The 254157-nt window shown below is 42.4% G+C and overlaps 8 protein-coding genes and 1 long non-coding RNA gene across 28 annotated transcripts in view; 6 read left to right on the top strand and 3 right to left on the bottom strand.

Annotated features, from left to right (window-relative positions):
- Positions 1–28277: 28277 nt before the first annotated feature.
- Positions 28278–64871, top strand: LOC115101574 (potassium voltage-gated channel subfamily H member 2-like). The gene is made up of 11 exons (XM_065005711.1): positions 28278–29071; positions 57157–57579; positions 57788–58184; positions 59423–59622; positions 59891–60143; positions 60600–60793; positions 60948–61047; positions 61736–62017; positions 62222–62423; positions 62689–62890; positions 63427–64871. Exons 1-11 carry the CDS (start codon positions 28955–28957, stop codon positions 63724–63726), a joined length of 2670 nt encoding a protein of 889 aa, XP_064861783.1. The 5' UTR covers positions 28278–28954; the 3' UTR covers positions 63727–64871.
- A 3408-nt stretch (positions 64872–68279) lies between these two features.
- On the top strand, positions 68280–129414 carry LOC115103026 (microtubule-associated protein 4-like). 13 transcript variants are annotated; one of them, XM_029623598.2, is made up of 16 exons: positions 68292–68533; positions 81003–81181; positions 88256–88375; positions 88930–89016; positions 93201–94484; positions 118481–118881; positions 119204–119413; positions 119784–119916; positions 120079–120105; positions 120792–121036; positions 122012–122056; positions 123420–123512; positions 124492–124573; positions 124764–124888; positions 125312–125477; positions 125751–129414. In XM_029623598.2, the coding sequence occupies exons 1-16, from the start codon at positions 68457–68459 to the stop codon at positions 125753–125755; spliced, it is 3279 nt and encodes a 1092-aa protein (XP_029479458.1). In that variant the 5' UTR covers positions 68292–68456; the 3' UTR covers positions 125756–129414. The 13 variants fall into 13 exon arrangements, with proteins under 13 accessions (XP_064861782.1, XP_064861781.1, XP_029479458.1 ...); XM_029623595.2 differs by having other exon boundaries at positions 68298–68533; positions 93204–94484; positions 120079–120144; XM_029623594.2 differs by having other exon boundaries at positions 68299–68533; positions 120079–120144.
- A 12141-nt stretch (positions 129415–141555) lies between these two features.
- On the bottom strand, positions 141556–154979 carry LOC115103025 (myosin-6). Its single transcript, XM_029623592.2, has 39 exons — positions 154919–154979; positions 154774–154813; positions 154244–154456; positions 153820–153963; positions 152711–152867; positions 152551–152578; positions 151389–151494; positions 151206–151298; positions 151002–151065; positions 150807–150905; positions 150603–150706; positions 150350–150488; positions 150124–150242; positions 149855–150004; positions 149576–149746; positions 149166–149475; positions 148947–149017; positions 148660–148865; positions 148447–148570; positions 148114–148250; positions 147760–148015; positions 147410–147652; positions 147149–147325; positions 146890–147035; positions 146713–146803; positions 146222–146611; positions 145990–146116; positions 145756–145874; positions 145457–145653; positions 145010–145193; positions 144753–144918; positions 144536–144660; positions 144133–144441; positions 143816–144019; positions 143410–143706; positions 143193–143297; positions 142999–143094; positions 142765–142899; positions 141556–141670 (listed from the first exon to the last, which is right to left on the bottom strand). Exons 3-39 carry the CDS (start codon positions 154442–154444, stop codon positions 141650–141652), a joined length of 5811 nt encoding a protein of 1936 aa, XP_029479452.1. The 5' UTR covers positions 154445–154456; positions 154774–154813; positions 154919–154979; the 3' UTR covers positions 141556–141649.
- A 15533-nt stretch (positions 154980–170512) lies between these two features.
- Positions 170513–172634, top strand: LOC115101776 (uncharacterized). Its single transcript, XR_003859356.2, has 3 exons — positions 170513–170963; positions 171074–171244; positions 171511–172634. It is a non-coding gene; the product is annotated as an uncharacterized LOC115101776 (long non-coding RNA).
- Positions 172635–181826: 9192 nt separating this feature from the next.
- LOC115101775 (fat storage-inducing transmembrane protein 1-like) lies at positions 181827–184536 on the top strand. The gene is made up of 2 exons (XM_029621242.1): positions 181827–182742; positions 183648–184536. The coding sequence occupies exons 1-2, from the start codon at positions 182564–182566 to the stop codon at positions 184297–184299; spliced, it is 831 nt and encodes a 276-aa protein (XP_029477102.1). The 5' UTR covers positions 181827–182563; the 3' UTR covers positions 184300–184536.
- A 1774-nt stretch (positions 184537–186310) lies between these two features.
- Positions 186311–191068, bottom strand: LOC115103024 (tRNA selenocysteine 1-associated protein 1-like). The gene is made up of 9 exons (XM_029623590.2): positions 190711–191068; positions 189887–189984; positions 189433–189532; positions 188922–188974; positions 188588–188719; positions 187982–188101; positions 187567–187813; positions 187375–187420; positions 186311–187197 (listed from the first exon to the last, which is right to left on the bottom strand). Exons 1-9 carry the CDS (start codon positions 190744–190746, stop codon positions 187055–187057), a joined length of 975 nt encoding a protein of 324 aa, XP_029479450.1. The 5' UTR covers positions 190747–191068; the 3' UTR covers positions 186311–187054.
- Positions 191069–191187: 119 nt separating this feature from the next.
- LOC115103023 (cell division cycle 20 homolog) lies at positions 191188–196356 on the top strand. 2 transcript variants are annotated; one of them, XM_029623588.2, is made up of 11 exons: positions 191188–191294; positions 191615–191837; positions 191999–192147; positions 192233–192329; positions 192414–192539; positions 193328–193524; positions 193661–193755; positions 194652–194886; positions 195064–195189; positions 195402–195519; positions 196075–196356. In XM_029623588.2, exons 2-11 carry the CDS (start codon positions 191639–191641, stop codon positions 196251–196253), a joined length of 1521 nt encoding a protein of 506 aa, XP_029479448.1. In that variant the 5' UTR covers positions 191188–191294; positions 191615–191638; the 3' UTR covers positions 196254–196356. The 2 variants fall into 2 exon arrangements, with proteins under 2 accessions (XP_029479448.1, XP_029479449.1); XM_029623589.2 differs by having other exon boundaries at positions 191293–191368.
- Positions 196357–200637: 4281 nt separating this feature from the next.
- On the bottom strand, positions 200638–229310 carry LOC115103022 (very long chain fatty acid elongase 1-like). 7 transcript variants are annotated; one of them, XM_029623586.2, is made up of 9 exons: positions 229085–229310; positions 228411–228473; positions 203410–203513; positions 203071–203261; positions 202826–202906; positions 202594–202650; positions 202314–202419; positions 201662–201801; positions 200638–201505 (listed from the first exon to the last, which is right to left on the bottom strand). In XM_029623586.2, the coding sequence occupies exons 3-9, from the start codon at positions 203468–203470 to the stop codon at positions 201161–201163; spliced, it is 981 nt and encodes a 326-aa protein (XP_029479446.1). In that variant the 5' UTR covers positions 203471–203513; positions 228411–228473; positions 229085–229310; the 3' UTR covers positions 200638–201160. The 7 variants fall into 7 exon arrangements, with proteins under 7 accessions (XP_029479446.1, XP_029479442.1, XP_029479443.1 ...); XM_029623582.2 differs by lacking the exons at positions 228411–228473; positions 229085–229310 and adding exons at positions 204771–204824; positions 204949–205090; XM_029623583.2 differs by lacking the exon at positions 228411–228473.
- Positions 229311–250185: 20875 nt separating this feature from the next.
- LOC115101774 (transmembrane protein 275-like) overlaps positions 250186–254157 on the top strand; it is a 5206-nt gene continuing 1234 nt past the window's right edge. The window contains exons 1-2 of the mRNA XM_029621241.2: positions 250186–250713; positions 251786–254157. The exon at positions 251786–254157 is cut by the window's right edge and continues 1234 nt beyond it. Of these exons, the coding sequence (XP_029477101.1) occupies positions 251934–252545 (612 nt within the window). The 5' untranslated portion in view covers positions 250186–250713; positions 251786–251933 and the 3' untranslated portion in view covers positions 252546–254157. The remainder of the gene's footprint in view (positions 250714–251785) is intronic.

Raw genomic sequence — 254157 nt, 5'->3', positions numbered from 1 at the left:
TGACAACAAGCTCAGTCCGACACACCGCCCCAGACCATGACGGACCCTCCACCTCCAAATCGATCCTGCTCCAGAGTATAGGCCTCGGTGTAACGCTCATTCCTTCTACGATAAACATAAATCCGACCATCACCCCTGGTGAGACAAAACCGCGACTCGTCAATGAAGACCACTTCTTGCCAGCCCTGTCTCGTCCAGCGATGGTGGGTTTATGCCCGTAGGCGACGTTGTTGTGATGTCTGGTGAGGACCTGCCTTACAACAGGCCTACAAGCCCTCAGTCCAGCCTCTCTCAGCCTATTGAGGACAGTTTGAGCACTGATGGAGGGATTGTGCGGAGGGCAGTTGTTGTTGGCATCCTGTACCTGTCCCGCAGGTGTGATGTTCGGATGTACCAATCCTGTGCAGGTGTTGTTAGACGTGGTCTGCCACAGCGAGGACAGACAGCTGTCTGCCCTGTCTCCCTGTAGCGCTGTCTTTGGCATCTCACAGTACGGATATTGCAATTTATTGCCCTGGACACATCTGCAGTCCTCATGCCTCCTTGCAGCATCCTAAGGCATGTTCACACAGATGAGCAGAGACACTGGGCATCTTTCTTTTGGTGCTTTTCAGAGTCAGTAGAAAGGCCTCTTTAGTGTCCTAAGTTTTCATAACTCTGACCTTAATTGCCTACCGTCTGTAAGCTGCTAGTGTCTTAACGACCGTTCCACAGGTGCTTGTTCATTAATTGTTTATGGTTCATTGAATAAGCATGGGGAACAGTGTTTAAACCCTTTACAAGGAAGATCTGTGAAGTTATTTGCATTTTTACAAATTATCTTTGAAAGACATGGTCCTGAAAAAGGTATGTTTATTTTTTTGATGAGTTTATGAATCAGTACATTGGACAAAATGATGACAAAAGCAGGTGCAAGCATGAATGCAATAATGTGCTTATGTAAATTGCCTTTACCATAAGCCAACATGTGGTGCTGTAGGCCTAGTTAGTAAATTACCTCCGCCCTAGGACGGGACTGAGGGTAGAGCAGCCAAGAGATCGCCTGTTATCACGATGCTCCAGTTAGAATAAGCAACATCATTATAACGTAATGCCTTGCTTCCTCCATTGCATAACTAGTTCAAAATCATAGTGAGGTACACTGTTAAAGGCCCTCAGATGATAACGAGTCATTGGCTCCCTTACAGTCAATTGACAAGCTATCTAACTAGTTGTTAAGCTTGCTACTACTAGCAAACATTCTTAACCAGCTAGCTAGCACATTGTCTTGTTAAACTGTTAAATGAGAAGCAAGCAAACTGAGTTATGCAAAAAAACAGACATAACCAACACTGCATTGCAAAGTAGAGGTCTGAGATGGACACATTTTTTGGTACCATGCCCGCCCTCTCCTGTAAGATTTCATACCACACCCTCCCGCCCACAGGTTGTTTTCCGACATCCCACCCGCCAGGTCTCATCCAGTTCCTACCCGTAGTCTCGCAACGTTAATATTACACATCTTTAAAACCACCATTCTATTGTGCAATGAATGTATGATTTCATAAGACATTTGTTGGTTGGAATAAAGTCATTTTATTAAAACAAAGTCCAGTGTAAACAAACTAATTTGAAGCAGACTAGACAAAAAGCCAGTGCAAGACAGAATAGAAAAATATTTGAACGAGTTAATCTCAACGCGAACTGTCAGTAAGAGAAAGGAAAGGCAACACAGGCTATTGATAGGCTGACTAGTGCCCAGTCATATTAGCCATTATTTCATTACCGTTTGAAAATTATTAACATACTTTCCAATGCGAACTGCAAGCTGATAATTAAGCAATAAGGCCAGAGCTGTGGTATATATCCAATATATCACGGCTAAGGGCTGTTCTAATGTATGACGCAACGCAGAGTGCCTGGACACAGCCCTTAGCCGTGGAATATTGGCAATATACCACAAACCCTGAGGTGCCTTATTGCTAATATAAACTGGTTACCAACGTAATTAAAGCAGTAAAAATAAACGTTTTGTCATACCCGTGGTATAAAGTCTGAAATACCACAGCTGTCAGCCAATCAGCATTCAGGGCTTGGACCACCCAGTTTATAATTGCTTTTATAATTCATCACAAGTGGCCACATAAACGCAATCGCATCTGAGAATTGTTTTTGCCACCACTGTTTGAAGCAGGCGCGCAAGACGGTTATGTAATGTGATATTGCAACATGCAGAATGCAAGTGGAGCATTGAAAACTAACAAAACTCATGGGGTGATTTTCTCTGAACTGATCAAGAACACCTGTGTTATATGTAGGTCTGCTATGCTAAATTCTAATAGTTGATACACAAGTAATACATCGTTTGGAAGCTTAGAATCTCCTCTTTTCAACAATATATAGATCTCAAATGTATTGCAAGGGGTCAATGCCACTTGTAACAGTATAACTTTAGACCGTACTCATTTGGTCATAGAAGCTACTTGTATAGTGAGGGTGAGTTTATCCTTGATTGATTTGTGTGCTCAGATTAATTCAGGAGTGTGCTTCCTGGACCTTGTCAGAGCAGCATGGGGAATTTAAGAAAAACAGTGTAGGCTACGAAACTCCCGAAAGTAATTATATTTTAGCTAGGTAGTTTGCAGCCAGATAATTAGTGACTGACAAGGCAGTAAGCAACAGGCAAGAAATTATCCTCGCAATCAAATCCATCTGATTTACAAACCCCCAACTGGTAGCCAACAGCAGAAGTAGCCATAAGCCGGTTAACATGGCTAACGCCCTGCAGTTCCTGAAGGCTGTGGGCAGAAAACAGACAGCGAAATGTTACAGCAATAGCATGTCAGCAAGAAACACCACTGCATAGCTTGTGTGCGTCAGCCATCAGAGGACGTGTGGGCAGAACTGGTCAACTAAAGATGGTGCTGTATGAATATGTGTAGAAACGGCTTGAAATAGAAATCCAAGATCCTGCTTGCAAGCGATGTCATGGCGATGTTGGCTAGGTAAACCCGTGCATGAACACTTAAGCGGGTTTAACGGTCGTCTCACTCCAAACTGAGCATGTGCAGGCCGTCAAATCAAAGGCACGCCGATATATATAGTTGTTTTTGACGAAAATTAAAACGTGTCAGTTTGTCTCTTTCACGAAGTTGGAGTAATAACAACTTCGGCTACTTAAGACATTGGCTCAAATCTAGGTTTTGCCTTTAGATTGTGAGAAATTAACAACTAAGGAAGAATTGTTCACTTCTCATTGAAGTGACCCCCTGTCTGGGAGCCTAGGCTAACCCTTCAGCTGAAGCGCATTAGTTAATATGGTGAAGCACAAGGACACACTGGGGCATTACACTGTGGTCTATCTCTCCTGGGGTTTGTGTGTAATTGGCGTTTCAATTTGTGAGCAGCATGTTTTCATGGCCTGTCTTTTGGCTGCCTTCCATCCACAAGACAGAGATTTGGGACAGGAACTCCTGAAAGATTTCATCCTCTCATCATCAACATTAGAGCAGAAGCCTTGGAAGACAGGAGGGATTTCTATTTGGGTCATTATTATGGCACATTAATCTGGTTTAGGAGTGGAGGATGAATACAAACCCTGTTAAAGGGGGATAGAGCTAAACCAAGCTGGTAATTATCATTTTCCTGAAGTCAATTAGTCAAAAAGCCATATATAAAAGGGAGCTTGCTCAATAAGAAATGCTAGCGGCCATGACTGAAACCAAACAAGAGTTGTCTTGGGTGTGTGGTTTGATGTGGGTGTTTCTTGTGTGTCTTAAGCCAGGGTTTGAAACAAAAATAATTTTCCAATCCTTTCGTTCTGAACAGAACCATTTGTTTTTTCGTTCCATTCCACTGTTCCGACCAACAAAATAAAGTTCTGAATCGGTTCGAACGATTTATATGAATGGTTTCTGTTCCTTTTTAAACCTCTGAAATCTGAAACTATTTTATTTTTTACATTTAGCTCAACATTAAATTACTTCACCAATCAGTGTGGGTAGAGCAGCTTGCTATGGAGTGAGCAAGCTATTTACATGCATTGGACAGATGAGTGTAGGACATGAGATGCGGCAGAAATCTTTCCCTCTGGCGCTCGAGGCTGACCTTCATTACGCGCACCTGTCACCATCATTACCGCAGCAGCACTCAGTGGACTCACCTGGACTACTTCCCTTTGTTGATCGCCCTGGCTATAACTGTCTGCTCCCATTTGTTCCCTGTGTCAGCCTTAATGTTGTTATGTATTCATGTCCAGACGCTGTCCTGTCTTGTTCCATGTCCGTTGGCATTAAATGTTCACTCCCTGTTCCTGCTTCTTGTCTCTACCAGCATTGATCCTTACAGAATGCTGACACCACTAAAAGAAGCATCGGGGAGTTTTGGTTGGTGACGTTGGGTCCGGATACCGTCGCCAGGGGAACTAGGGTGCCTCAGCTAGCTCGTCAGGCTTCCATGCCTTAGCTAGCTTGAGGGTTCGTCTTGCCTCGGTGGGCTCGGCAAGCGCCCACCCCACGTTATACTTCAGCCGGCCCATCAGGCTCACACACCTCAGCGGGATCGCCGGGCTCCCGTGCCTCAGCAGGATCGCCGGGCTCCCGCGCCTCAGCCAGCTTGCCGGGCTCCCGGCGAGCCGGCTTTATAAAATTATTTAATGATGTGAGGCACTTTGTGACTTGTATTGAAAAGTGCTATACAAATAAAGTGTATTATTATTATTACCTTTCAAAATAGCAATTCACATTTATCTTGACCTAATTCGACAGTCTCTCATCACCCCCATACAAAAACTCCTCACTATTGAGCAAGGCATTTAACCCTAATTGCTCAAGGGTCACCGTTGATAAAGGCAAACCCTGGTCGTGACCCCTGTCCAAGGTTGTCTCAGGGAGTTGGGATATGCAATAAACACATGTCTAGTAGGACAAACAATTATTTAAAAGTTTTTGTGTTAAAACATTTGGAATACCTTTCCATGATATAGACTGACCAGGTGAATCCAGGTGAAAGCTATGACCCCTTATTGATGTCACCTGTTAAATCCACTTGAATCAGTGTAGATGAAGGGGGGGGATTTTTAAGCCTTGAGACAATTGAGACATGAATTGTGTATGTGTTCCATTCATAGGGTGAATGGGAAAGACAAAATATTTAAGTGCCTTTGAACAGGGTATGGTACTAGTTTGGTTTGAGTGTGTCATGAACTGCAACGCTGGTGGGTTTTTCACACTCTACAGTTTTCTGTGTGTATCAAGAATGGTCCACCACCCAAAGGACATTCAGTCAACTTGACACAACTCTGGGAAGCATTGGAGTCAACATGGGCCAGCATCCATGTGCAACGCTTTCGACACCTTGTAGAGTCCATGCCCTGAATTGAGGCTGTTCTGAGGACTAAAGGGAATTGCAACTCAACATTAGGAAGGTGTTCCTAATGTTTTGTACCCTCAGTGTATTTTTCTTGAAGAGTGTACTTTCAATGACTGTCACTTCTTAAGTCTGAGCTTAGCTATTAGAAATCCCATTATTTTGTTACGATCAAAGGGGTCCTCACAAAGGGAATTCACTGTGAGATCATCATCTAGGCAGGAACACACATTACACAGCAGCGATATGGACAGCAGCAATTAGAGAACCTCCATCACTTTTCAATTCTGTCCCATGCGAGAGAGGAGAGAGAGATAGGGATGATGAGAGAGCTAGCAAAAGAGGGAGAGAGTAGCATACCACCCTGCATCCCACTGCTAGCTTGCTTCTGAAGCTAAGCAGGGTTGGTCCCTGGATGGGAGACCAGATGCTGCTGGAAGTGGTGTTGGAGGGCCAGTATGAGGCATCCTTTCCTCTGGGTAATGATTGGGGACAATGCCCAATGCTGTCTTTCGGATGGGATGTTAAACAGCTGACTCTCTGTGGCCACTAAAGAGCTTGTGGCACTAATTGTAAGAGTAGGGGTGTTTACCCTGGTGTCCTGGCTAAATTCCCCATCTGCCCCACATACCATCATGGACCCCTAATCAACCCCAGCTTCCAAGTGACTCATTCCTCCCCCCTGTAACTATTTCCCAGGTTATTGCTGTAAATGAGAATGTGTTCTCAGTCAACCTACCTGGTTAAATAGAGTGAGAGACAGCACTGTGTATATATATATAATAAGAAATGTTTACTGTTAATTTTGTATTGTTTATTTAACTTTTGTTTATTATCTATTTCAGTTGCTTTGGCAATGTAAACATATGTTTCCAATGCCAATAAAGCCCTTAAATTGAAATTGAGAGTGAGCCAGACCTGGGACCCTGCTGTAATTTAGGTCTGATGATGAGCTGATCACTCCCCAGTCGAACCCCATGGGTCTCCATTATTGCCTCTCTCCCCTTAACGAGTCTCTTTGATTCACTTGACTATTTTGACGTTCAGCTTTATAATAAACACACACACAGAACGCTCAATGGTTATGCCTGGATTGATGTTGTGTGTGTTGAGACATATGATATCCTGTATGCAGATCATGGTAAGCATACAATAACATCAGAGATAATAACACACCTGCCACAGTAGGTTCAGTATGATGTTGGTTACATACTGTAGAAGAGGAGGCTCGTGAGAGGCGCAGCGTTCTAAGGCACTGCATCTCAGTGCTTGAGGCGTCACTACAGACACCCTGGTTTGAATCCAGGCTGTCTCACAACCGGCCGTGATTGGGAGTTCCATAGAGTGGCGCGCAATTGGCCCAGCTTCATCTGGGTTTGGCTAAGGGAAGGCTGTCATTATAAATAAGAATTTGTTATTAACTGACTTGCCTTGTTAAATAAAGTTTAAATTAAAAAATGTAAAATGTTAAGACACACATCAAGCATATTAATATTCTATGGTTAAGGGCTAACCCCACTGTACATCTCACTGATCTATTATTTGCTGACTCCTAAGGTTATTATTAGTGATGATGACTTACAGGGCATTGTGAATGGCTATTATGAGTGTACATGACTCATTTCTGACTTTTCATAGATGTGTTCACACGTATAGCTGACTTCCGATGGTGGGAACCTTTTGTTTTGCTCTACAATAACTATACATTTCTGAATTAAGGATTGGTACAGTGGTCATTGGTGCTATATTTTTGTAAAATGTATTCTCAGAATCCAAACTGAATCATGCTATGTTTGTTCAAGTGAAACAGTGATTCTGTGGGATTTTGTTGCTAGGCCAAAGGTGGATTAGTCTTAAAATCTGTTTTAGAGTTAATTGTACAGAGATTAGTTTTCCTTTGCTCTTACGTATTCAATAGGGGATCTCACACAAAGTAATTGTTGTTTTAGGTACTTCTCATTGCGTGGGACTTGTTATTTCCTTTCGGGCCACGGTCCTAGCCTCTGGTTTAATTCTTCTCTGTGAGAACAATGATGAGTTCCACAGATCAATAAGGTGATTCTCCTCTGAGAGCAGAACCAGCCTTTTATTAACATTCATTGTCCAATTATCCCCAAGACTCATTTCCTCTCTAGTAGATACTACACACTGGGCACAGACTTCAATTCAACATCTATACCACGTTGGTTCAACATAATTTCATTGACATGACGTGAAAACAACATTGATTCAACCAGTGTGTGCCCAGTAGGTAGGGCTACATCCCAAATGGCACCCCATTCCCTATATAGTGCACCACTTTTGACCACGGCCCCATAAGGGGCTATATACTGTAATACCTCCCAAATACTAGCTCTGTTCTGCCAAACCCTTAAGGGTCATCTTCATGAACAGTATCCACACCTAGTATCATTCCTTAGCATTCTCTCAATGATCTACTACACTTGTGATGAATTTGATGAACATTATATATATACTGTATCAGACAGACTCAATCTCAACTCCTTATCTGCGTTGGGATCTGCTGGAATGCGATCTGTCTGTCATTGACGTGTCATTGTTCTGCCATCACTTAATGATACGTATTCATGCTGGCTGGATGAGCAGTTTTATTGGCAGTGGTGTAAAGTACTTAAGCAAAAATACTTTAAAGTACTACTTCAGTAGTTTTTTGGGGCGTCTGTACTTTACTATTTATATTTTTGACTACTTTTACTTTTACTTCACTACATTCCTTAAGAAGATATTGTACTATTTGCTTCATACATTTTCATTGACACCCAAAAGTACTTGTTACATTTTGAATGCTTAGCAGGACAGGAAAATAGTCCAATTCAGACCCGTGTCAAATGAACATCCCTGGTCATCCCTACGCACTCTGATCTGGTGGACTCACTAAAAACACATGCTTCGTTTGTAAATTATGTCTGAATGTTGGAGTGTGCCTGTGGCTTTCCCTAAATTAAAAAAAACTAGAAAATGGTGCTATCTGGTTTGCTTAATATAAGGAATTTGAAAGCATGTATACTTTTACTTTTGATACTTAAGTATATTTTACACCAAATACTTTTACTCAAGTAGAATTATACTGGGTGACTTTTACTTGAGTCATTTTCTAATAGGGTATCTTTATTTTTACTTAAGTATGACCGTTGGGTACTTTTTCCACCACTGATTATTGGACGAGTCTAACAGGTATGTCCATAATTCTGTCAGGCATCTCTGGTCCTGTTCCAGTTTTAAGCAGTCTGAACAGCTCAGCTGTCCCCTGGCTGTGTTATTGCAGACTGAGATAAGATAGTAGCGGCACAAACAGACCAATAGTTCAGCTCTCTCCTCAAGCTAATATGTAAATACTTTAAGAAGAGAAAGAGACATCTCCAATGAGTAATTCACCGTTTGTGATGATGAGGGAGGGAGGGTGGAAGAGAAGGGGGGGAGAGAAAGACAGAGGGAGAGAAAGACAGGGAGAGAGAGATGGTGGAGGGGTAATCTTTTCCGGGATATAATCCTATAATTTATTTTGGTTTATATGGTGCTTATGTTCTTCATGTAAACTATGATCTTGTTTCCTTAATGCCCCAGATAAAGAACCAAGGACAAGGCAGTTGTAATATCTCCTGCGGGAACAAAAAATATGTTATACATTATGCTAACGTATGTTTACATTTTTTTGTACCGGTTTATTTGGGTCACTTTTTCCACTTGGACTCTTATAATTCCAGCCAATGATTTCAGTCAAATCCTTTGTGTAGCTTCACTCAGTTTTCGATAGGGTCACCATGGTTATGATCTATTAGTTAATGGTGTTCTCAGGTGTGCTCCACATGTCAAAGGTGACTTAGCCTATCCAACATGCTGTAAATCTGTGTAGATTATAGATGTGGTGTGCACGGAACAAAGGGTTTAGTAGCAGATGGTTTTGCAGTACGGCAGATGACCGTGTGATATTAATGAGATGAATTAAGGTAGAATAAAGGGCCATGTTAGAGCTCTAATCCAGGAGGGGTGATAATTCAGAATATTCCTCCTGTCCTCAGTACTGTCCCTGTCAGGCCTGTCCTGTGTCCTTCATGCTACAGCGTTTTCTGACTACCTCCTCCCCATACCTACACAGTCAGTCAGTGCCTCCATGCCCCCCCCCCCCCCTCTCTTGCTCTCCCTAATCCCCTCGCTCTCCCTACTACCCTCTCCCTCTCTTGCTCAATCTCTCTCCCCCTCTCTCTAATCCCCTCCCTCTCCCTAACCTCCTCGCTCTTCCTAACCCCCCCTCTCTCTTTCACTTTATCTCGCTCTCCTATCCCTCCTCTCCCGTTCTCCCAGGGGAAGCCAGATTAGTTTGGCTCCTGGTAAAGCTTTAGCTCTCTACCAGGTTGGTATCACTGTCACCGACACTTTATTTCTTTCACTGCAACATTATTTACTTCTCTCTAAGATGTACTCTGTGACAACTCACATAAACAGCACTGACTGACATTCATTCACTAACAGAGATAGAGAAAGATTGAGAAGATAATCATATTCATAGGACGGACAATTTACAGGACTAATATATTTCCTTAATGTAAATATTGTACCCTTGAGGAAACCCACTCCATGGCAGATCAATGCAGCTCTCATCTGATGTTGTGTGTCTCCCTCTAGAGGGAAACTTTGGTATGCACGCCCTAAAATACAATCATGTTTGCTCACTGGTGGTGGTGTGTGTGTGTGTGTGTGTCCAGGTGTGTGTTTCTCCTGTAAAATCGATGTGGTGCCAGTGAAAAATGAGGATGGCTTGCTGATCATTTTCATCCTCAACTTCGAGCTTCCCACTGATCCACATATTCCCAGGTCCCCAACTAGAGAGTTCAACCACAAGTTGCCCATCCCCTGGCTGACCCTAAGTAAGCAAAGCACATCCTCTGTGTGTTAATGAGTAGGGTCCAAAGATTTTCCCGTAAAATCTTAGAGATTAAAGTATTTTAATGACATTGTTATGGTGTAGTATATTCAGAAACTGTGATCGCCCACCATTTCCCTTTGACGTGCAGAACGTCGGAATAGGTTTCGCCTGCCCTCCACCTTGGTCCGCCCCCTCAGCAGGAGTAAACAGTCCCTGGAGAACGACACCGAGCTGGGCCACCAGCGGGACCTCCTTGCTCTGGGTCATGAGTCTGTGGCGCTGAAAAAGCTGCTGTCCCTGCCAGAGCGCCGGCGTCTGGGTGGCACTGGGGTACTACTCCGGGATGAGGACCAGAGAGCCCTGCTGGGAGGTGAGTGGTCCTTTGTGGCTCAGTTGGTAAGAGCATGGTGGGAGCAACACCAGGGTGTGGGTTTGTTTCCCACTATGGTCACATGTACTAAAACGTATCCATTCACTATATAAGTCACTTTGGATGAAAGTGTTTGCTAAATGGACTTCAGCCTTGTGCCCTCCTACACTGCTGGAGAAGTGCAGTTAGTCCCTGACAATGCAGAGGCTGTCATATGTTAATTTGATTTATTTTACCAGGTAAGTTGACTGAGAACACATTCTCATTGACTTATTTAATGCTTAGTTATTTCATATGTGTTTATAGGTGAGTCCATCTTGCCCTCCACAGACACATCCGATGCTCCCCCAGCCCTGTCCCTGGGCTTCTCCCAGTCCTCCCCCAGGCTGCACTGCCTCCGGATGGATGAGGAATGTGGCTCCAACTGCATCGTGACGCCCAGCCACTCCTGTGAGAGCCTCTGCAGCCTGCGGCACGTCTCCTCCGTGGACGACGTCAAGATCCGGAGGGGACGGGCCAGCTGGCACGGGAAGCCCAGCAGCACAGGTAGAGGAGGAGACAGAGACGAGAACAGGGGATAGGGTTCATGGGCAGAGGACAGAGATAAGGATGGGGGCGGGGGCACGGACAGGTGAAGGGACAGGACAGGTTGAGGACATGTATGGGACACATAAAAAAGGCGGGGCTGTCAGGAGCTGTATGGAGACATTTGAGGATGAAAGAGGAGCTCATAAATCATGTAATTGATGAATCCTTGTCTTACGTTAATGTTCCATCTGTTCAACATCACTATGTATTGTATCATGCACAAATCGCCTTTAACCCTATGTTACTGGCAATGAAATAAACAGGGAGTAAGCCTAGACTTCTAACACTATCATCAATATATATTCCTTCTCAGGCGGAATGACCTGTATGAAGTCCAGCCTGCGTAATGTTACATCTGACACCACGTCTGACCCGAACCTTATCCGCTTCCGGACCTTTAGTCACGTGACACAGGTCAACCCACTTGAATACAGGCCCGACCCCCTGGTGGCCGTCCCGTCCACAGAGATGGACATAATTGCCCCGTGTAAACTGATGGACCGCACACACGGGGTTACTGAGAAATTCACTCAGGTGAGTCGCTGCTCTTCTCCTATCAGTGGATGTATATGGATAGGATTACACTATTTCATGACAAACTGCAGTATCTAGAGCAGGAGTCTCAAACTCTGTTCCTGGAGAGTTACCGTCCTGTAGGTTTTCGCCCAAACCCCAGTTGTAACTAACCTGGTGTTATCAACCAGCTAATTATTAAAATCAGGTGTGGTAGATTAGGGTTGGAGTGAAAACCTACAGGACGGTAGCTGCTCTCCAGGAACAGGGTTGGAGAGCCCTGATCTAGAGGCTTTCACAGACACCTTGTCCCTTCTGTAGTCTGCCATTGCAGTGTCTTTCCTGAGAGTGGCAGCACTATCCAGAGAGTGTTGCTCTAAATTCAGTCGCTGCTGGTAAACTTCGAATCAAATCAAATGTGATTGGTTGCATACACATATTTAAAGGGAAAGGGAGATACCTAGTTTGTTGTACAACTGAATGCCTTCAACTGATTAGCAGATGTTATTGAGGGTGTAGCGAAATGCTTGTGTTCCTAGCTCCAACAGTGCAGTAATATCTAACAATACACACAAATCTAAAAAAGTTAAAGAATCGAATGAAGAAATATAGAAAAATTAGGACGAGCAATGTCGGAGTCCGGAGTAAAAATATAAATATATATATATTTGATGGAATGTATAGACAATATGATAGAATATGTAGTATATCTGAAGAATAGCATCTGTACAGCAAAGTTAAATACAATAGGCCTTGACTAGAATACAGTATTTACATATGAAGTGGGTATAACAGTATGTGAACATTATTAAAGTGACCAGAGTTCATTGATTATGTACATAGGGTAGCAGCCTCTAAGGTGCATGGTAGAGTAACCGGGTGGTAGCCCGGCTAGTGACTAAAGTTCAGGGCAGGGTACTGGGCGGAGGGTAGCTAGTGGTGACCAATGTTCCATAAAAAAATAATCGACACTGATCAAATTTCAGATCTGCTGAGCTCAAACTGGAACCTTGTGAAAGTTCTGTGAACACTGAGGCTGTACCTGCTTTAAGTTACAGTTATAACAGTGGCCAAGTAGGCTACTGTGGCTATTTGATCATAATGTAGGACTACCAGAGTGGACTACCATCAAAAACAATGGAGAAAATGCATCCCATAACATTTTAACATGGAAATAGCTGTTCTATCATTCAGCCTACAGTAGCAGTTCAATGTAGTTCAACGTAAGCCTACGCTCCATGAGACTTTTGAAAGAAAACATGCAGGGCTTGACATTAGCCTGTTTATCCACTTGTCCTTCAGACATGGAGGTGACTGAACTTGTTGTTGTGTTGTTTGATGCAAGAAACCACTTTACAAAATAAAATGCATTATTATTCCCATACCATTATTACAGAGAATCAGACAAATTATCCTACCCTCTGTCTATTGGCTACAGAATTTATTCAAGCCTATCTCAAAATAGAACACTGCACCTTTAAGACAAAAAAAAAGCTCTTTATATGACTTGCTTTTCAAATAGATCTAGAAATGTACACGTTTTGTGCTCTTGCAGGAAGCAATCACTCCCCTATTGCTGACTACACATTATCGATAACTGGTCTAATAAGTCACTAACTAACAAAAGATATGAACAAAGTGTGCACAAGTGGCTACATGCAGCTCTTGCTTTGATCTCAAAACAAGCTCATCGACTCACGTCCACAGCTGTAAACCTTTCAGTTCAAAGTAAATAGCACATATCCATATATGGCAATGGTCTATTTTCGTATGGGCCTACTGGTTATGCAGCACCAGTCTGTGTAGAGTACCGGCTGAGTCGTGCACAACAGAATCCTACTCTGATGCGTTGTGCCTACAACACAATCTCTTCTGTAATTCGTTTTGTTTCAGGAATGTTGCATCGAAAGTGACTAATATTGCATTGATTCGATCACATTTGCTACAGTAAAGGGAAATGTTGATAGTCTTAACTAAAAGGGAAAACTCTAGTAAATTGAGTGAAGTTCAATATGCTGCTTCTCTCCATAGGCTGATATTTATTCTGCGCTCTACGGGGCAGTCTCGGGGCTACTGCACGCCCGTGCGCAGTTTAAAGGAAACATTGGTGGTGACTATGAAATATCCTGATGGCCTTGAGTTAAAATCTGTTTTCAGCATTCCTGTCCAAGCTTTGATGCACCTATATTGACCTCACCTTCTGGATGGTATAGCAGGGTGATCCGGCCATGGCTCGGGTGGCTGAGGTCCTTCATGATCTTCTTGGCCTTCCTGTGGCACCAGGTACTGTAGATGTCCTGTGGGGCAGACAGCGATGCGTTGTGCAGACTGAACCACCCTCTGGAGAACCCTGTGATTGTGGACGGTGCAGTTGCCGTACCAGGTGGTAATACTCGACAGTATCAGCTATCACACCATGTAAAGGAACAGCCTCTTAATTAAAAAATCATCATAATCAAAATGAAACTTACTAGATTTATGTCAACACCATCAGGCACCATAAAGGCATTTCATTTTTACAATTATTACCCAACAAGTGGTCAAAGGCCTTGATTGTTTAATTGTAACATTAGAATATTCAAATATGTAATACAAATCTCCAAACTTCTTTTTGTTTTGTTTTTAAATCACTATTAAATGAATCAGGGCAAATTTATTTTCCATGTTTTTCTAGATTTAGAACATAAAACATTTATAAAGCAAACATTATCCCTAGCACAGCAAATACAGTGCATTCGAAAAGTATTCAGACCCTTTGACTTTTTCCACATTTTGTTACATTACAGCCTTATTCTAAAAGGGATTCAATTGTTTTTCACCCTCATCAATCTGCACACAACACCCCATAATGACAAAGCAAAAACGGGGTTTTCTAAATTTTTGCAAATGTTTTAAAAATAAATAATGGAAAAAGAAAAGAAAAAAAAGAGTCAGTCCGAGAATTGAACCCTGTGATACCCCCATAGAGACTGCCAGAGGTCCGGACAACAGGCCCTCCGATTTGACACACTGAACTCTGTCTGCGAAATAATTGATGAACCAGGCGAGGCAGTCATTAGAAAAACCAAGGCTGTTAAGTCTGCCGATAAGAATATGGTGATTGACAGAGTCGAAAGCCTTGGCCAGGTCGATGAAGACGGCTGCACAGTACTGTCTTTTATCGATGGTGGTTATGATATCATTTAGTAACTTGAGCGTGGCTGAGGTGACCAGCTCGGAAACCGGATTGCACAGCGGAGAAGGTACGGTGGGATTCGAAATGGTCAGTGATCTGTTTGTTAACTTGGCTTTCGAAGACTAGAAGGGCAGGGCAGGATGGATACACAGTAGGTCTATAACAGTTTGGGTCTAGAGTGTCACCCCCTTTGAAGAGGGGGATGACCACGACAGCTTTTCAATCTTTAGGGATCTCGGACGATACGAAAGAGAGGTTTTATAAGACTGGTAATAGGGGTTGCAACAATGGCGGCGGATAATTTTAGAAAGAGAGGGTCCAGATTGTCTAGCCCAGCTGATTTGTACGGGTCTAGGTTTTGCAGCTCTTTCAGAACATCTGCTATCTGGATTTGGGTGAAGGAGAAACTGGGGAGGCTTGGGCAAGTAGCTGTGGGGGGTGCAGAGCTGTTGGTCGGGGTTGGGGTAGCCAGGAGGAAAGTATGGCCAGCCGTAGAGAAATGCTTATTGAAATTCTCGATTATCATGGATTTATCGGTGGTGACAGTGTTTCCTAGCCTCAGTGCAGTGGGCAGCTGGGAGGAGGTGCTCTTATTCTCCATTACAGTGTCCCAAAACTTTTGGAGTTAGAGGATGCAAATTTTTCTTTGAAAAAGCTAGCCTTTGCTTTCCTAACAAAGCTAGCCTTTGCTTTCCTAATTTTTCTTTGAAAAAGCTAGCCTTTGCTTTCCTAACTGACTGCGTGTATTAGTTCCTGACTTCCATGAAAAGTTGCATATCACGGGGACTATTCGATGCTAGTGCAGTCTGCATATCTGGGGGGCCCGACCTCGAGGGGGCTGTGGGGTTGTGTGCTACACCAGTGACTTCTATGCCTGTGCAGTCCTAAAAATGAAGTTTTCAGCACCACTTCACTCACAGTGCACACATCACCCCAGGCACTGCATATATGGGATATATAGGACTCTACATAATTATTTGTTTGAATATAAACCAGCTATGAAACAAAACAGGAGAAATACTTTGAAAATAGTTACGGCAGCATTTCTTTGTTGTTGCTTTAAAATCAGAACTCGCACATGTGCTCAAACTTGAGCTTTTGAGTTTGTACACATCTATTTTTAGGCGCAAATGTGAGTAAAATGGTTGTACTGTAGAGCCCTGAGACGTTAACCGGGATATGAGCTATTTTCCGGAATACTGTGTACATGTAAACGTGGTCAGTGTAGCAGCCCAGTAACACACTGCAGCAGTCTATTAGTCCACCACGCCCCCTGGGAGGAGTTTTAAAAAATCTGCCCAGGGGAGAACAACTGCCCCTCTCATTGAAAGCACAGAAGTTCAAGGTCGACCGTGGTACTGAAGGCATTGTTAGCCGAAAACAGGATCCCCATTATAGTGAATTGAAAAATTGCAATCTTCATGGTCAATCTGCATGTAAAAAAAAAAATGTAGAAGACAACCATGGTACCAATAACTGCTTCTAATACACCAAATGTATGTCCTTGAACCAATTATTTTTTTAAGCGCACACAGAAGAAGTTATCAGGATAATTTAGTTGCTAATGGTACCCCAGTCGGCCTTCAACTTGATTTACTCAATGAGAGAGGACAGCACTGGGCTAGCCTGCGACGTCACATCCTTGAGGAGCTCAAATTGCGCATGTTATGTCTCCATGAAATGCCATCTTAACTGACTTAATTTGATTTCAATGCCCACATGAAAAAATACTACAGTTACTATACAATACTACAGTACTTACTATAGAATTCTATAGTAAAATGTAGAATACTATACTAAACACTGTAGTATACCTCAATCATGTGTACTGTAGTACTTATTATAGAATGTTGTAGTATACTGTAGAATACTATAGTAAATACTACAGACCACAAAAACACTACTGTAAATACTGCAGTAATGTATGCAAAAACACTACAGTCCGCAAAAACACTACAGTAATTACTATAGTATATACTGCCGTATTCAATGTACCTATACCCTGCCCATTCCCCTCCCTGATATCCCAATTTATGCCGGCCATAAGTGAGACACCTACATGCCAAGTATAGACCATATACAGTACAATGTCTTCAGAAAGTATTCATACCCCTTGACTTATTCCACATTTTGTTGTGTTACACCTTGAAAGGAATTTTCCTAAATATATTGAAAATAAGTATTCACACCCGAGTCAATAGATTGTAGAAGCACCTTTGGCAGCGATTAAAGCTACGGGTTTTTCTGGGTAAGAGCTTTCCACACCTGGATTTTGCGACATTTACCCATAATTATTTTCAAAATTCTTTAAGCTCTGTCAAATTGGTTGTTGATTATTGCTAGACGACCATTTTCAGGTCTTGCCATAGATTTTCCAGCAGACAACTGTAACTCGGCCACTCAGGAACATTCACTGTCTTCTTGGTAAGCAACTCGTGTAGATATGGCTTTGTGTTTTAGGTTATTGCCCTGCTGAAAGGTGAATTCCTCTCCCAGTGTATGGTGGAAAGCAGACTAAACCAGGTCTTCCTCTAGGATTTTGCCTGTGGTTAGCTCCATTCTAGGGGGGGGTTCTATCCTGAAAAACTTCCCAGTCCTTAATTATTACTAACATACATATAACATGACGCAGCCACCACTATGCTTGAAAATATGGAGGATGGTACTCAGTAATATGTTGTACTGGATTTGCCCCAAACATAACACTCTTTATTCAGGACAATAATGTGATTTTTTTGCCACATGTTTTGCAGTATTACTTTAGTGTCTTGTTGCAAGCAGGATGCATGTTTTGGAATATTTTTGATTCTGGACAGGCTCTTCTTTTCACTCTGTCAATAAACTGTTTTAAAGTCACTATTTACTTCATGGTAAAATCCCTAAGCGGTTGGATTCCTTACTCTCCAGCAACTGAGTTAGGAAGGATGCCTGTATCCTTGCAGTGACTGGGTGCATTGATACACCATCCAAAGTGTAATTAATGACTTTACAATGCTCAAAGCACCTTTAGTCAAACTGCTTTCTCTGTGAGAGCTTCCCATGTCTGGAACACACTGCCATCAGACACACATAACTGCACCACCTATCACACCTTCACAAAAAAACATAAAGACCTAGTGGTGTATTGCCCTTTTCCATGTTATCTGTTGTCTGTAGCTTGTGAGGTGTGTAAACACTGTTTATGTATTGTTTTCTTGCTTTTTGTGCTATTGCTCTTTCTGCATGCTACGTGTTGCTTGTGCTATGTTTCTCTGCATGTGCTCACTGCTCATTGTTTGTCTGTATTGATATTGTAATAGTTTTTAATAACCTGCCAAGGGACTGCAGTTGTATGTGCACAGCCCCTGTAAAAAATTAAAATAAACTCAAAAGGGATATTCAATGCCTGTTTTTCTTTGTATCTACCAATAGAATCCCTTCTTTGCGAGGCATTGGAAAACCTCCCTGGTCTTTGTGGTTGAATCTGTGTTTGAAATTCTCTGCTTGACTGAGGGAACTTACAGATAATTGTATTTGTGGCGTACAGAGATAAGGCAGCCATTCAAAAATCCTGTTAAACACTTTTATTGCACACAGAGTGAAGGCAATTTATTGTGTTCCCTACAGGTTATAAAAAATAGCAGAAGCTCTGAACTGTTCGTTCAGACCTTAGTCCTACCTACCTACAGGTTATAGAAAATGTGCACTTTAAGTAATTTGTCGAGTAGTTTTCCTCAAGGACAAAGCCTTCACTGCTATGTCAAAGATAACAAAACACTATAGTATATATTACAGTAATGTCAGTAAAAACACTACAATAAATACTACAGTTTCGCAAAAACACTAAGTAATTACTATAGTATATACTACCATATATACCCAAAGGTATGCGTGTTCAAATCTCTTCACGGACAACTTTAGCATTTCAGCTAATTAGCAACTTTGCAGCTACTTACTACTTTTACCTACCTTTCAACTACTTAGCAGGTTAGCTAACCCTTCCCATAACCCTAACCTTAACCATTTTAGCTAACCCTTCCTCTAACACTAACTCTAACCTTGACCTTTTAACCTAACTCCTAACCTTAACCCTAACCCCTAGCCTAGCTAATGTTAGCCAGCTAGCTAATGTTAGCGTTAGCCACCTAGCTAACATTAGCAACAACAAATTGGAATTTGTAACTTAAAACCTCTTGGAACTCCCTCTCCCGGATTCGGGAGAATTGTCATCAACTGACACGAATTAGCATAACGCAACGGACAAAAAATATTACTAGAAAATATTCATATTCATGAAATCACAAGTGAAATATATTGAAACACAGCTTAGCCTTTTGTTAATCACCCTGTCATCTCAGATTTTGAAATGATGCTTTACAGCCAAAGCAAGACAAGCATTTCTGTAAGTTTATCGATAGCCTAGCATAGCATTATGCCTAGCTAGCAGCAGGCAATCTGGTCATGAAAATCAGAAAGCAATCAAATTAAATCGTTTACCTTTGATGAGCTTCGGATGTTTTCACTCACGAGACTCCCAGTTAGACAGCAAATGTTCATTTTGTCCCATAAAGAATTTTTTTTTTATAGCCGAAACACCTCCGTTGTACTTCACGTTTGGTTGAGAAATCCACCGGAAACTGCGGTCACGACAACACCGAAAAATATTCCAAATTAGATCCATAATATCGACAGAAACATGGCATATGTTTTTTTATTATCAATCCTCAAGGTTTTTTTCAAATATCTATTAATATAATAATATAACAACCGGAACAGGTGGCTTCTTAGTAGGAAAGAGAGAAACAATGGCCGCATTTGTCTTTTACGCACAAAACACTCTGAGAGCCTCCAGCTGACCACTGACGCAATGTTGTCGTTCAGGCTCATTTTTCAAAATAAAAGCCTGAAACTATGTATTGGGAGACTAGACACATTAGGGAAGCCATAGAAAAAGGAATCTGGTTGATATCTCATTCACTGCTCAATAGGGACGCATAGGAACGCAGAGCTTTCTAAATAAGAGTCCCTTCCTGATTGGATTTTTCTCAGGCTTTCGCCTGCAATATCAGTTCTGTTGTACTCACAGACAATATTTTTACAGTTTTGGAAACTTTAGAGTGTTTTCTATCCTAAGCTGTCAATTATATGCATATTCTAGCATCTTGTCCTGACAAAATAGCCCGTTTACTTTGGAACGTTATTTTTCCAAAACTGAAAATAGTGCCCCCTAGTTTCATACATTTAGCAAATTCGTAAAACATTTTGTACGAATTGCAATTCGTGACATATTTTATGAATTGCAATTCATAACATATCATACAAATTGTAATTCGTAACATATGTTACAAATTACAATTGGTATGATATCATATGAAATGGATGATGGACATCCACAAATGAATACATACCATACGAAACATAACATATCATACCAAATGGGGTGTCTCAGATTTATATACAGAATAATACAAAATGCTCTGAGACCAGATTGCTAGGAACGCTCCACTCACTGCTTTCAGCCTACAGTCTGCAACACATAGCAATACAAGTCTCCAACAACTAATGATCATACAGAGTAGAGGAAGATGAGGGTGTAGTGCACTGCACAGTTTGTGCATTATGCGTAAACCGTTGTTTATTACTGTACTGTTTTAAACCTGTGCACGTGACAAATAAACTTTGAAACTTCAAACAACTGGTTATTTGTGAGGACAATAAAGATAATGCGTGAGCATTGGGACGAACAAGGATTGACGACAGGTCCTGTTAGTAGGTCAGGAGAGGTGTACTGTACAGGCAGATTTTATAAATGAATGTCATGTTTCGCCTCTGGCTGCTCTGACACCTGCCCCCTAACCCCCTATCTCTACTGTATAGCAGAGCGGCTGACGTATACTCAAAAGACCCCCCCCAGTGCAATCGGACATTACTGTATGTGGTTGCATACCCTCTCGAAGCCTTATAGCCTTTTCTGCCTTCCTCTACTCTGCTGATGGAAGCTCATTCATTTTGCTATCAAACAGATGAAGGGACATGGAAATGGCTCCTGTATAGAAGCCTGGGTTTCTCATGACAACCCATGTAGGAAGTTATTGTCCCTTTTCAAAAGGCCGACACATGGCACTGTGTTTGACTCACTGGAGTGCTGGAACAGGAACTTCCTTCTGTACTCACGTGGCAGTAGGTACTTTAATAAGTCTTATGAAGGATAAACACTGCACAAGGTTGTTTTGTCATTTTGTAGTAACTTTGGAGATAAGAGATGTTAAACAGAGGATCCCAATGGACAGCCTCTCCTGCTTCTTACTTACATCTCCCCCTCACCTGACTCAAGTTGTCCCACTTTACAGCAATGAAGAAAACACAAACATGGAACCTGCAATACTCATAATGACTGATGTTGTTCGTTGTATTTTTTACTCTGTCGTTTTCCGTGGGGCTGGGGATACAATGTATGTAGAAAGGACAGAAATATATTGTATTAGATTCTTCTGTTGGTCTTCACACAGCAAAATTAAGGGTGTACATTAACACTTTTGAAAGTATTTAAGATTTAACACTGTTGCAGTGTTCCGCATTTAACTCTGAAAGTTTAAAATGCAAACTATTTTCAGTGAACATATGAGTCACACTGAACTTGTGTTAAAATAACACTTTTGAAAGTTTTAAAGATTGAACTATTTTGCTGTGTTCTCCATTCAACTCTTAACGTGTTCAAATTAACTTGATTGTGGTGTTTGTATAGCTCTACTGTAGAGTATTACCCAACACCTAAAGTGTAAAACATAACACTTGATTTAGATCAACTGGACTCACTTTTCTTGGTGCCGATGCTGTTACAGTTTCTCAGCGGAAGATATTAACACCTGTAGTGTTACAGTAAATCATTTTGGGGTGTTCTTTTAACACTGTATGGTGTAAAGCCTAATTTGCATATTTCCCAGGGTGCCTTTTCTTTGAGTTAATCGTAGTTAAACACCCATGACTGTATTTGTTTGTGACATGGTTATTCAATTCTTTCATTTTAAAGGCCTGTGGCTTTCACTAAGTGAGTACTTTACAGGCCACATCACACCGCAAATAGGCCCGTGTTGATTTTTCAGTGTAACATTTCTAGTTTTGATTCAGGAAAGGGGGATACCTAGTCAGTTGTACAACTGAATGCCTTCAACTGAAATGTGTCTTCCACATTTAATCCAACCCCTTTGAATCAGAGAGGTGCGGGTGGCTGCCTTATTCGACATCCACGTCTTCGGCGCCCGGGGAACAGTGGGTTAACTGCCTTGCTCAGGGGCAGAACAACAGAGTTTTACCCTGTCAGATCGGGGATTTGATCCAGCAACCTTTCAGTTACTGGCCCAATGCTCTAACCACTAGATTACCAGTTAAATTCACTCTGTAAGAGTGTATAAGAACCCCCAGTGTTGGTGTTAATAATCAGAGTTATTGTTTTACACTGTGGAGAGTAAAACAGTCCCATCAAAACCACGGCCATCATTATCATATTTCCCAGCATGCTTTACTGCAGGTTGATTTTTAGGATTGTTTTTAATATCTGTGTTTTTGCATGTACATTGTTTGAGTGAATAATCTTATGCTACACAAAGATACATAACATACATTTTTCTTAACTAATCCAATCAGTATGTTAGCTTTATTGCACCTGCTACAAAAAATGGTTGTTCCAGTTTGAATGGTTTAGGTAGTCTTCTTATCAACTTTCCTAACCCTGATAGTCATTCTGAATGCAGGCTGTGGGTGATTAAAAATTCCAACTGCTGAATATCCTAACTCTGGCTGGATTCCAATAGGAATTACACTTTGCAAAACAACATAATGTGACTTGCAGGCGTGCACAGTACTCCATTCAGAGTTACTGTGAGTCACCTATCTGTCTGGTGTTCACGGATTGTTCTGCCAACTTCAGTAAGTCTTAAGTACACAACTCCTCTACGGTTGAAGAAACTTATAAAAGGACTTAGCAAACTAAAATGGAAACCTCCAGGTTTTCAGAGATGTTGAGCAGGGCTTTAGCAGGACAGTAGTTCACATTTACCTCACGCTCATTAATCATATGTTTTACTGTACTATATAAAAGACACAAGCACAGTGTTGGCTGGAGTAGAATACACTTAGTCTCAAAATATAGTACATCTATTATAGGCAGTTAAACACGGCCAGTAAAACTATGCCGGTGACACTGTTGCATAGACTCAAAAACACAGGGAATCCCTCCCTATTGCCTCATAGTTTCACTTACTATAACAGTGCTTCCATTACACCGACAGTGAGATAGATCTAGCTTACCTATGCAGGCGGTACTCAATGAATTGTTAGCATAATTTGCTAACCAAGCCCTCCTCTCCCATATATATTCAGTGGAGCTTATTATCCCAGTGAGGCAGAACAGAACAGCGTGGCTGGAGTTACAAGTCAGTGAGACAGTCCAGTGTCATACAGATAAGTAATACTGTACTGCAGGAAGGGCCGGAGCAGACAAATCAATCTGTGTGCTGAAGGCTTGTTTACTACTACAAAGCTTAAATAGGTTTAGGGACATCTGGTGTATGCATGCATAGTATTTATTTACAACCTTTACAGTGCACAGCGATTCTCTGGTGTGTTACTGCGGATGGGGATAGATTTACTGGTTAAGAGACACTATAACGATGCAAATATTAGCTTTGCTTGATGAAAACTCAATGCAATAATCAAAATAATATCAAAAAAAGCCTTGTGACTTTTGCTGATTGGCTTGTTTGTGTGTGGGAGGTGTTTTGGGGTACTATGTCATGTACAGTAACAGACAACCTTGCCTTCTCTTCCAGTGCCCCCCAAGGATGTAATATTTTACTTAGGGCAAATGGTCAGATGTATATGAATGCAGGTAGTGGATGGAGGGTACACATACGGTACATATGACATGTAGTTGATTCTCCTTTGGAGCATTTTGATAACATCATCGGTTTCCTGGGACGGGTCATTGAATGACTTTATACTATCAACAAATAATACATAGCATAGGTAGTACTGTACCAAACAACAACACCTCAGTTTATTTACATGACATACATTCTCTTTTAATGCCACCTCAGTACTGTAGGTGTATTCTGAGAAAATCCCATTTTGAATGTGATGTACAGTACAGTATCCTACACCATCGTATGTTCTGTCCCTGACATGTGTGCAGTGTTGACAGGAAGATTGAGTCACAGACAATAATGATGTTGTTGTTGTTATGGAAAATTCATCTGAAGTGATTGCCTCTGCTATTCTGGGGTTTAATTAAAAGCTACAAATGGAAGCTCAATGCTTCACTGTCCTGGACTAAGGCCAAAAAGGTAATATACATAATGTACATAAAGACCTTTAATATAAAGTAGCATGTCATTATGCCACTTCCGCATAAGCCAGATAAAAATTAAACACTTTTATTGAGATGACCTTTAAACAGGCAGAAAACCACTGAATAGAATACCTCACATGCCTATTGGAAACAGCTGCCACTGTTATGACACCCTCTGTGATGCTGCCTAGCCGTAGCTTGGTCTGTCCCTGGAGCCTTGGCTTTCTCTGAACAATAGGGAAGCTGTAACATGTATTTACTATAATGTCATACATGCATGGCTTAAATATATTGTATGTATCTATATATACACACAGGAATGTATGTGAAGTCTATCTGATTGAGGAAATCCTTGCAGAGAATCACAACGGCAACATAGATTCAGAAGTCATCATAAAAGTAACTATTTGGCCACCACCACCACCACTCACTCTTGTCATGTGGACTGTTGTTCCCTTAGCTACAAGCCCGAGCACAAGATAAGAGATAGATAATGGCCCTTCTGGGAAAACTTCTTGTGCCTGTGAAGTTATAGAACAATGGGTAACCTTCACACACAGTATGCCCACTGAGTTGGAGGGACTGAGTGTGTGTTTCAGTGACATTGTTAACTCTGCAGATATAGCTGATGCAGAAAACCCATAGAACCTGAGATGAGATTGTAGATGGTTGTAACTCCAGGGTGTCCCTGATAAAGCATATCCTAGAGGAGAATTGCCATCAAGGAGAGGAATATACCCTGCTGAGATGCAAGTGAACTGTTATTTCTGTGCACTGAGCCATTGCATAGCAGCTGGATGCCTATTGCTGTTGAAAAAAGAATTGGAGGGAAATGTGTCATTCTTTCCATTGCAATAACTTGTGTTCTTTTTATGGACTGTGTCAAACATGCAGACTCTCACATACTTATGGGAAACTCCTTTGTTTTTACAAGCCCTATCAAGCATCAAATGACACATCAGTATAAGCCCTATACTCACCACCCACATACACAAAATCAGAATGTGTAGACAGTTATATCATCCATGCGACGACCCATAGGCTTTACAAACAAACCCTGCTTGAGGGAAAACACCCACCCAGACAGCCCACATAGCTAACGGCTTTCTTTTTTTATGGAAAATATCTCCCCACACACATTTTATTTCTAAACCCAGGTCAATTTGATCATGTTAGATTATGTATCTACGCGAGTGAGTCACTCAGGTAATAGTTAGTTTTAGCAAGCAGAAGCAGAATTCAGAGTATTGTGTACTGCAGACTCACTGCTGAACATCTGATATTTTACTGTAACACATTTAGCATGTAGGAGGATACAGCTTATCTTATCTCACAGTATTCTTTGTCTCTGTGAAAGTAAAGTTCTGATCTGGCAAAAAGTTCAGCTATGTGTCTCTTGTGGGCTTTTATTGTGATACATAGACAATAGTTGGTTTAATCATGAGCATTTTGTTGTATATTTTGTTTCATTTCAATTTCCTGACAGTACTACTCATTTTTGGTAACTCAGCACAATAGTTGACCACTAGTTCAAATGTCCAATACTTATGAGTAAAAGTTGGGTAATTGTTTTAAGACCGAGTCAATTTAGAGCTTACACCACTGTTGAAATACTGGCATAGTAGTTTAAACCATTCTCTCAAAAGCTTTGCCTTTGAATGGGAGGCTCAGCCCAAACCTTTCCATGTGTTTCATACCATTCCATTTACTCCATTCCAGCCATTATTATGAGCCGTCCAGCTCAGCTGCCTCTTGTGGCAGTGTCTAGTGAAAGTCTACCCACCCCTCTTCAGATTTTGCTGCCTTCAAATTTTATTTCAACATTTATTAAATTATATTTTTTTCTTACTGATGTACACAACCTAATCCACATTATCAGAGCGAAAGAAAAGTTATAGAACATTTTCCAAATGAATTAATTGATTTGTGTATGCATTCACACCCCAGAGTAAAAACTTGGTGGAAGCACCATAGGCAGCCATTACAGCTGGGTATAATTTTGAATGAGATTCTACCAACTTGGCCAACTCTTAGGGCAACATATATCCATTGTTTTTGTCAAAATTGCTCGAGCTCAGCAAATTTGGTTGGGAGTCACTGATGGAAAGCCAAATTCAAACCTTGTCTCTTGATTTTCATTTAGGATTGAGACTGGGCCATTCAGGAACACTCAACACCTATTGGAAAACCATTCTGGTGTGTCTTTGGCATTAACATTTGTGTAATTGCACAGCTTGAAAATAAAACTCTATCCCAGGGTTAGGTATTCAGAAGACAGAGGAAACCCTGCTTCAAACTTTTAATGGGGTTTGGTAATTTCATGTTGATTTTCATCATGACAAACTCCCCAGTCCCTGCCGGTAACATGATGCTGCCACCACAATACTTGAAAAATAAAGAGGGTTTCACTCCCCTGGGCAAGGTCATAAATAACAAAGCTCCCAGCCACACTATCTGGAAGACAGTAGAGGCTGGATTGATGGGTGGTGAGGCTGATGCAAGGTGAGCTCCTGGTTTATGGAAGGTCACACATGGTATGGGAATGTAATGAAGCATGGGCTCACCTTACACACCCACTGGATCTTCTTTCACTTTATCAACTGGATTGATTGTTTAATCCCAGCACTATACTTTCCAGCTGAGATTAATCTTAAATAAATGTCCCATAGACTGATTGCCATCTCAATACTTTGGCAAGCTGCTGTTTTTAACACAAGTGAGTCAGAAAATCTATGCGAATTGGAGAGAAAAGATGCTGCAAAGTGATGTTGATTGATTATCTATTTGTTGATTATATATATATATATATATATATATATATATATATATATTCCTATTCATGGAATACCAGCTGTCTGGAGTGTTTACAGACATATTTAATCTCTCCCTATCCCAGTCTCTCAGCCCAAGGAGGAAGACTTAAGGCGTCAGCATTCTTCAGTTTGGCTGGCGCCTCACCAAACTCGGCTAGCCGAACGGACCTTCGCCAGAAAAAGTGACAATATTACTGTTTGTCCATTTTGAGACACAGTAGCCAGTATACACTTCCTCAAAATACTCTGAATTAATCTATGATAACTAAAGAAATCTGTCATTCATTTTGACATTTTTGCCAAAGAGATCTTCGCCGCACAATATTACATCCAAGATGTTTGGTGCAGTATTTTTCAAGGAAAAAATGTGCATGAAAACAAGTCATCTCTCATTGAATGACAACAAAGACTTGATTGAAGAATCTCGACTGTTGACCAATCACCGACGGGGTGTAGACTTCGGCTCCGAACTTCGGCCTGCCTCCAGATTTTTTTAGCTTGCCCGAACAGCCCAAAAAAACATCCCAAAGTCCAAAACTTCACAAAATGTCATCATAACATATGCACGAACTCTACCAAACTGTTTCGGCTGGGAAGCATGCGGATGCCTTTAGTGGTATGTAAAGGAAAGGTTCGGTTTTGTCAGCATCAATAAAAGATTAGATTGGTAGAGTAACTATGTGTGCCCAAGGTCATGCCTAAGTTAGCCAAGATGTTGCAAATAATATTGGTTTAGATACTGTTGAGAAGGTGAACAAATCTCCAGTCTACAGTCTCTGGTGTCTCTGAGGCAAAAATATATTATATTATTTAACATACAACATCCTATGCAAATCAGCTTAGACTGTTAACCACATGTTAGCAGCTGGAGGGTTAATGGGCCAGTGCAGTGAAAAGCTAGCTACTAGGTATCAGAGGCAGAAGTATCACCGCTGTGGTTCAACCACAAGGCGATGCAAAATATCTTATATTTTAAAACCCTAACACTGTTTACATTAATTTATTTTAAGCGCATTAACAAATGAAATGCAATATGTAGCTGGTGTGACTAAGGGGGAGAGGGAGGGAAAGAAGGAGAGACGGGGGGGGGGGGGGGAGAAGGTTTATGGAAGTCTGTTGGTGTTTATTTGGGGAAAGGGGAAATCAATCAAGTCCTGCAGCTGGCCTGGTGATGGACTGAAGAGGTGGAAATTAGGAGAGGGGAGGAGGAGGAGGAGACAGAGCCAGCTGCAATTACAGCTGATCCTGAGTGGTACAGCGCTTTTACAGAGGCGAGAAAAATAGGAGGGGAAAGAGAGAGAGGGAGAGGGAGAGAAAAAGACAAGAGGTTGGGGAGAGAGATGGAGGGAAGGGTGAGTGGCACCTCTCAGATACAGCGAAGCAACTAAAAAGTAGAGCGAAGACTCTACTCCGAGAGTGAGAGAGAAAGGGAGAGCAAGGGAGAGCGAGGGAGAGAAAGAAAGAGGGAGAGCTCTCGGTCTCTGGACATGACATAATTGATACTCATACTGCACAAGGGAGAATAGGAGGCGGTAGAGTGAAAAGAGAATGGGAGAAGACCATGAAGATGATGAAGTGACAACAATTCTCATTAGGTGGAACAGCACCGGAGCACCTCTTCTCCTGGGGACGTGTCAGATCATTAAGACAAGGAACATTAGCAGGAGAAAAAAGGGGACTTTGGTTCAAGACCTAAAGTGAAGTTGATGACAGGACAAATAACACAGATGGACCATTCACTTTGTTTATCTCTCTTTGGACTCAGATTGACGGAACCCTAAACAGCCCTGTGTAGATTCACAGCACAGAGAAGCACATAGCCTGTGAGTGTGAGCTCACCCAGAGGAGGGAACGGGGTTGTGAGATTGGGGAGATGAGTCTGGGAGGATAACAAGCAGCTGTGTGGAGGAAAGAGCGGGCAGAGGAGGGCAGATCCACCATGTCCCTCAGTGGAAGGGGCAGTATATCCCAGGATGGGGGGCCAGTGGCCAGCAACGAGCGCCGGAACACACGAGTGAAGAGGGCTGTCCGCATCTCCAGCATCGTTGCTCAGGAGGTGAGTAGCCGGACTCTGACCTGGCTGTGAGACTGCATGGGACCACGGGCACTATTGGGAGAGAACAAGGACATTCAAATACATCCTAACTTTCAGTGGCTTTTCTATTTTAACATTTGGTCTGTCAGGGATTAGTGTTCAGTTAAACAGAGGCACATTAATTGCTGTTGAAGGGGTATCACAACTATTATTTTGCTATGTGCATCAGCCTATTTTATCTTTGTATTACCTTAATAGTGTATACTCTCTTATTCTACTGTACAGGGTGCTTGAACAGTTTATGTCATACTTAAGGCATATTCAAAGAAGATGCATATGGTTCCAGACAGTGTACATCAGTATAAAGCCTATTCAGTGTGCTTCAGTCTGTGGAGGTTAGATTCAATACAGACAGGTTGTGGCGTTCCTTGGTGTGTCTTACTGGAATTAAAAACATTTTGTGTTGGGGCCTCCCGAGTGGCACAGTGGTCTAAGACACTGCATCGCAGTGCTAGCTGTGCCACTAGAGATTCTGGGTTTGAGTCCAGGCTCTGTTGTAGCTGGCTGTGACCGGGAGACCCATGGGGTAGAAAAAACATTTTTGATCCATGAGTATCTCTACTTGTGATAGGATTATTGGTCATAAGCTGTATTTACCTGTACAAATGCCAACAAACAGTTACCCAGGGCTATACTACAGTGTGTGTGTGTGTGTGTGTGTGTGTGTGTGCCCATGCATGCATGTGTTTATGTGTTTGAGCAGGTACATAAGTACATTATTTGCTTGTTTGCATGCCTGTTTTATGTAATATTATATTCTAATGTCATCAGTACATTAATATAGTAAGCTACATGGTCTGTTATTCTAACCCCAGTCTGTTACACTAACCTCAGTTAGTGTTATGCTACATCCTGTTGTGACTACCATTCTCACTGTTATTTTTGAATAAAAGCCACTCAACAAACAATGACAATCAACTTAAGGGGCTTGTTCTAAATGAGTAAGTATTTCAGTGTTGGTCTACACCAGTGGAGGCTGGTGGGAGGAGCTATAGTAGGCTTTCCTCTTATAGCTCCTCCCACCAGCCTCCACTGGTCTACACCTGTTGTTTACGAAGCATGTGACAAATAGAAATTGATTCACATAATGGTTAATGTAGTTCCTCTCAGAGATGCCAGTGTCACTTGCGTAGCACACACCTTGCTCCCCTCAAAAAATGTCATTTTAATTTATTTATTTTTTGGGGGGGGATTGGTCCCCCCCCGGACATCGGCCCCCCATATAGCATATGAAAACATCAATAGCCATGAATTAAATGTTTAGAATTACAGAATATTAACTTCAAAACTACAAAATGTATCTCAGCCTCATGGCAAATATGTGTACATTTAAGGGAATTTTATAAGGGAAAATATTTATTTTGGGAACTATCAAAATACGTTTAATATTATGCCTAGAAATGAGCTTGTCCAGAGCAAAGGATCCCAACTAAAACTAAAAAAAAAAGTGTTTTTATTATTTAAAGGTCAATAATGGATATTAACTGAAAAAGTATCTTGGACATGCCGAGAGAGTTTCGGATTGATCTGCCAAGCTTCTGTCTATTTGAGCTGGTCAGTATGTGTAGGTAATCCTGTCTAACGCAGCTTTTTTTAAAATATATATTGCGTAGTAGAACTGCATAAGTATTGCTCTCCACTTTCTGGAGAACCGAGTTTTGAAATCAGTGGAATTAGAGTATGATAGCTAAGGACACCTGTCTCCGGATTACATCTTCAAATGAAGGGCAACCATGGCATCCATGACAGAGAGGGAGAAGCGTCCATCCATATATAAAGGTAAGAGAGTCTAGCTAGCTACATTTTCCGATATTACACTTTTCTAATTTTGTCAAAAAGTAGCTAGCTTGCCTACTTTAGCTGGCTGGCTCACTAGCTAATGTTACGTGTATGATATGTGTAGTAATATTATTCGTATCTCAGAGCCATTTGCTTTGCTAGTTATAGCCTAATGTTAGCTAGCATTCCCAAAATAAATTGTTGCCATCAGCACAATTGCAGTCACCAACACCCTGGATTACATAAAAACAGCCTAACCAGCTTTGCTATGGCGAGTAAAATGGTCAGTGAGCTTTTCTCTCATTTGTGTCTGGAAGTAGCTAGCAAGCTAGCCAACGTTAGCCAGTTAGCTTGAGTGCTGACTGCTGTTAGGACAGAACGCTCGGATCAACCCTTAAAGAGATGGGTGGGGCTAAAGCTTAAGAGGGTGTGACCGATGCTGAATGGGTGTAGACAAAGAAGAGCTCTCCAATTGGTGTACCAAAACAATCAAAGCCCTTTTTCTTAAAAGTGAGGTTACAAGTTTATCAACTTTCAAAGCAGAATTACTTTCCCATTGTTCCTCAACTGTAGTGTATGATATACCATTTTCTAGCTCGGAGTCTCTACTTTTATCCAATGTAAAAATAACCATTTAAAATGTTGCTGCATAAAACCGAATCGAACCGGTAGGTCACATATGGTTCTCTCTGCCCCATTAAAAAAAAATAACAATTAAACAAGTAGTGGCCTTGGACCTTGCGGTGGGCCCTGCAAAACTGTGTGACCATCAGAGGATTAGGGGGAAGTTGCACTTGTATGCTTTTCTAGGGTAACTTTAGCCTTTTCCACTAAATGGTTAAGGTTTGGATTGGGGGGGAGAAGCTGATCCTAGATCTGTATCTAAGAGAAACTTCACCCTGGGGTGGACATGGGGTGGAATCTGATGTTGTAAACAGATAACTCATAGCACTACATCATGCTGGAATTGAGTCATGAGTCGGCGAGAGACAGTGTTTAGTTTTATCCTCGACAAGTCATTAATCCATCCATAGTGTTAACAGAAACAAGACAAGCATTTTGCTGTAAAGCTTGGTGAATTGAAAATAAATCCAGCAATGGCTCACACAGGTGAATGTCCACCTACTGTCCAAAAAAAGAGAGAAATGGTTCTTATGAGACTAGTTATAGTAATGGTTCATCATAGTCATCTACGTACTTGGAGACACAGATGAGTTATAGTGTGGATAACCAAAGACTGCTACATTACCAAGTATATGTAGCACAGAGTGCACAGTAGGGGAGTTTCTCCGGTCAAGGAACCAACATACATCTTGGCAAAACAGTGCCCTTGAACACCATACTCAGTCAGTAAAGCACAACGCAACTCATGCCCAGGCAGCCAGGCAAACGGAATCCCATGTCCCAGGGGCCCTTGTGCAGGAAGATTTATTGCAGACTGGATAAGTGGGCCTCCCCTGTGCTGTGCACTTGTTACTGTGACTAGAAGTTTCTACCACAAAAGGACATGTCCTACAATCGTAGAAAAAAGGTTTCCAAAGGGGTTATCTGGCTGTACCCACAGGAGAACCCTTTTTAGTTCAATGTAGAACCCTCTGTGGAAAGGGTTCTACCTGTAACCAAAAATGGTTCTTCAAAGAGTTCTCCTATGAAGACAGCCGAAGAGCCCTTTTAGGTTCTAGATATCACCTTTTTATTTTAAGAGTGTATTTAAGAGAAATAGAGGTTTGGATGTTGGAAGTGTTCTCTCTTTTACAATACCCTGTTCATTGTCTACTGTATGTCGGTGATACACTGCAAAGGTATGTCAATCCCCTGACACAGGGAATAATATAATTTTGTAAGTATATTGTCTTACATACTGTAGGGGAGAACCAGGACAAAAATAAAGTAACACTTTGTTTTTTTCCTAATTACTCAGAGATCAATAGAGCTGGAGACTCCATATTTTTTATATACAGTACCAGTCAAAAGTTTGTACACACCTACTCATTCAAGAGTTTTTCTTTATTTTTACTATTTTCTACATTGTAGAATAATAGGGAAGACATCAAAACTATAGTAACCAAAAAATGTTAAACAAATCCAAATATATTTTAGATTCTTCAAAGTAGCCACCCTTTCCCTTGATGACAGCTTTGCACGCTCTTTGCATTCTCTCAACCAGCTTCACCTGGAATGCTTTTCCAACAGTCTTGGAGTTCCCACATATGCTGAGCACTTGTTGGTTGCTTTTCCTTCACTCTGCGGTCGAACTCATCCCAAATCATCTCAATTGAGTTGATGTCGGGTGATTGTGGAGGCCAGGTCATCCGATGCAGCACTCCATCACTCTCCTTATTGGTCAAACAGCCCTTACACAGCATGGTGGTGTGTTGGTTTATTGTCCTGTTGAAAAACTAATTATATTCCAACTAAGAGCAAACCAGATGGGATGGCGTATCGCTGTAGAATGCTGTGGTAGCCATGCTGGTTAAGTGTGCCTTGAATTCTAAATAGAATCACTGAGTGTCACCAGCAAAGCACCATCACACCTCCCCCTCCATGGTGGGAGCCACACATGCAGGGATCATCTGTTCACCTACACTCTCACAAAGACATGGCGGTTGGAACCAAAAATCTCAAATTTGGACTCATCAAACCAAAGGACAGATTTCCACCAGTCTAATGTCCATTGCTTGTATTTATTGGCCCAAGCAAGTCTCTTCTTCTTATTGGTGTCCTTTAATAGTGGTTTCTTTTCAGCAATTCGACCATGAAGGTCTCCTCTGAACAGTTGATGTTGAAATGTGTCTGTTACTTGAACTCTGTGAAGTATTTATTTGGGCTGCAATCTGAGGTGCAGTTAACTCTAATGAACGTATCTTCTGCAGCAGAGGTAACTGGCTCTCTGTCTTCCTTTCCTGTGGAGGTCCTCATGAGAGCCAGTTTCATCATAGCGCTTGATGGTTTTTGCGACGGCCCTTGAAGAAACTTTAAAAGTTCTTGAAATGTTCCGTTTTGACTTACCTTCATGTCTTAAAGTAAGGATGGACTGTAATTTCTCTTTGCTTATTTGAGGTGTTCCTGCCATAATATGGACTTCGTCTTTTACCAAATAGGGCTATCTTCTGTATACCAGCCCTACCTTGTTACAGCACAACTGATTGTCTCAAACGCATTAAGATGTAAAGAAATTCCACAAATTAACTTTTAACAAGGCACACCTGTTAATTGAAATGCATTCCAGGTGACTTCCTCCTGAGGCTGGTCGAGAGAATGCCAAGAGTGTGCAAAGCTGTCATCAAGGCAAAGGGTGGCTACTTTGAAGAATCTCAAATATAAAGTATATATATGTATATTTGTTTAACACTTATTTGGTTACTACATGATTCCATATTTGTTATTTCATAGTTTTGTTGTCTTCACTATAATTCTACAACGTAGGTGTGTCCAAACTTTTGACTGGTACTGTATATATGTCATTTTCCATTAGCAACTGTAATTTCATTTATAGGGTAAATGAGTTGAAATGAAAGTGGAATTTCACCCTGGCTCTGCCATGGCATATAATTATTACAATGTTAGCATTACTTTTTTGTCATAAACATAATAATTATCCAAACTGCAAGCTAGAACTAGCACATTTTCAATTCACTGGTAGAATTGGGAAGTTTTCGACTTTCTGTGTGACTTCTGCTCATAGTGAACCACAAAGTCCGACATTCATAGCGAATGCAGATACGGTCCGCTAAAGTAGATGATGGCAACGTGGATGAAGGCAATGGTGATGATGGCATTGTGTACTTTGAGTGAACAACACACAGCAATCAATACAATTAGTGGGGTGGTTAAATTGTGTATTTTGTTGTAGATAGTACCAAGATGTCCTACCAAGCTGACAGCTAATATTTACAGTAAGCATGGCATAAACATGAATTAGGTAGTGTTTGTATGGGTTGTGTTATGGTGTTAGAGGTAGCCACAGAGTACCTTCCTTCCAGACCATGTAATCAATTTAGTCTACCCCTCTTCTCTTTGTAAAACTCAGGTTATCTGGAGTCATTCCAGTGACAGTGCCCTGCTGAAAAATACCCCAAAGTGGCGGCATTTTGGGTACACAAGCATGAGGGAGGGGAAACCTTGTGGTTATGAAGCACAACAAGATTGTGGGACAGAAACCAGCAAGGGACACTGAAAGGTATAAAATAAAGACTACAACAGTAATGACACAATCACCTCATTCCTCTCTCTGCTGATTCTAAAAACACAATACAAAGACATGTCTACAAAAATCCCCTGCAAAGGTCTGCTATTGACAAGAATGATCTGTCAGTCAATGGGCTGGGGGAGGTTTACAGACAGTACTTTGAGATGAGGAAGGGGATTTTGGTAGTGCAGGGTTGTGCTTAGACAGTAAATGTATTGTTGTGTATGACAACAATTGAGAGATGCCATTTCTCCTCAATCTACCATACACGACAATTCATACTGTGTAAAAACTGCCCTGCTAACTATGTTGACTGATCTTTCCTCTCAAAATCAGCACCTATTGTCCCTAAACAATACGCTAGCCCAATACGCTAGCCGGTCCCATTCAGTTGACACCTTTACCAACAAAGGCGTGTTGCCCTACGTTCCTTCCACAAAACATGTCAAATGCTAACACCACAACCATGTCTTTCCAGGAAATGTGCAAAACCAGCAAATGTTCTGCAACGGTTGGTGGTTAAGATGCCATACACCACTTTCCGCAGAACCTTACCCAGCTGGCCGTTCAGACAGGACAAGACCATTCGCCATAAGCACAGAGTCTCAGCTTCCCCAGCCCACCATGCCAAACACCATTGCCAGTGTACTGAAGCAGAATAAAGCCCAATTCTGATCTTTTTTTTAATACTATTTGGTTTTTTGACCAATCAGATCAGTTCTGAAAAAGATCTGATGTGATTAAGACCAATTGGTGCAATAAAGATCAGAATTGGTCTGCCTGTGTAAACGCAGCCAATGTGGCTCAGCATAAGACCATGTTGCACAAGGGTCTCCAACCCTGTTCCTGTAGAGCTACCCTCCTGTGGGTTTTCGCTCCAACCCCAGTTGTAACCAACCTGGTTCAGCTTATCAACTTATCAACTTACAGGAAGGTAGCTCTCCAGGAACAAAGTTGGAGAGCCCGGATGTAGAACCACTATAAAATAAATATGGATATTTTCTATCAATCTTTGAAATTTGTCTGCCTTTATGGATTCACAGAAGATATTTATAAGCTGTACAGATGCTAAACTTTCCGATATCCAAAGAATATTTGTCAAAATCTAAAATACAGGGAGTTAACACTGTTTAATGTTAACTGACGACATCTTGTCTATTTCAAGTCTTCTCTCATTGATCGAGAAAGGTGGGTGTCCACCACAAAGTGCTACATGTCATGATAACATAACTGTCTAGATCAATGGGAGAAGACTTGAAATAGACAAGATGGAGGCAAAAATGCATACACATTTGTTGGATTACTTCATGGGGCTCATGAGTCAACTGCTTGAAATCCAGCATAATGTCTAACCCCTCGAGAGGGATACAGTTCACGGGATACAGTTCTGCTACAATGACACATGCAGGCAAAGTAATTCTGTTTCTAGAAATAACTCCAGGAAGGTACCACACAGTATTGTCCAAGACAAAAATATTGAACTGTGCCAGCATAACATGAACATTAGGGTAGACTAGTTGAACATGCATGCATGTGGACAGGCACAGATATTACAACAATATCTAGCCTAATAATAGAAAGAAATATGGCATAACCCTCAACCTTTGCACAGTGACCAGACCGTACAAATGAGCCTAGGTAGGTAGGCAGACAGTGTCTATCTACAGCCATGTCTATCAGGCACGCTTAGGCAAATATTTGTAGTAAAACCAGCTTCAATTTTTGAGATTTGCAACAGTACATTTTTGTATTATTGTTTCTCCTCAAATGTTTGCTAGTAGACCTAGATAAGTTAGCTGGCTTGCTGGATATAAAATAATTGTTCTTTACATCTGTTTGGAATCCTATCTTGCATTATGCCTAGAATTTTGTGAAATGAAAATGCATCCATGGTCATGATCATAACCAATGTCAATCCTCACCAATCATGTTACACAGCTAGCTAGTAAAATGATTTACCGTTGCTGACATTACACGTTTGCTAAAAAGTTACAAATGTGAAGCGAGGTGCATAAGTTAGGAGTTGCCAGGCTAACTAGCCAGCCAACTCCAGTCATGCTAACATTTGGTGGTAAACCTAGCTTTAGGTGACTGGTTGTAACCTTGTAGCTTGCCATATCTATGACTAAAAATAGGTTTTACAATTGAGATACAAAAAGATCTCAGATTGTAAAACATTTTCTATTTTTTAGTCATAGATATGGCTACCAGTAGTTGTTTAGCTAACTTAGCTAGCGACCTAGCTAGGTAAGCAAACAGAACCATTATTTGATTTCCTCCCACTGTAACACAGTTTATGTTAGCCAGAAATACACAATATGGGTTTCAGTAGATAAACTAAAGTTAGCTAGCTAGGTGGCTTGCAGGAAAAATAACTTACTTAGCTAGGCACTGTAATTTTCATCTGCCCTCTTGGTGCTTGCATTGTCTGTGCGCTTCTAACATTAGCTAAATCCAACTCTTTGTTTCGAATCCTCTTCAGTCATTTCCAGTTGAAAAATATATAGTTAAATGTCACCATGTAGTTAATAGAACATTCTTCATCGTCAAATCTTTGTTGATGAGAGGAATCACTTGAAGCCATTGCTTCTGGTCAGTACTTTCAGTTTTGACAAAAGGATTGTGTTAGTGTCTGCCTCCTTTTTAAAAAAGCACTCAACACAAGTTGTAGTCTCAGAGACTGTAAAAAATGTGTCTACTTGTATATTTAGCAACGAACCTGCCGATAGGAACATTGCTGAAAGACATCCAATGGTGCTATCGAACAAGTACAACCATATCTGCACGCACAAAGATGTATAGTGCAATCAGTATAACATACAATCTTCACGAAATGCCACAAAGCAGATTTATTTATTTTTAGATCTTGCACCCCCTTATCAATACACCGGAAGCCATCATAGAGTGTATCATTCACCGCCCGAAACCCAAACCTGCCTTCCTCCTGGTTAATTATGTGTGAAACACATCTCACTGTCCTAGGAATACCTTGGACTCCCCAGGGTGAACTTCCCCTTTAAATAGACAGAGAACAGAACTACCATAACTTTACTTTTGTTAGTACAGGCGGGGCGGGGCGAGGCGGGAGTAACAGCTGGGGAGAAGTGTACAAAATCTGTCTTATTTCCATGTTTCTGGTTTGTAATGGTCGTTACTTTCAACAAATGTACTATCAAGTTTGTGTCGATTTCTGTTGATAACTCGTCAAAACATGGTTGACATGGGCTGTTTCTTTTGCAGGGAGGTTGTCCTCCACATTAGGAACTTGCTGACTTCATTACGTAATTCTAGTTTCTGTGTTATCTGAGAAAATGGCCGTGTTACTTTCACCCCATGTTGCTTTCGTCCCGGCTCTCCCCTAGTTAATGAGCAGTCTTTTATTGTCTCTGTATTTCTCTGATGTTTCAGTTGGTGTCCAACATTGGTCCATATCAGAAAGTTAGAGTGCAGATATTTAACTTTTATAGAACAGACTAGAACAACACCTCAGTCTGCCACATCTGTCACTCAAAAATCTGCTGATTCAGAGTGGCTAAATATGACTTTTTGTATTACTGTTATTGTTCACAATACTGCTGAATAAAACCAGACCTTTGGTCATAATGATATGGCACATCGTAAAGGAGAATGGGAGAAGATGTTTTCACAAGGGTAGCACAGTTCACGAGAACCCAAGTCAGGTTTTTGTTGAAATAGAATGTTGAAGTAGAATTTCAGTGGTCATCTGTATTAGGGTGCATCCCAAATGTCAACCTACTCATTTAGGGCACTAATGTGCACCCAGGGCCCATAAGGCTGTGGTCAAAAGTAGTGTACTATATAGGGGATAGGATTGCCATTTGGGACACAGACTTTGGATGCACATTAGGTCATGCATTGTTACAGCTGGGTGGACTAATCTAGAGTGTTGATTAGGTTAGAGGCTGATGAAGGCCCCATCCCTCTTGCTATTGGACGGCTTCTAAGGACTCTGAACTACTTCAAGGGGAGAGTCAGGGTTTGAGTCAGGAGATGATGAAGGACTCAGGGTGGATTCAGGACAGAGAGTGGAGGTGTCAGGGATCCTATTGGCTGGTGGTTCCATTCTCGGAAGCATCAGTCAGAATGACAAATCTCTGTAGAGATGCTGATTGAATCTCCCAAATCCCCAAAGTCGAAATAAACAGAGAAAGAAAAAATCATCAAAATCTAGAAAGAGCACTGGAGAGGTATAGCAAGATGCAGTCTGAACTGAAGAAGTTCATTTTCAATTTGCCATTGAGGACAGGAAATCAGATACGGAAAACCTATCCACTTTTTACTCAGTTGTGAATTGAGGAAACAAACATATGAGAAGAGGAAACTCAAGTTTCAAGTTTTATTAGTTGTACAGTATGAATGGGGTACACATGGTATACAGTGCATTCAGAAAGTATTCAGACCCCTTGACTTTTTATGCATTTTATTATGTTACAGCCTTATTCTAAAATAGTAAACCCCACAATGACAAAGTAAAAACAGGTTTTTAGATATGTTAGCAAATTTATAAAAAATAAAACACTGAAATATTACATTTACATAAGTATTCAGACCCTTTACTCAATACTTTGCTGAAACACCTCTTGCAGCGATTACAGCCTCAAGTCTTCTTGGGGATGACGCTACAAGCCTGGCACACCTGTATTTGAGGAGTTTTTCCCATTCTTCTTTCCCAGATACTCTCAAGCTCTGTCAGATTGGATGGGGAGTGTCGCTGCACAGCTATATTCAGGTCTCTCCAGAGATGTTCAATCGGGTCTAGGCTCTGGCTGTGCCACTCAAGGACATTCAGAGATTTGTACCGAAGCCACTCCCTCATTGTCTTTCCTGTGTGCTCAGGGTCATTGTCCTGTTGGAAGGTGAACCGTCGCCCCAGTCTGATGTCCTGAGTGCTCTGGAACAGGTTTTCATCAAGGATCTCTCTTTACTTTTCTTCGTTCATCTTTCCCTCAATCCTGACTAGTCTCCCAGTCCCTGCCGCTGAAAAACATCCCCACAGCATGATGCTGCCATAACCATGCTTCACCGTAGGTGTAGTGTCTTAGCTCTTATTACTTATTTATATAATAAGAAAGACTGAATACAAGAAATTGAACTGGAGCTTCACATTTACTAAAACGAGTTAGTACCAGAATAACATAGAACAACACTGCACATGACCAAGGGTGCTCCTTTAAAGGGGATATCAGTAATTAACAGAACATAACATTCCCTCTCTTATACAATCAGAGTTTATTTTACCAAACCACAACTGAAACATTTCCCAGAATTTGTTGTAGTTATTTTGCATCTTTTGATTTGAACTTGAACAGTTTGTTTTTGTTTGTTTATAAGTCCAGTCTGTTTGGTGGACGGTGCCTTCCTTCTGGGTAGCACCTAGGATTGTCTGGAGGCTCCTGAACATCCTCAGTGTGTGTCTGGTGGACGGTGCCTTCCTTCTGGGTAGCACCCTAGGATTTCTGGAGGCTCCTGAACATCCTCAGTGTGTGTCTGGTGGACGGTGCCTTCCTTCTGGGTAGCACCTAGGATTGTCTGGAGGCTCCTGAACATCCTCAGTGTGTGTCTGGTGGACGGTGCCTTCCTTCTGGGTAGCACCTAGGATTGTCTGGAGGCTCCTGAACATCCTCAGTGTGTGTCTGGTGGACGGTGCCTTCCTTCTGGGTAGCACCTAGGATTGTCTGGAGGCTCCTGAACATCCTCAGTGTGTGTCTGGTGGACGGTGCCTTCCTTCTGGGTAGCACCTAGGATTGTCTGGAGGCTCCTGAACATCCTCAGTGTGTGTCTGGTGGACGGTGCCTTCCTTCTGGGTAGCACCTAGGATTGTCTGGAGGCTCCTGAACATCCTCAGTGTGTGTCTGGTGGACGGTGCCTTCCTTCTGGGTAGCACCTAGGATTGTCTGGAGGCTCCTGAACATCCCCAGTGTGTGCTTGTTCCATTATAGCTTCTGCTATAGCAGCACCTTCATCAACACGTTCCCTTATTTCAGCCTGGGGTCTCTTTACTACCCCACTGTCCTCTACAGTTCCGTGTGTCACTCTCAGGTGCTCTCTGTGCCTGTTCTCTCTCGATTGTTGTGCTGTTTTCCTTGGAATGCATTTGGTTAATGTGACGCCACCACATTATGTCTGGGCTCACTTGAACCTGGTAAGTTCTGGGTCCCATTTGTGTATGTACGGTCCCTCTTGTCCTTTTCCCTCCCCTTCTGTTGTCTTGCACCGTCACTTCCTGTCCTCCCCGGCCACCGGGGAGCATCTTGGCTTGTTTGTTCAGCACTTCATTTGGCCAGTTTTGTTTGCAAAGTCCCTTCGTCTCGTTTTTCTGCACGTAGTCATTGCTTTAGGGTTTGCACAAAGCATTCTGCCAGCGCATTGGTGGCAGGGTTGTACGGAGCTGAGGTTGAGTGCTTGATTCCATTTACTGACATGAATCTTGTAAACTCGTCACTTACAAAAGCTTGCGCGTTGTCACTTACCAACTGCAGCGGCAATCTGAAGCATGCAAACATTGTTCTGAGACACTGTATTGTCTGAGCTGAGGTAGAGGAGTCAGTGCAAAACACCTCTGGCCATTTGGAATGGGCATCAACTATAAACAGAAACATGTTATTTTCAAAGAGACCAGCGTCGTCCACATTAATTCTCTACCATGGCTCTGCGGGCCATTCCCATGTTTGGTCTGGGACAGGAGCAGGCATGTGAAGGGTTTCCAAACATCTGCTACAGTTCTTCGCCATGTTTTCTATCTGTTGATCCAGACCCGGCCACCAGAAGTGGCTCCTTGCGAGCAGCTTCGTTTTGACAATTCCAACATGACCTTCATGTAAAACCTGATGTTGGCATTTCTGGGGTATCATGACTCTCATTCCCCACATCAAACATCCTTGGTACGTTGTCATTTCGTTTCTCTGCTGGAAACACGGAGTCAGCTCCTTTCTGCCAGCAGCTGGCCATCCTAACATGATGTAGGTGTACACTTTTGACAAGGTCACATCTTTCCTTGTATCCTGTTTGATAACTGTGCTTGTGCCTCGAGCTGAGCAGTATGGAAAATGTCCACTGCATCCACACTCCTTTGTCTTTCTCTTGCACACGGCAGTCTGGATAATCCATCTGCATTTGTGTGGATGGACGACGGCTTAAACTCAATGTCATACATATGACTGGCAAGGAACAAGGCGTATCGCTGTAACCTGGCTGCTGTCATTGCCGGAATGCCTTTCTTTGACTGAAGTTGGAAAGCAACGGCTGGTGATCCGTAACCAGTGTGAAACGCTTGCCATATAGGTATGCGTGAAATTTCTTGACGCCCCACACTAGTGCCAGTGCTTCTTTGTCGAAATGTGAGTAGTTTTTCTCTGCATCATTCAATGTTCGTGACGCAAATAAAACTGGCCTCTCTGACCCATCTTTCAGTGTGTGTGAAAGGACGGCCCCTAAGCCATAAGGGGACGCATCATAAGCCAACTTCACTGGCAGTTCAGGGTTGTAATGCATTAGGACCTGTTCAGATGTGATGAGCTGTTTTGCCTCAAGAAACGCATTTTCACACTGTTCTGTCCACCGCCATGTCCTATTCTTTTCCAGGAGCTGATTTTGAGGCTTGATTACTGCTGAAAGGTTTGGGAGGAATATTCTGTAGTAATTGATCAGTCCCGTAAAAGATCTCACTTCTGTGATATTTTGTGGTCGTGGTGCCTGTACCATTGCATCGATTTTGTCCTGTGTTTTGTGCAATCCCTTGCGGTCGATTTCATGTCCACAGAAGACAATCCTGTCTTTGAAGAACTCACACTTCTGTAAGTTTGCATGTAGACCATTCTCTTTCAGTCTTTTCAGGACCACTTCCAGGTTAGCCAGGTGCTCTTTGTCAGTGCGTCCTGTTATGATCATGTTATCCAGGATACACTGGGTGCCTGGGATTCCTTGAAAAATCTGGTCAATAGTTCGTTGCCAAATGGCTGATGCAATGCCAAAAATCAGGCGGTTATACCTGTATAGACCTTGTGTGTTTATTGTCAGGTAATCTTTGGAGCTCTCTTCAACCGGTAGCTGCAGGTAAGCCTGTTTCAGATCGATTTTACTGAAGTGTTTCCCACCAGCTAGTGCAGCAAAGATGTCATCCAGACATGGCAGGGGGTATTGGTCCACATGCAACATTGAATTCACAGCTACCTTGAAGTCCCCACACATTCCAACATACCTGTCTATCTTCACAATAGGAACTATGGGTGTGGCCCATTCGCTTCTGTCCACTTTTGTCAGGATCCCTGTATCCTGCAAGCGATCCATTTCCGCTTCCACCTTTGGTCTCAGAGAGTATAGTACAGATCTGGCTTTGCAGAATTGTGTCATCTCTTAGTTCAAGTTTTGCTGTGAAGCCTTTTACTGTTCCCATCTGATCACTGAAAACTGTGTATTATTTCTTCCGCAAGTGTTCCAGTGTTTGGTCTGTGCCTTTCTCTTTGGACTGGAACGTGTGGAGCATTTTCAAGTCACACCAGTTGAGCTTTATTTTTGAAAGCCATTCCCTGCCAAACAATGGGGGACCAGTTCCAGGCACCACATACAGCTGTAACTGCTGTGTTTGCTCCCCATAACTCACTCTGACCTGCAACGCCCCAATTGGGCTCAATCTCTCTCCTGAGTAGGTCTTCAGCAACACATGTGTTCTTCAGCTTGATATTCTTGAAGTGCTCATTGTAGAGAGTAGTGGAAATTATAGACACTGCAGATCCTGTGTCCAGCTCCATTTTGAGAGGTTTGCCTTCAATTTCTGGTGTCACCCATATTATGCTACTGCTGGGAGAAGTCACTGTGTTTAACTCCATTGTACCAATTCATCGTTCATCTGAATGAATCACTGCCACTGTTCTCTGCTAGTGCATTCACAGACCCTTTCGTTTTCTCAGTTTCCCCGTTGTGACTGAATTTTGCTCTGCATGCTCTTTGAATGTGCCCCCTTCTACAGCATGTGACAAATTTAGTCTTTAAAACGGCAGTCCTCTGCTCTGTAACCATCTCTGTCACACCTGTTGCCTTTTTCGGCCACACGTGGGCGCTGTCGGTTGCGTGAAAACTTGTGTAGGGAAGTTTGTGATTGGTCAGTATTTCTTTTACTTTGCAACTCAAATGCATCTTTAGTCGCGATTTCCATAGCCACGGCAATTTCAACAGCCTTTGCAAACGTGAGATCTGATTCTGTGAGCAAATGTTTTTGAATGTGTTCATGTTTCAGTCCACAATCAAATCTATCCCTTAATGTGTCATTTAGGTTCTCTCCAACTGGCAATGTTCAGACAGTTTCTTCAGCTCTGCTACATATGTACTAACACCCTCCCCCTCATTCTGATCTCTCTTGTGGAAACAAAAATGTTCCGCGATGAGGAGTGGTTTAGGTGATAGGTGATTTTGCAATATCTCCACAATCTCTGTGAATGTTTTATTGGAGGGCTTCAGAGGGGCAGTCAGATCTCTTAGCAAACTGTATGTTTTTGGGCCAATTAAACTCAACAACACTGGTACTCTCTTGTTATCAGCAATGTCATTTGCAATGAAGTACTGTTCCAGTCGTTCAATGTAAGTTGCCCAGTTCTCTTGCGTGTCATCAAACACATCTATTTTCCCGATGCTAGCCATTCTCTTTACCTCCGGCTCCACGGGTCTTTAATCTGCCGCCTCGTTGTTGTCAGCGCTCCCCTCGTCTTCACTGCTTGCTAGCTGTTGGCAATCGCATCTCTGCATGTCTGGCAGACATATCAGTGTGGATGACGGATCACCACCTCAAGCTGAACCTCGGCAAGACGGAGCTGCTCTTCCTCCCGGGGAAGGACTGCCCGTTCCATGATCTCGCCATCACGGTTGACAACTCCATCGTGTCCTCCTCCCAGAGCGCTAAGAACCTTGGCGTGATCCTGGACAACACCCTGTCGTTCTCAACTAACATCAAGGCGGTGGCCCGTTCCTGTAGGTTCATGCTCTACAACATCCGCAGAGTACGACCCTGCCTCACACAGGAAGCGGCGCAGGTCCTAATCCAGGCACTTGTCATCTCCCGTCTGGATTACTGCAACTCGCTGTTGGCTGGGCTCCCTGCCTGTGCCATTAAACCCCTACAACTCATCCAGAACGCCGCAGCCCGTCTGGTGTTCAACCTTCCCAAGTTCTCTCACGTCACCCCGCTCCTCCGCTCTCTCCACTGGCTTCCAGTTGAAGCTCGCATCCGCTACAAGACCATGGTGCTTGCCTACGGAGCTGTGAGGGGAACGGCACCTCAGTACCTCCAGGCTCTGATCAGGCCCTACACCCAAACAAGGGCACTGCGTTCATCCACCTCTGGCCTGCTCGCCTCCCTACCACTGAGGAAGTACAGTTCCCGCTCAGCCCAGTCAAAACTGTTCGCTGCTCTGGCCCCCCAATGGTGGAACAAACTCCCTCACGACGCCAGGACAGCGGAGTCAATCACCACCTTCCGGAGACACCTGAAACCCCACCTATTTAAGGAATACCTAGGATAGGATAAAGTAATCCTTCTCTCCCCCCTTAAAAGATTTAGATGCACTATTGTAAAGTGGCTGTTCCACTGGATGTCATAAGGTGAAAGCACCAATTTGTAAGTCGCTCTGGATAAGAGCGTCTGCTAAATGACTTAAATGTAATGACTTAAATGTCTGTTGTGCTACAGGGTCTAAATATTCCTCTTCCTACGAGCTCCATCTGCATTCGTGAAGCACACTGCAGGTAATCATCCTCGTCGCCATTGTAGTGTCTTAGCTCTTATTACTTATTTATACAATAAGAAAGACTCTGAATACAAGAAATTAAACTGAAGCTTCACATTTACTAAAACGAGTTAGTACCAGAATAACATAGAACAACACTGAGCATGACCAAGGGGGCTCCATTCTTAAAGGGGACATCAGTAATTAACAGAACATAACAGTAGGGATGGTATTGAGCGGTGCCAGGTTTCCTCCAGACATGACGCTTGGCATTCAGGCCAAAGAGTTCAATCTTGGTTTCATCAGATTAAATTGTATTAGTCACATGCGCCGAATACAACAGGTGTAGACCTTACAGTGCTTACTTACAAGCCCCTAACCAACAATGCAGTTTTAAAAAATACAGAAAAGATTAAGATATAAAAGTAAGTAATTAGAGAGCAGCAGTGAAATAACAACAGCGAGACTATATACGGGTGGTACCGATACAGAGTCAATGTGTGGGGGCACCGGTTATTTGAGGTAGTATGTACATGTAGGTAGAGACCAGAGAATCTTGTTTCTCATGGTCTGAGAGTCCTTTAGGTGCCTTTTGGCAAACTCCAAGCGGGCTGTCATGTGCCTTTTACTGAGAAGTGGCTTCCGTCTGGCCACTCTACCACAAAGGCCTGATTGGTGGAGTGTTGCAGAGATGGTTGTCCTTCTGGAAGGTTCTCCCATCTCCACAGAGGAACTCTGCAGCTCTGTCAGTGTGACCATCTGGTTCTTTGTCATCTCCCTGACCAAGGCCCTTCTCCCCCGATTGTTCAGTTTGGCCTGCGGCAAGCTCTAGGAAGAGTCGTGGTGGTTCCAAACATCTTCCATTTAAGAATGATGGAGGCCACTGTGTTCTTGGGGACCTTCAATTCTGCAGAAATGTTTCGGTACCTTTCCCCAGATCTGTGCCTCAACACCATTCTCTATTTGAGCTCTATGGACAATTCCTTCAACCTCATGGCTTGGTTTTCTCTCTGACATATTTACGTAAATAAGGTATTTTGGTTTTTATAAATGTGCAAACATAGCTAAAAACCTGTTTTTACTCTGTGTGTAGATTGATGAGGAAAACATTTTACTTAATCCAATTTAGTATAAGGCTGTAACATAACAATGTGGAAAAACTCGCTATTTCTTGCTCTCTTTCTCTCGGAGGCAGAAGCAGTCATAGCATTGCCATTCTGCTTCAAACCACAATGAAACTTAAAGTTAGAAACACATATGTGCACTTACTTGACATCCTGTAGCCTAATAAAGAATCAATTGTCCCAGTTCCAAAGCATTTAGCACATTTCCCAATTGCAGAGTTCCCTGGAGGACCCCAGGAGCTTTTGTTCTCCTTAGAATACACTTTGGAATATATTTGAAAAGATGCAAGAGGAGGGAGAGCTGAGTTCACCTGTGATGGAGGCCGTATGATGAGGGCGACAGGGAAAGCCCTACGGACTACGCTAGGGGGACACTGGAGTGAAACATATAACTGATCAACTAAGACTTGTTTTATGGAAAATCTGTGGATGAAGCTTTTCCTCACAATAACAATTGACATTGATATGGAGATGTGTCAATAGGTGTCAATGCGCATCATTTTGGTGACCTAGAAATTTCAATATGATCCAGTAATTCACAGTACCAGTCATGAAAGGATATGATTGAAGTGCCAGTTGTGTGAAGTTGTTTATGGTAATCCTAGCATAGATACAGGAATAGAAACATAAATTAAACATGGTCTTACTTACCAACTGGGATGTCGATAGCAAGACATTTAGTGCTGCTGTTATGCGTATTACTGTGGGTGAGGAAAATTGTATGTTCTGTGTTCAGCCCAAAATGTAATTTTGTATGATTGCTATCTATTTGCTGCCTTTTCCGGATCTGCTGTCATTTCTCATTCTGACTGGTACGTAATGAGAAGGATAAATATTCAAATATAACATAAGTTAATCATGTTTCTGACTTTTAGAGTCTTTATGTGTATGTACATTGTGTGAAGCAGTCTGTAGGGCTACAGTGGATGTTAAAGCCCCAATGCAGTCTTTTTAATTGTATTTTTAAAAGCATCACTGTATTCCTAATTCAGTAAATCACTGTGTGTTTATTTCATGAAAATGATATATTTGTAATCATTTATTTCCCTGTGCCTCCTTTACATTGGTATACTCAGTGTGTGTATACTGTATATATACACTACATGACCAAAAGTATGTGAACACCTGCTCTTCGAACAGCTCATTCCAAAATCATGGGCATGAATAGAGTTGGTCCCCCCCTTTGCTGCTATAATAGCCTGCACTCATCCCAAAGGTGTTCAATGGGGTTGAGGTCTGGGCTTTGTGCGGTCCAGTCAAGTTCTTACACACAGATCTTGACAAACCATTTCTGTATGGACCTCGCTTTGTGCACAGGGGAATTGTCATGCTGAAACAGGAAAGAGCCTTCCCCAAACTGTTGCCACAAATTTAGAATGTCATTGTGTGCTGTAGCGTTAAGATTTCCCTTCACTGGAACTAAGGGGCCTAGCCCAAACCATGAAAAACACCTCCAGACCATTATTCCTCCTCCACCACACTTTACAGTTGGCACTATGCATTGGGGCATGTAGCGTTCTCCTGGCATCCGCCAAACCCAGATTCATCCGTCAGACTGCCAGATGGTGAAGTGATTCATCACTCCAGACGAGTTTCCAGTGCTCTAGAGTCCAATGGCGGTGAGCTGTACACCACTCCAGCCATTGCTTGGCATTGCACATGGTGACCTTAGGTTTGTGTGCGGCTGCTCGGCCATATAAACCCATTTCGTGAAGTTCCCGACAAACAGTTATTGTGCTGACGTTGCTTCCAGATGCATTTTGGAACTCGGTAGTAATGCTGAAATGTGTCTTCCGCATGTAACCCAAACCCCTCTGAATCAGGACAGATGATTTGTATGCGCTACGCCCTTCAACACTCGGCGGTCCCGTTCTGTGAGCTTGTGTGGCCTATCACTTCGCTGCTGAGCCTTTGTTGCTCCTAGACATTTACACTTCACAGTGTCCCAGTTATTGTGACTGGGGCAGCTTTAGCAGGGCAGAAATTTGACAAACTGACTTGTTGGAAAGGTGGCATCCTATGATGGTGCCACATTTAAAGGCACGGAGCTCTTTAGTAAGGCTATTCTACTACCAATGTTTGTCTATGGAGATTTCATGGCTGTGGTCGATTTTATACACCTGTCATCAGTGGGTTTGACTGAAATAACCGAATCCACTCATTTGAAAGGATGTCCACATACAGTGCATTCGGGAAGTATTCAGACCCCTTCTCTTTTTCCACATTTTGTTACGTTATAGACTTATTCTAAAATAGATTAAATATTTTTTCCCCTCATCAATCTACACACAATACCACATAATGACACCGCGAAAGGTTTTCTTTTTTGCAAATGTACATAATAAAACAGGCATAAATACCTTTACATAAGTATTCAGACACTTTGCTATGAGACTGGCGAAGAAACTCCCCAAATACAGGTGTGCCAAGCTTGTAGCATCATACCCAAGAAAACCCAAGGCTATAATCGCTGCCAAAGGTGCTTCAACAAAGTACTGAGTAAAGGGTCTGAATACTTCTATATTTGTGATATTTATATTTATATATTATATATATTTTTTATTACATTTGCAAAAAAAATCTGAAAACAGGTTTTTGCTTTGTCATTATGGGGTATTGCATGTGGAATAATAAGGGAGGGAAACAATTTAATCAATTTTAGAATAAGGCTGTTAACGTAACAAAATGTGTAAAAAGAGAAGGGTCTAAGTACTTTTTGAATGCACTGTATACTATGCTGCCCTCCCAAGCAAAAAGACAGTAACTGCTTTGGTCGAAAATGAGTTAATGTAACAAAAATTACATTAAATGCATGCTTAATCATGTGGACAAGTATCCTGCCTCTATTGTTTTGGAGAAAATGGGGTCGTATTAGCAGTAACTGCAAAAAGTTACTGTGAAACCACGGTAAGTGGCAGTAACTGAACTTACTGCCTTTTACCTGCCCTTGGCTGCAGTTACTGCATTTTACCTTTGTATCATATATCTCATCATTTTATTCTGATAGTGATGCCATCGAGGCTGTATGACACTGACTGACAACTACACACATATACATTGCTAATCTAGGGATACAACACCATGGCACAGCATTCCCGGGGGGAATGATGGTTGAACTTGCTCTGAAACGCCGACATCCAGACATTGGTAAGAACTAGCTAGCTAAGTAGATCTGACATCAAAATTAACTAGCTAGCTAGCGAGCATAGACTAACAATGCTACCTGCTCTCATGAGAGATCTGCAATTGATACTAACGTCAATCTATTAGCCATATAATGAATTATATTCTGAAATGTAATCTGATGGTTTCTTTGAATCAGTACACCATACACACGATTTCTAGCCAGTGACAGCACACCTAGCTAAAACTGACGCGCCCCTACCAAAACGTCAAAACCTACCTAGCTAGCATTAGCATGAAGCAATAGATTTGTGCTACATGTTCCCATAAGAAACGATCAGCAGTTTATACTAGCTTCAATCTATTATACCTATAATTAATATAATCATTGTAGTTGTATTCTGACATTCAATGGGTTATTTGAATCCGTAACCTTACACCACACACACGATCTCTAGCCAGCTGACGGTCAGTTGGACGTGCACCACATACTGAATTGTCAAAAGCAACGCACACTCGTTTTCCGGATGAGCACACACACAGCATTGCTAGCTAATTGATCATTTATCTACTCACATGTTCAGGGTTTCTGTTTTTCTTTTATATTCCAATATTGCGTGACTGTCCTGGTCAGGAAAGTTAAAATCCCAAATTGTATCCATCACCTTTGTTGGTGGCATATGTAATTAGTACAACAAGCTTTTTTTGACATGCCAAACGTGAGCTCAATGTGTCTGCTTCGGTGCCATCATTACATGAATGCGGAAAAACTGTTTTGCATGACTTCCACCAATCCCTGTGGCCTAGATAATTAGTATCTATGCGGATGAAAGTTGCCATGTGAGAGTGTATTAGGACAGTACAACCACGTCAATACTAGGTTTTATTCCTGTCAATGTCCATCCATGCAATTTTTTTGTATTTGTAAATAGAAATGAAAATGTAAGATCCTTTTTGAGAGCAGGTATGAAATTAATAGATGAACTGAGTTATGACAGTGAAAATTATTAAAAGATCAAAAATAAAAAATCAACATAGATTATATCCTATATTATAGAATAACTGAAAAGGATTATGATCATATGTTTGAACACCAGAAAATCTCAGTATTAATTATTATCATCCTTAACAGAATAGAATCATTAGGATGCATGTCCCTGATTATTTGCTCTATTTATTTCAGTTGAGTTTGAGGGCCACATTCCAACAAAGACTCCTGATCTACCCCCTTTAACTGAAGTCACAGTGTCAACACTATCTGAAGAAATAGAGAACCAGTGGGTGGTCTCTGACTCCTTAGAAATCAGTCTATCAGATGAGAAATCAAGTGCCAATGATGATGATGATGAAGATTATCATCCACCTTCAGAGTTGGATGTTCCAGCACAAGTGGCAACTGAGGCCGTGGACACAACTCCAGAACACCTATCAAACAAGAAATCCAAGATTCCACCAATGGGTAAGCCATGTGGTCCCAAATGCAAGAGGCAATGTACTCAGAATATTAGGCGAAAGGAAATATGGGAAAAGTATTGGGAGATGAAGTATAAGGAGAAGAGGACATGGATCTTCCACATGGTGGCACAGCAATCTAAGAAACATGTCACTGTTGGTGCTGACAGTCGACCCAGCAGACCGTTTCTGTACCATCTTCCAAACCAGAGCGGTTCTGCACAACACGTGTGCAAAGCGTTTTTTCTGGCAACATTGAGCTACCACCCCAAAAATGACAGGTTGATTGTCACAATGATGGGCAAGTCAATCACAACCAAACTAATTCCACCAAAGGATCAGAGGGGAAAGAAAGCTTCAGCGAGCAAATTGAACATGAATCCAATCCTTCCATTCCCAAATCAGCCACTACAGATGAGATGCCCCCCCATCGCCTCTACCTCCCTAGTGACGTCAATATTCGGTTCATGCATAATGACTACAAGGAGAAGAACAAAGATGCCAGCAAGGCGGTAAAGGGAAGGAACATCAGCTTTGTGAAGCTTGGAGAGGAGGAGTGCGAGCTCTCTTTGGTGCAGGGTTATCATCTGAAGATGGAGCACAGAGAACCCAAGCCTACCAAGACAACAGCCATGCAGCACCTGAATTCACCATCACCAACCCTGACTGCATGCAATGTAGAAAATATGAGGAACATAAGAAGTCTGCAGGGCAGAGCAGAAGCCATTACCAGGCTGATTCACAGAAAGATTGGCCTGAGGACTGGTCTGTGAGGAGTGTTGATATGCAAAAAGTCATCATGCTCCCTCGCATGCCAGGTGTGAAAACAGCATTTTTCACAAGAAGAATTGTTCCCAATCACGAGACATTCGCCACCATTGGAAAGAAGTCTCAAAAGAAGACAAAAACAATCTCAGTGGTATGGCATGAAGGAACAGCTGGTCGGAAGGCAGAGGAGATTACTTCATCTTACGTAATAGCACTGGAGAATGAGAGAGATGTCAAGCATGCAGTGTATTGGGTGGATAACTGCACTTCTCAAAACAAAAACTGGTACCTCCCAACATCACTGGTGAGCGTTGTCAATGCTGACTCAACTTTGATGGAGGACATCACCCTCATGTTCTTCGAGCCAGGACACACACAGGACAGTTTCCACCATGGCGTGGAACAGGAAATGGAAGCTCGACCTGGAGGTGTGGTGTACGACTTCGGGGACTTCCTCCATGTGGTCGCTACTTCCAATGCAGGCAAGGTGGAGGTGGTCGGAATGAAAAAGGAAAACATCCTGGCATGGAAAGCTGGCCATTCCATCGTAAAGCTGAAGAAGGCAGCAGCACCAAAGCTGGCAGAGATGGCTGAGATCCAGTTGAGGCGTGGATCCAGGAGCCTCTTCTGCAAAGTCTCCCATGAAGAAATGGACTTCACAGAGCTTGACTTCCTCATGAAGAAAGTCACTCTAGAGACACCCTCGACACTACGTACACAGGATAGAGGGATAGAAGAGTTCAAGAAGATGGACATAATCACCAAGCTGTGTCCTCTGATGCCTGCACATCGAAGGCAGTTCTGGAATTACTTGGCTGTGAACAGCATTGCTGAGGATGAGGAGTGATATGGAAGAACACTGAAGAAGTTTTACTTAAAAATGAAATGTTACTTAAAAATGAAATGTAACTATTCAGCTTTTTATCAATTGTCATTTGGGTCCTCTTGTGAATATGAACATGTAAATATGTTTAAAATGTATTCTTAAAGCTGTTATTTATTCATTCAAAAGTGTCATTTGAAAAAATACAAATAAAATGTTTTTATTAGCAATCTCATGGTCATTTTTTATCATTTGTATTACCCTACATCATACTTAGATCATGTTCCGTCATTATATATTACAAGACAGGTCATCATTTCATGTAATTCAAACAATTTCAGTGCTACTTTTCACATTTATTCTTATAACAAGACATGGGCTATTTGTCAAACACAGTATGTAATGTGACTAATGCAGAACCTACATCTCTATGTAAATGCAGCTGGTATCTTAGTGGAAGACACAAAGGATGCAGTTTCAACTCTGTTACACTGTCAGTAATTACACTGCTCTTGTATTAATAACATAAATGAGAAGTATAGTAAACTAACAAATGAAAATGGCAAATACTGCTCTTTGCTTTGGTATTACCCTGCAATTTATAACAGATCATGCCAAGGAAGAAGACAGTAACTGCCGTTTAAGTGTCAAAGGTCATGTCAGAGGTCAGGGTCAACATTAATAAAAAATGTACTCATAGTAAGGCAACAGACCATTACATTTCCAATGATAACCCTAGAATTAATTTGGCTGGACAATTAAACAACTTTGAAGCCATTATTTTCAGTTCCACTCTATGAGCAGTTACCGCCTTTTTGCTTGGAAGGGCAGTATGCTTTTCTGGAATTGGGGAATAATACACCTTTATTTATTTACAATTCTGTCATTTACAGTGGAGGCATGAGCCTGACCAGCAGTTCCCCAGAGAATGCCAGACAGCCCATACAAGAGTGAGTTTTGATTGGGTTTTGGTGAGTGACTGAGAGGCTGGGGAGAGTTTGGTCGGTGAGATTAACATTAGAACGGCTAGGGCTTGATTGGAAGTCCTCAGTACTCTGACTGTCACAATGTTTCAGTTTGCCTTATGTACACTGTTTTGTTGTGTAGATGCCCTGTACCTGGCTTTGATATCATATGTAACAGTATAGGTTCCGTCCCTCTTCTCGCCCCTACCTGGGCTCGAACCAGAGACCCTCTGCACACATAAACAACAGTCACCCACGAATCATCGTTACCCATCGCTCCACAAAAACTGCAGCCCTTGCAGAGCAAGGGGGACAACTTTTTTTATATATATATATATATATATATATATATATAATTTTTTTTTTGTGTGACTTTTTTGTATTTTTTTTATTAACAACAAATCAATACATAAAGCACATGAGGGAACATAAGCATACATAGATTACAAACAATGGACAATCGAGCTAGGGGGTACAATATCACATTACAATTACACAAGGACCTTAAGGGACATGCATATACTTACAATTCTAACAGCTTATTTGTTAGTAGAGCATTTAACCGTCTTAAAATACAGTTCAATTTCTTTTTGTAGGGTACGAAAATGTGGTTTTCCGTTTGTAAATTTACATTTGTGTATATGAAATTTGGCCAAAAGAATAATGAAATTAATTACATAAAAATGATTCCGCTTATTTCTATTGTATGTAAAGAATCCAAACAGTACATCTCTCCACAATAGTGCAAAATCTTCATAAATGTGTTCAATTATAAACCTACTGATGTCTTGCCACAGTTTTCTTACATGCATACAATGCCAAAAAAGATGCACAACTGTTTCTGGGTGGTCATTACAAAAGGAGCAATTTGAGTTGATGTTTTCCTTAAACTTCTTCATATAGTGGTTGGCAGGATAATATTTATGAATAATTTTAAAGGAAACTTCCTTAACTTTGTTAACAAGTAGGTATGTTTGTGGCAACATCCAAACTTTTTTCCAACAGATATTATCAATAAATCCATTCCAATAAGGCATGACATAAGGTATAGATACAACATCCTGCTGAAACAAGGATCGTATCGCTATGTTGTTGAATGGACCAAAAGAGAAACAAATCTTTCCTACTGATGAGTCAACAGGGTCAACAGAAGGTAGGCTCTGAGGGTCAGGTCTTGACATGTTCCTGAATAACATAGCAACACCTGAGGAAATGGCATCTAAAACAATTGCAAAATCTTTAGGTGTTACAGGGACCTTGTAAAGTGATAAGAATTCTTTATAACTGAGTAAAAGACCCTCTGCATTTACCAGTTGGCTCACCAATAGGATATTATTTCTGAACCAATATTCTAAAAACAGAGAGGTATTTTTATACAATATATCCCGATTATTCCATATATAATATCTGTGTGGAGAAAAATTGTGTTTATAAATTAAGGACCATGACAAGAAAACCTGCCGATGAAAAGCAGAAAGTTTCACTGGAACGTTGTCAATATTATAATTGCAAAACAACATGAAGTTAAGGCCACCAAAAGTAGACTACTTCACGGTCTCAGAGCAAAGTGACGTCACAGATTGAAAAGCTATTTAGCGCGCACCACCGCTAACTAGCTAGCCATTTCACATCGGTTACACATACAAAGAAACAATAACCACAGGGCTTAGGGCTAATGCAGGTCATGTGATTCAATGTGCTTTAGCTGAAGATGCATGGTACACAGAAGGCTCACATCTTTGTAATTTATTTCCATTCGTATTTGGTCTTCACTTTGGAACTACAGTTTGCAAAGATGTTATGGGGACATTATGGGGATGTTATGGTGTCATTCAGGTGTCGTGCACGAAGGGATGATATTTATAAGAAGTTGCCAACATGCCCTCCCATAAGTGTGTACAGTTCTTTAACTTCATCTGTCCTATTTTCTTTGCAGAAGCCTGAAGGCTGGAGCCACCTGATCCTCGACTCCAGTCTCTTGTTAAATCCAATCAAATTGTATTTGTCACATGCGTAGTAAACAACAGGTGTAGACTAACAATGAAATGCTTACTTACGAGCCCTTCCCAACAATGCAGAGATTTTGTTGTTGAAATAGTAAACAAAAACAATAATAATTAGAATAACAGCACACTGTCACTGTCATCTTGATTTCAATATGTACAGACAGATATAGGATCTTAATTTGATCACTCTTTGGATGCTGAGAATTTTTCTGCATCACAGGAAATGCAGATGAGCTTCGTGATTTACATAAATTCACTGAACGCCCAAACTAACACATGGTTATATTAACAGTATTTCACTTTTCATGTAGCCTGCTTTTGGCCAGCTAAAAGCCTAAGGCACTGATCAAGCAACATTATGGTCTCTAAACGTTCAAATCCTGTTGTAGGATCTTCATTTGACCTATATTGTCACAGCAACATTTTAACATTTAGCCTGTAATGTTGCTTGATTGGTGGTTAGGCTATTAGCTGGCTACATGAAAAGTGCAATACTGTTTCATTTGCTCCTTTGCTTTTTTTTAGCACTATAATAAATCAAGTAGTTGTGTTGAAGCCTAATGGCTACTCTCAATAATCCACTGTTTGTGTGCTCCCATCCTATTCATTGGTACAACTTGAATTTGAAGTGGCTTTAAAGTAGAGAAAAAGGTCAAATCATCCAAAAATGGCCTCCCGGGTGGCGCAGTGGTTAAGGGCGTACTGCAGCGCCAGCTGTGCCATCAGAGACTCTGGGTTCGCGCCCAGGCTCTGTCGTAACCGGCCGCGACCGGGAGGTCCGTGGGGAGGTCCGTAGCAATGAGACAAGATAGTAGCTACTACGAGACAAGATAGTAGCTACTACAACAATTGGATACCATGAAATTGGGGAGAAAAAGGGGTAAAAAAATAAAAAATAAATAAATCATCCAAAAATGTAAATGATGACACTGGCCTACATTAAAGAGCATATTTGCTCTTGGACCACATTGTTTTTAGAGGACAGGTTTCCCTCGTGGTCATCAAATTCAACACCCTTCCACCTTTTGATTTCAGTCTCAATCAGCAAAGTCAGTCACATTTCCTTTCTTTCCTTCTCAAGGTCCTCTCACTAGGTGCAGATGTCCTACCAGAGTACAAGCTCCAGACCCCTCGCATCCATAAATGGACCATCCTGCACTACAGCCCCTTCAAGGCGGTGTGGGACTGGGTCATCCTGCTCCTGGTCATCTACACTGCCATCTTCACCCCCTACTCTGCGGCCTTTCTCCTTAGTGACCAGGAGGGGGCGGCCATGCAGATCTGTGGTTACTCCTGCTCTCCGCTCAACGTGGTGGACCTCATCGTGGACATCATGTTCATTGTTGATATCATCATCAACTTCAGGACGACGTATGTCAACAACAATGACGAGGTGGTCAGCCAGTCACAGCGGATCGCTGTGCACTACTTCAAAGGCTGGTTCCTTATAGACATGGTGGCGGCTATCCCCTTTGACCTGCTCATATACCGCTCGGGAGAAGAGGTGAGGAGATCAGGGTGGAATGGTCTTATTGTACCTATCCAAATGCTGCTGCGAGAGTCTGTTATATGAATCCGTGCAAATATGTATTTATTCTTTGTTAAGTAAGCTGACACAGTGATAATAATAAAACAAGTTTGGTTTTATGGCTAGGTGTTCTGCATGTGTGAATGACCATTGTTTGAGCTCTTTCTGACTTATACCGTTTTAGACAACAACTCTGATTGGTCTGTTGAAGACTGCTCGACTGCTGCGATTGGTGCGCGTAGCTCGGAAGCTGGACCGATACTCTGAATACGGAGCGGCCGTCCTATTCCTCCTCATGTGTACCTTTGCCCTCATAGCTCATTGGCTGGCCTGTATCTGGTACGCCATTGGTAATGTGGAGCGTGCAGGAGCAGCCCGGATTGGCTGGCTGGACTCTCTGGGTGACCAGCTCGGAAAACCCTACAATCAGACTATACCAGGGTCAGGTCCCTCCATAAGGGACAAGTATGTGACAGCACTCTACTTTACCTTCAGTAGCCTGACCAGCGTGGGCTTTGGAAATGTCTCACCCAACACCAACTCTGAGAAGATCTTCTCCATCTGCGTCATGCTCATCGGCTGTAAGTCACAGTTATTAACCCTCAATACACAAATAAGTATTGCTTTATATATGCCTCTATTGCCTCTATTAACCCACGATTTGAAATTTGACAACACATGAATGGACAATGTGTAATTATGGATTATGTTTGTGGGATGTGTTCAACCTATTGGATAGCCATATCTCATGCCCACTGCCCAAGGCAATTCTCCCCCAGGGATGTTCATTTTGTCTAATAATGTGTCTAATAATATAAAAAGCTGCACATTTTGATCAAATCAAATCAAATGCTATTTGTCACATGCTCCGAATACAACAGGTGTAGTAGACCTTACAGTGAAATGCTTACTTACAAGCCCATTACCAAAAATGCAGTCCAAAAATAACATTTGAATAAAAACCTTTAAAAAAAAGAATAAGAAATAAAAGTAGCAAATAATTCAAGAGCAGTAGCAAATTAACAATAGCGACGCTATATACAGGGAGTACCGGTATAGAGTCAATGTGCGGGGGCACCAGTTAGTTGAGGTAATTGAGGTAATACAGTATGTACATGTAGGTAGAGTTATTAAAGTGACTATGCATAGATAATAACAGAGAGTAGCAGCAGTGTAAAATGAGGGGGTCGGGGAGGCAATGCAAATAGTCTGGGTAGCCATTTGATTAGATGTTCAGGAGTCTTATGGCTTGGGGGTAGAAGCTGTTTAGAAGCCTCTTGGACATAGCCTTGGCGGTCCGGTACCGCTTGTCATGCGGTAGCAAAGAGAACAGTCTATGACTAGGGTGGCTGGAGTCTTGGACAATTTTTAGGGCCTTCCTCTGACACCGCCTGGTATAGAGGTCCTGGATGGCAGGAAGCTTGGCCCCAGTGATGTACTGGGCCGTATGCACTACCCTCTATAGGTCTTTGCGGTCGGAGGTCGAGCAGTTGCCATACCAGGCAGTGATGCAACCAGTCAGGATGCTCTCGATGGTGCAGCTGTAAAACATTTTGAGGATCTGAGGACCCATGCCAAATATTTTCAGTCGCCTGAGGGAGAATAGATTTTGTCGTGCCCTCTTCACGACTGTCTTGGTGTGCTTGGACCATATTAGTTCTTGGTGATGTGGACACCAAGGAACTTGAAGCTCTCAACCTGCTCCACTACAGCCCCGCACATGCACAAAATCATAATGTTTTCCTAGGATTGTAATGTTACGTTTATTTTTTGCAAATATGCCAAGACCTCTATCTCTGTTCTCTCTGTCTATCAACAGCTCTGATGTATGCTAGCATATTTGGTAATGTGTCAGCCATCATCCAGCGGCTCTACTCCGGCACAGCTCGCTACCACACCCAGATGCTGCGGGTTCGAGAATTCATCCGGTTCCACCAGATCCCCAACCCACTGAGGCAGCGGCTGGAGGAGTACTTCCAACATGCCTGGTCCTACACTAACGGCATTGATATGAATGCTGTGAGTCATACACACACACACACACACACACACACACACACACACACACACACACACACACACACACACACACACACACACACACACACACACACACACACACACACACACACACACATACACAAACACACACACAGCTACTTGTTCTGGTTATTTACTGTAAGTGTGGCGAAATGGTCACAAAGTAGTACTTGTAAAAAGGCAACATGCAGTGGTCGTCACAAAAGACAAACCAGCTGATGTCTGTCCACTCCTCTATGTTGTCCAGGTGCTGAAGGGCTTCCCAGAGTGCTTACAAGCTGATATCTGCCTGCACCTCAACCGCACCCTGCTGGAGAACTGTAAGGCCTTCAAGGGCTCCACTAAGGGCTGCCTGCGGGCCCTGGCCATGAGGTTTAAGACCACCCACGCACCGCCAGGCGACACCCTGGTTCACGCCGGTGACATCATCTCAGCCCTTTACTTCATCTCCCGTGGCTCCATAGAGATCTTGAGAGGGGATGTGGTGGTGGCCATCCTGGGTAGGATATCATCTAAACTGCATTTCCATATGGCACAATAAAAATGGACTTGATTTGAATTTACTAATATCAGCCCTATCCTAAAGCAGTGGCTTTTAACCTTCTGGCTTTTAACCTGTATATTGTTGCAGAGGCTTTCAACTCAGTCTCTCTCATCTCCTCCACTCCTTGATATGCCTCATAGCCCTCCACAATGTTGAGAGTAACATCCTCATCTAGTGGTTACTATGGGTTAGTCACAAGAATATGAGTGATCACATCCATTTGGAAACCTTGTAAATCACTATAAATGAATACAGAAAAAGTGAATTACATATGAATTAATGACACATTGTCTCTGAATATCCACAATATCTGAAGCATATCATATATCCATGTTGATCATATTCTAAAATAGATATGGTATCATCTAATGTAGCTACATCCAGTAAACAATCTCTCCTTCCCTTCCTGCAGGTAAGAATGACATCTTCGGAGAGCCCATTAACATGTATGCCCGCCCAGGGAAGTCCAATGCCAACGTGAGGGCTCTGACCTACTGTGACCTCCATAAGATCCACAGGGAGGACATGCTGGAGGTGCTGGACATGTATCCCGAGTTCTCTGACTACTTCTGGGGGAACCTGGAGATCACATTCAACCTCCGGGATGTGAGTGGGCTTTTTGTTAAAGAATTTTGTCACTAATTCCTTGCTAGAAAGTGAGATTCAGAGGAATATGCTGTCTCTTATCTTTACATTTGATTGTTGGAATTCAAATGTTTTGACTAAAGAAATCACTCTATTTCTTCTCGCTGTTTTTCAGACTGCCACGGTTGCTGGCTCAATGAGCAGTAAGAACTCTGACCATGGTGGAGTCAACCATCGGCTTCCCAGACAAGAACTGTCTCTCAGCTTGGACAGAGGTGTGGTACCCTGTTAGTCAAGTACTCTGACTGGCACACAGCTAGATTAGATTGTTATGTGTAATTCAGTTTGATTTGAGTAAACCCATTCAATTTGCATTAATCACACTTGCTTCAATTTAGACTGTTCTAAGTCTGTTCTATCCACACTGAGTATACAAACAAGAACACCTGCTCTTTCCATGACATAGACTGACCAGGTGAATCCAGGTGAAATCTATGATCCCTTATTTATGTCACTTGTTAAATCCACTTCCATCAGTATAGATGAAGGGGAGGAGACAGGTTAAAGAAGGATTTTTAAGCCTTGAGACAATTGAGACATGGATTGTGTATGTGTGTCATTCAGAGGGTGAATAGGCCAGACAAAAGATTTAAGTGCCCTTGAACAGGGTATGGTAGTAGATGCCAGGTGCACCGGTTTGTGTCAAGAACTGCAATGCGGCTGGGTTTTTCACACTCAACAGTTTCTTGTGTGTATCAAGAATGGAGTCAACATGGGCCAGCGTCCCTGTGGAACACTTTCGACACCTTATAGAGTCCATGCCCCGACGAATTGAGGCTGTTCTGAGGGTGCACGCTATTCCCTATGCACTACCCTATAGGCCCTAGTCAGAAGTAGTGCACTAAATGGGGAATAGGATACCGTTTGGGACAAACTTTCTGCGTTCTCTGCCTTGCCTCACAGATGCAGGGGAGACCAATCCATCCCAGAGACCTGTCCACAGGGCCAGAGGCCAGAGCTCCAGAGACCAGGGAGATGGGCAGAACACAGAGTTTGAGGGGCTGAGGAACTCAGTTTATTCTCCTTCCCACTCCAGCAGAGATGAGGAGTCAGTGTTAACCAGCCCTGTACAACCAACTTCACTAATGGGGACTCCCTATAGTGAAACCACCATCCTCAACATCAGCAGTGCTTCAGAAGATGAGATGAACCACAAAACTGGCAACACCTGCAACGCTCTCTCAGGTAGACAATCCATTCATGAGCACTACTTTTATATACAACTTTTGCCTTTGTGTTAGATCTCAGTGGTGTTATTTATCTCCATTGATGCTCCAATATAATAGCTACACATGCTGCTATTCATGTCAGTGCAGTATACTGTATGCATCTGATGTAGATATTGTATGAGCTGGACTAGCTGTCAGTCTAACCTCCACTCTCTATCAGGGGCTATCTCAGGTGTCTCCAACATCTTCAGTTTCTGGGGGGAGAGCCGTGAGCAGCAGCAGTATCAGGAGGTACCCTGCCACAGCCTGCCCTCCCCTCCCCCTCATCCTCCCACTCACAACGTTGCCCAGAGCAGCAACAACCGACGGCAGTGCAGCGAGCTAGAGAACAGGCTGGACCTGCTGCAGAGACAGCTCTACAGGTCTGCTAATTCCATATTTAGTGCACTACTTTTGACCAGGGCCCAGGGTATAGGGTGCCATTTGGGATGCAGTCGATGACATTCCAAACCTTTGCTGTTGGGAGGCTGTCTCCCTTTAACTGAGCGATAATAAGATGACACAAATAGTTTTTACAATAACCTTTTACTATAGTGACATTGGGTACTTCAAGGATGGAAGGCTTGAGGTTTAAATGTGGTTGTAGCTGTGGTTGTAGATTCTGACTACTCTACTGGGATCCCTCAGATTGGAGTCACGGATGTCAACAGACATCGGGGCCATCATGCAGCTGCTCCAGAGACAGATGGTGCTGGTGCCCCCGGCTTACAGCACAGTGTACTCCTCCCCTGAACCGTCTGTCACCCCCACCCTCACCCCCAGGCATGCAGAAAGGCTGGTGCAGCCTGCCTCACCACTGGACTCAGAGACCCTAGCCTCCCTCTCACAGGTACTGTATACCACAATTTGCAACTGAGCACACTGATGTGGGACCATCAAAGCATTTTGGCTGGTGAAAGACACATCTTCCAAGTGATTGTTTTTAGATTGAACCTGGTTATCAATTTAGTGCAGTTGATTTACTGACATACTGACATTCTTTGCCGGTATTAAGGTCACGAAGTGCAGTTGCGGTTGTGTCATCATTGTGATAGCAGCACATTGGTTTGAGAGCGTTTGTTTTTGTGCAAAAACATTGGGTTAAAGACACCATTAACATTAGGATGTTGGGTGGAAATCCGCTAAGCCCACCAGGTGGTCTGGTCTAACTCCCTCTGGATGTAGGTCATCAGCTGGTTGAAAGTATCATCCCTCGTCTGGATCCATAGCAAACAACTGATCAGTCTGTCTTATCTAGCCTACTGTATATCAACCAATTATCCCACTTTTATGTTTCCATGTTCACTCTGAGAGGGTATTCTGTAGTTGTGTACTGTAGATCATCGTATGATTCTTCTCACCTCTCACTCTTGTTCTTTACCTCAGTTCTTGGTCGACACAGACTTTGACGACAGCCCTTCCAAGTCCTGTGAGTCTCTGCACAGCATGGAGCCAACCCCAGTCCTGGACACACCCCTGGGCTTGTCCAGCCATCCAGATACTGTGCCCTTAAGCCTGGTCAAACATGGGACCTTCTCAGTGTCAGTGCCGGGGTCAGGGACAGGATTGGCTCAGTCAGAGCCCTCGGATGGCCGGCGGCGCTCCCTGCCTGGGAAACACACAGCTCTGGACCTGGAGAGCCCCTGGACAACTGCACACAGATACAGCTCTGACCCTGGGAGTTAGGGGCCATCCATGGCACTGTATGTGTAATACTAACAGTCTCACTGTTTATGGACATGGAGTCAGAAGAGGATGTAGCTTCCCTCTCTGCTCCTGAAATACAATATCCTGGGCTTCGGATAACATTATGGTCCTCAAAGCATATCTTTTCACAAATGTATACTACCATTTGCAGTGTTGTATATGGAAACATATTTGTCGTTGTTAGTCAATATCTGTCTCTATATGTCCTTGTTGTCTCCACGTAGGGGTCAACTGGAGTGTTAGCCGGGCTAACACTACTTTCTGTTTTGTCTGGTGTAGTTGTGATGGGAGAGATGTTGCTAAGTTTCACTGGTCTACTGATGTTGCTGTACCGGCTGTCCGGCTCAATGGGTAAAAGCCATGAATTCTGGGATCCATGTCAAGTCCTTGAATTACTGAACTATATTAGCAAGCAATATGCAAACTGTACAAGTTTTCTGTTCCCTTATCATGGTGTAAACGATATGGTTTCTTCTCTCCTTTGTCCTTGAGTTAGCCTAGATGTTAAATGAGATGGCGGGCGCGCTGAATGATGACATAATAACCAATCCCAGGCCAGCAGAGGATTACAGAATGATGATATAATCTACTGAATGAAGTATCTATCAGAACACATTAATATTCCATGATTCAGGCTGGCCAACTGGGACCATTCACCTCCCTTCTCTCTCTGACTCCAGAAGACAGACTACTCAGTTACTGTCACAAGCAAAGCCAAGTGTAATGCCACTGGTAAAATGCCACTGTTTACACATTTAAGGGCAGGACCTGCATGTGTTACAACCTAAACTAAAATGTTCTGTCTCTTGTTTGATAAAAGATTTAGATTGAATGATTTATTGAAAATGCATCTGTATATATTTAAAGAATCAATCGTTATGGTTTATTGATTCATTGTCAGTCTTAGTAGTACCCTTACTTATCCTATTGTTATAGTTGTGTTACTGTCCCATTCTGGGAAATAGATTACTGCATAGAAAGTAGCTTGAAATGTAAGGATATAATGTAAATATCAGATACAGTCGTTGCTGGTTGCAGGTTTTTGGCCAGGGTACAGTATTTATTGAATCAATTGAATAGAGTTACCATGTAGTTTGATTTAACTTTGATAATGAACATTTGAATGCTACTCTTGAATAAAAAGATGAACAAGAAATGCATTGTTTTGTGTATGGGTCATACCTTGAAGCCATTCAAACAAATGACCAATTGAACAGGCCAATGCATATGTCTTATCACGTGTTTATTCATGTGTGTTTTACTAAACATAAACAATCGGACTTTCAGTGGAAAGATGTTTAATACGAATTCATGACTGTGTATACGCTTCAGACTAAAGCCCTACACTGATCTGGAAATAAGGCCTATGCAAATCTACAGTAACTCATAAAACGGCCGGTCACTATCATGTCCTGAGATACCCTTTTGAAATTACAGAGGTCATACAGGTGCATTCGGAAAGTATTCAGACCCCTTGACTTTATCCGCATTTTGTTATGTTTCAGCCTTATTCTAAAATGGATTACATTTTTTTTAATCCTGATCGATCTACACACAATACCCCATAATGACAAAGCGAAAACAGGTTTTTATACATTCTTGAAAATGTATTAAAAATAAAACAGAAATACCTTATTTACATCAGTATTCAGACCCCTTTGAGGTGAAAGGAATTGTCCATAGAGCTCCGAGACAGGATTGTGTCGAGGCACAAATCTGCGGTGCATTGAAGGTCACCAAGAACACAGTGGCCTTCATCATTCTTAAATGGATGAAGTTTGGAGCCACCAAGACTCTTCCTAGAGCTGGCCGCCCGGCCAAACTAAGCAATCGGGGGAGAGGGCTTTAGTCAGGGAGGTGACCAAGAACCTGATGGTCACTCTGATAAAGATCCAGAGTTCCTCTGTGGAGATGGGAGAACCTTCCAGAGGGACAACCATCTCTGCAGTACTCCATCAATCAGGCCTTTACTCCTCAGTAAAAGGCACATGACAATCAGCTTGTAGTTTTCCTAAATGCATCTAAATGACTCTCAGAACATGAGAAACAAGATTCTCTGGATTGAACTCTTGGGCCTGAATACCAAGTGTCACGTCTGGAGGAAACCTGGCACCATCCCTATGGTGAAGCAGGGTGCTGGCAGCATCATGCTGTGTGGATGTTAGGGTTGAAGGAAAGATGAACGGAACAAAGTACAGAGAGCTCCTTGATGAAAACATGCTCCAGAGCGCTCAGGACCTCAGACTGGGACGAAGGTTCACCTTCCAACAGAACAACGACCCTCAGCACACAGTCAAGACAACGCAGGAGTGGCTTCGGGACAAGTCTCTGAATGTCCTCGAGTGGCCCAGCCAGAGCCTAGACCCGATCGAACACCTCTGGAGAGACCTGAAAATAGCTGTGCAGTGACGCTCCCCATCCAACCTGACAGAGCATGAGAGGATCTGCAGAAAAGAATGGGAGAAATTCCCCAAATACAGGTGTGTCAAGATTGTAGCGTCATACCCAAGAAGACTTGAGGCTGTAATTGCTGCCAAAGGTGCTTCAACAAAGTTCCTGAGTAATGGCTCTGATCACTTATGTAAATGTGATGTTTAAGTTTTTTATTTTTAATACATTTGTGAAAAATGCTAAAAACCTGGTTTTGCTGTGTCATAATGCAGTATTGTGTGTAGATTGATGAGGGGAAAAAACAATTGAATCAATTTTAGAATAAGGCTGTAATGTAACAAGTCAAGGGGTCTGAATACTTTCCAAATGCACTGTAGATGTGTTTGATACCATTCCGTTCATTCTGTTCAGCCATTACAATGATCCTTTTCTCCAATATCTCTACTCACCAGCCTCCTCTGATGAAGCGATTTAAAGACATTGCAATATTACAGTGCATTCGGAGAGTCTTTCAAGCTCAAGTGTCTCCACTCTACAATGAGTTATTCTATTTAAGAATGATTGAGGCCACTGTGTTCTTGGGGACCTTCAATGCTGCAGAAATATTTTGGTACCCTTCCCCAGATCTGTGCCTCGACACAATCCTGTCTCTGAGCTCTAGAACAATTCCTTCGACCTCATGGCTTGGTTTTTGCTCTTACATACATTGTCATCTGTGGGACCTTATACAGACACGCGTGTGCCTTTCCAAATCATGTCTAACCAATTGAATTTACCGCAGCTGGACTCCAATCAGGTAACTGATGCAAGCAGTAGAATCAGATTTAAAAAGCAGGTAAAAAAAAACACCTTCTGGAACAACGGGGACTGTGAAGAGACATTCATGCGTACACATTGTGATATTGTTGTATGGTGATATTGAACATGTTGTGTTGTGGCTATGTGGTGGTGTAGGGATGTTATATGATGTACTGTTTTATCTTTAGCTCATTCAGTGCAAACATAGTTCACTGTTTTATCTTTAGTTGTATATGTAATGTGGGTGCTTTGGTGTGTTTGGACCCCAGCAGCAGCTAATGGGGATCGATCCCTAATAAATACAAATAAAGACAAATACAATCAAGTTGAAACATCTCAAGGATGATCAATGGAAACAGGATGCACCTGAGCTCACTTTCGAGTCATATAGCGTATTTGAAATATATATATTATTCATTTGCTAAAATTTCTAACAACCTGTTGTCACTTTTTTATTATATGGTATTGTGTGTAGATTGCTGAGGAATATTTTTTATTTAATACATTTTACAATAAGGCTGTAACTTAACAAACTGTGGAAAAAGTCACTGTCTGAAGGCACTGTATATCATGCATAGTCCATGATGGATGGACAAGACCAAAGTCAGAGGGGAACAGGTGTAGGCCTATATATCAGCAGCAACAGCATAACTATAGATGAAAGGCACTTTAGATTTGGCTGGTCCAACAATGGCCAGGGATTATCTGCCAGGGATTATATTCCAAATCAAATGAGACCTGTAACCTCTTAATCTTATAGGAAGCACTGCATTACAGCACAGCACGTGAATCTGTTTGGATGGGATCGGAGGTCTCTTCTTGTGTCATGGTCTTAAATGTTTTAAAGCCTGGCTGGTCTGACTTTGTTTACCTCATTAACCGAGAGAGACAGGTTTTTATTTGTGTCACTGAGGTCAGGGCAACATGCCCCCCCCCCCCCCCCCCCCCACGATAAAGCAACACAGCTGCAGACCATTAATCCGGGAGAGAAGGCTAAAGTTACACATGAGCCTGTAACACTAATTAGATTTCATAATAACGGGCTGAGAGAGACAGGATATGTTTCCATTGTGACGACGAACAGAGAGACTACGGAATGTAGGCTATCCTTGCATATATTTGAGTGAGACTAGCGGCAAAATGCGCAACTGCCATTGAGAGCTGCCTCCATATTACCATTCAGGAGGTTACGTATCGTGCCCATACAGTGTAAACATAACTGTTATCTACTGTTAACGATGATTGGTCAAATTTCGTCACTTGCGTTGAGGGATGGAGACTATTGTTCATTCTGCACAATCACAACAGCTGTCCTTCAACAGATGTGGGCGGCATCTATGCAGGACCGGTGCGCGGAGCCGAATCCTGAGCGTGGATGCAATCATGTGCACCGCTGACAATCTCTGCGTCAAACATAGAGAATCAAACAAAAAACACGGCAGCACTTCTCGACTGTGATAGGCTGAGCGGGGCGAAGGAGGTGGGCTGTTTTCCTGCGGTCAGTGAGTGAAGCGCACTCTATGAGAAGGTGGAACAGACTTCAACCAGCGACATCCACGAGAACCATTGAGAACGGATCAAAAAGAGACAGCATAGGGTGAGTAAAATTATGAATAATGAGAATTGACGGGAATGCTACAGGTCTGGTGATTGTCTGGGTTGCAATATTTGTGTGTTTTGCTAGATTGTTGTATGCCCCAGACATGTAGTAATTATTGATGAATGGTTACACGTTTATTACGTAGCAAGAAGCGTACAATATGCACAATATACACAGTTCCCGTCAGGTTGACTGACGCTAATGCGCCCTATTCATTGTTGATACAATATCACATGATGTACCCAAATGAACGTTTACCTGTCCACAGTGGGCGTGTTTGATTCACTCCCACCACGACCAATGCAGAACATTCTCTTTGTTGTGGTGCCGCAGTTGAGTTAAGGCCAAAGGATGCTGACTGTAGACAGGTGTCCACCGCATCGCATATAGGTCCACGCCAACAGAGCTGGCATTGATCGTCGTTACATAAATGTGATATTATGCAGCTTCGACATTATAACTAATTAAGATAACAATGATAGATGCTTAAAGAGTGCACTGCCAGAAGGCTCATCCCTGCGGGAAACGACGAACACCACACAATGCCCCCTCTCCATGCTGTATCTGTGCTGAGGATTAGGGCACATTGTTCTCCGTCAATGTGTATTGTGTAGCGCTCCTCTCTCTTGACTGTAGCCGTACCATGCATGTAGGTAGGCCTATTGTGTGTTGTGCAATCATGGTTCTGTATGCATGTGAACTATGCCCTCTGTGACGTCCTGCGGTAGTCTTAGACCATGCTCTTTGCCTTGTTTAGATTTCTATTCTCAGGTGTATTGCTCCTTGTCACACAACAAAGATGTATGCAGTCAGTCAGACAGACGGACAGACAAAGACGCACTATAGATAAATGGACGTGGCAGACAGACAACAGACATAAGGACAAATGACTGTATATGGCACAGACAGACAAGTAGACAGGCATGCTTGGATTAGTAGAGATGGCCTAATGCATGCCATGAAATGTATCTCTCTCAGTCCTCTGGAATGACGGGATTAAAGTGCAATCCTCAGCAGATTATGGGAGACAGAGCTAGATGGACTGGGACAGCAGAGCAGTGTGTCTGTCCATAAAGGTTCACAAAGCAAAGCAGAGGCCGTTCCCAAAGACTTGCCGGACCGTCATACCATACAGAATGCCATGGTACTATGAGTAGAGATGTGTGGTACAGCGGAAAGCACTCCAGTGATGTATTGAAGTTTGCTTTGCTTTGTACGAAATACCAATATAGAACCAAACGTTCGGTCTCAAATGTCTGCATGAGTCCAGTGATCTAACAGCCTCTGCAGGAGTAGGAGATTCCACGATCTCATTGTAGAGTGGAGATACCTGAACATGAAAGACAACATCTCTGAGGCTGTGTTTAAACAGGCAGTCCAATGTTGATTTTGACCAATCGCATCAGATCTTTTCACATCAGATATTTTTCAGAGCTGATCTGATTGGTCAAAATACCAATTAGTGAAAAACATCAGAATTGGGCTGCCTGTGTAAACACAGCCTTAGAGATGTTGTCTTTCATGTTCATGTATCTCTACTCTACAATGAGATCGTGGAATCTCCTACTCCTGAAGACGCTGTTAGATCACTGGACCCATGCAGACATTTGAGACCGTTCTGTTCCAGATTCCAAACTGTCATTGTAGAGTAGAGATATTTGAGCATGAAAGACGAAGTCTCTAAGGCTGTGTAAACACACAGCCTTAGAGACCTGTGTGTTATCATTATTATTTAATGATGCTGTCAGTCACAGAAGAGCAGTGAAATATTTAAGTTGTCATTCAGACTGTTTGAAGTGAAGAAAGCCATAACAGTTTGCTGGATTTTTATTAGTAATTCTATATATTAATATATATTCCTGTTCCATCTAGTCCATCATTCCATTGCTCCTCCTCAGTCACCAACGGATATTCAAATGAAAACCCCTCCGTGTGAAATGAAAACAGGCTATTTTCCGTAAAAACTATCCCCCATTATGAGAGCAAAGTGAGATAAATCCAAAGCGACAACATATGTTTGTTGAAGGGGGAAGCTCAGTATGCCTTGGTGTGCGGCTTCCTCGTCCGCTGCGTGGTCTTGGTGTCAGGTCAAGGTCTGCTGGTCTGTGGTGATGTCTAGCTTTCCTGTCATAAACCATCTTCATCATCTCCACCATGAGATGCTGTCCACTGACTGTGATCTATGAGGACACCAGCCCTCCTCTTTTTCTCCCACAGTGGCCTTGTCTTCCCATCACCAGAGAACTTCACAATAGAGGCCATGTGAAGGTGCTGTATGAGGAGGGCAAGGAGGGCAAGGAGCCAGGGTCTTTGAGAAGAATGGAGTAGGGAGTAGAAAAAGGGAGAGGGAATGATGTCATCCCCATTAGATGCCACTGTGGCTCCGTTTGAAAATTGATTCTTTGGAGAAATATTTCCTAGATGACTAATGTCAAGGAGCCGTGTAGTTAGGTAGTTTCTACACTTGTTACTCATTGCTAGTGTCACAGTAAATAACAGAGGAGTTATATCATTGCTATATATTCTGAGATACCTTCTTGTTCATGCTGAGTGTTATGACTCCAACATGATTCTCTAGGAGATTGTACATTTGTCATTTGAAGGCTAGACTTTGTTAAGGAAGGATACGTGTGTGTATTTCTAAGAGGAGCAAAAATATGAGTTTAAATGAGAGAGTAGAACCGATTACAATGAGTGGAGGACCATCAGGTCAGTAACTCCAGGGTCAGGAGCCATTGTAATGGACTGGACTGTGTCAGGTGAGCATCCCATCTTCAGCTCAACATACTTAAACAGGAATTTACGATTCCTGGCAGTTTACATAGCAACACAAATGCCAGAATCCCTGAAAGTTCAACTAAGAGCAAAGAGTCAATAGCCTACCACTTGTATCACTGTCTTCTGTGTTCGAACAGAGACCCTGTATTCCCATGCAGCCTTTATAGTTTACACATACACGCACATGCACATGAGCACGCACGCACACGCACACACACACACACGCACGCACGCACGCACACACACACACTTCACAGCTAGTCCTCAAGTCAGTTGATTTAAGTGAGTGTCCACACTGGGGGTAAATACAGATCTCACCACTGTGCTCTGACTAAGGCCCACCTGAGTGACTGAGTGACTGACTGGTTGACTGTTTTCAGGGAATGTGTGTGTGTCTCCCCTGAGAGGATGAGACAGGGCGACAAAGCATTATGTCAGCAGTAACCAGAGATGGTGCCCACCATGCATGAGAGAGATATAAAAACGCTGACTCATGACAAACACTAGGAGACCTGGCAACACATTAACACATTAAGGGACATCTGAGACCAGTACACCCTCGTGTTAAAGAAAAGATTGATCACTGTAACCATAACAAACTACTATTTATTCCCTGACATTACAGTAAATTCCTGTTGGGTCGGGGAACCAGCCCCCTCACTTAACGTAATAACACCACATTATAAAGAGTAACTGCTTTTACATAAATCACACGAATGAAATCAGGATAAAGACTTTAAAAGGAAACGGTCATTTCTGATTTGAGATTCAGAGTGGTGCCAACTTCGCATCAAACATTTCTTTAACACAGACCAAGACCATGGAATAGATCTGATCCTGCTGAATAAAATGATAATTACTTCATGGAATAGATCTGATCCTGCTGAAATAAAATGATAATTACTTCATGGAATAGATCTGATCCTGCTGAAATAAAATGATAATTATTTCATGGAATAGATCTGATCCTGCTGAAATAAAATGATAATTACTTCATGGAATAGATCTGATCCTGCTGAAATAAAATGATAATTACTTCATGGAATAGATCTGATCCTGCTGAAATAAAATGATAATTACTTCATGGAATAGATCTGATCCTGCTGAATAAAATGATAATTACTTCATGGAATAGATCTGATCCTGCTGAAATAAAATGATAATTACTTAATGGAATAGATTTGATCCTGCTGAAATAAAATGATAATTTCTTCATGGAATAGATCTGATCCTGCTGAAATAAAATGATAATTACTTCATGGAATAGATCGGATCCTGCTGAATAAAATGATAATTACTTCATGGAATAGATCTGATCCTGCTGAATAAAATGATGACTTCATGCACGCCACAGCCTATCTTTAGAAATAGCTCAAATGTTGCCGACTGATAATCTGATATACGATCAAATAAATAGATTGTCTCAGCATTGGGCTCCTGAGTGGCACAGCGGTCTAAGGCACTGCATCTCAGTGCTATGTTTAGGGTTTGGCCGGGGTAGGCCATCATTGTAAATAAGAATTTGTTCTAAACTGACTTGCCTAGTTAAATAAAGGTTAAGTAAAAAATATATATTATAATAATTGTCACATGTTGTATTATATTCTATGAAATTATATTATTTTGAGGTTTATTGATGAATGAGACTGTATAAAGAATGAGATATGTTGAATATTGTGCTTGAACTGCAAGTTTGCACCTGTTTTCCAAATGAAATAATCCACAAGCTAAAACAAAATGTGTAATAGTAGAAAAGGCCCTTTGACCTTTTGAGTTAGTGACTAGTTCACCTGTGCTTATCTTAACTGTGCTCTGGCACTGATAATATCACTGTTATGGTCCACTGAGTCGATGACCCATAATGCTCAGCTCTTGCAGCACTCCCTGCACTTTAACATATACAGATCTAGAGCTGAATGGCCAATAGTACTGTAATCAGGTGACTCCTACTACTAATAACTTCCTTAGTTCAAATCGGTTTGACAAAACCGATCATCAACCCTAGTGCAACAGATCAACGGTCTTTAGGTAGGTGTTGCTAAGATAGTCAGTCATCTGGTGTTGGCAGTCAGAGGTTAGATACATATCTACCAATAAAGTGGGGGAGTACACAGTACACTATTTTGCTTGGTGATCATAACTATTGGATTACTATGCCTTTTACAGTAAAATGGGGGAATTAACATATGGGAATATGAGTGGCGAATGAGGCTTACTGAGAGCATTTTGTGTAAACAGAAACACCACCTCCCTGAACAAGGCTGTTGCTTTGGATGGCAGGATAAATCCAGGGATTCCCTGCCAAGCTGCTGGCCCAGCCCCACTCTGTGGGTTACTCTGTACTGTGTTAGGCTAGGCTGTGTGTTACAGTAGGCCCGCTGTGGTTTTTGGGGATGATTGCGTGACAGACGGAGGGAAGGATGGAGTCTAATATAACATGTCCTGGCTGCATGTGGACGTGGGGGACTAGGGTTGACTCTAGCTTGCACTAATCCCCATGCAGCAGTACCAGCTGCTCTCTCAGGCTTTTACACTCAATATGAGCATAAAGCAGAATTATGCTCCTTCGTTTTAAATGGGAAATGTCCGATGTTGCACTCAAAACTGGGGAGTTGTAGAGCAGATGTAGCGGTCAGACTGGGGGATGCAGCCATCTGAACAGCTGTCTGAACACCAGGGGGTGGGTGAATGGCGTTACAGACATAGAGAGGTTAGAGGTGGAGGGAACTTGGGCTTTGAATGGGAAAAACGTACCTTTAAGAAAGAAGGGAAAGAAAGAGGGTCTGAAAAATGATGACCTTAGAATTGGGATCAGAGAACGTGAAGGACTGTAGAGAAGAAAGACAAGTAAGGTAAGCAGAACCTTTAATGGGAGAGGTGTATAAAAGGAATTGTAGAGGAGACGGAGTTGAGACAGGGGCTGTTGTAGGATTATTCATCTAATGTTTGCATGCCCTTGCATAATAATCACACAAACGTCTTTTCAACATTTGGATGGATGCATAAAAGCTGAGCTGTGATCTAGCTATTTTACTCGCTCACTGCTGACACCCTGCTGTGGTCCTGCCTGAATGCGTTATTTTTGACTGTGTGAATTTTGATGAGTTTTCTGTGTCACGCAGTATTCTCTCTCTCCTAGGGGCTGCTACAGTGTGTCAATGTAGTAATCTGACTAGTCCAACTGTACTTGGTGTGGCTGCTCCCAAAACAATGGGGCACAGTTTCAATCATGGCCAACAAACACTGTACGTACGCAAATCTGCAGGCTGGTGCACAATGACCGCATGAAGATATTTGTGTGTGTGTGTGTGTGTGTGTGTGTGTGTGTGTGTGTGTGTTTGTGTAGAAATAGAACAATCATCGCTTGTTTGTGTGTGGAGGAGGAGAGAGTGGGTGAGTTGAAGGGACGGGTGGAAAAAAATAATGAAGTTGTGTGTTTGGGAGTGTGTGTCTGTGTGTCTGTGCGTCTGTGAGTGCCACTGATAGACCTTTTGTGTAGAGCAGCTCTCAACATATGTATTAGTTTTGCTGTCTGTCTCACAAAGATACACTCATTATGAGGAGTAAATGGTGCACTGTGAAGAGAGGAGAATGTCCTCCCTCTAACTAAAGCTTGGAGGCTTCTATCCCCTACTGCACTGTAGCATGCAGGGCTGGATCACTAAAGGCAGACAAAAACACGCTGTTCTGCAGCAAATGAACCATAACTACCCTCTTTCACCTTCATTTGAATTGATAATCCAGGGTAATTATTAACTTCCACAGTTTAGACCGTACCTCCTCCAGGTTTCTTTGCAGACACTTTGATGTAGTGAGTACTCTCCATTCATTGGGTACTGTGGGTGTTTCAGACGGCACTCCCGAATGGCTTCTCTGCCTTTTAGGACACAGTGGCGGAGTTCCAGGATGTCTTTATTGCAGTTCCACTGATCCGGCTATCAGATCTAACAGCGACTGGAAATCACTTTCATATGATAGCCTGTCGCTGTCTTCTGAGATCCACAGCGCAACTACAAAAACCACAGCATGTTATGGGGGTAATATACTGTTGGCCTGAATAGGCTTAGTTGATTATCTGTTTTGCGGTGGTGGATACTAGTGTAGTGTGAAGACAGCTAGCTGCAGTGGTGTACTGTTTGTGTCACTTGTGTCTTTAGGGGGAGAGAGGATGTGGGAGAGATAGATGCTACAGGGGGAGAATGAATGCAATGACGGTGACATAATTTCCATCCATTCTTCATTTTTCTGTCTTTGCTCAATTTTGCATGAGCCCTATGCTAGCTTCAGGATCCCAGGCTTCGAATGAAATAACATTTGGAAGGGTGGCCCCTGGAGAATAGCCCTGAACAACACCACATGCGTTTTGGCTAGCAATATAAACCTTGGTAAGTTTTTTGCCAAACCCTGTTGTTATTATGGGCTGGGGGATGGTCTCTGTCAGCTAGGCTATATCCCCTCGGCTTCACCCCCCCACACACACACATTAAGAGATGACCTTTTGGACTGAATCCCCCCATGGTAGAGAGACAGTGGTTTGACTGCAGCTGGATTTAGTGTGGCTGGTTTGACTGCAGCTGGATTTAGTATGGCTGGTTTGACTGCAGCTGTGTTTAGTGTGGCTGGTTTGACTGCAGCTGGATTTAGTGTGGCTGGTTTGACTGCAGCTGGATTTAGTATGGCTGGTTTGACTGCAGCTGGCTTTAGTGTGGCCGGTTTGACTGCAGCTGGATTTAGTGTGGCTGGTTTGAGTGCAGCTGGATTTAGTGTGGCTGGTTTGACTGCAGCTGAATTTAGTGTGGCTGGTTTGACTGCAGCTGGATTTAGTGTGGCCGGTTTGACTGCAGCTGGATTTAGTGTGGCCGGTTTGAATGCAGCTGGATTTAGTGTGGCCGGTTTGACTGCAGCTGGACTTAGTATGGCCGGTTTGACTGCAGCTGGATTTAGTGTGGCCGGTTTGACTGCAGCTGGATTTAGTGTGGCCGGTTTGACTGCAGCTAGATTTAGTGTTGCTGGTTTGACTGCAGCTGGATTTAGTGGGGTGCATAAATGGTGACGTCCATTAGCCAAGATCAGCCATCATTAAAAGCTCTGACTAGTGGGCCTCCATACCAGTATACGGCGATAGAGAAATGCAGTATGGGGTTAGTGCGAAATCTTGTACTGATGAGGATAATGATGTGAATGATGATGATGATACTCTATGACCTCAGAGCTCCTGTGCTACCACCGAAGCATACTCCTGGGCTACAATATCCGGACCCACGACTGGTCTATCGATGTCACCGCATGAAGAGGCATAAACAGACTCACCCAATCGCGACGCCCCCCAAAGGCTAATTTTCTAGCCCTTGCTATCTCCTTGCTTGCTAATTCGGCCTGCTAACTGCTACCTTGTTTAGCCCCGGCCTACTAACTGTTAGCTTGTTAGCACAGGCCTGTTAACCGTCTGAATCGCCGCGTCCCAAACACTCACTGGACCCATATTTACTTTCAATCTCTTTTCGATTTTTAATTTGCTTATACCTTCCGGTAACCTGCCTCACCCAATGTGATACGGAATCGCTATTATTTAAAATTTTTAGAACACACTCAAGAACCTCCAGAAGCTAACCAGCTAACTAGCTACAAGCTATTTAGTCATTGTTAGCCACTGCTAGCGGCTTTTTTTTGGCACAGCCAGCCAGTTAAAAAAAAATAATATTTTTTTTAACCTGGATAATACTCGCCAGTCCAGCTTCCCTGCCCCATCCACCGCTGCCCCCTGGATACTGATCACTTGGCTACATAGCTGATGCATGCTGGACTGTCCATTAATCACGGTACTCCATTCTGCTTGTTTATGTTTTATCTGTCGGCCCCAGCCGCACTCAGGCTCTGTGTGTAGTTAATCCGACCCTCCCTGCCTAGTCAACGCCATTTTACCTGCTGTTGTTGTGCTAGCTGATTATCTGTTGTTGTCTCACCTACTGTTTTAGCTACTGTTTTAGCTAGCTCTCCCAATTCAACACCTGTGATTACTGTATGCCTCGCTGTATGTCTCTCTCAAATGTCAATATGCCTTGTATACTGTTGTTCAGGTTAGTTATCATTGTTTTAGTTTACAATGGAGCCCATAGTTCCACTCTTCATACCCCTGATACCTCCTTTGTCCCACCTCCCACACATGCGGTGACCTCACCCATTACAACCAGCATGTCCAGTGATACACCCTCTCTCATCATCACCAAGTGCCTGGGCTTACCTCCGCTGTACCCGCACCCCACCATACCCCTGTCTGCGCATTATGCCCTGAATATATTCTACCATGCCCAGAAATCTGCTCCTTTTATTCTCTGTCCCCAACGCTCTAGGTGACCAGTTTTGATAGCCTTTAGCCGCACCCTCATTCTACTCCTCCTCTGTTCCGCGGGTGATGTTGAGGTAAACCCAGGCCCTGCATGTCCCCAGGCACCCTCATTTGTTGACTTCTGTGATCGAAAAAGCCTTGGTTTCATGCATGTCAACATCAGAATCCTCCTCCCTAAGTTTGTTTTACTCACTGCTTTAGCACACTCTGCTAACCCTGATGTCCTTGCCATGTATGAATCCTGGCTCAGGAAGGCCACCAAAAACTCTGAGATTTCCATACCCAACTATAACATTTTCCATCAAGATAGAACTGCCAAAGAGTTGCAGTCTACTGCAGAGATAGCCTGCAAAGTAATGTCATACTTTCCAGGTCCATACCCAAACAGTTCGAACTACTAATTTTGAAAATTACTCTCTCCAGAAATAAGTCTCTCACCGTTGCCGCCTGCTACCGACCCCCCTCAGCTCCCAGCTGTGCCCTGGACACCATTTGTGAATTGATCGCCCCCCATCTAGCTTCAGAGTTTGTTCTGTTAGGTGACCTAAACTGGGATATGCTTAACACCCCGGCAGTCCTACAATCTAAGCTAGATGCCCTCAATCTCACACAAATCATCAAGGAACCCACCAGGTACAACCCTAAATCTGTAAACAAAGGCACCCTCATAGACGTCATCCTGACCAACTGGCCCTCCAAATACACCTCCGCTGTCTTCAACCAGGATCTCAGCGATCACTGCCTCATTGCCTGTATCCGCTACGGAGCCGCAGTCAAACGACCACCCCTCATCACTGTCAAACGCTCCCTAAAACACTTCTGTGAGCAGGCCTTTCTAATCCACCTGGCCCGGGTATCCTGGAAGGACATTGACCTCATCCCGTCAGTTGAGGATGCCTGGTCATTCTTTAAAAGTAATTTCCTCACCATTTTAGATAAGCATGCTCCGTTCAAAAAATGCAGAACTAAGAACAGATATAGCCCTTGGTTCACTCCAGACCTGACTGCCCTCGACCAGCACAAAAACATCCTGTGGCGGACTGCAATAGCATCAAATAGTCCCCGCGATATGCAACTGTTCAGGGAAGTCAGGAACCAATACACGCAGTCAGTCAGGAAAGCTAAGGCCAGCTTCTTCAGGCAGAAGTTTGCATCCTGTAGTTCCAACTCCAAAAAGTTCTGGGACACTGTGAAGTCCATGGAGAACAAGAGCACCTCCTCCCAGCTGCCCACTGCACTGAGGCTAGGTAACACGGTCACCACCGATAAACCCATGATTATCGAAAAGCATTTCTCAACGACTGGGCATGCCTTCCGCCAGGCTACTCCAACCTCGGCCAACCGCTCCGCCCCCCCCGCAGCTACTCGCCCAAGCCTCTCCAGGTTCTCCTTTACCCAAATCCAGATAGCAGATGTTCTGAAAGAGCTGCAAAACCTAGACCCGTACAAATCAGCTGGGCTTGACAATCTGGACCCTATATTTCTGAAACTATCCGCCGCCATTGTCGCAACCCCTATTACCAGCCTGTTCAACCTCTCTTTCATATCGTCTGAGATCCCCAAGGATTGGAAAGCTGCCGCAGTCATCCCCCTCTTCAAAGGGGGAGACACCCTGGACCCAAACTGTTACAGACCTATATCCATCCTGCCCTGCCTATCTAAGGTCTTCGAAAGCCAAGTCAACAAACAGGTCACTGACCATCTCGAATCCCACCGTACCTTCTCCGCTGTGCAATCTGGTTTCCGAGCCGGTCACGGGTGCACCTCAGCCACGCTCAAGGTACTAAACGATATCATAACCGCCATCGATAAAAGACAGTACTGTGCAGCCGTCTTCATCGACCTTGCCAAGGCTTTTGACTCTGTCAATCACCATATTCTTATCGGCAGACTCAGTAGCCTCGGTTTTTTCGGATGACTGCCTTGCCTGGTTCACCAATTACTTTGCAGACAGAGTTCAGTGTGTCAAATCGGAGGGCATGCTGTCCGGTCCTCTGGCAGTCTCTATGGGGGTGCCACAGGGTTCAATTCTCGGGCCGACTCTTTTCTCTGTATATATCAATGATGTTGCTCTTGCTGCGGGCGATTCCCTGATCCACCTCTACGCAGACGACACCATTCTATATACTTCCGGCCTGTCCTTGGACACTGTGCTATCTAACCTCCAAACGAGCTTCAATGCCATACAACACTCCTTCCGTGGCCTCCAACTGCTCTTAAACGCTAGTAAAACCAAATGCATGCTTTACAACCGTTCGCTGCCTGCACCCGCACACCTGACCAGCATCACCACCCTGGATGGTTCCGACCTTGAATATGTGGACATCTATAAGTACCTAGGTATCTGGCTAGACTGTAAACTCTCCTTCCAGACTCATATCAAACATCTCCAATCGAAAATCAAATCAAGAGTCGGCTTTCTATTCCGCAACAAAGCCTCCTTCACTCACGCCGCCAAACTTACCCTAGTAAAACTGACTATCCTACCGATCCTCGACTTCGGCGATGTCATCTACAAAATTGCTTCCAACACTCTACTCAGCAAACTGGATGCAGTTTATCACAGTGCCATCCGTTTTGTCACTAAAGCACCTTATACCACCCACCACTGCGACTTGTATGCTCTAGTCGGCTGGCCCTCGCTACATATTCGTCGCCAGACCCACTGGCTCCAGGTCATCTACAAGTCCATGCTAGGTAAAGCTCCGCCTTATCTCAGTTCACTGGTCACGATGGCAACACCCATCCGTAGCACGCGCTCCAGCAGGTGTATCTCACTGATCATCCCTAAAGCCAACACCTCATTTGGCCGCCTTTCGTTCCAGTTCTCTGCTGCCTGTGACTGGAACGAATTGCAAAAATCGCTGAAGTTGGAGACTTTTATCTCCCTCACCAACTTCAAACATCTGCTATCTGAGCAGCTAACCGATCGCTGCAGCTATACATAGTCTATCGGTAAATAGCCCACCCATTTTTACCTACCTCATCCCCATACTGTTTTTATTTATTTACTTTTCTGCTCTTTTGCACACCAGTATCTCTACCTGTACATGACCATCTGATCATTTATCACTCCAGTATTAATCTGCAAAATTGTAATTATTCGCCTACCTCCTCATGCCTTTTGCACACAATGTATATAGACTCCCCTTTTTTTCTACTGTGTTATTGACTTGTTAATTGTTTACTCCATGTGTAACTCTGTGTTGTCTGTTCACACTGCTATGCTTTATCTTGGCCAGGTCGCAGTTGCAAATGAGAACTTGTTCTCAACTAGCCTACCTGGTTAAATAAAGGTGAAATTAAAATATTTAAAAAATAACCTCCTTTCTGCCTCCCCAGGACCATGGACCTGAGCTTGCATGACGCTCTCACGGATGGGGCGCCCCAGTCGGGCCCGGACAACCTGGTGAGGAGGGACTTCATGGCTTCCCTGGAGAAAGAGACCTTTGATGACAAAGTAGGCGAGACTGTGGAAAAGACTGACTACCGCCCTCTGGTGGACGGGAAGGATGGTAAAGGTAAACTGGGGTGCAGGATGGAATGGGAAAACCCATAGAGAATTGGGGCAGCAGAGAGACAATCCAGCTGATTCTTCTGCTCAGTAAATGTATATATTGTGACGTATACCTTAATGCCAGCTGTATACAACTTTAGGATCGACACTCTGTGAGTTCCCTGACTCCACTTTAACCCTTCTTTTATATCTATGCAGATTATCCTTATCTCATATGCATACAATATCATGCACATATGCTATTGTGTGTACAGTATAGTATATGTATCATGTAGTGTGTGAGTACATGTGTTAAATAATGGAGAGAGAGGAGACCTAAGGGACGGAGGAACTAGGCCAGACAATGTTCAGGAACAGAACCACCTTCTCCAGCGCCTGTTATTTACTGTGCTCTCTTCCTGCCACAGCGTGTGTGCGTGCGTCCATCGTGCGTGTGTGTGTGTGTGGGTGGGTGCCCGTGGGAACGTGTGCATCCGAACTCTCGTGGGTGTGTGTGTGGATGTGTTGTTTGTTTTGGTTTGTAGCTGCCATCCTACTGTGTTGAAATGCAATTCCACCACTTTGGAACCTCATTCTGATGATCTCCAGTGCAATGCTAGAGTCTAAACAGGTGAAAATGGAGCATATCTATGATTTGTAGAGAAAAGCAAAAAGGTCTACACAAAAAAGTTAAAGCATTTTAAAAACAGTGATTTTCAAACACTATGAGATTCGTGGTGACATGGGGAGCATAGCTAGAACGTTTTGCACGTTTTGAAAATATATATTTTTTTTTGCATGTTTAATTCTACCCTGTGATGTCACAGAGAAGGATTATTTAGGAGCTTCGTATCTTTTTAACACATACAGTATTTAGACACTGGTTCGGTGCTGGAGACAATGAATATTAGGTTGAAAAGTGGTGGAATTGCCTTTTCAGTTTGTGTGTCAACCTGAACCAAAGAGCGGAGTCAAAGAGGGACAATTTATGTATTTAAAAAATATGATTTTAACTCACTCCATTTCTTAGGCAGTCTTTGGGATCTCTGTGATTCAGTGGTATTGTGCACTGATGTTATTGTGAACAGATTTATTTCTGAACTTGAACTTCATCTTGGGTGGCAACTTCCCCCTGAGAGAAATTTCACCCAAAAATATTTTGGCTACTGGAAAACTTCTGTGTTTGTTTCCATCTACCAAGAAAGTACTTCACAGTTCATGACAACTCTGTCATGAGCATTTGGGGAAATTCACTCCTTTGGGCCACTCCCGTCACTGTGGTTAACCCTCCATTGTAATGGTTTATTGTGTTGCAAGGGCACATTTTCACAGCTGAATCATCCTCTATGTTAGATGGCAATTGGTATTTTAGCCCCAGAGTGCAATTCCTAATTTGCACAGGAATAACAACATAGAAAGTGAGAGAAAAAATGATAAAACAAAAAGTTCAGAGAATGAATATTATTTTTCCTAACTCTACCATTGGACGCTGTTCCTCAAAGTTACAGCAGCAGTACCCAGCAAATACATGTGATATGTAATATGATAAAGTTCAAATGTATAAGTCTCCTCCACTCCAGATATAATATCCTTCCTGCAAGTCAGTTCCTTCAGATCCAACTCTCTAACCACAGACAGTCTCATTATACCTCAGACAGACAGACTCCAAGCACTCAGAGCAATCCCTTTCTCTCCCTCTCTCTCCATCTATCACTCTCTCACCTCTATCTCCCCCTCTCCCTTTCTACTTCTCTCTCTCTCTCACCCTCTCTCCATCTAGAATGACTATCACTGTCTTTGTCCGTCTCTCCCACACTCCTTCTCTTTCTTTGTCTCTCCTCGTGTCATGTCACTTCCAGAAGTGTCAGCCTGGAGACAGCATTAGGGCAGCATTAGCATAGCCCTGACTGGAGCAATATAACAAACTCAGTCATGCACAAGTCAGGACACAGCAATGTCAATTAACCCGGGCCATGAACATCCTCTCCTCTGGTGTCTTGGCAACATCGGTTGCATGTTAATTGTCCTGCTCTCGAACTGTAAATATTCACATGCATATTCAGTCAAAACAATTTATTAGGATTAGGGGTGGATTAAAGGTGGCATTCTTTGACCTCTGAGGCTTTATGACCTCTACGTCAATCCGAACTGAACACATTGATTTCTTTAAAAGTGGAGTTGATTGACACAGATGACGTCAGCTTTTCCACACAGCTGCTTAATTGAATGATGTCTAATTAAGATAAATCAACATCCTTAGGCTACGCTACAGTATGGGGGTTTATTTCAGGAGGGCATACAGAACACAGTGTACAATGTAGCATGTTAGCTCGTTCCAGCAGTGTGCTGCATGATAGAGGCTCTGCGGTTAGCATGTGACTGCAGTATGCTGGAACATCAACCGTAGCAGAAGGAGGAAACAGCTCTGGCTCATCAAAAAGACACAACACCAGTGTTGGCAGTGCAGATCTGTGTGTGTGTGTGCTGATTTCAGCATCTCCTCTGTACTGTATAATGATTGATGCTTTTAGAGCAAGAGCTCTGGTCAGCCGCCGTGTAGATCAAGAGATTCCCAAGGAAATATGAGAGCATTTGCTGCTAATCAGTCACGTACTGTACACTAATCCTCTTCTTTGATACTGTAAATTTTAAAAAATACTGTACTTTAAAAAAAAATTCTCTGATTTAGCTTCTGTTGGATTTCGTCAATATTCTTAGCATGTCTGATTTGTAGTGACAATTCAACATGCGTTCTTCCCTGAACCGAAGCCACACTACCTTGAAAGACAAGAAGGATAATGTATATTTGCATGTAAAATGTCAGTGGAAAATACACACTAAATGAAGTTATTGTATCAGTCTATCATCTTAGCATGAGTGAAGGGATTCAACCCATGTTGTTGTCATGCACTGCTATCAAATTAATCTTGCACTGAACTTTTGCCCCCTCTCCTTGACCTACACAAAGTCATTGCTGTGTTCATCAATCATTAAAGGCTTTCCCAGAATCCTCCCCCTTCACTCCTTCCCCCATGTCCTTCAATCACAAAGTCATTTGTTGTTTACTTTGTCGATTGTCATACGGAGTTGTCATAAAGAATTGGATACTTTGATTTGTTTTTTCCCTCCATCTGTTGGTAGTAAAGAATCAAAGATCAGGTCTACATATGCTTATGACAAACAGCAACACAAAATGAGAGAAAGCCATGTGTATACAGGAGGGAATTCAAAACAGCTCCTCTCACTGTACAGCAGTAATCATTATCATGAAAATGAAGCCGTTTTCTCTTTTTGCTTACGCCAATTATCCCATAACCGGCGAACAGATATGTGTGCAGCTGAAACACGACTCTCATGGTGGAGGAGGCTGAAGCTGGGTGTGCCTGCCAAATGGTGGCGTTGCACTGGAGAGGTTTGACAAGCTGAGTGCATATCAACCCCACAGGGACCGTCTGGAGCTGAGGCTTCAGCTGATTCCCTGTCAGGCGATAGAGGCGATAGAAGACGATGGACTTGATCAGTTCTCTGGCGTCTAAGAAATAGCCCTTGAACAATGTCTTAGAAATGAGAAATAGCCCCTGGAACATTATCTTATGTGTTATGTCCAGCGTTAGGCCTATGTGTCATTCACCTACAGCCTATTGGGACTATACCATAACAGCTGGTGTAAGCTAATTACTTGTGTATTCAGTGTGGGTGTAAACTCATTAGTCACAGAACACATACACCATACTTTATAAGTGGTCCATTATAGCAACCCATGGAGGGCGTTCCATCCCTCCTACATAAACAACACAACTCCCTCCTTCATCCTCGTGAACCGCAGGAATTTAACACGCTCGTGAATGTCAGTCACGTACAACGTATTTTACAAATCATTTCTCACAACCACAGCCTTATTTAGTTACTGTTCTAAAACAGAAATCATCAAATGTCTGCTTAACCTCCATTCTGCACCTTACGTAAGGGTGTCCTTACGTAAGGGTGTCCTTATGTAAGTGCCGGGCTAGCAGACATGCTTCTGTGCTGATGGAGTGAGGGAGAGGGAGGAAGGTCATTGTGACTCCTCCGGCAGAGTACAGAGGGAGCCATTGCACCCGGCATGACTTGGCAGTCTTTTGGTCTGGACACTAGCTACCTCACGGCGCGTCTGCTTTTAAGAGTTTTATTCTCTTATTGTTATTATTGCTCCTGGACCCTTGTGTCACAACAGGATCTTTGTATTTTATCTCCCTGCCTGCAGTTTAGGCTCCTAATTTCCCCTCTGTCAGGCTACTTGTCTTGAATATCCATATGTTTTTTTAGCTCCCTCAGCGATCCCAGGGCATCCCTTGTAGTTCACTTCTGAAACCAAAGAGTTCAAACTCCCCAAACACATAATTTAGGTGTCCCTTTCAATTTAACCGAGAATAGCCTGGACCGTATTTACTTTCTGAGATATCATACAATACTGCACCAGACAAGAGACCTAAATAATACAGTGTAGCCTACAACACTTTCAAAGTGAAACTATTTATAGTTACCTGTGACTGTGAGAGCTGCAGTCTACTGTATCTGTTGTCCGATCAGATGCTCCGCGTGTATTCTAAAACCAGTGTGATATTGTTAGCCCTGGTTCCATTGGTTCCGTGCCATCCTCTGGGGCATTGGAAACTCTGGGCTCCTATGCCAGGGAAGTCTTTGCCATGCTCTGCATGCCAGGACTGATGTCAGCTCAGACACCGTGCCAGTCCGGCTAGGGTGTTGCTGGGGTTGGTTTTTGGGCTGTGTTGGCATAACTCCACTTAAGGGTCCTGAGGGGAGGCGGACGTGCTGCTTGGAACGTACATAGGAGAGGACCAACACCTTGATGGTCCCCAGAGGCTGCTGTTGCTGAGCAACACAACATACTGGGACTTACACCTTCCCTCACGTGACTCCTTCAGATATCTTTGTTTTATCATGAAAGCTGTGCTGGTATTTATCACTAGAAATTGGTGTGTGTGTGTGTGTATTTCGCCCCGTTTGGTATTTTGTATGTCTCATTGCAGGACATATCACACAGTATCTGACTCTACACTTTATGCCTTTCTTTTTGTAATATCACCTAAATTGCATCTAGTCAAGCAGAAGAGGTCAGATTGACATGCAATGATTTCTCTGGGGTTGTGTGTGTTTGAATGTATATGGGCCGAAAGATCTGGTAAAGCTGCAGAGCCCTACAGGAATAAACACCAGATAGTGCAGTGAGTTCCTCTAGGCTGGAATTTAAGCTTTAGCTGAGGTTTTTATGTCAATCAGTTATGACACAGACGGGAAAGGGTTTGCCGCCAGAACCTCAGATGCTCTCGTCTGGTTGGTCGGTTGCGTAACCATAGTAATGGCCCACGGTCCTGTACTGTCCCCTCTCATCACTGTCACCCCTCTGCTGTGTTCCAGAGAGGGCTGCTTTTAGGGACAGCACCATGAGACACATTAGAGTAGTCTAGGCCAGACATCAACTGACACTTTAGACCAGGTGGGCTGTATTCAATGTGCTTATCAGTTGTTGGAGGTGGAGTTCATAGAACTAAACATTTATAGAGTAGCCTAGCATAGCAAAAATATATAGAACTGTTTCCAAATACCTATGAAAGACACTGTAGCCTACATTGAAACCAGGAGGGCAATTTTGCTTGCAAGCTTTGTCAGTGGTACGGTTGCAAATCTACCGGTAATTTACCAAAATTACCGTATTTTTCAGTAGTTCAGAATTATAGTATACAATATAAACATGTTCTTAAAGCCCCCAAAGCAACATCACCTTTGGTCAATTTTGTCACTTTAAATATTAGGCAGGGGCAACAGAGTTAGTTACTTTAGCTTAGCATGGTCACATGCAATATTAGCTAAGCTGCAAGCATGCATGGTTGTGCAGTACCCTCGGGACTGTCGTGCAGAAGAAATATCAGCCCGCGCAGAGAAGCACAAGATTGAACTTCACTTAACTTTCTTGAGTTTTCGCCTTTAGTTAACACTATCCAGGTCTCCCTTTACTGTGGGAATTGTGATCAAATCAACACAATATTAGCCACTTTCAATGCAACATGCCGAAACAAACTATGCAAGAGATGTTGTTGTAGGCAGAACGCATCAGAGTAGGATTCCATTGCATTGACAAGCACGACTCAGTCTGTACTCTAAACAGACCAGTGCTGCATAACCAATCAGAGCTGCAGTAGGCTGATATGCAAATAGACCATTGCTATATATGGATCTGTGCCATTCACTTTGCACTGGACTGTGTTTACAGCATGAGCGGTCGTGAGTAGGTGCGCTTGTTTTGAGATCAAAGCGAGAGCTGCATGTAGCCAAGTGTTCACATTTTTTCACATCCTTTGCTAGTTAGTGAGTTATTAGCCCAGTTATAAATAATTTGTAGTCAGCAATGGTGGAGTGATTGCTTCTTAAATGAGCATAAAATGTGTACATTACTAGACATATTTGAAAAGTGAGTCAGGTAAAGAGCTTTTTTTTTGTCTTTAAGGGACAGTGTTATATTTTGAGACAGTAGCCAATAGGCAGAGGGTAGCATACTTTGTCTGATTCTCTGTAATAATGGTATGGAAAAAATAATGAATGTATTTTGTAAAGTGGATTCTTGCATCAAACAACACAACAACATTTTCAATCACCTCCTTGACTGCAGGACAAGTGGGTAAGCAGGTTAATGTCAAGCCCTGCATGTTTTTTTCAAAAGTCTCATGGAATGTAGGCCTACATTGAACACAACACATTGGCTGCTACTGTAAGCAGAATGAAAGAACAGCTATTTCCATGTTAAAATGTTATGGGATGCATTTTCTCCATTGTTTTTGACGGTAGTCCACTCTGATAGACCTACATTATTACTTGGCCACTGTTATAACTGTAACTTAAAGCAGGTACAGCCTCAGTGTTCACAGTAAACGCTCACTTGTTGCAAAGACTTTTCACAATGTTCAAGTTTGCACTCAGCAGGCTTGAAATTTGTTCAGTACTGAAAAAAATGAGAGGGAATGACTTAGTCACTTGGTCCTATCTCTAACACTTGATTTTCAATCCTGATGTTGATGTTCTGCTCTTTGCCTCTTCGTTGCAGGCTCCAGTATGAAGCCAGGAGGACAGATGGGGACTGGGATGCAGCGGCAGGAACCAATGGGAGAGAAGCGTCCCTGTCCAACTGGACAACAGGCTGCCTTCAATACTGACTACCTTTCAGGTGAAGCTTCTTTCCCCCGGTTTGAATTCCTCTGTCTTGTGTATGCTCAAGTGATAAGGCATGCCCTGTGAAAAGGCGTTTTGTGAAAGGACAGGTTTCCATGGTTTCGATATTTGATTCTATTTTTACTGTCATAGTCTTTTTCTGATCCCTATCATCAATAGCCTAAGATGCTCAAGGTCCCTCTGTGACATATTAAGCTGTCTGGTTACCGAGAGCTGCCTGCCAAGTATCCCTGGCACAGTCTGGGCACTCTTAGGAATGTAAATTGGGCAGTACAGTATTGAAGGACACCTAGTTAAACGTGTGCCTGCATCGAAGTAAGGCTGTTGTTGTTGTCTCCTTGTCGCTGTCTTCTCTGACCATCTGGACATTCATATTTCATAGCTAACTATGAGTTGTGTGATTGTGAATGATATTGCTATCTCCTTTGGGGGGTTTGGGATGGCTACTGATTTGTGTCTGTGGTGTACTAATCTGGTATTGGTAACTGACGTCTAATCTCTATCTCTCTGTCGCTCTCTCTCTCTCTCTCTCTCCTATCTTATCTCTAGGCCCAGTGTCTAGTATGATGGGAAAGCCTGGTGAGGGGAACCAGAACAAAGGAATGAAGGACAGCAACATGCCAGACTCTCTCATGGGTACTGCTTAATAATAATGTAAAGTGTTTATGTAACACCAGCATGTAGTTAGGGTTGTGACGGTCATGTAATTATGAATGACGGTATTTGGCCAGAGCCAAATGACCGTGGTCACCGAAATAACCATTTCGAATAGATAAAAAATAATACATACAAAATATATAATATATACATTTCTTTTTTTACGCACATTGGAATTGGAATCGTATTTACGCCCATTGTGTACGTTGTATGCGTCATCAATGGGCCGTGCGGTGCACTCCTTCAAGAAGTGAATGGGAGTCAATTGGGTGCTAGCTCAAAAACCCAAAATTAGCATGAATCCCATGAACAAGAAGTACAACATTACACATTTTTTTCTGAGAAATTAGATAATCAACTTGTTCTCTGTAATATCGTATAGCTTTGGAATAGTGACATTACGTAGGCCTACTTTCAAGGAAAATAGGCATGTTTCTCAACTCATACCCTGACTTTAAGAAGGGATTAAGTGACAATTAGCTTAGCTACCGCATGACGCAGCATGACAACGTGGATGCGATTGGTTGACAATCTGCTGTGTGTGGCATTATATGTTTCTCCATTCATTGCCCAATGGGATTCCTATCTCCTCCTTTCTCTAATATCTCTGACTTAACTCAACTGGCATTACAAAAATACAATCCATTGCATGAGCCACATCCGTTAACATCATTTGAATGAACATTCTACATTACCATGGAAATGTTTGCATCACAATACTAGGCAGCTATTGCTAGTGTACCCATGAGTTTACTAGTCAAATTTCCAAGAGTTTGCTTGTTTCAGCAAGGCGCAACAACGTTTCATCACGTTAAGAGTCCATGTTATGGAAGAAACGGACTCAACCACACGAATGCCCGACCGTCCCATCTTCAGTCAGCTGTTCATCCTCCCCCTCAGGGAACCAGTGGCAATATATCTCAAACTTCCCCTTTGGATGACTAAGTTATGTTAGGTTATGACGGTTCTTTTATTTTCATGATGGTCTTCACCCATAGGCTAACCATCGATTACACGGTTATACTGTAATACGGTAATTGTGCCAGCCTTACACGTAGTGCTTACCACTGTGTATTATAGCACAATATAATTGTAATAACCTATATACTAGAGTAGTTATAACACATAATAGAATAGTATTAACATGTTTGTCTTAATTCCACTCCCAGGTTTCTCCCAGCCAGGGATGATGAGCATGAACATGAATATGAACACGAACATGAACATGAACATGAATATGAACATGAATATGAACATGAACATGAATATGAATATGAACACGAACATGAACATGAACATGAATATGAACATGAACATGAATATGAACACGAACATGAATATGAACATGAATATGAACATGAATATGAACACGAACATGAACGTGAACATGAATATGAACATGAATATGAACATGAACATGAATATGAATATGAACACGAACATGAACATGAACATGAATATGAACACGAACATGAATATGAACATGAATATGAACATGAATATGAACACGAACATGAACGTGAACATGAACATGAATATGAACACGAACATGAACATTCATATGAACATGAATATGAACATGAACATGAATATGAACACGAACGTGAACATGAACACGAACATGAATATGAACACGAACATGAACACGCACATGAACATGAATATAAATATGAACACGAACATGAATATGAACATGAACACGAACATGAACATGAATATGAACATGAATATGAACATGAACATGAATATGAACACGAACATGAATATGAATATGAACACGAACATGAATATGAACATGAACATGAATATGAACACGAACATGAATATGAACATGAACATTCATATGAACACGCACATGAACATGAATATGAACACGAACATGAATATGAACACGAACATGAACATGAATATGAACATGAACATGAATATGAACACGAACATGAATATGAATATGAACACGAACATGAATATGAACATGAACATGAATATGAACACGAACATGAATATGAACATGAACATTCATATGAACATGAATATGAACATGAATATGAACACGAACGTGAACATGAACACGAACATGAATATGAACACGAACATGAACACGCACATGAACATGAATATGAATATGAACACGAACATGAATATGAACATGAACACGAACATGAACATGAATATGAACACGAACATGAATATGAACATGAGTATGAACACGAACATGAACATGAATATGAACATGAGTATGAACATGAATATGAACATGAACATGGGTTCAGGAGGTGTGGGGGGCATGGCTCCATTCCAGTCAGGCATGCCTTTTATGGGCAACCCTCAGAAGGCCTCTCCTCTGTTTGCCTCTGAGCCCCCCAAGCAGTCCCAGGCCCCCTTTAAACTCAATGGCCACTACCCCTCTGCCCCGGGTCACAGGTAAGAGGTTGTCTCACACAGAGCAGTTCAACTGGGGGCCTTGGGGTGATGTCCAGAAGTCCAGTCATCAGTTACAGTAAAACACAGTATCAAATGTCAGGAAATACAATAGGTTTTGATGATGATAGAGCTAAAATGTGACCATGAACAGGGTAAACTAGAACCATCACTTCTTCTAGAGGGTTCCTCAAAGTGCCCGCACCTTAGTAATCCAACGGGAACATTTGAGATATATTGCCACTGTTTTTTTTTATAAACGAATGCAGAACTTGTATTTAATAGCCAGCTAGTGGTATTAGCTGTTACTTACATAACGGTTACCTTCATGTAGCGGCCTTCAGAGCAGAAACCCAGTGCTGCTCCGGCATGAATTACAAGGTTCAAATCACACAACTCTTTAGCTTTATTATGCAATTCCTCAGATCTTACTGTAACTTTATAACATTTCTTTGAGAAGCAATAATAATTATGTGAGGATTCCTAACCTTATTTATTAGAAAGAAAGAAAAATCCTTAGACAAACCCCCCTCCCTCCCGCATCAAAGTCCTCATTGAAGTGCTCCGTTATATTTGGATACATATATAAAATATGGATCTTTAAATATTCATCTTGAGCTCCATACCCACCTTTGGCATTGCTTTCTGAGTGAGGCAGCCACATAGACTAGAAGTAATGTGCCTTCTGTCAGGAGGCCAAACTGAGGCTTTGGATTAAAGATGCACTCTTCACTTTTTAAATACCAATACTGCATGAAACATAGATGATAATGATAATCAGATCTGCTGCACATGTTGTTTAGCATAGACACATAATCAATGAAGGAAGGACATTAAGGAAAATAGCACATTAATCAATTAGAGAAGAGGGCGGCGATACACTATGTAGAAGAAAAATACATGATCATTAATTGGGGGGAGAGAGGGGAGAGGAGCTTTTCATTATTTTTCATTTCTCTCTGCCCTGCCATGTTAAGTATTGGAATGGTACTACCCATCAGTATTAACTAAGACGCATGGACGCAGAGAGGTTTTGGCCTTGTTATATCTTTATCACAACATCATATATTTATGATTTTATGTAAATATTGTCTTCTTCTAACACTGTCCTCCTCAGTATTTTTTTGTTCTGGGTACCCCATGTCACATGACCCCTTCCTCTTGATTCATTGTTTGTCTGTGTTGGTCTATGTGACCTGCCTCTGTTGTTGTTATGCAGTCTGCCTGTTCCTTGTACATTCATTCATTTGCTCATCCGCTCATGCGATGTGCTGTCGAGTGAACAGTAAACATCACACTGCTCAGTCTCAGCACAATCTCCATTCTCCCCCTGCCTCGCCCCAGCAGGGAGAATCACACCCAATCAGCTGCAAGCTCGGAGCAGTGCACACACAAAAAACTGTCCCTCTTAAGACTAACATGTAATCCATAAGCCTAAAATTCACATCTATAAGCCTACTGGCCAGGCCGTAAATAAATTATAGTGGAGGTCGTGTCAGTATGACTTAACTTACATCAGTTCAAAACTGAAGGCACAATTTTATTTCACACAATTGATTGAATCATTTTTATTTGTCATTTAAAAAAGAACCAATTTTACTCAGTGGTTGAGTTTCATACATTTTGGTCGGATAAGATTTTACACATAGCAATGAATGGAGAGGATTGGCAATTGGTTATTGGTCTTTTCTATGGTCTTTACTATGGGTAGTGACATTCCTTCCTCCTCTCTGCTCATCAAGAAGTTTGGACAAACCCAAACTCCTGGGCAGGTGGTGAGTCCAGGCTGCAAGCCTCAGCGGGTCTCCCCCTCTCCTCCAGCAACTCAGTGGAGGAGAGCCCCTACTCCGACCCCCTCAGCCCCCACGGCTCCCACAGCCAGGAGACCGGCTCTGGGGACGAGAGGGGGAGTGAAGGGGTCAACAGCAGCAGCAAGCAGCAGAAGAGGAAGAAGAAGAAAAGGAGGTCCAGGGAGGAGGTGTATGACTTATTGGACAGGCAGGAGGCTCCGGATGCAAAGGAGGAGGAGGGCGAGACAGAGAGCGGAGCCTCAGACGGCCCTCTGAGCCCATCCTCCCCAAGCAAGGAAGAGAGCTGGGAGTGTGAGATCCGAGGGAGGGGTGGGGGTAGGGTCAGGGGCAGGAAGAATAAGAGCAGGATGAAGCTCCCAGAGGAGTGGGGGCCAACACCCCAGGAGCCAACGACACCTCATGCCACACAAGCGTCGGTGGCCCTGGAGTCTGCAATGGTAAATGCCTCTGGTCTCTTAAGTTCAACCCTGGAGAACATCTCCTCCCTCGTAGCCGGCCCCCAGACTAACCCCTTTAGCAGTTTTATAGAGGACACCAAACCCTCTCACACCCCCACTGCCCCACCCCTCACTGAGAACCCCAAACCCAGTCACATCCTCACCACAGACCCTGCCCTTACAAACACTTTTACCAGTATGTTTGAGCAACCTTCCCCTGCCAAGGTAAACATGGACTGGGAGGCTGAGACTCCTGTTAAAAACACTGCCGCTACCCTCCATTATGAACCCATGTGTATTGATGACTTTCAAATGCCCCCGCCCTTAGCCACTAAAGATGTCCTACCTCCCAAGAAGGCTCTCTCTTTCACTGACAAAGATTCTTCTGATCATAGTCGTCCTGAGGTCATGTCGTCTACTTCTGACCAGAAGCAGCTGGGCCCTCAGAGCTCCCCTGCTCTTAGCCCCCAGGTCTCGAAGACCTTCCTCTTCCTAGACTCTGCCCTGCAGACCCCCCAAGCCAGCACTCCTGCTTCACAGCCCCAGTCCCAGACGACCACACCCCAGGTCCCTCCTCCAAACACCACCACCTCCTCCTCTTTCCAGACCACTCCTCCTCCACTGTTTAGCCACTCCTCCCAGCCTGGTCACGACACTCCCAGTCCCCGCCCTGCAGTGGGCTCAGGCCTCAACCCTGCAGCCCCGCCCTTTATCCCCACCACACTGCCACTCACAGAGCACCAGGAGCCACCGCTGCCAGAGCCCCCCCTGCTGGAAGGTTGGTGACACTGAAGAGGGGACATATCTATCAGTATGGGGGTGAATGATGACATTATAGTGCATGGTTCTCTCTGTGGACTGGGCCTGCTGTTGCTCGGCCATTATGTGTTTATTAGCACTGGTAATAACATGCTAACTAATTACACTGCTCTTTAACCTGACTGTGTCTGACTGGGCCTTGGGTCCCTCTTACCTAACTGACTGTCTGGCCTGTCTCTGTAGTACTGTACTGTTGATGATGATGATTATAATAGCATATTCATTGCTATGTGTCTGTCTACCTACCTGATCATGTCAGCTGACCGGTCCAACTCGTTTTACCTCCTATCTCTCTCCTTTCTAACACTGTAATCATATACTAATGACTACTGTTTCTGTAGATTACTCTCTGTGTGACTCTCGAGTGAATGCGCTCTCCTTGGGATAGAAATAGCTAGCTTTCTCCCCCCTGATTGCCGCTATCCTAAATTGCAACGAGTAATTCTATACCCTAACTCTTTGACATCGAGTCAACTTTTCTTCACTAATCAAAGGGATGTTGGTTTGCAGTGTGATTCTCTCTCTTTCTCTCAAGAGACTGCTTTCCCCTTGACTAAATTATGCTTTTGTTCCTCAAATTGCCTAAGCTGACTGAGGAGTCACTAACAGCTTTTCTTTCACATTCTCTTTCTACTTGTGTGTGTGAATTCACTTTCAGAACCATTTTGAATGTCTCAAAATGTTCCCGGCTAGAATTCTTAGATATGTAATTTGACCATTTAAAAAAAATACACATTTTACTTTCATGCAATTTTTGATTGGAGATATTAAAACATATTTTCACTCAAATTGTGAATTGCTTGATGTGGAAGTTATCATGTAAGTGAACTGAAATGACTGAAAGCTATGTTTTGTCTTTTCTCTCCCCCATGTGTACTGTATCTCCTGATGATGGCTCTGATGATGATGCTAAATAGGTGAGTTACATTTCCATTGTTGCCTTTGAAAATATTTCGATGTTTCTCATCAGTGGAATAATATGAAGGGAAACCCAGTGTTTATTTCTTTCCTATTTACTACAAATGTCTGACACAGGTTTTTGTTCTTTTCAACATTTCTTGTACTTTGCCCGTCTCACATTTGGCTATATATATATTCCATGTCAGGAAAAAGCTGGCACGTTTTCTAGTTTGCTCATTCGGTTGAGAGTAAGTTTGCCATAGTTCCGAGACTGTCCTGTGTTGGTCCTTCTCATTTTGTTTTCTTGGTTGGAGATTCCAAGGACTGCTAGGTTGTCACTTTCCTAAATTGCCAGACGGGCAGTGTGTAAGGTTGTTGTAGGGACGCTGTTCCTCCTTCCTGGATAACACCAGTGTTTTTGGTTGACAAATGGTGGAAGTCAGTAGCATACTGCTTGTCTGTCTGCACCCCTCACATTCCCTTACTCAACCCATTCATCCCCGTCAGCAGTCTGTTAATGGGTAATTTATAGATGACCAGGTAGGCGGGTTGGTGTGTGGAGGGACAGTGAGGGACCAGCCTCTGCTGGCCTCTCTGTATTCTCACCCCACTTCCTCCTCCCTCAATCACCGTCTTTGTTTTTCTCCCCCCCCCCTCACTCTCCCCCTAGCAGCCTCTCTGTTTTGTTGCCTTTCTCTCTCCTCTCTCTCTATTTCTCTCTCCTCTCACTCTTTCTCGCTCCTCTCTTTGTCTCTCTTCTCTCTCTTTCTCTCTCCTCTCTCTTACTCTCCCTCTATCTCTCTCCTCTCTCTCTTTCTCTCTCATCTCTCTCCCTCTTTCTCTCCCCTCTCTCTCTATGTCTTTCTTCTCTCTCTTTCTCTCCCCTCTCTCTCTATGTCTTTCTTCTCTCTCTTTCTCTCTCCTCTCTCTCTTTCTCTCTCTTTCTCTCTCCTCTCTTTATCTTACTCTCCCTCTTTCTCATATCTCTCCCTCTTTCTCTCCCTCTCTCTCTCTTTGTCTTTTTTATCTTTCTTTCTCTCTCCTCTCTCTCTTTCTCTCTCATCTTTCTCACTCCTCTCTCTCTTTGTCTTTCTTCTCTCTCCTCTCTTTCTCTTACTCTTTCTCTCTCCTCTCTCTCTGACTCTCTTCTCTCTCCACTCTCTCTCTTCTCTCTTTCTCTCTCCTCTCTCTCTTACTACTTCTCTCTCATCTCTCTCTTATTTCTCTCTCTCTCTCTCTCTCTCTCTCTCTCTCTCTCCTCCCTCCCTCCCTCCTCCTTCCCTCCCTCCCTCCCTCCACCCCCTCCCTTCCTCTCCATCCTCCTCTCCCTAATGCAATATTGATGGCTGGGACTTTTTTGCAGTTACGTAAAGCACACAACCTGTCTTTTTATAGCCGGTGATCAGGGTGTGTGCAGTAGGCAGAGGGAGGCAGACGCTCAGTGGCTGTGCAGCGCGGTACTGCAGTCAGGGTTATCACAGCACTCCACCAAAGGTCTGTGTACTGGTACTGCTCGGCCCTGCTGCATAGTCATTATTCTGGTCAGCTGAGCACAGACCATCCTTCCACCAGTTAAACAAAGAGACCATCCAAAAGAGCATGCCCAGCCTGGCAAAGCATATAGCTACCACAGTCGCCACTATGGTACTGATTGAGACGGGCAGTGCTGTGCAGTCTTTCTGTTTTTACGTCGTAGATACCTTTCAGTAAATACTTCATCATCATGCTGTCGGTTTTAAGTGCAATTCTGTGTTTCACAGTGAATATCATCACACTGGACCATATATGTTGGTGCTATTTTAGTGTTGTTTATAAGATTGAAAATCCACGCTATTTTTCACGATTTACTAAAGCTGCAATATGTAACTTTTTGTTTTGGGGGACCTGACCAAATTCACATAGAAATGCGATATATAGATCTGTCATTCTCATTGAAGGCTAGTCAAAGAAGAGATAGAGCTGTTCTATGTGCACTATTTCTATGCTTCCCGTTCTTAAGTTTAGTTTTTGCGTCTTTTACTTTCAGTTTTGTACTCCAGCTTCAAAGAACTGAAAGTACAATGTTTTTGGTTATGGAAAATATATTTCACAGCGGTTTAGATGGTACAATGATTCCACACACTATACTTGCTTGTTTTGTCACATAAACTGACATTTTAGGAACCAGGAAATAGGGGAGCGATTTCTGCATAATTCACCTTTAATTGACCAATGAGGCCATCATCTGGTGGTTCAATAAATGACTGGTGGTTATATCAAGGTTTTATCTGTAGCTGTGAATGTGGTCTAACTGGCTGAAGACACCTCATGAATATTACAGAATGATAAAGCGAGAACACACCTGTGAATATTCTGCTTGAGGCAGCAGCCCTGGGAACCGCAGTCCTACTTTTAGCCACTCGCCGTATAAAAGAGCACTCTAATATGAAAACGGAAAAACTTTTCAGTATAATGAAAACTAGACAAGTTGTCATCATGATAACCTGAATAGAACGTTTAATTGATTTTAAGCTTCAAACCAGAGAATATCAATGTAATCACTTTCCTCTTGTGGAAACAAGCGCTTGGATCTTGGATTGAGAACAAGATTTCATGTTGTCAGTACAATAGGCCTGAAGCTGAACATAAATATTGAATGATAGCAGGATCAAAACGAGGACACTTGAAAAACAATAGCAGTCATCTCAAATGCTAAACATTTGTATGAGCTTTTGGTCTTAAAAAGGGTTCAGATATTTGACCAGGTCACTATGCCCATATGGGCAACATTCTTGTTGTTGAAACTGGATCAATTATACTATGATAGCTACTAACTAAGGTTGATAACTATGATCAAAACATATCATACTGCAAATATATTCACAATTATCATCATTTTGATTCGAAAAAACAGATTCCAATAATAACATTTCTGGTGACCCTCATTGATATTACAGGAATTCATTGAAAGACAGCTCACTGCATTTCCTCACAGTTATGTGTTCTGATTTCTCAGCCAGGCAAATGATGTCTACAAAGCCAATATTAAACTCCACTCAGCCAGTGTGGTCTTTTTCCATGTCTCAAGCCTTTCCATTTTTTTTTACCCTGTTTTCGTTTAGGGGCATAATTTGGTAGAATGATTGGATTCAGTTTAACTGGTGTATCCGGATCAGTCCGCTGGACCATCAGATGTGTGAATTCATATAACTCTGATACTTCATTCGATGTGACACTTTATTTGACTTCATCTAACCCGATTTTGTTGCCATTCCACAAGATAGATTGTAAGAGATGAGTCTCCCGCCGTCTTTTCCTTTGTCCTTTCTCTCCATCATTTGGAGTCCTCTCTCTCTGTGTCCCTCTACTTCTCCTCTTCTTTATGTGTTCATTTGGAGTCCTCTCTCTCTATGTCCCTCTACTTCTCCCCTTCTTTATGTGTTCATTTGGAGTCCTCTCTCTCTCTATGTCCCTCTACTTCTCATCTTCTTTATGTGTTAATTTGGAGTCCTCTCTCTCTATGTCCCTCTACTTCTTCTCTTCTTTATGTGTTCATTTGGAGTCCTCTCTCTCTATGTCCCTCTACTTCTCCCCTTCTTTATGTATTCATTTTGGAGTCCTCTCTCTCTATGTCCCTCTACTTCTCCCCTTCTTTATGTATTCATTTGGAGTCCTCTCTCTCTATGTCCCTCTACTTCTCCTCTTCTTTATGTGTTCATTTGGAGTCCTCTCTCTCTATGTCCCTCTACTTCTCCTCTTCTTTATGTGTTCATTTGGAGTCCTCTCTCTCTATGTCCCTCTACTTCTCCCCTTCTTTATGTGTTCATTTGGAGTCCTCTCTCTCTATGTCCCTCTACTTCTCCCCTTCTTTATGTATTCATTTTGGAGTCCTCTCTCTCTATGTCCCTCTACTTCTCCCCTTCGTTATGTATTCATTTGGAGTCCTCTCTCTCTCTATGTCCCTCTACTTCTCCTCTTCTTTATGTGTTCATTTGGAGTCATCTCTCTCTATGTCCCTCTACTTCTCCTCTTCTTTATGTATTCATTTTGGAGTCCTCTCTCTCTATGTCCCTCTACTTCTCCCCTTCTTTATGTGTTCATTTTGAGTCCTCTCTCTCTCTATGTCCCTCTACTTCTCCCCTTCTTTATGTGTTCATTTGGAGTCCTCTCTCTCTATGTCCCTCTACTTCTCCTCTTCTTTATGTGTTCATTTGGAGTCCTCTCTCTCTATGTCCCTCTACTTCTCCCCTTCTTTATGTGTTCATTTGGAGTCCTCTCTCTCTATGTCCCTCTACTTTTCCTCTTCTTTGTGTGTTCATTTGGAGTCCTCTCTCTCTATGTCCCTCTACTTCTCCTCTTCTTTATGTGTTCATTTGGAGTCCTCTCTCTCTATGTCCCTCTACTTCTCCTCTTCTTTGTGTGTTCATTTGGAGTCCTCTCTCTCTATGTCCCTCTACTTCTCCCCTTCTTTATGTGTTCATTTGGAGTCCTCTCTCTCTATGTCCCTCTACTTCTCCTCTTCTTTATGTGTTCATTTGGAGTCCTCTCTCTCTATGTCCCTCTACTTCTCCCCTTCTTTATGTGTTCATTTGGAGTCCTCTCTCTCTATGTCCCTCTACTTTTCCTCTTCTTTATGTGTTCATTTGGAGTCCTCTCTCTCTATGTCCCTCTACTTCTCCTCTTCTTTATGTGTTCATTTGGAGTCCTCTCTCTCTATGTCCCTCTACTTCTCCTCTTCTTTATGTGTTCATTTGGAGTCCTCTCTCTCTATGTCCCTCTACTTCTCCTCTTCTTTATGTGTTCATTTGGAGTCCTCTCTCTCTATTTCCCTCTACTTCTCCCCTTCTTTAAGTGTTCATTTGGAGTCCTCTCTCTCTATGTCCCTCTACTTCTCCTCTTCTTTATGTGTTCATTTGGAGTCCTCTCTCTCTCTCTATGACCCTCTACTTCTCCTCTTCTTTATGTGTTCATTTGGAGTCCTCTCTCTCTCTATGTCCCTCTACTTCTCCTCTTCTTTGTGTGTTCATTTGGAGTCCTCTCTCTCTATGTCCCTCTACTTCTCCTCTTCTTTATGTGTTCATTTGGAGTCCTCTCTCTCTATGTCCCTCTACTTCTCCTCTTCTTTATGTGTTCATTTGGAGTCCTCTCTCTCTCTCTATGACCCTCTACTTCTCCTCTTCTTTATGTGTTCATTTGGAGTCCTCTCTCTCTCTATGTCCCTCTACTTCTCCTCTTCTTTGTGTGTTCATTTGGAGTCCTCTCTCTCTATGTCCCTCTACTTCTCCTCTTCTTTATGTGTTCATTTGGAGTCCTCTCTCTCTATGTCCCTCTACTTCTCCTCTTCTTTATGTGTTCATTTGGAGTCCTTCTCCTCTCCATCTCTCCATCCTTCCTTTGCCTTTTCTCTCTCGTCCTTCCACGTCATAGCAGCCTCTCTTTGACTGGGTGCTTGTTGCCATGGATATGGGAGGCGGTTTCCGTAGAGATGGAACAACTCAGGACTGCTGAGATGAAAAAAATGGGGTGTGACAGTCTGGAGGTTGGATTCCAGAAATAGAATTCTCTGACATACTTCCTCTCTGCTCCAAGGCTGTTATGGTATGAGGTGATTGTGCTCAGTAGAATTGGTTGTTAAACTGGTATTCACTGGACACAGACATATCACTAACAATATCACTCACACTGGACACAGACATATCACGCACACTGGACACAAACATATCACTAACATTATCACTCACCCTGGACACAGACATATCACTAACAATATCACTCACACTGAACACAGACATATCACTAACAATATCACTCACACTGGACACAGACATATCACTAACATTATCACTCACACTGGACACAGACATATCACTAACATTATCACTCACACTGGACACAAACATATCACTCACACTGGACACAGACATATCACTAACATTATCACTCACACTGGACACAGACATATCACTAACATTATCACTCACACTGGACACAGACATATCACTAACATTATCACTCACACTGGACACAAACATTTCACTCACACTGGACACAGACATATCACTCACACTGGACACAGTCGTATTACACAGAGAATGGTACACTGGAACATATGGAAAATGGCTCCATACTGGCATTGGTGGCTATTATAATTAGAGTGGAGAGGGGTCTATTATAATTGGAGTGGAGAGGGGGTCTATTATAATTGAAGTGGAGAGGGGATCTATTATAATTGAAGTCGAGAGGGGATCTAATAATTGGAGGGGAGAAGGGGTCTATTATAATTGAAGTGGAGAGGGGATCTATTATAATTAGAGTGGAGAGGGGTCTATTATAATTGGAGTGGAGAGGTGGTCTATTATAATTGAAGTGGAGAGGAGATCTATTATAATTGAAGTGGAGAGGGGATCTAATAATTGGAGTGGAGAAGGGATCTATTATAATTGAAGTGGAGAGGGGATCTATTATAATTGGAGTGGAGAGGGGATCTATTATAATTGAAGTGGAGAGGGGATCTAATAATTGGAGTGGAGAAGGGATCTATTATAATTGAAGTGGAGAGGGGATCTATTATAATTGGAGTGGAGAGGGGATCTATTATAATTGGAGTGGAGAGGGGGTCTATTATAATTGAAGTGGAGAGGGGATCTATTATAATTGGAGTGGAGAGGGGATCTATTATAATTGGAGTGGAGAGGGGATCTATTATAATTGGAGTGGAGAAGGGATCTATTATAATTGAAGTGGAGAGGGGATCTATTATAATTGGAGTGGAGAGGGGATCTATTATAATTGAAGTGGAGAGGGGATCTAATAATTGGAGTGGAGAAGGGATCTATTATAATTGAAGTGGAGAGGGGATCTATTATAATTGGAGTGGAAAGGGGATCTATTATAATTGGAGTGGAGAGGGGATCTATTATAATTGAAGTGTGGAGGGGATCTATTATAATTGGAGTGAAGAGGGGATCTATTATAATTGGAGTGGAGAGGGGATCTATTATAATTGAAGTGGAGATGGGATCTATTAGAATTGGAGTGGAGAGGGGATCTATTAGAATTGGAGTGGAGAGGGGATCTAATAATTGAAGAGGGGATCTATTATAATTGGAGGGGATCTATTATAATTGGAGGGGATCTATTATAATTGAGTGGAGAGGGGATCTATTATAATTGGAGTGGAGAGGGGGTCTATTATAATTGAAGTGGAGAGGAGGGGATCTATATATAATTGAAGTGGAGAGGGGATCTATTATAATTGAGTGGAGAGGGATCTATTATAATTGAAGTGGATTGGAGTGGAGAGGTGGAGTGGAGGGATCTATTATAATTTGGAGAGGGATCTATTATAATTGGAGTGGAGAGGGGATCTATTATAATTGGGAGAGGGGGTCTATTATAATTGAAGTGGAGGGGATCTATTATAATTGAGGGGATCTATTATAATTGGAGTGGAGAGGGGATCTATTATAATTGGAGTGGAGAGGGGATCTATTATAATTGAAGTGGAGATGGGATCTATTAGAATTGGAGTGGAGAGGGGATCTATTAGAATTGGAGTGGAGAGGGGATCTAATAATTGAAGTGGAGAGGGGATCTATTATAATTGGAGTGGAGAGGGGCTCTATTATTATTGAAATGGGGAGGGGATCTATTATAATTGGAGTGGAGAGGGGATCTATTATAATTGGAGTGGAGAGGGGATCTATTATAATTGAAGTGGAGAGGGGATCTATTATAATTGAAGTGGAGAGGGGATCTATTATAATTGGAGTGGAGAGGGGATCTATTATAATTGGAGTGGAGAGGGGATCTATTATAATTGGAGTGGAGAAGGGATCTATTATAATTGAAGTGGAGAGGGGATCTATTATAATTGGAGTGGAGAGGGGATCTATTATAATTGAAGTGGAGAGGGGATCTAATAATTGGAGTGGAGAAGGGATCTATTATAATTGAAGTGGAGAGGGGATCTATTATAATTGGAGTGTAGAGGGGATCTATTATAATTGGAGTGGAGAGGGGGTCTATTATAATTGAAGTGGAGAGGGGATCTATTATAATTGAAGTGTGGAGGGGATCTATTATAATTGGAGTGAAGAGGGGATCTATTATAATTGGAGTGGAGAGGGGATCTATTATAATTGAAGTGGAGATGGGATCTATTAGAATTGGAGTGGAGAGGGGATCTATTAGAATTGGAGTGGAGAGGGGATCTAATAATTGAAGTGGAGAGGGGATCTATTATAATTGGAGTGGAGAGGGGATCTATTATAATTGGAGTGGAGAGGGGATCTATTATAATTGGAGTGGAGAGGGGGTCTATTATAATTGAAGTGGAGAGGGGATCTATTATAATTGGAGTGGAGAGGGGTCTATTATAATTGGAGTGGAGAGGGGGTCTATTATAATTGAAGTGGAGAGGAGATCTATTATAATTGAAGTGGAGAGGGGATCTAATAATTGGAGTGGAGAAGGGATCTATTATAATTGAAGTGGAGAGGGGATCTATTATAATTGGAGTGGAGAGGGGATCTATTATAATTGAAGTGGAGAGGGGATCTAATAATTGGAGTGGAGAAGGGATCTATTATAATTGAAGTGGAGAGGGGATCTATTATAATTGGAGTGGAGAGGGGATCTATTATAATTGGAGTGGAGAGGGGGTCTATTATAATTGAAGTGGAGATGGGATCTATTAGAATTGGAGTGGAGAGGGGATCTATTAGAATTGGAGTGGAGAGGGGATCTAATAATTGAAGTGGAGAGGGGATCTATTATAAATGGAGTGGAGAGGGGCTCTATTATTATTGAAATGGGGAGGGGATATATTATAATTGGAGTGGAGAGGGGATCTATTATAATTGGAGTGGAGAGGGGATCTATTATAATTGAAGTGGAGAGGGGATCTATTATAATTGAAGTGGAGAGGGGATCTATTATAATTGGAGTGGAGAGGGGATCTATTATAATTGGAGTGGAGAAGGGATCTATTATAATTGAAGTGGAGAGGGGATCTATTATAATTGGAGTGGAGAGGGGATCTATTATAATTGAAGTGGAGAGGGGATCTAATAATTGGAGTGGATAAGGGATCTATTATAATTGAAGTGGAGAGGGGATCTATTATAATTGGAGTGGAGAGGGGATCTATTATAATTGGAGTGGAGAGGGGGTCTATTATAATTGAAGTGGAGAGGGGATCTATTATAATTGGAGTGAAGAGGGGATCTATTATAATTGGAGTGGAGAGGGGATCTATTATAATTGAAGTGGAGATGGGATCTATTAGAATTGGAGTGGAGAGGGGATCTATTAGAATTGGAGTGGAGAGGGGATCTATTAGAATTGGAGTGGAGAGGGGATCTAATAATTGAAGTGGAGAGGGGATCTATTATAATTGGAGTGGAGAGGGGCTCTATTATTATTGAAATGGGGAGGGGATCTATTATAATTGGAGTGGAGAGGGGATCTATTATAATTGAAGTGGAGAGGGGATATATTATAATTGGAGTGGAGAGGGGATCTATTATAATTGGAGTGGAGAGGGGATATATTATAATTGGAGTGGAGAGGGGATCTATTATAATTGAAGTGGCGAGGGGATCTATTATAATTGAAGTGGAGAGGGGATCTATTATAATTGAAGTGGAGAGGGGATCTATTATAATTGGAGTGGAGAGGGGATCTATTATAATTGGAGTGGAGAGGGGATCTATTATAATTGGAGTGGAGAGGGGATCTATTATAATTGGAGTGGAGAAGGGATCTATTATAATTGAAGTGGAGAGGGGATCTATTATAATTGACTAAATATACTAAATAAAGACAAAACAAAGGAAATAAAGGTCAGAACGTGACAAATACATTATGGGCTTTATCTTGCATTTCAAAGATGATGTTACAAAAAAATACAAATCAACACGTTTTTGTCTTTGTTATCTTTTACCAGATCTAATGTGTTATATTCTCCAACATTAATTTCACATTTACACAAACTTCAAAGTGTTTCCTTTTAAGTGGTATCAAGAGTATGCATATACTTGCTTCAGGTCCTGAGCTACAGGCAGTTAGATTTGGGGATGTCATTTTAGATGAAAATTGAAAAAAAGGGGCGGATCCTTAAGAGTTTCAGACTTGCCTAGTTAAAATAAAGGTTCAGTCTAGTTAAAGCGAGAGTCATCTTTCTTAGAGAGATGCAAACATAAACAGACAGAGGAATATGTTGGACATGGGTCTTGCGTAACAATGTCCATTCATGAGAAACTGGACCGTTAGAGCGATGTAATGAACAGAGACAAGGGCTCTGTTTGGGGAATGAGGCTGACTGTTGTCATAGACAGACGTGTTGCAGTGTGTTGTCTAACTTTGACCTAATATTGTGTGTAGGGCTGTGGAAAACACTGCTGTTTGGGAAATATGTTGACCAGTGAGGCTTCAGTATGGTGCATTTGTATACTTATCTGAGGAGTGTTGTGTCAGTGCATCAGTATCTTATGTGATCAACTCAAACAATTGCCATCATGACTTTGCAGTGTGAATTCAAATGTGATATTATTGAAATCTAATATCGCTTATGCTAGCGGCACATGATCTCAGAAGTTGACAATGTCCTGTGTGATTCCAATATGTTCAGCGTTTTCCCCATATCAACCCCATTGTACTGTACTCCTTGAACAATACATTCCCTCTTTGACTATCCCCTTATACAGTAAATGGGGGACTGTTTTGGGGCGATTAAGTCACCTTCAATAATTTATATTGAATTCGTTTTTCCTCAGGCAGCTGGAGGTGGGATGGTGGCAGGGTGGTGGAAGGGGGGGATATCATCAGAGATTGAATTATTTTTGTCTGCCTTCCACAACAGTTGTGAAGAGGGAGGGGTCTAGTACAGGACTGAACCAGTGATGTTAGAGTGAACATTTGGACAGCGTGTTGGTGTGAAGAAGGTTGGCGGGTGTGAATTCAGTTCACACAGGTCTGGATGAGGTGTTTATAACTAGGAGCACTGGGGTTTTTAAGGGTATACTGCATGTCAATGTAGTGTTATCACACACTTTTTTCGAGGCCAGTCGTTCAATACCGTCCTAACAGCCCATAGCATGTGGCAACAGCAGACAGAAGGAACACAGTGTCCACAACCAAGTCCACAAACAACAAACACAATAAACAAAAGAGTCAAATGCTCCAGGCAGGGCCATGAGCCAGAGATGCACACCCAGGGCCCCTAACGGGGGCAGGAAGGCAGGGTGGAGGAGAGGGGCAGTGGGTGCAGTAGTGGGCATGGAACTAAGTGAAGAACTGGAGATGACAGAACAGCATTGAACGCAAATGTATACCACCAGAACCAGGAAGAGATGTGTAGCACTAATGGATGCTGTGACAAAGAGGACAAATTCATTCAAGTAGAATGGCAGTGGAAACTGGCCCTGTATCGCCCAAAGCTGCTCTCTCTCTCTCTTTTCTGGGTTTCTAATATAATGCCGAGCTGCCTGTCAATGAGGAGTCAGAGCTGCGGTTTATAGAACATCAAGGGAGGGTGTGTGTATTAGTTAGTGTGTGTGTCAGTGACGTTCGTTTGTGTGTGTGTGTGTGTGTGTGTGTGTGTGTGTGTGTGTGTGTGTGTGTGTGTGTGTGTGTGTGTTTGTGTGTTTGTGACTTAGCTTACTGCTCGAAGGCATGAGTTGAGAATCTGCTCTAGCGAATGGGGATATGTTCCGTGGAGTCATGTGACCAAAGCTCTGTTAGGGCTGTGATGTCAGAGAGGGGGAGAAATGGAGAGAGAGAGAGAAGGAGAGAGAGAGAGAGAGAGAGAGAGAGAGAGAGAGAAGGAGAGGGAGCAGCATTCAGTTCAGCCTCACAGCTTCATCTGATCAGTTCATAGCACAGAGAGAAACACACAATTACTACACCAGCACACAAATAGTCTGTACTTCACAGAAACACCAAATACCAAAGATAGAGTACATTACCAGCCTTCCTTACAGCCAAGGGAAGATTCCTTTACTTTGCTGTCTAGAAGAATCTAGAAGATTCTAGAAGAATCTAGAAGCAGCGGAGAGAAGAGAGAGAGAGGTGAGGATGTCTTCTCTCTCCAATCAGCAGCAGCAGAGTGGTGGAGGTGGACAGCGCTGTGAGTATACTGAGCTGGGCAAGGTGCCCTCTGTCTCTATGGCGTCTCCTCAGCAGGCCCCCCAGGGCTGTGACCGGCAGCAGGACCAGATGGGACCACAAGGTTTCGGGGGCAGCCCAGGGGCACCCAGGCTAACTGACGAGGACAAGCTGTCAAGCCTCTTTGATGGACCTTCATCTGGATCAGGGTTCAAGGTGGAGTCGTCTGACCTCAAGGTGCCAGGGAGGATGGGTGTTGGACTCGGGGCACCTTTGGGTCTGGGCAGTGCTTGGGAGAGCCCCACAAATTCCCTCTCCTCTTCACCCTCTCCAGCCTCCCCTGGGAAACTCTTCTCTACCCCGGGACGAGAACACAGGGCCAATGGAGCTGCAGCCCTGCGGGTGTCACCTGCTGTGCAACATGACGCCTCACCGTTCCCCAACACACAAAAGGTGGACAACTGTGTATGGAATCCTTCCTTCTCTGGGCCACCCCACACAGGCCTTAAGCCTGCTGTTCAGACTTCTGCACCTGCACCTGCAGACAACTACTGTGTCATTGGTGTTGTCAACGACAACTACTCTAAGGGTGGAAACTGCACTGTGTCAGGATTCTCTGAAGACCGAGATGAGGACACGGGGCCTACTTTACCTCGAGGAGGAGGGACCGAGCAGCAACACAAAGCCGTGAGGCGCGCCATTTCTGACTGCTCCCACCTGTCTGTGCCGGGTAGCTTTGACTTCTCCCAGTACCCAGTGCAGCCTGGCGGACTAGTGGACCTGCCCTCACCTGGAAGTAACATTATGGGGTCCAAGTCTCCACACTCGGCTGTGCAACAATCTCTGACAGTGGGGGAGGAGAGAAAGACTGTGTCGCCCACACTCTCTCCTCTGTCCCCACTGAGCCCTGTCAGGGCCCCCAACTCCCCTCCCCCTAGGAAAGGTACTGGTAATGGGATGTCACAGAGCCAGAGTGAGAGTGTCCTACTGCCGGTTCCCCTCACTGGAAAAACCTTCAACATCATCAATACCAAAAGCTCCATTGAGGGTAGGTGACTGATATGATTTGAGGCCTATTCCTCTTGGTGTTTGGACTAGCTCGCATTACCACATTATAACATGTTGCTCATATACACCTTAGACCTGGCTCCTCTATCTCTCATTGGTTATGTAAATATTGGTGTACACTGATTTAAGTACTTAGATTTGGGAGTTTATTTGGGATGCCTGACCATATAGATCAGTGGGCAGTGGTATTCGTCTGGGCTGGCTGTTTGTTTTAACTATGATGGAGTGCTGAAAGAGAAAATGGAAGGAGCCAAAAGAAGAATGGATGTAATGAAAATTAAAAAACAACAAAAAATACAACAACAACTAGAAGTTGTGGTTTTTGGTATATTTTTACTAGGATGATGTGCTTCTTCAACAATTTAGGGTTTTAAGGGAGCAGAAGGGTTTACAATTCGGAAAGAATAATTGAAAGGAAATGTGTACATCCATTGTTGTGTCTACACTCCATCAACATTTTGCTTTGACAAAATGTCACAGGCACCAGAATACCACCGTTGAGGAGGTCTGGGGTTTCATACAGAATGAATAGTATGTGCGTCAAGTTCCTCTGAATATGAATGTATATTGAAATGCTGAGGTTAATTGACCATCTCAAACTCCCATCTCTTCAGATGACTGTGTTGTTCAGTGATACATCACATCAAGTGGCACTCCAACAAGTACCTAGCACTAAAGGAAGGGTGTGTGATGGATTTGAAGTCTGGGTATCCATTTAAACAGAAAGTAGGCATTTCTGGTGGCACCATGTGGGGACTGGGGACTCTTGGGAATGCTTTCAAATTGCATGACTACTCTGTGTTTGTCATATATACACTTAGATTCAATAACACTAGACAAGCAGGCAGTCTGGAGCCTAAGGCCATTTTGCTTGCACTATATACTGAATGTACAAAACATTAGGAACATCTGCTCTTTCCATGACATAGACTGACCAGGTGAATCCAGGTGAAAGCTATGATCTCTTATTGATGTCACTTGTTAGATCCACTTCAATCAGTGTAGATGAATGGGAGGAGACAGGTTAAATGACTATGTTTAAGCCTTGAGACAATTGAGACATGGATTGTGTGTGTGTGCCATTCAGAGGGTGAACGGGCAAGACAAAATATTTAAGTGCCTTTGAACGGGGTAGGGTAGTAGGTGCCAGGCACACCAGTTTGTGTCAGAAACTGCAACACTGCTGAGTTTTTCACGCTCAACAGTTTCCAATGTGTATCAAGAATGGTCCACCACCCAAAGGACATCCAGTCAACTTGACACAACTGTGGGAAGCATTGAAGTCAACATGGGCCAGCATCCCTGTGGAAACCATTCGACACCTTGTAGAGTCCATAACCTGACAACTTGTGACTGTTCTGAGGGCAAAAGCAACTCAATATTAGGAAGATGTTCTTAATGTTTTGTACACACATTATTAGAGCTCTCTTTCACCTACAGCTAGCCTATCGCTATATATCTCACAAAGACACCATCATGACAATGATACATCTACATCCTTCAACTTGCGACAGTAGGGAGCAAGCAGAAATAGCTGGCAGCATCCTCCTGCTGTAACAAGGGTAGTTTATACCTCATGGATGAAAGTCATGGGGAAATGATCTCTCTGCTTATGTGGCTGTGTGTTTCTATATAATGCAAGGTCATTTCAAAGACATCCTGTACAATATGCACACATGTACTAGTTCTAGCAAATGAGCTATATGCATCATCACTTCATATTTGTGTGTGCATGTGTTTGTGTGTGTGGGTGGGTGGGTGGGTGCATGCATGTGTACGCGTGTATATGTATGCGTGAGTCTGGTGTGTGATGCTGGTCGCCTGCAGTAAAATATCATGAGCACCATCATGTCCCTGTGTGTTAGTCATGCTCTATGTGACAATGTGTTTACACCACTGGCCAGGCATACAGGACGGCTCTATATTAGTCTATAGTCTATGTTTATACCACTGGCCAGGCATACGGAACAGCTCTATATTAGTCTATAGTCTATGTTTATACCACTGGCCAGGCATACAGAACAGCTCTATATTAGTCTATAGTCTATGTTTATACCACTGGCCAGGCATACAGAACAGCTCTATATTAGTCTATAGTCTATGTTTATACCACTGGCCAGGCATACAGAACAGCTCTATATTAGTCTATGTTTATACCACTGGCCAGGCATACAGAACAGCTCTATATTAGTCTATTTTAGTCTATAGTCTATGTTTATACCACTGGGCAGGCATACAGAACAGCTCTATATTAGTCTATAGTCTATGTTTATACCACTGGCCAGGCATACAGAACAGCTCTATATTAGTCTATAGTGTCTATAGTTTATGTTTATACCACTGGCCAGGCATACAGAACAGCTCTATATTAGTCTATAGTCTATGTTTATACCACTGGCCAGGCATACAGAACAGCTCTATATTAGTCTATAGTCTATGTTTATACCACTGGCCAGGCATACAGAACAGCTCTATATTAGTCTATAGTCTATGTTTATACCACTGGCCAGGCATACAGAACAGCTCTATATTAGTCTATAGTCTATGTTTATACCACTGGCCAGGCATACAGAACAGCTCTATATTAGTCTATAGTCTATGTTTATACCACTGGCCAGGCATACAGAACAGCTCTATATTAGTCTATAGTCTATGTTTATACCACTGGCCAGGCATACAGAACAGCTCTATATTAGTCTATAGTTTATGTTTATACCACTGGCCAGGCATACAGAACAGCTCTATATTAGTCTATAGTCTATGTTTATACCACTGGCCAGGCATACAGAACAGCTCTATATTAGTCTATAGTCTATGTTTATACCACTGGCCAGGCATACAGAACAGCTCTATATTAGTCTATAGTGTCTATAGTGTATGTTTACACCAATGGCCAGGCATACAGAACAGCTCTATATTAGTCTATATTAGTCTATAGTCTATGTTTATACCACTGGCCAGGCATACAGAACAGCTCTCTATTAGTCTATAGTCTATGTTTATACCACTGGCCAGGCATACAGAACAGCTCTATATTAGTCTATAGTGTCTATAGTGTATGTTTATACCACTGGACAGGCATACAGAACAGCTCTATATTAGTCTATAGTATATGTTTATACCACTGGCCAGGCATACAGAACAGCTCTATATTAGTCTATAGTCTATGTTTATACCACTGGCCAGGCATACAGAACAGCTCTTTATTAGTCTATAGTGTCTATAGTGTATGTTTATACCACTGGCCAGGCATACAGAACAGCTCTATATTAGTCTATAGTGTATGTTTACACCACTGGCCAGGCATACAGAACAGCTCTATATTAGTCTATAGTCTATGTTTATACCACTGGCCAGGCATACAGAACAGCTCTATATTAGTCTATAGTCTATGTTTATACCACTGGCCAGGCATACAGAACAGCTCTATATTAGTCTATAGTGTCTATAGTGTATGTTTATACCACTGGCCAGGCATACAGAACAGCTCTATATTAGTCTATAGTCTATGTTTATACCACTGGCCAGGCATACAGAACAGCTCTATATTAGTCTATAGTGTCTATAGTGTATGTTTATACCACTGGCCAGGCATACAGAACAGCTCTATATTAGTCTATAGTCTATGTTTATACCACTGGCCAGGCATACAGAACAGCTCTATATTAGTCTATAGTCTATGTTTATACCACTGGCCAGGCATACAGAACAGCTCTATATTAGTCTATAGTGTCTATAGTGTATGTTTATACCACTGGACAGGCATACAGAACAGCTCTATATTAGTCTATAGTATATGTTTATACCACTGGCCAGGCATACAGAACAGCTCTATATTAGTCTATAGTCTATGTTTATACCACTGGCCAGGCATACAGAACAGCTCTTTATTAGTCTATAGTGTCTATAGTGTATGTTTATACCACTGGCCAGGCATACAGAACAGCTCTATATTAGTCTATAGTGTATGTTTACACCACTGGCCAGGCATACAGAACAGCTCTATATTAGTCTATAGTCTATGTTTATACCACTGGCCAGGCATACAGAACAGCTCTATATTAGTCTATAGTGTCTATAGTGTATGTTTATACCACTGGCCAGGCATACAGAACAGCTCTATATTAGTCTATAGTCTATGTTTATACCACTGGCCAGGCATACAGAACAGCTCTATATTAGTCTATAGTGTCTATAGTGTATGTTTATACCACTGGCCAGGCATACAGAACAGCTCTATATTAGTCTATAGTGTATGTTTACACCACTGGCCAGGCATACAGAACAGCTCTATATTAGTCTATAGTCTATGTTTATACCACTGGCCAGGCATACAGAACAGCTCTATATTAGTCTATAGTCTATGTTTATACCACTGGCCAGGCATACAGAACAGCTCTATATTAGTCTATAGTGTCTATAGTGTATGTTTATACCACTGGCCAGGCATACAGAACAGCTCTATATTAGTCTATAGTCTATGTTTATACCACTGGCCAGGCATACAGAACAGCTCTATATTAGTCTATAGTCTATGTTTATACCACTGGCCAGGCATACAGAACAGCTCTTTATTAGTCTATAGTGTCTATAGTGTATGTTTATACCACTGGCCAGGCATACAGAACAGCTCTATATTAGTCTATAGTGTATGTTTACACCACTGGCCAGGCATACAGAACAGCTCTATATTAGTCTATAGTCTATGTTTATACCACTGGCCAGGCATACAGAACAGCTCTATATTAGTCTATAGTGTCTATAGTCTATGTTTATACCACTGGCCAGGCATACAGAACAGCTCTATATTAGTCTATAGTCTATGTTTATACCACTGGCCAGGCATACAGAACAGCTCTATATTAGTCTATAGTCTATGTTTATACCACTGGCCAGGCATACAGAACAGCTCTTTATTAGTCTATAGTCTATGTTTATACCACTGGCCAGGCATACAGAACAGCTCTATATTAGTCTATAGTCTATGTTTATACCACTGGCCAGGCATACAGAACAGCTCTTTATTAGTCTATAGTCTATGTTTATACCACTGGCCAGGCATACAGAACAGCTCTATATTAGTCTATAGTCTATGTTTATACCACTGGCCAGGCATACAGAACAGCTCTATATTAGTCTATAGTCTATGTTTATACCACTGGCCAGGTATACAGAACAGCTCTATATTAGTCTATAGCACAGGTCAGCAACAGGCGGTGATTTCTCTTGGTCCCATGAAGTTTGTAGTAAAAAATATATACACTGGACACCCCTTAAAATGTGTGGATTCAGCTAGACAGGCCACACCGTTGCTGACAGGTGTATAAATTGAGCACACAGTCATGCAATCTCCATAGACATATATTGTCAGTAGAATGGCCTTACTGAAGAGATTAGTCACTTTCAACGTGGCACCATCATAGGATGCCACCTTCCCAATAAGTCAGTTGGTCAAATTTCACCCCTGCTAGAGCGGCCCCGGTCAACTGTAAGTGCTGTTATTGTGAAGTGGAAACATCTAGGAGCAACAATGGCTCAACCGAAAATTTGTAGGCCACACAAGCTCACAGAACGGGACTGCCGGGTGCTGAAGGTCGTACAGCATAAAAATAGTCTGTCCTCGTCAGCAACACTCACTACAGAGTTCCAAACTGCCTCTGGAAGCAGCATCAGCACAAGAATGGTTTGTCAAGACTAAGATCAATGCCAAGCGTTGGCTGGAGTGGTGCGAAGCTCACCACCATTGGACTCTGGAGCAGTGGAAGCTTGTTCTCTGGAGTGAAGAATCACACTTCATTATCTGGCAGTCCAACGGACGAATCTGGGTTTGGCAGATGCCAGGAGAACGCTACCAGCCTCAATGCATAGTGCCAACTGTAAAGTTTGGTGGAAGAGGAATAATGGTCTTGGCTGGTTTTTCATGGTTTGGGCTAGGCCACTTAGTTCCAGTGAAGGGAAATCTTAATGCTACAGCATACAATGGTGTTCTAGATGATTCTGTGTTTTCAACTTTGTGACAATAGTTTGGGAAGAGGCCCTTTACTGTTTCAGCATGACAGTGCCCCCATGCACTAAGCAAGGCCCATACAGAAATTGTTTGTCAAGATCGGTGTGGAAGAACTTGACTGGCCTGCACAGAGCCCTGCACAGAGCCCTTCTAGGCAGAGTTGCAAAGAAAAAGCCATATCTCAGACTGGCCAATAAAAGGAAGATATTAAAATTGACAAAAGAACACAGACACTGGACGGAGGAACTCTCCCTTGAAGGCCAGCATCCCGGAGTTGCCTCTTCACTGTTGATGTTGAGACTGGTGTTTTGCGGGTACTTTTTAAGGAAGCTGCCAGTTGAGGATTTGTGAGGCGTCTGTTTCTCAAACTAAACACTCTAATGTACTTGTCTTCTTGCTCAGTTGTGCACCCGGGCCTCCCACTCCTCTTTCTATTCTGGTTAGAGCCAGTTTGCGCTGTTCTATGAAGGGAGTAGTACACAGCGCTGTACAAGATCTTCAGTTTCTTGGCAATTTCTCGCATGGAACAGCCTTCAAGAATAGACTGACGAGAATAGACTGACGAGTTTCAGAAGAAAGTTCTTTGTTTATGGCCATTTTGAGCCTGTAATCGAACCCACAAATGCTGATGCTCCAGATACTCAACTAGTCTAAAGAAGGCCAGTTTTATTGCTTCTTTAATCAGGACGGCAGTTTTCAGCTGTGCTAACATAATTGCAAAAGGGTTTTCTGATGATCAATTAGCCTTTCAAAATGATTAACTTGGATTAGCTAACACAGCGTGCCATTGGAACACAGAAGTGATGGTTGCTAATAATGAGCCTCTGTAAGCTAAAATTCCATAAAAAAATCTGCAGTTTCCAGCTACATTAGTCATTTACAACATTAACAATGTCTACACTGTATTTCTGATCAATTTTATGTTATTTTAAATGGACAAAAAACATGTTTTTCTTTCAAACACAAGGACATTTCTTAGTGTCCCCAAACTTTTGAACAGTAGTGTATACACAGTACCAGTCAAAAGTTTGGTCACACCTACTCATTCCAAGGTTTGTCTTTATTTTTACTATTTTCTACATTGTAGAATAATAGTGAAGACATCAAAGCTATGAAATAACACATATGGAATCATGTAGTAACACAAAAATTGTTAAACAAATTAAAATATATTTATATTCTTTAAAGTTCTTCAAAGTAGCCGGCCTTTGCCTTGATGACAGCTTTGCACACTCTTGGCATTCTCTCAACCAGCTTCATGAGGTAGTCAACTGGAATGCATTTCAATTAACAGGTGTGCATTGTTAAAAGTAAATTTGTGGAATTTCTTTCCTTCTTAATGCGTTTGAGCCAATCAGTTGTGTTGTGACAAGGTAGGGCTGGTATACAGAAAATAGCCCTATTTGGTAAAAGATCAAGTCCATATTATGGCAAGAACAGCTCAAATATACAAAGAGAAATGACATGAAGGTCAGTCAATCTGGAAAATGTCAAGAACTTTGAAAGTTTCTTCAAGTGCAGTTGAAAAAAAAACATCAAGCGCTATGATGAAACTGGCTCTCATGGGGACCGCCACAGGAAAGGAAGACCCAGAGTTATCTCTGCTGCAGAGGATAAGTTCATTAGCATTACCAGCAATTGCAGCCCAAATAAATGCTTCAGAGTTCTAGTAACAGACACATCTTAACATCAACTGTTTAGAGGAGACTGTGTGAATCAGGCCTTCATGGTCGAATTGCTGCAAAGAAACCACTATTAAAACACACCCATAAGAAGAAGAGACTTGCTTGGGCCAAGAAAAACGACATTAGACAGGTGGAAATCTGTCCTTTGGTCTGATGAGTCCAAATTTGAGATTTTTGGTTCCGTCCACCGTGTCTTTGTGAGACGCAGAGTAGGTGAACGGATGATTTCCACATGCGTGGTTCCCACCGTGAAGCATGGAGGGGGAGGTTTGAGTGCTTTGCTGGTGACACTGTCAGTGATTTATTTAGAATTCAGGGCACACTAAACCAGCATGGCTACCACAGCATTCTGCAGTGATACTCCATCCCATCTGGTTTGCGCTTAGTAGGACTATCATTTGTTTTTCAACAGAACAATGACCCAACACACCTCCAGGCTGTGTTAGAGCTATTTGACCAATAAGGAGAGTGATGGAGTGCTGCATCTGGTGACCTGGCCTCCACAATCACCCGACCTCAACACAATTGAGATGGTTTGGGATGAGTTCGACCACAGAGTTAAGGAAAAGCAGCCCACAAGTGCTCCGCATATGTGGGAACTTCTTCAAGAATGTTGGAAAAGCATGCCAGGTGAAGCTGGCTGAAAGAATGCAAAGAGTGTGCAAAGCTGTCATCAAGGAAAAGGGTGGCTATGTTGAAGAATCTTTTTTGGTTACTACATGATTCCATATGTGTTATTTAATATTTTGTAGAAAATAGTACAAATAAAGAAAAACCCTTGAATGAGTAGGTGTGTCCAAACTTTAGACTAGTACTGTATGTATATTTATATACAGAGTAGGTGAACGGATGATTTAAAAAATGAGTTTAATTCTGGAAATCTGTTTCAAACAAATAATAATAATTATAATATAAATAATAAATATATAAATAATTCCCACAAATAAAAAAAGAGACATGTAACCAAGGTATGAAATTTGTTATTTTTTCAATACAATCTTTTTTGGGCTTAGTTGTAGTCATTTTGTTGTGTACAAATTATTATAGTTATGTTCTGGCCCCTAGACCCTCTGCTCTGATGAAAATTGACCCTCGGCTGAATCTAGTTGCCTACCCTTGGTCTATAGTGTATGACATTTACTGGAACCAGGGCTCCTAAAGCCAACCATGGGCACAACAAGGTCAGTCCTGTATACTGTACTCAATCATTTGATAGATTTTTCGATTGACTCATGGTTTTGTACCATTGTGGCAAATCCATGATCTTGTCTGACTCATTGATCTGCCGTAAACTACAATCCATTTTCCCTCGCTGTCTTTTTAAATGTTGATGCTCTAGTCAACTAATTGGTCAGAATTTTCTTTGAAAAGCGGATTCAGTCATTACGTCAATGGGTCATGTTTTGACCCAACTTAATCGGTCCCACATTTCCTAATCCATTTGACAAGCTTTTTCTCTCTCAGGTTGTATCGCAAATGGTACCCTGGGATACAGCCTGAGAGAGGAAAACTATAGTGAATTACATAGGGAATAGGGTGCCATTACAGACATGCTCTCTCTCTCTCTCTGTTGAGGTCACTCTGCTAAATGACTTAAATGTAAATGTAAATGTAAATGTCACTGAGGATGGGTTACATAAGGAGCCGATGCCAACAATGTGCTGTTCTGTCCGCCCTGCTCGGCCCTGGGCTCGGCCCTGACTTTCTGTGGCCCTGCCTAGACTACACACCACCATGCCATGACTGGTCACTGTAGTTAACTCACTCTTATTTCCACACCAATGAGTTGATCTGGGGTGTAGTACAAAATATTATCACTGATAGATTATCATCACATGAGTAAAATATGGCAGTATTCGGAACGCTTGTATTTTGTGATCAATCAGAGTATTTTAGAGGTTTGAAATTTTAGTTGCCTATTTGAACAGCCGCACCATGTACAAAGTCCTGTTGTCCTTATACGCTGGTGGTATTCTTAGGTGGCATTTTTAGGATGCATTGTTGTAGCTCGATTTTCAAGCTAATGCCAGTCTGAATCTGTGCTTAGGTTAATAACACACAGTAAGATATGATCGCTCTCATGGCTGAAAGTGAGTCTGGCACTTGTTTCTCTACCTGTATTTGATCCTTAGAGTCATTTTGGTGTTTTTATATGACATACAGTGTTGCAGGTTTGCTAAATATGTATCTGTTTTTGTCTCTCTACAGTGAAAGCAGAGAATAAGGACAAACAAGAGAAGGCAGATTTCTTCCCAAAGACAGATAACTTGAACATATTTGAGAAGACGGAGAAGTCCGACAAGATGGAGAAGAAAGAGAAAGAAGATGAATCTAAGAAAGTCGACAATGCCGACAAGACCTCAAAATCTGAGAAGATCCTCAAAGATGAAGAGAAGTTCCATAAGACGGAGAAGAATTATACAAATGAAAAAGTGGACAAGCCAGAGAAGACAAACAAAGATGAGAAGATGGAGAAGAAAGAAAATGGGGAGAAAACTGACAAGATGGTCAAAGCTGAAAATAATGAAAAGGCTGGGAAAGGTACTGCAAAGTCCCAAACAACCAACGGAAGCAAGCAGGACCTCACCAGCCCAGACAGTAAGGCCAAGGTAGGTCAAGGAAAGGCTGGGACAATGTTGCCATTCATTTCATCTCAGCAAGCTGCTTCTGCAACTGTCACTGCCATCTCTAGTGTGTGTGTGTGTGCGTGAGTGTGTGTGTGTGTATGCGTGTGTGTGTGTCTGTGTGTGTTTGTATGCACATGCTTATGTGCAATTCGTCACTGCCAATTTGCTCTGCTGATGCTCTTGGTTTGATTATGATTTGGTTTTAGTGAATGCTGCTTCTGCTGCTTTACTATCCTGCCTGTCCTCTGTTGTATGCTTTTTGGTTTGCTTCTTTTCTCCTTTATCGTGTGACGTTGTTGTACAGCCTGCTGTTGGGTCAACCAAACCAAACTCTGCCAAAACACGGCCCACCTCTTTGTCCACTGGGGACGCAGCTGGCCCCCCAAAACGTTCCTCCCCCACCTCAAGCTCTGCCAATAAAAAAAGCCCTGTTACCAAGGCAACCACTCCCACTGCTTGCACCAAGCAGCCAACGCCCGCTGCCAGTCAAACCCCTAAAGCCACCAAGTCCATGGTGAGTTCCCTCCCACTTTCCTCTGGTGTCTTCTCACTGGCCTCCTCTTCTGTGGTTGGCACCTTGTCCCCCTCCCGTTTGTTTGGTTCTGCCGTATAATTGTCCAGTGCCCACCTACTGACTCTCACTCATAGTTTGTGGACCACCAACTCCCTGCATTATGACCTCTGTCCAGTCTCTTCACCATTTAGGGTAGTCCTACAAACTGAATCTTGTCTATCACCTCCCTGAAAACCCCAGCATACTGTACATTTCCAATATCTCATTTCTGTTTCCAATCTTTGCTCCCCTCATTTCCTAATCACTTTCCTTTTTGTCCCGCGCTCTCTTCCACAACAACCATTCTCTGATTTCCCGTTTGCTTACTCAGACTCCGGAAAACGGTCCTCCTGTGCCAAAGGCCAATGGCACGTCAAATAAGAACGGTTCCTCGACAACCGCCACTACTAAACCTGCTGGGCCACGCCCCTCTGCCAGTGCCCCCTCTCTGCGCCGCAACACCGGTGAGCGCTAACTCTAACTGTACCGTGCAAACTTACATCCTTTAAGGTACTTTATTCTTGATGATGGTGATATTCAAAAACCTATTATATTCCTTCAGATCATACATTGTTCACAAGTGTAAATCCTGTAAGGTGAGCTTGGTTATGCCCTCTACCCTACAGTTCCCAAGACTGATGATACCAAGCCAGGTGACGTGAAGAAGCCTAGTACACTGAAGACAACACCAAGTAACAACAACCAACCTACACAATCTAACTAAAACACCCGGGAGTTTAATGTATTCTTTGAAATTGTTAGGACAGACATCATGTTTTAATCTCTCCTGACAGTGCCATTATGATTACACAGAGAGACAAACACAGTGGATATGTGTGGCTAAGAGACAGACAGGGATGCAGAGGGAAACAGAAACGTAGGCTGCGTTTACTGATCTTCTTTTTTTTCAGTAATTGAATTGACCAATCACATCAGATCTTTTCACATCAGAACTTTTTCAGAGCTGACCTGATTAGCCAAAAGACCAATTAGTGAAAAAAAGATCAGAATTGAGCTGCCTGTGTCTCCACAGTAGCTCCAGTTAATGAAAACACTGACTGAACCCTCAATCCTGTCGTTTCCTCCTCTGAGATGTTCATTAGTCATCAAATCAGGGGCTGGTGACCCAGCCTTGTAAAACTAACTACCAGAGACCACAGTATCTACTGTATGTAAGTAGTAGTAGTGTGGTTCCTCATACTTCTCAGTGGACTTGTTAGTGTCCAGCCCATTGTTTCCTAGTAAGTCATTGTTAGTGCTGTGTGCGATCAGCTCAGCTCCAGCTGTTAGATGGTACTGTTTTATGGTTCCTCATGTCCTTTCGCTCTCTCTGCCCCAGCCAAGCCCAGGGTGCCTCGCACCTCCGCCACAGCTCCGAGCACTCCTGCCACCAACGGGGAGCAGCCTCGCCGACGCATCACCAAACCCCCAGTGCCCAAGCAGACCGCTATGGAGAGGAAGCCACCTGTACCCAGAGCACCTAGGACTCCCAGACCTATCAACGCACCCCTGCCGGACTTAAAGAATGTGCGCTCCAAGATCGGCTCCACAGACAACATGAAGTACCAGCCTACCGGCGGCAAGGTGCGGTAACCAGGGATAGAGATGTACTGTACATGGAAGCTTGTGGTGATGGGTCTATTTAAGAAGATCGACATGACACATAGACATTTTTTGTATTAGCATATTTAAAGTGCTTTCAATGCTGCCAACTAATGCCATTCATAGCAGGGGTTTTCTCACAAGCAAATGATCATACAAATTCCATATTATTAAAACCTCCTCACCGCTACCATATAACAAGACCATATACCACCTCATTAGTCATTGCCACCTATATTGGCCTCCTCAACTGAATAGTGGCACAATGCATGCTAACCCTAGAGAAAATATGTCAAGCAAATGATCTGTCTAATTCTACTGTTATTTTTCATTCTGTAGTTCCCTTTCTGTTCTCTCCCCTTTTCCTCTCTGTAACGTTTTTATTTTCTCTCTCTCGTCTCTCTACGTTACAACTGACAGCCGCCGTCACTCATTTGACCGACTGATACAAGGTGCTGTCACCTGTATTCATAAAGATCACTCTGAAAAGAGGAATCCTTTCATACAGATGATCATCTTGGAAAATAGCCGTCATGTCCAGTCTTTACCTACGGCATTGGTTGTGACAGTGTCCATCCAACAAAAAGTTTGCCTGTCACAGTGATGTAAGCATAAGGGAGACTCCCTAGAAAAACGATTAAAAAAAAAACTAGTTTCAGTACCAACCCTGCACACACTTCCACTAATCTTGCCTGAGAACTGAAGAGTTGAATTGGCTCCCTGAGCCAATGCCTAGGCTTTGGTTTAGCGAGCCAAAGCACTCTTCTACCATGCAGGAGACCTGGGTTCGAAACTCATCAGTGACACAAACAGGTGGTGTAGCTGAAAAGCAGAACACTTCCCTCCATCCATATACCCACCACCACACTCTCCTGTGCCCTGACTGGTGGCACTGACCCAGGGCCCAGGGCAGCCTTGTCTCCTGGTATTGACCCAGGGGTGGTTGTCTCCCCTCAGGTCTCCTCGGCGGGGGCTTCCCAATCCAAAGACGGCCCGGGCAAAGTGAGTCCCTATCATCACACACCCCTCTTTCATTCTCACCCGTGTGCCTAACCACTCTCTCTCCTCTGATATCACACTGAAGGAATTGGCATAAGTGGATATTTTTGTCCACTGACTATTTGAACCTACTTGTACACACACAAACACATAATAGAGACACGTCACACTCTAACACACTCACTCATGCACATTCTCACCTTTTCTTCTCATTCATGGGAACCTGTTGCTTTCCGGTATAAAATGTGGAATGGTTGTGGACAGTGTATGACAAGTCTCTGTATCCCCTGAAATGCACAGCTTAACTGACAGACAGACAGAAAAACAGACAGACAAGACCTTGCCGTCATTCCCCTGACCTCTACAACCATGGCACTACCCAGAACACCACAGGGACCGTTGTCCTTCGCTGGTCCTCCCGTTCACCTGATACATTTAGAAGAGGCCTGAGCTTGAGTATTTTGAGAGGCCCTGGATGGCTTTTGAGGTCGTAGTGCAACCAATACCACTGTTAATGTTCATTTGGGTTTACTTCGTAGTTTAGCCTTACACTTTATACAGTCCTATTAGTCTTTTATGATTAAATTAAGGATTTGAATCAGTGATGTAGTGGTAAAAAAAATGGTGGGTAAACTGATCGCCGGTCGCGTCGAAAAAATTATGCTTACTAAACTTTCAATGCAAATGTCCAAGATAAGCAATACAGAAACAAGCTCCAGCACTCATAAGCCAAGTGATATGGCAGAGTAATGTAGCCATTGGTTGTCCAACACCTGTGAGTTGAGTTCAGTGATGTATGAACTGGAGGCAGGGTGAACAGGCAGTGAGAACTAACAGACCTTGGCTGTTGCAGTGTGTTTCAGAGGGTGACTCAGCCTGCCTGTGCTGCTACCTGCGTCACAGAGCCGCAAACTCATCCAAACACCAGGTCGTCTCAGAATACAAAGCAAAAAAGAAATGCAGAAAGCAGACTAGTGCTTTTCATTCAAGGTTTCTGAACAGAAGTTCCCTTGCTGTGTGACAATGTTTTGAAATCAAGAATTGATATCAGAGAAAAGCTGGCTGGCTAGTATATCTGTTTGGGTGTGTGTGTGAGAGAGAGAGAGTAACACTGCAGTTGTTCTCAGTCACATCTAGAATTGGATTTGAGCTCATTTGCATGTAAATACTGATGTCTGACCAGCCAGCATTTCTGACTGTTGTGTGACTTGATTTGACTTACAAGGAGCAAGTAAGAGTTAACACCACACTGCATGCTCTTCAAATTGCTTTCACTTTTATATCCTGGTTGCTCCTCCACCATCCTCCACTAATTCTACACTCATCATAGTGACCCATTCCCCTCTGCTACTGTGCTGTTTTGTAGGTTATGATAGTCCACAAAAAACTGGACTTCAGCCATATCACCTCTCGCTGTGGCTCCAAGGATAATATCAAGCATGTCCCTGGTGGAGGGAATGTAAGTACAACACATGGTGGTCCCATGTGGCTGCTGCCTCCATCCCCATATCCCACTGACATGCTCGATTGGACAGAGTAATGTCCTAACGTTCTAGTCATTCTATTTCTATGGTCAGCCCTATTGACCAGCCTAGATACACTGAGTATACCAAACACTAAGAACACCTTCCTAGTATTGAGTTGGACATGGACTCGAAAGCGTTCCACAGGGATGCTGGCCCATGTTGACTCCAATGCTTCCCACAGTTGTCGTTGTGTCAAGTTGGCTGGATGTCCATTGCGGGGTTGGACCACGCTTGATAAACACGGGAAACTGTTGAGCGTGAAAAACCCAGCGGTGTTGCCGTTCTTGACACAAACTGGTGCGCCTGGCACCTACTACCATACCCTGTTCAAAGGCACTTCAATCTTTTGTCTTCCCCATTCACCTGAATTGCACACATACACAATCCATGTCTCAGTTGCCTCAAGGCTGATTTATTATTATTTATTTTTTTACCTGTCTCCTCCACTTCATCTACACTGATTGAATTGGATTTAACAAGTGACATCAATAAGGGATGATAGATTTCACCTGGATTCACCTGGTATACCACCTTCTATGTCATAGAAAGTTCTTAATGTTTTTTATACTCAGTGAATAATGTTAGGTCCGAGTGCTGTGCTGTTTGTGTGAACTTTCTCACCCAACTAACTAGCCTACGAGATAATAGCTTTCTATCTGCCTCTCACTCTTTTACATTGCAACAAGCATTTTCCTCATTAGGTGACAAACAATATTTTTAAATGGATACTTCAAATTGCCTACTCCTCCAATTTACAGTACCTCAGCGTTTTATCTGTCCAAATTTCATAATCAGTGTTACACTGGTGGGCGAGAGTGATTCAAGGCATTGTGTGTGAATTTCAGAGTGGGTGTTGTTTCATGTTTGCCATTCATACTTCAACATTTGTGTTGTTTGTTTGCGTGCATTCAGGTCCAGATTCAGCATAAGAAGGTGGACTTGAGTAAAGTGACCTCCAAGTGTGGCTCTAAGGACAACATCAAGCACAAGCCAGGTAAGACTCCTAATGATTTAGGAAAATATATCTACATCCCAAATGGCACCCTATTCCCTACATAGTGCACTAGTTTTGACCAGAGCCTCATGGTCCCTGGTCAAAAGTAGTGCACTACATAGGGAATAGGGTTCCATTGGGAAGCATCCTATACCAAATGAATTCTCTTCTTACCCTACTTGTAACTAAGGTGTGTCCACTACAGGGGGTGGAGACGTGAAGAATGAGGCTAAGGCCAATGGCAATGGTAATGGGAAGCCCAAGGTGGGATCAATGGACAATATTGGCCTTGAGGCAGGGGATGGACCAATCAAGGTAAGGTCACCATTCTGTTGTCGTCACATAGTCATTAACATTTCTATCTAATTTGGTCATGAAAGTATTTATTTAAATACATTTCAGAAAGCTTGAAGTTATAAAGCAATTGTATATTGCAAAACACAAAAACACAGCATCTTTGTGGTTGTGGTGTTGGAAAAGTTTCATTTGAACATGCTGGTTGCCCACATACAGAGAGCAATTTCATCCTGTTAAAACAAGCAATGTCATCATGCATTAAGGGAGTTTGTCCACTAGATGGCATTAATGATTACCCGGCCTCACTACTGCTTCATAGAATCACAACAGATAAAGAAAAGATCATTGAACTTATAGAAATGCATAAATACTTTTTCAATTAACAAATGATTGTTAATTAACATCAGCGTGTGTCTGACTCTGATGCTGGTGTGTTTCCAGGCTGTGGGGATGCCGGAGAAAGCTGCAGGGAAAACATCTCCCCCTGGTGGAGCTCCAGCTACAGGCGCAGGAAGCATGGCTAAGGAGAATGGGAATAAGGCGACGCCTCCTTCTAATCCCTTTGGGGGTGACCCGATGGGCATGGACAAACGCATCCCTGAGACAAGTAGGTGCCCCTTCCTCCAAAAAGCACTTTCACTGTCATGCACTCTCAGAGCTTTAATATTGAGATGGCCTCCGTTGCCGAGTGCTCAGATGAGAGATAAGTAGGCTCCTTTTTAGCTTTCTTGCTACAAATGAGAAATTCTGCACAAAAACATTTGTACGTTACTTTATGCCATAAGTCTAACCAGTTTACTCTCCCCTCTACTCTTTCTCGTTTCTTACTTTTCTCCCCTATCCCTCCATCTTTCTCCATTGTGTCTGTATCTGCCTGCAGATTGAGTCTTATAAGCTGAGCTTTCGCGAGAACGCACGGGCTCGCACCACCAACGGCGCCGACCTTATCTCTTGGCCCACCCCTATTGGCAGCCCCCCCTCACCCCCATCGCAGCACCTCTCTCTGTGTTTCTCTGGGGTCCGCCAGCTTCCTCCTCCACACCCTCCAGCTCCTACCCAGCCCCTCGTCACCCAGCCTTGGGGCAGGGGGAAAAATACTGAATGCTAGCAGGACAAGGACTTCTTTAGCACATTCCAACTTACTCCTTTTACCTCACAATACAGTATCGCATCACTACTCTCTACCCTCGTTGAATATCTGTCTTAGTGGTCTCAGAAGAGCCAGTTTTAAAGTATAGAGACCAGAGTTCAGACAGATAGAGCAAGGTAGGGGTTTTGTCTCTTCTGGATTGCGCTGGCTTAACTTGCTGTAATATAAGGGGAGTAGTATGACCTCAGAGTGAACCTTCTAGAATCTAGACCCTCAGTGTTCTGTTGTAGTTATGTCAGCGCCTGCTTCTTTTGTTCCAGCCTATAAGCACTGTTCTTATACGTACAGTAGTGCAGTCTTGATCAAAATCACAAACACCTACAGTGTCGCACTGTATATTAGTATGACTTTTTTGTCATAGACTATCACAATGAGCCACTGCTATGTATGTGACAGGCCTAATCCTAGATGTAAAACCTTCCTTACCATATCTAACCCTCTGGATGAGCATAGCCTCCCCTGTACTGTAGGGACCCCAGATTTCACTTATGCAGTACAATTTGATGATTAGTGAAGCACCCCTTATTGTGAGCATGTGGGACTGTCATGTCATCCCAATGAAGAGCGGCTAATATGCCACCCCCTCACTTAACCAATTCAGTATGTCGAGATAACCTTCTGTAAACCTGTGACCCCCCCCCCACACACACACACAACCCTCTCAACAATAAGAAACTAGTAGGCTGTTACAAACAGTAGGATATTTAACATCTCTCTTTTAAAAAAAAACCTCTGTATTGTGTTTTCGTAAATTATTGTAACAATGAGCTGATGTGTTGTTCTGTTGTTTAATCATCAATATACCCTTTTTCCTTTTACTGTTACATCTCTCTGAAAGCAATACAGTGAGTGGTCTTTGCCTGAGGATACAACTTCCTCTTACACACCCGTACTCGCACATGTAAACTACAGTACGGTACAGTCAGAGAGCGAGCGAGAAAAACCCTCTCAGGGTCTGTGCACAGAGACTGGATGCCTGAGGCAGGACAGAATAGTAAGCAGGAGGCAGAAAACAGAGTGAGGAAAGGCCTATGATTGCACCAGGAGAGTGGAGATACTCCAATGACGATCAAGTCTCTGCAGTGTTGGCCCAATCGTTGGGACAGGGAAGACGAATAGAGAGCCATGTTGAAGGAAAGCAAGATTTAGATAGAGTTAACAATATTATCGTAAAAATCCAAATACAATTTTAAGTCAATATCAAGAGAAGTTTTTGAAGGACAAAGATGATCATTGATCTCCAATGTAACAATTGTACATTTGAATTATTCTCAACTAATCTACTGTTAAATATGAATTGATTTGAATGGCTGCTTATGCTACTGGTTCCACTGTGAATAGTGACATTATTGTGTAACAATAGGGCACAATTGCTTAACCAAGCAAATATATATAGCAATATATATATCAGCTAATTACTCTGTTTAACTTGCTATCGGTTTTGTAAAGAGGTTGGCGGATGGAATTGTATAGCATTACATGACTATGAATTAGGATCCGGTGTGTGTGTGTGTGTGTGTATAGTAGTTGAACGATCTTTGGGATGGTCTCATTTTGTGATCAACATTTAGACGTCTGTGGAGTCTGTCGGATTTGTGGTACGTTGCCGGATCAAGATCAAGGGCACCCGGGTGGCCTTTAAAATACTGCTAGTTTGGCTCTTAGAGTATGAGAATTGCCGTTCCTTTTGGAGATATCCATCACACTACTCCAACAAGAGGGATAATGGCCACAGATTTCAATGTGTAATTGTGCCTTGTAGATTCTCAAGGCTGAACTGTAACAGGTGTACAGTTCCCCCAAAAAAGTACATTTGTGTCCCCCACCCTAAAACACTTTTACTTTGATGTATTTGTTGTACCGTCGGTAGGGCGTAATCGGAATCTATTTGAGTGTGTGCACTGCGGTGGAGGAAATAATAGTGATCGTCAATGGCCGAGAGAATCAAAGAGCAAGTGATCAAATTATCGAGAAAGAAAAGCAAAAGCACCTTATGATATTTTTAAGGTATTCTTTCCCCCAACATTCCCATGGTTAGTTCCAAAAAATTGTAATGAAATTAATTCTTCCTGAAGACTAAGCCTTACACTGATGAAAGCAGATGAAAGCACTTTGAATGCACAGTGGCATGTACATTTCATGTTTGAGCTCTACAGTATGTTTGAGTGAACTGTTGCCATGATTGGATGAACAGATTTGTCTTTTAGTCTCCTTGGTGGTAACCTTGCTCACTGGTCACGTTAGTGGACTTTGGTGTCATGCTTTGGGTACAGTGGCCACTCACGCTCAGTCTGTTCTCCTTGTGCCTGTTAGGCATCACGTTTATGAACACTCACCTGTCCAATGCTTAAATGCTAACTTGCACCACCACCCTTCCATCAGTCTTCACGCGTTCGTTTGTATATAGACATCCACATGTTTTCATCACCACAGGAGAACAAGGTATTGATGTTAGGGTCTTTATGGATGTTGAGAAATGTCTTTCACGTTCATGAACCCATTTCCGGAGAGTGTTTTCTTTCTGGAGTCTGCCTTTTTTTCAGAAAGGGCTGAAGTACAAGAATGTTTTTACAATTTAATATATTAAAGATGCAAGATATGAATATAATATGTATGAACCTTTTGTTTTGTTGTAAAAAAAAATCACAATAAGACACTTATACTCAATATAAATTTGACTGACAGTAGGAAGTGTGTGTCGAGTCCAGTATGGGGACTGCAGCAGACTGTGAATAGCTTAAGCATTCAGCGATGTTTAACTTCTCAATGGATGGTCTAGGTGTGCTTTTACCCACTCCAACTCTATAGTGGATAAGCTGATATTTGCTTGAATGAATTAACACTTTTATCTGCTTCTTACACGTAGACTTACTATATGTAGAAAATCTACCAGAAACAAAGAATCATCCGATTTAATGCATATTCTTCCAAGTGTTTTGTGTCGCTGGTGAGCTTATTGATTGCTCAACTGTAATCATGAACCAGGCATTGTGAGGATAGGTTGAAGGTCAAGCTCCCACATGCAACACCTGACACACACAGCCCTTGAATGTCATCCAGACACCCCCCCCCACCCCCCCCCCCCCCACCCCTTGTGAGACTAACAGTAAGTGTCTTTTGGCATGTGTTATGTAGTGTGCTTCTGTAAAGCATCAAGGAGCCCATAGCTGTGCTTCTTCTTAGAGCACACCTACAGTGTGTATAATTCTCCATAGTGCACACCATAAGAGCATGCAGAAGGCAATGGATTGTAAACATCTGTCATAGATAGGAGGAGTTAATTGTTTCCCTTTCGATTTGAGTAATGTAATTTGGTATGAAAGAGATGTTCATTGTGATTCATTGTTAACTAGTGATGTGAATATTAATCATGAAATAAAAGACAAGCAAAACATTTATGACTTTACGTTTCCTATTCTTCTAATGAATTCTCTTTTGTGCATACTTTGTCATTTTTTCCATAAATAACTATCTTAGGGACAGTTCGACATTTACTGGAGGGGACCAAAATAGGGGAGGGTTGTCTAACTTAATTTTTTGCTTTCGGGAGGGTTGTGTGTTTTTTAATTTGGCACATGGGAGTGTTGTGCATTTTTTTCTGGTTTGCATTCGCTCTTTTGCAGGTTTACCTATGCATACCTGTGCATTCGGAAAATATTCAGACCGCTTCCCTTTTTCCACATTTTGTTACGTTACAGCCTTGTTCTAAAAAGGATTAATCAACACACAATACCCCATAATGACAAAGAGAAAATTGGTTTTTTAGAAATACCTTATTTACGTAAGTATTCAGACCCTTTGCTATGAGACTCGAAATTGAGGTGCAATTGCATTATTGTTTTCAAGTGAGTACAAAAGCCCTGTGATTTTGATATTTCATTCCATTTGGATCAGTTGTGGGTCTACTCTCTACAGTTTACAAGATCTAGAAAGGCACAGTAGCAGGCCAGTCTGACTGTATTTTTACTTCTATTTTATTTAATATTTTTCTGGGATGAGCTGTCTGTTGGGGATCACCGTCCTCCCAAGTCGTCCTACAATAATATGGCCACACGCGTCACCTCCTCTCCAATCCAAGCGGCTATTCCTCCCGCACCTAGAACCTAAAAGGCGCAGCATGGTCAATCCGATGTCTGCATTGGCCGTGCAGCATTTACGGTGATACGGCCTCTGCAGAAGTCATGGTATTCCTACTTCTACATGATGATCGATGCTTGGCTGCCATTTGACAAATCAATCAATCCAAACTGTGTAGGGGCCATTTGATGAATGGAAAGAGACATCTGTTACAAAACACCAAAATGACCATTGAATGACATTCGGAGATCGTCAAGCCAAGCCTTCGATACTGCGTAGGCCTACAAGGTAAAGAGGGATATATTTTCTGTTTGTGGAGATTGACAGAGTCTATTTATTGTGGTGTTGAAAATGCAAACCATGATATTGATGTGCCCAAAGTCGGTATGCTTTGTTTATTGGTTGTGTGGTGCATTGGCACAGAAATCTGTTGGTGGAAACTCCATTGCATATATTTTATATGATTATAAAAATCCAAATGTTGAAAATCTCATTTCAACCTACAGTAGCTGATTATTGTCTGCAGCCGGTTCTGATCGTAGTGTAGGCCTAGTGAAACAGGCAGGGAATGTGAGCTTGTCCGTCCGTGGTGGTCGGCGAAACCTCAACCTTCTGGCCCATAGCCCTGTGTGGCATTGACTGTGCCACAAAAGCATGCTGACGTGTCAAAGTCGATATCCACGTTTATAAACACAGGGTCGCTAGAATTATTGATATTTGTGGACGTTAACATTATTTTGAATTAATTGTATGAGGGGGGAGGGTGTGCAATTTTTCTTCACAGTACAATGGGAGGGTCGTGAAAATAGTTTTTGCGTTGGGGAGGGGGGGGATTTTTTTTAAGACAAGAACACAGAGTATCGTGCACATGAAGTATCAGCACGGTGCACAATTGAATGGTAGTGGCTAGCCAACTTTGCGTTTAATACTGTATAGTGAGAGAAGCTAACGACACTTATGTAGAGGGACAATGCATCTTGGCAGACAGCCAGACGAAGGAGACTCAAAGTCAGCCTCTCCATTATAACTTATTGTGCCAGCCACTAGAGAGCTGTATAGCCTAATACCCTGTATTGCCAGGTCTTGTTGACATGGAATAGTTATAGTCCTGAGGATAAAGATAAACCTGTGAAATTCCTCCTGTCTGCCTTTCACTGATTGAGAAGGACAGCTTTAGATGCACAATAAGGTTCATTGTCAAGTGTCAACCAATAGTAACAGGTGACCCAATGAGAAATCATGTCTCCCGACAACGTTGACTGTAACTTAACCACCCTCTGTCTTTTCAAACTATATTATTAGAGTTCACACATCTCCCATCTCTAGACCAAATAAACACCTGCTGTCCGTCCCTCCGTGTCCCACTCTTTACTGTCATGTCCTTGAAAGTCCCCCAACCAAGCCATCAGGGATGTGTGGTACCTGTCCTACTTGAGTGTGCAAACTGACACGGCTTGGGTTTCAGAGAGGACTATTGTTAGGGGTGTTTGTTCTTATGTGGTGGCAACGTGGCATAACGGTCACTTTTCAGAGAAGGACTGCCCACCTTCCTCTTTCTCCTCCTGACTAACATTGGATCAGTCATTGGTGGCTCTGCTGGAAGGTCTCTTCAGTGGTCGTCTTCCTATCAGACTCCAGTAGGCTACAGATGGGCTCTTCGGTGGTCGTCTTCCTATCAGACTCCAGTAGGCTACAGATGGTCTCTTCGGTGGTCGTCTTCCTATCAGACTCCAGTAGGCTACAGATGGTCTCTTCGGTGGTCGTCTTCCTATCAGACTCCAGTAGGCTACAGATGGGCTCTCTCACCACTGATGATCCTCTGAAGCTGACAGAGAGAAAACATAGCTTGCAGAAGAATTGAAGAGTGGAACGTATAAATGTTGATTCATTTCACATTACGTTGATGCTTTTGATCTGGTGGCTCTGTTTGTCTCACACAGGATCAATTTGAAAACGCTCAAGATGCTTCCCACCAATAGTTTGTCACCCATTGGCCAGTATCTCTGAATGCCTCCACTGTCTCGATGGTCCAGCAATGTAGGCAGGCACCAGCAGGTATGTAATCCAGCTTTGATTAACTGCTCATTAAAACCTTTGAAAGGGCATATACTACAGTTGTTAACTTTGTGAAAATACTCACAGTTGAAGTCGGAAGTTTACATACACCTTCGCCAAGTACATTTAAACTCAGTTTTTCACAAATCCCAACACTTAATCCTAGTTATAATTCCCTGTTTTAGGTCAGATAGGATCACCACTTTATTTTAAGAATGTGAAATGTCAGAATAATAGTAGAGAGAATGATTTATTTATTTCATCACATTCCCAGTGGGTCAGAAGTTTGCATACACTCAATTAGTATTTGGTAGCTTTGCCTTTAAATTGTTTAATATGGATCAAACATTTTGGGTAGCCTTCCACAAGCTTCCCACAATAAATTGGGTGAATTTTGGCCTATTCCTCCTGACAGAGCTGGTGTAACTGAGTTAGGTTTGTAGGCCTCCTTGCTCGCACACTCTTTTTCAGTTCTTCCCACAATTTGTCCATGGGATTGAGGTCAGGGCTTTGTGATGGCCACTCCAATACCTTGACTTTGTTGTCCTTAGCCATTTTTCCTCAATTTTGGAAGTATGCTTATATGCTTGTCCATTTGGAAGACCCATTTGCGACCAAGCTTTAACTTCCTGACTGATGTCTTGAGATGTTGTTTCAATATATCCACATAATTTTCCTACCTCATGATGCCCTCTATTTTGTGAAGTGCACCAGTCCTTCCTGCAGAAAAGCACACCCAAAAAATGATGCTGCCACCCCTGTGCTTCATGGTTGGGATTGTGTTCTTTGGCTTGCAAGCCTCACCCTTACTTACCTTTACTGTGGATATAGATACTTTTGTACCTGTTTCCTCCAGAATCTTCACAAGGTCCTTTGCTGTTGTTCTGGGATTGATTAGCACTTTTCGCACCAAAGTACGCTCATCTCTAGGAGACAGAACGCGTCTCCTTCCTGAGTGGTATGACGGCTGCGTGGGTCCATGGTGTTTATACTTGCGTACTATTGTTTGTACAGATGAACGTGGTACCTTCAGGCATTTGGAAATTGCTCCCAGGGATGAACCAGACTTGTGGAGGTCTACAATTTTTTCTTGGCTGATTTCTTTGGATTTTCCCATGATGTCAAGCAAAGAGGCACTGACTTTGAAGGTAGGCCTTCAAAAGCTTTTCGGCGAAAGCTATCCAAGCGTTTATATGAGGATAGCTCTCAGTAGACAAAACATTACAAACAGCTAGCTGCAAACTAGATTGGTCACGGAAGTCAGAAAAGCAATAAAATGAATCGCTTACCTTTGATGATCTTCGGATGTTTGCACTCATGAGACTCCCAGTTACACAATAAATGTTCCTTTTGTTCCATAAAGATTCTTTTTAAATCCAAAAACCTCCATTTGGTTGGCGCGTTATGTTCAGAAATCCACAGGCTCGAGCGGTCACAACAGGGCAGACGAAAATTCCAAATAGTATCCGCAAAGTTTGTAGAAACATGTCAAACGTTTTTTATAATCAATCCTCAGGTTGTTTTTACAATAAATAATCGATAATATGTATTTCAACCGGACCGTAGCTTTTTCAATAGGAGTGAGAGAGAAAATGTCTGCTCCAAGCTGCTCACGCATTCAAAACTCTGCTGGCAAAAACAGCCATCCAATGACGCAATGTGATCTTTCTCGCTCATTTTTCAGAATAAAAGCCTGAAACTATGTCTAAAGACTGTTTACACCATGTGGAAGCCATAGAAAAAGGAATCTGGTTGATATCCCTTTAAATGGAGGGAAGGCATGCAATGGAACAGAGAGGTTTCAGGAAAAACAGCACTTCCTGGTTGTATTTTCCTCAGGTTTTCGCCGTCAGTTCTGTTATACTCACAGAACATATATTTTGATAGTTTTGGAAACTTTAGAGTGTTTTCTTTCCTAATCTGACAATTATATGCATATTCTAGAATCTTGGCCTGAGAAATAGGTTGTTTCATTTGGGTACGTTTTTCATCCAAACATCAAAATACTGCCCCTTAACAAGATGTTTGTGGAGTGGTTGAAAAACAAGTTTTAATGACTCCAACCTAAGTGTATTTAAACTTCAACTGTGTTTATTTTTTATTTATTTTACCTTTATTTAACTAGGCAAGTCAATTAAGAACAAATTCTTATTTTCAATGACGGCCTAGGAACAGTGCCTGTTCAGGGGCAGAATGACAGATTTGTACCTTGTCAGCTCGGGGGTTTGAACTTGCAATCTTCCGGTTACTAGTCCAACGCTCCAACCACTAGGCTACCCTGCCGCCTCTGTGTAACATAGGCCTACACGATTTTTCAACTCTCAATTTATTTTGAAATGTAAAAACCCTAAAAGTTGATTTGCTACCAGATTTCAGAGTGACAAAAGCAAATACCAATGAAAGATCCGAAAATGGTGTGGGAAGAATATATTTATAATTCAATACAACACATTCTAAAATTAATCACACACACTCCTTGCATGCTCACCTATGGTGAGTTTAGGCCATAGCCAAGTTGGGACATTAACAAGTAGGCTATCAAATCAGCCATGCACCACAGAATTCCACCTAAAATCAGTGTAGTTACTAGGGTGTGCAGCGAGTCGTTGCTGTCTGATGATGTTCTGTTCTTTCTCCCAAGTAAGTACTAGCTGCAGCTAGGAAGCGAAGCAAGGGCCCACATTCAGACCAGGGGTCACCAACTGGTCAATCGGGATCTACCAGTAGCTCGCAGCCCACCTATGAGTAGCTCGTCAAAGGAATTCTGAAAGTACATGGAATTTTCATGCACTCCACCACAAGCTTGTGATCTCACAAGTATTAGACACTGAAAGCACCCAACTACTACTGAATCAATGCAGCGTTGACATTATCTCACCCCTGGTTAGCCACTATTGGCTTAAAAAGCTAATTTAAGACAATATCTGCCAATTAATTTCCAGCAATATTGCTCCTGTCTGTCAGTGTGTGTTTGTCTATCACTCCGTGTGTAGCCAGTTGATGTGATAACCATCTTGTGGGTTGGCAGAAATACTTTCCCTAAAACCTTCACAATGAAATGTTAGCTGCAAAGGTGGCTTTCCTGGCAGAAGTATATAATAAATATCTAGTATTTGTTTATTTGCAAACGTGTTTATTTGCAGCAGTACAGAACTATCACTAAACCGGCACATTATATTTGCATTTATTATGGATCCCCATTAGGTGCTGCCAAGGCAGCAGCTGTACTTCCTGGGGTCCAGCAAAAATGAAAGCAGTAATATACAGTACATTATAATAAAATGTGTAAACATTAAAATACATGTTAAAAACATATATCAATATACATTAAGTGTGTGCCCTCTGGCCACTACTGTACTACAGCACACTATCCAGGTGTACGTGTGTGTACAGTCGTGGCCAAAAGTTTTGAGAATGACACAAATATTAATTACCACAAAGTTTGCTGCTTCAGTGTCTTTAGATATTTTTGTCAGATGTTACTATGGAATACTGAAGAATAATTACAAGCATTTCATAAGTGTTAAAGGCTTTTGTTGACAATTACATGAAGTTGATGCAAAGAGTCTATATTTGCAGTGTTGACCCTTCTATTTCAAGACCTCTGCAATCCGCATTGGTATGCTGTCAATTAACTTCTGGGCCACATCCTGACTGATGGCAGCCCATGCTTGCATAATCAATGCTTGGAGTTTGTCAGAATTTGTGGGTTTTTGTTTGTCCACCCGCCTCTTGAGGATTGACCAGAAGTTCTCAATGGGATTAAGGTCTAGGGAGTTTCCTGGCCATGGATCTATAATATCGATGTTTTGTTCCCCGAGCCACTTAGTTATCACTTTTGCCTTATGGCAAGGTGCTCCATCATGCTGGAAAAGGCATTGTTTGTCACCAAACTGTTCCTGGATGGTTGGGAGAAGTTGCTCTCGGAGGATGTGTTGGTACCATTCTTCATTAATGGCTGTGTTCTTAGACAAAATTGTGAGTGAGCCCACTCCCTTGGCTGAGAAGCAACCCCACACATGAATGGTTTCAGGATGCTTTACTGTTGGCATGACACAGGACTGATGGTAGCGCTCACCTTTTCTTCTCCGTACAAGCTTTTTCCGGATGCCCCAAACAATCGGAAAGGGGATTCATCAGAGAAAATGACTTTACCCCAGTCCTCAGCAGTCCAATCCCTGTACCTTTTGCAGAATACCAGTCTGTCCCTGATGTTTTTCCTGGAGAGAAGTGGCTTCTTTGCTGCCCTTCTTGACACCAGGCCATCCTCCAAAAGTCTTCACCTCACTGTGCGTGCAGATGCACTCACACCTGCCTACAGATCCACTCACACCTGCCTGCTGCCATTCCTTAGCAAGCTCTGTACTGGTGGTGCCCCGATCCCGCAGCTGAATCAACTTTAGGAGACGGTCCTGGCGGTTGCTGGACTTTCTTGGGTGCCCTGAAGCCTTCTTCACAACAATTGAACCGCTCTCCTTGAAGTTCTTGATGATCTGATAAATGGCTGATTTAGGTGCAATCTTACTGGCAGCAATATCCTTGCCTGTGAAGCCCTTTTTGTGCAAAGCAATGATGACGGCACATGTTCCCTTGCAGGTAAGCATGGTTGACAGAGGAAGAACAATGATTCCAAGCACCACCCTCCTTTTGTAGCTTCCAGTCTGTTATTCGAACTCAATCAGCATGACAGAGTGATCTCCAGCCTTGTCCTCGTCAACACTCACAACTGTGTTAACGAGAGAATCACTGACATGAGCTGGTCCTTTTGTGGCAGGGCTGAAATGCAGTGGAAATGTTTTTTCAGTTCATTTGCATGGCAAAGAGGGACTTTGCAATTAATTGCAATTCAGCTGATCACTCTTCATAACATGCTGGAGTATATGCAAATTGCCATCATACAAACTGAGGCAGCAGACTTTGTGAAAATTCATATTTGTGTCATTCTCAAAACTTTTGGCCACGACTGTACAATTCTCGCTGTTCCATGAGGTGTATTTTTATCTGTTTTTTAAATCTGATTTGACTGCTTGCGTGAGTTACTTGATGTGGAATAGAGTTCCATGTAGCCATTGCTCTAAGCATTACGGTGCACCTCCCATAGTCTGTTCTGGACTTGGGGACTGTGAAGAGACCAATTTATCTCAGCCAATCATCAGTCATTTGTGTAAGTGCTATGCATGTTGAATACCCTTCCCTATAAGCATGCTGAAAGTCTGTTGTAAATAAATTTGCTGTAAAATAGCAAAAATGGTCAAACACCATTTTTTCCAAAAGTATACTAAGGGTTGGTAACAGGCTGATTGGTTGGCTATTTGAGCCAATAAAGGGTGCTTTACTATTCTTGGGTAGCCAAATTACTTTTGCTTCCTTCCAGGCTTGAGGGCACACACTTTTCCATAAACTTAGATTGAAGAGATGGCAAATATTAGTAGCAATATCGTCTGCTATCATCCTCAGTAATTTTCCATCCAAGTTGTCAGACCCAGGTGTCTTGTCAATGTTGATAGACAACAGACGCACTATTAAGGGGGAATTAGACTAAAAAATGTAAATGTGTACGTTTATGTCCAGAACTTTAAAAAATGGTCTTCTGGTGTGATTTAAGCATTAACATGGACTCAGAACATACAATGTCATTGTTTCTCTATGAATAATTGTCATATTGAGAGTGAAAAATAATAATAATCTAAAACCAGGAAAAATAAAAACTGAGATCTCTGAGTCAGATTTAAAAAATATATAACTTATTTAGCTACTTGAGCAAGTTTGCGTTGTAGTTTTCTTTGGGCGGAACAAGCTTCAAACATAGTAGAACTGCTGTAGTAGCTATTTATTGAGACTAGCTAGCTAGTCCAACTGGGTGAAGTAAAATCTAAAAAAGGACCATGTCATGTGTAAATTTGGGCTATTATTTTGGTACTGAAATCCGCAGAGTTTAATAAAAACTTCATTTTATGTGATGTCGGGGGTACTGTCCGTCCACACGAGTCGCCACTCAACTCCATCTTAAATCGTGGAGTTGAGTTTCGTCAGCTAGTGAGACTGCAGTGTCTGGGTTATATATTTGATAGCTAGCAAGTTACTGGAAGAAATTGTGTTCAGGGACCGCCTCTAGAGAACCTGCTTGTGATCATATATTAAATTATTATCATAGAGCAATACCTATATTTTTGACCTATAGGTTCAACTTTGCTGCTACATGATCCATCCTGAAACCTAAGAAACCAGATCCAGCTAGCTATGTAATAAGTAATGTTTGTTTCAACAATGATTTGGTCATTCTTTGCTATTCTGTCTGTATTTGTGGCTGTGGCATGGCCAGCGTCTTGCCAATATGAGCATTTTAGGGCACTTGTATTCAGTCACAGTGCAGCAAGTCATGTATGTACAGGAACATATGAATGATAGGGGGCATCTTGTTCATAAAACAAATGTTAGGTTTACTAGCTACAGTTTGATCTCTGAAGCTGTTTACTCTTTTTTTAATGAACTCGTTAACTCCTGTGACCCTATGTTATTCAAGTTATTCTACATTTAAACATTCAACCTTTGCACCAACAAAGGTCCTTCACTGAGCTCTGTTGAGGGGATGAACGTTCCATTCCTGGCTACTCAATGACACTTTAATCCAACTCATTCCCAGCTGTCCATATCCCTCCTCTGAGCAGTTATTTGGGAGCCTAACACTAAAAGGCCTTCATCAGTTGCTGCAACCCAACTCCATTGGCCTTGGGTCTTTAACACAGAGGGGTCCTATTATTAGTTCATTGGCACTCTTGAACAATACCATAAATTACCATGCATTGTCTGTTTAGAGATTGTGTATTTCCATGTTATAATGGCATCAGGCAGAGTTCTGCTGTCGTAAATGTGACAAGCAGAATATGCTTTACATTTATACTTGGGAAAATGTATCTGATCAACATTCCCTTACAAACGTGAAGGCCATTCCATGCAAGCATCCCGGAGTCGCTATTGACGTTGAGACTGGTGTTTTGCGGGTACTATTTAATGTAGCTGCCAGTTGAGGACTTGAGGCGTGTGTTTCTCAAACTAGACACTCTAATGTACTTCTCCTCCTGCTCAGTTGTGCACCGGCCTCCCACTCTTCTTTCTTTTCTGGTTAGGGCCAGTTTGCACTGTTCTGTGAAGGGAGTAGTACACAGCGTTGTACGAGATCTTCAGTTTCCTGGGAATTTCTCACATGGAATAGCCTTCATTTCTCAGAACAAGAATAGACTGACTAGTTTCAGAAGAAAGTCCTATGTTTCTGGCCATTTTGAGCCTGTAATCGAACTCACAAATGCTGATGCTCCAGACACTCAACTAGTCTAAAGAAGGCCAGTTTTATTGCTTCTTTAATCAGAACAGCAGTTTTCAGCTGTGCTAACATAATTGCAAAAGGGTTTTCTAATGATCAATTAGCCTTTCAAAATGATTAACTTGGATTAGCTAACACAACGTGCCATTGGAACACAGGAGTGATGGTTGATGATAATAGGCCTATGTACGCCTATGTAGATATTCCATAACAAATCTTCAGTTTCCAGCTACTGTAGTCATTCACAACATTAACAATGTCTACACTGTATTTCTGATCAATTTTATGTTATTTTAATGGACAACAAAATAGCCTTTCTTTCAAAAATAAGGACATTTCTAAGTGACCCCAAACTTTTGAATGGTAGTGTAGTTATTCTTAAATTCTCTTTCTCTATATACTGCAGTGAGGTCATGTGGACAGTCGGAGAGCTCTGACATCTGACACCACAGGAGTTAGCCAGTGTAAGGTGAGAGAAACATCTTCAGGACGGTGCTCCTGCAGACAATAGCAGGTAAGGTAACAGAAGAGTAGATTCGGAAAGTATTCAGACCCCTTGACTTTTTTCCACATTTTGTTGTTACAGCCTTATTGTGAAATCGATTAAATAGGTGCATCCTGTTTCCATTGATCATTCTTGAGATGTTTCTACAACTTGATTGGAGTCCACCTGTGGTAAATTCAATTGATTGGACATGATTTGGAAGGGCACACACCTGTCTATATAAGGTCCCACAGTTGACAGTGCATGTCAGAGCAAAAACCAAAGCCATGAGGTCAAAGGAATTGTCGGTAGAACTCCGAGACAGGATTGTGTCGAGACACAGATCTGGGGAATGGTACAAAACATTTCTGCAGCATTGAAGGTCACCAAGAACACAGTGGCCTCCATCATTGTTAAATGGAAGAAGTTTGGAACCACCAAGACTCGTCCTCGAGCTGGGCGCCCAGCCAAACTGAGCATTCGAGGGAGAAGGGCCTTGGTCAGGGAGATGGTCACTCTGGTCACTCTGACCCCTCTGACCAGATGGTCACTCTGACAAAGCTCCAGAGTTTGGAGATGGAAGAACATTTCCAGAAGGACAACCATCTCTGCAGCACTCCACCAATCAGGCTTTTATGGTAGAGTAGCCAGACGGTAGCCACACCTCAGTAAAAGGCACATGACAGCCCAGGTGCCAAAAGGCACCTAATGGACTACGACCATGAGAAACAAGATTCTCTGGTCTGATGAAACAAAGATTGAACTCTTTGGCCTAAATGCCAAGCATCACATCTTGAGGAAACCTTGCACCATCCCTACATTGAAGCATGGTGGTGGCAGCATCATGCTGTGGGGTTATTTTTCAGCGGCAGGGACTGGAAGACTAGTCAGGATCTAGGGAAAGATGAACGGAGCAGAGTACAGAGGGATCATTGATGAAAACCTGCTCCAGAGCGTTCAGGACCTCAGACCAGGGCGAAGGTTCACCTTCCAACAGGACAATGACCCTAAGCACATAGCCAAGACAACGCAAGAGTGACTTCGAGACACGTCTCTGAATGTCCTTGAGTGGTCCAGCCAGAGCCCGATCGAACATCTCTGGAGAGATCTGAAAATAGCTGTGCTGCGACACTCCCCGTCCAAACTGACAGAGCTTGAGAGGATCTGCAGAGAAGAATGGGAGCACCTCCCCAAATACAAGTGTGCTAAGCTTGTAGTGTCATACCCAAGAAGACTTGAGGCTGTAATCGCTGCCAAAGGTGCTTCAACACAGTACTGAGTAAAGGGTCTGAGTACTTATGTTAATGTCATATTTACGTTTTTTATTTTTACTACATTTGCTAAAATGTCTGAGTACTTTCCGAATGCACTGACGAATGTATTGACAAGAGTTTTTTTTGTAAACTGTTGATATTGGTAGTCTCCTTGTTAAAATGTTCTACATTTAACCAAGTGAAGATCAATATAATGACAGATCAATATATGCCGATAATCAGATTGCCAAGCTTTGATGACCATTAATGACAGCAACAATTATTTGAGAGGAGTGAGACTATCACTCACATACTATGAATAAAGACACAGTCAGTAGATGTGAATCTGATTGCGATTTTACTTTATTCTACAGAGTTACTTTAGGGCTTTGGATAGACTTCACCACAGCAGAAGGTTTCAGAGGTCCATATGAGAGCTTCACTCTTCATCGTGCCCTTTCTGTGATGATAAAGAATTGGGGAATAGAGAGAGAGACAGATCAGAAGATATTGGTAAGCACTGGCCAAGCTTTATGTAGATATAGTGGAAATCTAGACTGTATTCAATCAAACCTGTCATAGCAATATAATAGTGTCTTTGTTTTCAAACTACTGCCTATGAACAAACACTTCCTCTTTCTGAAAACGAAAAGTATCTACTTGTGAAGGGAGTCTACCTAGTAGATGGTAATAGTGGGTTTTTACAGTGCCCAAAACTATTCTGTGTTTTCATTTCACAACCGTGATAATACAATTGCAGGTTCAATTAAATGTAAAGTGATGAAAATGTGTCCTAAATCTGAAGTCCTGGATTATTCAATGTAAGGTCCTAGATGTGTCACTTAATACATTTTAAAACACTGATAAATTACCCCGATTGTTCTATTTTGTCACTTCGCATAAGTGTAACAGTTGATGAGCCTTCAGCTACATCCTCATTACTTCCTTAATCCAATCACTAACCAATCATTTATGGTTAAACCAAGCCCACGTGTCAAGGTACATAACTTACTGTAACTGTTAGACTGGATGGCTATGTACTTTTAAAATGCTATTTACTTTTAAAATGTTGTAGTAACATTTCACAAGGTAAGTAACACAATATAAAGGTGTAGACTTATCCTAGACCTAAAGATGGGAACCATCTCTCATAACAGAATACTGTAAACAGTGTAATTTGGAATCACTTTGACTAACCAACTGACCACCAATTCGCCTTATTCTTATTACGAACAAGCGTTACAAATACAGAATACAAATACTATATGACAAATACAGGCTTTATCTTGTCAAAGTCTGATGCACTACGATAATACTGTTATAATAAAATATATTTGAATGCAGGTTTGGTCTGATTTGTTTTGGTCCAATTAGACTTTTTCAGTATTAATGTTTACATCTGCTTACATAGTCACTTACAAAAAATATTTTTCCACTTTTGCTTTATGATATTGAAATACTAGAATTACAACACTTGTTTTTTTACATAATTATATTATGCACACCAAAAATTAAGATATTCAAGAATCAGAAAATGAACTTAGCCTCACTAACCTTGGAACCAACATCACGGCTCTTGGCACGCAGCTTGTTGACCTGAGACTCAGCGATGTCGGCCCTTTCCTCAGCCTCGTCCAGCTCATGTTGTATTTTGCGGAACTTGCCCAGATGGTTGTTGGCTTGCTCCTCCTATGACATGGAAACACATCAAGCATCACAGCAAAAGCAGAGACCGATACTATCATACAAGCAAAATATCCCCAATGTTATAGGTAAGTCCACACTTACAGCTTCCTCGGCAGATCTCTTGTAGGCTTTCACTTTCAGTTGCAGCTTATCCACAAGGTCTTGGAGGCGGGTCATATTCTTGCGGTCCTCATCAGTCTGTAAAGACAGAAGCCATAGCGAATAGCAGTCAGTAGATGTAAAGCACACGTCTATGCATGCCTGTCATGGTAACAACAATATAAATAAAAGATCACCTGGTAGGTGAGTTCCTTGATACGCCTCTCATATTTACGAATTCCTTTGATTGCATCAGCACCCTTCTTCTGCTCACCCTCGACCTCATTCTCCAGCTCCCTCACCTGTCATGACATAAAAATAACATCTAGGCTATGTAACAGGGACCATTTTTGCTGTTTTGCATATGGCTCTAATGCACAGTATGTACATCTACATTAAAAAGCATACACTCACCCTGTTCTCCAGCTTCTGAACCTGCTTCTTGCCCCCCTTCATGGCGATTTGTTCAGCCTCATCCAGGCGGTGCTGCAGGTCCTTGATGGTCTGCTCCATGTTCTTCTTCATTCGCTCCAGGTGAGAACTGGTGTCCTGCTCCTTCTTCAACTCCTCTGCCATCATGGCAGCATCAGTAATGGCCTTCTTGGCCTTTTCTTCAGCATTTCTGCACTCCTGGACTGCCTCCTCCACCTCAGTCTGAAGCTGGTTTGTGTCGCTCTCCAGCTTCTTCTTTTGGTTCAGCAGGCTGGTGTTCTACAGATGGAATATGTTTCCACTGTTAAACAGTGGGACAGTCCAGAGGAAATGTACAATAAATCAGTAGCATACTATTAATAAGCACCCTAAATAACAATGTTCACACCTGTGAGTGCAGCAGCTGCACCCGCTCACTGATGTCCAGCAGCTCTTGCTCAGCCAGCTTGCGGCCTCTCTCAGTCTGTTCAAGACAGCTTCTTAGCTCCTCCAGCTCTGCCTGCATCAGATTGTTGCGTCTCTCTACAATGGCAATGTTTTCCTTCAGATCATCATTGGAACGAAGAGAGTCATCTAACTGGAGTTGGGCATCCTAGAAGAGAAGACATTTGTATAATGAATCAGTCAATTGCTCACTAAATTTACATTTACATTTGAGTCATTTAGCCAACACTCCTATGCAGATATAGACCAACAATAATTTACCTTCAGATGAGCATGAACACTCTTTAGCTGTTTCTGGGCCTCTGATGCCTGCCTGTTGGATTGGCTGAGCTGGATTTCCATCTCATTGAGGTCTCCCTCCATCTTCTTTTTCAGCCTGAGGGCCTCAGTCCTGCTCCGGCACTCTGCCTCAAGAGAGCTCTGCAGGGTATCAATGGCCCTCTGCAGATTCCTCTTGGACTGCTCCATCTCCTCGTCCTTCTCAGTCAGCTTGCGCTCAATATCAGCCTTTACCTGATTAAACTCTAGCTGGGCTCTCAGAATCTTACCCTCCTCGTGTTCCAGAGAAGCCTGTTAGATCATAATGGTTCAGGTTTATTATAAAGGCATACAGTATAAGCATGTATAATATATTATGACTTGATTCTGGACAGAGGGAACCTACCTCAGCTTCCTCCAGAGCAGATTGGATCTCACTTTTCTCCTGTTCCAGCTGTTTCCTTATTTTCTCCAGCTCGTGGATGCTCTTTCCTCCTTCACCAAGTTGCTCAGTAAGGTCGGAAATCTCCTCTGTGAGATTAAGGCCATACAGTGGCATTTAGATTGCTGTGTCGACATTAACTAAATATATGCATCCCTGTACTGATAGCTTGACAGCTTACCTTGGAGGTTCTTGTTCTCCCTCTTCATTGTCTCGAGCTGATCCAAAGTTTCCTCATAGGAGTTCTTCAGCTTGAAGAGTTCAGTGCTCAGAGACCTGGCCTCTTTCTGTGAGCTCTCTAGCTCACACTGAGACTCCTCATACTTCTGCTTCCACTCAGACAGAACCTGTTGGAAGCAATCAAACAAAAATGTCATTTGAAAGAAAGGATCATGAATCTATAATTTAGCATATTTATCTATGGCTTAAAGAGTTTACTTTGTCAAAGTTTCTTTGTTTCTTGTCCAGAGCAGCAGCAGCAGCATTAGACCGTTCCACATCCACCATGAGATCTTCAATCTCATTCTGCAGTCTGTGTTTGGTCTTCTCCAGGGAGGAACACTTGGCGTTCACTGCCTCCACAGCTTCTTCAGCATCCTGCAGACGCTGAGCCAGCTTCTTCCTGGATTAAAGAATAATAAACAGGAGATATTTAGTGCCTGCAGTGACATTTGTTTTGCTTCATAGGTAAATTAACCTTTGATGATACTTCACCTCCCTACTAATAGCTGCGTGGTCAGCTATCAGACAAACTTTTTGTTCGTCTTACATTTTTAGAAGAAACATAACACAAACAGAAAGCCTATCTGCTAGAAGAGAAACAGAGTCTTTCTTTGGAGAACATTTGAGTGAAAGAGTGAATAAATTACTGCCATGATTTCTTACTTGGCTTCCTCCAGCTCCTCAGTCCTCTGAATGGCATCGGTCTCGTACTTTGTTCTCCACTGAGCCACCTCAGAGTTAGCCTTGGACATGCCACGCTGCAGCTCAGCCTTGGCCTCCTGCTCCTCCTCATACTGCTCACGGAGCAGGTCACCATCATGTCGAGCAGATTGCACTGCATGGGCTAGTGCATTCTTTGCCTGGAGCACAAATATTTTCACACATTTTGTATCATTGTCTAAGGATGACGTGATAGAATACAGTATATTATATAGCTTTGGGTGAACATATTTATCTCTCACCTTTGTTTCCTCCTCCAGTTGTCTTTTGAGGTCCTCAATCTGCTGAGTGTAGGACAGCTTCCCTCTACTTAGCTGAGATACAAGGGAGTCCTTCTCCTCAAGCTGCCTGGAAAGCTCCCCTAGTGAAGTAAATTATGAAATTGTTATGAACAATTCCACCGCCTTGATCCGTGTGGAGGAAGGCATTGTTTTCTAATATTGACGATCATTAGTCATACGAGATAACACACTTACCATTCTCTGTCTGCAGCCTAGCTTTACACATGCTGAAGTCATTGATACTGCGCATGCCCTCCTCATACTTTGCCCGATATTCACTCATCTGATCTTCCAAGGTCCTGCATGCCTTCTCTAAATTGGTCTGAAATAAAGTGCATGATTTAAAGACAAATGTGTTTTTAAATAATCCATCATGCATCACATTTAATGAGAAACATAAAGACCAGATAATGAAATGGGGCCATACCTTGGACTTCACAATATGTTCCATGTTGGAGACAACATCATCAAGTTCAAGCCTGAGCTCGCTCTTCTCCTTCTCCAGCTTCTGCTTCACTCTCTGCAAGTTGTCTATTTGTTCCCCAAGGTCAGCGACACTGTCAGCTTGTTTTTTCCTGAGTGTGGCAGCTGTAGCCTCGTGCTGCAGAGTGGCCTCTTCAAGGTCTCTGCGGAGCTTCAGGAACTCATTCTCCCTCTTCTTGTTCATCTCAATCTGGACAGATGTGGCTCCACCAGCCTCCTCCAGCCTCTCACTGATGTCCTCCAGCTCTCTGGCCAAGTCTGCTCTTTGCTTCTCCACCTTGGCTCGGGCAGCTCTTTCTGCCTCGAGCTCTTCCTCCAGCTCCTCAATACGAGCCTAGCGATGGGGGAAAAGATTGTAAGATTCTTTTGAGGTGACATAAGTCAAAGTAATGTGTATTTTCATGGTTACACATTCAATTGCACATGATTCATTACCTGAAGCTCCTTTAGTTTCTTCTGCAGCTGAATGTTAGCTGCTTGCTCATCTTCTATTTTACTGTTCAGCTGGCTGACCTCAAAGTCTTTCCTGTAGCCGAAAGGCATTTTTTTTGTTGCAAATTAACAAATATAGGCATGAATGATATAAACTGTGAAAAAAATGTTTGAACTTACTTCTTAAGACGTTCCTCTAGTTGCTGTTTATCATTCTCCAGGTCCATTAGACTTTCCTGGGTCAACTTCAAGTCTCCCTCGAGCTTCCTCTTGGCTCTTTCAAGATCCATACGGACCTTCTTCTCTTGCTCCAGAGAACCCTCAAGCTGGGGAACATCAACATAAAACTCACTACTGTTTTATCCAGTCAACTTCTGATGGCTACACGAATGCTGTGTTTCTATCCTTTAGTGCTCGCAATACAACATCAAGCACTTACGTCATCAACTTGTTGCTCCAGCTTAGCCTTTGCCTTTGTTAGAGTGTTGACTTTGTCTTCCTCACTCTGCAGGTCGTCCAGTGTTTGCTGGTGAGCCTCCTGGAGAGCTTTCTTCTCCTTGGTCAGCTTGGCAATGATTTCATCCAGAGCTGCCATTTCCTCAGTCAGGTTCTTCACCTGTGAATAGGAAGTGAAGGTTGAGCAAACAACAACATAAACACAGTTTGTATTTGTTTTATAAATATGGAGGTGATTAGTGACCTTGTTCTCTGTGGCGTGCTTCTCCTTCTCCACTTTAGCCAGAGTGAGCTCCAGGTCATCAATGTCCTTCTTTATCTCAGAGCACTCGTCCTCCAGTTTCCTCTTCTTAGCGGTCAGTTCTGCATTCATCTCCTCTTCATCCTCCAGTCTCTCAGTCAGCTCTTTGGATTTAGCTTCCAACTGAATCTTGTGTTTGATCAGTTGTTCACATCTTTCCTCAGCATCGCAAAGATTATCTTGCTCCTATGTTGAAAGGTTTCATTAGCTTAATGACAATGTTCAAGTATTATTGCAAGGATCACAATTATGATGCATGTTACTTCATTTATGGGATGATATATTTAACTCACCGCCTGAACTGAAAGCTGTAAGTCATTTTTCTCTTGGAGAAGAGAGACCATTTTCTCCTCTAGTTCCTTCCTGCGAGCCTCAGACTTTGCATAAGCCTCTTTCAGCTTCAAGAACTCCTCCTTCATGTTGGCCATCTCTTTCTCAGACTCAGCAGATTTCAGCAGAGGCTTGATCTTAAAGAATAGCTTCATCCAGGGCCAATTCTTGACCCCCATGAAGGCACGTACATTCCATTGGATCACAAGTAATGCATCTCTGTGAACAATTACAAATACAGTTTAGCAGATATTGCATGGAACTACAATGTGAATTCCATATAGACATCGAAGTCATTTGTGACTGTTTATGCTTACCTTCGTTCAACAATCTTCTGGAATTCAGCTCTAGCCAGCAGACCGCGTGCTCTGGACTGGATTCCAGTGATAATGAGGGACAAACGGTCATCTCTCATCTCCTCCAGCTGACCAAGTAGACCAGCCTTGAAGAACACCTTAAAGGGATTTCAAGTAGAGCATATCTAAATTCCCTCCCTGTATACAGAATGAACCCATACTGTTGAATTAATTAATAACATTTGGGCACTTTCACTTTAGGGAATATTCCATTGGAAAATATATGTATATTTGCTTCTTCATCGGAATATACTGTATGTATATTGTGCATGATCATCCTTATAAAAGTTATACCTTAGTGTGTCCAAATCTGTATTGAGTGTGATCAATATCCAAAGACCCAAGTAATTTCTCAGCTCCTTTCTTGCTGTCAATAAACTGTCCTTCGGGGATGGCAGCAGGATTCAGGATACGGTATCTATTTGAAGTATTACATAGTCTTGAATATAATACATATTACAAAAGAGGACCTGTTTCCCATTTCAGTTGAACCTATGTATTGTATACCTCTGCTTGAAGTCTCCATACAGGACCCTATTGGGGAAGCCTTTTCTGCAGATCCTGATGCCTTCCAGCACACCGTTACAGCGCAGCTGGTGCATGACCAGAGGATTCTCCATGGCCCCAGGAGTCTTTGTCTCATTGGGGATGATGCAGCGCACAAAGTGAGGGTGAGTGGACCTCAAGTTGGTCATCAGCTTGTTCAGGTTTTCCTGTAGAAGCAATAAAGCCATGCATGTAACTGTAAATGTGAACAAATAGACACCACCGTTTGATGTGTTTTTCATACTCACCCTGTGCAAGGCAGACACAGTCTGAAAGGATGATCCCTTCTTCTTCTTTCCACTTGCCTTGCTATCATCAGCTGAGAAGTACAATGGATATAAAATAACGTCTTAAAAATGTACTTTATCTTATTAGGTTTATTTGACTGGGACAATGCCTATTGAAAAGGACTGTTCTAGGTGCTTTCAGAACTGGTTTATATTTTTTTTAAATCATAATTTGCATACCAGCATCTGTTCCAGCATAATTCTGGAAGAGCACGGTCAACAGTTTGAGGTTAGACTTCTGGAACAGTCCGACCACAGTCTCATTCAGTGGATCCTTGTTCTTTACCAGCCAGTTGAAAATATTGTAGTCCACAGTACCAGCATAGTGAATCAGGGAGAAATGAGCCTCTGGTTTCCCTTTCATAAGCCTGGGCTTCTGGAAGTTGTTGGATTTTCCAAGATGGTTGTCGTAAAGCTTGGATTTAAAGGTAGCATCGCTGGCCTTGGGGAACATGCACTCCTCTTCAAGGATGGACATGATACCCATTGGCTGAGGGGAAGACAAATATGAGCAGTGTGACTGATGACCTGATAACATTTAGATGTGTGTAGGTGCACTTGTCTTATTGAAAAACATAACTATTCCTTACCTTTTCAATAAGGTCAATGCAAGCCTGCAAGTCCATGCCAAAGTCAATGAACTCCCATTCAATTCCCTCTTTCTTGTACTCCTCTTGCTCCAGCACAAACATGTGGTGGTTGAAAAACTGTTGCAGCTTTTCATTGGTGAAGTTGATGCAGAGCTGCTCAAAGGTGTTGTACTGCAGCAGAAAGGTGAACTTGGTTTTACAACTTGTAAAGTATCACTAATAGATTGAGGTAAAAAAAAAAGGGATTCAAGTATCATATTGAATATCACTTCAGCTCACATCAAAGATCTCAAACCCAGCGATGTCCAATACACCAATGAAGTACTGGCGAGGCTGCTTGGTGTCCAAGGATTGGTTGATTCTCACCACCATCCAGAGGAACATCTTTTCATACACTGACTTTGACAGTGCACCAATGGAATAGTTCACCTTTAATGAAATAGAAGAAAAAAAACATTATTGTAATGGTTATGAACCTTTCCTGATTATCATTGAGCTCTGAGTTCTTCGTGTTTTCAGATCTTTGTTATACGTTATTTCTGGCTCACCTGTTGGACAGTTTGCCCCTTGGTGACCCACTCGTTCCCTACTTTGACCCTTGGGTGACAGAGACCCTTGATGAGGTCAGCAGAGTTCAGGCCCATCAGATATGACACTTTGTCAGCATCTTAGGATAAATAAAATGAAATGATACATTTGAATATTTGTTAACGTACTGTCTTTAAGATGTATCATCAACACCGAGGTTCGTTTTCTTAATGAAGTCCCCCTCACCCTCAGTGCCATCAGCCTCTGCCTGCTCCTCGCGCTGTTTCAGTTTGAACTTCATGTTGCCATAGTGCATGATAGCACCAGTCAGCTTGTAAATGCCATTCTTCTCCTCCTGAGTGAAGCCCAGGACATCAAAAGCTTCCTAAATTAGAAAAAGAGAGAGATACTATGCTACCAGTGCACCAATAAATACATGAAGGTAATCTAGTTCAAACAGATATGGCACCAAATGAACCAACCATCGATATTTACTCACATCGGTGGCACACAACTCATCACCATCGTCGATGGAGGCTACAGTTGTCTCTCCTTGGGAGATGAATTGGTAGTCATAGGGGTTGTTGGTGATGAGCATCATCTCTGAAAAGCAAACAGAAATGTCAGATTCGGGTCAAATCCAGTGAGGTCCGAGCAAGGATATCTTTTAGTTAGTACATGGATGACAGTATTCTTTATTTACCGAGCAACTCTGGTTTCCTTTGGGACAGAATCTGGTAGAAAATGTGATAGTCTCTCTCAGCCTTGAGCTGGAAAGTCACACGGGACTTCTCTAACAGATCTGTAAAAATGCAAGGCGGAAAAGTTCGTTGAAGGAAGCAGTTTACCATTATTGTATATATGAGAATAGTTGATAGTTGATTTGAATATTCCTTACAGGTCTCAATGTCTGCGGAGGCTAGCTTTCCACTAGCAGCAAAATGAATTCGGATGAATTTGCCCTGAATAAAAGTTAAAGAGAACCCATCATTAATTTTGGCATACAATTAACATACATAGTGAGTATATTATGTGCATTGTATCATATGTTGCATGTTTTCAATGGTAGTGTGATCACAATGGTCTGTGGACAGAAACTTACGAATCTTGAAGAGTTGTCATTTCTAATGGTCTTGGCGTTACCAAATGCCTCCAGAGCTGGGTTAGCCTGGATGATTTGATCCTCCAAAGTCCCCTGGAAGTATTCATAGCAGTGCTTTGATTACAGTAATGAAGGGTAAAGTGCCATTAGAGAACATGTTATCTGTTTATTCAACAAGCTAACCTTTTTCTCAGAGGCTGTGTCCTTCTTTCCTCCTACAGCTGCAATACTGGCGTAGTACTGAATGACTCTCTTGGTGTTGACAGTCTTCCCAGCACCAGATTCTCCGCTGAGGATACAAATACAGTATATAACAGTAAAATAGGCTCAAAACAAATGGAAAGTATCTCAAAATGCAAAATTCACACTCAAATGGCCAGGCTTTAGAACTGAAATAAATTCAACTAATAACTTGGTTCAAGGCTGTCTTCTGACTGATTAAAAAAGATTCCAGAGCAATCAGAATGCTGTACATTTTACATTTATATTTTAGTCATTCAGCAGACGCTCTTATCCAGAGTGATTTACAGCAGTGAGTGCATACATTTTCATACTTTTTTCAGTCTAGTCCCCTGTGGAAATCGAAGCCACAACCCAGGTGTTGCAAGCGCCATGCTCTACCAGCTGAGCCATGCTCTACCAGCTGAGCCATGCTCTACCAGCTGAGCCATGCTCTACCAGCTGAGCCATGCTCTACCAGCTGAGCCATGCTCTACCAGCTGAGCCATGCTCTACCAGCTGAGCCATGCCCTAGTTTTCAAGATATAATATCACTTATCTCCTGACGCCCAACATCAAACAAGAGCAAGAAGTCCAATGCAAACACAATGTTAGCTCTATGTGCTTTTATTTTAGCGTGGATGCTCAATCTCATTGATCTCAGCCAAGTAATTTTCAATTGGTGAGCTAAGTAAGACCGTACCAGCTTTTGTGAAAAGCCATGGCCCGTCATATCACCATTAATATTGCCTCTATCCACCAATACTGGCATGTACTGACTGTTCAACATTAATTTGCCCTCAGCCCCCAACCAGGCTTCAATGTTTTTTTAAGTTCCTTCTTATCAGGAATCACAGGATGCCTGTCACTAAATTCAAAGTGCATGCTTTATCCACTGTTAATCAGATGTATCAACACAACAGTCCAAATTGAGGTAGTTAGAATAACAAATATTTACATGTCATTGGTTTGTCAGTGCAATACTTTCCAATTAATCCATCCATTTATCACAGAATACAGCCACATTAAGCTTCTATACAGTAGCAACACTTTGATGTCACTGCCAGACAATGTAAGACCTAAAAAATAGACAAATTCAGCTTGATGAAAAGGAGAGAAAACTCACGTGATAAGAATGGATTGGTTCTCCCTGTCTGAAATAGATATAAGGACATGGTCACATGTTTTTTTTTTAGAAAGAATATACTATTATTAGTACCGTAATGTTTGAATATCTTTTGGGTGAAAGTTGAATAAGATATTCTAAGTCATCTTAGTGAGTATACCTGTCAGCATGTACTGATAGGCGTTATCGGAGATAGAAAAGATGTGAGGAGGAGCTTCACTCCTCTTCTTGCCTCTGTAGGCTGAGACCACCTCCTGGTTATATACTGGCAGCCACTTGTAGGGGTTGACAGTGACACAGAACAGCCCGGAGTAGGTCTGTAGAAACAGGAAGGAGTCAAAATAGAAAAACTGAAAGTACATATTTAATAGAGTTTGATCAAATACAGAGTATGATATTAGGCCTACATTTATTATTGTGAATTCTTGGCCTAACCAGATTGTTGTGCAGTTGAATCTAAGATCGGTTGGGTGTACAGTGCATTCGGAAAGTATTCAGACCCATTGACTTTTTCCACATTTTGTTACGTTACAGCCTTATTCTAAAATGTATTTAATTGTTTTTTTTCCCCCCCTTCAGCAATCTACACACAATACCCCATAATGACAAAGCAAAAACAGGTTTTTAGAAATGTCAAAAATATATTAATAATAATACGGAAATATAGCATTACATAAGTATTCAGACCCTTTACTCAGTACTTTGTTGAAGAACTTTTTGCAGCGATTATAGCCTCGGGTCTTCTTGGGTATGACGCTATAAGCATGGCATGGAGTTTCTCCCATTCAATCAATTGAATTTACCACAGGTGGACTCCAATCAAGTTGTAGAAACATCTCAAAGATGATCAATGGAAACAGGATGCACCTGAGCTCAATTTCAAGTCTCATAGCAAAGGGTCTGAATACTTGTGTAAACAATGTTTTTAAAAAAAATTTTTATGGGGTATTGTGTGTAGATTGATGACAAATTTGTAAAAATGTAATCCATTTTAGAATAAGGCTGTAATGTAACAAAATGTGGACAAAGGGAAGGGGTCTGAATACTTTCTGAATTCTCTGTATGAGTCTTAAAATTAAGAATACCTAAAACGTGGCAAATATCAAAACATGGTTTAACAAAAAAATGCTTGTTGGGTGTTTGGCTGATAGACTATTCAATTGAATTTTGATTTATTAGAGATAGTACCTCTTCAGGTCAGAATATCTACTTTGTTTCATTCCACAGTGTTAAGAAATGGAGAAGAAAATCCAGCATGTGTGAACTCACGTAGATCATCCATGCTGCATAACGCTCTTTGAGGTTGAACAGCACAGCTGGCTCATGAAGGAAGGTAAACATTGCCATGTCTTCAATTTTATCAAACTTTGGCGGGTTCTGAGGGTGGACATCACAGTCCTTCACAGTCACAGTCTGTAAAAAGAAATGATCAGAGTCACAAAAGCAAGTACTGTTGAACTATTTGTCAGTCATTTTAAAACAGTTGTTCACCAACAGTACATGAAAAGGAGTATTAGATATTTAGATTTCACAATTATATATTTTTTTACAGTAAATGTAACACACAAGTGTTTAGATCCAGTAGTTTCTGGCATAATTGTTGTAATATTACATATAAAGTCATGTTTTGTTCAAATATAATCTTATCATCACTAGTTGTCCTGGTTGAGCAGCTCTCTCACAGCTTACTAACCTTCCCATTCGCAGTGTCAGCAGTGACTTTGTCACCATCTCTGCTGGTGATGGAAGCCTTCACAAATTCCACTTCGGTGTCAGGCACAAAGCATTCCTTCTTCATGTCGAAGGGACGGGTCTGGGCCTCCAGACGCTCCCTGTCTGACTTCCTCAAGTAAGGGGCTGCGGGCCCGAACTCTGCCATATGAGCGTCTCCCATGATTTACTGTGTCTAGAGAAAGAAGAGGAAATCAACTCCGTTATTTATTTATTTTTTATTTAAAGAAATGAAAGAGCTATTTGTTGCATGTTTCCATTTATTCCATGTTATATCAGGCATCACTGAAATAACAGAATAGAATTTAATAAAATGTTGTAGATTTTTTTAAATTCCTTTTGTTCATTTTGAATTACTTTATTTAATTTCCGATTTCAATTGATTCTAAGGCATTATTTCTGAAACAGTACGACTTGATTTAAAATAAAACATTTTAACAAAGGTTCATGCAGAATCAATAACACCCTGACATGATGTTAAAATGCCCTTACCACACCAACCCCTTTATGATGACTGATGGAGGTAATGGTCCTGTGGAAACAAAAACACACATTTTAAACCATATTTACCCTTTCTAGCACCCTTTTACCTTCTTCACACAAAAAGGAAGATTATAGCTCCAGCATCACATCTTACCTTGCAGTAGTATGGTGGCCTATTGTGGTCCAGACCATGTGTCCTCTTTATAAATGAAGCCTCTCTGCCAAATATGGATATGCATCTCAGGGGCCAGGAATGTTATTGTGTCTGTGTTTGGTTGGGGTACAAGGGTGGTGGGGGTTAATGAGTGTTCGGAAAGCCATGTACTGTAGAAATCCCTGGGTAGAGGTAGTCTTATCGGTGACGGTGTCCCTGAAGGCTCCATATTAGGTGCTTCGCGGAGTGTTGTAGTTAATCATAAATATATTCAAGCAGCGAGAGGAAGTTAACTCCATCTTTAAATAGTCAAGGGATTTTGTCAGCAATCTCAAAATTCACTCATAAATAGCAGATTATGTCGTTTATTTCATGTTAAACAATCTTGCAACAGAAAATCCCTTGTAATCTAACTGGTTTGCTTGCATTGTTGGAATCAATACCATCTCAACTGAAATTCAAAGCTTGAACTGAAAATAGAAAATGTACATGTCAGATAGCAGCTGGGTGGTCTACATTTTCTAACTGCAGAGCGGATCTGGCTTTAATGATGTTACTTAAATTACAATTATAATGTTCCTTTCTAAAGGAAGAAGAAAAAATATATATATATTTATCAATATGTTCATTTGTTTTGGGAAAAAAATGAAGAAATAAGATGAACAGATGCTAGTAATTGTAGGGGAGACTGGGGGCAATTGTAACACCTTGAATTTCTCCAACAGAAACAATCTATAGTGATGAAATGCACACTGTGCATGCCCATTTATGTTCTGTTCCTGCTTAACAAGTTATAGCCAAATCCATCTCACTATTTCTTTTATGGGCAAATGTTTGTTTTTTAGGGGTGAAAGTAGTTTTTTTCACCGGCTGTATTTTTCTTATACTGTCCTGCGCAACAATGTCCAATAATTCAAACGAGCATAATTATCATCACTAAACATTGACATGAATGACGTGTCACTACTGTTGTCTCTTGCTAGTCACATGAGGTTTTGTCATGGCTGCTCGGTTGGGGGCAATTGTAACATAGTGTTAAAATGTCCCTGAGCCAAGCAGCCAAATTATGAAAACAAGGGATTTTAACTTAAAGAATGTATGAATTATACGTTCATTATTGAAATACTATCTTTAAATAGCCTTGGTCCTGTAGAGAGTCAAAGAAGTTGTAAACAGATATAATATCAGCATCGTGAGATTATTCAGATGTTTCGAGAGGAACCAAATTGCCAGCACACACATGGGTTTTACTGTAATTATTTGTTGTGTACAGTACATAGAAATGTGCATATTTCTTGCAAAATCATTCCATACTTCTATGATAATATGATAATTCATATTCATGAATGTTTTTGAAGTGAAGTGAATTTATTTAGTTTATTCTTTAGGTGTTCCATTTGACCCCGGTCTGGACTTTTCGGATTAAAATCAATATTGTGATTCGACCATCTTATGTACAGACATATAAAGTGGTATGAACGATTAGGAGACAGATGTAAGTATAGTTCAAATGGTCTCTGAGCAATAGAGTGAAATAGAAAAACTGTTACAATTTCCCCCAGTCTCCCCTGCATTAAAGAACCAGAGCAAATGTTTCAAGAGGATAATTCAGATTATCCACATGTCTCAGATGTCTTACCGTGGCATAAGGATAATTATTTGACTACTGGTATTTTTCTGAAAACACAAAAGAAGATATTGGATTTCACAAAGGGATATTTAAGAAAAAGATGGCATGACAGGGTCTTCAATTTCCCAGAGGGCTTAAGAGGAGTTCATGTTCGACATTGGTAACATATTGTGTTTTGTTATCATAGGCATAGACTTTGTGGAAGCATAAGCAGCAATATAAAATAGCCAATGGGCCGGTCTAAATAAAGAACATTTAGGCAGCGAGATTAACCAGGCGGCAAGTGTCATGCAACACGGACGGAGGTCTGTCACAGGTGACAAGCTTTAGATTTAGCTGAAAGATAATAATAACAATAGATAATGGAGACAGAGGCAGTAACTGCGGATCAATACGACGCCAAGGTCATTGGCCTTGTTGATGTTTATGTTGATACTACCTTAACATTATGATATATGTAAGTGAAAAATATTGGAATAAAAAATCTAACATTTTAGATAGTAAAAACAAAATGTTGACTGGAATGGGCTTCCATAGGTTCTCCATTATCACCTACCAACAGCCAGCTAAAACTCTCTCCCTTAACTGCAGTCTTGTTGACATGGCATTGTGTCTGAGGACAAAGATAACCCTGTCAAATTCCTGCAGAGTGCCTCTCACTGATTGAGGAGGACAGCTTGTGAGTCATGGTGGGTTTTAAGCTTTCAGTGTCCAGCCATTGTCTACATGAGGGATCAACTGTAGCAGATGACCATACCCAACAAAGGTTTCTTTCACATAAAGAGAGAGTGACAGTTGTATCTTGTAACACATCAATATGTTATGTTACATTTATGGTGTGGAGTCAACGCTGATCTGTGTCTGGTCAGGGTCATGGCTGGTTTTATTTACATCCCGGGAATTCTGTCCATCACATTTGATGTGTCGAAGAAATACAAAATAATAAAGTACTCCCAAAGTGAGGAAAAGCAATGAAATGTAACTACTTAAAGTAAAATAGAATGTTAGTAACTTCCACTAATCGTCACAGCCTTTCAAAAGGTCAAGAGGTTAAAGATGAGTCAAGTGCTGGTAACAAGTTTTAAGATTATTTATCTTCTGATAGCTTCCCCAGGCCTGCAAATGACAGCTGGCGTTAGGGTGGCAAATTGAAGTGAGAAATGCCATGCCACTGCTAAAGACCCTGTGAAGATAAAATTGACCTCCCTATATCACTCTGCCCAAAGTCAAGCCAGCCCAGATTAAATTAACATGAGAAGATATAAGACAGCTAGATGCAAATGGGGCATTTTAGTTAGTTTAATTAATTAAAATGAGTGACATACAGTAGTAGACTTGTTACGTGCACCATCACCATACCTACCTCCTACACACAGGTATGTACGTTCATACACTCAAAGGTTTTAAATATTCCACTTGTCCAACCCCTTAATTGTGCCTATCACTTGTAACATTCTGTTCCTGAGTGCTCTTTGAGCCCTATTCACAGCAGTCCACACACCTCTTGACATTTTAACCTTATATGAACAATTGGCAGGTTAACAACACCATGTATTTTATTAGCCTGACGGCTCTGCTTTGTCATTGAGTCATGGATAACTGCATACATGGAGTGTGTCTGAAAGTGGGCGTGTCAACAGAAGTGGGAGGATCAAGAGAAGTGGGTGTATGGAAAGCGAATCTGCTAATTGGGCAGTCAAGACAGTTTTGCGTGGCTGATTGGGCTACACGACGAGTCGATTGTTGACAACTGCAACTAGCATTTTAGCTAAGCCTAACCCTAACCCTTTTCCTAACCTTAACCTCATTCCCCTAATCTGCCATGTTAATTATCCTAACCTGCTACAGTAATTCTCCTAATCTACTATGTAAACATTAAGTTGACCCGCGGTGCACCTGACTGTTGACCCGCGATACCCACCGCTGTTAATCCACCCACTGATGTTACACACATCGCTGTTGATCCACCCACTTCTTTTGCAACGCCCACTTTCAGACCCACTCCAAGTCTGGAGTTACCCATACTTGCTGTCATTCTCTTCATACTTCAGTCTGAGACTGCCATCATTGAAGTTGTTTGTGGTGACGATAGGCACAAGGGGCATTGTACAAAACAAAGTAATCAGCAATTTTCAAACCCACATGTGTTCTAGCTCTGGCTAAACCCATCGGTTTCTGAACCAATCAGACAGCCCGAATGTGTTCACATTGGGAGACGGGTTGGGGAGGTACCTAGATCCAAACTCATTGCAGAGGAGAAACTAACGTCCGTGGGCGTGGCGTAGTGTTTGGCCAGAGCAAGGAGTGTGGGTAGCCAGGCAAGTATTTTATAGGACTGCCTTGTAATTGCCCTCAAACTCAAAGAATGAATGCAATGCAATGAATCTGTAAACACTTCCTAAGGGCAAATAGTTATCATATATTTTAATAGCAGGGAGCTACAAGTCACCACAAATAGGTGTGAAAATGTACCTTTATCAAGCATGTTATTTAAGAATAGCAACAATAGCAACCATAGTGGGGAAAAAACAGGTTAGATTGTTTAGTCATTTAAACGTCAATCAATGTGTCATCATGACATGCCACATTTTATTTTTCCTAATCACTTATCAAATACATCTCTGTACACTAATCCTCAACAGATATTTTCTCCCCACAGCTACTGTACAAGGTGTCAGCATGTTCACTGCTGATGGATTCCTGTTTCTCCAATGGGGGTTTCTGATGGCCAGAACACTGTGTTGACAGAAGTGACAGAACCTTGGCGAGGGACAGCAAACCGCACCAGGACAGAGTCTCTGCAGACACCAACAGGCACTGACTACTTAGTATTTTTACTATGGTATTGCATGAGAGACTATGATATCAAAATCAATATCTGAGGTTCTAAAGGAGCTCCTTAAACTTGACCCCCAAAAAACATCTGGGTCAGATGGTTCAGACCCTTTCTTCTTTAAGGTTGCTGCCCCTATCATTGCCTATCTCTGACCTTTCAAACCGGTCTCTCCTCTCTGGGGAGGTTCCCATTGCTTGCAAGGCAGCCATGGTGTATCCTTTATTTAAAGGGGGGGGGGACCAAGCTGATCCTAACTGAAATAGACCAATTTCTATTTTCTCCTGTTTATCAAAAGTGTTAGAAAAACTTGTCAATAATCAACTGACTGGCTTTCTTAATGTCTATAGTATTCTCTCTGGTATGCAATCTAGTTTCCACTCAGGTTATGGATATGTCACTGCAAGGTCCTCAATGATGTCACCATTGCCCTTGATTCTAAGCAATGTTGTGCTGCTATTTTTAGACCATTCCATTCTTGTGGGCCGGTTAAGGAGCATTGGTGTCTCTGAGGGGTCTTTGGCCTGGTTTGCTAACTACCTCTCTCAAAGAGCGCAGTGTATAAAGCAGAGGTGGAACCAAGTCATTGTTTTACAAGTCACAAGTAAGTCTCAAGTCTTAGCACTCAATTCCCAGCACTCAAGTCCCAAGTCAAGACAGGCAAGTCAGTGTCAACTCTCAAGTCAAGATCGTCAAGTATCAAGTCAAGTTTCCAGTCCTAAACAAGTCATAATGTGCTCTTCACCAAATGTAATACCATTTCATATTTTTAACAAGAGTAATAGTATAATACATTATGCAAATCATGAATGCTTTTAAAAATATCTATATATTTATTACTTTCCAAATAAACGTTATATTTCCATGGAAATACATGGGTAGCCATGAGAAAGACCCCCCCCAATAGTGATCGACTATCGAGGATCGATATGGGGCGCAATCGGGCGATGTAGGCTTGTACACAATCGCCCAACCTTTAACACACACACACTCTCTCTGTGTGTGGTTACAGTAGGCTAATGTATGTCAATGGTTTTAGGAACAGCAGTAACATCAGGCAGGAAGGACCAACTGCCTAGCCAGTTGTAGCTCAATCTTGAGTGCAATGATCACGTTCTCGCACTGACTGACTGTGTGGAGGCTCATTGACTTAACATTACGTTAGCCTACATGCTACACTTTAAAGTAATAAAATATATAGCTGCCGGCTATATTAGCCATGACTTAACGTTCTTTGTGCAGCTTCAAATGTCAAACAAAGTTGAAAATTGTTGCGCCTCCATCTGTAATTTTCTTCCCGCATGGTTTGCAAGTTGCAATCCGTTTTTGTTGACACAGCGTCGTCTTTATATCCGAAAATATTCAATTTGGGTATCATCTTTCCAAGGGCTCCATCTGAATTCACCCACCGACGTTCCTCTGCACAGCCACGCACAACTTTTTTTCAGCTGGCACAATTTGATTGGCTGCTGTCCGATTCAAACTGTAATCTGTTAAATGAAGAGTTGATGCGCTGCACACTTTTTTAATAGCATAATTTTTTATATTTGGGCTTGGGGAGGGTATCAAGTCAGGTCGAGTCATAAGGCTCGTCACGAGTATTTGGTGTTAAAGTCAAAGTCGAGTTGCAAGTCATCATATTTGTGACTCAAGTCTGACTCGAGTCCAAGTCATGTGACTCGAGTCTGGTATAAAGTCAGAACATCTGCTGTCTCAGCCACTGCCTGTCACCAAGGGAGTACCCCAAGGCTCGATCCTAGGCCCCACGCTCTTCTCAATTTACATCAACAACATAGCTCAGGCAGTAGGAAGCTCTCTCATCCATTTCTAAGTAGATTATACAGTCTTATACTCAGTTAGCCCCTCCCCGGATTTTGTGTTAAACGCTCTACAACAAAGTTTTTTTAGTGTCCAACAAGCTTTCTCTGCCCTTAACCTTAACCATTAACCTCCAAAACAAAGGTCATGTGGTTTGGTAAGAAGAATGCCCCTCACCACACAGGTGTGATTACTACTTCTGAGGGTTTACAGCTTGAGGTAGTCACCTCATACAAATACTTGGGAGTATGGCTAGATGGTACACTGTCCTTCTCTTAGCACCTATCAAAGCTGCAGGCTAAAGTTAAATCTAGACTTGGTTTCCTCTATTGTAATCGCTCCTCTTTCACCCCAGCTGCCAAACTAACCCTGATTCAGATGACCATCCTACCCATCCTACCCATGCTAGATTACGGAGACATAAGGGTGCACTCAACCGGCTAGATGTTCCTTACCATTCGGCCATCAGATTTGCCATCAATGCTCCTTATAGGACACATCACTGCACTCTACACTCCTCTGTAAACTGGTCATCTCGCAAGAACCACTGGTTGATGCTTATTTATAAAACCCTCTTAGGCCTCACTCCCCCCTATCTGATGTACCTACTGCAGCCCTCATCCTCCACATACGACACCCGTTCTGCCAGTCACATTCTGTTAAAGGTCCCCGAAGCACACACATTCCTGGGTCGCTTCTCTTTTCAGTTCACTGCAGCTAGAGACTGGAATGAGCTGCAATTAACACTCGTACTCTTCATTCAAAGACTCTGTCATGGACACTCTTACTGACAGTTGAGGCTGCTTTGCGTGTTGTATTGTTGTCTCTACCTTCTTGCCCTTTGTGTTGTTGTCTGTGCTGAATAATGTTTGTACCATATTTTGTGCTGCTACCATATTGGGCTGCTGTCATGTTGTGTTGCTATCATGTTGTTGTCATTTTGTGTTGCTACCATGCTGTGTTGCTACCATGCTGTGTTGCTACCATGCTGTGTTGTCATGTGTTGATGCTTTGCTATGTTGTTGTCTTAGGTCTCTCTTTATATAGTGTTGTGGTGTCTCTCTTGTTGTGATGTGTGTTTTGTCCTATATTTTTATTAAATGTTTTAAAAAATTCTCCCAGCCCCTGTCCTTGCAGGAGGGCTTTTGCCTTTTGGCAGGCCTTCATTGTAAATAAGAATTTGTTCTTAACTGACTTGAGTTAAATAAAGGTTAAATAAAATAATATTACAAATTTAAAAAATATGTAATGTTACAATCTTAGAAAAAATGGGTTCCAAACCGGTGTTTAGGCTGTTCCCATAGGTGTCACGGATTCCACCGGTACTGCTGCCCTTCCGTGCACCAGTTCCGGAGGTCAACGTCACCGGCCTCTAGGAGTCACTGAACTGTCTCATTACGAACACCTGATTCCAATTCCCCTGATTAGTAGTTGTATATATGTGCCCTCTGTTCACCATTGTCTTGTCGGTTATTGTTCCCATGTCCGTTGGTCTGTGAGTACCTGTGCTTTGCTATTTTGGCTTTCGTGCTGCATGTATTGTGCACTTGTTATTATGGGTCTCGTATTGTTGTGCATTTGTTATTACGGGTCTCGCTTCCTGTAGTGTATTACGGGTCTCGCCCCCTGTAGTGTATTACGGGTCTCGCCCCCTGTAGTGTATTACGGGTCTCGTCCCATGTAGTGTATTACGGGTCTCGTCCCATGTATTTATTAGAGGTTACATCCCTGTGTTTTTGTGTATGTGTTTGTTTTGGGCTTCGTCCCCGTGACTTTTCATGGCATTGTTGTATATTTTAGGTGGAGTATTAAACCCCCCTGTTATGAATTCCTGCGTCTGTCTCCAATCATTTATACAGGGTTCTCCTATGGGGACAGTATACTGTTGTATTTACTGTAGTGTTTTTGCGGACTGTAGTACGGAATACTGTAGTATTTACTGTAAAGACGACGCTGGAGTAGAGCAGCGGGTACGGGGAGTCAATATTTAATAAGTAACAGACATGGAACAAGACAGGAACAGTGTCAGCACACAGGTAACACAACGACATATGACGTTGAAGCGAGGAACAGATATCAAGCGAGGAACAGATATATATAGGGGAGGTAATGACACAGATGACTGAGTCCCGGTGAGTCCAATAATTGCTGATGCGCGTGACGGGGGAAGAGAGGTGTGCGTAACGATGGTGGCATGAGTGAGTAATGCTGGGGAGCCTGGCGTCTTCGAGCTAGTGGTTTGTTAGAATGGAAAAATGCTATCTAATCTCTATATAGGATCTCACAACATCAACTTTTTGCTCTCCCCTGTGTGAATTATCCCATCACTCACCTCATGGACAGTTTGCCCTTTGACCCACTCGTTCCCTACTTTTATCTGTGGGTGACAGAGACCCTTTATCAGGTCAGCAGAGTTCAGGCCCATAAGATATGATACTTTGTCAGCTCCTGGGGAAGAAAATCAGGGAGTTGTAATGCTTTACCTATGGATTCACAGAACTATCCAATGCTCTGCTTTTGGCTTTTAGCCTGCTCTCACATTCCGTTCCATCAGCCTCTGCCTGCTCCTCGCACTGTTTCTGCTTGAAACTCATATTGCCATAGTGCATGATGGCACCAGTCAGCTTATACACTGAGTTCTTCTTCTCCACAGGAAAGCCCAGCAAATCAAAAGCACTCTGTGGAAGCTGAGAAAAGCACAGCAATTTAGTAGTGAGAATTGGTCAAAAAACAAAAAAAACAACACCGATATTTCATGATGTAATGATGCTCTGCTATCGTAGGGTAGGCTACAATGTTTACTTGACATATGCAACATAAATCCATATTTTGGATTGACAACATAACAAGCTGGCTTGAAATTTAGCAAGACAACACTTTGTTTCCCAAACCAAAGAATTACAACTGTAATACCTAAATTCAGGGGCCAGAGTAATGGTAAAGTAACTTACTTCTGTTCCCAACGTCATCAATAGACAATAGTCATATGGATTAGCTGTCACCAGCAGCGTCTCTGTATTCCCATGAGAGCGGGGAGAGAAACATAGAAAGACAAATGTAGACATGATATTACATTATTACACTACACAAATTAATGTAGTCAATGCATCATTGTTATCTAATTGTGGTACTGACCCAGTAATTCAAGTTTCTTGTTTGACAAGATCTGATAGAAGATGTGGTAGTCGATCTCAGCCCTCAGCTCAAAAGTGATACAAGATTTCTTTCAGCCACTTTCTTTGGACATGTCTCAATTTTAACAGAAGTTAGTTTTCCTCAAGTGTCAAAATTAATCCTGATAAATTTACCCGAAACATAAAATGTTTGTTAGTTTATTTTCAGGTGATTAATGCTGTATTAAATAAATCTGTATATCGATCAGAAACTCTCAAATCTTGAGGATTTGTCATTTCTAATAGTCTTGGCATTACCAAATGCCTCCAGAGCTGGGTAAGCCTGGATGATTGGATCCTTAGTTTCCTTAGAATGTTATAGAAACACATATTAGTGTCAAGCCCTGATCTGTTTCACCTGACCTTCCCATTTCACTGACCTTCCCATTCTTGGTCTGCACCAGTGGAGGCTCCTCGGAGGAGGAATGGGTGGACCATCCTCAGTGAATTTTATACACATTTCAGTTGTAAAACATTCAAAAAGTTATACTTTCTAGATAAAACTATACCAAATATAATCATGTCACCAAATAACTGATTAAAAAACACTATTTTGCAAAGAAGGTCTACAGTAGCCTCAACAGCACTCTGTAGGGTAGTACCATGGTGTAGCCGGAGGACAGCTAGCTTCCGTCCTCTGGGTACATTGACTTCAATACAAAACCTAGGAGGCTTATGGTTCTCACCCCCTTCCATTGACTTACACAGTAATTACGACAACTTCAGGCTAGAGGACGTCCTCCGATCAGAGCTCTTGCAGCATGAACTGACATGTTGTCCACCCAATCAAAGGATCACTGAAAGCATAAGCTACAGCTAGCTAGCACTGCAGTGTATAAAATGTGGTGAGTAGTGGACTCAAGGAGAGAGAGAATAGTTTAACAGTTTGGAACAAATTAATTTCTTCCAAAATGAAGGAGAAGCAAGAGAAAGGGTGTCTTTTTTTCCCTCACTACCTAGTTTAGCGTACTGAAACATCCTGCTCAAACAGAGGGATGCTATGTTAGCTAGCTGGCCATGACTTTCCAACACAACACAGGAACTCTTCCAGGTCAAGGGAAGCTTTTGGTAGTACACATTTATTGCCACCAGGGCCCGTCGGTGTAACTGCTTACTGACTGTACACTGTAACGTTATTGCGTGATTGTAGCGGGTTTACTAACGCGTTAGTTCTATTAGCTATGCTGACTATGATGTTACTTTAGCTAATATGGTGACTATGATGTTACTTTAGCTAATATGGTGACTATGATGTTACTTTAGCTAATATGGTGACTATGATGTTACTTTAGCTAATATGCTGACTATGATGTTACTTTAGCTAATATGGTGACTATGATGTTACTTTAGCTAATATGCTGACTATGATGTTACTTTAGCTAATATGCTGACTATGATGTCACTTTAGCTAATATGCTGACTATGATGTTACTTTAGCTAATATGGTGACTATGATGTTACTTTAGCTAATATGCTGACTATGATGTTACTTTAGCTAATATGGTGACTATGATGTTACTTTAGCTAATATGGTGACTATGATGTTACTTTAGCTAATATGGTGACTATGATGTTACTTTAGCTAATATGGTGACTATGATGTTACTTTAGCTAATATGCTGACTATGATGTTACTTTAGCTAATATGCTGACTATGATGTTACTTTAGCTAATATGGTGACTATGATGTTACTTTAGCTAATATGGTGACTATGATGTTACTTTAGCTAATATGGTGACTATGATGTTACTTTAGCTAATATGGTGACTATGATGTTACTTTAGCTAATATGGTGACTATGATGTTACTTTAGCTAATATGGTGACTATGATGTTACTTTAGCTAATATGCTGACTATGATGTTACTTTAGCTAATATGCTGACTATGATGTTACTTTAGCTAATATGGTGACTATGATGTTACTTTAGCTAATATGGTGACTATGATGTTACTTTAGCTAATATAGTGACAACGATGTGGGCTGTGTGTGGCGGTTTGGCTTGGAAAGGGTTTTTCGCCTCGTCACATACGGCTGATGTGTTGTGCATTTAAGTCCACGGGTGAAGGGAAAAGAAGGAATACAACGTGGCTGTTATGAGTGAACTCTGTTAACGTGTTATTCACTACGCTGATTCTGTTGAAAAGCGTTTCTTAAACCGAACAAAATGGGGATAAACATACCTGAATTTGTTCAATAAACTCTCCTTTGCAACTGTTGGACTAATGATTGCACCCTATATCAGCTAGATGCAGACAATAGTGTGCAAGGCGGTACTGACTGCCACTGTCTGTTTCCTCAAATGTGTCTCTCAACCTGTGTGCATTCTACGTTGTAAACTTTCATTCAACGGCTAGGTTGTAGCAACCTCATGATGGGTATAGGAACATTTGAGTATCATGTAGTAGCCTAAAACTATCGCTGTTACATTGAACTGGGTGAATGGAATATAAATGAGTCACCCAATATGCTGTAATAGAAATAAGGCCCTGCTCATGAAGAAAAAATAGTCCTCCCTCATATTAAACGGCACTGACTGCCACTGGTCTGCACAGTGACCGAGTCACTTTCGCGGCTGGTGACAGACGCCTGGACAAACTCCTTCAGCATTTCCACCATTCATTACATCACTAATCCTTTGTCAAAAGCATAGCAAATAAATCATACAATTTGATTTCGATGTATGTAACATTCACACAATAAAAGTGAATGGAGTGTTAATTTACCTTGAACACTGCTAAGAGGTGGATAAGGAAGGATGCTTCAGAACTGTATCCAGTAGCAGAGATCAAATATATAACCTCTGTAGGCCCTGACCTCAAAGGCCAAGGACACTGTAACCCATGACCCCCCTACGCACAAAACAAGCACACGCACAAACCTCTGAGACACAAACTACTCCAGACTCCAGAGGGACATGCCACTCTTGCCCAGAGGAGTGCATTGTTTTCTGTCTACCTCCCTTGACCGGCATTCCACAGCTCCATTGTGATTTTATGAGGTAATGTCCAGGGAAATGCAGATGTCTATGCTGTGAGTCACACATATACAAGCACTTATTACTATCCCCAACACTTCATCTGTCACTGTCAGTATTGTTCTTTTTCATCTTTTTTGTTATCTAGGGTTTAATATAAGTCTCATTTTGGCCCATCCACCTTTCTATATCTCCATCTGTCTCAAGCCAAGGGGAACGGCAGGGATGGCCGCGTTCACAGCTGAATGTGCATGTGGCAGTGCTGGTGTAAATCCTCATTATCACTCATCCAACTATTTGTTTTGCAAAGGTCACATTGACTGATTGAAACACCTAGCTGATCCAACACATACACTTGCGTTAAAGTGTTGCTATGATCTTGTTGTTATGACTCCACATTATTTATAGCAATGTGATTTGGGACATTCCCATTCCTCTCTGAAATGCAACATCGGAAATACAATCTTGACTCTCACTCGTCCAATGATAGCAGAGCTAAGGGAGCAATAACTTTAAATGAACACTTGCCTCAGTGTTACCTGCTTCGAACACCAGCCATGAACTCTTCATTAGCCAATCATGCTCACTGTGCTTGCCGACCTGGGCCATGCACAGACCTTTTGGGGCAAAGTTCCCGCAACCACAGTCTTTGGTTACTCTTTGAGCAATTATTGCAAGAAGAAGGGAAAGTGGCACAATCTGATGATTAAATCATTTTAGAAAAAATATTTTGAACAGGAATAAATGCTGCACTTGTTAACAACAACCAACCCCCCCCCCCCCCCGTGCACATGTGAACATGCTTGCACAATTGCTGCGCAAATACAGCCTATCATTACAGCCATAAACAATGATGCATTTTCATTTTTTTGATGCATTTTCAAAAAGCAAGATAGGCTACAGAAATACAATGCGTTTTACAGCAGCATTTGGAGCTGAAAGTCAGTCATGTTAGCAGCCAATATCATCAACTAGGGATATGTCATGTCACTTCCCTGAAGTCCAGAGCAAGCAAAATCATACGGCCTACTTGTTGCGGAGGATGCAGGACAGATGGAAAGGATGTTCTTTCTGGCAGCACTACGCTATCACTTTGGAGGGCAGCCTGCCAGCAGAGTGCTCGTTGCCAGCCATCATAGACTGTCTTGATCACATACTGTATGCCTGCTGGTTTATAATGCTGGTATCAAAAGGTGGACAAGTATTCAGAATACATTTCTACATTTCACTCAAATATATCACATTAGGGTTGAATAATATTGACTATGGACATTTTTCACAATTCAAATAATCGAACTTGAAGGTATCAGTGTATTTTGCAATAAACTATCTTTACCCAAGTTATTTCACAAAGAAATTACTATTTCAAATGCAGATACCAGCTGTCAGTACAGTTGGTGCATACATGATGGCCAACATTACTATGCTGGACATTTGCCTGCATAGTGGAAACAGACACACAGCTTGCCACATATTTGCTACCTTTATTTTACCTTTGATGTTTTATCACAGGGCTTCAATTTTAATCTCTACATGACAATTAGCCGAGATACACATCAGAAAGAGTGCGGTTTTGGCGGAACACTCTTCATTACTGCTGAGTGCTAAAAGACATGTATCTTTAAAGGCTTTTTATGACCTACTAAGACTGTGATATGTGGTTGCCTCACCTTAATGGATGAACTAACTGTAAATTGTTCTGGATAAGAGCGTTTGCTAAATGACTCAAATGTAAATGAGTGTCGGGTTGGTTGATCGCTCTCATAAAATTTGGTTGGGTCCGATCCACCATGGTCCACCAGAACCAATACATTTAAATAATCTAGCAGACGCTGTTATCTAGACAAACCCCTCAAGCCAAAGCACCATTATCTCTGCCATTACCACACTTATTGTTAGGTTCGGCCACAAATTCTACTCTGGATGTTGAGGTTCGAAAGTATGCATACTTACTTCAAGCAGTGTGCACGGAAATTGCACAACCTTAAGAATGCATGTGGGACTCTAGCAGAGAGACCCCAACTGTTCCAAGTCTATTTAAGTGCTGGCAGTTTATTTCAGGTAGAAAACTGAACTGACTTTTATGCCAGTGATTACAACAAGAAGATTGACGATTCAGTCGCTGTATTTCACTTCAAATCTGACAACACAGCTGTTTCAAATGATATCACTGTCAAAGGCACAATGTACAGGAAGAGAATGTATGTTGTGAAGGGGAAAGATGAGGATGGATTGCAAATGGGTGAGATGAAGTTGATCCTGGTCCATTGCTACTCCTCTGTTTATTCTGTTTTAGAGAGGCAGCAGGCTGTGCAGATAGTTGATGTAGGTATTCACTGCCTAACAGGAGTAGCCCAGGACTCAAACTTAATCTGCATTAAGCATGAAGACCTTCTTGGTTATTACTCCTTAGTGGAGTACAAGGTATGTGGCAAATCAATGACGATCCTTCATCATTCTTTCCCTTTGCTGTAGAGCCATGACAGCGCTAGTAGAGGAGATAGGAGAAGCAGTATTGTCAGTGCTACCAGATTTGCCTGAGGAGACCACTTTCACCCCTCCAGGACAAGAGAAAGGGGGATACCTAGTCAGTTGTCCAATTGAATGTATTCAACAGAAATGTGTCTTCCACATTTAACCCAACCCTCTGAATCAGAGGTGGGAGTAGAGGGAAAGCCAGACCTTCAACTTCAAGACCTACTGTACAGGAGCAAATCAGACCAAGACAATGCCAGAAGATGCTAAATGCATGGAGATTTGAAGGTATTACATTTTGATAAAGATTTACGAAGTACTGTACTGTTGAAAGGAAATGTTTGGAATTGTATTACTTTAAATTGTATTACTTTAGTTGAGCAACTATTTTATTTCCAAGGACAAACAATGAGTGACACAGCTGGTGCCATCAAGGAAATATCAATAGTTGAGCCATTAAGCCCTTCCCCTTCAGTCATCCTCCACATCCAGCACAACCCGGTCAACAATGAATAGGACCAGTACTGTAGACCTGGACATCTGGCCCGGAGAACTTCACTGTCCCTTGGGGCAAAATGTGCATCAGCCATCGCCAGAGGCACACTGCCAACCCCTGGAGAACGAAGAGAGATGGTGAGAATTACAGTAGGTGCAATGAGAGTTGTTGAACCTAAGCCAACCAGAGCAGATTGCCGTACAATAGCCAAGAGGATGGTACAACAGTTGCCGAAAATCTTTGCTGATACAATGAAAGATGGCTCTACAATTGGGAGTGGCCATGGATCCCTGTTAAACCAGAGGAAAAGACGCGTTGAGCATAAGAATGGTGATAATCCTCTGGTACGACTAAGAAAGAGAAAAACACTCAGGCTCATTGACTGCAAGAGGGCCAACTGACGAATACGGCTGTGTAAGATGGCAACCTGACTTTCCCACTGAAGAAACGGAAGAACCTTTGACGGCAAAGCATGAGAAAATGAAGCAGTTTTATTCCAAAGAAGGGCCTACAGGAGGTGACAGAGGACAACTCTCGCAGCTCATGCAAGCAACATTTGACTTACAGCGCAGTGCCATCAACGCTAGCCCAGCACCTAAGGTAGCCGAGCTGAGGAGTGAGTCACTAAGACTGATTGTTCAAGGTAGTGTATCCAATAAGACTTTCTGTGTGAGTCATTGTTTTTAGACAGGGCCGTACAATCGCAAAGTTTCACAGAAGTAATTGTGAAACATGTAAGTGATCTGATTTCAGGGGACATAACGACTGCTGCCAAATGGGATGACAAGCATCGAGAAGGAGGTCGTGATGACGGTCCACTCAAACTTTGTGGAAGCGCCGGCAGCTTTTTTTTTTTGCCTCATTCTACACCTTCAATCTGCAATACCAAGAGCAGGCTTCACGCACCCTAAAGTTCATCCAAAGGTACACAATTCTTCCTTGGGAGAATTCCTTTGGGGTCGGGGGCTTTAAACGGAGGCATTTTGTGTCACAGCTTGGTTTGATAGGTTAATTGAATCAATATATGTTGATAAGTTTGAAAGGCTCCTTTGTCAGAGCGTAAACACATAGCGAAGTCATTATTTGAGCTGGGGACAATGTACAGAGGTAATGCAGCACACTTCAGACACTATTTAAGACATCAGGGGACATAATCATCTTTCAGCAATGTGTATGCTCTTTGTTTTCAGATGTTTTGCTGGAATCAATGCATCCACTGGCTCGAGGACCGCCACAGCAGAGGTCATCAGCAAGAAAAGCAGAAAGGGAGTGGAGAAGAAGAGCCACACAATGAATGTACATGTCTGTACTCTGCCCAGGAAGATAATGGACTTAGAAAAGCTATAGACTAGTTCCTATTGGCCATACATTTAATTTATTTGAGTCAATTGTGACCTGCTCAAGTAAGTTTGGTTTGTCACTGGGGTTGGCTCTTTTTTTGTGTTTAACAATTATCCAGTATGCACTGAAATTGACAAATTGTTGAGGAAGTAATGCTACTTTGGATGTTTGGAAATGTCTGGCATTTACTCAACTTGAGCAGGCAACCCTTATTAAAGCTTGAGCATGTAGTTTTGGGAAGGGCCAAATTAGAAATCTGGGAATAGGACAAAATATCCATTGATCTTTTCTGACCTTAATCTCACAATTCTAAAGTCTAATTACCCTTCCCAAAAAGACATACTCTGTGTTTAACCTGGGAGTGAAGGTAATGACAAACCTAAGATAAGGCCAGGCAGAGAGCAGGCCTACTACCCCTCTTAGCAGGAAACAATATTTTTTTTTAAATGTATAGCTCAAAGCGAGGCAATGTGATTTTTTGAGTTACCTGTGTGTGAAAAGTTATTTTTATTTCAAAAGCTAAGATATGTACCAGTGCTTTTCTTATCTGTAATTATGTCACTTTCTATGGTGGAACAGTTGTAAACATGCACCTTATTCAGGACATTGATATATATTTTTTTCATTGATACACTTGAAATATTTTTGTTGAAAAAAATGGCTTTGCATCTGAATGCAGAATAGCCTTGTGACAAACTATCAATATTTGTTTAATGTCACATACAAGCTAGAATATCATACCAATACTGTTAAGATGAACAATTGTATTTTGTCCTAATGAATAATTTAAAAATGTACACATTTTGATAGGTGCTGGGGGAAAGGTGTAGGTTTGTCGTTGAGGCATTTATGATGCAGCACATTTGGCTACGGTTTATTGGCATTTCCCACCTAGCAATGGTGAAGTTGTACTATGGGAGCTTATTGAAAGTGTTTGTCACTTTTTTTGTTTGTTAACATTAAACCATGCTTAAGAAGATATTATTTGTATTGTGTTTACTTGTTTTGGTAATGCAAACGTTTTAGAAGTTTACAGTACTATTGGCATATTTTATCTGTAAATGTCATGTTACTTTAAAATCACATACAATAGAACTGTAGGAAAATACTGGAAAATAAATCACAGTAATTTAACGGCAATTCGAGTTGCCAAGTAAATCCTGTAAATGTCATCAATATAAGTAATTATAGAAAGCACAATAATATATTGCAATTATAAAGGTGTACAGGTACTGTAAAAATACAGCAAATTGCTGTTAATTATAAACAGTAAGTTATTGTAGTTCATCTACAGCAACATGTTGTTAATCACTGATTAACAGGGAAAAAAATGCTCTTAATATTATGTAATTTCTATAGTCTTTTTTTTATTTTTTACAGTGTACTCATTACTCCACATGCTTAATCTAAGTCACTTTTGTTTTGAGCCGACATCCAGAACGGGGCATTACAGAACAGGGCACCCGGCTAATGCTCAGGCGGCAGACCGGTTCCAAAATTTATGCAATCACTTTTCACCCGGTGCAAAACTAGGCCTATCCTGGCGCCCAGGCCAGCTTAATCGAATCCAAACAATGACAATTTCATCCTAGATAGTTATTGAGATAAGAAGGGGAATGTCGAGCGGTAAGCCTAATGAAGCCAACTGTAGACGAAAGTTGGTGAGTGAAGTTGGGGTAGATGCATCTGCAACAGTCAAGTCAGACACTAGTGGTTTTCCAAAAGCAAGGCCCAGATCAACATGGCAGTGTCAACATAACTGCTAGTGTTTATAAAATAAATTATGTAAAAACATTGAAATAAACATTTCTATACCTGCATATCACACACTCAAGAACTGAAAACTAACGTTTGAACAATATTGGTTAGAGAGAGGTCTCAAATGTAACTTTCATTTGTATACTCTGAAGCTTTAGAATTACGGCAAAGTTGGCTCCTGTTTCAGTCACATCTTTGGCCACATTTGTTTGTGTGGGTCAAACAAAAGCACACTAATGATAGGTTGACAAATAGTGTAGTGGCTGCATGCTGAAGTTGTTGAAGTACAACTGCAGAAACTTGCAGTCAAAACTTCATGAACTTTGATCACATGATTTTTGCCAAGTGTATGCAGTCAAAATGTCAGTGCAAGTCAGATTTCTTTTCTCCCATAATGCAACACACTTTGAACAGCACCGACTTCACAAAAGGGATCCTCTCGAACATGCCCAGACTTCAGTTTTAGAATAGCCAGAGGATAGAGCATGTCTCTCTGCAAGTTCAATGTAGGTACTTGATTTTGAAAATGATTTTGAAATATTATTTTTTTAACAACTTTTGTCAGTCATTATTTATGTAAATAGCCATTAAATGTATGTTCAGTGTCATGTCCTCTTCAAAGTTGCATGTGAGCTCAACTACCAGAAGCGTCTGCATGCATCCTGACTCCTGTGGGAATGACATGCCACATGTCTGCCTTATCATCTCCTCTCGTTCCCTCCTGTGTCCTCATCTGAGAGGACTTACGGGAGTTGAAAAGAACTGACCGCATTCAGCAGTGCAGCTGTTAGTATTGTCAGTCAGAGCCTAACCAGGGGATCAGAGGTAAATTCCAGTCCAACTGCTGAATGTTCTATTCTCAGAGGCATAGAGAGACAAATACACAAATTGTTTTTGGTCATCACCAACGACAGAATAGTTGTTGGATAAGGAAAGATATTTGGAGAATTATACTGGTCATATTTATGCTTATATTTTGACAGTGATGTGTTTCTCAAGGTACTGTATGTTTGTGGATACAAAGTTTACATTTAACATCCCGAGGACACCATATTTTTGATCAGATGTTTGTTTTTGTTTTGTTATCTCTCTCTCTGTTGTCTCAATTCCCTCATAGACCTTTTTGGCATCTATTATTTCTGTGAACATAGAACAATTTAGTGAGTGTCAGATGAAAACAAGGAGACAGGAAAAGGTCACAGGCTTAGTAATAGAATAGCATGGGATAACGACAGTGAAACATCCATTAATACCAAGGGAGACATAAGGCTGGAGCCCAGGGTAAATATTTTGGACGCAGGAGCCATTAAGAAACAAGTAGCATTCTACATATTTTAGATTGCTGACACAATGACATGAATACTACATCCAGAAATTCACGAGCTCTGCTTTCAAAACACACCCACATGCAATTTAATGAACATGTGTAATACATATTTTGACCACATAGTGGCAGTGATGCCACATCAATATAGGCCTATTTCAGTGGCCAAGTTATTCTTGGATGGTGATTGAAAAATTGTAAGGACATCAAGCCACTCAACTCTGTTAAGTAGTGAAGGAGAAAGGGTGCATGGGTCATTCTCCCAAAATAGTGGCTTTTTGACCAGCCATTTAAAAAATTTTTTTTTTTTTTTTGACCGAAACATAGATCATTGTTGTTTTTTTTTAAACCTAATGGAAATCAACATAAATTACAGCTGAATGTACTTTGATATTTTACTACATAAAATGTTTGCTAAATGCTTGTGTTGCCTTTCTGTCAATGGGGTTACCTATATTTTAATGTTAATTCAGGCTTTACAGAATGTAATTTGACTACACCTACAGTGTCTTTGGAAAGTATTCAGACCCCTTGACTTTTTCCACATTTAAAAATAAAAACTGAAATACCTTATTTACATAAGTATTGAGACCCTTTGCTATGAGACTCAAAATTGAGTTCAGGTGCATCCTGTTTCCATAGATCATCCTTGAGATGTTTCTACAACATGATTGGAGTCCACCTGTGGTAAATTCAATTGATTGGACATGATTTGGGAAGGCACACACCTGTCTATATAAGGTCCCACGGAAGGTCCCACGTGTCAGAGCAAAAACCTTCCAGAAGGACAACCATCTCTGCAGTACTCCACCAATCAGGCCTTTATGGTAGAGTGACCAGACAGAAGTCACTCCTCAGTAAAAGGCACATGACAGCCCGCTTGGAGTTTGACAAAAAGCACCTGAAGAGACTAAGACCATGAGAAACAAGATTCTCTGGTCTGATGAAACCAAGATTGAACTCACGTCTGGAGGAAACCTCGCACCTTCCCTACGGTGAAGCATGGTGGTGGCAGCATCATGCTGTGGGGATGTTTGTCAGCGACAGGAACTGGGAGACTAGTCAGGATCAAGGCAAAGATGAACGGAGCGAAGTACAGAGAGATCCTTGATGAAAATCTGCTCCAGAGTGCTAAGGACTTCAGACTGGGGCGAAGGTTCACCTTCCAACAGGACAACGACCCTAAGCACACAGTCAAGACAATGCAGGATTGGCTTCGGAACAAGTCTCTGAATGTCCTTGAGTGGTCCAGCCAGAGCTGGGACTTAAACCCGATCTAACATCGTTGGAGAGACCTGAAAAAAGCTGTGCAGCAACGCTCCCCATCCAACCTGACAGAGCTTGAGAGGATCTGCAGAGAAAAATGGGAGAAACTCCCCAAATACAGGTATGCCAAGCTTGTAGCGTCATATACAAGAAGACTTGAGGCTGTAAAGTACTGAAGTACTTTGTTGAAGCACCTTTGGCTGTGAGCGTTGCTGCACAGCTTTTTTCAGGTCTTTCCAAAGATGCTGACAGGGGTATGAAATAGAGTACACCGCCGTGCAGTCTCCATAGACAAACATTGGCAGTAGAATGGCCTTACTGAAGAGCTCAGTGACTTTCTTTTTTTTTAAATGTTTTTTTTTTTTACCCCTTTGTTCTCCCCAATTGGTAGTAGTTACAGTCTTGTTTAATCGCTGCAACTCCCGTACGGACTCGGGAGAGGCGAAGGTCGAGAGCCATGCGTCCTCCGAAACCCAACCCAACCTAGCCACACTGTTTCTTGACACAATGCACATCCAACCCGGAAGCCAGCCGCACCAATGTGTCAGAGGAAACACCTGGCGACCTGATCAGCGTGCACTGCACCTGGCCCGACACAGAAGTCGCTAGTGCGCGATGAGACAAGGATACCCCTGCCGGCCAAACCCTCCCTAACCCGGCCCCATTGTCCTCCCCACGGCCCCCCGGTCGCGGCCGGCTGCAACAGAGCTTGGGCTCGAACCCAGAATCTCTGGTGGCACAGCTAGCACTGCGATGCAGTGCCTTAGACCACTGCGCCACCTGGGAGGCCCTAGCTCAGTGACTTTCAAGGTGGCACCGTCATATGATGCCACTGTTCCAACAAGTCAGTTCGTAAAATTTCTGCCCTATTAGAGCTTCCCCGGTCAACTGTAAGTGCTGTTATTGTGAAATGGAAACTTCTAGGATAAACAACGACTCAGTTGTGAAGTGGTAGGCCACACAAGCTCACAGAATGCGATAGTCGAGTGTTGAAGCAAGTAGTGCGTAAAAATTGTCTGTCCTCGGTTGCAACACTCACCATTGAGTTCCAAACTGCCTCTGGAAGTAACTTCAGCACAGTCAGCACAATAACTGTTTATCGGGAGTTTCATGCAATGGGTTTCCATGACTGAGCAGCCGCACACAAGCCTAAGATCACCATGCGCAATGCCAAGCCTCTGCTGGAGTGATGTAAAGCTTGCTGCCATTGGACTCTGGAACAGTGGAAACGTGCTCTTTGAAGTAATGAATCATGCTTCACCATCTGGCAGTCCGAAGGACAAATCTAGGTTTGGCAGATGCCAGGAGAACACAACCTGGCCCAATGTATAGTGCCAACTGAAACGTTTGGTGGAGGAGGAATAATGGTCAGAAAAAAACTGACTTAGAATTCAATTATAATGAAACGAAAAATCTCTCACTGGCTATAAAGTCATTCAAAAATGCCTATTCTATGTGCGCTATTTCAATGCATCCCGTGATTAAATTTCGTTTTTGCGTCTTTTACTTTCGGTTTTGTACACCAAAAAAGTGTTAAACAAAAATAGATATTTTTAAAATATATTTTAGATTTTACATTCTTCAAAGTATCCACCCTTTGGCTTGATGACAGTTTTGCACACTCTTGGCATTCTCTCAATCAGTTTTATGAGGAATGCATTTCCAACAGTCATGAAGGAGTTCCTAGATATGCTGAGTACTTGTTGGTAGCTTTTCCTTCACTCTGCGATCCAACTCATCCAAAACCATCTCAATTGAGTTGAACTAGTCATGGGTGCACCTCAGCCACGCTCAAGGTCCGAAACGATATCACAACCGCCATCGATAAAAAACAATACTGTGCAGCCGTCTTCATCGACCCGGCCAAGGCTTTCGACTCTGTCAATCACCGCATTCTTATCGGCAGACTCATCAGCCTTGGTTTCTCAAATGACTGCCTCGCCTGGTTCACCAACTACTTCTCAGATAGAGTTCAGTATGTCAAATCGGAGGGCCTGTTGTCCGGACCTCTGGCAGTCTCTATGGGGGTGCCACAGGGTTCAATTCTCGGGCTGACTCTTTTCTCTGTATACATCAATAATGTCGGTCTTGCTGCTGGTGATTCTCTGATTCACCTCTACGCAGACGACACCATTCTGTATACTTCTGGCCCTTCTTTGGACACTGTGTTAACAAACCTCCAGACGAGCTTCAATGCCATACAACACTCCTTCCGTGGCCCCCAACTGCTCTTAAATGCAAGTAAAACTAAATGCATGCTCTTCAACCGATCGCTGCCCGCACCTGCCCGCCCGTCTAGCATCACTACTCTGGACGGTTCTGACTTAGAATATGTCTACATCTACAAATATCTAGGTGTCTGGTAAGACTGTAAACTCTCCTTACAGACTCATATCAAACATCTCCAATCCAAAATCAAATCTACAATCGGCTTCCTATTTACCAACAAAGCATCCTTCACTCATGCTGCCAAACATACCCTTGTAAAACTGACTATCCTACCAATCCTTGACTTCGGCGATGTCAAATACAAAATAGCCTCCGACACTCTACTCAGCAAATTGGATGTAGTCTATCACAGTGCCATCCGTTTTGTCACCAAAGCCCCATATACTACCCACCTTTCAAAGTTATTGAGATTTTTCGCATTGACTGATGTCTTAAAGTAACGATGGACTGTCATTTCTCTTTTCTTATTTGAGCTGTTCTTGCCATAATATGGACTTGGTCTTTTACCAAATAGAGCTATCTTCTGTATAACACCCCTACCCTACTTTGTCACAACAAAACTGATTGGCTCAAACACATTAAAAGAAGGAAGAAATTCCACAAATAAACTTTTAACAAGGCACACCTGTTAATTGAAATGCATTCCAGGTGACTACCTCATGAAGCTGGTTGAGAGGATGCCAAGAGTGTGCAAAGCTGTCATCAAAGCAAAGGGCGGCTACTTTGAAGAATCCAAAATCTAAAATATATTTTGATTTGTTTAACACTTTTTTGGTTACTACATGATTCCATGTGTTATTTCATAGTTTTGATGTCTTCACTATTATTCTACAATGTAGAAAATAGTCAACATAAACAAAATCCCTGAAATGATTAGGTGCGTCTAAACCTTTGACTGGTACTGTACTTCAGCTGTAACTGGTTCTGTTGCACTCATATTTGACAGACATGGACTATCTTCTTTTTTAACAATAGCCTGTATAGAAATCAAAACGTCTCTGGTCCTGCAGCATACTAAAAAAGATTCTGCTCAATTCTATGTCATATAAAATTACATAGAATTACATGAAATGCATTTATAAAAGGCAATTTGTTTCTCAGTCTGCAAATAATATGATCGATTCATACGGTGCTTTTATTATAATGGAGATCTTTGTCCCCTACCCCGGTCTGCGAATCCACATCTGGATACTTTGCCATGTAATGCTTACAATAGGAGGAACCGTTTTTAAAACTGCATCTAAGCCTCTGGTCTGTCCTAGGACTAAGGGTAAACATGTTCTTTGCTATTCACTTTATGTTTTAATTATTATTTTGGGGATAGGGGAGGGTCACTTCAAGCATTCAGGAAGGGAAGAAATATATTTTCAATTCAGAGAGGTCCGATTTTCTCAAGGTATCCCTCATTATAAGTCATGTACAGTCCCTTAGATTATCATAGTTTCAGTAGGTCTATACTAAAAGGCATATCATGAAAATACGTCCTCTCATCACATAAGCCTACACCTCTAGATTTCAAAGTGCAAAAATATTCAGCAAGAATGCAAGATGAGTGTCTTGTCAACAGTAGATCAAGGTGTGTGCTAAATCACTGATGCTATGAGAGAAGAATGTGCAATGATATTTTGGGAAAGACCAATGGCAAAATGTTTTATTTGGGTAGCTGAGGGGTAGCTTGATCGTTGCGTAGGGGTGCTTGCAATCGATGAGGGTGCTTGCATTCGATGGTGTACATGTGTTCAAATTACATTCTGTCTTGGGAGTGCGAATGGCCCACTGGGCATACACGAGTTGAATCAACATTGTTTTCACATCCCTTCTAGGCTTTGCCCCTGGAGCCTCATGGGCAAAACAGATCTACTACATCCATTGGCCTTAATAAAACAAATCCAGTGGGAATTTGCCCCCACGAGGAATTTTGCTTCTACAAGTTACAGTGCCTTCAGAAAGTAATCAGACCCCTTGACTTTTTACAAATGTTGTTGTGTTACAAGGTGGTATTAAAATGGATTTAATTGTACTTTTTTTTATTACAATTTACACAAAATATTCAGTAAGGTCAGAATAGAAGAAAATGTGTAAAACAATTATGGATAAAACACTAATATCTTGATTACATAAGTATTCAACCCCCTGAGTCAATACAAGTTAGAATCACCTTTGGCAGAGATAGTACTTCATCATTTAGTACTTCATTGCAAACAGAAGCATGTTTTAAAATGTTGTTATTCTGTACAGGCTTCCTTCTTTTCACTCTGTCATTTAGGTTGGTATTGTGGAGTAACTACAATGTTGTTGATCCATCACAGCCATTAATCTCTAACTGTTTCAAAGTTACTATTGGCCTAATGGTGTAAATTCTGAGCGGTTTCCTTCCTCTCCGGCAACTGAGTTAGGAAGGACGCCTGTATCTTTGTAGTGACTGGGTGTATTGATACACCATTCTAAGTGTAATTAATAACTTCACCATGCTCAACTTATGTGACTCGTTTTTTATTACTGAACTTATTTAGGTTTGCCATAACAAATACTTATTGACTCAAGACATTTCAGCTTTTCATTTTTAATGAATTTACTCAAATTTCTAAAAACATAAATCCACTATGACATTATACAGTATTGTGAGTAGGCCAGTGACACAAAATCTCAATCCAGACAGAACAAAATGTGGAAAAGGGGTGTGAATATTCTGAGGGCACTGTACATGCTAGATATAGACTTTCTCTGTATATAGGCAGACAGAGAAAATAGACAGCAGTGAGGGATGTCAGTCAGGAATACTTGAGCTAGAAATGTCAGCGTGTGAGAGAGAGGGAGAAGGAGAGAGAGAAGGGGGAGAGAGAGAGAGAGAGAGGGGGGAGAGAGGAAGAAGGAGAGAGAGAAGGAGAGAGAGAGAGAGAAGGGGAGAGAGAGAGAGAGAAGGGGGAGAGAAAGAGAGAGAGAGAGGGGGAGGAAGAAGGAGAGAGAGAAGGAGAGAGAGAAGGAGAGAGAGAGAGAGAGAAGGGGAGAGAGAGAGAGAGAGAGAGAGAAGGGGAGAAAGAGAGAGAGAGAGAGAGAGAGAGAACAGCTCCAACTCACTGATTGACAGAGACAGGCTTCTAGGCCTACACCAACAGCTGAGTCTAAGAATGGTGGCTGGGCGGGTGTGGACACAGTACACAGGTTATAGATATAAATAGAAGACACATGGAGGAGACCTAGTTATTTAGAATGTTACTGACATTTACAGTAGAGAGTTAAAGAAAACAAAATTAAATCGTGGAACTGTGGGCCAACCAATTCAACTGGGACAGTATTTGGGAGCTCTAGCGCTTACTATAATCAAATATCGTTGCACAACTTCACACTGCTCATAATGAGTTGAAAGATATTATAAACAAAGTGCGTACTCAGCATTAATGTAGTCTTTTTTTTGGAATGCACACAAATACCACAATAATCACATTAACACAGTAACACACAATCACATTAACAGTGGGGTACTTGCTGATTCACTCAATACATTCTGTAACCCCTAAAAATGTTGTAAAAGGTAATGTGACACCTGCAACGGAGGGATTTTCCAAAGGCGAGAACATATGTCCCACTCTGTCGGTGTCGATGAAAGGGTGAATGGGTGGAGTGAGACGGGAGCTGAGGGGATGTGGGACAGAGGAATCTCTGACTTCAGCTCTAACAGTTGGACTTTACGGTTTACTGTATGAGCACAAGGACAACGAACACGCCATTGTGGATTAGCATATTTTTTTTATGCTGCATGAGCAAGAGGTGGGCAGTTACCTCAGCAATAACAGGAAGAACAGTGGCAACACGTGGAAGTAAATCCAAAGTGGAAACCTAGTCAAGGTCAGACAAGGCAGGATTAAAATATTCTTCAACTGTGGAAAACTGCAAGATATTGAATAACAAATTAAGTGCAACATTTGTAGAAATGGGATGTACCAACTGTGTTGGATACAGGAGGTGAACAACTGGATTTGTGCACATTCAAATAAGTGAGCTTCTGAAAGTCAGAACACCTGCCACTTTATTTAAGACATCTACACATGAAGAGTTGAATGTCAAAAACTTGCAGAAGATTGCATCTCGATTGAATTACCAAACCTTTGGATTGATTCAATGAAAAGTGATTTACACCAACTGAAGGTATTGGTTTTGGATTATAACATACAGGATTGGTCAGTCACACGGGCATAGTAAGCAATACAGAAACAACAACCTACAGGATCATTGGATACACACATGAACTATAGGGTATAGATTTAAAGCCAGAGGAAGAGATAAAAAGCTTCATTATTGTTTCAGTTGAGATTTAGTCAGTTGAGATGTTTCTCAATACCCTTCTGGTGGTCTTGACTGACCTGGCAGCCGGACTCATGGGAAGTGCCAATTTCCGCCGCCATTTTCACCTGTTCTTGTCAGGCCTGATTGTGTTCGGACCTGCCCTGAGCATGTGGGTCTCCCAACACAGCATCTTTGCCAAAAGGACAAATTTTCTTTACAGGTGAGAACTAAGATGGGCCCAAATAACAATGCATGATTGCATTATTGTTTGTTTCAAGGTCTTTTTCTAAAGTACACAGCAACTTCAGAAAGTTTTCACACCACCTGACTTTTTACATATTTTGTTGTGTTACAGTCAGAATTTTGAGATTTTGTGACACTGGCCTACACACAATACCCCATCAATTCAAAGTAGAATTATGTTTGTAGACATGTTTACAAATTGATTAAAATGAAAAGCTGAAATGTCTTGAGTCAATAAGTATTCAACCCCTTTGTTATGGTAAGCCTAAATAAGTTCTGGAGTAAAAATGTGCTTAACAAGTCCCATAATAAGTTGCATGGACTCACTCTGTGTGCAATAGTAGTGTTTAACATGATTTTTGAATGTCTACCTCATCTCTGGACCCCACACATACAATTATTTGTAAAGGTCCCTAAGTTGAGCAGTGAATTTCAAACACAGATTCAACCACAAAGACCAAGGGGGTTTTCAAATGCCTTGCAAAGAAGGGCACCTATTGGTAGATGGTGAAGAAAAAAAAGCAAACATTGAATATCCCTTTGAGCATTGTGAAGTTATTAATTACACATTGGATGGTGTATCAATACACCCAGTCACTAAAAAGATACAGGCGCCTTCCTAACTCAGTTGCAGAAGAGGAAGGAAACTGTGCAGGGATTTCACCATGAGGCCAATGGTGACTTTAAAATAGTTAGTTAGTTTAATGGCTGTGAAAGGTGAAAACTGTGGATGGATCAACAACATTGTAGTTACTCCACAATACTAACCTAAATGACAGAGTGAAAAGAAGGAAGCCTGTACATAATAACAATATTCCAAAACATGCCTGCCAGTTAATTAAAACTATGTTCCAACCATCTTGTCATTTCTTTACCATTCAGAGCATTCCTGCGCTCAGGCTGGGGATGGACCTGCATCTTCGTCGGCTCCTTTGTCTTCCTCCTTTCCTTCTCAGTGCGCAGATCCCTCGTTCTCTCACTGCGACACCTGTCCAGGCTGGTGGTGGCAGGCGTGCTGTGGGTGGGGTTCCGAAAGCTTCTGGATGTCCTTGAGAACGCCACAGGGAGCTGCTACGAGCCCCTCAGCGTGGTAGATGGCCAGCCCACGGTGGACGGCCAGCCCTTCCTACTACTTCGGGAGGGGGCGAGCAAACAGTTGTGTGTGGGAAACGGCATGCTGTGGCGTGGCTATGAGGTCTCTGAGGACATTTTCTTGCTGTGTCTGTGCTGCCTGCTGGTGGCAGAGGAGACGGCCGTGTTCGGGCCCTACCTGACTCTGGGTGGGCCCTCGGGGGCCCCGCTGCGCCTGCTCTTCCTGTTCTGTGTCACTCTGCTAGGCCTCTGGATGTTCTTGCTTCTCTGCCTGCTGGCTTACTTCCCCGCATTCCCCACACAGATCTTAGGAGGGGCTCTGGGGTGTCTTAGTTGGAGGGGCCTGTATCAGGGCTGGTACCGCCTGGGCCCCAGCTGGTACTGTCCTGGACGACCAGGGGTGGGACTCTTCACCACGAAGGAAGGGGGGAAGCCTGAGTGAAAGAACGAGAGGAATGGTTATAGGCATAAACACACCTCATTAAACTTAGACAGGAAGCTAATGAATGTGATGTCTTTTTCAGGAACGAATTAGGGGCTAATTAAACCCTGTACAGAATTCTAAGTCATTTTAACTGATGTCAACTATCATAAAGTTATTGTACTTGATAAGAAATATTTGTTTGTGAACTTGTCTACAAGCAGTTTTATGATAAATAAAATTCTTCATACAATTCGATGGCTGCCTTTCAGACCTCAGGTGCCATCATTTTGCAAATGTACATGCATATCAATATGGTATTAACTAGGCCTCGAACACATTGTTACAGTGCATCTGACCATACAGCATTCATTACATAATGCTGTATCATTTTGATTATGCATCTTTGACAGTGCAGGACATGTACAGTTGAAGGTGGAAGTTTACATACACTTAGGTTGGAGTCATTAAAACTAGTTTTTTAACCACTCCACAAATTTTTGTTGACAAACTATAGTTTTGGCAAGTCGGTTAGGACATCTACTCTGTCTATGACACAAGTCATTTTTCCAACAATTGTTTACAGATGAATTCACTGGATCACAATTCCAGTGGGTCAGAAGTTAACATACACTAAGTTGACTGTGCCTTTACACAGCTTGGAAAATTCCAGAAAATTATGTCATGGCTTTAGAAGCTTCTGATATACCAAATGACATAATGAGTCAATTGGAGGTGTACCTTTGGATGTATTTCAAGGCCTACCTTCCAACTCAGTGCCTCTTCGCTTGACATCATGGGAAAATCCAAATAAATCAGCCAAGACCTCAGAAAGAAAATTGTAGACCACAAGTCTGGTTCATCCATGGGGGCAATGTCCAAACACCTGAAGGTACCACGTTCATCTGTACAAACAATAGTACGCAAGTATAAACACCATGGAACCAGGCAGCCATCATATCGCTCAGGAAGGAGCCGCGTTCTGTCTCCTAGAGATGAACGTATTTTGGTGCGAAAAGTGCAAATCAATACGAGAATAACAGCAAAGGACCTTGTGAAGATGCTGGAGGAAACAGGTACAAAAGTATCTATATCCACAGTCAAACGAGTCCTATATCAACATAACCTTTAAGGCCGCTCAGCAAGGAAGATGCCACTGCTCCAAAACCGGCATAAAAAAGCTAGACTACGGTTTGCAACTGCACATGGGGACAAAGATCGCATTTTTTGGAGAAATGTCCTTTGGTCTGATGAAACAAAAATAGAACTATTTGGCCATAATGACCATCGTTATATTTGGAGGAAAAAGGGGGAGGCTTGCAAGCTGAAGAACACCATCCCAGCCGTGAAGCACGGGGGTGGCATCATGTTGTGGGGGTGCTTGGCTGCAGGAGGGACTGGTGGACTTCACAAAATAGATGGCATCATGAGGTAGGAAAATGATGTGGATATATTGAAGCAACATCTCAAGACAGTCAGGAAGTTAAAGCTTGGTCGCAAATGGGTCTTCCAAATGGACAATGACCCCAAGCATACCTCCAAAGTTGTGGCAAAATGGCTTAAGGACAACAAAGTCAAGGTATTGGAGTGGCCATCACAAAGCCCTGACCTCAATCCCATGGTAAATTTGTTGAAAGAACTGAAAAAGCGTGTGCGAGCAAGGAGGCCAACAAACCTGACTCCGTTACACCAGCTCTGAGGAGGAACGGGCCAAAATTCACCCAACTTACTGTGGAAAGCTACCCAAAATGTTTGACCCTATTTAAATCATTTAAAGGCAATGCTACCATATACTAATTGAGTGTATGTAAACTTCTGACCCACTGGGAATGTGATGAAATAAATAAAATCTTAAATAAATCACTTACTATTATTCTGACATTTCACATTCTTAAAATAAAGTGGTGATCCTAAATGACCTAAAACAGGGCATTTTTACAAGGATTAAATGTTGGGATTTGTGAAAAACTTTAAATATATTTGGCTAAGGTGTATGTAAACGTCCGACTTCAACTGTAGGTAAGAAGGAAAATTAATTAATTGTGATTTATTAAAATCAGACCAAATGTGTTGAATGAAAATGTTAAACTTTGCATAAGCACCACTTTTCCGTGTCAAATTACAATTGGATAATACAGTCTACTACTGTTCTTAAACAACTTCAACATCTTGTTTTTTCCCCCTCCAAGTCAGCTTTAATAATACAATTATTTCAAAAGCTACAGGCACAAAAAAAAGCTGACATGAATTACAAGTCTAAGACAAATAGACAAGTTGTATAACATGAAAATGACAGGTAAATGCATTTAAAAGAAGAAAAAAAAGAAACCCACAGATTAAGCTAAAGTAAAGGTGAGATGCAAGCTTTTGAAATACAAGCTTAAATGTAAGTTTCTCATTTTTGAAAAATAGAGTTACACCAACATTTCTTTACATTTTCTTTCTGAAGACAAGATGGTACCCAAAACAGTGTGAAATAAAAAAACAAAGTGTCTGGGAGATGACGAACATTGGTTACTTGATATAATCAAATTAAAATGGAAGAATCAAGTTTCGGCAAAAAAAAACATCTAATAATAATAATAATAATCTAGAGACAGAAAAAAATAAGCAAAAGACGTGGACAATATATACAAATGGCCAATAACGTAGCTCAGAAACATAATGCGTCTCTACTGGTGATTATTTTTTTTAAACAACGCTGACATTTTCTGTGTGACTGCTCTTTTGGAGAAAATACACTTCATACTAAATTCATAGGACAAGTTGAAACAGATCAGGAAGTGGAAAAAGGAGGGATTTTTGAAGTGATGGTATCCAGTGGCTGCCAGTGACAGTTCATTAGTGAATCATAGAGCTCCTCACTCCCCTCCATGTATTCTTTGTTCAGTGCATCCACATCCAGGTGAGGATTGGGTTCTGGCAGGGAAGAGAGGGGAATGAAGAAGAGTAAATAAGTCAAGAAACCAAGGGTTTTGAATGCAACAGAGTCAGGCAATGGTAACAATACATTTAAAAGGAAGAACAAGAAAGACCTTATATCTGAAACGCATAGCATTTTCCTTTAGTGCATGTGAAAGTATAGTGAAGAGTTACCTTCTGCTGCCTCTTCTTCAGGCTCATCTGTGGACTCCTGTGTTTGCTAATGTGAAAAACAAGACCACAATGATTCATTTGTGTTGACACCTGTTAGCATGAAAACCATTATTAGACAGATTTCATTAGATTAAGGGACAGGTTATGGGAAATTATGAGGAAAGATCCCAGGAGCATGTAAGGACGCCTTACCTCTGAGGAAGTCTGCATGTCTGTGGGCATGGGGGGCATGCCGATGGGAGGTGGGGGTCCCATCATCCCATGGGGGCCTGGAGGGGGGTACCCCCCGTAGGGACCGTACCCACCATAGTTGTAGCTGTTGTACTGGTCATAGCCCCACTGAGGGTAGTAATTCTGGTTGGGTTGTTGATAATATGGCTGTTGGTAATTGTTGTGGTAGGAGTTGTGGTTCTGGTTGTTATAGCTGTTCATTTTATGGCTAAAAAGCAAGGAAACAGGAACAATTTATGTTAGGATCAGTGGATGTCAAGTTAGGAGGACAATCACACATAGTATATCAACTTTCAACAAAGACAGACCAGCATGACACTAATTGACCCTAATACAGTATAATTTATACACTTATTTCAGAAGATTAGAACCATACCTCTTGTTCACAGCTATGCTGATCCTGATTGGTTTCGTCCCCAGGCCTGAAGCATTCTGACACTCATCGATGGCTTTCTTCTGTTCGTTCTCATCTTCAAACTTGATGAAGCCATAACCTCTGCGAGAGCAAGCAAAATGCTAAAACCCTGAGCACATATTCTGTCCGAACTCGCCGTATCATGCTAATCAAATGCGTAATTAATTCGAAAAACAAAAATGGTATGGTAGAACTGAAACTTGTTGTTTTACTTTTAATATGAAGTAGCATCACTTCAATTGTGAGTTGCTCTTGCTTACCCTACATGGGGAAAACAATAGTTTTAGCATAAATGTCAGAAACAAACTTTTCCAGTATTTTGGGGGAAATATACCAGTGGTAAACAGTGGTGAAGATACCCAACACAGTAGTATATATACACACACATCCAATGTAATAAGAATTGTTATTGAAACAATTGTCTATTGTTAAAACGCCATGAGCTTTTACAAGGAATTTAAAAATGTAATGAAATGTCAGATTAATTCAAATTGTGTTTAAAAGCAGGTGGTGCATAACTAGCCTCACCAAATAACATGAATGTATAAGTCTGTTCAGCACACATACCTGGAGTTACCATACTGATCAGAGACCACTTTGCCTCCTTTGCAGGAAGGGTACTTCTTCAAGAAGAACTGATGAAGCTGGTAGTCGTCCACATCTGAAGACAGATCTCCCACAAAAACGGAAAATTCCGGGCTGAGGTTGCATAAAAGACAGACACAGAGAGAGGGATTACGAAGGTGAACCAACACCAAACCATCTAGCGGTTTCTTTCGCACAATCTTTTTTTCTGGAGATAGAAAACATCACACAGAACAGTGTGATATACTGCGGGTTCCAACAACAGTTCCAACAACAGAATCATGCATCAAATGAGGAAGAAAGTAAAACAGCTTACCCAGCCTCTGGCCGTTTCCCGTAAGTTGCATAGTTTAACTTAAACTTTCTGGGCTATACAGGAAGAAAGAACAAGCAATCAAGCACCTTCAAAGACAAATGCGTGTAGTAAGGACATATATTGCTGGAAAATAAAGAGTATATTATTAGAGAAGAACATTTTATTTGGTTTACATACCTCCACCACCCAGAACAGGCTTTATTCCATTCGTCAGTTAGTTCCTAACAGAGTTTATTCACCAGCTTTAAACAAAGTCAACTTACAAACAGCCTCAACCACCTTCATCAGGAAGAAAACGGAGCTCAGTAACTTTGCAGTAATGTAAATCTGAGATACTGTATTCCGTTCCTTCAACCTCAAATTAAGGTGGGGGCCAATGCTAGCGAAGCTCGGCTACCAACAACACATTTGAAACTAAAACTAGAGGGTGGTTGTCCGCTAATACATCTTCAGTAAGTTGTTCAAATGAACTATGAATTTTAGAAATGTCAAGCTTATGATGAGTGCTCACCGGATTTGATCCAGGAACTAGCTTCCCATTCAGTTGGTGAACGCATCGATCAACGCTGGTTTCGTCTGCCATTTCCACAAAGCAATAGCCCGCTGAACCACTGTAGAACAAGAGATTGTATTAGTGCCAACAGTGCGATACTGTTTATGTGGGGTAATAAATATTGCATTTTGAAATTACAGTATCAATTCACAGCTCTGTGGTAAGTAAACCAAGTAACTTCCCTAAAATGACAACAGGAGGTTCTAGAACAACTGACATTTAAGGTTAGGATAGCCTGGCATTGTAGCTGATAGGGTTAAATTACTCACAATGTATTTTAATTACTGACTGATTCTAATTTGGGAAAGTAGTTGCTTGATATATAGCCTACATAAAATAGTGTGGACTATTTAAAAACAAGGAAACACATGGCATTACTTGACTACATTACACAGAGGTGTGATGAACATACCCTGTTACTCTGTGGGTAATGATCTTAACACCATACGCCGTCTCGCCCATAGTGCTGAAGGCTTGTTTGATGAAATTCTCATCCATGTATGGGTCCAGCTTTGAAAAAGATTGTGTAGAGTTATCTGTCTGTAAGATATACACTTGCAAATATCCCATTCATATCCATGAAATATAAAGCAGGATACAGTACAAGCCGGGAAATAGAGAATAGTGAGAGAAGGCCTGGTTAGGTTAGGCATAATGTTAGCAGTGTGGTTAAAGTTAGGTTTAAAATGTTGATATAATTATGACTTTGTGGCTGTGGTAACTAGTGACGACCAAACATTTGTTGAACGTAATTCAATTCGTCAGACACTTCCTTCACCATGGAGTGGAGTTTAGTCAGCTATGATAACTAGTAACAACCCAAATGTTTAAACAAATGTCTGCTTGGGCTCAGGAGTAGCTGTAAACACGTTAGACTATTACCAAAGACAGGTTTAGAAACTCTTGATATTATTAGGTCCTCTACTACTAGGCCCAGCCAGGGCAGCGAGCTAGCCAAACTGTCGGGATTCGGAAACATTACTTTTGAGAAGTTAAAACATTTTAATTCGGTACCTAATACGTCACTGGCTGTATATCTTGTCCTGTTTTTAAACGAACGTCCACATAACCATACAGAATACACTTCACATCACAACAATTGGGGAATTTAGCTAGCTGACGTTAGCAAGCTAGATAACGTTACTAGCTAGCTAGTCTCCTGTAGCTAAAGTAGCTGGCTAAAACGTTTGCCTTCAGTCAGTTAGTAACAAGACGATTAAAACAGAGCGAACGTACATCACCCATCCAGAGGCTTGTCATCCTGTTGAACATATTGGTGGTTTATTTTCGGGGTGTATCCTACAAACACGAATATGTAGCTACTAGTTAAGTTTTATAAATTGATAGCTCTTCCTGCTGAAACTGGTGCTACTAAAATCAAAGATGGTGAAGACCACGCCTCCGGAAATTCGGTTAGCTAAATAAATGGACTAGCAAGAATGGACACATCTTGAATTAATTTCCGCATTAGATTATGTAGGCGACTTCAAAATGATTGACTTTATAGATCAGTGTTAACAAAACAATAAACCTCAGGGCCAGTGGTTTGGACCTTATTTTCGCTAGGGGGATGTGGATTCTATCAGTCCTTCGAAGAATTGTGACGATATTTTCTTTCGGCTTTGATTATTCAGGAGGGCAACCGCTACCTTTCCCACCAATCATAGTAACGGATGCTTTCTGCTTCCATGGTAACCTCCCAAATCTTTTGAACAAACCAATCACGACAGCGCATTTAGTAATTTAAAGAAAGTTCGTCATTGGTCGTTGAAAATTTAAACCTGAGCTGCGGCAGAAAGGAACACGTTTCAGTGAAGTTGGTGAGTTGATTTTCCCTTCCAGTAGTTCTAAAAGTAAATTTTTAGCATCAACGACGTGTGGAATTAATTTGATAGTAAGTAGCTCACGTTCGTTAAACACCTACATTTGGGTTTTGTTGCATGGAATGTAAGTAGTAAATGACGGAGAAAGCCAGCAAATTTGCTGGCAAACGTTAACCGTTCAATTATAGCGTCAGTGAATTAGTTTTCTACGGTTAGTTAACATGCACGTTTAGTTAACAAAATATACGCATTTGTTAGTGTCATTTTAAACTAAACTATAAACTACTTGGTTCTATTCTTGCAACGTTACCCTGTAGGAAGTCCGAAAGACAGATTCAGACATGGCTCAATTTGGATTCGACAACGACATTCACAGCATTCTGAAGCTGGATATGCCAATCACAAACGCGCCCATGGCGAGGTGGCAGAGAAAAGCCAGTTCGTCGATGTCGACCAGCTGTGCCAACACCAGCGCTCTATCACCTGGCAAATCCGGAAACCGATCTCTTAGTCTGTCCAAGACGCCCAGTAAAACACCAGGTGACTAGCTATTCTTTTTGTTTTTCATGTTGAATCTTGCTCTACAGTACTTGCTTATGTGTACGTAGGTAGTCTTCTTTCAACTGTCTATGGGTGTGGCACTGTTAACAATCTATTTCACCAAGGGTTCTATTACTAATCTGCCCTTCTCTCTTGCTCAGGTAAAAATGGAAAGACACAGTGCACACCTTCCAAGGCAGGTGGTGACCGTTTCATTCCCACTAGAAACAACAAACAGATGGATGTGGCAAGCTTCCTGCTCTCAAAGGAAAATGAACCCATGGACACAAACCCCTCAGCAGCAACATCCGTGAGTCTTTTCTCTAACATTTCCAATCACATTTGTTGTTGGTATGTTGTATTGTAGCTAAACACAGGCAAATTTGTCATTGTAGGAGAACCAGAAAGCATGGTCTGTTACTCTCAATGGATATGACATTGAGGAGGCAAAGATCTTGCATCTGGGAGGAAAACCCTTGAATGCACCAGAAGGTAGGCCTTCTGTTGGGAATGATAGTGACTTGATGTCAGTTGCTTGCTATCAGAATCTGGTGTCAAATTCTCTTTTCTTTGCAGGTTACCAGAACAACCTAAAAGTTCTCTACAGTCAGATTCCTACCCCAGTCTCCACCAAAAAGAACCGATACATACCATCAGTGCCTGACAGAATCTTAGACGCTCCTGAACTCCGAAATGATTTCTGTGAGTCCTGCCAATACTGTACTACAAATGTCTAAAAACCTGTCTGAGGAGCAGGTACCGATTGACTTAATCTAGGGCTGTGTGTCATAGATGCTCCTGAACTTCAAAATGACGACTGTCTCCTAACACAGTAAATGTCCAGTAACCTACCTGGGAAGTAAATCCTAGCTGTGGGTGTAACATGCGCCTGCCGTAATGCATAAATCCAGTGTTTTACATTTTAGTAATTTGGCAGCTGCTCTTATCTGTGGAGGGTGTGTGGGATTACTTCAGATACTCTTTGAGGAGGTGGGGTTTTGGTTGTTTTTGGAAGATGGACAGGGAAGCTGCTGTCCTAGCTTGAGGTGGAAGCTGTGCTGCTTCCGGTGAGACGTTTTTATTCTACGATGTTGTAGAGCATGAACTTGCAGGAGTGAGTCACTGCTTTGATGTTGGCAGAGAACGGGTGTTGTCCAGGGTCCGGCCAGGGTTTTTTTGCATTCTGGGGGTGTCAACTGTGATGGTGCGGTAGGCCTTTCCCTGGAGGAAGAGTAGCTTTGTCCTGTCGAGGTTAAGCTTGAGGTGGTTGGCTGACATCCAAGCTGAGTTATCTTCCAGGCTGATATGACTGAGCTGAGTGACTTGGTGTATAGAGAGAAGAGGTCCAAGATTTCAATGGGAGATGGAGTGACTAACGGGCCACATCACGTTTATCTTGTCCTTTTGTCTTCAGACTGACCTAAATGGGTGGAGATGCGCATTCTTTTACTTTGTTAAAAAGCTCCATTTACCTCCGTCTGTTCCCACAGATCTGAACCTACTAGACTGGAGCAGTCGGAACCTTCTAGCAGTTGCCCTTCACAGCAATCTTTATCTGTGGGACGCCACCCAGGGTGACATCGTCCTACTGATGAAGATGGAGCGGGTGGAGGACTACATCTGCTCTGTGTCATGGATCAAGGAGGGCAACTTCCTTGCCCTTGGTACCAGTGACTGCAAAGTTCAGGTGAACTGTCTGCCGTGAACATACCCAGCGCACATCTAACTGAATTCGGCCTCCAATGCAATTTTGTTTTGTTAAAGAATGATTTAATGCCTTTTTTCCCTTTTGTATACATATCACCTGAATTTGTTGTCCCTAGTTGTGGGATGTGGAGAACCAGAAGCGTCTACGCAGCATGTCTGGCCACACTGCCAGAGTTGGCAGTCTGAGTTGGAACAATCACATTCTTTCCAGGTAAAGATTCATGTTCTGGTTGGGGGGGGGTGACGACTGTATGAATAGTCAGTCCCACTTAATGCTTTTGCCGTGATTTTGCTGTCCCAGACAATGTCCATGTTGTGGGCAAATTCTTAGGTCGTAAATGGTTGTGGTACGTCTTGGCTCGTTCAGTGTGACATGGATCTGTCGCTTTGAGTACTGCTACATGCGGTCGTAGACCCCTTGAAGAAGTTATACCGTGTCCAATTTTTGGGGGGCTTTATCGTGCAGTGTGGCTGGTACGAGCCGATCCCAGCGACTGACAACTAGGAACACTGCCGGTACAGAGTATGCACACAATATGATTCTTGTGAATAGTCCGATTAATTTAATAGTTCTATTTAATGTTTAGGCTACCTACTGTGTCAGAACAATTTCCTGGATAGTCTTATTTACGTGACGCATCTGAAATCAGCCTATCTGATGGGATTACAATAAATGCACAATCGCCAATCAAAATAATCTTCTACCACAGTGACCATGCTATTTTGAGGAAGCCTATTTGATTTAGAGGTTATTTGAAAATGTTCTACAATGCCTACTTTCAGTTATTTAAATTCAATATACTTGCGCATAAGCATAGTGAGGCTGGTGCTTGCACATGTTCCGATCAAATACACCACTGCAGTTGACGAAGCCTCGCAAGACTATCACAGAATGTGACGCCAGAACTGAAGCGAATTGTACATCTGGACAGGATGATAAAGATTTTAATTTGGTAACATCAGTGTGATGTGACAAGATGGAATCCCATGTAGAGTCTGCCACAGCCTTAAGTCAGTCCCTCCTGGGTCTTTTTTTTTGTTATGCTTGTGTCCAGAATGTTTTGATTTAGTGTTTTTATTAACCATCTTGTGATTGACCTTTTCCAGTGGCTCCAGATCTGGTCACATCCACCACCATGATGTAAGGGTAGCAGACCACCACATCTTCACCCTGTCTGGACACTCTCAGGAGGTGTGTGGGCTGGAGTGGTCCCCTGATGGAAGATACCTGGCCAGCGGCGGCAACGACAACCTTGTGTACGTGTGGCCAGGTGTGCAGGAGGGCAGCGGCCAAGGCAGTAATGCTGTCCACAGCTTCAATGAGCACCAAGGTGCAGTCAAGGTAAGCAAAAAAAAAAATAACTAAATGTAATTATTGGTGCAACGTGCTAAATAAACTACCATGTTTGAAGGATGGAGTTGGGATTGAATAAAATGCCACAATTTGATGCACATTAAAGTCCACTCACTGTAAAGAGATGCACAACCACAATGATTGTTTCTTACTAAAATTCCTTAGGCTTTGGCCTGGTGCCCATGGCAACCTAACATTCTTGCTTCTGGAGGGGGCACCAGTGACCGTCACATCCGCATCTGGAACGTCACCAGTGGCTCTTGCATCAGTGCCCTGGACACTCAGTCTCAGGTAACTGCACCCATCTTGATCCCTAGTGTGATTGTCTGTTCTGAAGTCTCATTCAATTTTGTGCTAGATGATATTCCACCTCCATGGACCTGCTGCTCAGTCATAGCGACATGAATATTTGCATACCAGTCACTTAAGAAAAAAAGTTTACTTTGCATAACTGCAATGCCTTTACGATCAGACATTGACTGGTGGTCAAATCTGCCTTACAGGTGTCCTCTTTGAAGTTTGCGCCAAACTACAAGGAATTGGTCTCCGGCCACGGATATGCCCACGACAACGTAGTCATCTGGAAGTATCCCTCCTTGACTAAAGTGGCAGAGCTCAATGGTGAGTGTCTGGCCTGAAATTATGAATCTTGTAATAACTTTACACAGAGCTGTTAAGTTTGTCATTGATGGATCAGTTGCCTAAAGCTGTAAAAGCATCAAAGAGCCTGACGATAATGTCCCTCACCCCAGCTTTCTTAACTGGGTAAACATGAGCCTAATTTAAACTAAATTTGATTGATGTCGATTTAATTTGACATTTAATTCATGTAGATTTAATTTGCTTAATGTCAATGCTGAAGCATTTTGGGCATATACATCTCAATGATGCATGTTTAAAGATGTGCTATGCTGAAATTGCTCTGCCTTTTCTTGGTTCCTAAAATTCTATTAGTTTGCTTAATTTCAGTTTGACAAAATAAGTAGGTATAGTGTAAAGAATCATCTAAACTGCTGTGAAGTCTTTTCCGTAACCAAAAAGTACATCATTTTTTTGGTGGCAGTGAGTAGGTCCGGAGTGTACAAAATTGAAAGTAAAATAGCACATGTTTCCAACTGTAGCCATTCTGGGGTAAAAGTTCAAAACTGAAATCTTAAACTTTTTCTCCCCCCAAAGGTCATGAGGGCAGGGTCTTGAACATTACCATGAGTCCAGACTGCTCGACTATCGCCACTGTAGCCGGTGATGAAACTGTCCGCCTCTGGAAGAGCTTTGAGCTGGATCCAGTCAAGAAGAAGGCCAAAGAGAGGATGGTGAAGTCCACCAGCAGCAGCATCCACCAATCTATCCGATAATTAACCTTTTTGTATTGTGTGTTCAAGTTATTGATAAACTCCTAATTCTTTACTAATGTACAAAATGTTTATTCACTGTAAAATAAAGATTGCCACTTTTAAATTTTCTTTGTTTGAATATTTTGCAGCCTTGCTACTCGATGACAAAGCTGATTTTCCAGTTAAGAAAATCTTCAAGTATTATAACCTGGGTAGAGTGTAGTGAAATACTGTCCAGGCCCTCATTCAATGTGAAACAGATTCTTTGCTGAAACCATATTCGCTTTTGATTCATTTTTCTGTGGTTAACATTATTTTGAAGTACACCTGAGGTTATTGGTGATGCGCTAGTTGAATGTGGTCTTATTCATAAATGGCTCTTTAACCAAGAATGGTGTTCTCTGAAATGCATAACTAGGGCTTGATTATTAAGTCCAGCCAGGTGGGATGGGTTCTAGCTCATGTACAGAACACTTCTAGGCATTGTGATAACAGCTCGGGTCAACAATCCTCGAAAACTAGTTGTGACCACAGTAAAGACTACCTGGAACACCAATGGGTGCTTTCCAGTAAGACATTCTGCAGAATACAAGACTTGATCGGTAGGTTTCTGAGAAGCACTTCTGCAGGAATTAAGATAGTCAGCTCAGCTATCCCAATTGAGACTGTGCCTCGATCTAGGTTGGTCTAAACATGGCGGTGGTCGAAGATGTCCATTCCTGTCGTTGAAAGAGATTGTGACATTCAAAATGGGGCTACTTAATGTTAGATCCCTCAGTTCCTAGACAGTTATGGTCAATTAACTGATTGTGATTGACCTGACTGAAACATGGCTTAAGCCTGATGAATTGACTGTTAATTGAGGCCTCTCCTGGTTACACTAGTGACCATATCCCCCGCGCATCCAGCAAAGGCGGAGGTGTTGCTAACATTTACGATAGCAAATTTCAATTTACAAAAAAAAGATTGCATTCTCATCTTTTGAGCTTCTAGTCATAATCTATGCAGCCTACTCAATCACTTTTTAAAGCTACTGTTTACAGGCCTCCTGGGCCGTATACAGCGTTTGTCACTGAAATCCTATCGGACCTTGTAGTCATGGCAGATAATCACATTTTTGGTGGCTTTAATATTCACATGGAAAAGTCCACAGACTCACTCCAAAAGGCTTTCGGAGCCATCATCGACTCAGTGGGTTTTGTCCAACATGTCTCTGGACCCACTCACTGTCACAGTCATACTCTGGACCTAGTTTTGTCCCGTGGAATAAATATTGTGGATCTTAATATTTTTCCTCATAATCCTGGACTATCTGACCATTTTATTAAGTTTGCAGTCGCAACAAATAATCTGCTCAGACCCCAACCAAGGATCATCAAAAGCCGTGCTATAAATTATCAGACAACCCAAAGATTCCTAGATGCCCTCCACATACCCAAGGATGTCAGAGTACAAAAATCGGTTAACCACCCGAGGAACTAAATTTAATCTTGCGTAATACCCTAGATGCAGTCACACCCATAAAAACAAAAAACTGAATTGAGAATAAGAACAATCCATTTATTTTTGATACTGTCGCAAAAATAAATAAAAAGCAGCATTCCCCAAGGGAGGATGGCTTTCACTTCAGCAGTGATAAATTCATCAACTTCTTTGATGAAAAGATCATGATCATAAGAAAGAAAATTACAGACTCCTCTTTAAATCTGCATATTTCTCTGAAGATCAGTTGTCCTGAGTCTGCACAACACTGCCAGCACCTAGGGTCAAGGGAAACACTCAAGTTTTTTAATACTATATCTCTTGGCACTGATGAAAATAGTCATGGCCTCTAAACCAAGCTGCATACTGGACCCTATTCCAACTAAACTACTGAAAGAGCTGCTTCCTGTGCTTGGCCCTCCTATGTTGAACATAATAAACAGCTCCCTATCCACCGGATGTGTACCAAGCTCACTAAAAGTGGCAGTAATAATGCCTCTCTTGAAAAAGCCAAACCTTGACAGCAACTCACAGCTTTCCTGAAGACAATGTATACGAAACGTTTCAGTCTGGTTTTATTTTTTATTTTTTACCCCTTTTTCTCCCCAATTTCGTGGTATCCAATTGTTGTAGTGGCTACTATCTTGTCTCATCGCTACAACTCCCGTACGGGCTCGGGAGAGACGAAGGTTGAAAGTCATGCCGTCCTCCGATACACAACCCAACCAAGCCGCACTGCTTCTTAACACAGCGGGCATCCATCCGGAAGCCAGCCGCACCAATGTGTCGGAGGAAACACTGCACCTGGCAACCTTGGCAACCTGGAGACAAGGACATCCCGACCGAACAAGCCCTCCCTAACCCGGACAACGCTAGGCCAATTGTGCCCCATCATAACACTGAGACTGCACTGGTGAAGGTGGTAAATGACCTTTTAATGGCATCAGACCGAGGCTCTGCATCTGTCCTCATGCTCCTAGACCTTAGTGCTGCTTTTGATACCGTCGATCACCACATTCTTTTGGAGAGATTGGAAACACAAATTGGTCTACAGTTCTGGCCTGGTTTAGATCTTATCTATCTTAAAGATATCAGTTTGTCTCTGTGGATGGTTTGTCCTCAACTGTAAATGTCAGTGTTCCTCTTGGCTCTGTTTTAGGACCACTATTGTTTTAACTATATATTTTACCTCTTGGTGTTGTGATTCGGAACCATAGTGTTAACTTTCACTACTATGCAGATGATACACAGCTGTACATTTCGATGAAACATGATGAAGCTCCAAATTTGCTGACCCTGGAAGCCTGTGTTTCAGACGTAAGTGGATGGTGGCAATTTTTTAAAACTTTAAACTCAGACAAAATAGAGATGCTAGTTCTAGGTCCCAAAAAACAAACAGATCTTCTGTTGGTTCTGACAATTAATCTTGATAGTTGTACAGTCGTCTCAAATAAAACTGCGAAGGCCCTTGGCGTTACAGATTTTTTCCATCTACGTAACATTGCAAAAATCAGAAACTTCCTGTCCAAAAATGATGCAGAAAAATGTAACCATGCTTTTGTCACTTCTAGATTATACTACTGCAATTCTCTACTTTCTGGCTGCCTGAATAAAGCACTAAATTAACTTCAGTTAGTGCTTAACACGGCTGCTAGAATCTTGACGAGAACCAAAAAAATGAATCATATTACTCCAGTGCTAGCCTCTACACTGGCTTCCTGTTAAGGCAAGGGCTGATTTCAAGGTTTTACTGCTAACCTACAAAGCATTACATGGGCTTGCTCCTACCTATCTTTTCGATTTGGTCCTGCTGTACATCTACACATACGCTACGGTCACAAAACACAGGCCTCCTTATTGTCCCTAGAATTTCTAAGCAAACAGCTGGAGGAAAGGCTTTCTCCTATCGAGCTCCATTTTTATGCAATGGTCTGCCTATCCATGTGAGAGATGCAGACTCGGTCTCGACATTTGTCCTTATTGAAAACTCATCTCTTCAGTAGGTCCTATGATTGAGTGTAGTCTGGCCCAGGGGTGTGAAGGTGAACGGAAAGGCACTGGAGAGATGAACCGCCCTTGCTGTCTCTGCCTGGCCGGTTCCCCTCTCTTCACTGGGATTCTCTGCCTCTAATTCTATTACCGGGGCTGAGTCACTGGCTTACTGGTGCTGTTCCATGCCGGCCCTAGGAGAGGTTTCGTCACTTGAGTGGGTTGAGTGACTGATAGGATCTTTCTGTCCAGGTTGGCGCCCCCCTCAGGTTGTGCCGTGGGGGAGATCTTCATGGGCTATACTCGGCCTTGTCTCAGGCTAGTAAGTTGGTGGTTTGAATATATCCCTCTAGTGGTGTGGGGGCTGTGCTTTGTCAAAGTGGGTGGCGTTATATCCTGCCTGGTTGGCCCTGTCCGGGGGTATCGTCGAACAGGGCCACAGTGTGTCAGCCGGCTATGAAAAAAGCCAACTGGCATTTACTCCTGAGGTGCTGACTGGCTGCACCCTCAACAACCACTGTGATTATCATTTTACCCTGCTGGTAATCTATGAACATTTGAACAGCTTGGCCATGTACTGTTATAAATCGCCACCCAGCCAAGCCAGAAGAGGACTGGCCATCACTCATAGCCTGGTTCCTCTCTAGGTTTCTTCCTAGGTTCCTGCCTTTCTAGGGAGTTTTTCCTAGCCACCAATGAATGGAGAAACGTATATCGCCCCACCCAGCAGACTGTCGAAAAATCTTGTTCACGTTGTGTCACGCAATCCCTTCTAAAAGTCAGTGTTTGAGTCGAGAAACCTGCCTATTTTCTGCATTGCTTGCTGTTTGGGGTTTTAGGCTGGGTTTCTGTAAAGCACTTTGTGACATCGGCTGATGTATTTGATTGTGGATGCCTTATGTGCCTCCCGGTAAGTATGTTTAATGACTCAGCCTTACTTAAAATGTGTTTTATTTCAAAAAAAGTTAAATATAAACAGCACCAAAAAACAAAACCATGATGGACATCAATACAAATCCCATCTCTTTGAAAGAGACCTGGGTCAGCCATTTACAAGCATGTTCCAGTCCTTTCAGTGGAAACTACAATATTTTCAAGCAACACAGGAGTCATGCCAGCCAAACAAGAAGTTAAAGTCCAAGGGTGGGCTTTCATTGGTCATTTCAAAACTGGGTTGGAGGTGAATAATAGTGAGGATGAACATCTCTTCATAAAGTGTGATCTACAGTTAGTAGTTCCCTCCAACCACTCAAAATTTAACAGTGTGTCAAATAGGGACCAACTGGTAAATCCATTACGCCATTCATATCCCAAAAGCAGTGTAAATAAATATAAAAAATATACATTTGAGGAAAGTGATCAGTAGCTAACATGTGAAAGAGTAGCATTGTTTTGGAATCTTTGGCATTTTGGAGGCTCACTCAGACAGTTATGTTTCCCCGTCCAAAATGACAAAGCTAGACTTCCTTCACTTTGCCTAGTTGGTTATGACCGTTGACACGGTGCGCTGTTGTCCCATTGCCGTTCTCCACTTGTTTGCCGTTGGGCACCACGGAAATGTTGCCAATGGTAATGCCGTTGGTATGACCATTAGTAACGCCATTCTGCTTGAGCTTTGCCTCCTTGGTTGCTGTAGGCAGCCGTTTACCCTTTATGTAGGCCTGAATCCAGAAGTTGGAGAAGAGTACGAAGAAGAAGGTTCCGTACATCCAGATGAGGTGAATGAACATGGGCACCTGAAAGTCACACTTCTCCATGAAGTAGTATTGAGAGATGTGAAGTGAGATCAGCACAAACTGGATCTGAAGAAGGAAGAAATAAGGGAGAACATATTAATGATGTTTGTAGATGGCGCTCGAGTCACCAATTCACAACAGTAACACCGGCAGCTATACACAAATCAATGCTTCCGTTTAACAGTTTCTTCCAATTGTACATCATTAAGAAAGAACACCCACAAGCTGGATTGCGGTCATGTACTTCTTCCACCAGAGGTATTTCTGGAAGCGAGGTCCTGCAGCGGACAGGCCGTAGTAGGTGTACATGATGACGTGGACACATGCGTTGACCATGGCATGGAACGAGCTCATTCCCCCTGCTGGAGATTCACAATGACAGGCACATTATTATTTTTAAAAATGGTTTAAATGTACCCTTTATTTAATTAGGCAAGTCAGTTAAAAACAAATTCTTATTTACAATGACGGCCTACACTGGCCAAACCCGGACGACGCTGGGCCAATTGTGCGCCGCCCTAACGGGACTCCCAATCATGGCCAGTTGTTATACCGCCTGGATTCAAACCAGGGTGTCTGTAGTGACGCCTCTAAGCACTGAGATGCAGTGCATTAGACCACTGCGCCACTCGAGAGCCCCATTCAGAGATTCTGAATAGTCACAGGGGCATAACAAAATACATGTTGTTCCTAAATCATTTTGTTAAACTCCTTTTTCCCTGGTAAAATGGTAAAACGTTCCTTTTGTGGTTATGAGGTTTATTGAACAACACCACCCCCCCCCCATACACAGTTAACTACTCTAAAGTTAAACAGGTTATATGTGCAACTGTAAGCACACAGCATGGAGATGTCATTATGAGGTCAAGATTACCAGGAGCGATGGTCATACCCCACCACCACGTGAAGGGCATGAAGGAGTGATGGAAGACGTGAAGAAATGTAATCTGGCTGTGTTTCTTACGCAGCACAAAGAATAACTGCAAAGCAGACAAGAGTTTAAATTACTCTAAAGCAAACAAATTCTAAAATCTCCATGTGTGTCAGAAAGACGAAGTCAGAAGTTGATTTATGCTAACGTCAAAGGACAGTTCATGCCAATATTTTTTTTATTCACACAAACATGTTTTAATAGAAAAAAAAATCATTCTTACTGTGTCCAGAAGCTCGATGAATTTAGAGAAGTAAAACCACCAAGCCACTCGAACCATCTGACAAAAAGGAGAGAAAAGTACAGAGAACAAAGATGGCATCAAATAATATAATTTGACCTATTAAAATAGCTATGCATGTTTAAAATGTATAATATAAAACATTTTCATTGAATGAAAACATGGATGGCATCTCATGAGATAGAAAGCAGATTCTCTTATAAACAAAGCTTACCCTTAGAGCCTGTGGGCTGCTTGAGTAGTCACAAAGGTCACATCTCCAGGTAAAGGTGGTGCCCCATCCTGACATCAGGAACTGCAATGGCAGAGCACAGAACTGGCTGTCATATCATACATTCATGAAAGCTGTTAAAAAAAAAATATATATATAAAAAATTCACACCTAGAGTACAGTCTGTCTTCACAACAAGGTTCTTTGAGGAGCTTAAATTCTGCTGAACGACTAACTGCTTTGCTCACCTCATAGACAAGGAAGGCGTTCAGGAACACCATGCTGAAGTTATAGACGATCATGGCCGATTTGAGGTGATAGGGCTTGCGGTGTACCATCAGGCGAGGCCCTGCATACAGCGAGAAGAATACATAGCCCAACAGGATGCTGGTCATCTGGAAGGGGGTCCGCATCAACGGGTAGGGCAACAACCGGTGGTCTGAGGATAAGCAATTTATCAAAGACAACAATACAGGTTACACACACAGCATGGTACAACATGTTCATCTACAAACTGCAATTCAAATGTATTTCATTCATTTACAAATTGTAATAATAAAAATATCAATTTTAGAGAACGCACTCACCCGTTCTCTGCAATAAATACTCATACAACGACATAATATTGGATCCCAGTTCTAGCAGCATTTTGATGGCCTCTTTCCTTCTTTATTCAGTTGATCAAAAAACCCTGAAAAAAATAGACGAAAATACAATTTGGTTGAAAAGACAGTGGGTGGTGATAATGGCAGCTAATGCTTTTATGCCTACATGGAAAGCAGTGGTGTGCCCAGAGACATAAGGTGATGAACATAGCAGCCTAGTGTAACACTGCCTCCCCTACTAAACAAACAGAGACAGCTGCACAGGCCCATCATATATCTGAACCGGAAGCTCTGCTTTGATGACTGACTATCTATCTGATAGACAAACAAAACAAAACATAATTCACAACCGTAAAAATCGCCACAAAGGGCATTGTAGTCGGTCTGACCATGTACTGTAGGTCAGTCAATGCCCAATAGATCCTACTGGGATTTTTCACAGATAAGTAATATTATATGAACTTTTCTACATTTACATTTACATTTAAGTCATTTAGCAGACGCTCAGTAGCTAAGTGTTTTATTCCACTATCAGCCATGGACATAAAACCAATGATGTAATATTAGGGATTATCTACAGATTGCAAAGGCAAACAGACACACCAACACAATTACAACTGAACTGCATTTCACTTGTTCAGTGTTTACTTCAGTTTCTAGCAAGAAACAGGGGATAGGTTACATTTGCATGCAGTTGTATACCATAGATGAATCTGGCATACCAGGCAGTTGCAGCCCCACCAGCTTTAACCTACACATAAGAATATACTATATAGGCTTTGGCATTGAGTCAACCTAAAAAACAAACACGCAACTATACTAATAAAATCATCTCACACACCGCGACCCAAGATGGTGGTAGTTTTACAAAGAGCTTGTTCAGCAGCATTTAACATTCCCTTAGCGACTCCTTTGAGACAATGTGTTCTCTCAATGACTAACAGATCCAGTCAAACAGGTGAGGTGAACACATTTGAACAGTCAGTATGTGGTATGAGCTCACTAGATAGTAATGGATGAGGGATTGAGAAACATGACAGAGATGGAGTGGCTTGGAGGTGAGCCGGCAAACCAAACTAAGAGCGAAGAACAAAAGAGAGAATGTTGAATATTTAATTTTTTATGTCCTTTCCATACAACGGCAATAAAACCCACTCCACACATAAAGATGGGACAGCGTTATCATATCCACCAAGTAATACAGATCTAACTACAAGAAAAACCTATCCTGACAGTTTATAAAAGTAAAGAACTTGAAATAGACACTGCAGTGCTAGATTGAGTATAGCACTGAGCATTACTGAGATTATACAGTCAGACATTTTTTTGTTAACACGACTCACCTACTAAATTGTCCTCAGTACTGTCCCCAAACCCTCAGGCAACAACCAATGACCCTACAATGGGCCAGGCCCAGCAAAACAGAGGAGTCAAAAAGAGAGATTCTCTGAAAAAGTGTAATGCTAGTCCCAGAATTTCTTGTTTCTCCCTTGAAGTCCTCAAAATGTTGAATCAAATTACCTTCTAGAAATAGCCACAGAAAGCTCAGGCAGACTAAGTCAGAGAGAGAGATGTGTACAGCTATGAGGGAAGACAGCTGTGTTGGGACTCATTCAACCTAGATTTAAACCAAAGGCTGCGCACACTACTAAGTGACAACACCCAGCTAGTTTCAGGAACACACCCTGTTTCAACATTTAGACCCATCCTCCCCTAACCACTATGCCTCTCTCTGATTGGTTCAGCAGAAAAAGTGGGAATGGCCATTGGTCATCAGAGCAGGGTTGGGTAGTTGAAGGTAGTAAGAGAGGGAGAATCCAGTAGCAACCTCTGTGCCCAGTTTTCAAAAGTTATATGGATTTCACCTATCCGATGGGATTGAATGCATAGAAATATAATGAATAGAACTTCACTTGAATGGGGATTCCTGTTCTATTCATTCCATTTGGCAAAATCTGGATAGATAACTTTTGAAAAACTGGGCCCTGGAGAGTTTGAATGGCCTCTGTTAAATAATGGGGGCCCATCACATAGTACGTCTATATGTAACAAAAACTAACACATCCCTTATAATAATAAGGGGGATATGAGAGTAAATCACGGGGATGTAATGTGTCCATGTGGCCCTAATTGGCACGGAGCCTAGGCTTAAACTCACGTCTGTCCCACCTACAGACACAATATGACAGGTTCCACTAACTTCCAGTAGCTCTGGTTCTACCTGTTCCTCAGACACTGAGAACTGAAAATGAGCATTGTGGTGAAAGAGGGGGCCTTAAAATGTTATCACTCAATCTTACGTTGGTATGAATGGCTGACTGGAATTAGAAGAATCTTGGCATGAGCAGTGTACAGACAAAAAAATTAAACACACACATTGACAACAGTCAGTTTACACAGTGCTTTAAGACTTTCCCTGGGGGAAAGCACATGGGGGGTATACACTGTAAAAGGCCATATACCCTCACGTGATGATGACCTGGCTGTTTAGACAAGATGACATATCATAGGAATTAGTCCATATTTCTCATACCGAGTTGCCAAGTTAAAATGTAGGCCTACAGCCAGTATGTATTTAAGACAGATGAGAGAATGATGAAGTAGGGTGGGGCAAGTGGAGGAGGAAGACACCACCACATCTAAGTGAAAATATGATAGGATTAGACCAAGAAACAAAATCACACCTAAACCAACCCTAGAAACACCAACCAGACAGGGTTAACCACACATCACAGATTCTTTCAAGATCAAATACACCTCTTCCCTATGGGCTGAGGTTTTGGGCAAATCGCCAACATTCAGAGGGCAATCACTCTCTCATCCTCTTTTCAGCATCCCTCTAGATGGGAGATTGACTGGACCTGTAGTCCCATACTGGGTGTAGTTGTCAGCCACAATAGGCCATCGAGAACCGGTACTTTCCACTCATTAAAAAAGGTTAAATGTTTTTTTAAATCGTTCAAATAGCTCTAAAATTGACATAAGTGGCAAGGATCAGATACCCTAGGGTTGCCTATTCCACTGCTGCTGGAATAATTGTGGTCTGGTACGATTTGGCGGGAATATTGGCCCCGAGTGCTCTCATGTAAGAGGTGTGGCCCCTGGCCTCTCCCAGGACACAAGACCCAGACAGTCCAGAGATATTTAGAGAAAAGGTGGAAATAGGAATCCCAGTTGCCAATGAATGGAGAAACGTATAAAGCCCCACTCAGCACACTGTCGACACATCTTGTTCGCATTGCGTCACGCAATCCCTTCTAAAAGTCAGTGTATGAGTCGAGAAACCTGCCTATTTTCCTCAAAAGTACGTAATGTCACAAGTTAATCATCTCACATCCCAAAATATATTTGTAATATAGTACTTCTTGTTCACGTAATTCAGGCTAATTTTGGGTTAAGGTAGCGCCCAATTGACTCCCATTAACTCTTTGAATAAGGTTACTCCTTGTCCCAGCATCGGCAAGAATGCACCGTGCAGACCATTGATGACGCATGGACAATGTGCACAGTGGGAGTTAATACTTCTCCAATGGAGTTTCCACATCCCCTCAAAAGTATCTCTGGACAGTCACAACAAAAATGGACAACATTACTTACGGCACGGACGGACGGAAAGTTTCCAAGGACTATGCTGTCAACAGCAGACAGACAGCAAACGATCTGTCAAAAAACTAAGTTTAGCCAGCCAGCCAGCCAAAAAAAAAAAAGAGTTGGGAGGAAGGATGTGGAAAGAGCAGATGGTAGATAAATTCTTCGGAAACTGTTGGACCGCATTGTTAGTGCACTAAAACATGGTTACTCAATTCATAGACGCCAACTACCTTTAGTGCATATTGACAGTAGTACTGTAGCAACCCGTACAGACAGCTGTGTTTTATGTGTTAGGCTATTAGTTGGTTGTGTTGTACTTACCAGTACCCAGTGTTCGTGGGGTCCAACATGCCAATCAACCTGCTATCTGCCAATCCCGGGAATGCCTGGAATGTTTTGATGCCAGGCATCCTTGTGGTTGGTGGAGTGGCGTGGTGGGGGATGGAGCATTGGAAGTTAAGACCAGGTTTAGCCATTGTTCTTTCTTACGTCTGGGCTTCACAAGAGAAGGTCACCGTTGGTTTGTGGGGTCTTTCATTTGTTTTGTTTGGGCTACGGCCAAACAGTAGCCTGTGTATAGTTGGGTTAATAAACCGTCAATTCGTCAACTCAATCCTCTGTCTGTACAATTGTCCCTTTATGATCTAGTCAAATCATTACATTGGTGTCAGGAGTTTAAAAAAAATGTTGATAAACGTTAGCCAGCTGACTTCTGTGGCTAGCTACCGTATGTGAGAACGGGGGTTGAAAATGCGTCGAGGGAATCCCGAAAGTGGAGGTAGGGGACGATTATGGCCAAGGAGGTGCGTGTGCATGGACGTCAGAGGATCTGGCTGAGGAGATCGCCAGGGCGTCGGAGCCCAGAAGCCGCTTGAAGGAGGACGTTAGAGTGATGGCGGCTGAAGCGAGCATGAGTGCTTCGTCAACTGTGCCTCGCGAGGATTCTGGTGGACGGACCGAAGGGGTGACGTAGACGCGGCGGGACGAGGAATCTGGGGCTCAGGATGTAAACGAACATGGCGGCGCCCAGTTCCCGGCTGCGTCCGTATCTGTTAAGAGCCTGAAGTATTCCGGTAAAGCAGATTGGGAAGCTTTTCATGCTCAGTTTGAACTGTTAGCTCATTTTAGGTAGTGGTCGGATGAAGAAAGGGCACTGCAGTTGGCTTTATGCCTCACTGATGAAGCTCTGGCCGGTTTGATATTGATTAGCCTCGAGGACAGACGTGATTACGGTGCTTTAGTGGGAGCACTGAGGCACTATGGACAGAGTGTACAGCCCGAGAGAGCCTCTACGGGTGCTAGCTAATGACATTGAGAGCCTGTCTCGGCGGGCATATGTACACATGCCCCCCCCCCTCCGTGCAGAGCGACCTAGCACGTTAGCTGCGCATACAGACCCAGCTGGCTCATCCCAAGTCATTTCAGATAGCCTTGGAGATGGCTTTGGAGAGGGAGCTGGTGTGGGTTGGGGCTTTGGTGGGGGTGCAGGGAGACAGACCCTCTGTGCGGGCTGGGGGGCAGAGCAGCCCGGAGATGGAAAAGCCTGCATGGGTGGCTGGAATGACAGAACTAATTCGTGCTGTGTTGATACAGGCGGCACGAAACACACGCCCTGGTCCCAGCCAGGTCATCTACGCCGGGATTGCCCCATGTCCCCCAGAGCTCAGGGAAACGGCTCGCGGTCCGCATGGACCAGGTAGTACAGACCCCTGGCTTTCTTTCTCAACCACCATCTTCAGGAAGAGCCCACCGGCACAGATGGAGAAGCAAGGCTCCACTTCCCCCAGAAGCAGACGAGGGCAAGCTGATGGAGCCTGTTGTTGAAGTGGGCCAGACCTGTGTTGGGGACTTTTGTCATGTCCCGGTCACTGTGGAGAGGATGCCCTGCCCTGGTGGACACTGGGTCCACAGTAACCCTGGTGAGGCCGGATATTGTGCCAGGTTGGACTCTGTGTGAGCCCACAATTGTGCAGCTCCGCAAAGTCGCAGGTGAGCTGGCACCCATGAAAGGGAAGGGAATAATGACTGACAGTAGGGGGCAGGTCTGTGCGTCATCCTGTGTGGGTGGCGGCTGTGCAGGACCCTTGTATACTTTCTTAGAAGCACAGGCTGCCAGTTCGACCTAAGTGGAGGCACACTGAGCTTCCAGGGAGGGCCGGCAGTCACCATGGCCCCCCCTAATGTCACATACACGCAACACAACAAACCCTTTACTCCAACAGTTAAAGCAGCAGAGACTCATGGCTGGCCCCCCCCCCTCTCCCACATCTGTGTGTGAACTTTCCCCCAACTACCTGCACGACACATCCCTCCGCGAGCCTGGGCCGTTCCCCCCAGCCAGCAACCCCAGATGGGAGAGAAGAGGACACTGTCTGCAGTGTGGGAGATATGGGGGAGGAACTGTGTTGGTCTTGACCCCAAGCAGCAGGAACGGTTGTGGCAGTTGCTGTTTGAATTCAGAGACAGCTTTGTGCTGAGTGAGGAAAAGGTGGGTCAGACTCATCTGGTGCAGCATGGAGATCAACACAGGTGATGCTCGACCCATCAAGATCCGTCCCTGCCGTATCCCGCTGGCACGCCGGGAGGCGGCAGACACGGCTGTGTTGGAGATGCAGCGGGCAGACTTCATCGAGCCCTCAGACAGCCCCTGGGCGGCGCCAGTCATCATGGTCCCTAAGAAGGGGGTCAACCTGGTTCTCCTCACTAGACCTCCGCAGTGGCTACTGGCAGGAGGCCCTCTCCCCAGAGGCCAGAGCCAAAACGGCATTCTCCACTAACAGAGGACACTGGCAGTTCAAGGTCCAGTGCGTCGGCCTGTGCAACGCCCCAGTTACTTTTGAGCGTTTGATGGACAGGGTGCTGGATGGCATCCCCCGACAGCAGTGGCTGGTATACCTCGATGACATCCTGGCCCATGGCAGCGCCTTCCAGTCAGCCCTGGTGGCGCTACGGTGTGTGCTGGAGCAAGTGGCTGCCGCAGGTCTGAAGCTCCACCCTGAGAAGTGCCACTTCATGAGGAGAGAGGTGTACTCTGGCCACCGAGTGGGGTAGGAGGGGATCAGCACCATGGAGGACAAGGTGGGGGCTGTCCAAGACTGGCCCACCCCCACCGACCAGTGTCAGCTGAAGAGCTTCCTGGGCCTGGCCTCGTACTACAGGAGGTTTGTACGGGTCTTCTCAAGTGTCGCTGCTTGGGAGAGGAGAGGTGGTGGTCCCAAAAGCATTGCAGGAGGCTGTGCTCCAGAGTACTCATGGGGGGGTGGGGACTAGACGTTGACCGATTAATCGGAATGGCTGATTAATTAGGGCCGATTTCAAGTTTTCATAACAATCGGAAATCTGTATTTTTGGACACCGATTTGGCCAATATATATTTTTTTACACCTTTATTTCATCTTTATTTAACTAGGCAAGTCAGTTATTAAGAACACATTCTTATTTTCAATGACTGCCTAGGAACGGTGGGTTAACTGCCTTGTTCAGGGGCAGAACGACAGATTTTCACCTTGTCAGCTCGGGGATCCAATCTTGCAACCTTACAGTTAACTAGTCCAACGCTATAACCACTTGCCTCTCATTGCACTCCACAAGGAGACTGCCTGTTTTGCGAATGCAGTAAGCCAAGGTAAGTTGCTAGCTAGCATTAAACGTATCTTATAAAAAACAATCATAATCATAAGTTAAACTAGTAATATCATCAACCATGTGTAGTTATCTAGCATGTCCTGCGTTGCATATAATCTGACTGAGCATACAAGTATCTGACAGAGGTGGTAGGCAGCAGCAGGCTCGTAAGCATTCATTCAAACAGCACTTTCGTGCGTTTTGCCAGCAGCTCTTTGTTGTGCATCAAGCATTGAGCTGTTTATGACTTCAAGCCTATCAACTCCCGAGATGAGGCAGGTGTAACCGAAGTGAAATGGCTAGCTAGTTAGCGGGGTGCGCGCTAATAGCGTTTCAAAAGTCACTCGCTCTGAGACTTGGAGTGGTTGTTCCCCTTGCTCTGCATGGGTAACGCTGCGTCGAGGGTGGCTGTTGTCGTTGTGTTCCTGGTTCGAGCCCAGGGAGGAGCGAGGAGAGGGACGAAAGCTGTACTGTTACACTGGCAATACTAAAGTGCCGATAAGAACATCCAATAGTCAAAGGTATATGAAATACAAGTGGTAGAGAGAGAAATAGTCCTATAATAAGTACAACCTAAAACGTCTTACCTGGGAATATTGAAGACTCATGTTAAAAGGAACCACCAGCTTTCATATATTCTCATGTTCTGAGCAAAGAACACAACAAGCAAAAAACGTTAGCTTTCTTACATGGCACATATTGCACTTTTACTTTCTTCTCCAACACTTTGTTTTTGCATTATTTAAACAAAATGGAACATGTTTCATTATTTATTTGAGGCTAAATTGATTTTATTGATGTATTAAGTTAAAATAAGTGTTCATTCAGTATTGTTGTAATTGTCATTATTACAAGTAAATACAATAAAGTCGGCCGATTAAATCAGTATCGCCTTTTTTGGTCCTCCAATAAATCGGTATCGGCGATGAAAAAAAAATCAGTCGGTCAACCTCTTGTGGGGACTGGACACTTTGCGGTCACAAAAACACTCTGCCACCTCCGTCAGGGCTTTTACTGGGGGCAGCACAAGAGGGATGTGGAGGACGTGCCGCCGCTGTGACAACTGCACAGCGAGAAAGGGCCCCCCAGGCCACTCATGCTCAGCTCCAACAGTTCCCAGTGAGGGCTCCCATGGAGAGGGTGGGAGTGGATGTAGTTGGGCCATTCCCCACCACAGACAGTGGAAACCACTGGGTGCTCACGGCCATGGACTATTTCATAAAAATGGCCCGAGGCCTATTCTGCCTGACCAGGAGGCAGAGACCATTGTCGACGCCCTGACAGCGGGGATGTTCAGCAGGTTTGGAGCTGCGGAGTCCATCCACAGCGACCAAGGCAGATACTTTGAGTCGTGTGTGTTTGCCACCATGTGTGAGAGGCTGGGTATGCACAAGACCCGCACTACTCCTCTCCATCCTCAAAGTGATGGCCTTGTGGAGTCCTTCAACAAAACGCTTGGACAGCAGCTGGCCATAGTCTCTGCCAAACACCAGCGTGACTGGGACAAGCACCTGCCTATGGTCCTGATGGCATGCCGCTCCGCTGTCCAAGACTCCACCTCCTGCACGCCTGCCCTCCTCATGCTTGGGAGAGAGATCTGCGGAGATGGTGTTTTTTGGCCCCTGGATAGCCCTCATGTTCCCCCGGGGCCGGAGTACGCCCGGAGACTCCAGGGCCGCCTGGAAACAGCCCACACCTTCGCCAGAGAGCAGCTGGTGAATGCAGGTGCGAGGCAGAAGAGGAACTATGACATGCACACCCAGGGAAGGCACTTTGTGGCTGGGGAGCTGGAAAAAAGGCAGATGCCCCAAGTTGGACAGTCACTGGGTGGGACCCTGCAGTGTCCTGGAGAGGGTAGGGGAGGTTGTTTACCGGGTGCAGCTTCCTCCCAGGGGGAGAAAGGTGGCACTGCACCGGGACAGATTAGCCCCGTACAGAGGGGCCTCTTCTCCCCAAACCCCAGGGACCCCCACAATTCCCCTCTCTGGCAATGACATTCTCCAGGCACCCAGCCCCAGGTGCCACAGACAAGGCTCCAGACAGCCCACTCCCCCTGTCTCCCTCCCTGTCTCCCTCCCTGTGTCACCACGTGCTGCCACGGACTGTATTCCCCCCGTTCCCGCTTCCTTGTCCCCCATATCCCAGAGGGGCAGCCCCATGCCAAGGATGGAGCCCCCTGTTTCACATCTGGACACTCTGCGACCATCACGGCCACGCAGGCAAAGGAGACCTCCAGGTTGCTTCAGAGACTGTTTGTTCCCTCGGGGACGAGGGACTTTGTGGTGGGGGGGCCTGTGTAGCAACCCACGCAGACAGCTGTGTTTTATGTGTTAAACTATTAGTTGGTTGTGTTGTATGTACCAGTACCCAGTGTTCGCAGGGTCCGACATGCCATCTGCCAATCCTGGGTATGTTCTCATGCCGGGCATCCTGGTGGTTGGCGGACTGGCGTGGAGGGAGGTTGGAGCATTGGAAGTTAAGACCAGGTTTAGCCATTGTTCTTTCGCTTACATCTGGGCTTCACAAGAGAAGGTCACGGTTGGTTTGTGGGGTCTCATTTATTTTGCTTGGGCTACGGCCAAATAGTAGCCTGTGTATAGTTGGGTTAATAAACCGTCAATTCGTAAACTCAAGCCTCTGTCTGGACAATTGTTTCTTTATGATCTAGTCAGAACATTACAGTACCTTCTGGCCAGGGGTCTTTTGTCAAGAGCCCAAATGCTGAAATTTAACGCATTGCTTGCGGTAAGGTTTTGCAAACATAAAACGAACACATCTTTCATATCTGCTAAAAAAAAAATGTTGCTTTCCCACACAGCCATATTTCCATGTTACAGTGCTTATTTACAGGAAACAGACTACCTATGCTAATTAGCCATCTGTGTCTCCAAACACCTGTGTGTAAACAGAAGGACGCCACAAACGTGTTGTCACTGAAAAATACTGTCGATTGCAAGTGTTAAAACAGTGTCCAATAAGTGGATATTTTGCATTTGTGAAATGATTGATGTCATATGAAAGTAGAGGGCTTTACGTTTCTAGAACCGTACCACAATTGAGAATCAATTCACTTAAGTGTTTGGCTGCCATAGCCAATTTGCTTCTAAAAACAGAACATGTCCTTGGACTAAGAAGTAATGTTAGGCTCCTTTAGTCCATTATTGGGCTGAAACCTGGTAAGCTAACACTCAAAACTAAATGTTAGCTTTGCAACATTTACTAGCTATTCAGCTAATGTTCCAGCAAAGCGCTACATATTTTTTACTCGTTGTAGAAAGATAGCAAAAGTAACCTTAGGCTACCGTGGCTGAGAGCCACATGAATTTGCTATTCAGAGTCTGTGGGGATTTGTTTACAAATCATATCTTCATTTCGGCCCATGCAATTTATTTAGTTAGCTTCAGCATTTAGATTTAACCACAGCCATAGAATAGTGGTGCCCTGAAATTTGAGTGGTGTCCGGTCATTCTGAATGGGGAATAATGACTGTTTAGTCTAAATTACACTAGCTACAGTGGCCTGAAAATAAAATTTACTTTGCTAAAGTAGGCAAATAATTAGTAGAAAACAATTTTTCCATCATTATATCGTCAAATGTACTTACGCGAGATTGCAAAGGTCTTAAAAAAATAGATTAGATTAGATTAGATAGCAATGCTAACGTTAGCTAGCTAAAATCCAGTGCTGTAAACTCAATCATAGCTAAAGTTACCTCACCAGGGGATGGTGCTAGAGTACTGAAAACGGGCACCAATAACTTTGACCCCTATTTATGAGCAATTGTATTAGTATAAAATTAAGATGTCCCCATTTTTTTGCATACAATATAGCTCAGCATTGTATTATTTATTTTATAATATTTTCTGCTCATCTTTGTCAAGGGTTCCAATAATTGTGCCTGACAGTAAAAGTTTCTTTTTTTTAACCAGAAGCTAAAGCATTTGCTTATTCCTAATTTTTAGGATGGAAATGGTTGACTTATTCAACATTGTTACGTCACAGCCTTATTCTAAGCTTTATCGTTTTTCCCCCCACCTCAATCTACACACAATACCGGACAATGGCAAAGCAAAAACAAGTTTAGAAATTTTAGCAAATGTATTTAAAAAAAACGGAAAAATCACATTTACATAAGTATTCAGAACCTTTACTCAGTACTTTTTTGAAGCACCTTTGGCAGTGATTACAGCCTCGAGTCTTCTTGGGGATGACACCACAAGCTTGGCACACCTGTATTTGAGAGTTTCTCCCATTCTTCTCTGCAGATCCTCTCAAGCACTGCCAGCTTGGATGGGGAAAGTCACTGCACAGCTGTTTTCAGGTCTCTCTAGAGATGTTCAAATTGGGTTCAAGTCTGGGCCACTCAAGGATATTCAGAGACTTGTCCCGAAGAAACTGCTGAGTTGCCTTGGCTGTGTGCTTTGGGTCATTGTCCTGTTGGAAGGTGAACCGCCACCCCAGTCTGAGGTCCTGAACGCTCTGGAGCAGGTTTTCATCAAGTATTTCCGTACTTTGCTCTGTTCATCTTTCCCTCAATCATGACTAGTCTCCCAGTCCCTGCCGCTGAAAAACATCCCCACAGCATGATGCTGCCACCAGAATGGTTCACCATTGGAGGAAACCAGACAACCACCCCTTACGTGATGCTTGGCATTTAGGCCAGAGTTCAATCTTGGTTTCATCAGACCAGAGAATCTTGTTTCTCATGGTCTGAGGGTCCTTTAGGTGCCTTTTGGAAAACTGTCATTCGAGGGCTGTCATTCGACCTTGACTGAGGAGTGGCTTCCGTCTGGCCACTACCATAAAGGCTTGATTGTGGAGTGCTGCAGAGATGGTTGTCTTTCTTGAGTAAGATCAGTCTGGAGATCTAGGAGTCTTTGGGAAGGATCATAGGATTCTTCAGTGCCTTAGGCATAGCAGCTTTGCTTATCCTTCCTCCCACTCAGAATGCCATCAAAAATTGGATCAAACTTACAGATTGAGCCGCTTCCCTTGGCACATAGTCTTCCTTTGACAACGACTGCAATTTCTTGTTTAAAATGCTGTCTTTGCTCAAATTGAATTATGATATTTTCTGCTTCATCTAAGTCATCTACAGACAGACTTTCTTTTCCAAATGTCAGTTTGAACTTGTCAATTTGTTCCTTCAGTGAGTTTGTTAAACTGATCTGATCCTGGATCCGTTTGTGTTAGAATTGTACTTTTCTGGCTTAACTGTAGAGGTAGTATCTTCAGTTTAAGCAGCCAGGCAACTGTTTTCTTCAAGCTGTTCCATGTTGAATAGTACTCTGTTTGCTGGTTGGACTCCTTTCTTCCACACTTGTACTGTTCACGATGACGTCTTTTCTTACCTCTGGATCATCCGGAGGGATGGAGCCAAGCTCCTCTGGGGCTTTCAACCATAATGTTTCTGCTTTCTCCAGGAATTCTGGTCAGTTGAGCCATCTCTTTGAGTTCAGGAAAGTTTAAACATGTAACCCTCGAGGCATCGTTGACTGGGTTGTGTTTGGAGTTCAAATACCTCCACTGTACTGCTTTCGATAGGGTTGCTGTGATCTGTGACCCATTAGCCACAAAGGTATGTGGTATCATTGTGGATGTATTTTAGCACAGACTGGCCGTCTTTCCAGAAAGTTGAGTCCTCGAGTTCAATCTTGAGCTCCAACCTTAACATCCTGTTCAGTCGCACCACCAATATTGCTGCAGCAAGTTCTAGTCTGGGGATCGTCATCTGCTTGAGTGGAGTCACCCTTGATTTCTCCAGCATGAATGTGATGTGGACCTTTTGCATACTGTTTGTGAACCTAAGGTAACTTGCCGTGCAATAATTTTGTTCACTTGAGTCACTGAAGTGATGCAGCTCTGCGGTCTTGACCAAAGTTCACAGGCATCATGCACCTGTCAATCTGGACATTTGTTCAAGCTCTGAGAGCCATCTCTTCCATGAAATAGAGTGTTTGTCAGGGATGACTTCATCAAAAAAAGAGGGAGAGAGCACAGAGAGAGAACAAAGGACTAACTCCTAAATCCCCAAAATGGGAGAATTAAACAAATTCTACATTTGAGAATGGTCCGTGGACACTTAAGGGACAGTTATGACGAGTGTATTTCATTTGGTGATCTCATGAAGGACAGGAAACACACATAACGGTATGTCTTAAAGTGTACATTTCCCAACTGGCAGATTTACATCTAAATATTGGGAAAATAATGTGATTCAACATGAAACTATTTGTGAAAAGATGTGATAACCTTCTAAATGAGTATGGATTTTCATATAAAGATCAACTAGTCAGTGGCCACGCCCCCGTGAGCCCAGACATCGCATTATAGGCGTCATGGACCGCCCTTTTCTACCGAAACGTATAAAACCCACTCCTGATGAAATTCACACCAGACCACGCAAACCCCGGTGTAAGCGTAGGTTGCAAGTGGTTGAATTTCTGAGACCATAATATGCCGGGTGACGCTGGTGTGTGAAGTGGTTTACACTACAACTCTACCAAAGGACAAGACTATACCACATGGAGCATTGGTTACACGGCTGGAAATGGTTAAACTCAGGCTATCGATCTCTACAGAATAAGAGCAAATCTTAGACATAGAATTACTAGTCTGCTGCTAGAAATGATGTAAACCTAGGACGAGAATACAGACAACTGCCAAAACATTTGTTCTATGAGAACATTTGAATGGTACTCTGAAGTATCCATTCTAACAACCACAAAATACTTTGATCTTCAGGGAAACGCAACCAGAGAGACTGATTAACGCTCCAGCAGACAGACAGGATTCTAACATAGAAGACAACGACATATGGGCGTAAATATAAATTGCAATTTCTTTTCGAATGAGCGGTCATTCATGTAAAGTATTAGCAATTTCTATGAGTGTAGTAATCTTCAGAGTTTGCCGCTTTCTCTCAGTCACACCCCTTTCTTTTGTCTACCAAGCCATCATATCGGTTTTGTCTGCTAGGGACTTTCTTTTGTATCATGTAGCAACCCAATGTATAATATCTGCTGTTTATGTATTTATGTGATTTGATTAGTTAGTAAATAATTAAGCCTATTTGTAGATCGCAGATTCATAATTTATGCTAGGGTTTGTTCAGATAACCAAGAATTTTATGACGTTCAGATGAGACTGATAGAAGGTAATAATAATACATTAATGAGAATGACTAATCGATCAGATATTAAAATAACTTATATTCTGAAAAGTATAGTATACATTTTCCGTGGTTCCCCAACTTCCTAGTTAATTAAGTTTACATAATTAGTTTAATCATGTAATAATAATAACACAGAATTGATTTGATCAAATTAGTCATTAAATGTGAATACTGTTAAGACAACTTGAACCCACCCTGAGAGCACACATCTGAGTTTTTTTGTGAGAGCTATGGCTTGTTCTTCTGTGGCCACTGATTTGCCGTCATCAACACTGAAACAGTCAAGTCCAACTTCTATCACCTCTTCATCGTAATTCTCACAGTTGTCTTTCGCAGGGCTAAGTTTGCGCAACTCTGAGAGGATATAGCACCGAAGAGGTACGAGGTCTGCCATCATGTCAAATGTGCTCTTGCCAAAATCTTAGCAAGACTCCGATAAACGTGTTTGCCAGGTCAGGGCCTTGAAATCAAATTAGTCACATGCACCGAATACAACAGTGAAATGCTTACTTACGGGCCCCTTACCAACAATGCAGTTAAAAAAAAATATGGATAAGAAAAAAGATAAAAGTAATTAAAGATAAGCAGTGAAATAAGAATAGCGAGACTATATACAGAGTCAATGTGCGGGGGCACCGGATAGGTGAGGTAGTATGTACATGTAGGTAGAGTTATTAAAGTGACTATGCATAGATGACAATAAAGAGTAGCAGTGGTGTAAAGAGTTGGTGGGGGGGGGGGGGGGGGGGGGCACTGCAAATAGTCTGGGCAGCCATTTGACTAGCTGTTCAGAAGTCTTATGGCTTGGGGTAGAAGCCTCTTGGACCTAGGCTTGGTGCTTTGGTACCGCTTGCTGTACGGTAGCAGAGAGAACAGTATATGAATAGAGTGGCTGGAGTCTGACTATTTCTAGGGCCTTCCTCTGACACCGCCTGGTATAGAGGTCCTGTATGGCAGGAAGCTTGGCCCCAGTGATGTACTGGGCCGTTTGCGCCGCCCTCTGTAGTGCCTTGCGGTCGGAGGCTGAGCAGTTGCCATTCAACCAGTCAGGATGTTCTCGATGCTGCAGCTGTAGAATGTTTTGAGGATCTGAGGACCCATGCCAAATCTTTTCAGTCTCCTGAAGGGGAATAGGTTTTGTTGTGCCCGCTTCACGACAGTCTTGGTGTGCTTGGACCATGTTAGTTTGTTGGTGATGTGGACACCAAGGAACTTGAAGCTCTCAACCTGCTCCACCGCAGCCCTGTCAATGAGAATAGGGGCGTGCTTGGTCCACTTTTTTCAGTAGTCCAAAGATCTCCTTTGCCTTGATCACATTGAGGGAGAGGTTGTTGTCCTGGCACCACATGGCCAGGTATCTAACCTCCTCCCTATAGACTGTCTCGCTGTCGGTGATCAGGCCTACCATTGTGTCAACTGCAAATTTAAATAGTGGTGTTGGAGTCGTGCCTGACCGTGCAGTCATGAGTGAACAGAGAGTACAGGAGGGGAGAGAGCACGCACCCCTGAGGGGCCCCTGTGTTGAGGATCAGTGTGGTGGATGTGTTGTTACCTACCATAACCACCTGGGTGCGGCCCGTCAGGAAGTCCAGGATCCAGTTGCAGAGGGAAATGTTTAGTGCCAGGGTCCTTAGCCTATTGAGTCAGCCACGACTCAGTTTTTAAATGTCCCGTTGGTAGGATACAGTGGGGCAAAAAAGTATTTAGTCAGCCACCAATTGTGCAAGTTCCCACTTAAAAAGATGAGAGGCCTGTAATTTTCATCACAGGTACACTTCAACTATGACAGACAAAATTAGGAGAAAAAAAACCAGAAAATCACATTGTAGGATTTTTAATGAATTTATTTGCAAATTATGGTGGAAAATAAGTATTTGGTCACCTACAAACAAGCAAGATTTCTGGCTCTCACAGACCTGTAACTTCTTCTTTAAGAGGCTCCTCTGTCCTACACTCGTTACCTGTATTAATGGCACCTGTTTGAACTTGTTATCAGTATAAAAGACACCTGTCCACAACCTCAAACAGTCACACTCCAAACTCCAATATGGCCAAGACCAAAGAGCTGTCAAAGGACACCAGAAACAAAATTTTAGACCTGCACCAGGCTGGGAAGACTGAATCTGCAATAGGTAAGCAGCTTGGTAAACGACTACCGCCCCGTAGCACTCACTTCCATCATCATGAAGTGCTTTGAGAGACTAGTCAAGGACCATATCACCTCCACCCTACCTGACACCCTAGACCCACTCCAATTTGCTTACCGCCCAAATAGGTCCACAGACGATGCAATCTCAACCACACTGCACACTGCCCTAACCCATCTGGACAAGAGGAATACCTACGTGAGAATGCTGTTCATCGACTACAGCTCGGCATTCAACACCATAGTACCCTCCAAGCTCGTCATCAAGCTCGAGACCCTGGGTCTCGACCCCGCCCTGTGCAACTGGGTACTGGACTTCCTGACGGGCCGCCCCCAGGTGGTGAGGGTAGGCAACAACATCTCCACCCCGCTGATCCTCAACACTGGGGCCCCACAAGGGTGCGTTCTGAGCCCTCTCCTGTACTCCCTGTTCACCCACGACTGCGTGGCCACGCACGCCTCCAACTCAATCATCAAGTTTGCGGACGACACAACAGTGGTAGGCTTGATTACCAACAACGACGAGACGGCCTACAGGGAGGAGGTGAGGGCCCTCGGAGTGTGGTGTCAGGAAAATAACCTCACACTCAACGTCAACAAAACTAAGGAGATGATTGTGGACTTCAGGAAACAGCAGAGGGAACACCCCCCTATCCACATCGATGGAACAGTAGTGGAGAGGGTAGCAAGTTTTAAGTTCCTCGGCATACACATCACAGACAAACTGAATTGGTCCACTCACACAGACAGCATCGTAAAGAAGGCGCAGCAGCGCCTCTTCAACCTCAGGAGGCTGAAGAAATTTGGATTGTCACCAAAAGCACTCAAACTTCTACAGATGCACAATCGAGAGCATCCTGGCGGGCTGTATCACCGCCTGGTACGGCAACTGCTCCGCCCACAACCGTAAGGCTCTCCAGAGGGTAGTGAGGTCTGCACAACGCATCACCGGGGGCAAACTACCTGCCCTCCAGGACACCTACACCACCCGATGTTACAGGAAGGCCATAAAGATCATCAAGGACAACCACCCGAGCCACTGCCTGTTCACCCCGCAATCATCCAGAAGGCGAGGTCAGTACAGGTGCATCAAAGCTGGGACCTAGAGACTGAAAAACAGCTTCTATCTCAAGGCCATCAGACTGTTAAACAGCCACCACTAACATTGAGTGGCTGCTGCCAACACACTGACACTGACCCAACTCCAGCCACTTTAATAATGGGAATTGATGGGAAATGTAAATATATCACTAGCCACTTTAAACAATGCTACCTTATATAATGTTACTTACCCTACATTATTCATCTCATATGCATACGTATATACTGTACTCTATATCATCGACTGCATCCTTATGTAATACATGTATCACTAGCCACTAACTATGCCACTTTGTTTACATACTCATCTCATATGTATATACTGTATCTTGCCTATGCTGCTCTGTACCATCACTCATTCATATATCCTTATGTACATATTCTTTATCCCCTTACACTGTGTATAAGACAGTAGTTTTGGAATTGTTAGTTAGATTACTTGTTGGTTATTACTGCATTGTCGGAACTAGAAGCACAAGCATTTCGCTACACTCGCATTAACATCTGCTAACCATGTGTATGTGACAAATAAAATGTGATTTGATTTGGTTTGAAGAAATCAACTGTGGGAGCAATTATTAGGAAATGGAAGACATACAAGACCACTGATAATCTCCCTCGATCTGGGGCTCCACGCAAGATCTCACCCCGTGGGGTCAAAATTATCAAAAGAACGGTGAACAACACGGGGGGACCTAGTGAATGACCTGCAGAGAGCTGGGACCAAAGTAACAAAGCCTACCATCAGTAACACACTACACCGCCAGGGACTCAAGTCCTGCAGTGCCAGACGTGTCCCCCTGCTTAAGCTAGTACATGTCCAGGCCCGTCTGAAGTTTGCTAGAGAGCATTTGGATGATCCAGAAGAAGATTGGGAAAATGTCATATGGTCAGATGAAACCAAAATATAACTTTTTGGTAAAAACTCAACTCGTCGTGTTTGGAGGACAAAGAATGCTGAGTTGCATCCAAAGAACACCATACCTACTGTGAAGCATGGGGGTGGAAACATCATGCTTTGGGACTGTTTTTCTGCAAAGGGACCAGGACGACTGATCCGTGTAAAGGATAGAATGGGGCCATGTATCGTGAGTGAAAACCTCCTTCCATCAGCAAGGGCATTGAAGATGAAACGTGGCTGGGTCTTTCAGCATGACAATGATCCCAAACACACCGCCCGGGCAACGAAGGAGTGGCTTCGTGAGAAGCATTTCAAGGTCCTGGAGTGGCCTAGCCAGTCTCCAGATCTCAACCCCATAGAAAATCCTTTGGAGGGAGTTGAAAGTCCGTGTTGCCCAGCAACAGCCCCAAAACACCACTGCTCTAGAGGAGATCTGCATGGAGGAATGGGCCAAAATACCAGCAACAGTGTGTGAAAACCTTGTGAAGACTTACAGAAAACGTTTGACCTCTGTCATTGCGAACAAAGGGTATATAACAAAGTATTGAGATAAACTTTTGTTATTGACCAAATACTTATTTTCCACTATAAATTTGCAAATAAACTCATTAAAAATCCTACAATGTAATATTCTCTATTTTTTTCCCTCATTTTGTCTGTCATAGTTGAAGTGTACCTATGATGAAAATTACAGGCCTCATCTTTTTATGTGGGAGAACTTGTACAATTGGTGGCTGACTAAATACTTTTTTGCCCCACTGTACATGAGGCTCTGTACTTTCAGTCTTTTATACAATGTCTAAAATCACCTCTAACAATCCCTGTTAGTGAGCATTTTTCCTTTACCAAGATAATCCATCCACCTTACAGGGTGTGGCATATCAGGAAGCTGATTAAACAGCATGATCATTATGCAGGTGCACCTTGTGCTGGGGACAATAAAAGGACACTAAAATCTGCAGTTGTCACAACACAATGCCACAGATGTCTCAAGTTGAGGGGGTGTGCAATTGGCATGCTGACTGCAGGAACGTACACCAGAGCTGTTGCCAGATAATTTAATGTTGCTTTCTCTACCATAAGCCACCTACAAAGTTGATTTTGAGAATATGGCAGTATGTCCAACCGCAGAGCACACTGTATGGAATCATGTGGGCGAGCGGTTTGCTGATGTCAACGTTGTGAACAGCGTGCCCCATGGTGGCAATGGGGTTATGTTATGGGCAGGCATAAGCTACAGACAAACACAATTGCATTTTATATATGGCAATTTGAATGCACAGAAATACCTTGAGATCCCGAAGCCCATTTTGAGGCCAATTTTTTTTTAAAGGTACCTGTAACCAACAGATGCATATCTGGCGCAGCGGTCGAATGCATTGCATCTCAGTGCTAGAGGCGTCACTACAGACCCTGGTTCGATTCCAGGCTGTATCACAACCGGCCGTGATTGGGAGTCCCATAGGGCGGCGCACAATTGTCCCAGCATCGTACAATTGGCCCAGCATCGTCCGGGTTAGGGTTCGGCCGTCCTTGTAAATAAGAATGTGTTAACTGACTTGCCTAGTTAAATAAAGGTTAATTCAATTAAAAATATGTATGCCCAGTCATGTGAAATCCATAGATTAGGGCCTAATGAATTTATTTAAAATTGACTGATTTCCTCAAATTAACTAACTCAGTAAAATCAATGAAATTTTTGTATGTTGCGTTAATATTTTTGCTTAGTGTGTGTGATATATTTATATAACACACACACACTCAAAAGTTTGGACACACCTACTCATTCAAGGGTTTGTCTTTATTTAAAGCCTTATTCTAAAATTGATTAAATTGTTATTTTCTCCATCAATCTACACACAACACCCTATAATGACAAAGCAAAAACAGGTTTATAGAAATGTTTGCTAATTTATTACAAATAAAAAAAACTGAAATAGATTTATAGAAGTAAATTGCTATGAGACTTGAAATTGAGCTCAGGTGCATCCTGTTTCCATTGATCATCCTTAGAGTCCACCTGTGGTAAATTCAATTGATTGGACATGATTTGGAAAGGCACACATGTCTATAAAAAATGTCTCACAGTTGACAGTGCATGTCAGAGCAAAAACCAAGCCATGAGATCGAAGGAATTGTCCGTAGAGCCCCGAGACAGGATTGTGTCAAGGCACAGATCTGGGGAAGGGTACCACAATATCTTCGCAGCATTGAAGGTCACCAAGAACACAGTGGCCTCCATCATTCTTAAATGGAAGAGGTTTTGAACCACCAAGACTCTTCCTACAACTGGCCAAACTGAGCAATCGGGGGAGAAAGGCCTTGGTCAGGGAGGTGACCAAGAACCCAATGGTCACTAACAGAGCTCCAGAGTTCCTCTGTGGAGAGGGGAGAATCTTCCAGAAGGACAACCATCTCTTCAGCACTCCACCAATCAGGCCTTTATGGTAGAGTGGCTAGACGGAAGCCACTCCTCAGTAAAAAGCACATGACAGCCCACTTGGAGTTTGGCAAAAGGCACCTAAAGGACTCAGACCACAGGAAACAAGACACTGGTCTGATGAAACCAAAATGGACCTCTTTGGCCTGAATGCCAAGCGTCACGTCTGGAGGAGACCTGGCACCGTCCCTATGATGAAGCATGGTGGCAGCATCATGCTGTGGGAATGTTTTTCAGTGGCAGAGACGGAGACTAGTCAGGATCGAGGGAAAGATGAACGGATCAAAGTACAGTGAGATCCTTGATGAAAACCTGCTCCAGAGCACTCAGGACTTCAGACTGGGGAGAAGGTTCACCTTCCAACAGGACAGCAACCCTAAGCACAGTCAAGACAATGCAGGAGTGGCTTTGGGACAAGACTCTGAATGTCCTTAAGTGGCCCAGCCAGAGCCCGGACTTGAACCCAATCGAACATCACTGGAGACACCTGAAAATTGCTGTGCTGCTCCCCATCCAACCTGACAGAGCTTGAGGATCTGCAGAGAAGAATGGGAGAAACTCCCGAAACACAGGTGTGCCAAGCTTGTAGCGTCATACGCAAGACAAAGTACTGAGTAAAGGGTCTGCATACTTATGTAAATGTAATATCAGTTTAATTCATACATTTGTTAACATTTCTAAAAACATGTTTCCTTTATGGGGAATTGTATGTAGATTGAGGGGGGTGAACTATAATTCATTTTAGAATAAGGCTGTAAAGTAACAATGTGGAACAAGTCAAGGGGTCTGAATACTTTCTGAATGCACTGTTTATACACTGACACTACAAATAATCTAACAAAACAGCAAATTAGATCACCTAAATGAAAATGAGTGGTTTGCTGGGTGAAAAGCTTGAGTCTTGTAAGAGCTGAACTCTCCAACCTCTGCCCTGCCTTAGCCTACAAAATAGTTTGAGTAATTACGTTTGAGAAGTAAATCCCATTATTCAAGTCTGAACATTCCACGAGGGGAATGACAAATTGTAAAATGGTTGTCAGTGTAACAGAAGCAAATACAAAAGCTCTCCCATCAGATTGGCCATTAAGTCACCCATTTCTCATTGTTGTGAAATTAGGCAACAAGACTGACCGTCTGGACCTTGTGACTAGGCAGAAAAATGGTTAGCTCCTCAGTCACTGGTTTATACCCACACAACAGAAGTGTGTGATGAGACAAAGACATACAGAGCAATATTAAATGTTACTCACATGAGTATGTTTTTTTGTATCTACGGGTTATTGTCCAGCTTCATTGCTAACGAATGGACAATGTCCACTGGCTGGTTTGGTCCTACAAAACCAAAGTCCCCCGATGGGAGAGCATAATATACAAGGAAATTCTCAAAGCTGCTAATGTGAACCTTCACCATCTTGTACCTAGCCGGTGGGGATTCCAGTTGGGTGCGCCCACCCAGGCAGTGGCAGTGCTGGCAACACTAGCTGCAGTAACCCATGGGGAGGGGGTCACACTCAGCCATTCAGAGGGGGCATATTATTGTGGCCCTGGTGGCACAAAATCATCAAATGTCTGACTGCACAGAGATGCTTGGGATATATGGTCAAATTGGGGGACCGCGTGTGGGTGTTTCAGGGGAAAGGGGTATATCTGATATCCATCACCTAGGCAAAAATGGGGAGATTTGATTAACCATTGTCAAATGTCCCCATTTTTGTCAATTTTTTGCATGCCTTCTCATACAGCTGCAACTGTATATGCATTTGTAAATCAAGGTCTTTCTTGAGTTGGGCTCTGAGATGGAACAACTTTTGAGCATCTGAGTGTATGGTTGTTTGTTGAGGAAAGGTGTTGAGTGTGTATGCATCCCACAACTTTTGCTTGAGAGTAAAGATGTTAGGGACAATATTGGATGAATCACAATTGTTTGGTGAAAAAGTCATTTTTGTGATGGCAATACTGGTAAGAGGTAACAATCCTACCTATATTTGTACCTACATTACAAATATTAATTGTTAATTAAAAAGCAGGATTTTTTAAATGTATAATTCTTTTTAAATAGCTGTATATAAATACACACCGTTCTCTCAGTGGCCATGGGATCTGGGGGGGGTATGGTGGGAGATTATAATATGGTTTTAAAGACGTCTACGGACCGTAAAGGAAATCACACTACAAACTATCACCCTCATGCAGTTAAGGAAATCATGAATGTCATGGACATATTGGATTTAGTGTATATATGGAGGCTTAAAATACCCTGACCAAGTGAGATATACACCGTGGAGGCTAAATCAAGCTAGTCGTCTCAAGTCATCTTGACAAAGTAATCATTCTCTCTGGCATCAAAAGTTTTTTTTTTTTTTTTTTTAAGTGTCGATGGGGACAGAATACGGTCGGACCATCACATAATTGGCATACAGTGCCTTGCAAAAGTATTCACCCCCCTTGGCATTTTTCCTATTTTGTTGCATTACAACCTGTAATTTAAATAGATTTTTATTTGGATTTCATGTAATGGACATACACAAAATAGTCCAAATTGGTGAAGTGAAACCAAAAAAAAAACTTGTTTAAAAAAATTTGTACGGAAAAGTGGTGCGTGCATATGTATTCACCCCCTTTGCTATGAAGCCCCTAAATAACATCTGGTGCAACCAATTACCTTCAGAAGTCACATAATTAGTTAAATAAAGTCCACCTGTGTGCAATCTAAGTGTCACATGATCCATCACATGATCTCAGTATATATACACACACCTGTTCTGAAAGGTCCCAGAGTCTGCAACACCACTAAGCAAGGGGCACCACCAAGCAAGTGGCACCATGTAGACCAAGGAGCTCTCCAAACAAAGTTGTGGAGAAGTACAGATCAAGGTTGGGTTATAAAAAAAATATCCAAAACTTTGAACATCCCACAGAGCACGATTAAATACATTATTTTAAAAAATTGAAAGAATATGGCACCACAATAAACCTGCCAAGAGAGGGCCGCCAACCAAAACTCCCAGACCAGGCAAGGAGGGCATTAATCAGAGAGGCAACAAAGAGACCAAAGATAACCCCGAAGGAGCTGCAAAGCTCCACACCGGAGATTGGAGTACCTGTCCATGAGACCACTAAGCTGTACACTCCACAGAGCTGGGCTTTACGGAAGAGTGGACAAAAAAAGACATTGCTTAAAGATAAAAATAAGCAAACATATTTGGTGTTCGCCAAAAGGTATGTGGGAGACTCCCCAAACATATGGAAGAAGGTATTCTGGTCACATGACAAAAAAAAAACACTGTCTGGCACAAACCCAACCCCTCTCATCACCCCGAGAACCACATCCCCACAGTGAAGCATCATGCTGTGGGTATGTTTTTCCATCGGCAGGGACCGGGAAACTGGTCAGAATTGAAGGAATGATGGATGGCTCTAAATACAGGTTAATTCTTGAGGGAAACATGTCTTCCAGAGATTTAAGGAAAGAACATAGTTTGTCAAGGTAAAACTGCTACACTATCTCAGAGTTTCTGTTGGTTGTAGTTTCATTTCTACGAGAGTCAATATAACATTGAATTTAGGCCTAGATTACTGTGAAATTTCTACTTGGTAATGTGTTCATGTCATGCATGTGCAGAATTTCCTTTGTTCCATAGGGGGAATTCCATGATGATAGAATTACTATGAGACTCAGATTTTTCACATTGAACTCTATGCTAAACAAAACCCATTGATTTCTAAATTTAACAAACCATACAACTCTATGCACAAGGGCTACTTTTAACAAATTACACAGAACATCTTACAAAAACATTTCATTGAAGAACGGTGCCGATGCAAAGTCGGTACTTTGTATCTGCACTGTACTTTAATTATTTTGGGGGTAAAATTTTCTGTGGAAATTGTTAGAAGTTGTTATTGTGAATATAGTTGTATCGTTTGTTAAAACTTTGAAATCAATGGATTTTGTTTGGCATACAGTTTAATGTGAAAAATCTGAATCTCGGCGTAATTCCGTTACCCTGAAGTTGTCCATAGGCTACTGCTCGGTATCGTGTACCAGCGCCACAACATATTCAGGGACCTAAAAGGAAAATACAAGACAAGACTAAAAATGTAGGTCTCTCTACGATACAGGTCAATAGAATAGCATTTTTGTTTGACAAATCTGCCTTGTTAAACTTGATCTGGTGGTCATGTTTGACTTATTTTAGACAAATGGCATAGGCATTTCCTTCTCTTTGCTGATAGTCATGCATGGAAGAAGAAAAATATATTGAGGGACTAGGAAGATTCTAGCCTACATGATTGAGGACTGAACTTGCGATAGGCCTAGATTTACTTAAACCTCATTGTAGTTTTTCCACATTGGGATTTGACTTTACTAAGTCACACACTTATCTTTTGTGATAGGGCAAAACCACTTTCTGCATTTCACAGCCTGGGCGATATTGCAATTCTAAGGATGCACATAAGATAATGACGTTTGCATTACAAAACCATTACAATAGCTAACGTTACTGGTGAAAGCGTAGCTTTAGCGTCAGCACATCCAACCTTAATATTAACCTTCTTTATAAAGATAAACACCTTAGACCAAATACCTTGAAGTAGTTAAAGGTCGTTTCAAATGATACATGTGTGTGCAAGGTACACCACAGCTTTTCCCCCGCATGCATGCATGCACTCACTTACCTGAGGTTTTGTAGGCTGTGTATGTGAACTCGCTGCAGGGTTGCGGTGCAGAAGCCCTGGACAAGCCCCATTAATTGGCCCGCAGTGAACTTTTCCAATTATTTCTTGGTAATTGTATAAGTTTTTTTCGCTACTGAAACACTTGAGCTGTCACAGCGCGTTTAGGTCAAACCGAAGGGTGTGTAGCCTACACAGCACAATCCCTCCTCTGACCAGAAGGTTATGCTGTTTACCACGTGTTGCTCCCTTCATATGCCTTCCATTTTTAGCAAAAGTGTGCCAGATTAGAGGATTATATAAGGTTATCATGGAATTGTAATTGAAGTAACATTTAAATAATCAAGATGTAATGTTTGATATAGGTGTTAAATACTATACGTTTGGTTAATGATGCTTGTACAAATGTCCCAGAATCTCCTCAGCCAATTTATAGCCAATCACCAGGGAGAACAGAGGAAAATGTCCAAGGTTTTGCATGTCATCAGTCTTGGGTTGATCTGCTTTCAGGTTGAGGGAACTGATTATTGACAGTGACTTGGCCGAAACCCACGCCAGTCATCTCTGTTGTCCATTACCTGCTACAGAGACAGGCCTAGATGACCATTCACTGAGACAACATTTCCACAACGTTAATTTGATGTAGCTCCTTATCCTCCCACTGCACGTCTCTAATGAACCTCTAAATTGTTGCTCTGACCATGTTGATGTATTTTATTCCCCACCCTATATATATATATTCATGTATGTTTCACGCGTTCCTTCATTTATTTCACACAATCCTAATGCCTTTGTATTATACAAGGGAACACAAATGTTTCTTCAATAGTGTGAAACTCTTTTTTCTCTCTCTCTCTCTCACTCACTCACTCACTCACTCACTCACTCACTCACTCACTCACTCACTCACTCACTCACACACGCACACAGTTGTTTTTTAAAAATGTTTAATGACCCTGTCACATTGTTACAAAGTAATATACTGTCTGGGAAGCAAACATGTCTTTCAAGCACCAGGATATTACCACAAGGCATTAATATTAGATGTTACGATTAAAGGGAAAAAAAGGGAAAATTATGCAGCTTGAACAGGAAATGTGTCACTGTTATTTCCCTCCCGATAACTTAATTTGTTACCCAACTCGCCGGTGTTAATTCCGTTCACCCTCAGCTCCCTCTGTTGCCATGGATATGCTATTCCTATGGCAACTACGGGTCTTTGTGGATGGCCTCGGGCCTCGACCACAGAGGACTCTCAGAACCTTTCACTACATTCCCTTCTAGCTCACAGACACTAACAGTGGCAGTGTTCTCTTATCCTCTATCTCTTTCTTTCTTTCTCTCTCTCCTCCCTTTCCCTCTCTCTCTCTCTTTCTCTCTCTCCTGCTTGTCTTTTGCGTAATCACAAGCATTCTGTTACCTTAATCTCAGTGCACATTCCACGTCAGCCAGGGTCTCGAGAGCTGTAGGCAATGTGACTGTGCATTTATGCTTCATGACACCCAGCCTTTACTACAGAAGCCTCCCATTGTACCACAGGGAGGGAACTACAGAGTGACCACTCACAGTTTAGTCCTAATTACCATCCCTGACTGAGCCATCAGTTGTCTAAGTATTCCTGTGGGGGAGGGGGAGGTAGGGACACCTGTGACCAGATTTGGAGAGTAGTTTGCATACCCCTGTCTTGAGGGTGAATGAATGAATGAAACAGGCTTTTTTACATGTTCGGTGGCAAAGGGAAACCAGAGCCCTGTCTTTAATGATGCATGAGGAGTATTGAAGCAGGCCAGAGCAGAGACACTGCCTGGCTGCCAGAGAAAGTGCTGCTGTGTCAGTGAGAGTAAAAGTGGCAGTGAGTACTTGCATCCAGTGTTGCTGCTGACACAGGTGCTACAGCTGGGTCAGAATCTGAAGGCTAGGTTAGGTCCAGTCTCTGACAGTCCTAGTCCCTCTGTGTGCCTGGGGCCTTAGGCGGGTGGTGACCAGGTGGGGGGTCTCCTCTCCACCTGCCGGATGAACAGGGTCAGCATTGGGGAGAACCATGGTCTGCGGGTGGGCTTGGCCCTGCTCAGCATCGTGGCAGGGTGCATCATCATCGGGGGGTCAAGGGAGTGTGATGAAGATGCCGTAGGAGGAATCTTCATGGGTGCAGGGGGGCTGGGTAAGTACATCCAGGACTACACCTATTCTTTGGTTTTGCTTAGTGCAATGCAATGTGCTATGCAAAACGTGCTATACAAAAAGTGCTATGCAACATTTCATTGGTACTTGCAGGGCATAACATTGCAAGAGGCATGCAAACATTATTTATAGCTAAAATATATGCCTACAGATATTTACTGGTAGCTTATTCAGTTCAGAAACTAGTTCATCTTTGATGGTGAAACCACCAGTAGTCTTTTCCCCCAATATATTAACACTTCATGCAAATGTAAAGGATGCACTCTGAAGTTTCCTGTGCAGGGAAGGGGAAATTATGTTCACAAAAAAAGTAAATACACTCATTGCAAATAGATTACCTTGATGTCAAAAAAATTACTTAATTTTAAGTGTTTTTAGTAAACATTTTGACTGATATGGATGTTTATGAGCAGTGTGCTCAGTTGTTTTTAAATGGGACAGATACCCATCTTGTGCTACTCAACTACAAATGAGCTACCACATGACAGTTAGCCTACTGGTAGAAACATGTTCTATACAATTATGTTCTTTCTCCAATTCTCATGACGTTCTGAAAATAATGTTTTTTCATTTATTTTTGCTTTTGTTTTAATGGTTCTAATTGTATGTATTCACAGACTCTTTTTTTGATAAGTGGATTTCCCTTTACTAACTTTATTAGCCCAGACGCTCTTTCAGTCTCAGGAGTCCACTAGGAGTTGTGAATGCATCTAAACAGCTCCAGCTACCCTGAGGCAGGCAGGCTGAACACACTTATTGATTTCCGTTCAAAGCGACAGAGAGAGCTGCCATTAAACAGTGGCTGGTCCTGAGGGTGGCTGTGTGCGACTCACACGCATGTCTATGCTGCCAGAACATCTCACCAGTCACCAGGCTGCAACAGGAGCGAAAACATCTTCGCAAGAACAGTTGGGTTCATTCAGTTTATAGCCACAGGCATAGCCTACTTGGATTGCAATTGTACTCTTCGGAGCAAATAATATGCGAACACCTGCACCTCAGGACATTTAGATTCTGCAGTGAATGGGGAAAGTCCCATCATGGGACATAAGGGGTTGTCTGTGTGCTTTATTTCTCCATACAAAATGTCTACAACTATTTGAGGAATTCATTACTACCCTATTGCTTTGTTTAAAAGCAATACGTTGTTCTTTTATTACAAGGAAAATACCCTACAGTTTGGGATGATCATAACAACAACAAAATGCAGAGTTCAAAGTTGACTTTGAATGACATACTCTGCAGTAAGTGTAGATCAAAAGCCGGCCACTTGTTTTCTTCTCTCGGACACTGCACTTCTCATAGTCTCCTGGGTTGAGTGGAATACCCTGCTCCCCATGCTGCTATCAACTGGGGAGCAGGGTATTCCATGCTGCTATCAATTTAGATTACACCAGCGGATCAAACGATCCCCGGGTGTGTTTTTGATGGAAGTGGATGGAAAATGGCATGGTCCAATAATCATCCACAGTCTTGGCAAATATTAGACATTGCAGCAGGCCTTGTACATCAGAGAAAGTATGACCTCTTAGACCCATATGACACCTTAGGATAGAGATAAAAATGTCTGACGTTCCAACAATGCAGTATAAAATCCCTCAGTTACAGTTTACAGTGTAAATGTTGTAAAGATAGACCACAAAGATTAAAATGCCTGCCAACCCTCCTGGCCCTGAACAACCGACATTGAAACAAGAAGGTAAATGTCAGTTGGCCATGTTTGTAGTTTTTAGTCAATTGCTATAGTCACCAGTATTGTGGTCAGTTATAGTTTGAAGTCATACAATTCATTGGATAGAATACAAACTTTATTAAAAACTAAAGGGCAATTTCTAAGATCTAAGTAAAAGGCCTTATAACTCTGCAGGCTGGGCCAGATAGGACATGATAATACACTCTGCCAGGAGAGTGTGTGATGAAAGAGCAAGCCCATTACATTAGAAAATACTCATCACACTCACTTCTTTATACTCTTTGATGAGATGGAGATTACTTTGAACAGCAGCAATTGGGCTGGAGAGAGCTATGTCTGTAGGATGCTGCACAGGCACCATAGTCACTTACCATAGCAGTTAGTATATTCTATAATAGAATGATGTAGAGAGATGGCTAGACTAAGTTGTATAAGCTACAGACAGCTAAGGCCAGTCAAACACTGCATCACCAGTAGTGTTTATTAGGTTATAATGACCTTTACAAGTGGTCATTTCTCAGACAGGCATGAACTGATAATGAATATTGTATTCACATTGTATTAATATGCACACATATTTCACTTCAGGTAGTGGTTTTATAACAGTATGCTTCATAGATATTCTCATTGTTCAATGTGACCCAGAGGTTGTTGTGTTCCGTTCTCTGAAAGTGACTCAGAGCCAGCTGAATCTAGAGGGCTCTAAGAACCGGGTAGGGACATTTATTGACGCCAGACCAATCGCTGAGGCCTCCGCAGATGAGGGTTGAGATATGACAGACAGATTTCCGGCGCCGACTGAGATGGCCGCCTCGCTTCGCGTTCCTAGGAAACTATGCAGTTTTTTGTTTTTTTACGTGTTATTTCTTACATTAGTACCCCAGGTCATCTTAGGTTTCATTACATACAGTCGAGAAGAACTACTGAATATAAGATCAGCGCCAACTCACCATCAGTACGACCAAGAATATGTTTTCCGCGACGCGGATCCGTTGTACGGCCTTACAAACAGGACAACGGAATGGATCGCATGCAGCGACCCAAGGAAACGACTCCGAAAAAGAGGGAAACGATGCGGTGTTCTGGTCAGACTCCGAAAAAGGGCACATCGCGCACCACTCCCCAGCATTCTTCTTGCCAATGTCCAGTCTCTTGACAACAAGGTTGACGAAATCCGAGCAAGGGTAGCATTCCAGAGGGACATCAGAGACTGCAACGTTCTCTGCTTCACAGAAACATGGCTTACTGGGAAGACGCTATCCGACGCGGTGCAGCCAACGGGTTTCTCCACGCATCGCGCCGACAGAAACAAACATCTTTCTGGTAAGAAGAGTGGCGGGGGCGTATGCCTCATGACTAACGAGACATGGTGTGATGAAGGAAACATACAGGAACTCAAATCCTTCTGTTCACCTGATTTAGAATTCCTCACAATCAAATGTAGACCGCATTATCTTCCAAGAGAATTCTCCTCGATTATAATCACAGCCGTATATATCCCCCCAAGCAGACACATCGATGGCTCTGAACGAACTTTATTTAACTCTTTGCAAACTGGAAACCATTTATCCGGAGGCTGCATTCATTGTAGCTGGGGATTTTAACAAAGCTAATCTGAAAACAAGACTCCCTAAATTTTACCAGCATATCGATTGCGCAACCAGGGGTGGTAAAACCTTGGATCATTGTTACTCTAACTTCCGCGACGCATATAAGGCCCTGCCCCCCCCTTCGGAAAAGCTGACCACGACTCCATTTTGCTGATCCCTGCCTACAGGCAGAAACTAAAACAAGAGGCTCCCACGCTGAGGTCTGTCCAACGCTGGTCAGACCAAGCTGACTCCACACTCCAAGACTGCTTCCATCACGTGGACTGGGACATGTTTCAAGGGCCAGATGAAAATATTGACGAATACGCTGATTCGGTGTGCGAGTTCATTAGAACGTGCATCGAAGATGTCGTTCCCATAGCAACGATAAAAACATTCCCAAACCAGAAACCGTGGATTGATGGCAGCATTCGCGTGAAACTGAAAGCGCGAACCACTGCTTTTAATCAGGGCAAGGTGTCTGGTAACATGTCCGAATATAAACAATGCAGCTATTCCTCCGCAAGGCTATTAAACAAGCTAAGCGTCAGTACAGAGACAAAGTGGAATCTCAATTCAATGGCTCAGACACAAGAGGCATGTGGCAGGGTCTACAGTCAATCACGGACTACAAGAAGAAACCCAGCCCAGTCACGGACCAGGATGTCTTGCTCCCAGGCAGACTAAATAACTTTTTGCCCGCTTTGAGGACAATACAGTGCCACTGACACGGCCTGCAACGAAAACATGCGGTCTCTCCTTCACTGCAGCCGAGGTGAGTAAGACATTTAAACGTGTTAACCCTCGCAAGGCTGCAGGCCCAGACGGCATCCCCAGCCGCGCCTCAGAGCATGTGCAGACCAGCTGGCCGGTGTGTTTACGGACATATTCAATCAATCCCTATACCAGTCTGCTGTTCCCACATGCTTCAAGAGGGCCACCATTGTTCCTGTTCCCAAGAAAGCTAAGGTAACTGAGCTAAATGACTACCGCCCCGTAGCACTCACTTCCGTCATCATGAAGTGCTTTGAGAGACTAGTCAAGGACCATATCACCTCCACCCTACCTGACACCCTAGACCCACTCCAATTTGCTTACCGCCCAAATAGGTCCACAGACGATGCAATCTCAACCACACTGCACACTGCCCTAACCCACCTGGACAAGAGGAATACCTATGTGAGAATGCTGTTCATCGACTACAGCTCGGCATTCAACACCATAGTACCCTCCAAGCTCGTCATCAAGCTCGAGACCCTGGGTCTCGACCCCGCCCTGTGCAACTGGGTTCTGGACTTCCTGACGGGCCGCCCCCAGGTGGTGAGGGTAGGCAACAACATCTCCTCCCCGCTGATCCTCAACACGGGGCCCCACAAGGGTGCGTTCTGAGCCCTCTCCTGTACTCCCTGTTCACCCACGACTGCGTGGCCATGCACGCCTCCAACTCAATCATCAAGTTTGCGGACGACACAACAGTGGTAGGCTTGATTACCAACAACGACGAGACGGCCTACAGGGAGGAGGTGAGGGCCCTCGGAGTGTGGTGTCAGGAAAATAACCTCACACTCAACGTCAACAAAACTAAGGAGATGATTGTGGACTTCAGGAAACAGCAGAGGGAACACCCCCTATCCACATCGATGGATCAGTAGTGGAGAGGGTAGCAAGTTTTAAGTTCCTCGGCATACACATCACAGACAAACTGAATTGGTCCACTCACACTGACAGCGTCGTGAAGAAGGCGCAGCAGCGCTCTTCAACCTCAGGAGGCTGAAGAAATTTGGCTTGTCACCAAAAGCACTCACAAACTTCTACAGATGCACAATCGAGAGCATCCTGGCGGGCTGTATCACCGCCTGGTACGGCAACTGCTCCGCCCTCAACCGTAAGGCTCTCCAGAGGGTAGTGATGTCTGCACAACGCATCACCGGGGGCAAACTACCTGCCCTCCAGGACACCTACACCACCCGATGTTACAGGAAGGCCATAAAGATCATCAAGGACATCAACCACCCGAACCACTGCCTGTTCACCCCGCTATCATCCAGAAGGCGAGGTCAGTACAGGTGCATCAAAGCTGGGACCGAGAGACTGAAAAACAGCTTCTATCTCAAGGCCATCAGACTGTTAAACAGCCACCACTAACATTGAGTGGCTGCTGCCAACACACTGTCATTGACACTGACCCAACTCCAGCCACTTTAATAATGGGAATTGATGGGAAATGATGTAAATATATCACTAGCCACTTTAAACAATGCTACCTTATATAATGTTACTTACCCTACATTATTCATCTCATATGCATATGTATATACTGTACTCTAGATCATCGACTGCATTCTTATGTCACTAGCCACTTTAACTATGCCACTTTGTTTACTTTGTCTACATACTCATCTCATATGTATATACTGTACTCGATACCATCTACTGTATGCTGCTCTGTACCATCACTCATTCATATATCCTTATGTACATATTCCTTATCCCCTTACACTGTGTATAAGACAGTAGTTTTGGAATTGTTAGTTAGATTACTTGTTGGTTATCACTGCATTGTCGGAACTAGAAGCACAAGCATTTCGCTACACTCGCATTAACATCTGCTAACCATGTGTATGTGACAAATAAAATTTGATTTGATTTGATGGACGGACACACACACACACACTCAAACTTTATCATATTTGAAATATTCATGTACATTTTAGTTTCACAGTATGGGAATCCCTTGGGTTGTGAATATTTTTATTTCATACATCAGCTGATGATGCCTAGCTAACAGCCAGCCACTCAGTGGCACTCCAGAGTAATGGAATGATTTGGATTGCAGCCTGCTTGAAAGTATGATGCTATGCGCCTGCCTGCTTCTCTCACACTCAGTTCAGAGAGGTTTTGATAGTCTCTGCTGGGACCAGATTAATGTAATGGCTTCATGTAGACTCTCGAGTAATGTGTTTGTGAGATTGGTCTGTGAGATGAGTCAGGGGTACTGGCAGACTCACCAGTGTTGTGTTGCCACTACCATGACCTTCTCATGATAACATGTTGCTATAATGAACCGTGAGGATAATAGCAGAGGACACACGGTATTACATCTAAATTATAAGGCAACAGTAAGAATATAGAGCTGACTGTCGATGGAGAAAATGAAACAAGTTAAGCATTGAAGCATATAAAACATTCAGGTTGTTCCATGAATAGAGTACATTTTGCGTCCCTTTGACATTTTAACTTGAAATTGTGTACCAATATCGAATTTTAAAAGCCTGTTGTATTAAATTAAGTTTCCTTTAATATAAGCCACATGGAAAATGCAATAAATCAGATTTTTAATATGAATAAAGACTTTTCTTTGTCCCTTTCGACTTTTAGGAATATTTTTTTATTTTACCCCCTTTTCTCCCCAATTTCGTGGTATCCAATTGTTAGTAGTTATTATCTTGTTTCATCGCTACAACTCCCGTACGGGCTCGGGAGAGACGAAGGTCGAAAGCCATGCGTTCTCCGAAACACAACCCAACCAAGCCGCACTGCTTCTTAACACAGCGCGCATCCAACCCGGAAGCCAGCCGCACCAATGTGTCAGAGGAAACACTGTGCACCTGTCAACCTGGTTAGCATGCACTGCGCCCGGCTCGCCACAGGAGTCACTAGTGCACAATGAGACAAGGATATCCGGCCAAACCCTCCCTAACCTGGACGACGCTAGGCCAATTGTGCGTCGCCCCATGGACCTCCTGGTCGCGGCCGGCTGCGACAGAGCCTGGGCACGAACCCAGAGTCTCTGGTGGCACAGCTAGCACTGCGCCACCCGGGAGGACTTTTAGGAAGATTTTAACCCACTTAATCTCAAAATGTTTTCCCCATCATTGAGATATGTTTCTGCTTTGACAAAGTATTTTCTAGGGATAATTCTTTAATTAATGTGATAAGTGATTAATTTACGTCTGTCCCTCAAGGTCAACCCTGTTACGTGAACTGAACTCTTGTTTTATTATGGTGAAACAATTCATTTTTTTAAAGAAACACTAAACATATAATAGTTAAAAGCAGGTGAGCCGTTTCTACCCTTTTTGGCCATTTTTTGGTGTTTTGTGTTGGAAAACTGAGTGCTTCGGGCATAACCTGTTACCCATAGATAGACAGGCTATAAACCCATAGATAGGCAGGCTATAAACCCATAGATAGGCAGGCTATAAACCCATAGATAGGCAGGCTATAAACCCATAGATAGACAGGCTATAAACCCATAGATAGACAGGCTATAAACCCATAGATAGACAGGCTATAAACCCATAGATAGACAGGTTATAAACCCATAGATAGACAGGCTATAAACCCATAGATAGACAGGCTATAAACCCATAGATAGACAGGCTAGGAGTATTTCAACAATAAATAAAAATGTGTGAAGCTTGCATTGAATTGCCCCGTCACAAGGGGCACTATTTAGAACTATTTAGTTCATGGCTGATTTAGGGTGTGTTCGTAAATTCAATCTGGAGTGCCACTCAGAGTACCCACTGGGTGTTCGTAAAGTCAGTGTTGTCAGAGTTTTCAGAGAGCACTCTGAATGCTCTGGCCGAGGAGTAGGGTTGACCAGAGTGTTCTGACCTCACAATGTCAGTCAAGCACCCAACTAAGTGGCTAGATTGCGAGCTACTCCCAGACACAAACGAGAGAACACCTCGCTCTGACCATTTAACTCACCCTAGCAGAGCTGGTTAGGCTGTTTTCATGTTATAGAGCTTTGGGGACTGTAACTGTGCTGCTGGCAACAATTGAATTACGTTATTTTTGCCGACCTTTACTAACACCGGGCCATATTCAACCGGTGTTGAGCTTTTGTAAATTAATCAGTTATTCTCTGCTCTGGCACAGTCAGACAAGAGTGCTCTGAAATCGGAGTAGATAGCCACAGTGAATTTACAAATGTACCCTAAAGATGAAAACCCAAACCCTGTTACGGTCAACACTGTTTCTTTAATGGCACTTTATTTGCACTTACGATAGTATATATTTTTTTCACTCCTTGAGATGAGAAAACATGTTTTTAAGTAGGTTGAGCATGTGCTCTTTCTGACCAAGCTACACTAGCCAAAATGTACTCTATTCGTGGAATGACCCATTAGCATTGCTATCTACCAAATGTATACTTTCATAGATTGTGTATTTGATGTGCATTCTTTCTATTAAAAAAAGAACAAAAAAGAATCATATCCAGTTCAGTACAAAGAACCAATATGTGTGTTCTGTCTCCTTAGCCAGAGCCCCACATTTTTAGCTTGCCTGTTTTGCATGTTATTTTTGCATTAATACATGTCACATATCAGTTTGCAAACAATGTAAAAGAAAATATCATTGAGTTAATAAAACCGCATACAAACATGGTCTCTTTTTTGTTTTCTTGAGTAAGACAGCTCCAAAATGCAGGTGTTTCAGCCTAGCTTTCTGTGGTGGTGGGGCGGGCCAGCAGAAAATACGGAACGTTGCGCCGTGATTAGCTCAATGTTATGTTACTCATGGGGACAACATGTCTGTAACGTCTGCTTCCAACTCACACTCTCAAACACGTAGATCCCTTGAACGCAGCTCACATTCCAGCCCACTTTCCAGCTCACACTCTCAAACACATAGATCCCCTGAACGCAGCTCAAGCTCCAGATCCCAATCACCTGAATTCTGATCACCTGTTCACACACCTGTATGTCATTATCACACACTATTTAGTTCAGTTCTTTGCACCCCATCATTGTGAGGTATTGTTTGTTTTGTGATGCATATCTATTTGGAGTGATGGGGTTCCTGTAATTTAATCCTACTGTGTATGATCGTTTTGACCTGCCTCATGCCTATTCCCTGCCTGTACTTTAGCCTATTGGATTTGCTGTTATCAACCAACTGCTTGATCTCCTGGACAACGTTACTAGCCTTTTCCCTGCCTGTACTGTTGTCTTTCTGGACTCCCTGTATATGACCTCCTGCCTGCCCCTGGATCCAGCTACCGGCCTCCATCTGTGGTCCTTTACAAATAAACACCTGCTGCACCCTGCGCTTGAAACCAGCTCTCTGTCTCCCATCGTGTTCATTACAACGGTTGAGCTAGAAAATTCTCGCCCCATGGGTGCTGCCATAGAGTTACATTAGAAGTGCCCATCCAAGAAGGCTCAAGGTCATTGGCCACAGATAAAATGATAAATCACGTTATGTACAGTAGCTTTGATTGGACTGATCATGTCAACATACTTTAAATATCTTAGTTAGCAGTGATCTTCATGAATCAAGTTGACAATCTACAGGCAAATCCTTTTTAATCCTTGTCATATGAAGAGAATTGAGAAATTATAGGTAAAATGTATCGGTGCTCATCGGCCATTGGGCAAGAACATTACATAAATTGGATACCGCAAATTCAAGAATGAGTGGTTTGGAAGGAATCAATGACAGTGGCTAACTGCAAGCATTGCAAAGCAATCACTAGCGTGCTATTCAGTGGAGTGGCTGTGTGGTCCAAAATCTGGGATCAAGGGTCTCTTTTCCAAGTTTAAAATGATAAACATTCAACATTGGCCGTGCAGTCAATGAAGCATTATTTGTGCCGCAATCAAAACAACTGTTAACTCGGAACTGCGAGAACGTGACTTCAGTGAGTTCAAGACAACTGGGAAGTCATGAAAAAATGAGCTCAGACTGGGAAAATACATTTTGAATGGTCATCCAACTCGTAATTGTAAATCTGGCTTCTTTCTAGAGCTACGACCTGAAGCTCAATGATGTCATCATGATTCGACCTTGTTTTATTCTGAGTTCCCAGTTGTTGTGAAAGCACCATAAATCCATAGAATGCCAGACTTTGATGACAAAATTTGCCCACGAAGGACCGCCACGCTCAAGTGTTCAAGTGAACACAGCACAAGTTGTATTGTTTGCTGCTGCATAAATTATGTAATATGCCGGAGAGATATTTATACTGTAGCTAAGAAAGTAATACTAAGTGTATGTTGTGTAGTAAGATGTTAGTAGCCCATATGCCTCACCCTAATAATTTGGCCTATTTTCCCCTCTTAATTTAGCCTACTGTTCTGACTTGGTGGTGCACATGTAGCCTATAACCTGTTTTAGAGAGATGTGATCACCGAATATTATAAGAGCTTTCATTGTCTGATTATATGCCCCTATTATTTATCCTACAGTACAGTTCTGACTTGGTGTACAGGGAGAATATTGTAAGAACGGCCCATGTTATGAATTCTGTCACTGTCCATTTCAAAAGTGCTGAACAAATAGTTATAGTGACTACGTCCGTCCTAGCTTTCTCAATAATATCTTAATCGAAATTAATGGTTGCCTCTTACATGCTGTAGTTTGGGGCGGCAGGGTAGCCTAGTGGTTAGAGCGTTGGACTAGTAGCCGGAAGGTTGCAAGTTCAAATCCCCGAGCTGACAAGGTACAAATCTGTCGTTCTGCCCCTGAACAGGCAGTTAACCCACTGTTCCTAGGCCATCATTGAAAATAAGAATTTGTTCTTAACTGACTTGCCTAGTAAAATAAAAAATAAAAAAATCTCAACTGTCATTAGAAGCCACATTAGTTTAAGCAAGTCAGCCATATCAGCTATGTTTTTTAAAAGCAGTAAATGAGGCTGAATGAATTGTTTCGCTGCCAGACAAGGCTCCGCTGATAGCCAGGTGTAGCAGGGGTAAGATGTTGGGACAGGTTTATGTAGGCCGTTTGTGGGAACCGCTTGTCATCGTTATAGTGCAATTAACGTATTGTTTAGTGTTGTGTTGTGTAGTGGCTTTGCTGGCATGCATCCCACATTTTTTCTTTGCCCCACCAGGATTTACATGCTAAAATTGCCACTGATTCCTTTTCATAACCAAGCAATCAAGTTGTGCCCAGATGATGTTGCCATGGTAACCAAGACCCCAGATTCCATTCATCATCTGACTCTGTCATTCACCAACCTTGCAGGGAATGCATGTCTGATCTGGATCAGACATGCACACACACACCCCCACACAGACACATGGGCATGCATGCACATTTTCACACATTATAATTTACCATGAGCTAGGCAATCTTTCCTAAAACCCACACTATTCTGTTGCAAGACATCCTCAGACATGCCAGACATCTTGTCCAGGCAGAAGTTAAAGCAGACCCCCTCCCTGATCCAGACATCCCATAAATTGTTTTTATAGCAGACTGCACAAATCCAGTATCTCCTGCTCACCTACTCACACTTGGTCTCAAATGGACTTCACAAGCTGGTAAATCAGATGTTCATTTAATTCCACAGTACAGTTCAGAAGCTACACAATGTGCCTTCTCTTAATTATCCAGAGGAATAAACAGTATTTTCTTCTAAAATCTCTTGTTTTATTAGCAATATTATCCTATACCTACAGTTGAAGTCAGAAGTTTACATACACCTTAGCCAAATACATTTAAACTCATTTTTTCACAATTCCTGACATTTAATCCTAGTAGAGGTCAGTCAGGATCACCACATTATTTTAAGAATGTGAAATGTCAGAATCATAGTAGAGAGAATGATTTATTTCAGCTTTTATTTCTTTCATCACATTCCCAGTGGGTCAAAAGTTTACATACACTCAATTAGTATTTGATAGCATTGCCTTTAAATTGTTTAACTTGGGTCAAACGTTTTGGGTAGTCTTCCACAAGCTTCCCACAGTAAGTTGGGTGAATTTTGGCCCATTCCTCCTGACAGAGCTGGTGTAACGGAGTCTGGTTTGTAGAACTCCTTGCTAGCACACGCTTTTTCAGTTCTGTCCACACATTTTCTACAGGATTGAGGTCAGGGCTTTGTGATGGCCACTCCAATATCATGACTTTGTTGTCCTTAAGCCATTTTGCCACAGCTTTGGAAGTATGCTTTGGGTCATTGTCCATTTGGAGACCCATTTGCGACCAAGCTTTAACTTCCTGACTGATGTCTTGAGATCTTACTTCAATATATCCACAATTTTCCTCCCTCATGATGCCATCTATTTTGCGAAGTGCACCAGTCCATCCTGCAGCCATGCACCCCCACAACATGATGCTGCCACCCCCGTGCTTCACGGTTGGGATAGTGCTCTTCGGCTTGCAAACCTCACCCTTTTTCCTCCAAACATAACGATGGTCGCTATGGCCAAACAGTTCTATTTTTGTTTCATCAGACCAGAGGACATTTCTCCAAAAAGTATGATCTTTGTCCCCATGTGCAGTTGCAAACCATAGTCTGGCTTTTTTTATGGCAGCTTTGGAGCAGTGTCTTCTTCCTTGCTGAGCGGCCTGTCAGGTTATGTCGATATAGGACTCGTTTGACTGTGGATATAGATACTTTTGTACCTGTTTCCTCCAGCAACTTCACAAGGTCCTTTGCTGTTCTGGGATTGATTAGCACTTTTCGTACCAAAGTACGTTCATCTCTAGGTGTAACGGTTTTCTTCTGTGGACGAAGGATTGGACCAAAGCGCAGCGTGGTTAGAGTTCAACATGTTTAATAAAGACCATAAATGTGACCACTACAAAATACCAAAACAACAAATGTGAAAAACCGAAACAGTCCTAAATGGTGCATAGACACAAAGACAGAAGACAGGAAACAACCACCCACCAAACCCAACACAAAACAGGCTACCTAAATATGGTTCCCAATCAGAGACAATGACTAAAACCTGCCTCTGATTGAGAACCATATCAGGCCAAACATAGAAATGGGAAAACTAGACACACAACATAGAATGCCCACTCAGCTCACGTCCTGACCAACACTAAAACAAAGAAAACACAAAAGAACTATGATCAGAACGTGACACTAGGAGACAGAACGAGTCTCCTTTCTGAGCGGTATGATGGCTGTGTGGTCCCATGGTGTTTATACTATTGCTTGTACAGATGAACATGGTACCTTCAGGCGTTTGGAAATTGCTCCCAAGGATGAACCAGACTTGTGGAGTTCTACAATTTTTTTTCTGAGGTCTTGGGTGATTTATTTAGATTTTCCCATGATGTCAAGCAAAGAGGCATTGAGTCGGAAGATAGGCCTTGAAATACATCCACAGTTACACCTCCAATTGACTCAAATTATGTCAATTAGCCTATCAGAAGCTTCTAAAGCCATGACATCATTTTCTGGAATTTTCCAAGCTGTTAAAAAGCACAGTCAACTTAGTGTATGTAAAATTCTGACCCACTGGAATTGTGATACAGTTAATTATAAGTGAAATAATCTGTCTGTAAACAATTGTTAGAAAAATTACATAGATGTCCTAACCGACTTGCCAAAACTATAGTTTGTTAACAAGACATTTGTGGAGTGGTTGAAAAAATAATTTTAATGACTCTAACCTAAGTGTATGTAAACTTCCGACTTCAACTGTATATACTAGTCAGATATATAAGCATAGAGGTTTCTTGTTCCTCCCTGAAGTGATTTCCCTCACGTTTATATTTGGCATCGACCAAGTAAAATCAACTACTGGATAGTAACTCAGCTCATCACACAAGATAGTTGCTCCACTGGATGTCATAAGGTGAATGCACCAATTTGTAAGTCGCTCTGGATAAGAGCGTCTGCTAAATGACTTAAATGTAAATGTAAATGATAGTGAAATAATCAAGTGGTGATTCTGACTATTATAACCTGACGAGTGAGCCCTTACATATACATATCTCTCAGACTCTGTAGGGAGAACCTTGATTACAACTTATATTATCCTCGCTCACATCTTCTGACTAAAAACCACTCACTGACATGCTCACCCCTCCACACACACACAGTGCTGTGAAGTACTTAAGTAAAAATACTTTAAGTACTACTTTGTTGTTTTTTGGGGTATCTGTACTTTACTTTACTATTCATATTTTTGACAACTTTTACTTTTACATTCCTAAAGAAAATTATGTACTTTTTACTGCATACATTTTCCTTGACCCCCAAAAGTACTTGTTACATTTTGAATGCTTAGCAGGACAGGAAAAGGGTCCAATTCACTCACTTATCAAGAGAACATCCCTGGTCATCCCTGGGTGTGCCCCTGGCTTTCCGTTGAAAAATGTAAATAAAAAAATGTCACCATCTGATTTGCTTAATATAAGGAATTTTAAATTATTTGTACTTTTACTTTTGATACTTAAGTATTTTTTAGCGATTACATTTACTTTTGATACTTAAGTATATTTAAAACCAAATAATTTTAGACTTTTACTCAAGTAGTATTTCACTGGGTGACTTTTATTTAAGTCATTTTCTGTTAAGGTATCTTTACTTTGTTGGGGAATAAACAGAATTAGGTGGTAACATAGGTAAGATGTTTTATATTCATCATATGTTTGTAAGTTACTTCTCATCAGAATGTGTTTGTATAATACTGTGGCAGGGTTGCAGTATCTGTTCTATGGAAAAACTAAGTTGTTTGGGCCGGAGAGAGGGGAGAGGTCAAGCATGTATCTCTTGGCACCACAATGTCTGTGTGCCAGTCAGTGTGTCTCTGTGATCTTGTCAAGATAGGATGGATTTGATATATGCCTGTTGATATGGAGGATTGGTTGTATTTAGAATTGGTTGTATCTAAATGACAATTTGATATATATCATAGGGTGGGGGTAATGTCTTGGTACCATTTTGTACCAAGGACGAAATAAGAGCTTTGTTTAGGAGACCAAACTGAATGATAATTTAGAGCCAACTCTGTCTGGCTAGGGGATACTCCTCTCTGAAGTAAAGTATTTATTTGTGTAAGTTCCTAAAACCTGTGGTTTGTCATGTCGTCTAGGGGGGGTGGATCTTTGCTATTAAAGTATCTCAGTTGCAATGTAGAGGGGGCTCTCAGAGAATTCATTGATAGACACTGAATTGATCTGAGAGTCACAGGGTTGTGATAGAGCTCATATAATTAAAGATGGACTTTGATAACTAACTCTGACTTGTGTTGTGGTTTGCTCTCATGATTTGGTAAATAGAGGAAATTTCCACGACAACCTTTACTCAAGTATGACAATTGGGTACTTTTTCCACCACTGCACACACAAGCATGCACACACGCACACACACCAAAATGCACACCTGCATTGAAACGCAATGCATTTATATTCAGGAGAACTCAGCCAGGCAGTGACTGCTGCATGGGTAGTAGCATGGGGAAAAGGCACAGCATGATGTATGATGTATGTACAGCATGATGTGTGCTCTGAGCCTGGAATTGAATAATGAATGCAGTATTATGTTGGCTTCTTGTCTCGCTGTCAGGATCTTTAAGTCCACAACTTTTTTGTAAATTAGGAGTTTACATCATGTAAGCTCAATTCTAACTCAATACTTAATTTCATAACAGGAAACTGTTGCTGAAGTTTTTATCTGACCTGGGGTAGCCAACCCTCCAATGAATGTACAAAGTTTCAGTAAGGCTAACTTACACTGTATAGAATAACAAGTGCATTTAAATGCAGGGCCTTTGCTTTCCAGTGCCCTTTTCACTGAATAACAATGCAAATACTTGGAAATGACTTTATTTCCATTGTTGTTCAATGCTATCATGTATGATTGAAAGATAGTCAAATAAAATACAATTTCAAGGTGTGAACAGTGATGGAGTAAATGCTTCTGGTCTTTTGAGGTTACATGAGGACACTTTCACTCTAGGGAGCATGTCTTTTCAGACGAAGCTAGTTTCGAAAGGTTTATTCCCATTTGTTCATAGCCTGAAGGCCACATGCCAACTCCTTGTCACTCATTGTCATGCCAAACATTAGCCATGTTGTTTGGCATAGCGGCGTGTGGGTAAAATCACTGGGAAAGCCAAGCCAGGAATAAAATGCCATATTACAACCTATGTGTTGTGATAATTGTTTATGCTCTATAACCTGTTAGTTCATATGTCTTGACACTGTGATATACAGGCCTAAAGTCAAGACAATAAGAAGACACAGTGGCAAAATAAATTCAACCACACCCTAATTTCATCACAAAACCGGAGAGCAACCTCTGTCTGGTGAAGTCCACAAAACATATTGCATATAACAAACAGTTACATGACCTTCAGAGCATGGGGAAGCAAGTTAATGTTTCCGACATTTTCGGACAACCGAACAGCTAATGATTTAGAACCACAGAGAGATACCACAAGTTGCAAAGGAAACAGGAGCTGTCTCCACTATTCCAGCACCATTTCAACATAATCTAATCACCTATGCTTAGTCTAATATATTGACAACTAAAAGATACCAAAAACTATTTTATCCAATCTACATAAGCTAAATATGATGGTGCATGCGTGCAAGGAGAAAAAAACTTGGTGATTCACCCTACTTGTAGAGAAACACCAATGCCATCCTCTTTTATGTTGCCTAAACGGCTGCAATACAAGCATTTAATTTTTGTTGTCCTAGGTTACCTGGCTAAAATGATTGCTTGCTAGCCTAACTTCCTTACATGGGCAACGATGTTAGTTAACATTACCCTAACGTTACTACATCTAGCTATATGTTGAACTTCCGTCCTCTCAGGCCAGGGGCACAATGTATGAATTTATGGTTGGATCAGAATCACCATAGTCATTGGTCAGTGCAGAGAATGAAGTAAAACCACAAGTCCAAATCCCGATCTGCATCCATTGCTAATTTAGGAAAGGGATGATTTTAGGTACAGTGGTTCCTCCTTTAAAACCTTTTTGTAATAACATAGTATACGGGATTGATTTTTAGGAAATTTGGCTTAATTAATTAGATTAATATTATGGTGTTTCCATTCAGAGAAAAATGGTCAGTTTGTAAATTCTGACCGTTTTGCTCTCGGAGCGCACACTGGACGCTCGGGCCGAGGAGTAGGGTTGATTTGAGCATTCTGGCCTTACAACGGCAGTCAAGCACCCAAGCTAACGTTGGCTAGCTACTTCCAGACACAAATGAGACCACTCTCACCGTTTACTCGCCCTAGCAGAGCTGGTAAGGCAGTTTTAGTGTTAACCAGAGCGCTGGTGACTGTAAATGTGCTGCTGGAAACAATTTAATTACAATTTTTTTCTGACACTGGCCATATTCAACCAGTGTTGTCTGGTACTCAGACAAGAGTCTAGGCTACCCTGGGGCGGCAGGGTAGCCTAGTGGTTAGAGCATTGGACTAGGAACCGAAAGGTTGCAAGTTCAAATCCCAGAGCTGACAAGGTACAAAATCTGTCGTTCTGCCCCTGAACAGGCAGTTAACACACTGTTCCTAGGCCGTCATTGAAAATAAGAATATGTTCTTAACTGACTTGCCTAGTAAAAAAAAATAAAAATAGTGCTCTGAAATCCGTGTACATAGTAGGCTTTTGTGGAGCGATGGGTAATGATGCTTCGAGGGTGGCTGTTGTCTATGTGTGCAGAGGGTCCCTGGTTTGAGCCCAGAAAGGAACGGGACGGAAGCAAAACTGTTACAGGTCACCATTTTAATCAGGAGAATCCTCTCTTTGTAATTATGTAAGTCTGGGCAGCGAGCTTGTTTGTCATCAATCGCTAGACCAGAAATATAAGTTTAAATTTTTTCCCTACTTTTTCATTACGCAGCACAGTTGACACCATCGAGGTGCGGATGTTTACTTTTCCAGTTTTGTCCAACGAACAGATTGTAGTGGTAAAATAAAAAGAGATACATGATATTATAACAACTTACATCTGGTTCCACCGTAATGTTTTGTCAGCCATCTTTGTTGAAGAACGACACAAGGCAAGGGTGGCTCGCGTCAAAATTCGTCATTGGAACCACTCGATATGATTGGTCATATAAAAACCTTGGGACAAAAATGCATAATGAGTGCTCTGACTCCCCCTTGTGGTGGTCTGGAGCAATGAAGCCGTGACGCTGGATACCGCTAAGTCCCGCGGTGAAAGCTCTCAACTTTGAAATGAGGAACCACGGTAGCTAGCTTGCTAGCCACATGAGGACAACTACACAACGAAATGCAACAATTCAAGTTTTCTGTCAGTGATGTTTGGCTTCTAATGTGATGTGATTGGTGTGAAGCCAAATCCAAACTGGCTTCACTTTACACTTTTTTTGGTGTACCAGAACCATTCATAGCTGAGCTCACTCAGTTTAGCTGAATTCTGATTGCCTATTATTTTATACCTTTTTTATTGAGGGAGGCCAAATGCTTGCTGGCTTCCTTTGCATTGAATGCTAAGGGTGGCAACAATGTCATACTCTTTTTGACCAGACAGCATAGATGGGCTACACATACAAAGCATTCGCTTGGATGCTCTCTTGCGAATTGAAGGACATTTATGAAACACAGAAAGAAGAATGATACATTATCTTGTATCTTTTTTTCGTTTTCTTTTTTTGTTGGGATAGCCTGGAATCCCTTGGCATCCACGAATATATGCTACTGATCTAAGACCAGGTTTATTTGTTCATGCATGATCAACAAATGAAGACTAGCCTACTTGCAATATGTGCAATGATGTAATAGCTTTGCGTAGCTTGTTCCAGCTCCGGGAGCTGTCCACAGAGTCTGCTAGTCTCCCCCCAATGCTCTTTCATCAGACACCCTTCGCTCCTCCTCCAGTACACCACGTGGAGCGGTGTATATCATAGTGGTGTTGTATGGACGCAAGATGCTCATTATCACACATACATATATTGTGTTACCCAGTGAGGAGAGGGGGACGTCTCAATGCACTGTGCAAACATCCTACTTGCTATATACCCATCAAAAACAGGTGTTGTCAATCACAAGACTGGCGGGATTATGGAAACGCACTCATTATTATTTTCTCTGAAGAGCAGCTCTTGAGTAAAGAAAGATGATGAGAATATTTGGACAGGTCTTATGTAAGAGAGGTTTTCGTATCCTAGAATTGTATAGGCGTCATGTATCCGACTGCACAGTCACGTGGACACAACAAGCGTCCATATGTCAAGAAGAGCAACGCCTTCACCTGAATGAGCCTCTCTCACAGATGCCCTAACTACGTCGACCGGCCATGGTTGTAATATTTACTATTGATTGGCACACTATGAGGTGTTCAATCTGAAAATCAACTCTTCGGCATATACACGTAGTTCTAACCTGACCATCCGTATGCGAATGGGATTCTGTATGAAAATGCGTGTTGGAGATGTAGGCTATTTCTAAAGGAACCTTCAACTATTCTGAACATCAGCACAGAAGGTAAGATGAATCTCGGAAATCAATGAATTTGAACGTTGTTATATGCAACAGTTCAGTACAAGGATGAATTTGATGCCTGCGCGCATTCTACAAAAAATGCTCAATGCCCAAGCTCAGAAAGGCTATACCAAACATGCCATTTCATTTTCCTGCAGCAATAGGATAGATAACTAAAATAACCATTATGCGGTTTATAACGGATTCTTTCTTTTTAGGGGGTGTATGTATGATGATGATGAATGAAAATGCTATTGTTTCTGGTTGCTACTCAGCAATTCAAACCTTATTCACCCACCAGCTTTGAATGAATGCAGTCACTGTTTAGTACATTTACACACAATATTGTATATTTTATCAAATATCTATTTAAAATACTTAAAAAGACAAGTAATAATGTAATCATTCAGTATGGTCATTTTTAAGAGATAATATTGGTTATGTCGACTAGGCTGTCCTTTCCCAAGTTCACTGACAATTTAGTCACTGGTCAATCAATACCTTGCTAATACCCTGCCACCTCTTCTGCACCCATGCACACTGCATAACCTTTCATTTCAATGTTTATTATTTCCCTCAACACACATTATACTTTTAGATATTCATGAACAATAAATATTTATGCATGCGTACTTGGCTCCAGCAAATGATGGTTTACCATTAGCGTAGACGTTTGTCACGTGTTATCTATGTTGTTGAATTAGGGCCATAGGCCAGACTAGTGTAATGTGCAGTGAATCAGGCCCAAAAATGAGATGTGTGAACTGGAGGAGTTGCGGGGGAGTATTTAGTGTTATATGAGCCGTAGCCTTGGTCAAGTGAAGCACGACATGAGCTTTCTCACCAAGGCCTCTTGATAGCATTGTAATTGTGTTTTAGTGCTCAGACCAAGGCTAGAATTATCATCATAATGTCATGCATAAACTACAATTATCATTGAATCATGATAGTGCATGAATTACAACCATCATTGAACATGAGTTCTGCATGTCCTTGTCTGTTATTTCCACCTTAGAAACTTGTATAACTGAAAACACATTCAGCTTAAACATTTATATTTCCTACTCTGATTCAGGAGCTTTTACACTGTGAACAATCAACCAGCACAGCCATGGCCTCCCTCGGTGGTCTGTTGCCAAGGGGAACAGTCCTTGCTGAACGATAGAAATATAGAGTTAAGGAAAGACGGAGAGACAGAGCAGCCTTGAGGTACAGAAGAAGAGATGGTCGTCACTGACAGGAGTTCGAGCACTCCTGTGCCCAAGAAGCAGGAACCGAAGAAGAAGAGGAAGTCCCGCCCCCATGGCCTGCCCTCCCCAGCATTGTGCTGCGCATGCGGCCTGTGCATCATGCTGGCAGGCATCAACATCACCCTGGTGGGGGCATTCGCCTTCAGCACCTTGGTGCCCTCTGCCAACCCTCCCATCATCATAGGGCCCATCCTGCTCCTGGTGGCCTTCTCTTTCTTCGGAGCGTGCTGTGTCTGCAGCCGCCTGCCCCCCGCCCAGGGCTCCCGGAGATCGAAGGTGGGCGGGAGGAGCATGGGAATGATGGGGCGGGGAGGTTTAGCTGGGGGAGCGACGTTTGAGATCGAGACAAGTGAGCACACTTTGCAGGACACCACGGCAGTACAGCTCAGCCCCTCGGCTTCACCGGGGTCATCACGGGCGTCCAGCCCCGAGCGGGATGCTCCTGACCCCGCCCCCCCAGGGACCTGCAAGCTCTTCACCATGGAGACCAATGGCCCCACCTCCGCCACAGCCTACTACTCTGCCGCCTCGGCCGGGGGAGGGGCTGTGAGGCTCAACCTGCCACGTGATGATATGGCCACCTAGCACAGCCCTGACTTACGCACTGAAGCAAGAGCTTCATGCCCCAGGGGACTGATGCAAAACTATGTAAATATGAACTAGGATTGATGATATACAGACAATGTTTCAGTGTGTCTAGCCATTTTGTGTAGTGCCATTTTTCATGTTTATGACAAGCTATCAGAGTTTTATTGCATTTGTTTTTGTTTTTTTCCAACAGCCAAACAGTAATTAGCATGCAATTCAACGTTGAAGGAACGTGGGTGACGGTTTTGTTTGAATTGATGTTCCTACCTCCTCAGAACTGTTCTCTTTAGAATCCTCTCTTAACATGCATGGGGCATTATTATAAGCAGTTTCTAACCAGAAAGCAAAATGAGGGAATTGAAGCGTTTTCTCTGTGGCATTTCTGAGGGGTAAAACAAAGTGATGTGTCCCATTTCTTTGACCGTCTGGACCTCAGTGATGGACATTTCAGCCGATTACTCTGACGCAACTTTGTTGTTGTTGCCAGAACTGAAAGGTTTGACACGAAATGGCAATGAGTTTAATGCTATCATTTAAATACTTAGTGATGTTTGACATTACAGTATGTGCTGCTTTGGTCTTAAATTAGATTCAAAGATGGGGTCGCAAGATTCCTTTGCAATATAATCTCAACTGAAAGGATCAGCAACAGAGGACTAATATGAATTTTTCCTCAATTGTTTCTACAGACAAAACATTATGGATGATATGCAGTGTACATCAGTGGTTGGCAACAAGTGGCCTGCGGGCCAAAACTGGGTCGCAAGTGATTCGTTTTTTGGAATCAGAATTTTTACTACAAACATAGAAATGCGCCATTTTCACATACAGTGGCAAGAAAATCCTTTGGAATTACCTGGATTTATGCATAAATTGGTCATAAAAGCCACAACAATAAACAAACAGTCTGCTTAAACTCATAAACAATTATACGTACTCATGTCTTTATTGAATACACCGTGTATTTTTTTTTTAATACCTTTTATTTAACTAGGCAAGCCAGTTAAGAACAAATTCTTATTTTCAATGACAGCCTAGGAACAGTGGGTTTAACTGCCTGTTCAGGGGCAGAACAACAGATTTGTACCTTGTCAGCTCAGGGGTTTGAACTTGCAACCTTCCGGTTACTAGTCCAACACTCTAACCACTAGGCTAAGCTAACCACTTTACGAAACTGTTTCAGTTCAGCAATATTCTTGGGATGTCTGGTGTGAACTGCTCGATGTCATGCCACACCATTTTAAATCAGTTTGAGGTCAGGACTCTGACTGGGCCACTTAAGGTATATTTTCTTCTGTTGAAGCCATTCTGTTGTTGATTTACTTCTGTCTTTTGGGTTGTTGTCCTGTTGCATCACCCAACTTCGCTTGAGCTTCAATTGGGGGACAGATAGCCTTACATTCTCCTGCAAAATGTATTGATAAACTTGGGAGTTCATTTTTCCGTCGACGATAGCAAGCTGTCCAGGCCCTGAGGCAGCAAAGCAGCCCCAAACCATGATGCTCCCTCCACCATACTTTACAGTTGGGATGAGGTTTTGTTGTTGGTGTGTTGTGCCTTTTTTTCTCCACAGTTGTGTGTTCCTTCTAAACAACTCAACTGTTTCATC

The sequence above is a fragment of the Oncorhynchus nerka genome, linkage group LG20 (genome assembly GCF_034236695.1).
Source record: "Oncorhynchus nerka isolate Pitt River linkage group LG20, Oner_Uvic_2.0, whole genome shotgun sequence".
Lineage (NCBI taxonomy): Eukaryota > Metazoa > Chordata > Actinopteri > Salmoniformes > Salmonidae > Oncorhynchus > Oncorhynchus nerka.
Note: the sequence above shows the minus strand (reverse complement) of the source record. Positions and strands in the feature narration are given on the sequence as shown.

Bases quoted from the DNA above. Each gene is read 5' to 3' on its own strand.
- LOC115101574 (XM_065005711.1), top strand. From the start codon at position 28,955: ATGTCCCTCAGTGGAAGGGGCAGTATATCCCAGGATGGGGGGCCAGTG. The intron at 29,072-57,156 runs GTGAGTAGCCGG...TTCCTTCTCAAG, and splicing joins CCAGCATCGTTGCTCAGGAG to GTCCTCTCACTAGGTGCAGA. The intron at 60,144-60,599 runs GTAGGATATCAT...CCCTTCCTGCAG, and splicing joins TGTGGTGGTGGCCATCCTGG to GTAAGAATGACATCTTCGGA.
- LOC115103026 (XM_029623594.2), top strand. From the start codon at position 68,457: ATGAGAAGGTGGAACAGACTTCAACCAGCGACATCCACGAGAACCATT. The intron at 81,182-88,255 runs GTAAACTGGGGT...TCTTCGTTGCAG, and splicing joins GGACGGGAAGGATGGTAAAG to GCTCCAGTATGAAGCCAGGA. The intron at 119,414-119,783 runs GTGAGTTCCCTC...TTGCTTACTCAG, and splicing joins CTAAAGCCACCAAGTCCATG to ACTCCGGAAAACGGTCCTCC.
- LOC115103025 (XM_029623592.2), bottom strand. From the start codon at position 154,444: ATGGGAGACGCTCATATGGCAGAGTTCGGGCCCGCAGCCCCTTACTTG. The intron at 153,964-154,243 runs GTTAGTAAGCTG...TTCTTTTTACAG, and splicing joins CTGACACTGCGAATGGGAAG to ACTGTGACTGTGAAGGACTG. The intron at 149,747-149,854 runs GTGAGCTGAAGT...TTTCTGCTGCAG, and splicing joins CTGGGTTTGAGATCTTTGAT to TACAACACCTTTGAGCAGCT.
- LOC115101775 (XM_029621242.1), top strand. From the start codon at position 182,564: ATGTTTCTCAATACCCTTCTGGTGGTCTTGACTGACCTGGCAGCCGGA. The intron at 182,743-183,647 runs GTGAGAACTAAG...TTTACCATTCAG, and splicing joins AGGACAAATTTTCTTTACAG to AGCATTCCTGCGCTCAGGCT.
- LOC115103024 (XM_029623590.2), bottom strand. From the start codon at position 190,746: ATGTTCAACAGGATGACAAGCCTCTGGATGGGTGAT. The intron at 189,533-189,886 runs GTATGTTCATCA...CTTGTTCTACAG, and splicing joins ATTACCCACAGAGTAACAGG to TGGTTCAGCGGGCTATTGCT. The intron at 188,975-189,432 runs GTGAGCACTCAT...CTTCCTGTATAG, and splicing joins TAGTTCCTGGATCAAATCCG to CCCAGAAAGTTTAAGTTAAA.
- LOC115103023 (XM_029623588.2), top strand. From the start codon at position 191,639: ATGGCTCAATTTGGATTCGACAACGACATTCACAGCATTCTGAAGCTG. The intron at 191,838-191,998 runs GTGACTAGCTAT...TCTCTTGCTCAG, and splicing joins GACGCCCAGTAAAACACCAG to GTAAAAATGGAAAGACACAG. The intron at 194,887-195,063 runs GTAAGCAAAAAA...AAAATTCCTTAG, and splicing joins AGCACCAAGGTGCAGTCAAG to GCTTTGGCCTGGTGCCCATG.
- LOC115103022 (XM_029623586.2), bottom strand. From the start codon at position 203,470: ATGCTGCTAGAACTGGGATCCAATATTATGTCGTTGTATGAGTATTTA. The intron at 202,420-202,593 runs GTAAGAATGATT...TCTGCTTTGCAG, and splicing joins TCATCGAGCTTCTGGACACA to TTATTCTTTGTGCTGCGTAA. The intron at 201,802-202,313 runs GTAATCTTGACC...GTGAATCTCCAG, and splicing joins GGGTATGACCATCGCTCCTG to CAGGGGGAATGAGCTCGTTC.